General features: G+C 38.2%; 1 protein-coding gene across 3 annotated transcripts; it reads right to left on the minus strand.

Annotated features, from left to right (window-relative positions):
* Nucleotides 1–3434: 3434 nt before the first annotated feature.
* Nucleotides 3435–227917, minus strand: TP63 (tumor protein p63). 3 transcript variants are annotated; one of them, XM_042955040.1, is made up of 13 exons: nt 145003–145101; nt 144101–144233; nt 83243–83497; nt 33167–33353; nt 30535–30650; nt 29654–29763; nt 28849–28985; nt 26695–26777; nt 24257–24393; nt 10467–10624; nt 8191–8335; nt 6777–6870; nt 3435–3762 (listed from the first exon to the last, which is right to left on the minus strand). In XM_042955040.1, exons 1-13 carry the CDS (start codon nt 145074–145076, stop codon nt 3466–3468), a joined length of 1926 nt encoding a protein of 641 aa, XP_042810974.1. In that variant the 5' UTR covers nt 145077–145101; the 3' UTR covers nt 3435–3465. The 3 variants fall into 3 exon arrangements, with proteins under 3 accessions (XP_042810974.1, XP_042810975.1, XP_042810973.1); XM_042955041.1 differs by having other exon boundaries at nt 28861–28985; nt 145003–145077; XM_042955039.1 differs by lacking the exons at nt 3435–3762; nt 6777–6870; nt 8191–8335; nt 10467–10624 and adding exons at nt 17669–18017; nt 227856–227917 and having other exon boundaries at nt 145003–145131.
* Nucleotides 227918–288358: the final 60441 nt, after the last annotated feature.

Genomic DNA, 288358 nt, shown 5'->3' on the forward strand with positions numbered 1-288358 from the left:
GTATTATATCCAATGTCATTCCATAGTTATTTATAAATCTAAGCTATTAAATTGCTTTCATGCCATCTAATGTAGCCCATAAAAGAACAAACTTTCCTATTTCTTTAGTAAAAATCATCAAACCATTTTGATAGTAGATATTTTATTGGCTGAATCAAAGTATATAATTGAGAGTTGATATTAACACTGAGTTTAAAGGGGAACATGCCCAGAGCCCACCATCTGTAGTGCCGTTTCCACATACAACCAGGCATCTGCATCCCTTCCCAGTGCTGCTGAGGTCATTGTCATGGGAAAATCACTAAATAGACATTAGGAGTATCTGTAGTTTAGTTCCTATTCCAAAGCAAACTCATTCTGATTTCAATCAAATAAAGTATTAAATCTGTGAGTATCTCATGTACCAAATGAGGGTATTTTCCTGGTCTTTCCTACCTCATAGATTGGTGAAAATAAGAAAATAATAATAATTTTCTCTGAGATGAGAAACATCAATATTTGAATCTCCGTAATGTCTCTTTCCTCTTCCTCAGTGATAAAAATAAAGCCAAAGGACAGACAGACACACACACACGCATACACACACGTACACACACACGAACACACACACCATCAACACCATTTCTTGATGCATTTTTATTTATTTTGTAAATTTTATTGCATGCCCTGGCAAACATGGGTGTGCCTCTGGCTCACCAAAATCCCATTACACAAAATACCAAAAGACAAGCAACAGAAGCTTAAAAAAAAAAGTATCACATCTATAAGAAAGAAACTTTCAAAAACATTAATAAAGCATATAAAACATTTGACATTTAATTTTTGTACAATTATAAAAATAATAAAAAAACACAACCTTTAACATTTAACATCCCACATACTGTACTTTAGGAGAATGTCAGGAAAACAAGAGGTCAGTGGAATTAATGAAGAAAGTTCTATTCTCCTTTTCTGTTTCTAATCACCTCCAAACAAAAACCTTTCTACTCCCCAGCTAACTGCGTTGAGCTGAGGCCACCAGAACTCCATTAAGCCCACTCCCACTTGTCTGTCCCTAATACTCTTTCACCCCTTATCCTAGCTACTCATACACTCAAAGAGCGCGAGTTGCCACCAGGACATGAGGCCAGTAATTGTGCTTAGCCTTGGCTAGTGCCAAACACATGATACAGTACAGGGATTTCTGAGTCCTTAGTGCTACCTGAATAGTGCTGAAATAGCTCAGAAGAAGTCCTAGGCTTGTTCAAACACTCAGGACAGTAGAGGAAGCTATTTCCCTCCTCGCGTTGCCAATGCACAGCTTTTATTCTTCCCCTTAATAGGTTTTCAAATCCACATATTTATTCCACAAAGTAACAGGCCCACAACCACTTAAGCACAATAAAACTTTGAAATCAAGGACTCACTCTCTTTTAACGTACAAAATAAAAATAATAATAAAAAACAACTTTCCCATCCCCCTATCTTACAGTTATGGCATTTATTTTCTTATTTGACATTGTCATCTTACTAAGTGGTGTTTCCATGAAAATATAAAAACAATAATAATAATAATAAAAAAAATTTTGAACTGTGGTTCTGGAAAACCCACTATCCCAAGAAGAAAACAAAAACTGAAACACAAAGTAGGCAATATCACACACAAAACATATATACACTTTTCAGGTGAAACTCACACATCATATTTTTGAGCCCGGTTAGCCCTTTTGCACTTTAAAACAGAAATGGAAGCTTATGTGCAATCAAAGCCCTTTACTAGAATGCACAGAAGGATTTTAGAGCTCATTAGCATATGTACAAAATATTTGTTTTAGAGTTTGGAAAAAAAAAGTATCTTTCTGAAAGATCTACAGGAGTATCGTCATTTACAGGTTTTCTCAAAGTCTGAAGACGATTCTATGTTTAAGTGGTTCAAGCAACGCCTCCCTTGGAAGGCTGATCCCCTCATCTGTGGGGACATTTTTATGTCTACGACAGTCCAGAAGAGAGATGGACGGGAAATTAGATTCTCACAGTTATTTTCCAACAAACTCAAACTCTTATTGATCAAAAATGAAAAGTTATATAGTGATGCAACTGATGCCACAGGAAAGCTGATCTCATAATCTTATATTTTCCAAATCACTACTGTTTTCATCCTTGGAGAGAGAAAGATAAACAAGCTTCTACTTGCAGAGTTTTACATCATTGGAGGATTTCCAAAAGAAACTTTTACCAAATAATATTATCTGTGTTTCAAAAGGTCTTCTAAGAATTTCAGTTCACAGCTCACTGACTGCTTACCGTTTAGAGGAGATTCAGTATTTCTGTATGATTCCTGTTTTTCTGGATATTCTTAATAAACCTTATGACTGCAGTGTAAGAACTAGATAGAGGGCATTCATTCTAATCAAATCAAACTTAATTTGAACAGTGGTAGCAAATGTCTAATTGACTTAGTCAACCCAGTACTGAAACTTAGTTTTCAGGCTTCTGTAATGGCCACAAATGTTTTCCCAATAAATATTAAGAGATAAGGCATCTGGTATTAAATGTAAGTGGATTGCTGATATACCCAGATACATATACCAGATGTGTTTGACCCGGTTGCCACACACCTTTTAAGAATTATTAGGCATTATCTGCATTCCCCATTCCCAACCAAAAGCAAGAGAGGCTATTTCCCTTCTTCCAGTGCCACACTCCTGTGACAGTGTGAACGTGGATTTTTTTTCTTGTGATTGGACTAAAAATAACCGCAAAGTGAACGAGCGTCACTAACAGCAGTGCCAGTAACATGAAGTACGCCAACATACAGAACTGTGGATATATGTATACAGTCTCTCCCATATGATAAGCAATGGTAAATACAACTGGATGCATCCAAAGGTTTGATGTGCCAACTGTTTAATATCAAAATAAGTGAAGGGACATTTTTGTCACTCACATGTGCCGTCAAGCTCCAGATACCTATTACCATACATGATACCCCTTGAAATAAAGGGTATAGATAAACCATCCAAATAAGTAAATTAAAAAAAAATAATAAGTTGATAAGTGCAACTCAATTTCCTTTCCTTTAAATTACATTTAAACAAAACTCAATGTCCCCCACCCAAAAATACATACTGTATATTTATATATTTATATATATAGTCTTAGACTATAAGGGTGAAAATGCTTTATAAAAGTCAATGAGAAATCTTTGCAGCTTAAGGAGACACCCACTGCTCTTTTGCTCACTTCCACCTAGCCATGGTAACTTCAGTTCTGCAAGCAATAGATTTGGAGGCTTAAAGCCAGAATCAGAATCAGATGCCAGGTTGGACATTAAATCAAAGGTAGCCTCTTACTTCTTCTTCCCTTAAGAAACCAGACTGAGAAGAGGAAGAAGACCTAGGGAGAACGCTCTGAAGGTCAAGCACTAGTGCTTTGTAGGGAGGCAGACAGGTGGGGACAGGATGGTAAGAGTTCACACGGTGGTGCTCACTCCCCCTCTTCCTTGATGCGCTGTTGCTTGTTGCGACGAGCATCCATGTCAAAGTTGAAGTCATTCCACTCATCGCGGGGCGGGAAGGAGATGGTCTGGCGCAGGGTGAAGCGCACAGCGTCAATAACGCGCTCGCCGCGGGTCTCACTGGAGCCCACGCTGACTGTGGAGGCACCACTTGGGGTCCTCAGGAGGTGGGGAGGGGAGGAGAAGTCGTGGAGCTGTCGGTGGTCCAGGATGCCCTTCCAGATGGCATGTCTGAATTGCTCAGGGATTTTTAGACTTGCCAAATCCTGTGCAATAAGAAAGGGGAGCAAACAGATTTAGGACAAAGGGACAGACTGACGATTTAGTCCACATCATTTTATCATTCCCCAGTGTTCTGATTTAACTGTCCTGAATTGATTGATCTCCAAATTGGAAAATAAAATTAATTCTCTGATAACCCTTGCCATTATATGTAAGCAAAAGGCACAGCCTTGAGGTGCCATTTCTGCTTGTGGATAACACCCCACTTGCTCTCTAATGGTCTGTTTTTTCACTAGTAAAGTAGGGATAGTTAGATCAGAGGGCAAAAGTCCTAAACCAAAAACATGAGATAGAGGTACCTTCCAACTCTTAAATCTACCTGGCTCTAGTCACTAGAAGAAAGATATCAGTGGAACATCACCACTGCTCAAATGAGTAGATGAGGAAAAAAAAAGTTTATTAATAGGTAATGAACACTCTCTGTATACCAGGCACTGAACTAATTATTTTATATACATGATCTCATTTAATACTCAGATTAGTGGTAGATACTATTGCACCCGCTTTATAGATTGAAAAGCTGAAGTTCAGAGAGGTTGACAAGTCTAAAGTTACACAACTAAGTAAATGAAATGGGGACTCAGGACAGCCTCTGAGCCTAAACTGCCCTAATGGCCAGAAGGTCTCTTGGTGTTTGGATAAACCAGGGTATCCAAATGCAAAGTATGTGTCCATCCTCTATTAATGGGGGTAGAAGGCATTACAAATATGCCCGAGCTTAACTATCTGTGGAGACATCTCTTACATTTTTATCTGCATTATCTCTTCATTAGCTTGTTTCAGTGATGGCTCACATTTTTTTTTTTGTTTTGTTTTTTGTTTTTTTGTTTTTTTTGGAGCAGCATGGTGGGTAGAAAGAACACTGTGTTTGGAGTAAGAAGACCTTGACAGAGGTTCTTATTCTGTCACTGAATGACTCTAGACCTTCATCAAGTCACTTTTTCCCTACTGGCCTTAGTTTCTTCATTGATAAAATGGGATCAAATTCCTTTTTACATCAGCACGCATTGTGGGCTCTTGTGTGAATATGGATGTGAAAGTACTAGACCAATTATAAATGACACTATCTAAATCTTAACCATTGGCATTATTACCATATTAAATTATTATTAACCCAGTCCGGCATCTTAGAAGGGATATGAAAACTGCCAAATGTAACCATATCGTTTTTTCAGGAAGGGATGCCAAATGACTCAGACAGGTATTGAGAGACAAGCTGCAAAAGAAGTTTCTATTTCCAGTAATGAGATGGAAGAAGCTGAGGTGAGGATGCAGAAATGAGATAGCTTCCCAATTACTTCCCAGTTTGGACGTTTGCAGTATGGGCACTCCGATTTCCCATTCTGGCAGAAGAATACACCATAAAGAAGACAACCCACATGGAGATGAGTAAGTGTAACTCTTTATGCTTCTGGAGCTCTCAATAAGTCTCTAACACTGTAAACTGGCCTCCCTCAATCTCCATGATTCTCTGGATAGATTTTAACTTATGATAGATGAGGAAATTGTTGTCCAGAGACCGGCACAAGACCTAGCCAACACCAACAGAGATGGACTTCTGGAGAACATCTGCAGATCCTAATAGCCAAGGGGGTACCTTGACACACTCCCCAGTGGGGACAGGGAGCAAGTGGATGGCATAACTTTAAAAAAAAATAGGGAAGGGACCGATTCTCTGTTCTATCATATAGGACTATCAAAGACAGGGCAACTCTCTTCTCCTCAATGGATGGACATCATTGTAAAGTTACCCAAAACCTGTCGAAACTTACTACTAAAGCATTCTCTATAGTTTTCACTTATAATTTATTCCATCAGGGAGCAGCAGCCAGGGTGATGTGTGGGGAGGAGAGGGGTGGGCACAGAGGCAGTGCAGTATGTACTTGTCATCACAAGGGCTGGGGCATTCTCATGCTGCAGGGGCATCTCTAGCATCGGTGCTCAAGGAGGGGAAAGAAGAGATCTCAACTACACAAACAGCAGCAGAGGCAGAGAATATTTCTTCCACTAGTCCAAAAGGCCCTCTGGAAGCTGGAAGAGAGGATAGTAAACCCCAAAGAGAGCAGCATGAAGAGAAGCCTGGAAGGAAAATCAGATTGCCATAAGCCAGAACAATACAAGCTCCCAAGAATACAAGCCATTCATGAAGTGGTATAGGAAGCGCGCGCGCGCACACACACACACACACACACACACACACACACACAGTCCCCTTCCATCCAGCTTGCTGCAAAAGACAAAGAATATCAAAGCCAGAGGGAGTGATTTTGAACCCAGTTTGATAAACTGAGGCTCAGAGAGGCAAAGTGATAACCCAAAGTCTCATTATTACTAAAAAGCATGGATGGGACTTGAACCATGACCAGTGAATTTTCTCAATGGTCAAGGATGGCTTGGCCCTATTCTAATATAATTGAAAATGAGGGAACATATGGTTCTAATTGAGAGGAATGGCTGAATCCTCCTTAAGGTCCTACTTTAAGGAAAGGCAGAAGAAGCCAGTTAACAGAGTTAAAGACCAGAAGCTTCCACCTTAGGACTCTATTCCTAGTTCTGCCATCAACTCATCATGCAAATGATTATAATGTTGTCTCTCCATGATTTAAAGTGAGGATAATATCACCTGATTCCTGATAGCTTCCCTGGGGTCTCATACTGATTAATGAGCACATCTAAAAAATTCTCTAAATTCTTTCGAGATTATAAATATCTTGGAGGTGGGAATTGGGTTTCCTCTTTCCCACTGAATACACTATGTGTGCTATAGAGAATTACTGGCTGATCTGACAAGCAGAGGAAGACTGATCACCAAACTTCTCACGTATGTAGGCTCAGGCCTGGGAATCTTTCTAATATGGTAATGGTTTCCACCAAATTTGGGGACTGAGGGTATGATAACAAATTTTAAAACCAGGGGGAACTGAACTACAAGGTGGATGTCACCAGGGGGAGGGAATGAAGAAATAAAACTCAAGAGAAAAGTCTAACAGTTACTTACATCCATGGAGTAATGCTCAATCTGATAGATGGTGGTCAGCCCCTGGGTCGTGAAATAGTCCAGACATGATGAACAGCCCAACCTCGCTAAGAAACTGCAGAGGGAGGAGGGAAGAGGAAGGAGGAAACAGAAACAGAAAGTTCACCCCAACTGCATTGGCGAGATAAAGGAAAACCCAACATTATCGCCCTCGGATGCCCTACAGGAAAGACTAGGGGCAGGTGAAACATACGGAGGCCTTGGATTTGAGGTTTGGGAATGGTTAGTGACTTGAACTTTAGGTCTATAGAAATTAAAATCAACTCTGAAGATTCCTGCAGAGCAGTGATTTTCAAAAGGTGATTGATGGAATTCTCAGGGGTTCTACATAGATAAGTGCCTTATGAGCCATTGCAGGGGGGTGAAAGGAAGGAGCCCAGTGGTCAGGTTCCCAGCGCTCTTGCCTCCTGCCTCTTCACGTCCAAAAGAGCACCTCTACTCGAATTGCTTTGTCTCTGGGGTTTCTGAGAATGGTTCACGCGGCTAAGAAAAAAATGGAGGCTACTCTACTAGGAATGCTTTCTGATTTATGTCCTACTCAGAATACAGACCCCTCCTTTCTGGCGCTGGTCTCAGATTGGTGATGCCACCATCACAGAGCCACAGGTGGGGTGGCACAAGCCACACGCCTTGCCGTCTCTCTGACACTGTTTAGGACTGCCGCATCAGTCACATGGGGATCAGTACCCATTTTTCCAACAGCCAAACGAAAGGGTCATTCTGCACGTGAAGCAGGGGCAGATGATGTGCACTAGGCGTGGATGTGGCACCCACTCTCACTTCTGTGGGAAGAGATCTTTCAGGCTTCACACATTTCCCTCTTCTGGCTGTCTGAACCCCCTTGCCTAAGGTGTGCCTGCTTTGTGTATGGCAGTGTAACAGCGGCCATTGGCTTCTTGAAAGTCCCTGTCGTCTCTGTAACCATTAAAACTTCTTTACGGACATCCCACTCCGACATAATGAGGCCATGGTGGCTGAGAGCTAGGAGTCCTGGAGAACGGGAAAGGGAGCGAGATAGCAAGTTTACGGCCCTTCTTGGGTCCCCAGCCCTGAGCACCAGTTTGAAGGCCACAACTGACCATGTGAAACTGTGAGGGAGGAGGAAGAGGGTAAGTGAAGATGAGGGGAAACAGGCATGAAAAATGATTTGCCTATAAACTCACATTTTCACTTTGTCCCCTATGGATTATAGTGCTTTTCCTCGATTAAACACTGCTGACCACTCCACAGATCAGAGATAACAGTGCTGAACACCCATCGTAGGAAGGGCTGCTTTCTTTTTTTCCCAACTGCGTACTGAACTCTGAGAGCATCCGCCCTCCACCACCCCGAGTTGCTGAGGACAGGCCCCCGGGGGCACATGCCGTGGACTCACCTGACAAGGCTGCAATCTGTGGGGTACGGAGGTGGGGGAGTGCAGTGGGAGGTGGATGGCATGGAGAGTGGGGGAGGGAGGGCCTGGGTGGGGCTGAGTCCATTCATGTCTCCAGCCATTGGCATGTGGGTGCCCATCATAGGAACTGAACAGAAGCAGGAGGAACAGAGAGGGTTACTGCCGTCATCAGTACCAGCTTCCCAGGGGTCCATCTTGTCTGGTTTAATGTTACCAAGGGCCTAATCCACCAGCCTTCCTTTTCAGTCTTCTCTCTCACTGCACCCCTTAAGCACCCTATGTCTCATCCAACAGAAGACAACGTTCACCAAACTCCAAAATAATTACACATTTCTCAAACCCTGCATGTGCTCCTAGGACAATCTCCCCCCACTTCTTTCTAATGCTCTGTTCAACTGCACACTACTCCTGAGGTTAATATATTCCTCTTTGCATTTGCCTTCATGGCTTATATTTCTGTCTCCCTTGTTAGGCTAACTTCTTAGGCCTGGCACAGATCACGTGCTCAGTAAACTGAGGTGAGGTGAACAAGTAAACAGATCTGTGAATGAGAATGACCTCTGGAATAACTGTTTGGGAACAGAAGGATTTATTGCAATATTTGGGAACCATAGGCCTATTAAGCAAGAATGAAATGAAAGGTTCCAGCTCTTTCTTATGGTCCATTTCTGGATTGTATTCAGGGACACCAGCAACACTGATTGGTTTTTTACTACACTACAAACTGGAAACATCTACCTATAGAGAAGAAGCGCTTAATACAGATCATATCTATGAAACAAATTTTGTCTTCAGGTCAAAAAAAAACCAGAGGAACATTGCTACTAAAAGATTAATGCGATTTGCTTTTATTTTCGTGAATAGCAATATGCTCCCAAAGGAAAGGCCTCTGTCACCAACTAGCCCCCTAAAGAGCACAGGCTTATTTTATCTTATCACTTTCCCTTCTGACTTTGCCGGTGCTATCAAAGAAAATTGTGAAGTATAAAGAAAAAGTAGGCAAACCGTAAATTACACAAATGTGAAGGAACAAATGGACTCTAAGATGTCACAAGAGAGGAAATAAAGTAAAAAAAAAAAATGACACTTTTTCCTTTTGCTGTCAGAGTAGCAGACCTGTCAGGGGGTGAGGTTTGGAGCCTTAGGATGAATTTATCACTAGTGAGACAGCAGTTTGGCTCTAAAGTCTTTGTTAGCAAACCAAGCAACCTTACCACATACACCTGTGTCTCATGTAAATCTGAATCTTTGCCATCGGACCACAGAGAGTCACAACCCTAGCTTCCCTTAACTTTAAGAAAACAAAACCAAAACAAAACCTCTAATCTCTTCAAGGTAATACTGAAATGCAGGTTTAAAGGCTTGATCAGAATAATGAAGGATTTCAAAGGACAAGATTGAAGCATTATTTTATGAGGGGCATTGTAGGATACATGTATAGTGTTTAGACTTCTGTGTCCTTATAATACATCCTTCTGCATTTCTAGCATCCGTTTGATTTTCTCTAGTTTGGATATGCACTTTGCTAGATTTAGTTCTAGTGGATAATTCTATTTACAGCAAAGCTATATAGCAATCACCATTCATTTGGAGGCCCAATTTTCACATTGCCTCTCACAGTTATACTTAGTCGATGTGAGTAATCTGTGCGTGAATAAGTAAAAGGGAGACTCCTTTCTCTATGTCAGTTCCTTAATGACTGTATATAGGATGGCGTAGACAAGATGAGAAGGCTAAGATCACAGGGACACACAATCATAAGATGTTAAAAGTGAAGAGTGATACTTTTATGAGTGGAAACGGAGCATTAGAGCAGAGAGGTTACTTGTCCATAGTTGCATGGCTAGTCCTGCCATAGCATCCAGAGGACAACCTATTTCTCTAGACTTTAAGTCTACCACACCATGCTACTTCCCACATGTTGGATATATTTCCTTTTCACTATCTCAAAGGATATAGGAGGTGGGTCCCCCAACCAGGTTGATGGGAAGTGCATGGTTGTTTTCACAGAGATCCTTTTCTCTACTGAAGGAACAGCCTCCTCTATCTCTACCAATGTGCTTTGCCATGAACCATACACTTCGAAAGCGACGAAAAGCTCACCATGAGGAACTCAAGCCATTAGGCTGTGATCTGTCTGTCCCACTGTGCCTTTCCTCAGCTTAAAAAGCAAGCCTCTCCCCGCACCCCAGAGTGGAATCCTCCCCTACACTAGCCCTGTGGACCCATAAGGCGCAGCTAAACGGAGATGCTCTTACTGTTGGCTCCCATGCCATCAGGAATGGTGGTAGGAGTGAGGGCGTTGCGCTGCTGAGGGTTGATAAGCTGGCTCACAGAAGGCAGCTTGTTCATGCTGTTCATTTTGTTGAGAGGTGGAGAGCTGTTACCATATGAAGACTGAGTCTGCATCGAGGTCCTGGGAACATAAACATGGCAATGATGGTGAGCGGGTCATACTGAACAGGGCGGACTTGTCAGATCCCACAGGTCTCAGATCGAAACGTGGCCTTGAACTACAATTTGTAAAAATATTCCTCCAGGACCTATGACAAGAAATTATTTGTTTCTGTCTGAGAATTTTTTTTTTGTAAACTAGGGAGGGATTGCAAGGCTATCATCAAGTCATATTTCTCCTGAATTTAGAGTATGAAGTTGTATATCTTCCTAAAGAATCTCTTTTGTGAGAGGGGAAACAATTGCATCTTCTTTTTGCCTCTATTATTTTTTTTCTCCATCTCTTTCCCCTCTCTGGCCCTTCAACTCAAACAAGTTTGAAAATCAATAAGGGAAAAGAAGTCAGTGAAGACCCAAAGGCTTAAGAAAGACATGGAGATGCCAATTTCAAATTGCAGCTGAGGCCTGTTGTGTGTAGCTTCCTAGGCCAGTTGGGATATACAGAAAATGACTACGAGCACCATCAAATCGGGAATTTGGCAGCTCAGCCTGCTGTCATGCAGAGGCCACAACATGGAAACGTGCTTCCTCTGCTTAGGTGTTCGAGGGCCTTTGAGAAAACCCATGGGGATGCCAGCTGCCTTTCTACACAGGAGAAGCCCGGAGCCCAAACAAGTCTTCTGTTGATTTTTGACAAGTCTCCTGGGAGACAAAGACCAACAAAAAAATTCCACTTAGCATAACTTCAATTTGGAAATTTACTCGGATTGGCTTGTCATTCTATGCATCATATCACATATGATATTCCCTACCAACTGTCACGTCTCACTCTCTGATTACAGAACTAGTGATATCTATGATCATCGGAGCAGGATATAGCATCAGAAAAACAAAGTTTAAGACTTCCTCTAGCATATACTAGAATCTATAGTTCTCCGTGTTGGCCACTAAATATCTTTGCTTTTGTTTTATCACAAAAAAACTCTATAAATACATACACACTTGTTCAAATTGGATGTTAGAGGTAGAAAAATAGTAAGAAACAGTCCCATCTGTGAGGAGCTCATACAGTAGTGGATACATGGGGATAACAATCCAACCTACCTTATAAGGCTGTGGTGGGAACTGGAAAAGATAAGATGAGGAAGAACTTTATGGGCTATATGCCATTTACAGTGAGTAATTATGACCACAGAACAAAGATTGGAACTATGGTGGGAAAACTCCCCTTTTACAATTTCCAGACAAAGTGCGTTATTTTTTCCTATTTGTCTCCTTCCTGCAGTCATATTTATTATAGTAGATAAGAGAGTGAAAAAACAGTTTCTCTAACATTTTATTTTGTATATATGTGTATATAAAACACTCTATGTTTTATATATATATATATATACACATATATAAAACTCTATATTATATAAATTATATATATGTATTATATACAGAGAGAAACCTTGTGTTTGTATGTGTGTGCATGTATATATATATATTTGTATGTGTGTGCATGTGTATATATATATATATATATATATATATGTATGTATGTATTTGCATAAATAAGTATGGCAATTGGTGTACAATTAACAATTCAACTGTGTTCTATAATTACTGACTTTAAGGTAGGAGGGCATCGCTTTTGCTGTTTAGATCTTTTCAAGAACTCACAATTATAGGTCCATGTTGTATAAACAGGTGTTTACGTAATAAACCCTCCCAATTGCAAGACACTTCAGGTTACTAAGCTCTCCTTTATCCATTTTCTGAATGATTTCCACATCCCTCTGGAGGAGAACATGGTCTGGCAGGGCAGGGATGGGCAGAAATTATTATGCCTATTTTACATATGTGTAAATATAAGGTCTTAAGAATAAATGGGCACGAGTCACACATTACTAAATGATGAGTTGAGGGTCTCCTGGTTCCTAGCCCAGGAGTTTCTTTCTTTTATTCTGTGATAACTTTCCAGAAACAAGACAGTATTATGCATTAGGTCACAGAATCAGGAAATGGGTTAAGTGGTAAGAGAAGTGGGAGAGACTGAGATATGGTAGGAGGCAAGGGATCTAGCAGTCAGTCCCCCCAACTATCATCAATCCAACTATCATCTATCCCCGTGTTGAAGCCTAGTGTTAAGAGTTAGCACGTTGGATATACTTAGGAACACTTGTAAATCCATATCAAAGTGCAGAGAAGCACAGGGAAAAGTGGCCAAGAGATGCTTTGCCAGGTGCTTTTTCCATTTTTTCCCACTCTAGGCGGAAAAATTCCCCCTGTTCAGACTCCAGGGGCAGGTTGATCTTCTGCAGCCTAAAGATACCTCTCTCTTTCTCTTCCATTTTCCCAAATCAGTCAAATGCAAAGCAAAAGCTTATGGAAGCATTGCTTGAACCATTAATATTCACCTTTAGGAAAATAAAAATATTTTTTAAAGCTTTGCATTTTTCCTGCGTGCTATAGCATAATAAATTCCTTCTTCCAAATCCTATTACACTTCTCTCCTCTGTTTCTTTTTGAGGTCTGTATTTTTGACCATTTTATTAGGTCATTTATTATGAGCAGCCTAAACTATTTTAGGAAGCTAGCTCAAAAACCATAGATGAACAAAGAAGGAACATGAAATTTGGAGTCAAACAAAACATCCAGGTTCATCTTCTAGATTTGACACAAATTAATTGATTTTGGATGTTATGCAAGGCTCTTGAGTCTTATTTTCTTTATCTGTAGAACAGGTATTATACTTACTCTAGAAAAGCTGCTATAAAGACTAACATGGAATAATATGGAAACAACCTAACAGTCTATCAATACATGAGTGGATAAAGATTCGGCATATATACAATCACATATTACTCATTCATAAAAAAGAATGAGATCTTGCCATTTGTGCCAACATGAATGGACCTAGAGGGTATTATGTTGAGTGAAATAAGTCAGATAGGAAAATATATTGTATGATTTTACCTATATGTGGAATCTAAAAGTAAAATAAATGAACAAACAAAACAAAAACATACTCATAAGTACAGAGAACAAACTGGTATTTGCCAGAGGGACCAAGGATTGGAGGAATGAGCTAAGTAGGTGAAGGGGATTAAAAGGTACAAATGTCCAGTTATAAGATAAATGTCACATGGATGCAAAGTACAGCATAAGGAACACAGTCAATAATACTGTAATAACTTTGTATAGTGACAGATGGTGACTACACTTAATGTGGTGAGCATTCTGTAGTGTATATAAATGTCAAATCACTGTGTTGTACACCTGAAACTAATATAATATGTTAACTATATTTCAATTAAAAAAATAATAGAGGGGCACCTGAGTGGCTCAGTTGGTTGAGCGTCTAGCTTGTGATTTCGGCTCAGGGCATTATCGAGCCCCGTGTGGGGCTCTTCCGAGGGTGGAGCCTGCTTAAGATTCTCTCTCTCTCTTTTCCTCTCCTCCTCTCCTTCACTCACATGCTCTCTCTATCAAATAATAATAATAATAATAATAGGGTTTTTTTTAAGTTTATTTATTTATTTGGAGAGAGAGCGAGCCCATGCATGCAAGAGGAGAGAAGAGAGAGAGAGGGAGGGAAAGAATCCCAAGCAGTCTCCACACTGTCAGCGCAGAGCCTGACAGAGTGCTCAAGTCCAGGAACCCTGAGTTCATGACCTGAGCCGCAATCAAGCGTCAGACCCTTCACCAACTGAGCCACCCAGGTGCCCCAGTAATACCAGATTTGTAAAAATAATTTAAAAAATAAAAAAGTAAAATCTATTATATTCTTTAAAAAGAAAACATTAAATTAGATTATATGAGAGCCCTGGACATTGTCCCGTAATTTGTAGATGCTCAAGCAACTTTGGTTCTTTTTACTCTTACCCTCAGTAGCAAATGTTTAATACTCTCGTTTTTGGTCAAGGGAGTGAGAGGCATCAGTTTAAGAATTAACAGGAGGAGGTGAAAACTATTCTTTCTTGAACAAGTCCAGGAATTAGGGTGAGTGGATAAATGGGGATAAGAGAGTGCCAAAAAGTCAAAAATTCTGATTGCCTCTCCTTTAATGTGGAAGAGAGGGTTAAAGCCACAGGGAGCAAGGTCAGGGCAGTCTGTTTATCATTAAGTTTCCAATGCCTGAAATACAGTGAAATACAAAGAGTATTCTGATAAGCTCTATGTGCTGTGGAAAAGGGAGCAAGACTGAATAAGTCTGTGACCAATTTAAAGGCCTTGAAGAACCACCTTACCCCCCACCCCCCTTACACATATAATGTCACAGTCATTGAGTGGAAAGTCCCAAGGATTATTGAGGAATCTGAAGAGAAGGAAAAAGTGTACAAGGACAATAAGGATCTGTGACGTGATGGGTTTCTTGCCCTCCTCCACCCTCCCAGTGCGTGCACGCGCAGGCACACACACACACACACACACACACACACACACACACACACACACCAAAAAAAGCGATAGTGTAGCAATCCTCAGAAAAACAACCAGGAGTAAGCCTCAGGCTGTTTTCTCCAGATTTCTTTAGATTTTTGCAGGAATCCAACATAACAGAGATGTAGAAAGACATGTTTCATGTAATTCTAGTTTTGAGGAGAAATTCTGGAAAAGTCAAGTCCTAGGTCTTAACTTTAACAGCTCAGGCTTCTGTGTACATTGCTAAGAAAACAATTCAGTATCTCAGAGCTGTAGGTGACCTTAAATCATTTAGGATGAAAAACACAGGTTTCCTGATTACAAGCCTTTTGCCTATATCCATGGCAAAGAGCCCAAATTCTTGAAAAGACAAATTCAAAGTCATCTCCATCTTGATGGAGATATATAGAATTCCGCCAAAGGATTCCTTTTTTTTTTTTTTTTTTGCCTTAAATCTTTCATTGTTGGTTAGAAAGCAACTCTCTGGTAGAATTTGGTGATACCTGAGGGTAAATCTAGTCCAGCAAACTGTTTCTGGAGTGCAGAATTTGAGAGGGGAAAGAGATAATGAAGATAAAACAAAATACCCCCTATCTCAGGAAGGTCAAAAAAAAGGGAAGCCATGTGACATCAGAAAAGGAAGTGTTCTTCCTCAAAATTTTGCCCACGACTACCCTGCCAGTAACCTTACCCTCCAGTTGGGTAATCTTGCTTCTAAAGACAAAAGGTGGCATTGATTCTCTAGATAGATCAACTGAAATTATACAATATTTTCCATTAGTTCAAGTATATACATTTATATAAGTCACTATACATGCATTAAAAACTTGCATAAAAATGGGGTGAAAGAAAAAAAACTTGTGAAAGAAAAAGCAAATGCAAAAAAAAAACTAAACATACTCATTAACCCTTTTAGGGATTTGTGAACCCCTTAAAAGGGGATTGGAAAGTTATTTGAAAAGACCTCAACAGCATAATGAGTGCATCAGATTTTACTAATATACTTTTGTCTTGAAGATAATTTTTTCTTAAGTATTTTTTCAAGCTACTAGATTACTTATTTTTATTCAGAACAAGTGTTTTTGAAGCTTTTAAAAATAATTACTCAAAGATTAGAACATAGTGTAATTAAAACAAAAATGGACAACAGGTTCCACTACAGAGTTCTGGATGATGATTTGCTAATGCCCATGCCACAGAAGCCGAATTATTTAATAGATTGGGATTTGGATTTGATTCAAGTTTGGCAATTTCATATATAGCTTGAGAGCTGTTCAGAGAGGTAGGCAAATGATAGTATAATACCTGACTCCTTATGGTGAAATTAAACACCCACAGGGCTAAAATATATTTCAAGTTGAGGTAGGCATTGAAATTTATTTTTAGAACTGATGACCTTAATACAGAGCATCTTAAATAAAAACACCAAATACTGACAGAAGTGGAACAAAACCGAAGGGACTGTTCAATTACTCTTGTTCTTAAACTCACACATGGTACTTCAAGCATTGATAGGAAAATATTCTAGGATTAAGGAATTAAAAAGCAAGAGAGACAGAAAGAAAAACTGCAAGATGAACCAAGATGCAAAAGTTTATTGAAAATTAAAATCACACATCCATAAAGCAACAGCCTCAATAACAAGAAATCATTGCTGTGATGACACAGAATAAAGGGCTGGTGATTTGGTGTGGGGAGAAGTGGGGGGAGAGTTTTCAAGTCTTTAAACTATTATTTTAAAATACATTTCTAAAATGGAAAGCAATAGATTCTCTAAACTCTTTGAGCCAAAAAAAAAAAAAAATCATCTATTCTTTCTATCTTTAAGTTTCAGACCAGGAGTTCAGATTTTCACATTGTCTACCTGGACATCACTTAAATAAAATGTAAGTGTCCTGGACAAAGGAGTTGGAACAGTATCAGCAATATGGCTAGTTTCATGGTAGGACTGAGAGATAGGGGCTCCAATGAGCAAATTAGTCATAGATTTGGTGAGAGGTCTTTGAACCCCATTTTGGCCATTGAAATATGAACTTTAACTGCCTGGAATAATATTACTGAGGTGGTTTTACCCTCGTATTAAAATGACAGATTAGGTTTATCTGCCTTGGGGTCTTAACAATCGCTTGCGGGGTAGGGCCCCGGGGTTTCCATGAGCAAGGAAGATTATCATATCAGATGCCAACAAGGTGGCAGTGGTAGAATCTAACAGTGTTACTGAACTTTCTATCTACATATTGAGGGGAGGACACTAATAATGCAAACTCTCTAAAAGAAGAAAAGAACATCCCCCCACATTGGCTACTTATAGTAATTATCATCTCTCTGCCCAGCAGTACACTTGACACTTCAGTGTGTTACTATTTGTAATATTATTGCATGACCAGCATTAAAAGGGCCTGACTGAAGCTCTCAGTCATCTAGAATTTTCTTATGCACAGACAATAACAACTTTTTTCTCCTTTTCTTAAAAAGACATCTTAAGTTTGAGACCTGCTCAAAAGCTTCTTTATGAGTTTTAGAAACACAACAGAAGGTAACAAAAGGGTTCCAATAAACATCTTAATGCCCCTCTTTCCAACCTGAGCCCCTCCCTTCTAAGAAAAACACAAAGCTCACAGACAAACACAGGGGTTCCTGACTGCCCAGTGCTAGATATAAGGATGCAGAATCTGTGGAAAATGTCCTTTCTTGTAAAGTTTTGAGTCCCTTCAAAAGATTTTCTCACTACTGGCTGTATGCCTTTGAGCAGTTGGGTCTCTGAGCCAAAGTGTCTTCAAGTTCTGCTTACGAGGGCTGGACACACACACACGTGCACGCGCGCACACACACACATACATGGACACACAAGAAACACACGCTCAAAATACAGATATGGGGTGGGGGTGGTCTATGGGTACACTGATCGGTTTGGAGGGCTGGAATGTCTAAAGAAGACGTCAGACTGTTTCGGGGTTTCTCTCCGGGGCTCCACAAGCTCATTCCTGAAGCAGGCTGAAAGGAGACTGCAGAGAGGAACCAGAGAAAAGAAGAGGTGAAGACTTAGGACTTCATATATTCACATCAACTGAATACAGAAATACCCTCCTACCTTCATGATCACAGTAAGACAGAATAGAATGACCTACAAAGCTATTTTTGCTCCTTCCTCATTATCCTCCTTTAAAATTTCTCAGAGATGACTTCCTCTCAAGATTTTTGTGAAGAAATGAGATAAAGTAGTGGTAGTTCACTAGAATTATCAGAATCACCCATAGAACTTTAAAAAAGAAACAAACAAACAAACAAACAAAAAAACAAGATCCCTCAGAGACCAGGCTGGGGCCCAGGCATATATATTTTTAACAAGTTCTTCAAGTGATTCAGTTGAGGACTAACGTGTCAGGGTAGGTCAAGGTACTTAGTACAGTGCTTGGCACATTGGACTCGATGACTTGAAAAGGGATTGCAGAGACAAGAATTAACATTAATCTTTTATAAAATGTCATTGGCCCAATTATGATACCTCATTATTGTTCCTGTGTAGCCTAACTACGAAGCATGAAGAAATACGATCTTATCAGTATGGGGACTGCATCACATGTATTTGTAAAGAACTATTAATGAGCATGTTGTATGTGCCCAGATTGAGGTGGATAAATATCTTAATCCTTTCAGTCACAAACTTGGCCTCCAAATGCACATATCAAACTCATGAAAGCAACTTTTACATAATTAAGAAATCAATTATGCCACAAGGATGCCAGGAACAGATCCTTTTACTTTGCTCAAGATTGTGTAACCCTATGAAGTGTTTGGGAATTATTTCCCAGATGGCTTTGAGTCACATTTGGTTATTCCTTACAAAGGAACAAAGCCATTTTTATTTGGTTAGGGCTGGAATTCAGTAAAACATCTCACCAGCAAGAATTGAGATCATCTTAAAGAATACGCCAGAATATGAATTAGTAGGGGCACAATTTACTCTCAGATAAAGAATTGTAACTGACTTCTTGTTTGGAGATTACATTGTAGGGCTTCTCTTGGAGCAAGGACTGGATGGGACAACACACAGGAATCATCTTTTAGTTATGACAAGAGTATATATACGGACCACGAGGGTCCAAACTTTGAGATCTAGAACTGAGATTAGTGGTGCAATGAGACGTGAGAACTTAGAAAAGTGATTTAATCTATCTGAATTCAATTAGCCACAGGTTTTTCCTCATTACCAATTCATGGCTAATAAATCTCTGCCCTGAAAACTTTCTAACAGAGCTGTGATGTTCAAAAAGTAACCCTGTATAAACTGTAAAAGTTGTGTTGTTCCTTGACCAAGAAGGTTGAACCAAATGAAATTGTCAATATCCACCTGTTTTTTCCTCTATGAGATTGGCAATTGCAAACAAATACTCTGGACATATGAAGGATTTCTAAATCAAACTTAGAAATATGGTCTAAATCATACCTATCAACAAGACAGAGATTTGTGTATTCTCCTCTCTCCTATGTTGATAATGCTGAAAATATTGCTTGCTTCTCCCTCAGCTATGTAATCTGAGGAAAAAATACCAATACTCTTAGAGAAAGCCATAGCCAAATGAGCTTAAAGAGGTAAGGCTTTGTACTGAAACCACAAGGATACATACCAACTGACTGATACAGAGATATAAAAGTGGGCATAGATATTTATTTTAGTTTTATTATTATAACTTTCTTAACCAATGAAGCAGACAAAACACTGCAAAGAGCTGTGTCTTCCAGATCTGGCTTTCATCTCACCTTGATTATAAACTGGTTATAAAATCACAGGCACAGTCATTGGGCCTCAGTTTCCCCAACTATGGTAGGATGAGATTAGAACCATGACCTTCCAGATCCCACTATGCTCCACTGTTCTCTGACCTGTATTACTGATAATCGACAATCATCAAGGGATCACCAAGGAGAAGGAAACACTCCTCAGGATGCCACGTTTGTATTACAATTAAAATAAATCCATACTGTAGAAACTCGAAAATGATTTTCCAAGAGAAAACAAGAGTAAGGCTAAGTATAATTTTAACAAAATGATGTTGACCTGAGATCATGGTGGAAGCCAAGACGGAGGATAAACTACAGGAAAAAAATGAAAAAGCAATACTATTGGTCCAAAGTGCGCACATCAAAAGATTGCTAAAAAGGTCTCAAGTAGCTTCTGCAAAGTTGTCTTAAGAGTTAATGTCCCTTGGGGCACCTGGGTGGCTCAGCTGGCTAAGTGTCTGACTCTTGATCTCGGCTCAGGTTGTGATCTCACGGTTCCTGAGGTCGAGCCCCGGGTTGGGCTCCACACTAACAGTGCGAAGCCTGCTTGAGATTCTCTCTCTTGCTCTCTGTCTCTGCACCTCCCCTGCTCATGCTCGCTTGCTCGCTCTCTTCCCTCCCTCTAAATAAATAAACTTAAAAAAAAAAAAAAAGAACCGTAGTTTCTTTGTTAAAAAAAAAGAGTTAATGTCCCTTGAAAATATGAAGGCAGAGTCCAGTGTCAAGAATGGGTCCAATTTGTCCTCCCATGAGATTCTTGTTTCTATAAACATAACCCCAGAATGTTTATTTCAATGTGGGCAAATCAACAAAAATCACACTTCTTTGCAAATGTGTATAAAGCCTACTTATATCTATACCAATTTGATTCACAAAAACTCAGTGTAAAATTTATTTTCCATAAAGCCTATGATCATGAAGGTAACTGTGAAGGAATTTTTGAAAAAGGAAAACCATGCACAAATGAAAAGCAAGCAGAGAGAAAACACATAGTGAGAAACAGAAGTAACTCAGCTGAAAATATTTTATTGCCACTTAGTGGAAACTGTGTATTTTCTTCCCACTAATTTTCCCTCTACTAAAAAAAAAAGCACAAGATTGATCCCTTACCAGCATAAAATTGGTACTATATTTTTAGAAAGGAAATCACAGGCTATTATAGGCATTTTCCAAGCTGATTTTTTTCTTTTCAAATGATTGCCAGGGAATTAGATTTCCATTTTTCTTTGTCTAGTCATTCATACTCTTTCTTGGAGATTTACACATAAACAAGAGAGCTGAAAAAAAAAAAACCCAGTGGAAGAACGCAGCAACTGGAGAATTTATGCAGATGTGTATTACTCATTTGAGACCCATGTATATATGATACAATAAAGACAAAATGAAGCCAAATGTCTATATTTTGCAAAGATTTCATTTGCAGTGTCACATTCTTCCATGCACAAGGCGCCACACTGAAGTTAGCTCTTACACACCGTGAGATAGTAACTCAAAAACATGCAAGGACGCTTTTAAATGGACACCCCAGGGAAGGGGGAGGCTACTATTTCCTCACTATTTATCTGTGGCTACACATGCGAAAAAGGGATGATATGTTTCTAATGTCTTCGGGGCTTTTTAAAAATAACACAAGCTTAATATGCAGTTTCTCTCTGATGAAATAGATTGCTTTATGAAATCCAAATTATAAAATAATTTCCCTTCAGAGCAATGCCACCCAGTCAGACAAGCGCTGGATAACTCCTCACGTGGGAGCACAGGGTTATGTATTCTCATGTACACCATGTAAATGAACATAAATTGCCTATGCCCCCAGCTGACTAAGGTAGAGCTTCCTGGTTTATCAAATCTCCAAAATTATGGCACTAAACTATTCCTTCTATGGTATGATCTAGAGAAGTTGTTTAAAGTTGTCTTATTAACTTATACAATGCTCAGAATAAATTTCCAGAGCTTTCTTAGGATTCAAACGGTAGTCTGATTAGGAATTCACCACTAAATTGTAAACTATGGAAAGGTAGGAACTTTTCCCTCTGTCCGTAATGCTTTCCCATAACAGATCTTCAATAAAAGTTTGTTAGGTGAATCAATTCAACTATTCTAGACTTAGCTGATGATAAGGTCACAACACTAACCATATTTTGTGTCCAGATGGGCATCCCTAACTTTCTCAGACAAAAGAGATTTCTGTTAAAGGCTGTCGTTTTGGTAGATGCCAAAATACCACTTTAAAAATCACTGGAGGCTTTCCTAAAACGTTTTCATACCTCTCTACTTTAGGATACATGTATTAGCTTCCAAATATTTCTAGCAAAAAATCTGAGCTTTGAGAGGCATGAAAGATGATCCCACTCATTTATCTAGAACAAGAACTGGCAAACTACAGTGGATGTACTTTGGGCCATAGGCTAAGAATGGTTTTTACATTTTTAAAAGGTGTGAAAATTCAGAAGAAAAAGAAGGATTATATCATGATATGAAAATTATATGAAATTCAAGCTTTAGTGTCCATAAAAATTAGTGGCCACTCGCATTCATTTATACAATGTTTGTGGTTGCTTTTGTGCTACACAGACAGAACTGGGCAGCTGGCTGCAAGAGACCATATGGACTAGAAAGCTGAAGATGTTTACTATTGGTGTTTTGCAGGAAAAAAAAAGTTTGCCAACCTCTTTGCTAGATGGTCAGGCTTTTATAAACCACATCATTTAATAAGTATCAATGTGGCTTGACAGTACTTTTTCTGTTAACTGGGGGAAAGGCAGGAAGGACTATCACAGAGTAACTAGTTCAGCATGATATGCTACTATGTAATCTTTCTGAGTTCATTTTGGCTGAGCCAAACATTTCCAGAGTGCACTGGAGGCAATTTCCGAGTGTTTTTTTAATACCAGGGCATGCATATTTGGGAAAAGGTACTTATCCTCACTCGGTCTGTAAGTGATGTTACGGGTCTGTTTCTTTGATCCTTGCTGTATGATTTGACAAGAACTAAATCGGCTTTAAACTTGAATATATTAACATACATTTTCTTCTGATATCCTAAAGAATATGTAGGATTGGCAATGGGAATTCTGTTTGCAACCCTGATTTCTCATTCTCCTTTGGGATATTCTGTGTCCCCAAGAAAACTCCTGATTAAACTTCCCACTCAGCCTTACTATAAAACTTTATAATTATGATTTGCAAAACTTCATGCTCAAAGTAAATGGTGGGATCCCTTCCAGGCAAAAAAGGTCTTCAATGCTCAACAAGCCTGAAGTCTTTTAAGGGAGAGCACAGTTCTTTTCCACCCCTCTGCTGCTCACCCCATATGCCACAGGCAGGGGTGCTCAGAGGTTGCCTCCTGACTATCCCAGATGCAGCCCAACTCCTCAGCTGCATTTATGTTGATTAAAAAAAAAAAAAAAAAGAATGAGAGACCTCTTTCTTTCACTTTCCGTAGTTCTGTATAGTTGCTAATAATATATCAGAAATTAACCATTATTTATTGTTCATTTGCTGTAAAAGACAAAATTTGCCTTAGGCAAGATGGTTTTGGCTTCATTTCTTTTTGTCTGGAGAGTAGAGTCAAATGTTTGAATTACTTAGACATTTTACATTATCTACAGAGACTCTGGCAATATTTTCAGTATAGACACAATATCTTACTGAAGGTAACAAGGGATTATTCTTAACCACAGATCAACAGAGTCTTGACTTGATAACTTTCCTTTCTCCCATAAGAGCTATGCTATTCTGATTAGTCACAAAACAATAGCATTAAAGATCCAAGAGTCAAGGTGAAAATCAACATATAAATAGGTTGCATGCTGATTCTAATATGGTTGCAAACTCTGGCCCAATGTATGTAAAAATGTATTGTTGGAAGACAACCTAGAACAGAGATGCTGAAACCTGACAATAAGACTCCACTTCGCCCTGTTGCATCCAGGCAGTTTCCCAATGAGCACACACTGGGTCTCAGAATCCTCAACACAGTGCTCAGATAAGTCACTTGGAGGAAAACCTAGGCGCTAACCCCAGTCTACTATGGTTTTCCCAAAAGTGGGTTGTTTGCATCCCCAGAAAGGTACAGGACAATCCACTGGGATAAGGCAAGTTTACGTGTTTTAAAATATACACATTGTTACTAGAATAGCCTGTATACCCAAAATTCTTCTATTGATAGAGGTGTATGGTTGAGGCGTGGAGAGAACAAACTCTCTCTGTAGGAGTCTCTGTAACTCACTTGAAATGGTTTAGCTTCATTTCAGAAGCCGGGTGGAACTCCTAAAGGTATGGAAAGAAACTTAGAAGGTGGTCGAAACTAAAGAAGGGGCCCCGTACCAGCTCATGTGAACCTCTCATGTTCTGCTGCCTCACGGCCTCTTCTACGCCATCCACCCATTGCCTTGCTTCTACCCCAAACAAACAGCCACTGTTACTCACACCTCCTAAAATGACACATCAACACACTCACTGTTTCTGAAGTAAATGTTGGTGCTGTTGCTGCTGTTGTTGCCTGTATGTCTCGATTGTGTGCTGAGGAAGGTACTGCATGAGTTCCAGGGACTCTTTGATCTTCAACAGCATTTCATAGGTCTCACGGCCCCTCACCTACATGAAGGACACAGGAAGGAGAAGGAAGCATGAAGAACTCTAGAACAATTAGCAGTATAGTCAATCGTCTTTATCTGTGCATTCTGCATTGACGAATCTGCCTGCTCGCTAATGTTCACTGGTGACGTGAACATTGGTACTGGGGGTGGTGCCCTGTGGTCATTTGTGGACGTGCGCAGAGCAACACATTTTGGTTGCTCAGGAGAACAAAGGCGTGCTCCGCCATCTTGTTTCACGGTTCCTGCTGCAAACAAGTATCCTTTCCATGGTCTCTTTACTGCCACATTTTGCACATTTTTGTGGTTTTTGTTGGTGAACCTGTTCTCTAAAGTGGTCCCCAAGGGTAGTGCTGAAGTGATGTCTAATACTTCAGGTGCCAGAAGGCTGTAGTGGGCCTTAAGGAGAAAATGTGTTAGATCAGCTTCATGTAGGCACAAGTTATAGTGCTGTTGGTCATGAGTTCAGTGTTAAAATGAATCAATAGTATATATTAAATAAGGTGTCTTTACTGATGTGCTGCTGAAAATGTGGTGCCCAGAGGCTCACGGGAACTTAATCCTATATTTCCCCACGAGCAATGATTCAGTATTTAAGATAGCATTTGCAGGGATTTTAGAAGACAAAACTACCCAAAATAATGGGAATGAGCTGTAATTAAATATCTCTGAAAGGCATTCAGCTGAGGCAAAATAGGCTTCTTCTCTCTTTAAAAGAGTCTCTGAAAAGGGTTTAAAAGTATGAGCAGGACCAGGACTGGAGCAAGGCAAGCAGGGCCCGTGAGCACTTGCAGGGCCCCAAGAGTGAGTGCTTATTTAAATTCTGCACCCTAGGCATTTTACTTGCCTCACCCCAGTCCCCTCCCTGAGGATGAGAGGCAGGGTTTGTCAGAAGTCAGAAATGGAAAGGTTTCCTCTCCCTTAACTCTTACTTGCCCCAGCTCTGTGATCACCTCTGCGAAGCTCCCCGCTGACCTCACTCAGTCTTTTCACGAGTCTTCTGTCCTTTCTAGCTGCTGCTACTGCATCATGCCTGATACTCCAGAGGCAATTATTTCATTATATCCTAACTGTCTCCTCGCTAGAAGGCAAGCTCTTTGAAGGTAAGAGTTGTATTCTACTGATCTGCAAATGCTAAAGGCCTAGCATATTTGCCACCCCAACAGACACCAACTAAATTCATGTGAAATTAAAAGCTTCCCCCCCTCTTTTTTTAATTCACACAATCCACTGTGGCTAATTCTTCACTGCACGTTCAAGATGTAACTGATTACACAGGACCTCCTTCCTTAGCACAAACTGAAATTTCATTAAAAACAGCTTCTCAAGTGGTTCCTATCTCAGCAACTGAAAACACATTAGGTCTTTTGGAATACGTGGGATATCAGGAAAATGTTTAACTTAAAGTTCACAAGTCAGTTTCCATATGTAGCCTGAGAAAAAAGACACCGAGAATCTTGGCTAACTCACTGCCTGATTGTTTTACTAGCAAGCAGTCTATTGCCCTGAAGGTCAGGGCCCAAAGAAGGTAGGGAAGCAGGTATGGCACACCCAAACCTGTTGGTTTGCTTTAGCTTCCATACAGGGTGGCAGCTCCCAGTCAGATCTCCTGGCCTTCCTTGCCTGGCTCTCAGGTCAGTCAAGATGGCGTCAAGGGTTATACTCGTTACCAAGACTTGACTGCCACTCTAGATGGCCAAAACCTAAGGTCATAAGAATCCAACAAACTTCAACCATAGTCGAAGACAGGGAGCCTCAGCGACTGTAAGAAGACTCACGTTCCTTGTAGGAATGAACAGTGCTGTTACACAGCAACTGGGCTGAGTCTCCTGGACATTCACACGTAACTGAGGACTCTGTCTTGCTTGGCCTTCTTTATAGCACTTCCTAAAAGAAGTCACAGTCGAGTCTGGAATTGTTGTACTGTCAGATCTGTGAACTCTGTCTGGCAAAATTTCAGTCTTGGTGACGATATGGCATGACCATGCTGTCTAGGAGAATCTTAGGATTCTTAAACAATGAACTGCAAATTAATAATAAATATTTGGGTAAGAAAAATTATATTAGAACAATAACTTTGGCTGGATGGGTAGCGGGAGAGGAGCCTGCACTACTGACGTATTTCAACATTGGGGAAGAAAGGGATCATTTCCTGATTTTTCAAACAATAGCTTCTCCCTGTTTTATCTCCCTCATCACCACCACCCCTTTCTCATTGTCACAGATAATAAGATGACACAGAGGAAGAGCTCATTCAGAGAAGGTAAAATGAAGTAATTGTGAATATTCAAAGGAGACTCACTGGTAAATATAACAGCTCATCATCTGGGGATCTCCGTTTTTTGATGGATGTCATCTGGATGCCGTGTGTGTTCTGACGAAAAGCTAGTGGAGGGAAAATGCAAGTTTCATCCTGGGAACATTTCTGAAGCACTAATACATTCATTAAACAGAGAGTAGCCTCCGCAAGACCTGTGAGATTTGAGTTGCCAGTCCTAAACCTCCATTTACTTGCTGATAATCGAGTTTGCATTAAGGGCACACCTAACAATCATGAGGTGGGGGAGGGGAGTGAGCAAAAGGAAGACTTAGGGGAGCTGGCCTAAGTCATGTGCAGGCATCCCTGTGTCTTGCTGGCCTGCGTCTGCGAACAGCTGTTAAGGAAAGGAAGATAAATTGGTTTGGTGTTTCATGTTTCAGATCATTTGTCTTCCAAGGAGGGAAATGTGTGTTGTGGAAGTTGTCTTGGCCATGCATTCAGCTTGTGTGTTCAGCCCGCTCGTGGTAGTGCACACATCACGGAACTTCAGACATGCAGTCTCATTTCCAGGGCTGTTTTCCCTTTGGGAAAGTGAGTGAATGCAGCGCATAAATCCCTAAGGTTTCCAAAATTAGCAACTACACCATATATCCAGGATATAGAGCTGATCCTTTTACCGAAGCTAAGATCATCTATTCTTACTAAAAGTTACTAATTTGTAGGTAACTGAGGTGCTCAGGGAAGCATATAGAAGCTATACCACCAGACAGACTCAAGAGCAAAATTAGGGTGGGGATATAACTTTCTTCATATGTGTATGTATACAAAGTAAAGGCATGTATGTGTGTGTGTGTATATGTATATGTATACAGATATATACATATATATATACATATATCTGTATACATATATCTGTATACACACACACACACACACACGCACACACACACTTTTTTGAGGAATAATTAGGGAGAAAAGGAGTCTAACAAGAAGGGCAAATAATACTATAAAAAGTACATATGTAAGATATATGTCAAACATACATATATACTTTTTTGAGAAATAATCAGGGAGAGAAGGAGCCTAACAAAAGGGCAAATAATGCCATATATATGTATATACATATATACACACATACTTTTTTGAGAAATAATCAGGGAAAGAAGGGCCCTAACAGGAAGGAAAATCATACTGAACAGTTACAAGTTGATGATGAGTAGCTGTTATAACACAATACAATTTATATATCTTCGGAATACTAATCCAAATAAGATTAAAATGTTTTTTTCATGATATAAGTCATAGGGTGGTGTATTTTAAAATACTTGCTGTAGTGATAACAGGCTGACATGGGGCACCTCCTAGAATCAACTTCGCAATCAGACGGGCATGCAGATCAGTGGTTTTCACACTTTGTTCCCTGGAGGTCTGGGCCCCTCTGGGGCTGTACCACATGGGCAAGGGATGGTTGTGAGCAGAGCATGGAGCCACAGACGATCCCCTACTCCCGTCCCCTTCAAATAGAGTCACTCTGCTTTAATCTATATGCATTTTAGGTTTTTTGACATATTTCATTAAAGCAAAAAAAAAAAAAAAAGCTTTTAATGCTTAACAAAAGAAGTTTGAAAACAGCGACCTAAATCGTTAGCCTTACTGTAAATGAGGTAACTGAGGCCCCAAGGCCCCAAGAACTGTCAAAATTCAATGCAACCCAGATCTTCAGAGTCCCCAGACTGTGCTTTGTGAAATATATTCTTAAATCTCACTATTCCCAGGAGTTCATTAGGTAGGTAGATGCTATTTTCAGCCCTGATGCTCAATTACAGAGAAGTCAACTGACATCAGTAGCTGACACCCAGAGTTTCTGATTCACGAAGTCTGGGAACTAAGAATTTGCATTTCTACCCAGTTTCAAGATAATGCTGATGCTACTGGTCTGGGAGTCACAGTTTTAGGACCGCTGGACTAAGAAATCCTCACAATGAGGATTTGCTTTTGTAAAGCTGTGGTGCACAGCTGGCGTCCATTTCAGCACCTCCATCAATGGGACAGCAGTTTGCACTGGCTGTGGGGCCTCAAGTCATACTTGCCCCTAAAGCCTTGAGGTCTTATTATGCAGCTTCCCAAATGTCGCTCCTAGTCCCCACATTTGCAGAAAATTTAGCCCTACCCCATTTGGCTACTACAGCTACTTACGGCGCTTCGTACCGTCACCGTTCTTTGCGCTGTCCGAGACTTGCTGCTTCCTGATGCTGTCTTCATCCGCCTTCCTGTCTCTCCCTGGGCAAGCACAGATCCTGGCCTCAAAGCAGCGTCGGCCCAGGACTTGCCCACTAGGAATCAGAGAAGAGGGAGAGAAAGGGCGAAATTGAAAAGACCCTTAAAAGCCCTGGAATTCTCTCATTTCCATTTCTGATGCTGGCCATCACCCATCCACCATGACCACCAGTTCACTCATCGCTGCTCCGAGAATGGACCCAGAAGCGCTTGGCAGAACACAAAAATGCTTGCATGCCACAAACAACATTAGTAAATATGATTCCATTTGTTCCGCAAAGAACCCCCAAGCCATTCACTGAACAGTTGGATTTAACTACAGATTTTGAAGGACAGTTGAGTTGAGCTTGTGGATGTCTCTGGATAAAACCCCCTTAGGCAGCCCAGACTTACTCAAAGAAGTTATTAACTGCCTTGGAAGCCACATGAAAACAAACACTGTCTAATCAGAAACTACTGTAGTCAAATGTCAAGAATTCAGGTATAAAGTGACTTGCATGCCTTCCTGGTTCTTTTCTCCCCTCTACTTTAATGCACCCTGTTCTGCCTCCACCTTCTTAGATCTTTTATGTCAGTGTTTGCAGCCAGGATTTAAAGCACAAAGGACAAAATCAAGGTTAGCTCTTTGCTATACATGGGAAGTTAATGAGAGAGCAAACACAATTTCACTTTGCCCTCTGCCCACGGTGTTTTACAGAATGACAATTCCACATATGCCACTTACTCTCTGGTTTCCAGAGTAACAATGATTAAAATTGGACGGCGGTTCATCCCTCCAACACAACTGCTGTTACACATGAAATTGTACAGGACTGTCGTGAATTCAGTGCCAACCTGAACACAGGAGGAAAAAAGAATCTGGGTTAACACTGATTTGAACTGATGTTCTTTCTTCCTTCACAGTTCTATGTAACCAACTCACTTCTGATGAGGTGATATGCTTTCCTCTAGGGAGACAAATTCTAAAACCCATTGTAGATTCCTCTTTGCCTTGCCTCTTGGGAAACTTAAAGCTAATGTTTGGAACATTGGACACTACATTAGGTGAAATAGGCTTTAAAAATATTAATTTTTGATCCTATTCATTTGTAAGCTAATCCCTATCACCCAATTCAAATGGGGGGGGGGATGAAAAAATTACCCATAACAACAGCAACACCCCAGGGATATTTCCCCTATGTGAATAAAACAGTGCAACACAGATTTAAATGTAGACTTCCATAAATAACACTGTGGAGCTGAAAAGGCCCTCAGGATTAAAAATCACCTAGTCCTAAGTGGTCATTTATGGGTGAGTCAACTGAAGTTTAGAGAGGGAAAGTCACAGGCTAAAGGTCCACACAGCAAGCCAGCAAACCAAAAGACTCTGGTTTCACTGCTCCAGTGTTCTTCCCACAGAACCGGTCTGGGAACAGGGGCACAGAGCAATGTTACCAAGTTAACTTAGTGCAAATTAAAGAGTTCTTAAGGAGATAGACAGTCTATAATAAAGCGGAAGAGGGGAAATACAAAAACTTTTGTATTTGATGACAAAGACTAAGGCAGAAATAGATGCTCAAAACACACTAATGCTCTCCTAAGTCAGCCCAGTACTTATCTTTTTACCTGGGGTGGTTCATAAGGTACCAACACACTCTGTCTTCCTGTGATGGGGTCTTCTACATACTGGGCATGGCTGTTCCCTTCTACTCGAATCAAATGACTAGGAGGAGCAATCTGTCCTGCAGAACAGAGAAAGACAAAATAGTTAGTTCTTTGCCTTCCAAATTTAAAAAAAATGAAGCTGCATGGACAAAATATTGGTGGCTAAAGAAATAGTTTGTTTAATACAGAAAATACACATCCTTGGAAAAAGGAACAGATCTCATTGCCAGATATCTAATAAATGAAGGTGTACCTTTGTAGCAATAGAAATGGCTGGAATGCTCATCTATATTTAAGGAATAGTCCTTTGTTTCTGGTGCTTAAGGTAAATAATTCAAGCTTTCACAGTACTCCATGACTATGTCTCTGCCCTGATCCATAGAGGTGATTCTGTTAACTTCCATGGGAAATGGAAGGAAAAGGATTAATTTAAAAAAGACAACTCAGCTTGAGAGAAGATGCTTCCCTCAAATTGACTAGCAAAAAAATTCAATAAGGATAAGCATTTCACTGCCTATTCTTTTCTCTGCTACAAAGTATCCATATTTACACCTGCTTTTTTTTTTTTTTTTTAAGATCTACACCCAGTGTCGGACTTGAACTCATGATCCTGAGATCAACAGTTGCATACTCTACTGATTGAGCCAGCCAGGCACCTGGTTTTACACTTGCTTTAGTCATAAAGATAAATTCATTGGCTTTGTGGTGCTGAAAGAGCTCCAGGTAGGAGAATAAGAAAAAGGAAGCATGCTTTAAAAGAGTATAGGCCAGGGGTGCTTAGGTGGCTCAGTCAGGTAAGCAGCCATGTTTTGATTTTGGCTCAAGTCATAATCTTACAGTTTGTCAGATCATGCCCTGCATCAGGCTCTTTGCTGACAGTGTGGAGCCTGCTTGGGATTCTCTCTCTCCCTCTCTCTCTGCTCCTCCCCCATTCATGTTCGTTCTCTCCACACCCCCCAATCTCTCTTAAAATAAGTAAATAAAACTTAAAAAAAAATAAAATAAAAATGAGCATAGGCCAGATTTCACAAAATTGGGATACCTGACAGAGCTCCAAAGGAAAGAAGATGATCTGAGAATTGGGAGCCATAAGGGTGTTGTTAACATTTGGATACATATTACCATTCTATACAATTTTATACTCAATAAAAGTCACACATTAAATGTGAAAATGCTCTCTGAAGAATCACCTATTTGGCAAAAACTAAAAATAGCTATCATGTCAAACAATGAGAAAGCAAAAGAAAACAAAATATAGTTGTATCATCTTGATGGATCAAGGACAGTTATAGAAACCTATAATGGAGTCTACATATAAGGAATACTCTTTAAGGCATACTGTTAAGTGAAAAACAAGATAGAAAGGTATTGAGGGGAGCCTGGGTGGCTCAGTCTGTTAAGCCTCTGACTCTTGATTATGGCTCAGGTCATGATCTTACGGTTTGTGAGATCTAACCCTACTTGGGATTCTCTCTCTCTCTCTCTCTCTCTCTCTCTCTGCCTCTCCCCCACTGGCATACATGCACATGCTCTCTCTCTCTCAAAATAAATACTCCTTTTTTTAAAAGAAAGGTATTGAAAATGAGGCCATGTAGACAAGGACTAGAAGTTAATTTGTAAAAAGTAGTTGTGTTAAGGTGGGAGGGTTTTAACTTTCTCTTTTGAAATTTCTACCCACTCTTTTTCTTCCTCCATTAATTTTTCTTCACTATCTATTCCTACATCCATACTAGCTACCTACCAATATTTCTATTTTTAATATATTTTCTATCTAAAGTATCCTAACTTGCAAGCCTCTGCACCCAGATCACTCTTTGGTGAATATTTATGTGTTCTCTTGTCCTTCCTTTCCACTTTCCTCTGCTCCTTACCTAGCCTCCTTTCATAGAACCTTAGAATATTCAGTGTAAGAGAACCTATGGAAATAGTGACCTCCTTTGTAAAGCCCTTGTTGGATATGAGGCTCAGAACTTGGGGCCTGACATTTCTATGGACACAAAGCTTAAAGGAGACCCCAAGATACCTGTTCCCTGATCCATAGTCCTTTACTTTGCTGTCCCACCTCCCAGCTTATGTCCTAGATCTTCTATTTATTCCTTTTATCCATTATTCATCTTCATTCCTTTTTCATCTCTCCCACTTTCCTCTTCTGTTTTTTCATGTTTCTCACCTTTGATGCTTCCTCCACTTACCCTTCCTGATCAGAATTGATATAATCTTAATAATCACTCTAGGAAAGGCACTAAAGCTGAGGGTTGCCATTGCCTGGGCTGGACAAATCGGAAGTCAGGTTGTCCCTTCTACATTCTCTCATTCAAAAAAAGGATAAAAGAGAAAAATGAGGGAAGTAGTAGGGACTGGAGAGGCAAGTCCAGGTCATCTAGTAATCACCAATATGAAATTAAACTGTCCAATCATTATGGAAGCCACAAGTTTATCATTTTTCTCAAACAGCCCATTAGACATAAAGGTGGACTGACCTGCCATCGGATTACACAGATTGGAACCCAGTCAATGGGTTCCAAAGAAAAATCTCCACAGGATCTCTATATTCAAAGAGCTTAGCTAAACAGCCACCAACCCTAATTCTTACCCTCATTGAATTCACGGCTCAGTTCGTGGTTGGGGCACCGTTTCACCACCTCGGTGACATGTTCAGCCTTCTTGTAGACAGGCATGGCACGGATGACAGCGCCCTGTGGTGGTGGGGTCATCACCTTGATCTGGATGGGACATGTCTTTGCAATTTGGCAGTAGAGTTTCTTCAGTTCAGTGGAATACTGCTTAGAGATGGGCCAATGGTGGCAGGAAGGAAAGAACCAACAGGAGATACCATTACTTTCCAAATCAGAATAAGGACAACATGTTCACTTTGTACAGATGTATGTTCACATTTGGCTACTACATACACGACAGCGAGGATTCTTATTAGAAGAAGTTATATTCATCAATCAAATTAATCATTTTTCCTACTTTAAATACAATCCCATGGCAAAAGAAGAATTTGCATTTATCAAAACATATTTATGCCATTATTTCCTGTTATCTTTAGGATAAAGAAATTGAGTCTCAGAGGGGTTTAAATAATTAATACCACAAACACTTTTATGGAGTTCCAGAAACTAAATGGAAAAAACAGTGTTTTCATGTACTGAGTAATATTTCAGAGATTGTAATTTACCCTGCCCTTACAAGACTCTAGAGAGACTCAGAGGAAATAGGATTTATGGAAAAATTAAGATGGAATGGAATATCTGGCAGAGAGTAAAGAGATCTTACCCAAGGTCAACCAACTAGAAAATTACAAAGCAAAAATTCTCCCAAACTACTGTACTTATGTTCTCCTGTCATAGCCTGAGACCATGAGAAAGCTGACAGGGGCCATTTGGTTCTATACTCTCATGAAAAAGGACAGGCCTGTTGTAATGCCACAAATCATGGTGCAAAAGCCATCAAGATACAGAACTCTTCACTCATAAGTGACTGAAATGTTTCCTGCCCATAAATCCTTCTGCAGGGAAAGGAAATTCAGTAGTTGGTTGGTTGGCTGGCTGGTTGTAGAACTGGCAAAATAGGGAAGAAAGCATGAGACTTAGAACCAAATAGAAGAAAAAAAGCCCTATCCTGTGCTTCTTCCTCTCCCCGTCTCTGAACCAATGTAGAAGTCTCCATTCCAATCCCTACATTCTATTAAATCTTAGCGTCCCGATCCTCTGTGTCAATTCCCCATCATGGTATTTCCTTCTCATTCTGCTGCTAAAGTGAAACCACCCAGGCACCAGAATTGCCAGCCAAGAGTGGGGCACCTAGTAACACCCAAACAAAGGTAAACACACACAGACACACACACACACACACACACACACACACACACTCAGTTTGCAATGACATTCTCCCAGGGGAAAGACACTGGGGACCAGGAGCCAGAATGGCAAAAAGATTTATTACTGATATGTTTCAACCCAACTCTGACAAAAGGCAAATGTCCTACTAAAACGTACATTTAAAATAATCATTTTATCTCTTTCCTTTTGAAATATTTTATTTAAAGAATCCTTCTTTTCATCCCAAGCCTTTTAGTATATGAAATTTTCAGTTAAAAATTTCCTAATGCTAGAAATGTGTTGCATAATCAGCTCTCCATGCCCACAGGTCAAGGATTAAACACAGCAAAAGGGTTTTATATAGCCTGAAGAAATAGGGAGCATGCCAAAAATTGACCACAAAAATAAAATTCTACTTGGGAGACACTGAATGGAATCTAGAAGAATATTTTTGTGCTAGTGTTTTTTAACCAATGACTTTACAAAACAAAGGCACTGCCTTGGGATGTGTTAAGAACTCACTTTTACTGAGAACTCTCAGAAAAGAAGCATAGCTGTTTGTGTGTTTTAGTTAGGAGATATATAATCTAACCATGGGTTTCATAAGGTTCACCTTAGGAAAAATGACTGAAAAATAAGTTTGTCACCTGAAGGCATATAAGATACCTACCCAAGTATGTAAAGACTGAAAAAAAAGAAGGATAAGTCTTCAGAATAGGACAGTTAAAAAACATATACCATTTCAGTAACTGATATACTAAAATGTGAAAGTACTAAAAACAAATGTAGGCATCATCAGGTATTAATCCTCACTCGTTCTCAGGGATGGGGGGAGGGAATCTAATTTCTGAGTCTGAATAACGATAAATAATCATAGCTTTACCATTTCCTGAGTTCTGTTGTCAGAAATGCAATCCTCACACAACCCTATGAGGAAGGTATTACAGGTATACAATCTCTTATCTGAAACCCTTGGGGTCAGATGTTTTAGAGTCCAGAACCGTTTTGATTTTAGAAAGGGAGTAGAGTTCCTATAGCATATATTATAGACACCTCCAGCAGCATTTAGGTCAGCGCCCCATGATCAAACCTTAGCATTACTTCGGAATTCATGAACATTCACACCAACTGGGAAATAAGCATAAGGCCTCAGAGTTCAGGCTAGATTTCACCACCAAATGAATCTACCACAAACTCCACGAAACTAAAACCGAACCAAACCAACTTGGGGTTTTGGGAGCTCTTGGGATTTCAGAATCGCAGATAACAGATAATGAAACAGCATTATTATCCCCATTTTATAGATAAGAAAATTGAGGCATGGAGAGGACTAGCCTGAGGTCACCAAGGAGAGCTGGTTAGCAACCAGTGTAAAAGAGTCCTAGTCCCGGCCTTTTAACAACGGTTCCTTGTCTCTATTTCTCTTGGCTCAGCAGTGCCAATTCGTGTACTTTTGCATTTTTCTATTTCCCAACAGCATGACTATTTTCTGAACCAACTTAAAAGGTATACAATCTTCTCTAACATTAAAATGGGCTCAACAGCGGTTGACTCACCATCAACCATTCCTCTTTATTTCTCAGTGCAATAATGTTTGCTCACTGAACTGCAGAGAGAGGGAGCAAGCAATAGAGCTGGAAAAGTCCTGGATGAGGAGGAGGTCGTCCTTGGAGGCTATACTACCAGCTAGCTGGTAGCTGTGTGTTAGCACTCTTGTTACAGCTCAGGGGAATTCACGTAGGAGGCCCTGACCTTTCACATGGTTTATTAAGGCCCTTTTGTGTTCTGACCCCATCTCTCTCTCAGTCCCTCCCCGCACCCTCCTAATACATTCACCTCCCATGTGTTCTACTCATGCAGACATCTTAATGGCTCAAACACGTTACACTCATCACCCACAATTCAATCATGCCACTCAGTCTAGAACAACTCATGTTCTTCCTCTGTTCTCCACACCAAGCGAGGACAATTTAGTCCTAGCCCTCTGCTAGGACTGCATCTAGTACTATAGACCACATTTTCCAGTTTTAATGATGCAGGTTTCATATTGACTAAATCCAAATCTAAATCTAAATATCAGACCAGGGCCAAGATCCCTTTGATTACTGCTTCTGGTTAAACTACTAGGCCTGCTGTTCAGTAACTAGAGGGGCTGAAGCTGAAGAGGCCTGGCACGCTTGGTTCTTTACAAAGCCAAGCTTCTGCTATTCTGTTTCTTTTACTGGCCAATCCAACCTGTGATGATGTTTAATATTTTTCCAGCACTAAATTCGGGCTCCCTGGCCTATAGTGTATTCATAATTCTTTACACTTGCCCATTTCCCTTATCCTCTACCAAATAGCCCACTGTCACCAATTTCCCAGGCTTCTGCATGACCACAAAAAATGGGAATCTGATCTATGCCAATATTCTAGAATACACTGGTAATTTAAGCTGGCACAGGGTGGAAACTGAAACACATCTGGTTTCTCTTAATGTCTCTCTCTTTCTCCCTGGGACTTCTAAAATCTACCTCTAAACCACTCCCAACACTGACTTGACATTCTTGAATTCTAAGGTCTAATTTCTTCTTTTGGGTCTGTATTCTTTGTTGTAATCAGCTTTGAGGTATAACTTACTACAAAATATACCAATTTTAAGTATACAAGCTGATGACTTTTGACAAATGCACTCAGTTGTGTAACCATCACCGCCAACACCCTATTCATCAAGATTATCTTTTGCCCTTTTACAGTTAATTCTCTCCCTGATCTCTTCCTAAGCAACCATGTACCCGCTTTCTCTCACTGCACTTGGCCAGAATTTTACAGAAATGGAATGATACAGTATATAATCTTAGATGCCTGGCTTCTTTTCACTTAGCATAATGCTCATCCACATGTTTGCCTGCATCAGCATTTCATATTTAATGAAATTCCATTATTTGTCAATTCATCATTTATTTCCAGTTTGTATTTACTATGAATACAACTCTTACGAACATTCATACACAAATCTTAGTGAGGACACATGTTCTCATTTTTCTGGATAGGGACCTGGAAGTATGATTGTTTAGTATGTGTATGCTTGACTTTATAAGAAACTGCCAAACTGTTTTACAAAGAGACTGTGTCACTTTACATTGTCACCAGCAGTGTATGAAGGTGTCACGTCCTCATCAGCACTTGTTATTGTCCATGTTAATGCCATTCTAGCAGGTATATATGGTTCTTATTGTGTTTTAAATTAGCATTTCCCCGACGATTACTGATGTTGAGTGTCTTTTCATATACTTATTTCATGTACTTCATTTATATTTTTATATAATAAAAATTTTAAATATAAATATTTTATATAAATAAATTAAAGTAAAAAATTAAAAATATAAATAGATTTATATTCATTTTATACTATTTCATATACTTATTTACTATTCTTTTTTAAAGTGTTCAAATCTTTCATACTTCTTGAATTTTAACTTTTTTAAGTTTACTTATTTACTTTGAGAGAGAGAAAGATTGCAAGTAGGGAAGGGGTAGAGAGAGAAGTAGAAAGAGAATCCCAAGCAGGCTCCATGCTGTGCAGAGCCTGATGCGGGGCTTGATCTCACAAACTGAGATTATGACTTGGCCTGAAATCAAGAGTTGACGCTTAACCCACTTAGCCATCCGGCATCCCTTAAATTTTAATTTTATAATTGGGTTGCTTGTATTCTTAATTTGAGTTGAAAAAGTTCTTCATATGTTCCAGATACAAGTCCTTTATCAGATATGTTTTTAAAATATGTTTTCTCCCAGTCTGTAGCTTGTCTTTTTTTTTTTTTTTTTTTTTTTTACCAATTTTCTGTGCTTTTCCAAAACAGTTAATTTTGAGGAATCATCAATATTTTGCCTTTAAGGCTCATTTCCTTTCTGTCATAAGAAATCCTGGCCTAGCCTGATGTTCAGAAGGATTTTGTATGTTTGCGTGTAGAAGATTTATAGTTTTAGCCGTTGCATGTAGTTCTGTATCTATGTTCAGTCAATTCTCCTCTTCCTTTTCCTCTTCTTTTTAACAACGATCTATTTGTTCCAGAAACATTCTGGGACTCTGTTCAATAATAGCCTTGGCATCTTTTTTGAAAATTAATTGGCCAAATGCATTCACATTTTTATCTGGACACTGCTCTTTTCTATTGATCTATGTGTCTTCATACATCAGTGCACACTGTTTGGATTACTCTAACTTTATAGGAAGTCTTGAAATCAGGTAAATGGCAACCTCCAATTTTGTTCTTTTTCAAGATTGTTTTGGCTATTTCAGGTCTTCTGAATTTCCATTTAAAATTTACAAGCAAGTTGTCGATTATCACAAAATACCTGGTAAAATTTTGGATGAAACTGTTTCTAATATATAGGTGATCTTGAAAAGAAGTGATATATTCACAATATTATGTATTTTAATCTATGAATGTGGTATATACATCCAAATAGGAACCTTTAATTTCTCTCAGGAATGTTTCATAATTTTCAGTATATAAATTTTGCACATATTTTGTTAGACTGCTCCTTTGGTATTTTTTTAATTGTTTACATGCTACTTCAAAATTTTTAATTTCTAATTTTATTTTTTCAGTATATAAAAACATAATTAGTCTTTGTATATTGACTATGTATCCTGTGACCTTGCTAAACTTATTAGTTCTAGTAATTTTTTATAGCTATCTTATGATTTTCTGCATAGATGATTACATTAACTGTGACTAAAGACAGTTTTACTCCTTTCCAATATGCATGACTTTTAATTTTTATTCTTGCCCAACTGCAAGAATTGAACTATGGTCCAATTTGTTATTGTTTTATTTTTATTTTTTAAATTGATATCTTAGACCATTGATTTTAGACTTGTTTCCCTAATATAAGCATTTAATTCTGCAAAGGTACATCTAAAGCATCCCTTTGGCTATATCTACAACATTTTGATATATTCTTAATATGGAGGAATATATAAGCATTTCTTTTGGAGGTTGGGTTATCCAATATAATTTGACATCCAATTATAATTTCTTTTGGAGTCTTCATATTCAATATAATAAAGGACCATACTTACATTCTTGAGAAAGATAATTCTTCCTCTAAGACTTCTGTTTATTAGGTGGGTTCCATCTCTGGCTCTAACCTATTTCCCCTTTGTACCATTTTCTTATCATTCCAAATGTATTTTTTCATTGCTGTTCTATGGTCATTTTTTTTTCTGTAGCTAGGTTTTTTCGACTATAGGTATCAAAGGAAGAACCCAGTTGAGTCTATATCTGAAAAGAGAATTCCTATATCTAAGAACTTCGTTGGTGATGCATGTCCATTGCATTGAATCTCCAGCAGCTCTTTGGGTAGATGTCAAACATTCCAACCTTTATGTTTAAAGGTATAACCTATCTCTTCCCACAATGCTGTCACTATTAGAAGCAGTTATGAAGGATTAAAGACATAAATTTCTCAACTTCTTTTTCCATAAATGTGTCTGGTTTTTTTCATAATTATAACATATGCACACGGAAATTCTGAAAAACAGAAATATATGACATATTTCCCCCACCCAGAGATGCACACCATTAACATTTTAGACTTTTTCCTATTCATATAAACACATACAACACAAACACTCTCTCACAAACACACACACCCTTATACAAACTGGAACACACCATAAAAAAATTTGGTGTCTTGTCTTATTTAACATATCGTGAGTATGTCTAATTTAAAAATGTGATGTTAAAGGGCTGTAATTATAGTATTAAAAAGAGACATACCATGATTTATTTAATCATGCCTTTCTTATAGAATATGAATTTTATTATAATTTAAAAATATTAAAAATAATGCTCTTGTGCACATTTTAAAAAATTACGTTTATTTATTTTTGAGAGAGGCAGAGACAGTGTGAGTGAGGGAGAGAGGGAGTGAGAGAATCCCAAGCAGGCTCCACACTGTCAGTGCAGAGCCTGATGCAGGGCTTGAACTCACGAAACCAAGAGTCAGATGCTTAACTGACTGAGCCACCTGGGTGCCCCATGCTGTGCACATTTTAATTCACAAATCCTTTGCACATAAATTAGTTTCAGTTGGATCCCTTAAAACCAGATAGTTGAGTCAATGCACATGTTAGTATTGCAGGGAAGTCCAAGGTCAATTTGAATTTTCTTCTTTTAAGTAAGCTGCTTATTTTTCCCTAGATCCTTACAGGATTTGTTTCCTTCTTTATTTTTATTTTCTTTTAAGTGAGAATATTTCTAATTTTTTTTTGGAAATTATTTGGGAATTGGTGAGCTCTTTCAACTTACATACTTTAACTCAATATAATTTACTTTTCTTGTTTTACTTATATTTTTGCTTTTTCTACTCATTAATTTTCAGAAACATGTAAGTCTTTAGATCCACATTGTCTATCTTTCATACATTTTATATACTCAAACATGAATTGTTAGTATATTTTCCTTTTGTCTGCATTCAGGGAAAGCTTGTCAAAGTCATGTACATATCATGTGTAGGGTTTTCTAGAATTAGTTCTGTTCTGCCCTACTACAATTAGTTGTAAGTCTTCTATTGCACTTAAATGTTGTTCTTTATCTTGCTTAATCTCCCTTTTTACCTTATACAGTCATCTTTCCATCACAGCCTGCTGTTCTAGGTATGTTATTTTCTTCACCAATTTATAGTGCTTATGTTTTATTGCTTTGTACTGAAGCAATCTTCTAATTTTTTTTTCTGGTTGCTAGGATGTTTTTGCTTCCTTTGGTTCATTAAAATGCTGTTCCCTTATATTTAGAGTTCTTTTACTTCTTCCTCCCCCCTCCTCCTCCCCCTCCCCTTCCTTCCCCCCCTTGTTGTTGTTGTTGTTGTTGTTGTTGTTGTTTTGATATAGGTATGTAATCACTTTTATAGTTTTCTGTGAACATAATAAGATATAACTAGGGCTAGTATTTGCATCCCTCATGTCTCTTTGACAATTGAAAATTTGACAAATGTCAATTTTCAATTTGATTCTATAAGCCCTTTAAAAAATAAAAATTGCTACACTATTATAAATAGCATGAGTGTCCAATTTAGTTGGGCTTTTTCCTGTAATTCATAATATTTTAGTGGGAAGTTAAGATTCTATATAAGAATTTGCTTATCAGCTGCCACTGTAAACTAGGCATGAGATCTATATATTAACATCATTCAATAATTGCCAAACAAATGTCTACTAAGCACATACTACCTATGGTCGATACTCTGTTCTATACAAGAAACATAGAGAAATAAGATTCAAAACCCCATAATGCAGGAACTTATATATCCTTGCTGTGTAGGGCAGTTTTTGAAACATAAACTGAAAGAAAAACTTAGTCTTACCTCAAATTGGTCATGGTTTAGAGGTAGAGTGAAACAATCCACTGAGCATAGCAGAGGTATACAGAATGTATTATGGGATTACAGAGGATAGAGCAATAACATATTTGTTAATAAATTTGCTATTTATTTAGTATTATATTCAAGACTCTGTTTTAGTTCTGGAAATTCAGCAGTAAAAAAAAGCAAAGTCCATGCTCTAAAGGTGTCACTGCTCTAGAATAAACAAATAAATACTATGTCAGATGGTAATAGGTGCTATAAAGAAAATAAAGTCTGGGTAAAATTAAAGGATATAGTCAAGAACCAGGAGCTGGGTAGTGTGGTGTGAGGGGGATATTATTTCATCAGGGAAGAATTCTTTGATATATTGATATGTAAAGAAAGATCTGAAGGAAATACACTGGATTGAGCCATGCATAGGAGGCATGCATGCTCATCCCATGGATGAGCCTAGGGAAATAATATTTCAATTACTGGAGCTAGCACATGATAAGGTCCTGAGGAGAGTATGTCTGTCAAGGAGACCAGTAAGCAAAGGCTACAGTGGTAAGGGACAAGATCTGAAGCAGACAGAATATGGGGCCTAGACCACGTGAGGCCTTATAGGCCAGGGAAAGACTTCAACTTAGTGTGAGCTAGGAAGTCATTGGAGAGGTCTGAGAAAGTGACATGATATGATTTCCACTTGAATAGTATTTTGGCTGTTATGTGAAAAACAGACTTTATAGATGGAACAGAGAGATCAGTAAAGAAGCTACTGCAAATAATTCAAGTAAAAAATCCCAGTGGCTTAGACCAGCAGTAGAGTTGGTGAGAAGCAGTTGGTTTCTGGATATATTTTAACCAGATTTACTGGCAGATTGGTTGGAGATAAGAGAGAAAGAGAAAAGTAAATGTATTCTACTGGAGAAGAAAGATTTCACAGTGGTAGTGATATTTAAGTGAGGCCTTAAAAGGCAAGTTATTCACCAACTATATGGTATACCCAAGGATGCCAGAATGGAAGAGCCAAGAGACAGAGAGCAGGCTTTCCACAGAGAGGGAATATCATGGATATAAGCAGAGAGATGTTAACTATGGCTAAACTATAGGTGGGGGGAGGCAGGAGGGGGAGAGGCAGGAGGCAGAGGGGCAGAACAGAAAGCAATGAGGCTAAGCCAGGAAGGCAGTTGCCAGATTCTGAGGAGCCCTGGATGTCAGAAGAAACAGCTAGACTCTACCAGCAGGCAAAGAAGAGTCACTAAGGATTGCATACCAAGGGACGGATCTATCAGGTCAATGTATTAAGTAAAGCAAAGCCAGTAGGAGCGAGACTGGATTAAAGTAAGAGGAAGGGGACCTGTCAGGAGGTGTTCAGGCAAGAAAGGAGGAGGGCCCAAACTAGGGTGATAGAAATGACTAAAAAGGTGAAGAGACGGAGGACATAGGACTCACTAAAACTCAGTCTTCTAGTTTTCATCATGAAGGCACCAAAACAGACTGAGAATTGTTTTTCATTGGAACAAAAGATGCTTGCAAAAATAAGACCAGTTATTTGCTTATTACCTTTTCTAAAAAAAAAAAAAAAAATGAACGAGAGTTAGTTTAGGGCTCCCGACAGTCAGTAGTAAAATAAGACTTGGCTTAGTCAATGGACTCTTCAACAAATAGAGAAAACAAAAGATAGTTAACTTTAATTCTGGACCAAGAAAATAAAATAACATGAGGTAACACTGGAATTCATAGGCCAACTTTGTTGTGAAAGAAGTAAGGGCTTAGTTATCAAAGCCAAGAGCATTAGGGAAGGACTCTTACTCAACCCCATCAATTGTAAGCAATAGTCACTGAGCTAGGGGTCAAGAGTCAAGATTTAAAAATTCTGCCTCCTCTACTCATTCCCTGGGTCTTTATGCAATCACTTAACTTCTCACCAACATAAAATTAAAATATATACATATAAACTTCTATAGCTCTTAGGGTGGAGGGGTAAAATCATGGATGGATAGGAGAAGCCTTAGTCAACTGCAAAGACCAACATAAAAGCTGTGAATTATGATTATTACTGAAGCTTCATGTTTCTAAGATCTTCCACATAAAGTGTTTAATGTAGCTTAAGTAACTGGGGGAGCATTGTGAAAACATTATTTCAACCTGGTGAGGGAGTGGTTGTCAGATAATAAAAATCTGCTTAAGTTTGAATATTAACCATTTACAATGAAATCAGACAATTCTTATTTACCTGGTAGTGATCACTAAGTTCTAGACCATGTCAAGCTACTGGGTTCATTTGTTTAAGAAAATGAATGGATTTGGTTTATCTGCTTCCATACATTTTTATATACACATGTATAGATTCATAAGTAAGTACAATATAATTTTATGTGTCCTTAAAATTTACTTAAGCTACACTGATCAACATTTAATCTCAGCAATCTCTTTTCATTTCTCTTGTTTTCAACATTTATCTGTGTTCTTACATGTGGACATACTTACTCATTTTAATAGAAGGAAGAAGAGAGGGTAATGAGATAGAATGGAGGGAGACCTTCTGGCTTCATCTGTAATATTTTATTTAGAAACAATATTTGAGGGGTGCCTGGTTGGCTCAGTCAGTTAAGCATCTGACTTCAGCTCGGGTAATGATCTCACGTTCCATGAGTTTGAGCCCCGTGTCAGGCTCTGTGTTGACAGCTTACAGCCTGGAACCTGCTTCAGATTCTGTGTCTCCCTCTCTATGCACCCCCCCACACACACACACACACTCACACCTCTCTCTCTTTCTCTCAAAAGTAAATAAACATTAATTTTTTAAAAAAACAATATTTGAAGCAATATGAATTTTGGTAGATACTCAGGTATCTAAACTTATTTGCTGTTTTTGTAGGCTTGAAATATTTCCTAATAAAAATTGTAATAAATAAATTTAATATGGGCAGTACCTGTAAGTCTGTTGCAGACTTATAATTTTAGAATATGGAGAATATAGAAATAAGATATTAGAACCCAGAAGAAACATTATAGCATGTCTTGTCCAAACTTTATTCTCCCATTAATTTTCAGATATAAAACTTAGTGAAGTTGGTTCATTAATTTAACAAATATTTATTGAACACCTGCTTCATGACAGGCTCTCTCCTGAATTCCAGGGAACTAGCAGTATACCTTGGGCTAATGGAGTTGGCTTAGACGAAGCAATGACATTAAACAAATTATTTCTAAAAATGTGATATATGTTCTAAAGAAAAAGCAGAGGGACACAAGGCAAAATGTGAAGCTCTATTTAATTTGGAGGGTCAGGAGAGCATCCCTGAAGAAATGATTTCTAAAGGTTGCACTAAATCTAGGCAATGTAGGAATGAACTCAGATTTCCTTACTTCGGAAAAACTAATACTTTTACAACTTCATTATACCCTGATGACGGAGTTTCCATATAAAACCAAACTGGCATTGTAAGCCAAGGATTTGGTTTTCCGTTTCTGTTATCAAATCACTTGTTTCAAGGCAGTTTTAGTTTATGATACCATGGCTAAGCTTTTCTTACAAAGTTAGATCAGCTTAGAGATGATTTGGTTCAGCCACTCCAGTTCCAGAGGAAAGATCCAAGCCCCAGAGAGGAGAGGAGACTTGCTCAAACACACTCAGCAACAAGGACCATCTTGACACACAGGCCAATGTCCCAACTCATGCACCATGCGGTCTTAACACTAGCAGTATGGGGCCCAAGTGGAACTGGTGTATTTCATACCAGAGTGAATTTACATAAACATTCAATATGATTAGAAAAACAAGTATAAAGCTCAGAGTTCATCTAAAAAATAAAATTTGATCACCATTTCCTGCAAGATTACAAGGATATTCCATACTGCTATTTGTTTCAATATCACATGCTTTTTAGTTTAGTAAATAAGTCTGACTAGGAATTGTGATTTTCTTCCTAAAAGGTAAGTACATTTTCAGAATGGGATCTTGAATGTAAGAATAACAGGAAATGCCCACCAATTGTTTTAAGAACCAATTTTACCCCATCTGGTCTTAGATTTGATAAGTCGGCAGTGGATTGTATTAATCTTTTTATATACAGTATTTAGGTAAAATACCACATGAACTTGTAGCTCTTAAAATTAGGCAAATCTTAATGTAAAATCAGAAAATAAAATATTGTGATAGAGAAAGAGAAAAAAAAAGGAAAAGAAAAAAGCATATGTGAAAGAATTTACTTCCAAAGATAAAGTAATTGATCTCTCAAAAAAAGTCATAGCCTTTGGCCACTCTGTCACTGAGGAATTTCAGGCAACTCACATGATCTCTCTGAACACTGAGCTAATAATCATCCATAGGGGAAAATGAGAGAACTTCATTAGATGATCTATGTTTCTTTTGTTTTGAATATTTTATGATCTGATGCAAATCTGTCAGAGAATTCAGTTTCCAGGTTCACACTGGCAAGGTACCTCTTTAAAAAGAATCTGGAAAACAGAGTGTTGATAATCTTTCTGATCAGAAGTACATAAAAATAGTAGGAATCAATGTGTGTACTGATATAAATGTATGCATATCCAATAGTGTGTTTATTCCTAAGGATTACTAGCCTATGAGTAAGAACAAAGAGCACATTTTTTGTTGGGCTTCAACAAAATTTCCTCTTCCACAATCTTGAGCATCCACATGAACAAAGTATTTCTACAGTGTCATGGAACAGAGGTGCCTCAAAACTGACAAATGAACTAACCTCTTTCTTGCTATACAATATCCCTGACAAAATGGAAAAGCAAGCTTTGCCTGAGTTTTGTTTCACTTTGTGAAGGAGGGGTGAAGGTTTGGCATACTGAGGAGTGAACTCCACAAAGCCAAATATCATGTTCAAATAAAATAACTCCAGGGGATTTTGGAAAACAAGAGTAAATTCAGCTCCTCTACTAATAATATGTTGCAAAGAGAAGTGGGGAGAAAAGCATTCCAGTAACTACGACCCCACCGTCACCACCTGCCTCAGTAGACATACTATATTACATGCCCTTGGCTGCCAGACTGGTAATTCAGTATCACAATGCAGAGAGATGCCAGCTAATATCAGCACACACCTGCATAATTTTTCAACAGCTCGCTTTCCTAAAGGTGCAACACAGACCCTCCCTCCCCACTCCATCAAAAAAGCAAAACAAAACATTTACTCTTTCAACCTCTCCCAGAAGAAATACCATACCGTATGCAAATCCCAAATTGCAAGGCTAACGTCACCTACAAATGTCCAAGAATATGGAAGGAATAAACATCATTGGAATAGACAGACGAGTAACTACATAACCCACCCCACTACTCCATCCATTCTCAAGGGAAGCAGCAGTATAATATAGTGTCAAAGCCATTCTGATGCTACAGTGCCAGCTTGCAGATAAATCCACATCTGGCAAGCCATCATGCTAAAAGAATATATCTCAACTTTTTTTCCTAATTTATTTTTTTAAGTTTTTATTTATTTTGAGAGACACAGAGAATGGAGGAGGGGCAGAGAGAATCCCAGGGAGAATCTGGATGTGGGGCTCAAACTCATGAAGCGTGAGATCATGACCTGAGCCATACCAAGAGTCAGATGTTTAACTGACTGAGCCACCCAGGCACCCCTTTTCCTAATTTAGTACTATGTACATTATTACCTATTGGCCATTAGCCCACAGAATAGACCTTAATATATAAACAAGATCCAACTGTGGTCCATGAACGCTGGGGGCAAATTACCTACTGTGAGGATGGCCGGGTCTAAAAAGGAGACTAAAATCTATGCCAAGGCTTAAATATACCAACAACTTTTCTTGGCTTCTGCATGAATTTGAGATGATTGCAGTAAAAGAAAATTAAAAATAATGAGATTTACAAATAATCTAAAAGACGATTACCATTCACTGGTAAGAAATGCTAAGGTGCGCTTCTAACTTATGGTTCTTATTTGCAGAGAGTTCAAAGAATACAAGCGGTGAAAGGTAGGGTCTTTACAACCTCAGATAACCTATAATATTTGACAAGAAAAAAAGGGCAAGTCCCAAAGCTGTCACAACACTATTCATCTAAATATGGCCATTATCAAGTGCAAAGCCAGTCTGAATTTAGTCAGAATTATCCTAAAATATTCAGTGATTTCAATTTTTTTTTCTTCTCTAAACTGTATTTTTGGAATGGCCGAGTCAAAAAGCCCCTTTTAAGAGGGTAAGGGAATGATAAAAGCAAGAACTGAAACTGGTGGAAAATAAAATCTTATAAAACACATGGGATATTCAGAGAGGACAAAATAAAGTTCTGGCAACTGACTTGGCAGAGGGAAAGACTACTAAGAAGCAGAAATGAGATGCTTGAGGGGCTCAGCTGTTTGAGTGTCTGACTCTTGATTTCAGCTCAGGTCATGATCTCATGATTTGTGAGATCAAGCCCCGCATCAGGCTCCAGGCTAACAGTATGGAGCCTGCTTGGGATTCTCTCTCTCCCCCTCTCTCTGCCCCTCCACCCAATGGCACACACTCACTCTCTATCTCTCTCTCTCCAAATAAATAAACATTTTTTTAAAAGAAATGAGAAGCTTGAAAATAAAAATATAAGGGTCAAACATAATTTTCAATCAAGAAGCTTTGGAAAATTAACTATAACTATCTAATTTGCTAAAATGCAAAAACAGTCTTAGCTGGAAAGAGCCAGATACATCTCCAGTATGATCTGCTTGCAATCGTCTGAATAATCTGTTTCACATATAATTGTATGGGCTAATTATATACTATGTTCCGGGTCTGTCCTCTATAAATAAACTCACTTGGGAAATATTATAAATTTCACATTTAGGAAGAGAGGTTTTTAAAAAAAATTTAATAATTAAAAGGTGGTCACTTTAAAGGTTTTAGTTAAGTAAATACATTCTGAACAAACATCAGGTTAATGTTCTGTCATGGCTATGATGGATGATGTATCAAAATACCAAAAGCAAAACTAGCAAGTGAATGCATGTATATAGTTTGGGGGCAGGTTCGGGTATTTTCTTGAGAAATCAGCTTTAAAAGGTTAGGTGAAAACCCAAAATATCATTCAAGAACCAATTGATTATCCTTCCTGTGACTACACCACAGTTTAATCACCTCATTTCTAAACTGCACATGTACAACGGAGTGGTAAATATCGCCCAAAGACTCACTGACAGGAAGGCAGGAGGGCAGGACTCTAGTTATGCACTTGCCCACTGACTTCCTGCATCATCTTAGGGAAATCACTTCTCCTAGTGGCCTTCAACTTCTTCATTCACAAGGAAGGCATCCCACTTAGGACGGCATCTACTTCAAAGGAAGGGGAAATCTGCAAAGTGAGCTTGCAAACAGAGCCCAGGCCACCACCTCCTATTGAATCTATCATCATGATTGGGCAGGAAGAGATTCCAAAATTGGCCCCCTAGTCCTCTGGCAAGGCATTCAACTTCTCCTCCCTGTCTCCCTTCCTGCCGCAGTCGTCTAGCTGCCAGACATGTACGAATTGTGTGCTTGATAGTTTAAAAAAAAAAAAAAAATCCTTCCTCCAAGCACTTTTCCCCGATGGCCCCAGCCAAAGGGCCGCCTGTTGCCACCTGTCAGTTGTGGGGATTAATTACCTGAGCCCAGGCTGGGAGCGGCACATTCTTCCCAGGGCCGCGCCCACAGATGTTGACATCAAGCAGGTGGGCTCTCTGCTACCTGCTTACCTTGAAGACCAGCCCGGAGCCCACTGAGGCCTGGCAGGTGGAGGGGGGTCGGGGGGTGGGACATTCAGACTGCACCATAGAGCAACAAAACCGTGGTAGGGAGGGATGTGCCCTGATACCTCTCTGGGAAGCCCCAGGCAGCTCTGTGGCCAGCCCTGGGCACTGGCCTAGCTGGGAAACAGCTGCAGCCTCCCTTTCTGGAGGACAGTGTGTTGGCACAGACCTTGGGAAGGGGTGGGGGGTGGAGCCCGCCAGCCTGGTTCTAGATGCCTGAGGGTATGAATTTGGAAAGCCAGTTTAAAAAGATTTGACAGACCTGATTGGTAATTTTGCAACTCTGTCTCCCCAGGAGGGTAAAATGACCTTTCAGGTAGAGTCTCCTGTCGGGGCCACCCCTGCCAACCCTGCTTGACCAGTAATACCACCTGCAGTTACCTTCACAAGGCAGACACTGCAGAGCATTCGCCAGAGTGACTGGTATACAGCAGGTGCTCCATAAATGTTAGCTTACCTCCAATGTTTCCTCAAGTCACAACAACCCTGAGAACTCTCAAGGGGTGAAGTGACTCTCCTGTTTTACATGTGCAGAAACGGGGGCTCAAATGTTTAAAGCAACACTCCAATAAATGCCGGAGCTGAGCATGGAACTTCGGGCGATTTGTCTTCTTCTCAGTGCTGACGAAATGCCTGCGAAAAACCCTCATGACTGCATGTCCTGCATACTGCATGGCCCTCCGCAAAACAAACCTGGACACCCCCCAGCAATACGGGAAGATACAATTATCTGTGGACAAAAAATTCTTCCAGCAGGAACGCGGGTGAGCAGAAACCCTGGGGGACAGGGCACCCCATCAGACATACCTAGTTTAACTTTCTGGTGTCTAAATAAGAGAACAAACTCAGGGAAAAGGTCACACCAAGTGCCAGCAGTAGGGCAGGATTAGAACCTATGACTCCCAGCTTCCAACCCCATGATCTTTTCACTGTAAAACATTCCTATCCACTCTTTTCATAAAAGGTGTTATCTGGGGGGCAGGTTGGTGGGCATATCAGGAGAGCTTCCTGGGGGCGCACACACACTTTGGACAAGAAACAGTCTATGCCACCTGTTGCTTCCCTTTCACTGCAGCAGGAGTGTGTCTGGGTAACAAGGCTACTTTCCAGGGCACAGCTCTGGGTTTTAGCCCTTATTTGCCCTTAAGGGAGAGAAAGCATCTTCTTTCCCCCTCAGGGTGACTCACTGTACCCGCACCCTGCAAAACCCTGCAGGGGCTTCCTCTTATACCTGTTATTTCTCTCAAACTCAGGGTCCAAACCCAACGCCCCCACTTCTTCCTTTGCCCTTACGTTGGCATATGGAGAAGGCAGCCTCGGGTCAGAAAGGTGGGAGGCTTGTTCAGAGCTCAGGTCACTGTCCACCAAGAATGCTTCCCGTCCTTGGTCCAGGGCAATGCTTCATGCTGTGGCCCTCACACTGGCAGGAATCCATCCCAGGGCTATTCTTCCTCAACCCTTGGATGCTAGAGTTGAAGGTCATTGTCTATCCTTCCCCAGACTCTTGTGCTCTCCTTCAAAATGACTCCCAGGGTACACAGTTCCTAAACCTCTAGTCCCTGCTGAAGGCTGCATCTTTCCAGTGAACAGAAACACATTTAGGAACTTGTAACCGCCAGACACACTCACAGCCTTATATAATGGCGTGGGCACCCTTTGCAAGATAATACCAAACCTATTAGTTCCCTTTCACTAGATTCATTGCTTGTTTTGAAGTGTCATCTGCAAATTAACCCTAAAAGTAAACTCTCTACTAAGTGTGGTAACTTGTTTGGAACTGAAGGATACTGTTTTTTACTGGAAGGCTAGGTGGACCGGGCTTATGAGAAGAGATGTGGGACTATATCTTGACAGCGTGGACGGTAATAGCGTCTATTAATTTCCAGAAATGACATTGTCACTCGCCATGTGGAGTCATTACCTGCTTATAGAGCATTTTTAGACACGCTATCCATTTAATTTTCAGCTAACTCTGTGAGTAAATCATTCTTCTCCACTCTTGGTCAATGAAGAATCAGAGGCTCAAGTAGATAAACTCGTGTGCTCACAACAAAACAGGGGTAGAAGACAAGGTCAGGCCTCTAATATAGGTTTAAACATCAAATCCAGGGCACCTACTGTACCTGTATACACACCACATGGGACATTGTATGAGATCTCCCTGTGCACTGATGTTGTCCTTGTCGTGTTCAAGTCACTGTTCTATATGTTAGGACAGGAAGGGGTGGGGATCAAGTCCCTACTCTCCAGAAATTTATCATTAAGGAAAGATTAATAGAAATAAATAATGCTGACAGACAATAGAATATAAAATGAAGATACAAATGTAATGAAACACGAACACCACAGTGCTTTCTGGCTTCAAAGTCCCAGGAAGTTATTGAGACTCTGAAAAATTGTTATCGCCTCTCAAGGATGGAGGCTTATAAACATTGCAGCAAGTATTCTCCAAACCCTTAACATATGGGCTTACCATCCATCACTTCTCTCTCCCTCCTTCCCTTTCTCCAACACACACACACACACACACACACACACACACACACACACGAGTTAAGCTCTGTTTTACAACAAAAGAGGTTAGCCGTTTTTAAGAAGAAAAAAATAGACAACTCAGTTCACTCCTAAAATATTGCATACCTTCCAAATTCAGGCTTCAATTAGCAGACTAAATTATGAATAGACATCTACAGTTTTGAGGATGACTGCATGAAAAAGAAATATTTAGAATCTGTACCTTTCAATGAAACCTAGCATTTGCCATCCCTAATTTCCTAATGCATGCTCAAGTATTCAAATAGCTGAATATTTTGGTGATATCGCTGTACAAAGTAGGACCCGTGTTTGCTGTATATTAACACACACACACACACACACACAAGCTAATACTTATTGAACATGATTTAATCTAGACACTGCTAAATTCTTGTGTCTTAATATAGCCTTCACAGTAACCTGTGAAGTGGATATTATGACTCTCATTTGCCAGATAAGTGAACTGAGACTCAGAAAGCTTTAAAAAGTTGCCCAATCTTTCACAGCTACTAAGTAGCAGGGCCAAATTGAACTCCCAAGTCCTCCTGATGGCAGTTCCTAACCCCCTTGCTCCTAACCTGCGGGGCACAGCTCAGGGTGCTAGGGGAGATACCCTCTGACCCGCTGCCAATCCTTATGTGACTTTAGCAGGGTGATTAGCCTGCTGGAGCTGTTGACTCCTCATCTCCAAGACAGAGATAATTCCACTAACCCCTTTGAACTTGTTGTGAGGGTTGAACGGGGAAACCAGGCAGTGTTTACCATCCAGCGGTGGGGCCGGCTAAGTGCATGATGAACAGCAACTCTCACCGTGGTATCACTGTGTTCAGCTTTGGTACTTATTTCCACTGTACAGCTTTAGTGCTAGACCAGTGACCAGCAACATAATTTTAGCGAGACAAAATATTTTCAAAGCAAACTTCTAAAGATTACTCTTTGACTCAAGGTATGTTTCTGGGGTGAATCAGAAAACAGAGAAGAAAAAGTAGAGACAGAAAGCAAGGAAATTGGAAGGCTAGTTTTACCACTATAACTGAAACCTAGGTAACTGGATTCTTAACTCTCTTTCTGAGGTTCTTAATAATGCATCCTGTTTTATTGTTTTCTGTACGTGTGGGGAAGGAGCCGTACAGGTTCTTCTTTGTGCTTCTACCTACAATATATAAACTGTAATCCTAATGCACTGTCCTTCTGACAGAAATTCAGTTTAGCAAACAGGTTTAAATCTCTCCATGAAAGAGTACCAGCAATTGTTGAGAATCATTATTACTCTGATATTTTATATCCTTCGTCCCTTTTGCTGCAGAGAAATAGACACCCAGGTGTAAATACAATGGGATTAAAAAATAAGGGAGATGAGTACCCAATGGATTTCAAAACATAAACAGAGGTCATGCTTGCTGATCTCCTTAGACTTATTGTATTTTTTTTTATTACGCTTAAGATACCAGGCGCTTTTAAGTGTGCTACTGTGAATTTGTGAAAAGTTTAAGAGACTTACAGGTTGCTTCAACTACAGGTACCCTACCATTCCAAGTGGACAATGACAAGATGGATTTCTTTCAAGGCTACACCATCATATAGGCAAACCGTGATGTTTCTTTACAACATGTAAGTATACAAAATCACCATGGGGAAACACTGAGATCCTGGAGGAACTGGTAAGATACTACCAAGCAAAGCTGTAACTCAATAAATTAGATCAGATTTGCTGCTTGATACCTTTAAGCCAAGTCTTAAACTTCTGTTCCCCATCCCCTTTTTAAATAAATCCACAAGAACTTAATAATTTTGAGATGTCTATTTCCATGGTTGATAATTAGGGACTGTGTGGCCAACTAATACATAGCTGTCTGTGTTTGCGGGGGGTGGGGGAAGGAGGCGGGGGGGGAGGGGAGAGACATAAACAAATCCTTTCCTCTACCTGCAACACCTCTTAAAAGCTTATCATAATGTTACTTCCTATTTCTTTACACTTCATTTGTTTAAGATGAAAACATGCTTCATCTTGTGGCTTTTTTTTTTCCTTTTCTTTTCTTTTTTCTTTTTCTTTTTTCTTTCTTTCTTTCTTTCTTTCTTTCTTTCTTTCTTTCTTTCTTTCTTTCCTTCTTTGCATTCCTTAAAAACTTAATATTCTATGTAGCCCCAATGGGGAAAAGAATGCAATATACAGTCTTAGTGATGCTATGGAGTTAGAGTAGATCTGTTAAAATGTTTTAGCAATAACAAGAAAAATAATCAAGCAAACCTATTAAGAACAGTTATCTTTACTAACAAATCTGAAAGAGTTTCGGGAAGGAAACAGATATGACACAAAGGAAAAAAGAAGGAGGGTAGGAGGCCCCATAGCCATGGAAGAGAAGAGTGCTAGTTCAGTGTATATTTAAATGCATGTGCAGACTTTTTGTTATGTCACAAATGCTGAATTTGCTGTCGTGAGAGGACTGAAAAATTCACTTGTACTTAAAGAGTTATTGTTTGAGCGAGGAATAGGATTGCCAGATATACCCGCTTAAAATTTAATCTGAATCCAATGATTCGTTTGTTAGCCTAAGGACATCCCATAAGTAGATGGGATGTACTTATGCTAAAATTTTTGTTGTTTATCTGAAATTCATATTTAACTGGATATCTTGGATCTTTTTTCTAAGTCTGACAACCCCAACCGGAAAGGACATACAGAAGTTTTCTTAAGTTTTTGTTATTGACATTTTCAAATTTATCAAACCCCACACAACCGTCACCTATCTTCAACAGTTATTAACATTTTTCTAATCTTATTTCAGGATAGAGGGGAGTATGACAGGTAGGAATGAGAAGAGAGAGAGTGCAATATTTTGGACAGAGGGGATAGAAGGAGACCAGGAACAGGGGTGGGAAAACAAAACAAAAATCGTCTTCTGATGACTGTGAAACATCACTCTTGGCGGCTGGGCAGAGTATATTTTTGGAATCACAGCATGCTGTGAGGAACACAATACTCACCGAGGCAGAGGGCTGGCTTCCCTATGCACCCAATTGGTGTCAAATCTCAAGAAAAGTTACATAACTCTTCATTTAAGAAGTGAGGGTAATAATTGCCAACGTGACAGGTTTGTTATAAGGATTAAATGTGATAATATATACGTGTGTGTGTTGAAAAATATAAGGCATTTTACAAACAGAATGAGATTATTGTTACTGGTGGGAGTCTGGGCCAAAAAGGAACACTTTGATCAGAGCATGACGTGCTCCGAGGTCAGTGTGCAGTCACTGACAACGGGCATCAGTGATCTTGCATCTGAGCTGTGTGTTGGAGAGATCCCTTCACCTGACACAGAAGAGGAGGGTGTGGGGGTTGGGGAGGAGCAGAGATGGAGCCCACTACACCAGCTGAACCAGAGCTGTAGAGGCTCCCTGTAGAACAGGGACTGTGAGAAGAGGTAGGAGGGATACTTCTGAGACCAAATCAGCAGGATGCCACTAAGTCTAGGTTTCTAGGGGGCGTGCCATGAGAGATGGTGATATCATTTGGCTGATCAATGTCCTTATTTCTACAGGTCACAGGGCAAAACCTTTTCAGTTTGTCCAACCCCAGAAGAGGTCTCCTTTCCAACTGTCTATCACTCATAATGCTAGAAAGTACCTTTCTAAATAATTCGATTCTCCTTAGGTAGGATTGCCATTAATAAATGCTGATGATTCTCATAAACCTCCAACACTTTGGGCTCATTCAGTTTCAAATCATGTGCCCACTGAAAAACCCTACTCTCAGAAGAGGGATTCCTTGACATTCTAAGTTGTACATGTTTGTTCGACTTATCTCCTTAGAAGATCCAAGTTAAAAAAAACAAAACAAAACAAAACAAAAAAACCCTCTTCTCTCCAAATTGACATTTTCTTGAATGTGGAATATGGATAAAACCAAGAATGAAATCTCTTGAAAACAACAAATACTCATGGAAATAAACCACCATCCATTCAAAGGCATGTGCATTCTGAGCACCTGCTTCAAAGTCAGACATGCTGATGAAAACACCTGACTAGTAAGCCAAATCTCCCCTAACCCACTTCTATGGACCATCTCATCATGGTCTGAACCTAGATTTGCTCTGCTGGCAGACAAATGGTGGCTAACAGAACAAGGGTTAAGCAGGCAGAATGGATGTACTGCAATGCCTTCATCATGCTCCTTATATCGGAGACGTCAGGAGGCTGGTATACATACCAGAGTCAATATTTCTGCTCATTTCCCTGACTGGCCACCTGATTCATTTCTAATTAGGACTGAGGAAAAAAAAAAGATATTCAAGGTATTCCCAATCAGAGAACTCAGAGGAGAGAGCTGGAAAAGGTCTCTTATTTTAAAGGTCTCATAACCTATAATTTATCCTTCCCTCTTTTAGTATCTCAGCATTAGGAGTTGAAGTTTATCAACATTAACCATCCCTCTGTATTCTTACAAGTCACACTGTATGTAGCTTCATAAATTATACAGAATCTAAGAAACAAAGCCCCAAGGGATTTAATTCTCAAACCCTGTATGTATGGGATCCTAATCTGGGCACAAGGCAGAACTTCACCCAGGTCACAGGGAATCAGGGACATAATCAGATTAAGACCCCCCAACTCTATCACAATCAACATTAAAGTACTTAGAAATGAATGATCCAGTTGTCAGTCCTCAAAATTAAGAAGTGTGTGCCCTTTAACAATTTAGGAAAAAAAAACAAAAGAAATGAAAAACAAATTTATGAAATCCACAAATAATGATTGTATCTGAACAAAGTATCAAAATACACACTTTTCCGAGCCAACATGACCCAACCCGAGCACAGATTTAGGTGCAGACTTTTAGGAATTGTGTTCCCAATGGAAAAAAAAAAGGGGGGGGGGGGTGAGAGTGTGCTGTTTGGTGCAGTAAACTCTCTCATCAAACCAGCTGGATTTTGGTCTTAATCACCATCATAGATGAAAGCAACCTGCAAGTTTGGGAACCCACAGCCCAAGTGCAAGGAAGGATCTCTTCTGTAAGAACAGCAGCAGAGTGACTGGGGAGACACATGCACAGAAAGTACATAGAACCGCTGGTCATGTATTTTTGTTCATTCTCAGTAGAAATCCCTACTGGAAAATCCCTGATTTAGACATTAGGAGGAGGAAAAGCAACCTCATGAAATCTGAATGGCACAAAGCCCACTTTTTCTCCCCCTTGCCAACATGCCTTAAGAATCTGTGTTTTCCAAATAGAATATTAATAAATTCCCCCCCAAGTCTCTCATCTACAAAACTTAAAAAAAAAAAAAAAGAATCTGTCAGACTATCAAAGCACTGTCAGTGCCAGTAAAACACATCATTAAGGTGAGTAATTTTCCTGTTTACTTCAAACACTTTTTTTCCCAAACTCGAACCTGGGCAGGTCTGATCAGGTAAGGCTTTGGAACGAGTAAAAGCGTCCCCAATTTCTACATAAACGCTGCAGGCCATGGGGCAAAGACAAGTCTCAACCAGCACTCCACAGTAGTCCAGCTTCCCGGCGCCTCTGGTCTTGTCTCCTCATACCTTACAAGTATCGTCATGTCTCTAAGCCCTCAAATTCTATTTTATCCGCAACACACACACACACATTTGCACACACATCCATGTGTTTTTCTTCCTTTTACCTGCAATTAATATATACAAATATTTGGAACAAATCATATAATTTTTTCTTTCCTGTGCACCTTTCAAAATAAAACATTTTCCACTCTGAATTCATGGGTTCTTCATGTGCGGACAAATGGCAGAATGCAAAAGAATAATCTTTTCCAATTATTAAAACTGCTGTAGTTTTTAAATGCAGCAGGGCAGAGATCTGACTTCTCTCTCTTCCTCTCTCTTTTAGGGAAATAGGTACTATTGTCTTAATGTTTTTCAGGTCTGCCTTGTATGCAAATATATCTACTCTGTAATGTATGATTCCCTTCTTTAAAAAAAAAAAAGGAAATTAGAGAAAACTGCTATCTTTGATTAATCTTTCAGTGTGGTCTATTTCTAAGGAGACAGGAAGCTGGAGTTCGAGATTAGTCTTAGATCTATCTTGTCTATATGAACAGAGCAGTGCGTCTCCTGAGTTGACTTCCCAGTCTATAAATTAGAGCATTAAAAAAAAGTCCCTAAATCACAGGGGTATGGTGAGTTCTACCGTCTGCAAAGCACTTTGCATTCTTTGGGTGAGAGGTGTTGCTCTTGTTAAGAAGACACTGCACTTACATAATCCTAAACAGGCTCACAAATTGGGAAGGAAGTTTTCAAGCCAAAGGCACGATGTTTTTGTGTTGTTGTTTTGTTCTGTTTTTTTGTTTTTGTTTTTGTTTTTGTTTTTGTTTTCTCTTAGAGTAGAGATGAACTTATTTTCATACTGGTCGGAAGTATCTATTTGCCCCTATTCATTTACACTGTTTCCTTCCTGGTGTCATCACTGTCATTGCTTCTGCCTCCCTGACCATACTTACTTTGTTTTAGGCAGAACAGGGAAATGAAAAGGAAATTAAATAATGAGTGATATAGAGCTGAACCTGAGTGGAAGCTCTTATTATGTCCCCACCCTTGGGGCAGGGACATGGGAGCAAAGTAAAGGAGCCAGGAGTGAGGGGAGGGGCCTCAGCAAATCTGGTCCTATTTATTGCTTGCCAGCAGGGAATAAGGGAGGATCCAGCTCACCTCTGCCCTTGCTTTCTTGATCCCATTAGAAGAAGTTAAATTTGAGCAGGCAGAAAGGTGACAGACACAAAAGAGTGAAAGTCCAGATACTAGTAAAAAGGGCCTTTCATTCAAGGGTCATTCATTCCTGAGCTTATGAGGATAGCTTTGCTATTTATTTGCTAGATGACTTTAAGCCTAGAGAGGTAAGTAACTCTGTATCTGTAAACTGTGAGTATTAATTACTTACTTGGAAGAACTGCCGCATGAATCAGTTGCCATAATATGACGTGTCTTGTGGAGTTCTTGGCCTGATGCTCAATAAATGGTAACTACCAATTTCATCCCCATCATCTAAATCTTGAAGTTGGTCATCAGATGCCAAATTCTGACACCATAATACCATATACAGGAGAATAAGCATAATTAACTATACCGCCAGAGGTAAAAATGTAAGTCAAACATTATATTTTATTAGAAAATGAAGGAAGGGGCAAAGAGCTTTTTATTTTAGCCTTCCTTGCTAAATCATTGCTTCTGGTTTTAGCTGGTAAGCTGTCTCCAGCTCCAGCTCCAGCTATTGGATCTGAGTTGGACCAGAGCTAAGGGACCTGATCTCCACCCTCTGGGAAGTTGGGCCTGAGCAACCCCCTTGGTTTCAGGACATTGACTCTAATAGCTGTCCATATACCAGTCCCAGGGGTTACTATAATAAGAAGAGTTTAGCCCATCAAGCCCTTTGCAGAGAAGTCAAAGCTAATGTTCATTAGCTAGTCACTGAGTAAAACCCAAGGACAAGAAGAAATGTGAATGTTCACATTGTCTGAGGACTTATTTCCCCTAACGAGAGCATGATAACTTTCAGAGCACACCAAGTTCCAGGCCCCAAATTAAAACGCCAGACCTATATGCTGTCAATCGAAACCTACCATGTATAGGCCAAATGCCCGCTTCTTTGATTACAGTGTTCCTACAATAGAGAAATAAGATTAGGAAGGCGGAGGGGGCTCAAAGACTGCAGACAAGGATGGACTAACATCACTATTGTAAGGTGAGCACATGACCAAGAACAAAGTCTTATCTCCACCATCCGGCTGCCTGGACACTCAGGCTCCTCACTGCACCTGCAACCTTCTGTGCCCTGATCTTCAGCAGGAAGATGGGGATAACAACACTGAAACTGGATGCTGTTGTGAGGCTCCAGTGATATCATGGAAATGAAAATAACTTGCACATTATAAATGTAGAGATAAAACCATGAAATAAATAATGTAAGAAGTACTCTCAGAAAGAAATTTCTGGAAAGGGTAGAACTTTCTGCCTACTTAAGCTACTGTCTGTGCTAGGTTTATATTTATATCAATGACTGACTGGGAAATTAATAATAAAGGTCATTAATCAATTCACGTCGAAATATTTAATAGGCACAGAAAGAACTCAGGAGCCAAGGAATCTGAAACAGCAGATTTAAATAACTATCCTGCACTTGGAAATTACAAGGGTTTTGTTGTTGTCGTCACAGAGGGCACAAGCCTGTTCTCACCTAACTAGGCTCCAGAGCCCCTATCAGTTTTCATTTCAGGGCAAGTTGGTAGCATTGGCATTGAGCAAGGAACCACACAGACAACACAAGGGCAGGCTGTTCCTCTGACTGACCACTTCTGGCCCATCTCATCCAGGAAAAGTGAGTGCAGAAACTTTGAGTTTTCTTCCATTTCCCTAGTACTATCTCAGAATTACACAATTACACACGGTGTTCTAACCCTTACGGAATTCTACACGATTGTTTCATGTTTCAACTGTTCCAGACCTCATAAGCCATGCCCATCCCACTTTTACACACTGACAATATCCTGACAGTATTTACTGATTGTCCGTATACTCTTATTCCTTCCAAGCCCAAAGAAAATGTATCTTTATTTTTTCTTGTGACACATACTAATTTGTCTTTTGTTATAATTAGAGGTCTTCATTTGTCTTCCTGGCTAGAAGACTCTGAACTTCTAGAGAGAGACCTTACTTTATGCATCTTTCACTCAAGTAGTAAGCATAAGAAAATAAGAACAAATGTGCATGCTATGTAAAGGGAAATTACACACACAAAACAAATAAAAAACTCATTTGAGATGAAGAACTATATCACTGAGGTCTGTGATACAAACTCACTATTTTGAAAAGGAAAGAGGCTAATGATTTTTCAACTGTATTATCAAACTGGAAGTTTCTCACTCCAGTAAAATAAATGCTGATATCCAGTTTCCAGATGATTTCAGAATATTTTTTTAATGCAATAAAATGAACTTTTTCCCTACCCCTTGCCATGAAAATGGGAGGTGCTGTAAATCAAACTGAAAGGCAGATAGTTTTTTGTTTTGTTTTGTTTTGTTTTTCAAACCCACAAGTTATCAATCCTTTGTATCAAGAACTGCGACAGACTGTTAAAAGGGCAGCTCTGCACTATTATCTATAAAGTTTCTAGCTTTCTCCAGCACCCAGATTCTCTTTGTCAGATCTAAAATCTGAACTCCAGATATGCCGAACTATCTTTGTGTCAATAATAGTTTGATACTCTCTCATCAGCACCCCCATCCTCGTCCAATCACACTGAATAGCCACTTGCCTTTCTTTACAGAATCCAGGAAAATGAAGGTTGACAATGCAGCCGATACTTAATCAGTATACTTAATCAGATACTTAATCCCACATTGTGTAAAGTGAGCTTGTATATCAGATGAGGTATGCCTGTGAAATGGATGTAAGTTTACCCCCGAAAAAAAAAATAGTGCATTTGGTTGAAAAAAGTGAAGGTTACATTTTGGCTTATTAATTAAAGGAAAGAAAGGGTAAATATTTGAAGAAAACTGTCAGAGAAGTGTAGGAGTCACTGACACTGAAGTTAGTTGAGGAGTGAAATGAACTAATTTTCAAAGAAGCTGCTCCAAAAACTGTCGAGTTTCACCTTTGAAATACTACATGTGCCCTTCTCTAGCTCTGCCATCCCCTCCCTTAATATCTGGGTCAAATAAACAGGGAGAGAAGAAGGGGAAGCTGGTTCTTTAAAAACCGACAGTCAGATTCTAAGTTCTCTGCATGGATCTAGCTTTCTGAATAAATGCTTAAAGCTCTTAACCATATTATATGTAGTATATCTAGAGCAAGCTGTCATATACTTCCCAGAAGGAGCATGTCCCAGGCACTAAAGCAGGAAGAAGCATGTAACTGACAATTCTTTTCTGATACTTGGGTCTCCAGGCAGGTGATTAACAAAATCTCTTCCGGTCCAATTTCTATAGGCAGACTTAGAAATATGGCACCTGTAACGAATTTTGAATCCTTTTTGGGGGGACCAGTAAAAATAAAAATAATAAAAAATACAATAAAATGTATGATCTCTAATATTCAGTAAAAAGAATGAAGAGACTTTATAACTCAATTCACTGAACATTCATTCAGGGTCAACCATGGGTCAAAACACAAATATATTTTTCCTGTGACTGATTTTGTTAAATACCATTTCTGTGTTTAATAGCATATTTCCCCAGTATGCCCAAAACGGAAGTAAAAGATGCCTCCATTTTCTTTGTGCTACTATTAAATATACTATTTTTGCCCAGTACAAGACCAACAGTGTTAATTCCTATACCTAGGATGGGAAACAGGAATAAGGTTTAAATTTTTCATCTAGTATGTTTCTTTCACAGATAAAATTGAAGCCCAAAGCAGCAGAATGGCCTGACCAAGGCCATCAAGTCAGTCATTGGCTCTCTGTCCAGAGCTCTTCCTGCTTCAATCTATTAAACTTCCTCCTTGCATTTCCAATGCAAGGCAGAAGCAGAGTGAACAGACAGTGTTTCTTCATCTGGCCACCACACACATGTAGGTACTTTCTCACACATGCAACGTAATAGGGTAAATAGCCAAGACCAATCCTAAGAGGAAAACAGTAAACAGAGCACCAAAAACTTCCCAAATGCTTGAGGAATAAATCACTGACTTCTTTGTTACTATAGTCCTGATAGAGCTTTAAAACAACAGTGTGCAGAAAATGCTGTGTTAGGAGGAAAAAACGACCCCGATTATGGACAGCAAGGTTCTGTCTCTGAAATATATACTGCAAATCCTCTCCAAACCCCACACTGATCTGTGTTTCCCTTATCTCTGATCTGATTATTGCAATAGTCACCCAATCAGCATCTCTGCCTTCAGTCTTCCTGTCTTCATACTGCTGCCAGTTATCTTCCTCCAATAGACTTTAATGTCATCCCCCCATTCACTCGCAGTCCTTCCGTATCAGCTCAATGCCTGCAAGATTGAGGCCAAACTCCAAAAAGATGATTCAGAGCCCCCCTCTATCTGGCTCTGTGGACTTTTCTCCAGTCTCATTTACTGGTTCCTCCTTCCCCCTTGTCCCCACGCCCCCTGCTGTTCTCCCAAATATTGCATGGTTCAGGTATACCAGACTATTCCCTCCTCTGAGCCTTACATGGCATGTTCATGTCCCCATGTTTTTACTCACCTGAATCCTCCTCTATCTGGAGTGTCCTTTCTCTCTTTCCCTATAGCAAGATCTTGTTCATCTTTGGAAAGCCAACTTTAAACGTGAAGTCTGCTGTGAAGGTGGGAAAATTAGTCTGCTTTCCGTGCTGTACCACACTTTGTTCAGACAAGGAATATGATCGGACCACATCTATTGAGACCCATTATATGTGCCAGCACTATGATACAGAGATGAAAAGAGAAAGCTACCACCTCTGAGTTCACATGATAATCGTGAGGCAGACATGTCATACATTGTGACTTTGAATATGTGTACAAAGTGTAATGAATGTAAGAGAAGGAAATCCTGAGTGAGGGAGTGAGTGAGTGTGTGTGCGTGCGTGCATGCGTGTGTGTGTGTGTGTGTGTGTGTGTGTGTGTGTGTGTGTCAGGGGGAGGGACATGGCAAGGAAAGGCTTCATCTACAATTACAGCTTTCAGTGTATTTTAAAGGATGAGCAGGAGTCTGCCTGGCAGACAAGGAGGGTGGTGGGTAGGGGGACATTCCAGACAGATTATAGCACCTGTCACACTGAATTACAGCTAGGTTTATCAGTTTGCCTGATAGACTGTGAGCTCTTTGAAGAAGGCTAACTCACCTATCTATTAATATGATTACCCTACAGCTTTAATAATAAAAAGGCTGATTTACCAAGGGCCTGCTCAGTGCCAGGCATTGGACCATGGGCTTCACGCACTGCATTCTCAACAACCTGCAAGCGAGATGATTTACACCCGAAAGAGAGGGCTCTGGTAACTAGCTTCATCACCCTGATAAACTATGGAGTATGTGTGTTTTTCTTCAGAGTGCACATTCTGGTGCTCAAGAAATGCACCTTGAAACTAAAGGTGCGGGGGCCCCTGGATGGCTCAGTCGGTCAAGCATCTGACTTCGGCTCAGGTCATGATCTCGCATTCGTGAGTTTGAGCCCCACATCTGTGCAGCCCCAGCACAGCTCTGCTGACAGCTCAGAGCCTGGAGCCTGTTTTGGATTCTGTGTCTCCCTCTCACTCTGCCACTCCCCAACTTGTGCTCTGTCAATCTCGCTCTCTCTCTCAAAAATAAACAAACATAAAAAAAAATAAGCAACTAAAGGTGTGGGTCAGTGCATTGGAACAACGGAGACCTATTGATACGGGGCCTTCAACATAGCTTCAACAAAAGTACTTGGGGACGTGAGTCCAACATGCATACGATATAAAATGTAAGAAGCATAAGATGGGCAAAACTATGACAGCAGTGGTAACTGTGTACTTGGTCATCCCAGGCTGGCTAAGTAATCACTCTGAAGCTTCTGAGAAGATAACATTGTAAATACTGCAAGAAAATAAATTAACACTGCGTTTTTCACATAATTACTGAGCTCTCCACATAGCTGGTGTTTCTTAAAACTTACTGATAAAAAAAATCCTCTATCTTTTTATTTGGGGGTATTTCACTCAGATCCTTACTTCTGCATAGTTCCTTCATAGTGTATTTTATTAATATTTCCCCTCAAAATAAAAACTGTGTCTTGATATACCAAGAAAAGTGAGCAATAGTAAAAGGAAACATTGTTAAAATAAAAAAAAATGTGTAGTTTCATTTCCTAGAGAAACTCATTGTTAACACTTTGGTGTCCAAAAATATGATTTTTAAAGTATGTATGAACAAAAGAGAAATTAAGTGTCTGGATGTGAACTAATGCCTTTTCCAAGAAACTGATCAAATATAATCAAAATTGAAGTGACAGAAGTGAAGCATTTTGTCCCTTAGAAAGTTCTAAGACAGAGGGCAACCCCTGTCCTTCATGCATACAGTATTTATAGATGCCTCACAAAGTATGAAAAAATTCAGTTTTATGGGCAAGAAAACTTTCATTACACAAACTTCCCCTTTGGAAACTCAAAATATTCATTTCACTAAAAAGAACTGCTACACTCTAACTTTGGGCAGTTTCCTTACTATTTTTCTTACCACTCCCTGTCCTTTTCTTGCTTTCTTTGCCCTTTTCTCTCTGTAGCTCATTTCCTTGACAGAACAAAAATATGAACCAGAAGGGGGAAGACACGGGAAAATATGAGAGGCTGCAGGAGTCATGGGGAAGAGCCGTCTTTCTTGTGAATTCAGAATATTTAATACATTACAGCACGTACCCCCAACCCTCTGCCCAAAAGGTATCAAGAAGCAGATCACTGTCACAAAATGTCATTACTTTTTAAAGCACAACGATTTAAGAAGGTATGTAAGTAATGTGTATTAAAACAAAACAAAACAAAATAGCAAGTAGGCTTCTTGGCTTCTCACTCTCACTCCCACAGGGTATTTCTATTTATACATACATACATATACATACAATACACACATATAATACATATACATACATATACGTACATGTATGTATATGGGTGTGTCTATATATATGTGTGTGTGTATGTATATATATACACATATATATATATATGTATATATATATATATGTGTATATATATATGATAAAGACAAAACATGGAGACAGGTAAAGACAATCAAAAATCCTGTCGTCTAATCGATATTTATAGCATTTAACCTTATCCCCCAACTTGCTCCTCTCCCTGCTTCTGTTATTTGCTTTTTCATAGAGTTTTGAGCAATACCTCTGAGTACTTGGGAGCAAATATTCAGCTATTTTTCTTACTCTGTTTTGCACAAAATCTCTATCATAACCATTAAAAAGTTTGGAAAGCATAATTTCTTTGTGCCTACTGCTAGCTTAATAGGTAGATTCATGAGCTATTCCTGACATTCCTAATATTTTTATATCCACTTCATATTGGCAACTATTTTTATACCACTCAGCTCAATGTTGGCATTGCCTACACACCACAAGGGTATATATTCTAACCACCAGGCTATTAATGCATATACTTGTTACATGAAGAAATGATATTTTAAGGAGAATCCGCTAAAACTTTATAAATCTTGTAAAAATTCGACATGTTTGAACAGGCACTGAAACACAAACAAGCCTTGGCCCTGTCTCATGCAGAATGGGTTGGTTACAGATGTTCTCCTGCAAGCTATATCTTGCCTATTACAAGAACATTCATTTCCCAAACACATCATTTCACCTACGTTGCCCAAAGCAAAACAAAACGCACACAAAAATTAGAGGATTTTTGAAATAGAACTATGAATTCCTAAACTCTTTGACTAATTTATGTCCTCACAGAGAAGACCAAACATCTGATTTCCAAAATGCCACTGTATGATGACTGCTTGCTGTCCCACATGCAAGCTAATGACAAGAGGGGAGTCTAGCTTGGCATGTGAATTTTTCTGACCTGCAAAACTGATGCCCGGGCCAGCAGTGACTCATAAAGCTGGAGACATTAGCTCATGGCAATGATTCAGTCGTGAGAATTCTGACGAGGGCCTCTCCCCTCACTGGTGCTTCAAGGGGGAAATCAGTCCCTGGAAGGTATGGCTTAGGACCTAGGCACAAATGTTAATGTATCTGTGATCAAGCGCCCTGAAGAGGGGCAACACTTTCTGTGTGACAACAGCCGCCCTAGTGAGAAAATAACTCCATAAGCTCGCACCTGCGGCACACTCCAGTTAGAAGAGCCTTACAAAGAGGTCCTTATCCCCCACAGCCAGCCATTTCAATCAGCCCAGGAGAAGAGTGTGAATTCTATTCTAGAGACTACTTGGCTTTCTCCTCATGGAGAGAGGGAAGGCAGAGGGTCAAGTGTCTGGACGCTAGTAGGCTTTGGCTTTTATTACCAGGGGTGAGAGAGAACATGGTAGGAAGTTTTGAAATAGGCTGGATAATAATCATCTCATTCAAGCAGAGCCTTCAGCTTGGACATCAGTAATAGGATGTGAATGTTAATTTTGCAAGACAGGAAACTGTAAGCCTTACCTGCTGCCTCTATCCCAAGGCAGCAGTGACAGTTTGCATGAGGATAGACTTCCAAGTTTACAGACCACAGGCACTTCACTACCTCTCTCGACCCTCACAGCAACCCTGGACAGGAAGTGTCATTATCCTTGTTTAACAGAGGAGAAAACTGAGGCACTAGGGAGGTTAAGTGATTTCCAAAGGCCCCAGCTAGAAAATGGCTGCCAACCCTTTACTAACATATTTCCCTTGGTAAGATAGCTGATCATTTCAGCTTCTGCTTTGGCTCTCCATTCCTCCTCCCTCCCTTCCTATGTAGTCCCTGGAGGCAGTGACGTCCACATCTGCTTCTTGTGCTCTCTCAACATCTGTCCTTCCCGTCTCAAGTGCACCATATCAGTGAGTGAAAGGTAGGCCCCACCATCAAGTGTCTGCACGACTTCTGCTTCTCTCATTCCAGTCTCTCTTCAATCTGCCTCCATACACTGCTTTATATGCAGATCAGAGCATGATAATTCCTATGCTCAAAAAAGTATTCAGTGTCAGCACACTTCCCACGGTATGGAGTCCAAAAGCCTTGATCTTCATAGGCTGGCCTCATTCTACCTTTCGAGGCTTAACTTTTGTAGTTTCCCATACACGACCACAGGCAGAAGAGTAGAATCGATGTCCTGGAAAGGGCACAGTAGTCTTGCCCCTGTGTTTCTAATCTACTGCCTGTCTGTAAAGTCCACTCTCTTCCCCCACCTAACCAAGAGGCTGGCACAGAAGAGGGCATCCATTGCTGTCTTTCTCTTTCTTTCCAGCCACAAAACACTTCTCTGGATGCATAGAATTTTTAATTCAAAGGAACTTCAGAGGCTACTTGATTGGTTCTCTCATCTGAAACTCGAGTCAAGGGTCTCATCTGTTTTCACACACTGTGGTAGCTGAGCTCACCACCACTGGAGGCAGTGCATTCCAACCCTATGGAACCGAGACCATTCTTCACTTTGAGCTGGAATCTGTTGCCCTATGACTTCCTCTCTTTTGTGGAACTTGGGCCCTCTGTGGCCATCTAAACGAGCATAGAATGTGGCTAGTTCCAGGAAAGCTGGCAATAAAAAGGACCTCTGTGCAACTGATTGACAATATCCCCCTTTCATAGCATGGGTCTCAGTTCTTTTTGGGTTGAGGCTGTACAAATAATTACTCCTCAGTGCTATCTTCCAGAGGACATTAATTTATCTCAAAATAGTTCTCATTGAATAATTGTTCAAGGGACTCGCACATCAGAAATAGACATGTCAGTGTGTCTGGGTGTAATTCAAAACCATAAGATAAACGTTATTCATCTTCCGGGAGCTTCGATTTTAAAGACTTTTATTTTTTAAGATAAGGAGAAGGAATATGTATATTTAAAGGTATGTTTATATTAAAATTTTAATAATGAAATATTTCACAGAAACAAAACAAAACAAAAACCCAGAAAGTATATGTCTTCTAAGAATCAGGACCAACTTAGATTATACCCTCAGGATGCCCAAGGTAGAGATTCATTTTTCTCTGCTCCTAACTGTGATAAAAGTTTTAAAGTACTGTTTCAATATCACTTCCACCACAAGGTATAAAGCTACGCACCAGGAGATAGAGGTACCCCTAGAGAGGATTCCCTATTACAGTTCCCAAGGAATCCATGAGTGTGGCGAGCAGCTTAGTCTATATTCTAATCCTAATTATCCAATTACGACCCATGCAATTAAAAATCACCAGTGACTAGTCACAGTGTTAGGTACTTTGCATTCAGTATATTTAATCCTATTAATAAAATGCTACCTAAAAGATCTATTATTCCCATTATAAGGATGAAGAAACCGCCTTAGGCATAGTGTCTTGCCCAAGGCCATACAGATGGAGGGAGGCAGAATTCAACTCCAGGTCTATCTACTTAGAGAGACTGAATACTTTCCACTCAAGCAAGCACCCTGCCTCCTTCGGTACCAGTTTGTCCTCACTTTAACAAAGGAGCCACAGTCCTTGTTTTCAGGAAGAGGCAAAGATGTGCTGGATATCTACCAGGATGGTCATAGTGCTTGTCACCGTCCGATAACTGAAAATGATACTCTGTAAGCTTCTTCCGTATATTATAGGATTATATGTGCCATATCATATCTCATTGTAAGGTAGCAGTTGGTAGCACATTTTCATCTTAAATTGGGAATTTACAGAAAAGAGATAATCCCCCTATTCTGTTTAAATGTTTGGAAGTATTACAGTTTCTGTTTCTGAAGTCTAAAATTCTGATGTCAACCAAATTCAGAAGGTAATAAATTAGGAGCTAATCTATGCCCCACAACCATATGTCCAAATGATAACTTCAAAACAAATTTTCAAACCATTTTAAAAAAGAAAACCTGTTAATTTGGGAATGTTGGTAAGCAAGTTTTAGAAGGATGTAACCTCTCACACTGCTCACATAACAGCATGGGCAGTACCCAGGCAAAATATATCCATTCCAATCCATTCCACTTCTAATTTATTTTGTCTTGAAGCTTTATCCATGTGGTGAGCACAACTGACCCACTACTGAGATGGGTGACAAAAGATACCTAAGCAGCTCTGACCCTGTCTTTGTGTATGTGGATACACACTAGGACCCTCAAAAGCAGACACTATGAAAGTCAAGTTCAAATCTAAGCTTTGTGAAGTTAAGTTGTATTCTGAGACAGTGGGAAGGAAAGCTTATATATTCAAAAGTAATTATAATAAAGTAATTATAATTTATAATTATAATTATAATATAATTCAAAAGTAATTACAATAAAAGAATATTTCTAACATGTAGAAAGAACATATAAAATTTTAAAAAATGCATCTACATTAAGATATTGCTTCGGTTACATTGAGGCAGTAACTAAAAAGTTAAGCCTCACAGTTACCGAAGTCAAACAATCACTACTACACACAGAAAAGGGGATTTAAAATCGTATTGCTCGATGGCGCCTGGGTGGCTCAGTAGGTTAAGCGTCCGCCCTCGGCTCAGGTCATGACCTTGGCTCAGGTCATGATCTCGCGGCTCGTGAGTTCCAGACACGCATCGGACTCTGTGCGGACAGCTCGGAGCCTGGAGCCTGCTTTGGATTCTGTGTCTCCCTCTCTCTGCCCCTCCCCTTCTCATGCTCTGTCTCTCTCTGTCTCAAAAATAAATAAAACATAAAAAAAAAAATTAAAATCGTATTGCTTGTCTTTACTTCACTAAAATACCAGCAGGTTATTATGGATACCTTCCTTCCCGGAAATTTCAAAGCATTTAGGGAAGTATGTGGAATGACATATTTACCATGTTCATTGATGAAGACCAGCTACCATTTGATATAAAATGCATATTTCTCAAAGAGGAACAAGACTTGCTAGGTAAAAGAAAATAAGAAGTCCCATTTCCTCTCCTTTCCTCAAAGAGTTCAACTTTCCTAACAAGAACACAGAAGGAAATAAGGGGTAAGTTACTATACTTTGAAGCAACATCCAGGAGATTACATAGAATGCATTCGTCAAGGAAGCCAAGATTTTAGACTGAATTTCAACATTCAATTTCAATTGATTTGGCTTTCTCCTCATTTTGGAAATCTGTATAATGAAAATATACCATAAAAGCATCTTAGAAAATATTCAACAAAAAACTTTAAGTGTGCACGTTATACTTTTACAGAAGAACTCACCTGGCATTTTCTAACAAACTATTCTCCCTTCCCCTCTCTCCTCTTCTTCCTTTTGATTAGCCTTTCCTCTCCCTGCTTCTAATCCCAAAGTCTCCAAGTACACGTGGGTAGAGGCTGAAAGGAGGTGGTATAAAATAAACATAAAAATGTAACAAAAAGTTTCAAAAAACTTGTAACAAAAAGCATAATTTTTACACATATGTCTATACCACCCTGTGAAGAGAAGCACGATAACAGAAAACCATGGGGCACTAGGCAAGAAATCGATTTAAAACTATGAATACATTACAGAAACTTCTGCAAATAGCTACCTATTGAATGCTTCTTGAGTAGGAAACTAGACTGGAAGAAGTCTACATCTCCTTCTGGTTCTGCTAAGTGAGACATCTTCTTTTCCCTAGACCTCGAGTGCCCCATCACTTGCCATTGTAGCTTTTACAGCAAAAAAGGGCACAGATGAGTTACTGCTTGTTAAATTATGTGATGACTGTCAGATGTAAAATATAAATACCTGTAAAATATGCCTTTCTGGGGGGGCCTGGGTGACTTAATCAATTATGTGTCCAACTCTTGATTTTGGCTCAGGTTATGATCTCACGGTTGTGAGATCAAACACTGCACTGAGCATGGAGCCTACTTGGGATTCTCTCTCTTGTACTCTCTCTGCCCCTCCCCCATGCTCCCTCTCTCTCCCTCTCTCTCTCAAAATAAACTCACGGACTATGAGATCATGACCTGAGCTGAAGTGGGACACTTAACCGACTGAGCCACCCAGGCACCCCTGTCAAGTGCCTTTCTAAACTCAAAGGGAATAAAGTTAAACTAAATCATTTTAAAAGAGTGTGCATTGATTTATACTTGTATAATTTCAATACATTCTAGGCATGAGAATAAGCAAAGGAGAAAGAGGTTATTTATCTATAACCTCTTAATTAAGAAGAACTTCTTAATTATCATATTAGGATACATTTTCTACACATCTATTCTGTGGAAATATTAAAAAAAAACTTATTCCAAATTTCTATTATGAAAACACTTTCTAAGGTACCTGTTGATCAATCTGTTTTATCTAATTATCAAACACCATTCCCCAGAGGTCTAACCTACAAATTATATGGTTTATTATGGAAAGGTTAAAAGAGTGAGTGTAGGTGATAAATTTGAACCAACAGCATTTATTTATGTATTTATTTGTTTGTCTGTTTGTTTTTAATTTTAGAGAGAGAGAGATCACAACCCGGGTAGAGGAACAGAGGGAGAGAATTTTTTTTTTTTAAGAGAGGGGGAGAGGGGCAAAGGGAGAGAGAGAAACAGAGAGAGAGAGAGAGAGAGAGAGAGAGAGAGAATGTTAAGCAGGCTCCATGCTCAACGTGGAGCACACCATGGGGCTCGATCCCACGACCCTGGAATCATGACCTGAGCCAAAACCAAGGGTCACACCCTCAACTGACTGAGCCACCCAGATGCCCCAAAGAGATAGTATTTAAAAGTAAGTACCAAATCCTGGATCTAACGTGCAACTTGTGTCCTCAAAGACTCCATGATCAAACATTCAGGCAAAGGAACAGAACTCTGTCCATTAGCACTCAGAACCTTTCTCATAAATACTTACTTTTAGGGACATTTTATCTTCTCAAGACAGCTCTGCTTTAGAGATTGTGGTGACAGTCATGATAGTAAACACAAAGTAGACTTTCAAATTCAATAAGATCCAGTTTTTTCTTTTTTTTTTTCTTTACAAGAAAAATCTTCGATACCTTTAAAAATTCATTCAAACCCTGAAACTAAAGAATGGTCTACACCACAGAATTCTTTTTTGAATAGAATCTTGGCAACGGGAAGATGTTTTTTAAATATCCGTTCTAATTTTCCTAGCGAAAATTTTGAGAAACACAGGTGTCTCAGATTCCTATACATCAAATCCAATAAAATTCTGGCATCGAAAAGTTAGTTAAAATGGTTATTATAATAGCATACCAGTTTTAGATAAATCAATTCATAAAATAACTTAAAAAATTTATAAGTAAACTTAATATACAAGTCATTCAAGATATTTAAGCAAATTTTATAGGATTATGAGAAGTATTTTGCTCTTTTAAACTATTACAGTGGCTCGTGGTAGTCAGAATTTTGCTTTTATGACATACAGTTAATCATATCTATGACTTACTTGATTATAAGTCCTTGGTCAGAGATACAATCTATAGTAACAATATTGTTCTTATGGGGAAATGAGATTTGCTTTCCCAAGAAAACAAAATAATAAGGAAAAAAAAAAAGTCTTAACACAGGGAAGAAGGAAAAGTAAGGAAGCAAGGGAGAGAGAAGGAAGAAATATCTTTCAAGTCCAAATTATAATTATTGTAAGTTAATTCCTTTGTTACTCAACTAGAGTAACATATTTGTATTTATATAAACATTAATATTTATTTTTGTATTTTTAAGAAAAAGAGAGTATTTTTTTCTTTTGCTGACCACATAAAATAAATCATAATTTAAAACCTTTTTATTGGTTCTGCTAAAATGTTACCAATACAAACACTAAGAAAAAAAGTAACTGATTAACAGTTGCAGGATCAAATTAAATGTTTTAAGAAGAAATTATTTTATATTATAAAAAACTACATATATACATGCATATATTATTTAGAGAGTATATTTTCATCCCACTTTTATTTCTAGGGATTGATATATCTATACTGTTTCATCCATCCTTGCTTATAAATGGAAAACTGATGAAACTGTAAGCATTCAAGCAGGTACATCAAAAAACAAAAATCCAGGATAAGATAACATATCATGTTTTGAGAACTTGATCTCTCAGGTTCCAAAGAGTTTCATGAACTTTAATGAGACCTCACGACAATACTGCCAAGTAAATACCATAAGACCCATTGAACAGATGGGCAGGGACAAAACAAGGTCCCCGGATCACAATGCTTGTTAGTACCCAAAAGTCTCCCTCTGAGTCCTGTGTTCTACCTCATGGGTCACACTCTTCTTCACCTGTCAGATGACTTCTCAGATTCAAATGAGAACCCTTAAGCTAAGTAATCATTGTTCTTCCTATCTAACGTAACTTGGAAACCATTCAAATAAAAAGAAATGTACTTTGAAATGGAGTACTCGTCTTCGTTTTATTTTTCCCCAAGACTCAGCAGATGATATTGTTTAAACAGCATAAAAAGTAGAAATAAAAACTGAATGATTAGCCCATGAAGGAACCACTGTTTGATGAACCTCAAAATTCACTATTCCTCATATCACAATTAGAAATTACATTCCAAGTCTTCAGACCTTGGTAATACATTAACAAGGTAGCATATTATACTGGTTTTTAATTTTTTGTTTCCACTAAGAAATCATGAGCTTTCATTATAGATTCAACGTGGAATGAGAATGTTCATTCTATTTGTAAAGTGAGAATCTCTCCCTGATTTACCTCACAATAAATGAGATCTAGCATCTCTGGCTACTATCAGATTTTCTTTTAAATTTCACCTGAGGGGAGCCTGATGATGGGGCCATCATCATTATTAAAAACCACAGAAGAGACTGCTGCTAAGATCATTACCTTTAGACCTCCGTGTATTTAATTACAGGACCCCTTGTTTTAAAAGCCATTCCATGTCTACAGAATGTCTGCAGGGCTTCAAAGAGTCTAAGATTTTTCCCTTACAATAAACTCTCCTTTAATCTTAAAAAATTGGAAATGGATGGGCATAAAGCTATGTTATCTCAAGTCACCTTCCAGTTCTGGTGACCTGAGTAGATGTAGTAATTGCTGTTGATAGAAAACTACAAGGATTTATTTTACACACAGTTGCTTTTACTCATGACACGAGAGCTGATTGCTAAACCCCTTTCCTGAGAAAAATACATGTTCCTTTCTCCATTAGAGGGGGCGGGAACCATTGCATGACTTGGTCACACTACGGAAATGGCTGATATTGGGGATACAAGTGGGAGAAGAAGCAGAACTTATATATGAGAAGGCACCAAGTGCAACATTCCCTCAGTAAATGCACACACCATTCTGGCTGATTTTAAGGGATCTTTGTCAAGTTTAACGATATACTGCATTTCTTCTGAGTCATTAAAAATTTTGTATGACATTATTCCCGGTTTATACCTCATGATTTTTGTTCTGGCACACTCTCTATGTGCCAGTTAAAAATAAGCTACCAGTTAGTGAGTTGAGAAAATTGATGTGGAACTCTTTAAATCTCACTGCCGTTTTAGGATTACAATTTTGGCCAATTTTGGAGAGTTAAGTTATAGAGTTCCATGAATTCTCTAATGATAAAAACAAAAGCCAAACAATAAGTTTTTCCTTAGATGAGAAACCAAAAATACATACTATTATTTTTTTTTATAAACTAAAATTTTAATTTTATTTTATGAGAAGGTGAAAGTCATTTATTGCATGAAAAACACAGAAAATTCTGCCATGACAACGTGTGGCTTAGTTTATTGTACAAAGGGATTAACCTATACAGGTTTTTAAAGGGATAGAGAATTATTTACTTCTGAGTGAAACATGTTTACTAGTAATCTTTCCCTTGCTTGCTTTAGTTTCCAGTTATATTATTTAAACTCCACATCATCTTCCCTGGTCACTGTTTAATATATTGCAAGGATAACATTCAGCATATCTATTGTTTTCTTTGGTCTATAGTGGTTTATAAATTTTTAAAAAAATAAAATCATTACTGTCATTTAAAGATCTGGAGATATTACATGCAAACCCAGGTTTCCAGCTGTTCTTGAAAAACCATTCTTCCAACACCAGATGGGCTTTCCCGCATGACAACAGGCTGGGGTTGCAAAGCACTTCCCACTGTATGTGCTGCCATCCCTGTTCTCATCATCTGATCCCGGCTGATATTTTGGTATACCATCTCTGAGGTACCCCATTTCTAGTCCAAATGATATGTTAAACAAAAGGGCCTGATGATCGGATTCCCATTCTTTTTTATTTTATCTTATTTTTTTAAGTTTATTTATTTATTTTGAGAGAGAAAGAGGCAGAGAAGACAGAGGGACGGAGGGAGAATCCCAAGCAGGCTCCACGCTGTCAGCACAGAGCAGGCCCTGGGGCTGAAACCCACAAACTGTGAGATCGTGACCTGAGCAGAAATCAAGAATCAGACGCTCAACCGACTGAGTCACCCAGGCGCCCCTCGAGTCCCAAAAACCAAAAGAGAAACTGACCACGACTAATGGTAACACAGTAAAGGAGGAAAAGAAGGAGGAGAAAGAGGAAGAAGGGAAGGACAAAAAGAAAAAAAAAAAGGAAACTGTCATAGAAAAAGAAATGCCAGCTTTATTTAAATTTGCTAGTTATTTCTTTTTAATTAGTGGTTAGTTCTCATATTAGATATAATAAGTCAATGCCAAAATTTTCATTTTTAAATAAAAACTATAGTGTGTTCAACAAATCTCTCAGAATAGTGTGGGAGGGGCATAAACATTAGATTAGGTGAAACTGGCTTATCACAAATACATTGATCTAGAGTCAGTCTAAACAAATTAGGGCAAGCATGCTGATTAAGTGACTCTGCTCTGCACTTGGGACAATACCCCTGCAGCATGTCTTGTAATGGAAACTCATTTTTAAATCCAATCTAGGGTTGAGTATGACACACAAACCATCACCAAGAATCTTCAAGTTCTTTATTTAGGAGAGTCTTCCTCAATACTTGGTAAACTAAGGAAGAGCTGGAGAGCAGGTGAATATGATCAATGTTATTATTTTCCTCATCATGAGAGAGAGGCACAAAAAGGAGATTTGCAGGACAGCTATGTCAAGAAGTGAAAATAACCTTGTTATGGGTAACAAATGTAACACTGGTGGGAGCCAGTCTACTGACTTCGATCCCTCAGCAATAAAGTCTAACACCCACTCAATTATGAGATCAGCTCAAGTCCCAATTAAAGCTCAAACTTTGAAGACCAAAGTGTTTCCTTTGTGAAAAGAAGTTGATAAATCATATTCACCATGAAAAAGTGTGTCTGTACATCATGTCCTTTGATGGGCTATTCTTAAGAGTCCCAAGATTCCAGAGGGCCACGCAATGGGCTGGCTTGCATTAGATTTCTGCAGAGCTGGCAGCCTTATTCTGGAAGTCTTACATTACAGGTAACCTGATGACAGGGAGGGTGGGCCACAGGCATGCATCTCAGCTCGCCTGTGAAGCCAAGGGGAGAGAGCTTTGCAAGACTGATATGCTGGGATCAATGAAACTCTCCGGGGAACTGGCTGTTCCCCTTTCAAATGCCACCTCCCTAATCTCTCCACTTGCTCAAGTCAGATTCTTCAAAGCTCTGAACAGGACATGAGGCTGGCATGATTAGGAGAGGCAAAGGAAGAATGCTCTCTATAAATCATGGGTGGAGGGAGAAAGCATCAAATTTACAGACAGTTAACAATCAAGGTCAGAACTGAGGGATACTGCTTGGAAGTATAATTGCTTCCTTTAACCATGAAGAGAAAACAGAGTCTCGTAATATTTATTAAGGGCCTACTGTATGCTGGACAGTGTGCTGGGCACCAGGTCAGGATGCCTGACCTCTAAGACCTTGAAATCTGTGAAGGGAGAAAGTCACAAGAGCAAAAATGACTGTATGTCCAAAGGCCAGGTCATTACCTCAGACTAAGCACAACAGAAAACACTAACCTGAGGTTTTCACAGTGTTTGCACACAGATAATACTGTGTGCCATGGGTTATGAGAAAACAGCTCTCAAACTGAGGAAGGTGTGCGAGGCTTATAATCGAGACAGACTGACCTATATTCACAAAGAGGCCTGGTCACTGGAGTCCAGGGAAAGAAAACACTCTGCCCCCAGAAGTGGTGTTCTGATCAGACCTCTCGGTTCTCAGGTAGGTGCCACAGAAAGCTGATCTCTGCCTCCCCACCAACTCCAAAAGCATTCCAGGTCAGTACATATGATTCTTTCTAATGGCCCCAGAGTAATTCGTTATATGGATTTGCCCCAATTTGTTGAAAGTCCCCCACTGGCGGGCGTGTAGGCTCCCAGTACTCTGCCATCGCAAATCAATATGTTGACTCTTTGATAAGTGAAATCCACTGTTGTGTTTTATTTACCATGGTGACTACAAAAGGCATCCCCATAAATGAAGTGGCAGATTAACAATGAAAAATAAATGCTGAAGTCAACAGGTTCTTAAAATATGGAGAGGGTCCTGCCTTGTGCAGGCAAGGAGGCTGCATTGGCTTGGGCAGGCATAGGAAAATAGCACAGCCACCCTGCATAAGTCTGCGTATGGGGCGGCCTGTAATCATTCTCTAGCATCTATTCATATATTTGGATAGTGGATAGTATCACAGTCCCTTGGGGCTAGAGTATGTATGCATGCCTGAAAGCACTAAGGAAAGCAAGAAAAGTAGAAACATTCTGCTCTGCGTCCTTTCAAATTATTACTTGTTGTACGAGTGAACCTTCACAAAACTGTAATAAGCTCATGAAACAAAGGGATCAAAATTCAGACTCATAAACATTTATATGCCTATGGCCAGTCAGGCGCTGATCAGTGCTCTAGACAGATCATGCAATTCTCATAACAAGGGATGTATTAACATGGCCACTTGCAGACATGAAAAAGCGAGTTTTAAAGAGATTGGATTCTTTGGGCAGGTCGCTTATGCTGCTAGGAAATTTCAGAATTGAAATCTGTATCTAAGTTTCCTGCCATTTCTAAAACACCATTCTGTCAACTGTCTTATAGCTAATGATTCCTAGCTATAATACTGGAGTAGCACCTTAATACAATAAGTGGTAGGCCTCTCTTAGCAGTAGCAATTATATTGTAGAAATAAGCAAAGAGTCTGAAAGTAAATCCTGAATTCAGTACTGCTTGGGTTTGAATGTGTGTGTGTATGTGTCTGTGAAACAGAGAATATGGAAAATGTTATCACACTTCATTTTATTTCATTGGAAGAAGTTTATTTTAAAAAAAAATTTTTTTAACGTTTATTTTTGAGACAGAGAGAGACAGAGCATGAACGGGGGAGGGTCAGAGAGAGGGAGACACAGAATCTGAAACAGGCTCCAGGCTCTGAGCTGTCAGCACAGAGCCCGACGTGGGGCTCGAACTCACGGACCGCGAGATCATGACCTGAGCCGAAGTTGGACGCTTAACCGACTGAGCCACCCAGGCGCCCCGGGAGAAGTTTAAAATAAATACCATATTTTTATGGAACTGGACATACAACTGTATTTGTTATGTAAAAAATAGAGGGGTGCTTTGGTGGCTCAGTTGGTTAAGTGTCCGGCTTTGGCTCAGGTCATGATCTCCCAGTTCGTGAGTTTGAGCCCTGGATCGGGCTCTGTGCTGACAGCTCAGAGCCTGGAGCCTGCTTCGGATTCTGTGTCTCCCTCTCTCTCCGCTCCTTCCCCATTCACATTCTGTCTCTGTTTCTCTCTCAAAAATAAATAAACATTAAAAAAATAAAAAATAGAGAAAGCAAAGGAAATATGCATATACACTTTAAATGTATTAATTGTGTTTTGGCAGTAATTATGCGTAAAATCAGAATGAAAAGAGAAAACACAAAAGGACAATGACAAGTGATAAAATGGTACTAAACAGTTTTTATTACAGAATTACCAGAATACCATGTAGTAAGTGTGGCTCTTCCTAATGACAGCTGCTTCTGCTGCTTCCCATTTGTGCACGGTTTTAAATTATAGTGTTTTATTTTGAAAAGTTGCTTTAAAATGCACATATGCCTAAGAAATAGGTGTTGTGTAATAGGACATTTAAAAAACCCTCCATCCACCTTTTGGGATGAACAATGGATGTTGTATGGAAACCAATTTGACAATAAATTTCATATTAAAAAAATAATAAAATAAAATAAAATAAAATAAAATACCCTCCATCACTTGGTCTTTAGCACCATACTACACAGGGCCTGTGTGTCCCTGTATGTCTCCTTCTATCAATCAGGGGGAAAGACAGTCTAGACAGGATGGCAGACAGACTTGAACTGGGAGTGAGGGGTCCTGGGTTCCTTTCCCTCCTCGACAGGTGATAAGCCTTGGAACCTTGACTTCTCTAAGTTTCCTCATTTATAAAAGTGGGGCTAACAGCCTCAGTTGTGAGGCTCAACCAAAATAAATGTATGGGACAATACTTTTTAAAATGTGAGGTCTATGGGGGCACCTGGGTGGCTCAGACCTTTAAGCGTCTGACTCTTGGTTTTGGCTCAGATCAGGATCTCACGGCTCATGATAGCTCTGCCGTCATGCTGACAGTGCTTGGTCTGTTTGGGATTCTCTCTCTCTCTCTCCGCCCCCCCTCATTCTCTGTCCCTCCCCTGCACACTCATGCTCTCTCTCGCTCTCTCTCTCTCCCCCGCCCTCAAAATAAATAAATGATGTTTGAAAAACAAACAAACAAACAAAAGTGAGGTCGATGTATAAGAACAAGGATATATAATTTGGCTTAGAGACTCAGATGCTGCTATGTACAAGATACTGGTGTCTGTGGATAGATCTGAGGTCTTTTCAAGTGATTTCAACTGCTACTCAGATAAGGGTTCAAGTGTCCTAAATTTAGAAGAAATGCAACTGGGCCTAAAATAAAACTGATGATGAACAAGAAAGTACTACTTAGGAAAACTCTAGACACCACACGCTACACCAGTAGGGGAGAATGGACATCTAATTCAACCTGTTCTATACAACCTGTAAAATTCTATATGGTTCTGTAAAATCTATAGGGCAGACTGTAGACAAATGAACCAAGATCCAAGAAAGGCAAAACAGCTTAACCCAGGCCACTCATTAAATGGCAGGCAAAACACCTAATAAGAACCTAAGTCCTTCTAGAAGTGTCCTATGCTGATTATTAACACTAGCACACCAGAAGAAAAGAAAACAAATTTTACCAGACTCCTCTTTTTCCTCATCAGAGACACAGATCGAACACAAGAAAGACCAAGTGACTTGGCTAAAGTCACAAAGATGATCATGTCTAGAATCCAGGTTTTCTGCCCCCCCAAAGAGTGACCTTTCCCCTAACAGCAGTGCCTACCCCTTTATTCAGGGTACAGACCTCACTGTTGTCCCACCTAAGGAAATTTTACCAGTATACTCCACAAGACATTTTATTTTCTTTTTAACCTGCCACTTAGGCATACATCCCCAACCTTGTGTGTGTGTGTGTGCGTGTGTGTGCGTGTATGTGTGTGTGTGTGTGTGACAATTTACTTGTCCTAGAGAAGGGCTTTGATGTTTCAGAATTGTGTTGAATCTAAAAAAAATAAACCTTAAGACTTCTGTATGGGAGGTGATACAGGAGGCGAAGGGTGGCTGATTTAATGTTCCACTTGCAACAAGATCTATCACCATGGTTCTTAAACCATTTTAGAAGGGAAGTGAGCAATCATTAAGTGGTCTCCATATGCCCATCAGCCCTTCAGATGTGCTTATTCCTAACACAGCAGAGCTTGGCCTGGGTATGCAAACAAAAAACTGTTAGCCTTGGAGATCAGGGATTATGAACACCCAATCGGCAACCCCTATTCTAAAGCACATTATGCTCCACTTATAAAATGGTTAGTCGGGCAGATCTTCAGCAAAGTATTACTTAGATTGATCAACCAATATTTATTAAGGCTTATGAACTCTAAGTTTACTCACCTTTAGTGTCCACCTCCAGGATTATTAATATAAAAGACACTCATGATTATAACACAGTTGGTGAGTAACACATGGAAAAAAGATCAAATTGTAGGCTCATAGTTAGACTTTATGTTTGAAATATGAACCATGACAGAACCGCTTCTCCAATCATGAAAGAAAAGCACTAAAATAAAATTTTAGGCAAGTGTTGAACATCCTTATGTGGAACGGTAGAAAAAGAAAGAAAGAGGGGTACCTGGGTGGCTCAGTCAGTTAAGTGTCCAACTTCAGCTCAAGTCACAATCTCAGGGTTCCTGAGGTTAAGCCCCGAGTCAGGCTCTGTGCTAACAGCTCAGAGCCTGGAGCCTGCTTCAGATTCTGTGTCTCCCTGTCTCTCTGCCCCTCCCTGACTCACACTCGGTCTCTCTCTCTCTCTCTCTCTCTCTCTCTCTTTCTCTCTCTCAAAAAATGAATAAACATTGAAAAAAATTTTAATTAGAAAAAACGAAAAAGAAAGAAAGAACACAATCCGGTGGGGCAGGTCAGAATCAGAAATAGGTCCTGTTACACAAAAGCCTCTGTCCGTTTAGGGATGTCATTTAACCTCCACATTCTTAGCTTTCCTTACTAGTGAAATGGGAAGTATACAGCTCATCCTACTTAGCTCACAAAGAAGTGAAGACAAAATGAGGGAACACATGTGAAATTACATTGGGATGTAGTCTTATAAATGTAGATTGTTTTATGAACCATATACAGCTGGATTAAAGCAACAGTGAACTAGATGCTATAATATAGAAGTAAAACACTTTCCAAAGAAAGCTATTTGCCAAAGAGGAAAAAAAAACCTGTTAAAACAATTCTAAAGCTACTTTTCAATAAGAGGATGATTTTTGGAAGTGCTTTTAGAATCCATGCAAATATTAAGTTGTTTGAAAAACATGCATGCCACTTTGGCATTGGCCATTCTTTGATCAAGCAATTAAAACCAGCCTTGTCCATCTCCTCCCTTATATACAAACCTTATTTATAATACATTACAATATGAACTTTGAAATAGAATAAACATTCTTGTACCTTTTTAATTTTTGAAAATATTTCCATATTTTCTTGGAAAAGTTACATATGTAAAGTTCTTTTTTTCAACATTTTTAATCATAATGTCTTTGGACTAATTCAGGACTCTGATGTACAGTTTTAGAAGCGTCTTTGGGGGAAAAATTATAAAGGTGATAAATCTATTTGTATCAATAAGTTACGACTCGTGTTATAGAACCTACACGTATAAACAAATTTAGCCCTTCCTTAATAAATGAAATTTATATTTCTTATTACCCCATGCCTGTGATTTTTTTTAACCACATATTAATATGGCATTTACTTCTTTAAAATAAGGAGACTGGTAACTATCCTACATTCTGGTAAATGCAAATACGCATCCTACAACTATGATATTTCTTGTTGGCATACTGCTTTATAGCTTTCCAAAAACTTTTACACCAAGGACCCCTGACAGCCGGGAGGGGGGAGAACAGATTCGCTGAAAATACTACGTGCCAGCCAGAACACAGGACTTTGGTTCCCAGATCAGGGCTTTGCCCACTCAATGGCACTTTTTCTTTCTCTGGTTCAGTGTTAAATAGTCAAAACCAAAATGTCCTTGGAGGACAGGGAGAAACTGTGAAATGAATCTCTAAGCCTTGACAGAGTTGAGAAGTCCCTGGGGGGGAGGGGGGAGCAATGAAGACCACCCTTGGAGGCAGGGGTCAGGTTTAAGGGCACACAGGTGCCCGGGGCTCTTACCGTCCAGGTGGCCGACTTGGCGGTGCTAGACTGCTGGAAAGACACGTCGAAGCTGTGCGGGCCCGGGTAGTCGGTGTTGGAAGGGATGGCGGGGGAAGGCGACAGGGCATCGAAGGTGGAGCTGGGCTGCGCGTAGGGCGACGGTGCCGTGACGCTGTTCTGCGCATGGTCTGTGTTGTAGGGGCTGGTGGACGAGGAGCCGTTCTGAATCTGCTGGTCCATGCTGTTCAGGAGCCCCAGGTTCGTGTACTGTGGCTGCAGGACACCCAGAAACCCCAGAGTTAGCCATTTCAGCTGCCCATCATTGCTCCGAAAAGGCGTCATTTGGTGCATGCGTTGTCCAGAAATCCACCGTGGGTCTATGAAACTTCATATTTCAAGTAAAGGGACCAATTTGCGATACACGGAAACAGCAAGGGAAGTCTGAGGCCTGTGCGTGCCTTGTAAGGGTGCAGCCTTGGGAGACTGTGGTCTCCTGAAGAGCAACTAAAAGTAGAATATATACAATGATACTGAGGTAGCATTGTATGGTGACAGACGGTGGCTGCATGTGTGGTAGGCATAGCATAGGGTATAGACTTGACATTACCATATTGTACCCCAGGAACGAATGTAACATTGTGTGGCAACTATATTTGAATTAAAGAAAATATGGAATACGTGCTCATTAACAAACTGGGCAGAAATGTCCAGTGTTTAGTAGGTGTATAGAATATCTTTACAATAAATGAATACCACGTGCTACTCCCCCCCCCCCTCCGCCATGTTATTCAGAATGAGAATGATCACTGGATAGATATGTTATAAAAGGGATGTGCGCATCAAATTGCTGCAGATGGAACAAAAGCAGATGTTCTCCAAATTTCCTTGTAGTCTTATTATCTAAATTCTGTCCCAGGGTACCAAGAGTGCCCCCAACCCCCGACCAAGGTCTCAGTTCGTCAAGACTGGCGAAGCATCGGTAGCAAGGTAAGGGTGAGTCACCTATATGCTTTTAAAAGTAACATGCTAGTATATCATCCAAACACAGCCTAATTTTTCCTCTGTTCTTTCATTTTCTTTGCAGCAGTTTGTTCTTTGCCAGAGTAGAACATGTGTAAGAGAAATATCACTTAGTTATAATAAACATTCTATATTTGATGTAATTGAGGCGCACATTAGTTCGGGTAACTCTGCCGCCTGATGTCTTATGCCTTCTGTACAAATGGTTACAGTAGGCATTCTGTGCATGGTATATGGAAAGAATGAATTAACTTTTCATTAAATCTGCATGTACGGAAAGAATGGATTAACTTTTCATTTAATCCGCAAAAAAAAAAAAATGTATTACTATCGGAGAGGGGGAGTGATTTGCTCAAGCATCAGCTAATAAGCAAAGAGTGGGAATTATGAAACCAAATCTTCTGACTCTGAGTCTAGGGCCCTGCCCAGCACCATCACACCTGTCAGCCTGAGGAGATAATTCAAGTCATTCCTAAACTTGAGTCAAACTGGACACATTTCCAGAAGGGGCAACCACTGTATGGGACAGGTTTGCTTGTACAGGTTAATCTCATTGTTTCTTCAAGGGAGTGAAGGGGAAACCAAGCAAAAGCAAGAAGAGAAAAAACAGTCTTGTGGGCACCGAGGAGACTGGCTTCTCCCTGGAAAAAGAACTCTGAGAGTCCTAGCCCCAGTAAAATGATGGAGAAGAACAAACTTACAAAAGCAATAGACGCTTGACAAAAATGTTAATGAAACTAAATTATTTAACCAAACTTTTGGTATTTCACATGGCGGGGGGAGAAGCGAAGAGCTCTGCCATTCCCTTCAGTCCAGAGAGCATCTGTCTAAATGTTAAAGGCCGCATGCCCATTCCATTACATTTATACTTTCACATTCCACTGCCGAATGCCACGTCCCCATTTGCTCTTCAAATAACTATTAATCTCTTGACACTTATCCCCATGCTGACAAGAGCAGCTGTTTGTCTTGCCTCCTCTCCCCTCTGACTTCGGCAGCTCCTATCCCCCCCTCCTTCTTTCCATCTTCAGCTCTCCCCTCTTGACAGGTGAGGCAGGACTGCAGGTGAGATGAGGAGGGGAGAAGAAAATAAAACCCCACCCCTGAGGCCCCACAAAGCGTCCACCTCCCCACCCCCAGGCTGATTTCAAAGTCCCCAGGTATCCAAGCCTGCAGCAGCAGAGGAGGAATGGGATTGAAAAGATATTATTTGTGTTCAAGTTAAGGGTCAGCATGCAAAGCCCTCCTGAACGTCCGGGAGGAATCAGATAATGCTCCCAGAGGCACGTGCTTCCCTACAGCAGTACAATTAGGGAAGCGGCGGGCCCTGACATAAAGGACAAAGAAACTGGGCCGAGCACTTTCTCACAGGCAGTAAAATGCCTGTTGAGCCACCCTTCCCTCCTCCTTCCAGCTATGCAGAATTGGAACTTCAGCTAATTGTGGGCTTGGATGAGAACAAAGAAACATAGCCCTTTGAAAACTCTTTTTTTTTTTTTTGATATATGTAAAGAGAAAAGTTTTGGGACCAGCTTTAAAAGCCAGTGAGCAAACACTCAGCACTTCGCTAAGGACTTAAGAGAAAGGGAAAATGCATTCACTTCAGAGGCACCTAGGAGACCCCTGGGACTGCGGTGAGGCTGAACATAATGGGTGGTTCTAAAGAAACAGAAGCCTTATTCCCAGTCATTAACAGCACTGTGGGTGCTGATGGCTGGGCTTTTAAATGCCATCATTTTTAATTCCAATCAGTTTAGGTGAAAAATTTTACTTAATAACAACAGAGTGTGCCTCCACTGCCTAGGTTTCTTTATGCATCATAAAGCTGGAATTCTCAGGTTTAGACAAAGAGCCTCTCACTATCCAAGATAAAAATGGAAAAACACATTTCAATGCAAACCTTTCTTAAATGTTACTTTAAAGAAACATAACCAAGTAGTATACTCAATTGTCTTAAAAAAAATCTAAAGTACAAAACCAGCACTACTAACTTTAAATTAATTAGCTGAAAATACAAACAAGAACAAACCCAAAGAATTCCATGAAAGGAAATCTGCTTGGATACTTTGCTTAACTTTATTAAAAATCGATGTCATAAGCCTGCCATGGGAAACAGTCCTTTTGAAGTTAATTTAAAAAGCATTTAGTTAACAACAACGAGAGAAGTTTCTTATTTGCCTCTGATTTGACAAGAGAGTGGACATGTGGACAGAGCAGCATTGGAGGCTGAGGGGCAGATCAACATTGCCGAGAAGAACAAGTCCTCCATAGGCCAGATCAGCAAAATAATTTGCATGACTCAGTGCAAAATGAAAATACAGGCCCTCTTGTTCATAAATTATTAAGTTTCAAAATGGTGATGCACCTGGCTAGCTCAGTTGGTTAGGAGTCTGACTCTTAATTTCAGCTCAGGTCACAATCTCATGGTTCCTGAGTTCAAGCCCCACTGTCAGTCCCAAGACTGCTTGGTATTCTCTTTCTCTCTGCACCCCCCCCCCCCGACCCCCACCCCATTCCCTCTCTGTCTCTCTCTCTCAAAATAAAATAAAAAAAATAAATAAACATTAAAAAAAATAAACATTAAAAAAATGGTGATAGCAGAGCATTAAACAAAGCACAGCACCCCTTGCTACTACATACCTTGTATGCCCATGAAGCTAGCTCTGTACCAGGTTAATGAGAACAATATTTATACCTTATTTTCCACCAAAGTGAAGCTGATGGGATGAATGGAGCAATGCCTGTGCCCCTTCTTTACTACAATTCCATGAATATAGGGGGTGGGGATCTTGTGTTATTCTTAGATGTTCATGTAATGCCTATTTACAGTGACCAGTAAAAGAGTGTGAAAAGTTAGAACATGGCACTTGCACATCAGTCAAAAAGCTGCCCTTAGAAGAACTGTATGGGGTCGTCTATGTCCCATGTGTTCTGATGTAATAAAAACTATTAGCATATTTGAAATGAAATAGAAACTAGATTGTCCCTTTCTAAACCATGAGGCATCTTGATTTTGAAATAAACTTAATATATTCTGTAGACACTCGATGAATGAATGAATGCATGCATGCATGAATGAATGAATAAAAATGTCACATATCTACCCTATCATGTCTGAAAGAGGAGACAGCCTTGTTTCTACAAAACCTGAAAGGCAAAATGAACACAACTTGTCTGAAGTCTACTGTAAGACTGATAAAGTAAAACAACTGATTTCCTCTGAATTCAAACAGATGCATCATTTCCTATAAAATAACTTTGAAACAGAAGACTCACCACCTGGACCCTAGGTTTTTTACCAGCATCTGTAACTGGAATATATTCAGTTTCATCACACACTAGTTGATCTGACCGCAGAAAGGATGAAACACACCTTGGTCACAGAGACTTATACTCCTGGTAATCACAGAACAAATTGGGGGTGTTCTGAAACACGGAGCTGTCATGATTAGTGTAGGGATACCCAGGGGCTGAATCTTAAACTGCTTGCTTTTACCATTAGGAAAGAGTAAGTTTAGATAAGTAGTATTACCAAATACAGATAAAAGTATTTTCTTGTTTTTCTCCTCTCTTACACCCTTCACATTCTCATAGCCATCTATAGGCTCTGATTTGTTTCTTCACTAAACTTCAATTTGGATGGATTATTAGAATTATAATACAGAAGATTAGATTTTTTTTTTTTTTCCTGAGTGGACACTGCTGTAAGAGTGCCCTATAAATGCAATCCCTATTTAGTTTCATCTATTTTTTCCCCCCTGGGTTACACTGTTAAATGATCTTAAACTCTGAACATAATATGAACCTAAATTTTCTTCTTATCTGCTCAGCAATACTGTGTCAGTATATATCACTGTAAATAAAACTCAATATTGAATACCTGGGTTGACAATGTAATAAGTACTTTAATATAAAAGAATTTAGCATCGGGGCTCCTGGGTGGCTCAGTCGGTTAAGCGTCCGACTTCAGCTCAGGTCACGATCTTGCGGTCCGTGAGTTCGAGCCCCGCATCGGGCTCTGGGCTAATGGCTCAGAGCCTGGAGCCTGCTTCCGATTCTGTGTCTCCCTCTCTCTCTGCCCCTCCCCTGTTCATGCTCTGTCTCTCTCTCTGTCTCAAAAATAAATAAACGTTAAAAAAAATTTAAAAAAAAAAGAATTTAGCATCAAAAAAAAAAAAAAAAAAAAAAAAAGGATCCCCATCAAGTCATTTGACCAGTGCAATGGAAAGAGGGACTTAGATATAATTTGTGTTTCTGAAAACTTTCTCCTCCAATTTATAAGAGACATGTTATAAGTTCTATTTACTAGACATTACCATCCGTAATAGCTAATTTATGGCAGCATGGCAACAAGAGCTAACAGTCTATGGCAAGAGGTTAATTCAAAAAATAAGAAGAAAAGGAATTAAAGCCAAATCAGGAATAGGAGAGGTTGCTGTCAGGATATGTAATCGAAATTAATTTACTTCCATTTAGGAGTGCTTGGATGGCTCAGTCAGTTAAGCCTCTGACTTCAGCTCAGGTCATGATCTCACGGCTCATGGGTTCAAGCCCCACATCGGGCTCTGTGCTGACAGCTCAGAGCCTGGAGCCTGCTTTGGATTTTGTCTCCTTTTCTCTCTGCCCCACCCCGACTCGTTTTCTCTCTCTCTCTGTCTCTCAAAAATAAGTAAACATTAAACAAATTTTTAAATGTTTCCTTGTCACAGGAAACAAGTTGCCCAAATTTCATTTGGAAGAAATTATATTTATAATCTTTGACTGATTATTAGACAAGGCTAGGGAAGGGAATTGAATCCTCTTTAGGACTTACCATTCCTGAATGGATCCTAGTAATGGAACAGAACTTGGAACCTAGACTTAGTGATGTGGGATCTAAGTCCCAACACTGCCACTAATGTGCTGAAAACTCTGTGCAAGGTACATGAACCACCTGGACCTTAGTTTCCTACAAGGAGACTGAATCTCATGATCAAACATAAAAGCATTCTGATGGATGACCACACTCCTCCACAAAGCTATATTAAAGTGCCATGAGATTACTTTCAAAACATGAGATAACCTGCTTTTTTATTTATCCAGATTTACCAAGCCAAGCCTAGAAATCAGCAGCATGCATACACTTTCCTCAGCTGATTAAACCTTTCACCTTGGGTTTCCTGAAGGAGCTCTCGTGAACATTCTAAAGCCCCTCCTGGGAAAAGAAAGCAGTTTTCCTTGTGACCCTGGCTTTACAAAGCATTCATTCGAATATGCTCTAGTAGACAGTGCTATACTTCATCCCCAAATATCAGCAGGATGGTGACTTTTCAACAAGCACTGCCGTAGGGAGAAATGCTTGTCATTTTTTAGTTTTCTATTGCCTGCCTCACCTGAAAGAATGATGGCTTGTTTTATGCTAGAATTGAACACAACTGAGTTAAAATGCTCCATTTGTAGCCAAGAAGATATTTGTATAACAACGTCAAGTTGAAGTACCATCTTTCAACCTTAAGAATATATTCAGCTTCTGATTTTTCTCAAGACCAGATTTTGTTCCTTGTAAAATATTTAGCTTCTTTTATCTTCCAAATGATCCCCCAAAGCACATGCTTCGAGGTAAAGTGTACTCATACCTTACAATAAACAGCCTGTAAGAATAAAGCACCTAAGCGCACAGGAACTTCTGGCAGCAGGCAGAGAGTTTACTAGAATGCTTTATGGTCTGACACAAAGTGCCGAGATTCCTTTGAGGCCCGAGATTCCGTAACTCAGGAAAGAGCTCCCTAAAAGCCAATGCCAGACAACCTCAGGTGAGATGAATAACTACACAGTTGGCTGATCAGGTGGACAGTGATGCCGAAAAACACTGGACAACAGCATTTGCAAATCCAGGTGGTGGACCATGTTGAGGTTAAAACTCAGCCTAAATTTACTGAATTCACACTGTGGAGAGCTCAACCAAGAAAAAATAAACTTCAGGTTCTTATTTCAGTCAGTACTCCTTTTCAGTAATGACAAATGAGCAAAATTATAATCACGAGCATCTAAATTCTTCAAAGGGCTTTGTCACCATCAACATACCAAGGCGGCATGGGGCTTAGCAGAAAGGCATAATTCTAAATTCAATCACTTCTAGATGCGGATATTAAGGAAAAATATACAGAGTTCCAATTTTTTCAAAGTTGGAAAAAATATGTTTGAGGACATTTTCAGCCTCTCGCAATCACTATTTTGATAGCTTTATTTAGCAGAAGTGGTAACGTGAAAGGAAGACAGTACATAGTAATGAAAATTTTCAGTGAAGTTTAGGTCACTTATATGGAAAGCATACCATGGTGATTTTAGAAGATCATCGATAATGTTTCATTGGTTTTTAAAATGAGTTTAAGGTATTTAAAAATAATTTTTGTAATATATCTGTGTAGGCCATATCAGAAATCATGACTTCGATCAGCTGGAGTGATTAAATGTGATTATCATTGTATAACAGAGGATAGCTTTTTTTACCATGATGTGAAACTGAAGACACAGCCGTTTCAATAAACAGTGACCATTCAAATGTTTTAAAAGTCTGAAACGTATGGAGCATCCATATCCAATCCTGTCTACAAAAAGAATAGTAGCTACTCCTTCTACTACGAATAATCTTTCTGAGTCCTTACGTATGTTTTTTAGAGTCTTCAAGTTCTGCTCATTCATTTAATCCTCATGAGCTAGGTGGCATTATTATCCCATGTTTTATACATAACTTATAGATGAGGAAACCGAAGCCCCGCAAGATTAAGTAACTTGCTCAAGGTAGTAAGCAACACAGCCCGAATGAGAAACCGGTCAATCTGGCTTGAGAACCCGCTTGCTTACTTATCTTTCATTCCGATTGCATGTAAATCTGAGTCCCTCAGATTTCTGCCTGGAATTTTTATCTAAAACTTACATTCAATGAAAGCATACCATTCTAGATCTTAAAAAAAAAAAAAACAAAACAACAACAACAAAAAAAAACAGTTGTCCATTTTAAGGACAGGATATAAAACTAACCATTCTTAGACTGTGTATAACTGCAGACAGTGAGAGACCCAGCTCCTCGGAGCCTGCCACCAGCAGCTCAGTGTAGATGAGATCATGTCTCTCTCAAGTTGAAGACCATGGGCAGGTCCCAACTGTCTTAGAGTAACCCCCCGCCCCCCCCACCGCCAAGTCTTGCCAGTGGCCTCGCGGCACTATTTGAAACTCTCTCCTTTGCTCACTAAACAGCCTGCAAACAGGCACTCCTCAAGTTTTTCAAAGGCAGACTCCTTCAGTCCGCAGCCCCCTCCCACTGGCGGGCTGTATCCTAGTTGTCTTGTAGTTTTAGCTCAATGCCATTCTCCCCAGGAGAAGCCCTCTTCACCCAGGTAGGCATTCCCCTTTGTTTCACATGGTCTTACTGCTCAGACTTTCCCTCGACATCGCATCATTATAACTGAAATTATTTGTGCAAATATATATATGTATACATATACATATATATATTTTTTAAGTATCGGTCTTTTCTGCTACAGCATAAATCTATGAGAGATTGTATCTCGTTCATCACCGGGTCTCACGTCTGCCACGGCGTGTGAGCCACAGTGGCTGCTCGGGAAATATTTATTGAAAGAATAAATGCAACATATTTTCCAGTAAAAAGCACTTTCAGAAGATATCTCTTTTTATTCTAATGCGCCTAACTGTTGACTTTTATGCTGAAGGAAGCCTGCCTTCAAATCAGCTTCATGTCTTTACACACTACTGCAGACTAAATGTCATGGTGCATCTGCAAATAATCTCTATGACCTTTACTCTGGGCTCTGCTTTGTTTTGGTAGGTGGGATTGTGCTTTTAGCTTCAGCTTTTATGGGAACTAGTAGCAGAATAGCCAGTCCTGTCACTCATAAGGCAGTGAGTAATACTCAGTAGCTCACACCTGGCTGGAAAGTTTATTAATGAGCTCCTACTTCCTTAAAACAAACACATACACGTTTTCGTGGCAGGGCAGTGTCTTTTCCCTCATGGCCTCGAGTTTGTTCCTAATGCATCTAGGTCAGCAGTCAGAATCCAAATCTTTGTGGCCATATAATTATTCACTTCCTACGGACGGTGCTTGTGACCGAATGCAGATTTCTTTGGGAAGAAACCACCCGGAAACAAGCTTAGAGTAAGACGTTCGTTTCTGGTGGATAGGCCACAAAGTCTGTCCCTCCCTCTCTGATTTCCATGATTTTCTGCCCTGTTAGCTAGAAGTCAGTTTAGAATAATGCCATAATTAAGGGCTTACAGTGTATGTTTTGAGGAACGGAGATTGTACTTTATCAGACTTACGCACCATTTTCTTGCAAATGGTCTAAGTTCATGACTTCATTTCCCTGACTTTATAATACACACAGAGAGGTTGAAACACTAGCTTTTCTTTGCAGATAGAAAAGTAAAGCATGAAACAAGGAGTGCACTACTCAGTTTTACTATCCTATATATATTCAAATGAGAAACACTGTTTCTGTGTTCCTCTTGCTTGTCAAGTTCTTTGCTGATTGCTACATTTTTCATTGTATTTGAGATGAAAGTTTTTAGTGATTTACTACGCTTTGTAATTAGACACGGTGACTTACATAACATTGGAGTGTTCCTTTAAGCTGTCACTTTTAACTGCAAAATAAAACCGAAGTTTCCAGCTATGCAGAAGACATGCCTTACTTTGAAAAGACAGCCATCTATTCATTTCATCCTATTTACTCAATCACGAAAGTAACAATCAATCAGTTTAATAATTACAACAGCCCCTGGTGTCTTATTTGAACACGAAAAAACAAACAAACAAAAAACTAGGACACCACGGTTAAGAACAAAATGACTTAAAGATTTCTCAGACATCCTTTAGTGATAATAACACCATTGAAAATAAAACAGGAAAGTGTTTGCAAATCATCAAGCTTATTCACCCAGAGCAAACCACCCAAATCTCTGGTGATGACCAAGAGACATGCAGGGGACAAAATGAATCAGGGGACAAAATTAATCAGTGTGGAAGCAAGTAAACACTTTTAAGAAGTGACTGCAAAGCAAGATAACAATCTAATCTATTCAGTTTTTTAAAAAATCAAACACATTCTCTGTCCTCATGGGTAATCCATTAAATGAAAGCAGCACACACTTTATACTGTTTACCTCTGTCAGAGTATAAGTCATTTCTTACTTGGGAAACTTCCCTGTCTTAAAAACTTTCTTGCCACTTAAGGTATAATGGAAATAAATACCAGCGTTCGTGAAAGAGAGAGAGAGAGACAGAGAGGGAGAGGGACTTGTAAGATGTCAAGGAAAACCATATGATTCAGAATGTACAGGTGGAGACAAGGTTTGTGCAACGTTGAAGTCACTTTACTTTTTGCACAGGTTAGTTATAAAGAGCCATTTCTGTAAAAGTATATATTATAGGCCACGTTTTTATTTGAAGATACCCCTTCATGCAACAGCAACAGAACATGTCTCCATCACATTCAGGAACATCACTGGGTGGCCCTGGAGAGGATACAGAGATAAGTACTGCACGTGCCCTACCCACCAGGATTGGGGAGAAGGCATCTGGGCCTCCCAGAGAGCAGTGAAGGATGAACAGAGAAGTGCACAAAAGCTCAGGGGAGGGAGAAGTTATTCTGAATGGGGGGAGGGGGGCAGTTCTGAGAAAATGTTAAGGGTGAAGCAGTCTCCCAGCAGGGTCTTAAGAACTGGAAACAATCTGATCTGAAGATAAATATCTGGGGGCTGGTGTTGGGGGTTAGAAAAAAGCTAGGAAAAATACCCTTTCTGGAAACTTACTGTTCTGTTTTGCAGCCTTTCAGATACTTTGGGACTGGCTTTTGAAATAATTTCCCAGCCTGAGGCTTATTCTGGGCTTTCTGCTTCACCCAGGGTCACCATTTCTCTCTGTGTGTACGCCCGTGGAGTCCCCAATCTTAGTCTGGTGACAGAGTCTCACATGGTCCATTTAAGAATAACCAAGCCATTCCCAAAACATCTGATGTTGCCCGTTGGTTGAGAGGGTAATGGTTTTCCTTTTAATTCTGATTCCATCAATAGAGTGACACTAATCCAGACTGATTTGAGTAAACAGGGCATATTCTCCATTGTCTCTGTGATCTGAGAAAGAATAAACTTGAGAAAGCTCACTGCCTGGATTGGAAATGGCCCCTTTGGGTGTTTTTGCGCAAGCTTGAAAGGAAAAAGAAAATGCCTGTACAGAGTTCTTTCCAAGGCAAGCTGACTTTGGGGGTGGTAATTCTCATAGTGGTATGACACTAAGGTGCACCTATTAGTGGCTTTAGCACCAATAAGAAAGTAGAACCATTTCTTTTGTAGTGTTTCCAGAAGAGTTGACGAGAGTGTTTCGTAAATTTCCGCCCCTGGCAACACACTACAGCTTGACTCAAAATTCCCTCTTTCAGCTTTTATAGGATTTTTTTTTTTTTTTTTTTTTTTTTTTACCATTTAAGAAACACAGACAAGATGCAGTTCAGCTCACACATTTTGCATGAGATATCAATTTACACTCTACCCACATCCACTAACATTCCAAAAATGTTTTCTTCTTGCCAATATTCCCTCACCTAGAACCAATATGTGCTTTACCTTAACACCAGTTACTGAACTTTAAATTGACAGGTAAGTATTACCTGGCAAAGCCATCTCAGAATGGGCATGACAGCCTGATTTTACCTTGTCTTTGAAAAAGCAAACCTGAGCAGATTGTATAAACTTAGTCATTATCAAGTAAGAAATACATTTAGAAATGAGAGCTTCCCAAGATGTGTGTTTTGTTTTTGTTTTTTCCAGAGTATGAAAAGGTATGCCTTTTGAATGGGATAGATGTGCTCTAGTATCAGACCAAGTAAGAAAATCAAATACAGGGAAGTAGAAAGAAAAGACTTTATAGACACTCCCTCTAACCACTTTGCTCTGCAAAGGAGGTTGTAAGCAATGTGGTCGTTGATGTTACTTTGCTGTGTCCCCTGATGTCTGCACAAAGATGAAATCAGCACAGCCACATTTCGATATTGGATATTTTCAAAATCCACTTTCTGTTAGTGGAGGATTAGGTTTGTAAGGAAGACAAAGGGATGAGATATAAGCTTGGACTTCTCCCCCCACTTATCACTGAGGCCAGTTCTCCCTCCTACCCACTCCCCTTTACATTTAAATCAAGTCACTGAGTCATCTCCCACCCTGAGCCCACCCTTACCTACCCCTCCATTATTTCTGTAATTGCCTACATGAGATGGAAGTGATGAAGGAGGTTGTGGAAGGAAAGGATATTAATATGGGTGAAGGTGAAGACACGTCTTCCCTCAATATTTCCGTTCAAATCTCAAATGCAAATATGTCACCTCAACCAAAATGAAATTTGAGATATTTATGGCAAAGAGTTTTTAATTTGGGATTCCAAAATGTTGACTTTTTTAATTGCTGTTTTTGTTTAATTGGGGGTGGGGGGGCAGGGTGTTTGTTTCTTAAATGAGACATTCACATTTGCTTCTGCTCTGTTATTTCCTGGTTGGGATTCTCATGTTGGAAAAATATCATACTAGGTATATTCTCTCACATTTACCTCCGGGATTACTATTTGCATTTCGAGCAGTGACCAGAGAAATGATTTTCTCATCCTGATTCTAAGATGACTATTTAATAAAGTTAATCCTAATTAATAGAAGCAACCAGTCTGGATTCTGTTCCAGCTTTGATTAATTTAACCATGCAATTACTGGAGTGCCTGGGTGGCTCAGTCCATTAAGCATCTAGCTTCGGCTCAGGTCATGATCTCCTGGTTTGTGAGTTCAAGCTCCACATCGGGCTCTTGGCTGACAGCTCAGAGCCTGGAGACTGCTTAAGATTCTGTGTCTCCTTCTCTCTCTACCCCTCACCCACTTGTGCTCTGTTTCTCAACAATGAATAAATGTTAAAAAAAAGTAAAAAATAAAAATAACAATGTAATTACTGAGTCCCTATAAGGATAAGATAATTTATCTGTCTCTGTAGAGGTCTAAGGAATGGGATCAGGAAACTCTCAACTTCACCTAGCCCAAGAAATCACGTGGGCTATTTTTTCTCCTTCCCTGCAGGATGACACCTGTCACTCCTACAGCATGTAGACAAAGTTTTGAATCATGGATTCTGAACCTTGTCCATGCCTTCAAAACATTCATAGGTTCTAGTTCTCAGAACATGGAAGTCCCTACCATATTTTGTTGCTATTTCTACAACAGCTTTCCATTTTGACATACATGCTAAATACAGATCTGTGTTTAAATCAACATTCTCTTTTCAAGTCAATGTATCATGCTGGTATATCAGCATCTGGTCATCTGGTCCTATGCAGTTTTTCCTTGTATTTTTATTAATTTTACTCTACTCAGAATGACCTTCCTTCTGCAACTTGGCTGAATTCTGGTCCTCAAACTACATAAAATATTACCTTCAACCTGAGCAGTGTGAAACCATTTCATTGTCTTTGAAAGTCTTTAGTGTCTCCTACCACATTCTGTTTCATACTGAAGTCATTCATTGTACCTTACGTTCACCTAGAATTGCGAATTCTCAGACACCAGAGGCTACAACTGTTCACTTCTGCTTTCCTTACACTGCTTAGCAATATGACTGTACTTAATTAGCCCCTAGTAAATGTTGGGTTGTAAGGAAATGCTTCTTTCGTGGTGGAAATAATCTAAATGGTTTGTGGATAGGATATCAAAACTTCTGTATCTGTTTACCAACAAATTTATACTACTTTTCCATTTTGGGGTGGGGGTGGAGGAGATAATGAAATAAAGAGTGGGCCTTCATTTGTAGGGTGATCATATACTTTGTCTTCTAAGTGGAACACTTTTGAAAGAGAAAGTGGTGCTATTCATAATTACATTTGAATGGCATGCATAAATTAGGACAAACCAAAACCAATTGTTTCCAACTTATCCATGGCAGGGACCATAGCTATTAAAGAGAGTAATGCACAGAGAGTATATAAGTTCTATAAGACTTTAGACATGACCCATTTCTACCCTTCCAAAGTTCCCAGAGAAGTAATGGATATTCTTGCAAGATGGCCAATGTGCAATGCAGAGAAATGCATTTTTATACTTCTAGGCTGTCTTGAACAAGTGTTCCCCTAGTACAGCTCCAATTATACCACTCTTCTGTTCAAAATCCTTCCATGGGTCATCACTGCCACACTATTAAATGTGATTTGGCCTTCCATGAGACACTCTGTCTTATATTTCTAACTTTATTTCCTAATTTTTTCATGCTTTCACTTCCATTTGAGCTATTTGACATTGCTGGGCACACCAGCATTCACCCCAGCTCTGTGCCTCTGCTGATGCTTGTTTCTTCACCCTAAATCCTCCTTCCCTCTCATATTTCAAGGACTTAGAAATTTCTACCCAACCTTACAAGTGCAGCTGCAATTTACTTATACATATAGACTTTCTTGATCCTCCTGTTTCAAGGTACTCTCTTTCTCTTTGATCCTTTATATATCTTGCTTATACTTCTCATATGACAATGAGGATCTGCCCTGTATTATAACTCTATGTACTCATTTCCTCTATGAACTGTAAACTTCTTGGTGTAGGAACTGTTTCTTCCCCTCCTACATACCATCTTCTATATAACGGATGCTTCAGGAAACATTTCTGTGAAAAGAGTAAGGCGGTCCTCTAACCAAAGTTTCCCTCTCCCCATACTAGCACTCACGAATATTGATGAAATTCAAATTCATCAAAAGGTATCAGTGAAAATTATAAGATGTTTACAGAGTTAGTACATTAATAATCTACGCTTTACTATTTTTTTGCGCCTCCAAATTGTGTTCTTAAGAGAAGATTGGGACTCAAATTCCTAACCTAATGTTTGCATCAACTGTTTAATTTTGACACTTCAATCCATTTTCTTTCAGAAGCCAAATCCACTACTCTGTCGGATGTCCTGCATAAGCAACTCAGTCCACCACATTGGTGCTGAATAATAATGCTACATCAGACATCTGACTTTTTTCCTCATACATTCAAAAGAGAATTCTGAGTCCATCATTTGGAAAACTTTTCATCTTCAAAATAATAAGACTACAGAGGGGTCTTCTGGTATCTGTGTTTATTCTTTCTTATTTACTGACATAAACTGACTCAAAGAATAAATAGTGTATTCAATGGGGGGAGCTTAACTTCAAAATATTACTATGAAGGGAGGACTTGTACTTATACTCCTCTATCCCACAAGCTCAGATCTCACTCAAAGCTATCATACGCACCTCAAAGAAAGCTTGGGAACATTTGGGGCAACACGTTTCTTAACTGTTTGACCCATAGCCTTCCTTAATGTAACATCTCCTAACTTCAGACAGATCCTCCCTTCATGGGAAGAATACAGAATCCAAATTGATATTATTCATCATCTGAGGAAAATTTAGTAACTTTGCTTTCAGAAGATGTATGTGGCATGGTGAAAAAGCAAACAATATTTTTTTGGTTGCCATAGCTAACCAGACATTCATTCATGTTTCTCAGTATACTCTCCACACCCCAGTTGAGGATCACTGCTCTCCTAAAAAAACAAAAAAAAAAAACAAAAAAACAAAACAAAACAAACATGCTTTTTCCTTATCTAGGTAAAGGATAAGTGATATATTATCACCACTCATTTTTCCAATAGTAGCAAAAGAAGGTATGGTCTCTCATCTGTGATCTAAGATCTCTTTCTCCCAGTCCCCTCTGGGCTTGAGGGCAACCAGTTGTAAAAGAAGCAATACAATCTAAGACTACAGCATGGAAAGAGGAACACAGCCTGGCTGACAGCTGAATTAAATCTGCAGATTCTTCTTCCGACCTACTATGCTTTTACATATGGTGCTAAACATCAAAAAGCTTAAGATAATACATTTATTAACTATTAAGAGAAAAAAATCACTCCCATGGGAAAAATGTCTCGTGGAGACTGTATGAGGGAGGAAAGACTTTTTCCCTTTTTCCAGTGGATTTGCACATCAGTTCTTTAAGGAAACTTTTTTGGAGCGTTTACTATGAATCACAAAAGCTCTTTTCAGAATGCTTTCTGTCTCTCTTGGTGTGAAAGAGAAAAAGGTTCAAGTAAGTCAACAGGACTCACTTATCCACCTATACCTCTCTCTACGAGAGAGAGAGAGAGAGAGAGAGAGAGAGAGAGAGAGAGAGAGAGAGATCAACCCCGATTTATAAAATGAGGTGTTTCTGTATAGGAGCCTTGAAGTCCCATTTACTTCTAGAATACTGGAACCCATTCACTAAAGTACCTTTCCATCTTCACACAGGAACCCAGACAGACATTTTTAATAAAAATGTCCTAAATGTCCTTCTAAGGAGGAGTTTGGAAGTCTCTTTCTGTTTCTCTTTCTCTCTCTCTCTTGCACGCACACATGCATGCACGCACACAGCCCAGTTTTGTTTTTTGTTTTTTATTTTTGTTTTTTTGTTTTTTTTGTGGGGTTTTTTTGGCAAGAAGGTTGAACTGAAACTTAATCTGTGAAGTATTTCCCTTCTTTTGAGACTCTTTCTCCAAGACTGAGACCAGTCCCAGAGGCAGGGTCATTCCGCGCCTGACACACCAGAGTGGTGCTTCCTTGAAGCCTCTTTCCCTTGTAACCCAAGGGAAATTCTGCCTGTTACATCCTGCCCATGTTCTCCTCCCTTCCAGACCCTTTCACTAAGTATTCACTAACAGTTTCCCAAAATCTAGCTCTGCTTGGAGGGAAAAAAAATTTGCAAAGATGTGGAAAAAGGGGTAGAGAAAGAACAGTGTTCTTACATTGTCTTTATCAACCCAAAGAAGCTACTAGGAAATTAATTTTAAAAACTATTTGAAGTCAGAGAATGGGTTATTGTTTCAAACTAATTTTCATTCTCATGGGCAGCCAGATGGCTTTTATTCTTAATCTACCCAATTTTTAACAATTTTTGTGGGATAATAGATCACTCTTTCTGTATCAAGGGTTACTAAGAAACATTATCTTAAGATAAATTAAGAAACGTTACAACTTTTATATTAAATTCCCGGATTCTCAGGGCCATGCGGTCCCAGGATATTTTGTATAGTCAGATATAGAATTGCATTTTTTACGGAGGACTAGATATTAAAACATAACACTATACAGCAAAGAAAGCTGTGCTTAAGTAATAGAATGAAAATCAAGCTATAAAAATTATGCATAATATACACATTATTGGAAGGATATACAATTCACAATGGCAACACACAAAAAGAGGCAAGAAGTTAGAGAAATTCAGCCATATTTTTTCATAGATATCCTCTATACACATTAAAAGCATTCTAAGAGAAAACAGATCACTTGGGCACCTGACTATACACATTCACCTAAAGTTTTGAAAAACGCAAACCATGAAAAGGTATTTTCTCTCATGATAAGGGTGCTACACTCTCACATATGACATGACTCTTTTGCCTCCATAAAAGGCAATCATTCCTACAGGTTATTTTCTATGCACATTTACACAGTTTTTTCCTTCATGAGAAATAATCATTACTTTCCACTTGGCATCTTCATACTTTTCTTACAGATATCTCTAAACCACCTTTTCTTTCTATCCCTTTCTACTTGGACCCAAAGTCAGATCCCAGCCTACTTATAAATATGCGTGTGAAATAGCTCCTTAACAAACATAAAGTCAGATATGAGATGACCGGCAGACCACTTATTTAGTAATGAAAACTCGCCAAGGTGGGATCAATCTTTAAAGTCACCTCCATTTTTTTTTTTTTTTTTTTTTTTTTTTTTTTTTTTTGGTTAACTGTTTGGTAACATTTTAAGCTAACTTTCAGTGTTAAAGCCAAACAAGAAACTCAAGTTTCTCCACTGAGGACGAGCAAGCCTGCTTGAATGTTTTAAAGGAAAATAGGCACTTCCTTTTCCTTCTGTAGATAACTCGATATTTCCCCTGCTATATTTACACAGTTCAGGTGTCTAGACAATAGCATGGTCAGTATGACAACGCAGGCCCTGCTTTGCTGCCCTTTGTGCGATTCTTCCTTTTGCCGTGCACACCGAGTCCTATGCACTTTGTTTTGATTTTTAAGAAGCTCAGTTTGAGTCCTCCAGTCCTCCAGTCTACTTTTCCAAGCATTCCCCTGCAAGCATTTTCATCTGAAACTGAACTCACGCTCACCACCCGTCCCCCCCTCCCCCAATCTGATTAGTGTCAACACAGCTGCCCTATTCTGAGGAATGTAAACTAATATTGTTGTTAGACCTCCCTCAACCATAGGAAACTTCCTCAAAGCTTTATAGTCTCTTCAGGAGTTTTTTTTTTTCCCCATATATCCATTTGCCCAGTGGTTTAAATCCCTGAGACAAATTTGAGGAGAGATCAGAGAGCCAAATCATCAATTCCAATCCTATATGCTATGATACACATTTGCCACGTACGCATGTATAAATATTTAATCATGCATTGCCCAAAAATAACTTTGTAATTACACAGTGAAAGTCTTAAGTCAATCACCAGACAATAGGAACATTAGTGAAGTCCCCTGAAGATTTTCGATGGGTCTCTGGATTGATAGGATTCAAAACAAAGATGGCTTAACAAAAAAAAAAAAAAAAAAAAAAAAAAATCTCACCTGGATTATTTTGAAAAAGCTTCATTTGCTTTTAGGATGAAGTCTGGAGATAGAACTGAGAACTTAACTGAGTTAAGACACAGTCAACTAATTTATCTTACTGGTACGTGAGCACACAACAGAGGAGTCATTTCAATGTATCTAGCAGAATGTGAGCTTCTCTTCCAGTCTGTTCTTCCAAAAAGGGATTTTACAAACTCCTGCATATTGGGTTTCTTCAAATACATAACATTACCCAGTTATTTCTCTTTTGTCTTTTCTCCTATTATTTCATCTCCCACTTAAAGGAAAAAAAAAATCTTACAGTCACCACAGAAAACATTTACCAAGAAAAGGAGATTCCTATACACGATTTGCAAAACCATTACATTGGGTGACCAAGAACCACAAATATGTAAGCTTTTGTTTAAAAATAAAAAAAGTGAAAAAAGCATCTCTAAATGGAGTGCTAAAATCTAAAATCCTTACCTCACTAAATTGAGTCTGGGCATTGTTTTCCAGGTACAACATGTTAGCAGTAAGATTGATCAATGCCGCTGTCCTCTCTTCTGGCTCCAGGATTTTGCCAACCCCCCCACCCCCTCTGAGACCCTGACAATAGGAATCTACTAAGAAGATAACAGAACTCAAGTCCCTCTCTCTCTTTCTCTCTCTGTACATAATTTTAGGTTCCCTAATATATACCCAACTATAGGCATGAGGGGGCGGGACTCTTGTCTTTACCTGTCCAATCCATCAACTTCCACCTGGAGTCCTCACTCCAATGGAGTGAGGCCTCTCCCATCTCATTAAGTAGTTAGAATTCCTTATCACCAATCTTTAAAAGAAAAAGAAAGAAAGAAGAAAAAAAAAAAAAAAACAGGAGAGAGACAGGTAAAACTTTCCCTTGTCTCTTTCACAAGAAAGTGCACTCTCTCCTGAAAACAAAACAAAATCTCCCCAAACAAACCACAAACCTGTACCACCACCAGGACTTAGAGAAGGCATTTCAGAAGGTTATTTTACACTTTGCAACTGAAAAGTAAAACTTCAGGGAAAGCTTTTGGAAGGCCTTTTTTTTTTTTTTTAACTAGATGTGGAGTTTTAAGAATGACTACACAAAGTTAGAAATTAGGAAGAAATACTCAACTCCATGGTTATAGTTCCTCAATGTAAAAATTAAAATCCACTGCCTGATAGCTAAAAAGTTTTTAACTTATTCTCCACAGAGAAATAGTTTAATACAAAGTTATGCCAACATAAGCCATTGGATTTTTCAGAGTATAGTTAAAGATCAATTTAAAACGTTTGGTCCCGTTAACTTGTAAAGACAAACATCCATATTATGTACAGGAAATAGAAACCCTGGGAAAAGTGCCCATTTTTTTTTTTTTTAAGCTCTTAAAAGGAAAAAAAAAAGCACTGCTTCTTTCCATCATTATTTCTTGGGACATGGAATCAATACAATAGCTTATCTATTTGAATATTTATTTTCTCTATTGTATGTAGTTTTCATTAATGCTCAATTATAATATTTTTTCTATAAATGGATAATAAATTTTAAATAGAAAGAGTAAATCTTAAAGTTTGAGAAACCAGTTAGCTCTGCCATAAAATATATTTATATAAATACATAAAAACTGTATTGTAGAATCTGGCCTAACCTTGGTTACCATAATGTAGTGAGGATGAAATGCTCCCTGATGATTATTGTTTGATTCACTAGAATATTCTTGTTACTGCTGAGTATTCTATGTAATTCAATTAGATTTATATCAAAACACCACTCCCCACCCCCCACTTGGAAAGCCATGTCCCTCTGTATCCTGCCTGAATGGTACAACTGGCAAGACAGCTGGAAGTGGATATTTAGGTTTTTTCCAAAATTTAGGGGTGCCTGGGTGGCTCAGTCAGTTAAAAATTGATTTCAGCTCAGGTCATGATCTCATGGCTTGTGAGTTCGAGCCCTGCATCGTGCTCTGTGCTGACAGCTCAGAGCCTGCCTGGAATTCTCTCCTTCTGCCTCTCTCTCTCTGCCCCTCTCCCACTCATGCTTGTGCTCTCTTGCTCTCTCTCTCTCAAAAATAAATAAATAAACATTAAAAAAAATTTAAAAGATAAGATGACTAGAAGAAAATTAGAAGCCAGGCTACATCAGTTTATAAACTTTAGAAATAAAGTGTGCAAATATATTCATGAACTTAGATTTGCCTCCCTTTTTACTCCTATTTTGCACCCATTAAATACATGCACATAAAGGATGATGTGATTATTGGCACACTTATTTTAAAGCCCCTAGTCACTAATATTTTTTTGAAAAATATTTTCAAAAACATCATTTGATCTCAAGAGTCCAAGAACATGACAACACTCTGTGACACTACAAATTTATGTCAGACATAATGTTCATTTTTTTCTCTGAAATATTGGGAAAAAATGACTTCTTACTGCTTGTAATGAACGACATGAGCTCTGGGTACAAGGGAAAAAAGAGAGAAGAAATTACTTACAGAACACAATTATAATTATTTGCACCATGTATTTAAATTCTACACCCACTGACAGCTTCAGAGTCAACAGTGAAGAGCCGATTGTTGCTTCCTTAATCTGTGCTCTATTCCAGTGATTCAAAAACTTGGGTGACCCTGAGAATCATCCAGAGTACTTCTTAAAAACAGATTGGTGGACCTGGTCCCAGAGCTACTGAATCAGACTCTGCAGGGATGTGACCTCTACAGCTGTATTTTGTGCAGATCATGAGGCATTTCTGAATGAGTCAGGCTTGGCAATCAATGCTCTAAAGTAAATGCCATTAAGGATAACTGCTCAGAAAGTCAATATTGGATCATTTTTTTTTTTACAATAATAAGATAGCATAACTATTTGAACCCTAAATCTAGGCCTCACAGACTCAAATGTTGATAATATTCTATCAATATGTAAACAAATGTCATCTTTTACAAAATCAAAAGATTCCCAGCAGGATTGGATGGACTGAAATGCCAAATTATTTCTATTGACTACCTCAGCCTTTAGCATAATCAAGTCTGAGGACGATGGTCTGTATCTAACATAGCTACTAAGATTCTGGACAAAATCTAAGCCATGTGTATCTTATCTCCCTATCTGCCACTGCTGTTTGGGTGCTCTGGGTAGCTGAGGGGAAAGAACACAGGACTGGGGGTTACAGGAGTAACTAGGAGATACAGGTTGTAATCCCAGCTCTGTCTTTAGTTAGCTCTGTGCCTTTGGGGCAGGTCACTTAACCACTCTGGATTCAGGTTCCTCATTTGTGAAATGAGGGGCAGAACGAAATGATTTCTAAAGACCATTACAAAGATAAGAGTGTCTGTCCATAATCCAAGGAAGGAAGTGATTTGGAGGGTTATTTGCATTCTTCTTTTTTTTACTTGTATATTTTATACAACAATCTGTGCATCTCCAAACTGTATACTTGAAGCAGTCAGGTTGTCCAGACTCTAAGATGCTTAAACGACCTAAAGAAAAAGGTACAATGTATTGTGGGGGGAAATCTGTGTTTTTAGCTTTATGTAGCCTCCTGATAAAAAATTTACTAATAGTTACCAATTCATCTAAATTTGAACTTAGCACAAACATTTCCATAAAAGAGTTAACCAAAGTGCATCAGATGTTTGATTTCAGAATTGGAATATAAATATCAGGCATTTCCTTAAACAGATTACAGAGAAGCAACAATGCCTTGCACTCCCCCACACAACAATGCTTATCCTTGCATCTCAAAGGTTTAGTAATGTGCATTAATTTTCCTAATGACTTAGTGATGTATGTAAGTATCATTATCCCCATTTTGCAGATAAATAAACAAACTCAAAGGCTTGAAGTGGGGATTCCTGAGTCCTCAGGAGTCAGAACAACTGTATTTAGCTCTCATAACTTTCCATTCTGAGCGCTTTAACTCAGATTCTTCAAAGATTCATGACCTCAGAATGAGCGGTGAGTACATTGGTGGAAACGTCATTGTTGTGAATCCAGTGCATTGGGAAGAGAAGTCACCCAAGATGTGGGATCAGCCTGTATGCTTTCCTGAAATACTACTGTTTACATATTGTTGAAGGTTCTCCTTAACAGTTATTCATGTAGGAGCTCTTTGTATATTATAGATAATAACCCTTTATCATAAACATTGGAAATACTTTGTTGTGTGCTGGTGTATGTCTGGTCTTGCAAACTTTATGTGGTTTTATGGGTTGCTTTCTGGGGTAGATGAATCCTAATTTTTCTATAGTCAGATTTATCAATTTTTCCCTTATGACTTACTATTTTTCAGAGTTTGAGAGGCCTTTCCCAGCCCAACATTATAAAATTCTGCAACCATATTATCATCTCATATTCTTAAGGCTTTTGATGTGTTTTTTACATGCAAATTGTTCAATCCTTTGGAGTTTATATTGGTATGAGAAACAAATGAAGATCCTCTCCCTCCCAGAATAGATAACTTACCTTTTTCATTTTACCAAATTTTTTTCCTTCTGATTTGACATGTAATCTTTATAATATACCAAATATCAATGGCTCCATTTTATACCTCTATGGAAGCAACTATATAAATCCTTGAGACACTTAAAACATTTGTTTGAATTTCTTAATCCATTCTGTGTGAAGCTGAGTAGGGAATAACATGGTACCTGCGACATTGTAAAAAGTAAAGAAAGAAAAAAAAAATGGGAGCAATTTTGTGTTCCCGGATTTACGTCTGCTCTCAATGGTTGGAGGTAAGTTAGGTGTAGAGGGTAGGGAAATGCTTAGGTTTCATGAAGCTACAAATTGGAGACTGGTGTTGTAGTGGGTTCCCTTATGAAGCCCTCAGTTCTATTGAATAGAGAGAAAAGAGAAGTTAAAGAGGTTTGGGTAAATTTGGCCAGATTTAGGTAGACATTTATTAAAGTAAACACAGATTGATGACCTGTTTTCATAGCAGCAAGCTGAGACTCCAAGAAAGAATATTCTAAATATTCTAAATATTCTGATTGTAAACACATTGAGCTTTCTATGCGTTAATGACAAATCTACCTGAATGAGGTAGAAAAATGAATATCTAGCAGTGTCCCTACTTTCCCCCTTCCCTTTAGAGCCCCACTCCCATCACTGTATCTTTCCTAACCAACAGCCCTGACCATGTCACTTCTCAGGATGCCCCTATGCCAATGGAACAAAACAAACTACAGTTGAATCCTGAACATGGGTTTGAACTACACAGGTCCACTTATTTGCAGATTTTTTACAGTATACTACAGTAAATGTACTTTCTCTTCCTTATGGTTTTCTTAATAACATTTTATTTTCTGTAGTTTACTTTATTTTAAGAATATGGTATATAATACATACAACATACAAAATATGTGTTAATCGACTGTTCCGTCATCAGTAAGGCTTCCAGTCAACTGGAGGCTATTTGTAGTTAAGTTTTAAGGAAGCCAAAAGTTATATGCAGATTTCCAACTATTGGGGGACCAGCACCTGTTACCCTCATGTTGTTCAAGGGTTAACTGTACTTCTGCAGACACTCAGGGCCCTTCACAGTCTGGCTCCAAGCAATCCTCTTAGCCTCCTTTTCCATATATTCCACTCTGCTTGCCACATGCTGGCCCAGCTGACCATTCTGCCCTTTTGCTCAGTCTGGTTCCTCAGTCTAGAATGCTTTCATTTCTTTACCTGATCAATTAATACATTTTCTTCTTCCTTAAATGCCACCTGCATGACGAATTATCCAATTCCCTAAGTTAAATCTTCCCTTATTTTATAAGAATACATATTTAAAAAGTAATAAGATACTATCTTACTAGGTAAAATTTTGTATACTTTTCTATCTCCCCCAGCAGGTGTGAACTTTGAGGTTGGAGTACATTTTTTGTTCATCATATTACATGGAAGGTCTAAAAGCTTAACGAATATAAGTTCAATTGAACAGTTTAATTCTGTACGAAAGAATTAGAAGGTTAAATAGTAGATTCTTTTACTCAAAGTATTTATTAGGACCCAGAGGCATTTCCTGTGGGAATCAATACTCAGTATCTAATTAAAATTGAAAAGAGAAAAAAAAATGATGCTTTCGATCCAAGTATAGTACTTCAAGTTCTTAATAATTATTTGTCAAAAGGAAAATTGTCAGAATAATAAAACTGCTAGCTAAAAATGATTGGGGTTTTATAGAACATGTGTGAAAGCTAAGAAATGTTGGGACTTTCCAAGCTGCCACAGAACAAAATCAATTAGATCACTTCAATGCCAGCCACCATAAAGGATGGCCAACACAGGACACCCCAAGTAACTTTCAGTGATCTTATCCGTCCCAAGTGATTTCATTTTCCTCCTGCTCTGGAGAGGTGAGAAGAGTTAGCATTTGTAGAAGCTACTGAAAGTCACTTAATTAATTCACCAAATCAATGCTCTCTTTATTCTTCAGCTAAATTCTAAAGCAAGATATAAGATCACATCCATTTTGGGGCCACTAGCTAGACTCTGAAAAATGAGTCTTACAGATGTAGAAAGGGAGCCAAGTTCTGTCCTAAATCTTTCAGATGTACTCAGGCTATAATGCTTTATTTTTGTAAACTGTCAAGTAAAACGTAAAATGGTGACATTGTACTCTTTGTATTTTTAATGGGGTAGGTAGTCTTCAAAGCACTTGATATATAGCAAACTTATTTTATTCTCATATGAAATTATGATTCAGGTACTGTTATTATTCCTATTTCACAAATGAAGATGAAAACATTGAAATACAGACAAAAACTAAGTGATGAAATCAAGATTAGAACCTATATATTTTGACTCCCAAATCCACACAAACCCTGTGCCATTTGAGAAGATTACATCTTCGTATCTCTTCCCACCCCAATATTTAACCCTTCTTCAATGTCATGTTTGTAGCTCCTTTACCAGATGCCCCATTCTATGATTATACTAATAACAGTATTGTTAACCACTTCCCCCTATTTAGATAGTGCCTCACTTTGGAAGAATTCCAAAACAGTCCAGGTAAATAGATGTACAAATGCACAAAGATCGTCTCTCCTAGCACTGTTTTTAATTTGCATTTAAAATTTTGAGATTACAAAAATAATGGGGTATTTAGAAGCAAAAAATTAAAAATTAAAAATTAAATTTAAACACCATCTGTAAGCATAATTCTCAGAGAGAATTATTAAGACTTGCCATGATCTTCTTTCTCTGTTTATGTATGTATTCTATAAACAAATTTAGAATCATATAGAGAATATAGAGAGAGAACATATATAGAATATCTATAAAGAATATAGATATAATATAGTATGATATAATACATATATACATATACATATTAGTTATCATAGTATTATGAGCATTTCCCATGTTAAGTATTTCTAACATTAAAAGTTCTGGGTCAGGGCACCTGGGTGGCTCAGTTAGTTAAGCATGTGACTCTTGATTTTGGCACAGGTTGATATCATGGTTTGTGCAACCCCACATTGGGCTCTGCACTAATAGTATAGAACCTGCTTGGGATTCTCTCTCTCTCCCCCTTATCTCTCTGCCCCTCTCCCACTTTTGCTTTCTTTCTCCCTCCCCCCTCCCTCTCTCTCTCTCTCACTCTCCTTCTCTCTCTCTCTCTCTCTCAAAATAAATCAGTAAATTTTAAAAACAAGTAATGGGTCAAAGGTTATGAACTTAAGTTGCTTGACGGGTATAGAATCACATTGTTTTCCAAAAAGGCGGCATCAATTGCATTTGTAGGAGGATAAGGACCACAGTACTACGGATTATCTTTTCTAATTTTACAAATAAAAAAGAACTATTTTCTTTTTCTTTTTACTTTTTTTTTAGCGTTTATTTTTAAGGGAGAGAGAGACAGAGTGTGAGCAAGGGAGGGGCAGAGAGAGAGAGGGAGACACAGAATCTAAAACAGGCTCTAGGCTCTGAACTGAGAGCACAGAGCCTGATGCGGGGCTTGAACTCACGAACCAGGAGATCATGACCTGACCTGAGCCGAAATTGCAGGCTTAACCGACTGAGCCACCTAGGCACCTAAAGAATTATTTTATTTTATTTATTTATTTATTTATTTATTTATTTATTTATTTATTTTTTAGCATTTATTTTTGAGACAGAGAGAGAGAGAGCATGAACAGGGGAGGGTCAGAGGAAGAGGGAGAGGGAGACATAGAATCTGAAACAGGCTCCAGGCTCTGAGCTGTCAGCACAGAGCCCGACACGGGGCTCAAACTCACGGGCTGCGAGATCATGACCTGAGCCGAAGTCAGACGCTTAACCAACTGAGCCAACCAGGCGCCCCTTATTTTCTTATTTTAATATCAATCCCCTAGATTATGAGCAAGATTAAATATATTTCAATACATTTATTAGCCCTTTGCATTTCTTCTTTAAATGATGTGTTAACATCCTTTGCTTTCCCCTCCAATCTCTACCCCAATGGAACACTAGTGTTTTCCTCATTAATAATATAAGGAACATTTTTGTCATATATTTTCCAAGTTTCTTTCCTTTTTTAGTATTATACATATTAAAATAAGAACTCTGATTACTTTATTACATAAAAATCACTTCTTTTATATCATCAATCCCAGAACTTAGAGGTAACCACTGTTAATAGTTTGGTACATTCTCTTCCATAGATACTAATACTCCATACAACTCTGTACATAAGACAGCATACATTAAAGATGTATTTGTTAAGTATGCATGTATGTGTCTGTGTAAACATATGTGCATTCCTATTTTTTGAAGTTATTAACATGAATACTCAAGTCATCACAAGTATTGTTTGAAACACTGTTTTAAAATTGCTGTATGATGTTGTTGGATTAATTTAACCATTTTATAGTAATTGGGCATTCATCTGCTTCTATTTTTCTTTAACACTATAAAGCAAAAAGTACTACATTATGAATTAAGATACATTGTTAGAAGCTGGATTATTCAATGTAAAGACATTCAGTAGCTTAAGGGCCAACAGATAATACTACATTCATTTCCGGACATTATACCAGTTTATCTCTAGACCGACTATATAAAACAGAGTTTACCCTATTGCAACATCATTGTCATTAGCAGCTACTATTATTTAAACTTCTTTAGTAGGTTAGAGCAAAAATACAAAAAGCAAAATTAATTTCCTTCTATTGCTATTATACACTATTCATTAAAATGAATATATTCATCTCCATCCCCGTTGACCACTCTGCTTTTGAGAGTGCAAGTCTTTAAATCAGACTAAGTTGCATTTGAATACTGGTGTGTTCACTTAGGTTTTTAGAACCTTCATCTATAAAATCAAAACATCATGCCGTATTATAACATTTAGCTTCCTAACCAATTCTATAGCAGTACTTAGTTTACACTAGGGTCTAAATAGGTTTCAGTACCATTTTATTCTTTTATTTATTCCTATCTGTAGTTCTGAACATGGCTACTGAATATCCTTTATAAATTCGTATTTCCATAAATACTAGATTTCTTAGTGTTTCAATAGATCATTTAAATCAGACTATCTTTCATTCTTTTCCTGTCATAGCCTCCAAATGGTTGCTGCCAGAGTAACTGGTCTATAGTCAATTGTCAGCTTGGAATAGTGGAAAGAGCCCTGGAATCATCAGCAGAAGACTGGGGTTTAGGTCCCACCTCTGTGATTTTAAGTGAGTCCCTTTTTTTGAATATTTTATGAACAAATATTCATTCAAGCCAATTGCATAACATGTCACCCTTCTTTATGGTTCAATACTGAGATATATTCCAATACAATACCAGCTTTTAAATAATTTATCCTACCTAAAACCCTAGAAAGGCAGCTCATCTTGCCTTTAAGCATCATGCATGAAAGGGTATCATCCTAAGAGTCATGGATTTTGGGTTAAGTTCTGGCTCTGACAGTAGATTGATTATATTATATAAAACAAGACATTTCCCTGTCCATTTTGCAGTTTCCAATCTGTTCATTGGAGTTAGTTTTGTTATATATTTGGCACCCTATCTTATTATGATTCTAGTTTCCTTGAAGTTTGTGTTTGTCTATTTAACCATAAATCTGAATTTTACTATTGATGAAGACAGACAACTTCCCTATCAACTTTACATCTCACATCTTTTCCTTGTGGTATTTCCTTCCTAAAAAGCCTGTGAGGCAGTTGATTCTACAGACAAGTTGATTTCTATCAACTTTCCAGCCATAGAGATTTTAGGCTTCACTTTTAGTTCCTCTATTTTTCTTTCCTCAGCAGGAATATTAGGTTGGGTGATGGATGCCTCATTCTCCCTGGAGGCTGTACTTTGAGGCAACTCAGCTTTCTTTCTTACGTAAATTCTCTCCACCCTTTCCAGGAAAAAAAAAATCCCTAGGCAAAATAAAAAGGAGGTGTATTTATTTTGGAGTCCTGGATGATCTCCAGGGAATAATCATATTTTGCCTCTGAGAATCCCAATGTCCTTTTAGGGTTTCAAATCACTGGTCTGCACTCACCATTAGTTACAGGATATGTGTTCAACTGGTAAACCCAGTACAGCTCCAGGAAATTGAATGGAGAAGTCACCAGTTTGTCACTTTGGGAAAATATCCATGAGCTCAACCATGAATCTCCCTCCATTATATCTACACCACCTTTACTTCAGAGACTGTGGTGGATGAATTAAACATTCTTGGAGCCCTGTTTCTACTCATTCTCTCTTCTACATTATTCACACTTGCACTATGTCTACATCTGAAGTACGAAAAAATGGTGTATGTAAATGTGATTTATATATATTTTTAAGTTTCACTTTATGCACCCTGTGACTTGCTATGTGACCTTGACACCTCTCTGGAAGTACAGTCCCCTGGAAGTACAACAAGGGGTTGGCCAATTCTAATGGGATTTCTAAAGTCCTTTCTTGGCCTGACATTCTCCGATTCTCCATAGGCTCCTAAGGGGCACTAACTTCTCTCTTACTATGCAACTTAGATAAGGTCTGCTTGGGCAGAAAACAGCTGTTTATCACAAAATTCAACAAGGAAAGCTACTTTTAAAAAATAAGTCAGAATGATTGAGAGAGAGAGAGAGAGAGACAGAGAAAGCCTGAAGACCTAGCCGGACACAGGATCACTATCCCTGCCACCTCCAGGAGAGGGGTGGAGATAATTTAGGCATGACAAACCACGGTGTTTCTCAGAATTGGCAAAGCAGCGTGTACTGGCTGCTCTCCCAGGCACCAAAGTCACCAGACTGCTGTAATCTTCATTCTGTGACAACAGGCCATGGGAGAAAAAGTGCCCGTCACTGGAACCCATTTCCACTCATTCTAAGTATAGGGCATAGGAGGCCCTGGTCTAAAAATAATAGTGAAAAAGGCATAAAAATAAAAACAATAATAAAGTTGAAAACATGGTTCCTGGTATCATTTTTGCCCCAGGCACCCTGAATAGAGAAGAAAGTGAAGCATTCACAGAATTGGAAGGCAGGACCTAGTAAATAAGGTCTGGAGGTAAACCCTAGGCATTGTCTACAAAAATGGAAAACCAAATCCAACTTTAAGAGTACCTAAGGGGTGCCTGGGTGGCTCAATTGGTTAAGTGCCCAACTCCTGGTTTTGGCTCAGGTCATGATCTCACAGTTCATGAAATAAGCCCCACATTGGGCTCTGTGCTGATGGTGTGGAGCCTGCTTGGGATTCTCTCTCTCTCCCCCTCTCTCTGTACCTCCCCCGCTCATGTGTGCTCATGCACATGCTAGCTCTCTCTCTCTCTCTCAAAATAAATAAACTTAAAAAAAAAGAGAGAACCTAAAAATGTTGTGGTATAAACCCCATGATGAATTTTGGCTTTAAAACAGTCTATCTTTCTATCTAGGATAGTCCTAATTGCATATTTTATTGACACTCTTATTAATGGGCTAACAAGGATGCAGGAGTTTGGAGTTTCGCAGTAAGAACATTAGATATTAATGTTCAGAGCATGTAGCTCTTATATTTCACAATTTTGCAGCTCTGTGCACCCTTACATCTCTATTCTCTCCAGCAGGCAAAGTCAGGTGAGCTCTTCAACACCCATATAACTTGTTTCCTCCGTTTTGTTCAACATCTGAGTGTTCACTGTGTACCCAGCATTGAACTGGCACCTGTGGATCACATGTCTACTCTAGGCATCCACTTATCTCAGCTCTAAATGGCCCAATCCTGGAAATACCTGCATTATTATAGATCTCATCTCATTATTTTTTGTTCTGTTTTCATGAATCTCACACTAAAATATGAGCCTGAGGGCAAGGGTGATGCCCAACTTAGTTTTGTGCTCCGTGCGGCTTGGACAGAGTACATAACAGGTATTCAAATTCTGTTCACCAGGTGACCATTCTGGTTCAAGCCTTGAGATACATCTGTGAAGCAGTCATGGCCTTATTACACCCAATTCTCACATGTGGAAGCCAGGTTAGAGAGGGGTTAGATGCTATATTCAAGTTTACACACAAACTATGCTTAAGGCTGCATGTGCTCCTGTGCAAAAAAGACTGCCCTCCCACACGCAGGCCCCAAGAAGGGGAGGAAATCTAGTCTCAGAGCAAATCAATCTGTTTATATGTTCAGCAGGAGAAAAAGAGAGGTCCCCGTTTCCAGAAATGACTCCCCAAGATACTCGTTCCCACTTAGCAGTTTTCTTCTCCTTAATGTTGATCTCCTGAGGTTCCTACTGTCACAGACACAATAAACTGACTTAGTTCCAGTTTCCCAAGCCTGATTCACAACTCGATTAAAAAGTGGTGCAACCAAGTAGGTGTGCCTCTGTGACCCAGGTGGTTAAGCCAGATCTTCTGGCCTACAGAGGCCGCTGGTTTGATTTTGTAAGAACACATTACCTGCATTGATCATTAACTGGATAACTCTGCAGCAGTTGTCACAAAGAGATTAAAAAAAAAAAAAAAAAAAAGGAAAGGAAAGGAAAAGAAAAAGAAAAAGAAAAAGAAAAAGAAAAAGAAAAAGAAAAAGAAAAAAGACCCAGGAGTACTGCATTGAAAAAATATAGGTAATTTCCAGTAAAGACAGGAATTTACTTTAGGATTAAAATATGTGTTGCTTAAAAGTAAAGAAAAACAAAGTATTAATAACTTCCTAATAATAATGCAGAAATCATTTCTTCAGCTGGAAACCAGTATACTTCAAATTGTTGAGTTCAAATCACAGAACCATGTGGCAAAGTCAGGTTCCATTATAAATAACCTGAACAAATGCTCATCCCTCCCCCCCCACACACACACACAAGGTACAGAACCGCCCCAGTAAAATAAAAATAAAGGTGGGGCTCTTGGGTGGCTCAGTCGGTTAAGTGTCTGACTCTTGGCTTCGGCTCAGGTCACTATCTCATGGCTCGTGAGTTCAAGCCCTACATCGGGCTCTGTGCTGATAGTGCGGAGTCTGCTTGGGATTCTCCCCCTCCCTCTCTCTCTGACCCTCCCCTGCTCACACTCTGTATCTCTATCAAAAGAAATAAAATAAACCTTAAAAATTTTTAAATAAAAAATAAAATAAAATAAAGCTGTGTAATTATTTGTAATTCAGTTCCTAAATGAAGCTAGTAGTGGGTGGACTACTCTCATCTTAATCAAAAGTTTATCTCTATTCTTTTAATTATTCCTTTTTATTCACTGGGTTTTATGATTTAGATAGATTTTCTTCAAGTTAAGGGATTTAAGCTAGTGCTGAAGGGCCGAGTCAATGACAGTGTAAGTGGTGTATCCTGAATCTATAAGTGAGATTACGACCAAACAAGAACCCTGAGGCTTCAATCTGAGCATCTCTTTAAAAGACAGATTCAGCATCTTGTCTCCCAACTGATTTCTCATTGGCGTATATTCTTTCAATTTTTGTTTAGCAACCAGAGTCAGTTCTTAGTCATGGTCAATAGCTAGAAGACTATGAAGGTAGATTAAAACTCATGCATGATCCTCAAACCATCAGACCTCCTCCCCTTTATGCCTCCACTGTTACTCTAGAGGGAAACAGGTCAAAAATGCTTATCGGTTCACATCACTGGGAAAATTGTCAAACTTGAGTTTTACCTCCTCTCCCTTCCCAACTGGGAAATCTAAACAGAAAAATAAAAGGCAAGGATTTTAAAATTTAAATAAACATTAATTGATTTAATTATATTCTAAGGTTAAGTCATAGATCCGTTTAGGGTATGTCAATGCTAAAAGGGATGTTAGAGATCATAGGTTGAGACCATTCTGTTGCTTCTCATACACACCTGCACCTATACACATTTCATTTCTAATATTAACTGAATACTTCATTGCACATGGTCTTAAAATAAAACCAAAGTAGAATCAGTATCTGTCCTCAGACATCCTGATAGAATGGAAGAGACATCTCTAAACACCAATAACCACAACAAACTAATGAAGTTTATAAAGTCAGGATGAAATGTCTGTAAAATAGCAATTAAAATAAATGCTGAGTGTTAAGTTACAAGTGACAGCTCTCTGGAAACAAGGGAGAAGGAATGATGAATTCCCAGTGAGGAGATAAGAGGTTTAGTTTCATTACAGTTGGGCAGGATTTGGAAGAAAGACAAAGAGAAATAAGACAGACATTCCTAAATTGAAGCAACGGCATGGGACAAAAGACAGAGACATGAAATTAGGTTTTCAGAATAACAAAATGGAGTTAGGTGACCATGGGAAGTGCTTGGGAGATGGAAGGAAGAGTAAGTAAACATGTTAGAATAAGACAGTGGTGGGCTTGAATTATCTCCATCTTTCTCAAACGTAAGGTTACTAAGCCATTATGACTCATGATTTATGATTTAACTTCCCTGAAAATACAGGTATGGGCTAGATCACCTCTTATCTTCTATGACTCTATTTTTCTAACTCTTTGGATTAAAAATGGAAAATCCTCATGTGAACAGAAAGAATATCAAAAAGATTCTAGAGTTAGAGGGAACTGTCTTCTGCCATTGCTATCACCAAAGATTAACTTCAACCACTCTTCTCTTTCTCATCCTCTCCATGCCTGCCAAGTCCACCCAACTGTCACAACAGCATTTGCCCTCTGACCTTCAGCAAACAATGCACAGAATGCCTTTTTAAACTGTTAGATGCTACATACTTGTTTCTTTAAAGACTGACCTGCAAGGCTAATTAGAGAGTTCAATGCTCTGCCCATGGGGGGGGGGGGGCGGGGGGTCAAACATTTACCCTTAGAACTGGAAAGCAAAACTAGTGCTCCCAATAGATCCCTAGCCTTCAAGGACTCTAACCCAGCAAGGGCTAGCCTATGTTCTCAAGATAACTTAGGGATTCAAATGTAAGGACCAATTTTTTTCATCATACTCTTGGATAAGTCTATCAACCTCAGTAGTTAGCAATCAATTAGGCATGTGCCCATAAATTCTTTTCCCATTATTTCCTAGGACTGGAAGTGGACACATCCATAATGAGTGCCATTTTCCCTTCTTGTGCCTCAGCAAGAGCAGGGGAAGGAGAAGAGGATCTGCCATTGTCTCTGGGAGGGAGATGTGGTATTTCAAAGATAAGGGATGAAAGAGAACGCCTGGCTTACAGTGGCGATGCCTGATTGAGATACTCTAGAAATCATTCAACCAAACCTTTTTCATTTTAGAGGCTGACCATATAAAACCCTAAAATGGAACATAAGTGTCCCACTGCTTGGCAACAATTTTGTGAACATGAAACGGCTCTCCTCATTCTCAGTTCTTCATTCCTATTGGGAAGAATTACATTACTAACTGCATTTAACTAAGGGAAATACATGTTTACATATGTCGCCATGTCTTATATTCTGGGGGTACCAGAATCGCCTCTTATGTACTCATTGAGCTGACTTTGAAATAAGTTTTGGTCACTAGGACAGGTTTTCTAATAAATACATCAAGCCCTTAATAAACGTTACCCTCTGCTGCTCCCTACTAAAAGATTTTTCAGATTTAAGTTCAGGCCTTTTAAAAGGTAAAAGAAATATGTGAGTCAAATGAGAAAGGAGAAGTTACATAGCAGTAAAATCTGAGGACAAGATGCGTGCAACATGCAGAAAGGTGGAAGAGGTGCCTGAGTATATTAGATGTCACCTCACAAAAGCTTGGATGCAAGGAGCGCGCTCGAACAAATAGAAAGACAAAAGTAAATGGAGACAAGGAGAGGAAAACAGTGACATTAGGATTTAGGTTGTTGTGCAGAAGGTAGTCTCCACTCTGCACTAAAAGGACAGAACTTAGAATCTAGCAAGAAGAGCAGTATCCTCTGGGTTTGAGATGGAAAAATAAGAAAGAAAGAAAGAAAGAAAGAAAGAAAGAAAGAAAGAAAGAAAGAAAGAAAGAAGACTGCCTTGGGGGAGAATGGGTTTGTAGTTATAAAAAATTTACCTACATGTTAGGCTAAATCAAGTGGATTCAGTTCATGACAAATGACTTATTTATGCATAGTTATGAATTCTATTTTCTTCCTGTAGAAAGATTTGTACTCAAAACGGTCAGTTAAGTATATGGGTCTTAAGGATATATCTGATGACAGTATTTACTAACATTTTATCCAGCACGTCACTATAATACACTAATATGTTGTATCTGATGCTATACCTAAAAGCACTTTGAACTTAGCTTGAAGAGCAATGGTTCCAAGTCAAAAGGTGGGCCACAGAGTCCTGGCTCTGATCCTCACTAAGTCTGTAGGCTCTGGGAAAACCTGAAACTCCATTTCCACGTTTAGTACAGGAGGCTATCACCACCCACATTACCTAACCTACAAGGTACCTGTGAGAACTGCCCAATAAGAAATAGTGTGAATCCTGCTATTTGCCACAACGTGGATGGAACTGGAATGTATTACGCTAAGTGAAATAAGTCAGTCAGAGAAAGACAGATATCATATGTTTTCACTCATATGTGGAACTTGAGAAATTGAACAGAAGACCATGAGGAAAGGGAAGGGGGAAAAATAGTTACAGACAGAGATGGAGGGAGGCAAACCATAAGAGACTCTTAAAAAAAGAGAACAAACAGTGTTGATGGGGGCGGGAGAGTGGGGGAGAGGGGAAAATAGGTGATGGGCATTGAGGAGGGTACTTCTTGGGGTGAGCACTGGGTGTTGTATGGAAGCAATGAATCATGGAAATCTACCCCCAAAACCAGGAGCACACTGTATACACTGTATGTTAGACAACTTGACAATAAATTACATTAATAATTAATTAACTAGTTAATTAATTTTAAAAAAAGTGTCGGGGTGCCTGACTGGCTCAGTTGGTATAGCATTCAACTCTTTTTCTTTTAAAAAAATTTTTTAAACGTTTATTTATTTTTGGGAGACAGAGAGACAGAGGGCAAGCAGGGGAGGGACAGACAGAGAGGGAGACACAGACTCCGAAGCAGGCTCCAGGCTCCCAGCTGTCAGCACAGAGCCCGATGTGGGGCTTGAACCCACAAAGCGCAGGATCATGACCTGGGCCGAAGTCAGACGTTCAACCGATTGAGCCACCCAGGCACCCCAAGCATGCAACTCTTGATCTTGGGGTTGTGACTCTGAGCCCCACACTGGGTGTAGATATTACTTAAAAAGATAAAAAAAAAAAATCATGTTCTATAAACTATAACATGGAAAGGAAAAATAGTAGAGATTAGAATCTCTAATAGTGTATTAATATTGCCAAACCAGCGATACAAGTAATATCTGTGCATTCTCTTTATCATACTCCTTCCCCCAAACACATACATACACACAGACATACAATTTCTTTCACATTTTATCTCTAACTATCTCAACTGAGGAGTCATCAGCTCACAAAAGAATTCAGTCACAGTGAAAGATGGCTATAGAGTACTATTAAATATACATAGTTCTTTTTTATCTTCTGCCAAGTATGAACTTTGTCTTAAAGGAAATACTATTTGTTAAAAGAAAGCAAATTTGTCTTTAGACAAACCATAAAATGTGAAACAGCCATGAATTAAGTGTTGTTTTTTTTTTTTTTTTCCATATCCAGTGATATGTTTTTGATCTTCAGGGGACCCAGACTAGATGGATCTGGGTCTTCTTTCCCTCCCAAGGTTATGCAGTTATTTGCATACTGTAATTATGGAATGAAATTCGAGGCTGCTTGGGTGGTAAGATTTGATGACCTTGGAGATCACTCCTAACCATAAGATTTCTATGATTAAGAACAAACAAACAAACGAACAACAAAAATGTAGGGAGCCCACAACATAGTTAAACTAGGAAAAAAACTGGAGAGGATAATTCGACAATATTTCTAATGCCACTTAGACTGTGTAACGTTGTTAAATGTCTAGAAAATGATTCTAGGTGCTGTTAAATAAGGAGCAAAGTCACCTACAAAAACACGTGGCAGTCAGTATTGTTCTCTAACTCTGCTGGGAACTGGCTTCTGAATTTTGAGTCATGGTCTGCTAAAAGGAAACAATTTTGGCTTGGCAACTTACCTTCTTTGTCTGAATTAACAAGATGTGTACGAAATTAACGAAGGCATACTCCAAGAGATCTCTAACTGAGTCCATCAACCTTATTAAACACGGTTCCACTTCACAATAGTTTTGTGGAGCCATAATGGCCTGAAGCTGTCTGAAAGATTTACTGTCTAAGGACTTTGACCTAAAATAAGATTTACAAGGGAAATTTTTGAGAGTAATATGAAAGCAAGAATGAGAATTACTCAAAGGGAGTGAGGCTGACATGATCAGGAGGGTTTAAAAAAATACAGTAAAAGCCTTAGTTGGTACAGTAGAAGTTTCTTTTTTCAGATCTAACATTGTAGGGGAAAGTGCGTACAGAACATTGCATCAAGATCAAGATAACTTTTAGAGAGATTGCTTCATATCCTGGTGGCTTAACTTCCCAGAGAAAAGAAGAAAAAAAAAAAAAAAATCCTTACCACTGGCCTTCCTTAGGAAAGCTTTTCACTGATTTATGGATTGTAGAGGAGGCCACCAAGCAAAAGGAGAGACCCTATTCTCTCTTTACATCGAGAGGCCTTGATGTTTGAGGATACAGCTGCCTTCAGATGCTCAGATAAAAGACACTAAGTGCAAAGTAGTAGTATTATCTACTTATTATCCCACTTATCTGCTTATTCCTTCCTTGAAGTCCTACTTCTGTCTGCAATATCAATCACTTCTCCGTCAGCTTGTCTCACTACAAAGGGAGGATTTGATCCCCTGCTTAGCCCTCCAGAAGCAGCGGACCCATGCAAGACTAATTCATTACACCACCAAGTCCGCAGGACAAGATTATGTGGGGAGTGGGGGTGATATGCTCTTAGAGCACAATTCTTGAAAATGATGCAGACATTCAATCTACCTTTCCATCAAACATGGTCATCTAGGCACTAAACTTGGCATTGAGTAAGCACCAAACACATTAGGGGAGGTCTTGATACTTTCTCCAACTGGTTGGGCAAAATGGCAATGTGAAAGCAACTATTTAACATTATCCAAAAAAACTGACAGTCTCAAGTTGGTACATATAGATGGGTGAAATATAGAGTTCTTTCAAGAGATGGTACACAGGCAGTTATTTTTTTTAATAGACACCATCACAGTATACTGCAAAGAATCAGGAAAACTGAATGTGAGGCTGGCTCCTTCACCAACTGGCTATGTAATCCAGGGCTTATCACTTCACTTCTCTGAGCTTTGCTTCCTTCAAGGTAAAAAGATATTATCTATTAGATGATCTCTAAAGCTGATTCCAGTACTGACATTCTAAGAGAATGCCTACAGTGTTAGGATATAAAGAAAAAGAAGCTGGCTTGCCATTGTATTCAAAATAGGTCTTGCGCTTGGGAAAAAATACATAATAGTTTGGGCGAGAGACAAGAAGCACATTAGCAGACTGTGCTGAACTCCCAGCTGACTTGAACTCCTAGATTCATTCCAAAGTTTCATTTAACTGTCTTCATTAGCTGTTCTTAGTACATCAAAGAAGTGTTTCCAAATCCTTACAATTAGCCATGTAAACAGAAGTACAATTTATCACTTCGCCATGCTCAGCAAACAAGGTTTCTGATACACTATCACATCCTGCTGAGGATAATATCCTGACTAAAACCATTAGGTTGGGCATGCAAATATTAAACAGGGTTTTGCACAGAGAAAGGTTTCAACACTTTAAGTGAATCAATCAATAAATTTCCTGAATGTTAATGAGACTTGACCCACTGATCAACGTTAGCAGACATTGCCCAGACATTTTCTGTTTTAGTTGAATGAGAGCCAAGATCTCACTCTTTGATAACCAAGCAATCAACCAAACAAATCTTTATTCAGTCCTAAGTAGTGCTGATATTATTGACTATGCCCAAATATTCAACTCAGGAAGTCTAAACAAGAATCTGTAACAAAAAAGGAGGCAATCATGAGTAATTAAAGAAAGTAAGGGTTCCTTCAATGCCAATCAGCTGATCAATGCTGAAAATACCTTTCATGGTTAGTTTTATTATCTTCTGCAGGTAGGGCACATATGAAACAATGTTAAAGAACATATGTCTTTGGGATTCTATTCTTTCAATTTGGAGCTCCAGAACAAGAGCCATATTTTCAACTGTTTAACAGTATAAAATATTATAGGTGCCTTTTATTTATTTATTTTTATTTTGTAATGTTTATTTATTTTTGAGAGAAAGAGACAGAGTGTCAGCAGGAGAGAGGCAGAGAGAGAGAGGGAGATGCAGAATCAGTAAAGAGATATTATCTATTAAGAGAGAAGGAGATGCAGAATCGGAAGCAGGCTCCAAGCTCTGAGCTGTTAGCACAGAGCGCGAAGCAGGATTCGAACTCAGAAGCTGTGACATCATGACTTCATCATGGCCTGAGCCACTCAGGCACCCCAGGTGCCTTTATTTAGACATACTACTGACTTGTTCACTAATGAAGTTAAATTGCTTTTAATAACATTTAATTACAAACACATCCAAAGAGTTAATGTACTTATAATGGCATGAGATATATATTACATGCTTTCGTGAAGATCGAGAGTGATAATGAACATGAAATAACTTTTTTAAACTGTGGAAGGTTATTCAAACAGAAGATATTTTATTTGTTTGTTTTTGATGTATAGGTATCATTTTCTAAATCCATACTGCAGTTAGCTTTGGTTCATTCAAACAAAAACCTCTGACACAGAACATGATTTATACAGTAGAAGTGACAGACTAATTTTGAGAGAAAACTTGCAACATTAAACATTTTGTCCTGCCTAACAATCTTTAGAGATGACTTGGATTAGCCTCCTCAAATTTACATAAACTCAGAGAAAAATGTTCTTCAAAGCAAAAAAGAACAGCCTTCTAGGCACAATACTTTTTGATAACTCCCCAACTGCCCCAACTTCTGTTGTCTGATTTTATCGCAAATTGCTTTGCTGATGTCAAAGAAGCATTTTAAATTAATATTTACACATTCCAGATGAACAAAAAGAGCAGTAGATGGCATATGGAAATGGCAACAGAAAAATCCAATGAGGATGGACAGGAAATTGTTGGAGGGATTGTGTGTAGTTTTCAAAATTTCCATCAAGATAATGGCAGAGTAGGATGATTATGTAGTGTCCTTTAGGCTCCGTGGAGCACTCAAATTGCACCGCCTTCTTAGGGAGCTAAAAATTTGATTAAAGAGTTGAGTCCATTCGACCTCCAAACCAACAAACATTTGCTAAGCCTGAAATAAGGCCAGGCTTTGTAATGTGTTTTACAGAAAAGAAAGTAATGATTCCTGCTTTCTTGGAGCTTCAAGCTTCATGATCAATCTGTCATAATTAATAAATCAGTTTGTGACTCATTATGGGAATAAAATCAATGGTTCCAAATTTTTAGCCTTAAAAAAATATATTTAGCACTGCCAAATTTAGTGTATAAAGTGAGTGATCAACAAGATGATTCTAATTGAGAGAAGACATAGCATTAAAAGAACAACCTATATTTTCTTATTTTCCTGATCAGCTTTCTCTGAAGGTGAGTGACAAGGAGAAGGTTCAGCATGGAATTACCTGAGGTGGCCGCTGTGAAGAATAGCATGTTTGCGTGTCTTAAATAGGTGTAGTCATTAAAAAATTTTTATTTTTCTTTTGATACATCCCTAATGGGTAAATATATTTAATATATGTAAGTCATTTATAGTGTATAATTATTATAATCATATTTTCACTCAAAGACCATATTACTTATTCAACTAGTTCTAAACAAGTTATTATGCTTCAAATGAATACCAAATAAGTGGTAAAATACAAAGCAAGGTTCAAACGTAGTTCCGCCATCTACTGGGCACATAATCTGTAACCCAAATATGGTACAGCTGGTTAGTCAGACATAAACCACAGCTAAAATACAGAAACTGATCACCACGTCCTTAACATTGGCTTACATCCAATATTCTCTAGGGGACTGACTAGAGATAACACTGCTTGAAATAAAATTTTACTTTTATTTTTACCCAGAATACACTTTTACTCTTCTATTCAACCAGATCATCACATAGAATCAAAGTTGTAGAGGATGCCAGACATCTTAATACCTTTAATTTTAAACATTAAAAAAATACACACATGGGGTTCCTGGGTGGCTGAGTCGGTTAAATATCTGGCTCTTGATTTCGGCTCAGGTCATGATCTCACAGTTGGCGAGTTTCAGCCCCATGTCGGGCTCCACACTGACAGTGCAAGCCTGCTTGGAATTCTCTCTCTCCCTGTCTCTCTGCCCCTTCCCTGCTCGCTCTCTCTCTCTCTCTCTCTCTCTCTCTCTCTCTCACACACACACACACACACACACACACACACACAATAAATAAACTTAAAAAAATGCACACTTCTACAAACAGAATCAGAAAACAACAACTGTGAGCATTTGCTCAGCACTTCTTAAGGCTAGGCATGATTCTCATTGCTTTAACTTATATGATTTTTATTTATGATTTTATATTCATCTTAACCTACAAGGGAGGTGCCATTATAATTCACATTTTACAAATGAGAGAAGAAGCCATAGAGTGATGAAATAACTTGCTGTAAGTCATATAATGAGCTAGGTAGTAGACATGGGCTTTGAACAGATTTTCTGCAGCCAAATTAACTTGCTTTTGTGCTGACCATGGCATAAAGCTCCTCTGGCCATCTCTGTGCACATGCTTGTACTTCTCATCAACGTCACAGACTAGAAAGTTGTCCATTTATGTGTGTGTGTGTGTGTGTGTGTGCGCACGCGCTTGTCTTTTCAGGCCTGCATTTAATCCATTACCTGCACTTGAATCTACTTGAACTTTCACCATGGCATCCATATACAACTGCCAAATTACATTTTCAGTACGTGCCCTTGTCACAGCCTCAAGTTGAGTCAACCATACAATGACAAGTCACCTGTTATTGTGCAGTAGGTGCTATCGCATCACAGTTCTAATGCAGATGGTAAATTTGGGATTTGGGGTCAGAATTCTTTATTGTTTATGATAAGGAATGAAATCAATTGCTTAATAATAGTGCTTTGACTCTAACATTGGTCTTTCCGGATTTGGGAGCAATCTGATGAATAATTATCTAGAAAAAAAAATTTTAATGTTTATTTACTTTTGAGAGAGAGAGACAGAGACAGAGCATGAGCAGGGGAGGGGGAAGGAAAGAGGGAGACACAGAATCCGAAGCAGGCTCCAGGCTCTGAGCTGTCAGCACAGAGCCCGATGCGGGGCTCGAACTCACAGTCCACAAGATCATGACCTGAGCCAAAGTCAGAGGCTTAACTGACTGAGCCACCCAGGCGCCCCTCTAGAAATTTTAAAGAAAGTTAAAAAAAATAATTTGCAACTACTTCTAATCTTTGTGATTCAAGATTTTTTTTAAAGAAAGAATTACATGATAATAAAAGTTATGACACTACCAAAAAAAATGTGGATGTTAAAACTGATACAATATTGTAACATCTATATAAAACTACCTCTTAAGTTGTGTTTATTTAAAACAATCCATTGTGTTCTGTATTTGGCCTAATAAAAAGTAAATATTAAAAAAAAAGTAAATATTGGGGCACCTGTATGGCTCATTCGGTTGGGCGTCTGACTTTGGCTCAGGTCATGATCTCACAGCCCGTGAGTTCGAGCCCTGCATCAGGCTCTGTGCTGACAGCTCAGAGCCTGGAGCCTGCTGTGGATCCTGTGTCTCCCTCTCTCTCTGCTCTTCCCCTGCTCATGCTCTGTCTCTCTCTGTCTCAAAAATAAATTAAAAAAAAAACATTAAAAACTTTTTAAATTAAATATTAAAAAAATATTGAGCAATACTATTGTGATAATCTCTTTCTATTCACTACCTAATTTCATTTTCGAAATAATCACATTAATCCCATGTTATAAAAGAAAAAAAATACAACAACCCTAATGCTTAGGCAGGGTGAGTTATTCAAACACCCACAGTATTTAAATACAGAGTTCAAAGCACTTAGCCCTTGGAATAAATCTCTAACAATAAAATACTACTTGATTTGTTTTATGTGTTGGCATATGACATGAGATTTCACTTTTACAGGTTATTCTAGGAAAACTTTGATATTAAAATTTAGGTATCAAGATGTCTAGAGTTGAATATCAGTTACCTCTTTTGTAAGCAAAAAATTGAAGCTAGAGAGTTATAGTGATGTGTCAGGTCACCCAGCTACGTGGTGTAGAATCAGGACCAGAATTGAGGTTCCCAAATGTTTATGGTAGCACCTTGCTCTCTGCACAATAGCCTATTTTTGTATAGACTGCACAGTCTATTGGAATGTGTGAACCCAGAGTTTTTTCCTTTTGTAATTCAGTCATAAGGTAATGGCTGGGTTCTATCACCTATCAGACAATGTAGTGTCCTAGACTTTGCATAAGACTCATGGTTTTCCAACCACAAGCTACTCTTCAGCTGAACCTCTTGAGAGATTAAGAAGGCTAGTTTCGTTCTGCTGCTACAGAACAGTAATTTGAAATTGAAACCGAACTTCAAATTTGCCAAACCTCAGATGATTCTGGGAATTCTTTCAAAAACAAAACCAGCAAAGAAAATGCCTGTTTTATTCTTCACCATTGAGACTTTCACCAGATAAAGCAAGACACTGAATTTCTGTAACACTCAGAAGAGCATCCCATTACTACTGCATAAATTAAGAGCTTGGTAATCTTTTTTTCCTCTCCCTCTGAAACTATCACAAACTATCCCTATCTATTTAAGGACTGTATACAACCAGAATAAGAAAATATTTTGGGAGTCATTACCACTGTGGGAGTCATTACCATTCAAGGTCTTTTAGTATGACCAAGATGAGCATCCAGGTCAAAAAAGAAAAAAAAAAAAAAAAGAAAGTTAAAAAACCCACTGGTACATCAGTTATTGCCTAAGATGCCATTATACAATGAAGAAAGATTTTGAAGTACACACTTAAATTTCTGTCATAGATTGAGACCTTTCTATATGTTTGTATGAAAGCGTGATTGCTGCATGCCCAAAATGTGTGTCAACTCACAGTTCATATCTTTTGCTTCACTTTATTATTTGTTAATTTTAAAAGGCCAGCAAGGAGAACATATATTTCATATTTTCATAAAATCCCTCCGAGGCTGCAAGGCAAGGGATCGACAAGGCATGCGCGCAGCACACAGGAAAGATTACATCAAGAGAGCTTACTTCCTGTCACCCCAAAGAACAGATGCAACCAAGGGAAAAAGCCTTCTCTTCAAAAGGTGCAAGGCAACTGTTTTCCTAATTGCTCTTATTCTTGTTGTTGTGTCAGGGTGGGGTGCATAGGTTTGTTTGTGCATTTTTTAAACCAAAGGAAAGATTTTTGAGTGTAACATTTACCACTGGGTTTTGTTGTTGTGTTTTTGTTTTGTTTTGTTTTGCACACGATTTATGCTTTTAGAGAGGCTCGTTTTCAGAAGAAATCTGAATGAGGACACAGTGTGTAGAAAGACATTCCAATGAACTGGTTAGGCAAGTAGTTGTTTGGAAGGAACATTGCCTCCGGGCTCAGGAGGCAGATGGAGGCAGCACATTGGAGAAGGAATGGGGGAGTAGCAGGATTTAGTCCCTTCTCTCTCCAGCTCCAGACAGTGTTCATATTCATGACTAATCTTCAGGAGTACAATCCCTCACCGCCCACCTAGCCTCCACGAAAAGCACCGAATGGGAAGTACTCATTTTCTCAAATATGAAAATGTTGCTTTTGTATACTGATTTTTGCAAGTCTCCCATCCCCCTTGCCCTGGAGAAAAGAAGGAAAAGAAAGTCACCAACTCTTTAGATTCCCCGCCACATAGTTATTATTTAGAACAGGTTTTGTCATGTGTTTCCAACAGGGCACATTGGTTTATATATCTTTTCACTAATGGTTCTGGAAAATGTGTATGCGCGTGCTGTGGTCCTATCAAAGCCACGCTAAGATACAAAAGAAGTCGCAGCAAGACTGAATTCAGAAGCAAGGATTGGCAGTTTGTCTGTTACTGAGGATGAAGGGACTGAGTTATCAACCAGTCCAATTCCCTGCTTTTACACATAAGGGAAATAAGGCTCAGAGGGGGAAGTTGTCTGTCCTTCAACAAAAAGCCAATTAGTGACAGCAGCATGAGGACTAGGAGCCCAGACTTCTGACTCCCAGGCCAGTGGTTTCTCCCTAAACCTCCCAGCTGCTAAAGTTTGAGTACTTTTCACAATGGAAGAGATAGTGGGGTGCCTTGGAGGCTCAGTCGGTTAAAGCTTCTGACTCTTGATTTCAGCTTGGGTCATGATCTCATGTTGGTGGGATTGAGCCCCTGTTTTGGGCTCTGCACTGACAGCATGGAGCCTGCTTGATATTCTCTCTCTTTCTCTCTCTTTGCCCCTCCCCTGCTCACACACGTGTTCTCTCTCTCTCTCTCTCAAAATAAACAAACATGAAAAAAAATTTAATGGAAGAGATAGTAAATTTATAAGGTCCACATATGAAATACTAATTTTGGGGCTCCTGGGTGGCTCAGTCGGTTAAGCAACCGACTTTGGCTCAGGCCATGATCTCACTGTTGGTGAGTTCAAGCTTCGCATCAGGCTCTGAGCTTCAGCCTCTGGGCTGACAGCTCAGAGCCTGGAGTCTGCTTTGGATTCTGCATCCCTGTCTCTCTGCCCCCCCACCCCACCCCAGCTCACACTCTGTTGCTCTCTCGCTTTCAAAAATAAATAAGCTTTCAAAAATAAATGAAAAATTTAAAAAATAAAACCCTAATTTTTCTTCCTATGCCAAAGGACCTCCAAAGAACCTAGTTTTACCTGTGATGTGTTGATTCTGGAATCTCAAGAAAAAGAGACACGTTGGTTTCCCATTATCAATGATTCACAAAATAGATTGTTTTCCTTCTCCATATTGTTTTTAGTTTTCTTTTTATGTGATCAATTTCAAGTAGCTGAACAGTTTCTTTTTCAAAACCAACTATTTCTGGAAGGCACTTAAAATATCTTGGTTAAATGGGAAGTGGACTATATCCATTTAATTCACTAGCAGAGATGGTTTGTGCTGATTCCCTTTGTCCAGGGCAGCCAACATCACTAAATCCATAATGGTCCATTGAAGTTCATATTATAGAAAAATCATCTTGACACCCAACCCAGACATCCAAAAGAGAGGAATATTTTTAAAAGCCATATTTTATAAGGCTGTCTAAGTTCTAATTTAAATAAGAGCAGGTAGTAACAGCTATTTGAATGAAACATACTCAATTCCAAGACAAATAACATGGGCTTTATGTGTAATTTACTTTCTGATTCACTTTCCTGTACCATGAAGGTACAAAACTGAGATGACAAAATACCCACTCTCTTACTATCTCTTACAGAGGGTGTGATGAGAAAAGCTTTGAATAATATTAAGAGCTCTTCAGCTTTCTTGGGAGGATGATAAGTAGATACAATGAAGAACTGTGGTTTTTTTAATGTATAGATGAATGATATGTCTCTCCTAAACACAAAGAATAATTTTGATAGACGAAAGAGAACAAAATGAAGCTCACATCATTGCTGACAATATTTTTTTGATAGGCACCCCGACTCAGCTCACCTATCTGCACAAATGAAGTGAGAGGCTGCACAACGACTGCACAAACTAAATTGGTAAGTCTGTCTGTCTCTGTCTCTGTCTTTCTCTCTAACACGCACATACACAAACACACAGACACATTTAGGTTTTACCTTTTACCAGAAGAAGACTCCCATAACCCTCCTAATCATAAATAATTAATCCAGCTACCGGTTTCATCTGCTTTTTTTTTAAAAAAATCTCTATTCTAGCATTTTATCAACATGTTTCTTGTTTTCTAGTTAGTAGCATAGTCACCTTTATCCTTCATGAGGTTGTAAAGTAAAGGGACTCATTTTCATCTCTGTTCCTACTTTAGGAGCTGGCACTTAGTATGTCCTGAATAAATGCTAGGGAAGAAAATGTAGACAAGACATATTCCTGTAGAGAGACTCAGTCTTAATCCTTACACACCTACTTACCTTGACCATAAGAAAAGAGTTTGGGGTCAGATGCATGGCAGGCACCTCCACATCTCTAGCTGCCATCTTCTAGTTACCCCTACTCTTTATGCTATAACTGGTTCAGCAAGACCATCAGGTTAGAATGTATCACTGTCTTTCTTGAACTGACCCCAATGCAACTATATTGTCTATTTCCTTACTCCTTTTCTTGCCTGTTGGGTTCAAGCCAAACCAAAATGGCCTTCCCCCCATTACACAGTTTACCACTTAACTCAAAGGGTTAACTCAAGGGGTCTTGAGCTAACAGCTCACATATAGGTTCAGGGAACTTAAAAATAATCATTTGCGTTACTCTAGGTAAAAGCTAATATTCTCCAGTTCTTACATATCACCATCATTTGCTGTTCTCTTACATTGATGCTTCACACATTTAAACCTGTTCCCTAACTTAGTTCTCACAGCCTGAAATGACTTCTCTTTCTTCTCTTTCACCTGGCCCATATATTTTCTGAGCTTTCAAATAGAAATGAATATGAGAATTCCTGCTGAATTTTATCTATATTCTCCTCTGGTGCTTACCAGTTTCTATCTTGATAAGAGTTGTTTGTATGTATCTCCTGTTTGGTAACAAATTATGAAGTCCTTGGGAGTAGAAAATGCTTTGTTTATTCATCAAATCCTCAGAATGTCTCAAGTATAGAAAGCAGCAAATGTTAGCTAAGTGCAGGACCACTGAGCTGCTTAATGCCTAACAGTTATCATTCTTATAGAGTCTGATATGAATACTGTCGCCAAAGTTATAATGCCCAGAAGTCATTACCAATGACTAAACTCTGGTCCATTGTTCAATATGGGTGCCCATTTATTTTCTCATCTATTTATCTCTCAATAGGTAAGAAATAAATATTTTATTTGATATGATTATTGATTGATTGATATTTTGAGAGAGAGAGAGAAGGTGTGCCTGCACATGTGAGTGGGAGAGGGTCCCCATCAACACAGAGCCCAGTGCAGGGCTCCAAACCAAGAAGTCTGAGATCATGAACTGAGGTGAAATCAAGAGTGAGATACTTAATCGACTGAGCCACCCAGGTGCCCCAGGTGTGATCATTTAGATCATTTATAACCTAGTTCATTAACTTCATAATTGTCTCCCCTACTGATTTTAAGTTATAGGTAGTGATAGACTAAGCTCTTTTAGTTAAACTTTGCACCCTTAGCAGAGTATCTTGAACTTAATAAATAATCACCAAATTCTTGTTGAATTGACAAGAATACAAGCTTTAAACTATAGTCTTTTTGCCAGGGAAAAGATTCTTATAAACCTACAGTTTTAGAAAACCACGTATGATGGGGTGCCTGGGTGGCTCAGTCAGTTAAGCCTCTGACTTCAGCTCAGGTCATGATCTTGCACTCTGTGAGTTCAAGCCGCACATCGGGCTTTGTGCTGACAGCCTGGAGCCTGCTTTGGATTCTCTGTCTCCCTCTCTCATTGCCCCTCTGCCTCTCATGCGCGCTCTCTCTCTCTCTCTCTCTCTCTCTCAAAAATAAATAAACATTAAAAAAAAAATTAAGAAAACCACATATGAGAATTTGTTTAACAACATCTTACTGATGAAGACACATGAAGCCAACCACTTAATATGTTTAATTTCTTTTTCTAAACTATGATATTCTACATTTTTATTTTCTTAATGGCATAACCCAGCAGAACTTTCCACATGTTTTAAGATGAATGACAGCTAAAACTGTCTATTTTAAAGTAGAGACTGGCCTAGAAGTTCCTTCTTTGTCATTATGGTTCTGTACCCTTGGGCAAGTCACTGTCCACTCAGAGCCGGAGTTCCTCCGCCTATAAAAATACGGATGTTAAATATTGGATTGCACCATATTTCTCCAACATCAGAATCACCTGGAGGGCTTTATTGAAAGATTGTTGCCCTCCCTCTCCTAGTTTCTGTTTCAGCAGATCTGGAGTGGAACCCAAAATATTTTCATTCTTTACAGTTCTTGATGCTGCTGGCCAGAGACCACATCTTGAGATCTAGGAGTCCATGCAGCTCTGATTTTATTATCATACTAAGATTCAAAACAAGGGATATCAGGGTATCCAATTCCAAAGCTTGTGCTCTAGAGCAGAGAACATTTTACTATGTTAAGATTACTGAATGAAATGCAAATAACTAATATAAAATGATAGTAATTAAAGTGAAAATGTTTTTTGTAAGTTCTATAAAACCTGAATGGACACCAGAGTAGATCAGCTTAATTTTTTTTTTTTTTTTATGTTTATTTCTTTTTGAGAGACAGAGAGAGACAGAGGGCAATTGAGGGAGGGGCAGAGAGAGGGACACATAGAATCTGAAGCAGGCTCCAGCCTGCTGAGCTATCAGCACAGAGCCCAATGCGGGGCTTGAATCCATGAACCCCGACATCATGAGCTGAGCCAAAGTTGGTTGCTTAACCGACTGAGCCACCCACGTGTCCCCAGAGTATATCCGCTTTGAAAAGAAATCTACTTCAAAATTTGATTTAATTTGAAGAAAACTCTATCTAGTTTCAAATGAAAAAAAAAAAAGGGCTAAACAGAGATTACAGCATGTTAGTATATCTTCAAATACTACTTTCTTTTTTTTTTGAAATACAAAAATACAAATCCATACCAATTTCACCTTTTCCTACAGCAGTAATCACTCTATGTGGGATTGAAAATTTCCTGTTTCCAGATTTATCATATTCTAAAGAGGAACAGCAATGAGCAATCACCACTGAGAACTGGCCACACACAAAATATTGTGTTAATTGCTTTACACATCCCATCTCCATTCTCTAAACAGTTTTTCTCTGGTGGGTCATCAATACCATCATCCTCATTTCACAAGTGGGTGAACTGAAGCCCAGAAACACACCAGAATTTAGCTAAGGTCCTCCAAGTAGTGGATGAGAGATTGGGATTCAAATGCAGGCAGCAATCTCCCTCCAGCTTGAACTCACTACCACTAACTATCTTTAATAGTAGATGGAAAGGCAGGTCTACAAATCCAGAAAGTTAGGTTTAGTCCAGGGTCAACCATAAACCCTAGTGGAAACACTGGAGAAGTTCAGCCTAATCAACTTGGACCCTAGTTTTCCTGTCTATTAAAGGAAAGCTGGAGTAGAACTATGTACCGTGTCTATAGCTCCTGAGTCTAATATTCTAGAATTTTCCAGGTTTTGTAGATTAAAACTATATTAAATGAACTGGTCACTGAAGGAAAGAACAGGTGACTTACAGCATATTACTTCAGACAAATCATTTTTTCTCTAAGCCAGCATGCTAGGATTTCAACCTCGTCAGTTTTTAAGAGAATGCAAGGTCAGAATCAGCTCCTGTGTTTCTGCTGAAATCCTTTTCTGTTTATCTGCCCTCTTCAACTTTGTCATTGTGAATGCATATACACTAAGCACAGTGTCTTAAGTAACATTGCTGAGGTTACACCAAAGACAGGTGTTAGGGGAACTATTTCCCTGGGGCTATCATTTCCAACTCTCCCTCCTCAAAAACAGAGGGAGGGGATAGAAGGAAAAAGGGTTTCTTTTCAGATTAAACACAGCGACTGCAAACACCTTCCCCTAGGCAATAAATTCTCTGCCGTGTGTGCTGCAGTTTACCCAAACACCAAATCAAAAAGCAAACAGCCCCTTTTGTAAGGGAGGAGCTGTCACCTGTCAACTGATGTTTGTGAATTTCTAGAGAAGAAAAAAGACAGAAAGAAAGAAAATCCTTTCCCTTATTTTATTAAGCAGACTGTTTGTTCAAGGTTTGAAATGCATACTTGTGTTTAGGGTAAAAGTCCCTGGCCTGGCAATCCTGAACAAAGTGGTCCCTTCTGATTGGTTACAGTGCACAAAGAACAGAACAGGACAACAGTCTGCTCTTCTGGGGACCCCTGAACTCCGTCTAATCAGAGTGGATATCGGGCCATCTCATAAGCAACATTAAGGGACTACAAACCCATCTTCCAAAAACTGGAGGGTTTTTTCTATGTGGAATATATTTTGTCTGTTTCACTTGTTTTTATAGAACTAATAAAAGCTTATTTGGTACAAATTATGATTGAATGATTATTTTAATGGCATCAGCCAAGGAATGAGAGCAGTAAAGATACTAAAACAAGGGTTAAGAAGCGCTGCATGGAAAAGGAGAAAATGTTATGTACATTCCCATGTTCAGGGCTAGCCCTAGGGGGATAGCTTGCAAATATACTGGGTACCTTTCTTTCATAGCCTTTCTTCGTACTGTCTGCATCCCAATGAAGCCTGTCCACCCCACTCATCAGCGCTCCATTCTCCAAGATGTCCTACTCATCTCTAGTCACAACTACCATCCCTTCCACCGATTACAGTCAAAGGTTGTTTAAACACGGACTGTTTCACCTCAATGTGCAAACGGCCAGAATCCCCTTTAGTCACCTAGAAGCATTCACATTTTTTTAAAAGTAGTCTTTCATGCCCAGTGTGGAGCCCAATGTGGGGCTTGAACTCACAACCCTGAGATCAAGACCTGAGCTGAGATCAAGAGTCAGACGCTTAACCGACTGAGCCACCTAGGTGCCCCAAAGAACCGCACTTTTTTTGGAAAGAGATTGTATAAGCAAAATTGATTTCAAGTTTATAGACACTTTTGCACAGTTGTAGGAGTATAAATCAAAAACAAACTCATGAAAATAAATTTGGTATTATTAACACTGGTGTTAATACAGTTTTATTCTAAGCATCTAGCACAAGAAAACATTTTATAAATAAATATTCTTAAAAATCTATGAGTAAAGAACAGTTAAATAGATCATTGTAGATTTATGTAATGACATATAAGACAACAATTAAAGCTCTTTTGAAGCTTAGTAAATAAGAGAAATAGGTTCACTTCTGAATGCGAAAAAAGTAGACTGGAAAATTTATATATGACGTGATCCAAAAACATCTTAAAAAATCTATTTCTTCAAGGAAGAAAACTGGAAAAAAGACTAAAATTTTATAATTGTTATCATGAAGCTGAGATTATATATGCTTTTGATATTTACTTCTAAAATTCTTTTTTTATGATTTTATAATCAGAGCAATTCATTAATTTGCATTTTATTATAAAAAGTAATATATATTCACCTATCTCAGAGTTCTTATGAAAAACAGCACAGACAAGTGATAACAAAAATGATTTCTAAATGACTATAATTTTATATGTCAGGAACTTTGAATGAAAGCAAATCAGACAATGAAATAAACATTGTAATTCTCTGAGGCCAATGATAGGTATTATTGTCTATCCATAAAAACGAAGGAAAGGTTCACAGAGATTATCAAGTTAACATGACTAAAATTGGTAAAGACAGAATTCCAATCACAGTGTATCTGACTAAAACTCTCATGTCATAATTCTGAAATAATAAACTGTATAGCCCCGTTAAGTATAATGTAGTCATCAAAGTAAAAAAAAACAAAAAACAAAAACAAAAAACCCTTAAACAAGTCTGCCTACACTGAACTGTAGTGTTTTTCTAGAAGACCTGACCAGAGGAAGTAGAAATGGGAGAGAAGTGGGACACCTGGAAAGGAACAAGGGAATGCATAGGAGAAACAAAGAGATGTGAAGGTGGTTCTAGAAGCCTGAAGGAGACCTGGTAGGAAGGAAAGGGAAGGAAAATAGGGATGCCTTCTTTCAAGTGAGCTCTTGATATTGGCATCAGACTTGGGGTGGGCAGACATTATTCATGTCAGGTGTCTGGGAGACCAACATTTATAGAAAATAATTCCTGTTTATATGACATAGCAATAATCATACCCTTTCCACCTCTTGAGCCAGGAGGAGGCATGTAGGATAGGAAATTAAGAATTTTTGAGTGACTCATGCAGCAAGGTTGTTAACCAGCCCCTTGTAGCCTGACTAGAGCGACCTAATGAAAAATACTTTGTTCACAGAGTATGTTCGTTATAATATATATATATATGTATGTATGTATATATATATATATTTGTATAATATATATACATACATATATGTTTGTTATACATATATAAAAATGTATATATACATATATATTATACATATATACAAATATATAATATATAATATTTTTATTACAAATATGTAATATTATTTGTATATATGTGTAATATATATGTATATATATTTATATATATGTATACATATATATGTACACAAATATATATATTTGTATATATGTATAATATATATATGTATATTTAAAGAATGAAATTTTGCAAATGAGGACAAAAGATTAGCATATAAAAACAATCTTGATACAATTCTATAATGTTAGAAAATACCTATAGGTGTGATTCTGAGAGGGAGAAAAGGTTGAGGGAGGTATAGAGGGACCGTTTTTAAACTTATATTCAATAAAAATTCAGCAAATTAGAGCTCTGACATGATTTATAGTCCTGCTTGGAAAATATAAGTACATATTTTTCTTTGAAAAAAAATTCTGATGAACAAAATTGTACATAGAATTCCCTATTATTCCTGATATTATTCAGTCAGAATTGTAACTTTAGTATGAAGGAAGAATAACATCAACGGTAAATACCTGGTTCAATAAAATAGACTTATTCTCTTGAGTTCTTTAAAAATACATTTGACAGTTATAAGTAAAACTTATAACATTGTCTGATAGAGTGTTCAATGTACATAGACGTATTTTACATATATTTTATATATATTTTATATATACATTTTATATATGTCATATTATATATGACAACATCATGGGGGAGGGTTATGAAACCAATATGTGGTAAGTTTTCTACATTCCATTTGAAGTGGTAAAATATTGATTCTCAATAGACTGTAAAAAATTATGACTATAGTCCCTAGAGAAACAATTTGAGAATATGCAAAGAAATATAGCCAAAACCAAGATAGAACAGTTAAAAGAAAATACTAAAAATAGGTCAAATGATCTAAATAGTGGTAGAAAAAAGGGAGACAAAAGAGCAATGGAGAAAAAAACCAAACAAACAAAACATAAATGGTGTATATGTATACATATATTATATATAATATATGTATACATATATGTAATATTTGTATATATGTAATATTATATACAATGAAAAAAAATATATATACATATATATATGTATATATATATATATATATATATATATATATATAATGAAACTGTTATCAATATGCCAATTAATAGAGATTGCCAGAATGGATAAAAAGTGACCCAGCTATATGTTTTGTAGAAGAAACTCACACAAATATGAACCAAAAACAGACAGACTTGAAAGGAGCAAAAGACAAATCCATAATTGGAGTTGAAGACTTCAGTATTCATCTGTCAGTAATCAATAGAACTATGAAACTAAAATAAACAAGGATAGAGAAAAACTGTATAATACCACAAACCAACAGAACCTAATTGACATTTATAGATCAGCGTACGCCCACAGAATATTCACCAAGATAAACCATATCTTGACTCATGAAACAAACCTTAACAAATTTCAAAAATTTGCAATCATACAAAGTATGTTTTCTGATCATAATGGAATTAAACCAGAAGTCAGTAAGGGACAGGTAACAGGAAATACCCAAATACTTGGAAATTAAACAGACTTATAAATACACATAGGTCAAAGACAGAGTCTCAAGGGCAAACAGAAAATGCTTTAAACTGAGCAATATAAAAATACAACATATCAACATTTAGTGGATGCCACCAAAGCAGTGTCTCATGGGAAATTTATAAACATAAATACTAACATTAGAACACAAGAAAGATCTCAACTCAGTAATATAAACTTCTAATTTAAGAAACCTGAAAAAAAGATGAGCAAAATAAACCCAATGAAGCAGAAGAAAATGAGACCAGAAATAATAAAGTTGAAAACAGAAAGACAATAGAGAAAAACAGGGAAACCAAAAAGCTGAGCTGGTTTCTCAAAAGATCAATACTATTCATAAATTTTTAGCGAGACTGATGGAGAAAAAGAGGACACAAGTTACCAATGTCAGAAATGAACAGGAGGATATTACAGATTCCATAGGTATTAAAAGGGTAGTAAGGAAATACTCCAAACAATTCTGTACAAAAAAAAATCAAAACTTTGATGCAATTAACCAATTCCTTACAAACCACTATTTATGAAAACTTACCCAAGATAAAACAAATCATCTCATTAGGTCTGTAACAATTAATGAAACTACCTAACGAGCTTTCCAAAAAAGAAATATCCATACCCAGATGGTTTTATTAGTACATTCTTCCAAATGTTTCATAAGAAATTATATCAATTTTACTTAATCTTTCCCAGATATACAGATACCTCATACAAAGCACAAACACAGAAATCATACTGAGGTTCACATGAATAAAACTGGCAAGATGAAAATGACCATGCGTCATAATTATTAATACCATCTCTCAATGGTGGGCTTAACCCTCACTTGCTTTAAACTGTAGTTTCTTTCCTATCTATCAGAGCCCAAAACATTAAAATTCTACAAAAGTCTACAAAATTCTATCTAGTCTTATCATTTTAGATATTATAAACAATGTCACAATGAAGCCTTCATTTCTGTATAGGTGTGTGTGTTTGTGTGCATGTCTGTGTGTGTATGTATGTATGTCAGCATATATATTTGTGTATATACTTATTTATATATTTTAAATTGCTTTGTGAAAGAAATTCCTAGAAGTAGCCTTAAAGAATGAGTGTAAATACCTTTAAAATTTAATAAATTAGAATAGGCATATTCTTCTCCAAATACATCAATTTATACTCTTGTCCAAAGTGAAAAGGTTGTCTGTTTCCCAGTATCATCAGCACTGGATATTACCAATCATTTAAATCTTTGCTGACCAGGTAGAAGACAATTTATGATGAACAGTGAATCTCATTCTTTGACTTCACAATTTTTTTATTAGAGAAGTTGAATATTTAATGTCAGTTAAACATATGTGAAGTACTTATACTCTTTGCCAAAGAGCAGGGATTTTATCTTTCTCTTATTTTAGTCTCTTTTAAATTTTTATTTTATTTTATTTTATTTTATTTTATTTTATTTTATTTTATTTTATTTTATTTTATTTTAGAGAGCGTGTGCATGCATGAAAGAGAGAACACAGAACGGGCAGAGAGAGGAGGAGAGAGAGAATCCTCAGCAGGCTCCACACTATCAGCACCGAGCCAAATGCAAGGCTTGAACTCATGATCCGTGAGATCATGACCCGAGCCAAAGTCGAGCCCTTAACTGACCGAGCCACTCCAGTGCCCCTCTTTCTCGTAGTTTTAAATATTTAGGTTGTTAGGGCTATTAAACCTTTGCCATGTGTTATAAAATTTTAAATGTATATTTTGTCCTTTTTTCTATAGAAATTTCTCCTTAGCTAAATGTTTAAGCCTCATCATTTAAAACTTCTAAGCTTTACAGTATAGTATTTTTAATAAGTTGTTTTCATAACAAAAACTTGGGCCTCTTTTCCTTTCCCTGTTTTGGTCAATTTGACTCATAGTTCAAGGCTTAAATAAAAATCTCTGTAACACATTGCCTTCTCTGTAACACACTGCCAGTCCTTCTCAGGCACAATAAATCATTCCTTTTATGTGTGTCTTCAAAAAGTATATACATATGAATACTTTTCCTAAGTAACTTTATACACATTGGCTCATTTGCTACATTAGGGTGTTCTCAAAGCTAGAGACCATGATTTCTTCATCTGTATCACAAAGAACATAGCACACAGTAAGTACTAAGGAAATGTCTGTTGCTAGATCTAGTGTATATATACTTGAAATCTTACAGGAATCATGGGCCATTTAAGATGTAGGGCAGTATGCTGTGGTCTACGCCTTTCCAAATACAAGCACACTATCTGCTCTTTTGAAATGCAGAGGTGATGAGCTAAAGACTCTTCATGTATATCTGGGATGCTACAATAAGAATTTATAAAAATGGATGGTTTTAGATAATTACCACTCAAATTGCAAGGGAAAAACCCAGTTCAATTATATACGGCTTCTTCTAAAGCACAAAGAGTCAACAAATGCACAAATAAAAGTTATGTAGTTTCCATGAATCATTCCAGGAGAACATTTAAATATTGATGCCATTATCTACCCATTGAAGACATGACAGGCATACTGTGACAGTTTGTAAATAAGGCAAGGCTGAGATGTGAAGTAATATATACTGGACATTAGAATCAGAAGCCAACAGGATCTTGGAAACATAGGCTAAATTATTTTAAAAAATTGAGAAATCTCATTCATCTTCATTTGCTAATTCAATGTAGTTCAGTCTTCAGTGACATTAAAATCATTCTAATGAAGAAGGCACATATACTCTCTGCAATTCAGACTTCTTTGCTAATAATCAGAGCAACACATTAAGATTCCGTTTCTTGACTAATTATCAAGGTGAAGGTTATATCAAAAGTCATTAAAGATGGATGCCATTCTCGATTTCACGATTTCTGTCCTTAATAATCGGACATGTTGTTTCATGTCCACAGATTCATATTTCTTGCACAGTGAGAACATCTAGGCTGAGATCCAAAATTTAAAAAAAAGCTATTACATGGAAAACGAAAGTAACTTATATGTAGCGTTTTGGAACTATTTAGCTATTAACCTATACATAAGTCAAGCAAAAATATACTATGAAGTAATAGAAGGAAAGAACCTCACACTAGTTGCAGCAGCTTCTTGTTTGAAGGATGATGTCATTTCAAAAATTTGTGATTTAGAATTATAACAGGACCATATGGATCAATGTTAAGTTGAATGCTCTCGGTTTCAATCAGGTCAGTCCTCCCAGGAGCGTTATTAAAAGTCAATTTCAAAGAATCAATATAAAGTGTATATATATATATGAATAACTGATGCTCGGGAAATAATGTTGAACACAAATGGATAATTCTTTTAAATATCAGTACTTCTTAAATAACAATATCCCTCAACCCATGAAGCAGTGTATTCTTAGGTAGATACTTATCAGGAGAGCAATGGCATCTGTGTAATTTCTTGGCTTTCTCCCCTTCATTCTTCCCATTTTCTTTAAAAAAAAATTTTTTTTAATGTTTATTTTTGAGAGAGACAGAGACAGAGCGTGAGTGGGGGAGGGGAAGAGAGAGAGGGAGACACAGAATCTGAAGCAGGCTCCAGGCTCTGAGCTGTCAGTACAGAGCCCAGTGCGGGGCTCAAACTCATGGACTGTGAGATCATGACCTGAGCTGAAGTCGGACACCCAACCGACTGAGTCACCCAAGTGCCCCGATTCTTTCCATTTTCTAACATCCTGTATAGCTTCCATGTCTCTTACTCAGGTAGTGTACTAGGATTTCTCTAAAGTTTCCTTAGCTGATTTGTAAAAGCATCACAATGGACTTTAAATGACTGAAGTTTTGCTCGAATAGCAAATCTGGGTACTTTCCAGCAGAAGCAAAAAAAAACAGTGCAAGTAAAAAATAAATTACCTAAAAAGCATAATGCTTTTGGCACTGACAGACCATAGTCAAAAGGGAAGGAATACAAGAGGCAGATGGGACTGGAAGCATTGCTGATGTGAATGCTCAAGAAGAGAATAACCCCCTGGCTGGAGATATTCTAGAACTGCACTACCCAATATATTACCAACTAGCCACAGGTGGTCATTCAAATTTAAATTAAATAAAGTTAAAATTAAGCTTCTCAGTTGTACCAACCACATATCAAATGCCCAAAGGATACATGTGGCTGGTGACTACTGCATTGAACAATACAGAATATAGAACAGTTACATCATTGAAAGAAACTTCTTTTGGACAGGGCTGCTTGAAAAAGAACTTTTGGACTTTATAGATAACTTCCAAATCTCATTTCTTATGACTTCAAAATTTCCTGAGGGTCTATTATGAGACATATATTGAAACAAATACTGAGCATGACAAAATATGGCCCCTGTCCCCTTGAGAGACAGAGAAATAATCAATGATAATATTTTATAATATGTAATAGGACTAAAAATATACCTCAGTTGCCTCAGAGGAATGGTCTCTGCTATATGGTGAAGAATGGTGATATAGAAATTTTCCCAGAGAAGATAGAATACACGGTTGTTGAGGGGTAGATAGGAATTGGGTAGAGGGGGAAAAAATCAACCTCCCACCCCCCCAATAAAAAACCCAAGATGTTCCTAAGGACAAAATTTTTAATAATATAATGAAGTAAACAGCATGACACATTAAAAAAATCACATGCTACAGTGTGCGAAAGTGTGTGAAATGACAGTCGAAACTGTAAATAAAAAGGCTTGATTCTCCATTTTAAGCTTTATATAAATTTGCTCACTTTTATGAGCCCAGGAATCAGAACAGAAAATCCCCAGAGAGAACATACAAAGATAAGTTTGCCTAGGCTCGCACTACCTAGCAAGAGGTGATGTTATTCAGTGAATTGGGGATATCCTAATTTCGAAGCCACTGTCGTATAAGAATTTCCCCCATTTATGTTTAATTATAATACATTCCAAGGCCTTGGGTGACCTGCCTTGGATTTATCCATCAGTCTCCTTTCACTAGCTCAAAGATAACTGAAAAACGTATTGATACTAGAATGGAAGAGGCCACTGAAGAATTGCATTTTCTTTTCATCAACTTAGTGACAAAACATCAGTGTAACCACAAAGTTACAACTTCATATTTTTGGTTGTTCCCTCTTCCCTTTCCCGACACACCTTCATCCAATATAAAAAAAAAAAAAAAGTACAATCCAAAGAAAGAAAGAAGTACAATCCAGATGAATACACACACACACACACACACACACACACACACACACACACACACACAGAGTGAAAATTCCAGAAACATCTTCTATCAGAAAGGCAAGGCAAGGTATTTTTAAAGTGATTTCCAAGATCATGCCCACATGTGTTCTATGAAATATCCACCTTTTCTCTACCTTTTGTTTTTGGCCTATTTTTCTAGAAGGGTTTGTTTGTTTGGGTGTGTGTGTGTGTGTTTACAGGAAAGGCAACAGAATTTGTACGGTGAATAATCATTTAAAAAATAACAAAACAAAACAAGCCCACTAGCACGATGTACTGCACAAATACAGAAAATTTCATCCAAACATTTAGGATAAGTGTCTTTTATTATTATTAACCCATTACACTCCTTTGTATGAGAAACTGAGGCCTAAGGTCACTAGTGACTCAGTGGTAAAGCCAAGAAAACAAAAGTCAAAAAACAAAAACCACCTATTTTATGTATTATTTACCTTCTTTCCCCTTGTTCTATTACTAGGTACTTAAACTTGTGTCTTCACATTGAATTTACTTTCTCCTCCCTCATTAAAGAAGAAGAGTTCCATCCTGCCCTAGTATAGACAGAATTTGGATAGAATTTAGATCTAGACTCGGACTCTAACTGTCTCTTCCCCCTATAAAACCTTGGACTGGTATCATCCTTCCCAAACTGGGATAGACATGAGGAAAGATTCAGATAAAGGATGTAAGGGATTATTCCCAGCCCACATTTCCCACACTAGTGGAAGAAGCACATGCAGTAGGCAGAGTTGATGAAGAGAATCCACAAATGCTTAATTTTCTCTACTGACCGCACTGACTTTCTGCCCAATGGCCTAGCCCATTCAGAGCCACCTGCCTTCTCATATGCCATGAAATACAGAGATTTAACAGAGATGTGGATAGCATGGCCCACAGATTATAGGAGAATCTCCTGCCACTCACCCACATGGGGTCACTGAGGTCTGAGTCCTGCATGCGGATACAGTCCATGCTAATCTCAATCTTGTTTCTTGCACCATTTTCTGATGGCTCATCCACAAAGTTCAAGTCAATGGGCTGAACTGAACATATAGGCCTATAATAAAGGACAAACAAAAGGGTGTTAGGCAGGGAATGGGACTAAAACACAAGAACCCAGGGGATAACAGTGAGCTCTCTCAGTTTCAAAGATGGCAGTGCTCATTGGTTGGAGTCAGAAACTCTAGGTTTGAATCGTGGCTCAACCACATGCCGTATGTGTAATCTCAGGCAGTTCAAATCTAAATCCTATTCATAAAATGGGAATCATGATCCTTACCCTTGTCAGAGAATTGCTGGGTGGATGTGGGAGAGAAAGGATGTATCAGGAACTTAGTATTTTATACCCCATCCCTTAGGGTACCAAGTGCTCTGGTATTTCCTCTTAAATTGTTCACTTATCCAAACTCAATAAAGACAATAATCATTTTCCTAGCAGGGCCTAAATGACCAACAAAATTTAGTGTTTTACCTGTTCAGGGGGTATTTGTATTGTACCAGCAACTAAGAGTCTTTAAGCCAAAGGAACAGATTTTGAATATCAAGGGAGCCATTGGGGAACCTATTTGGAGGTAGTCAGGAGGCCAAAATTACACTCCAAAATTATACCACCTTGCAATAATGATCTTCATTCAGTATTATAAACTGAATAAATCTGCACTGAATTTTGACACAGAAATACTATTGGAGGAAATACATTTTTCCAACAATATTGACTGATTTTTATTGATTTTAGGAGCACGTCATAGTAAGCAATATTTTTATAATCTGCATTTGCCCATTTATAATAATTTAAGTACAATATTTTGTGTTTACTTGATACTTACTGTTCCAGAAAATCCCAGATATGCTGGAAGACCTCTGGACTGAGGAATTCACTTGTCTGTGTGCTCTGGGACATAGTGGATCGGTAATAGCTTTCTTTCCAAGAGAAATGAGCTGGGGTTTCTACGAACCTTAAAAGAACAAAAATGAAACTAGAATTATAGTCTCTGTATTTAGGATATTGAGTATTTAAACTAAAGCATACTCAATCAAGAATAACTCAAGTGCATTTGCAGAACCACGCAGGCAGGTACAGCGAATTTTACAAGTTGCATGAGTGGCGTTTCTTTGGGCAATGTCATGGATCCCATTTTGCCATACAGTTAGACAATCACAGCTTCTATCAAGTTATTCTGTAACTAATAATGTTGTTAACACTCTACACTTCCACTATCCAGCATCAATGCTCTGAAGATTTCAAAAAGAAAATAAACATTCCCTCATTAAGTCTGACAGCCAGGGTGACCTATTATTAAACTTGTTTTAAAATGACTCAACTGATTATCTGCCCATTCTGCCTCCAGCAGGTAAAAAGTAGGATCAGAAAACAGAGAGGCGTTTAGAAAATTTAAATTTCACCTGCAGCAAAATCACCTCTCTCATAACTACCATCTCAGCATTGTGCCCAGGGAAAATAAACTCAAACCTCTGAACCTAGTTTTTTCTACTTTTTTAAAAATTTTAATCACCAGTTAACCTACCTTGATGTGTATGTGGGTGGTTGTTAATTGGAACGTAAAATTCTATGTTAGACTAAAGGATTAAGTATTCAGACTAAACATCTGAATACGTTGCAAGTGAGTATTATTTCTGTTTGCTCCATTTTGTTGCTGGATCCCCACGTTTGCCTTTACTTAAAAAAAAATAACCTTGATCCCTATATAATGTGGAGGAAAATATCAGCTTTCTCAGATGATGCTGTCTCCAGTCGGCATATTATCTACACAGATCATCTTAGTATGTGATTCATTGTGACTATCAGTAGACTAATTTTACCCCAGGAAGAAATTAGCTAAACTCTTCATCATTACTTTTAATATCATAAAGTGTTAATAAATAGTGTACTAAGATAGTCAATCATCTTAAATTTGCAAATGAATACTCTGAGCTTGTTACATAACAGAAGATAATAGCATTGGATTTATTGTTGATAATTTCCAACCTGTAAGGAGAAATACATTCATTTACTCAAGTTAAACACATTATGAGCATCTATTATTTACTAGCAAGAATAAAGGCCACTGAAAATAAAAAGCAAATAAAACAGTGTCATCTCTAGAAGATCAATGTATAGAAAGTAAGACAGGAAACCAAACCTCTAATAAATAGAGTATGTATAACGCTATGAAAGTACAAAGATAAAATATGTCAGCTCATCTAAGGGATCAGAGAAAGAGCCTTAAAGAAGGAGAAGAAATTCGCTATGCCAGGTAGGGATTAATAATATGAGTGAGCAGTCTATGGCGACAGCATAGACAAAATCCTAAAATGGAAAATCATTTGGTGTATGTGAGAAAATTGCAAAAAACTCTATGTTAGTAGAGTATAAGATTTAGGGCAAAGAACACTGGAAAACAGAACTGGAGAGAGGAGAAGAAAATCATATGCTATGTTTAAAGAAAGCTTAAATATTTCAATACTTTCAGGTTTTGCAACACATTTTAAAATTAACTTTTAATTTTGAGATAAATATAGATTTAAATACAGAAAGAGTCCATGCACCTTATATGCTGCTCTCCCAATGGTATACAACAACTTACAAAACCGTTCAAACATATTCCAACCAGGATATGGACACTGCTACAACTCACTGATCTTATTCAGAAATTCTCAGTTTTACTTATACTCGTGTGCACACATGCATCCATGCATGAGTTACGGATGGATTTCTTTCTGCACAAATTTTGTATTAAATGTGTAGGTAAGCATATCCACCTCTACAGCCTTAAAGGGTTTTAAGCATGAGGTTGCCAGTCAGAATATGTTTTGTACTGAGAAATCTGGAAGCTGCATGAAGGAAAGATTTCGAGCACATCAGTTTATGGGCAAAGTGGTTGCACCAGTCCAGGTAAGACAAGAGGATGCTAGCAGAAATGGGGATGGAGAAGATGGCCACAAACTGAACTACTGGCAAAAGGCTAAATCAGACCTTGCTTATGTTACATTCATATTTTCCCTCTAGTCACTCTCTGACACCTAAAGACCTTCCCTATATTTCTGCTGTCCCCACTAACCAGCTGCAAAACCGCGGGCAAGTCTCTGAGCTTCAGCTTCCTTGACTGTGACACAGGGACAGTCGCCTCAGCTCTGCTGCCTCACAGACACCTACCCAGTCCTCAATGATCTCCTCCCCACAAGGCATTTCCCAGTCCTTCACTTGAACTATAATCTTCCTTCTCCAAACTTTCTTGGCCTTCAGTTGCAGCTCATCAATGATAATTCACCCTACTTTCCTTGGACAACAATCGAGTGTAGAGAATTTTAAGTAACTTGAAGGCAACGTCCATATCTCTTTGTATCCCTTTCAATTTTATATTTCCTTGAGATTGGAGTGGAAGGAACATGGGTTTTGAAGTGAGACAGACTTGGGTTCAAATTTTAGCTCTACCATTGTCACACTTTAAGGACATGGTCAATTTACTTAGCCTCTTTGTATCTTCAACTATGCTTCCTTTACCAGGTGGTTGAAATAATGTGCTACCTATTTTGTATACAGTGCCTGGTGCCTGGGTTGGATTAGGTCAGGTATTACAAAATGTGTATCCAGGAAAGAGTTGCTGAATTGAACTAATTAAATAGCATATTTGAAAGGCCCGTGGAAGCTGTAAAAGTGTCACACAAAAGTTATTAAACCTGAATTATCCCCTCATTTCTCTCCAGTTCAAACTGTTCTTTCTCTTTCTGTGTTCTTTCACCATAAAATGCTCGCCATCGCCTCTCTTTTCTCTCCTAGATCACCTTTATTGACATTGAATAGGGCAATAGCCCCTCTCCTTTCATCCCTCCCCCAAGACCTCAAGCTTTACAGTGACTTTACGACAAAAGTTGAGAGTGAGGTTTGGAATACATCAGCAGTTTTCAAATTGGTTGCATGAAACTCTAGGGTTTCCGGTGCCTCCGTGTGTTCACCAGATGTAAAGAAATGGCCATATTGATAGGAGTCCAGACGCTCCTCCTTCTTAACACCAAGAAGTTTGGCTTTTGCCTGTCTTATGTATAGTAGTGTTCCAAGCAAGATTTCATTTGAAGAACAGGTTCTGTTACAGTGATTTAGAAAATCAGTGGTCTAAGTTAGAGGATCTTCACCGTCTCTCCTGTGCAAATCCAGAATTGATTCCAGGTCTCTGAATAAAGATGTAAAATATTATTGACAGGAAGGAAGGAGATCAGCTAGTGCCATAGGGCAGGAAGAGTGAGGTAAACCCTACCTATCTTCAGAGGCTTTGTCTTTGGATGAATCTCAGTGTCAATTTACTCATGGAACAATCACTGTGTTCAAGGGGGTTTGTCAAACCAGTCACACCCACAGACAGGAAGCCTCAAGTCACTTTTTTTTTTTCTTTTCAGCTTGTTTTTTGTGGATTAAATACCCTGTGCTCTTAGTATTAACTCAGCAAAAAAAAAAAAAAAAAAAAAGGAACCCTACTCTGTAGAAGTGAGCTGAAAACCCCAAGAGGTATCCACCAACAGTTTGCATTTTCTCTTGCTTTTTTCTTTTCTGCCCCAGGAGTCGTCGTTCAAATCTCTTACATTAAGTTTCTTTCAGCACTCCTGAAAATCTCCAAATCTAATATTTCAGAGTTCCAAACAACCTTAATATTATAGATGGATTTTAGAATTAATAGATCTCTGAGACCATCTAGCCTACTTTTTCTTATTTAATAGGTGGAAAAAGTGAAATCTAAAAAGAACCAGTTCACCCCAGCTATATTGTACTCAACATAAGTCTTTACCCACAGTCCAGGAAAAATAAATTGAATCATCAGACACAAATTTTCATCATGAATTGCCCAACCCTTGGCCTCTTGGAACAGTTCCCATACTTAGCATTTTCTGGATATTTAAAGCCTCTTTACTCCCCTTTAGAGCATCCATACTTAAAACTATGAGAGTAGGAATATACTTGATTGTATACCAACATCCTCTAATTCACTTAACAAAACAAAACAGCATTTGGTAGTGATGCAGATCAGAAAAGAAGCTGATTGGCTGTTCCTCGACTTCCTGATTCAAAGGCTCCCTTGACAGGGTGTCACTCCTTCTGGTATAGAGACAGAATGTGGCACGGAGAACACCAGAAAAGCAGATCTGGAGTGCCCCCTGAGGAACTGTGCCAACACTTGGAAAGATGGGGTCACACATGAATCTAAACCTTTGGGGACCACATAGAATGTCAAAGTCACTTGCCCTTAAACACTGTCTAGACTTGCTATCTATTTTCACAAGGAAACTGAGGCTGATACCCTAAAAACTTAGCCTAGATCCACTGTTGTGCTAGAGCACTGGCTAATGAAAGCAGACTGTTCAATATTCTGGAATTTTTTCAAGCCAGTATTTAAACATAGTCATTATTATAATTTATTACAAAGTATTAAACTTTAAATAATGTTAAAAGCAAAGATAATAAATACTCAAACCTGATAACTTCCTAATTATTTTACTATTATCTATGTTCTTGAAAACCTTTTTAAAAAAATAATGTAGGGAAATTACTCAGATTATTAAAAAATCCTGTGTGAATTTATTGCTACACTTACCTAATAATGTACTTTAGTGAACTATTTATGTGCAAAAGACTCAATAATACATATATTGAGTATTATGTGAAAAGCTATGTGGGGATTTATTGATGAATGAGACATGTGTGTTGTTTTTTTGAAAGTTTTTCATAGTTTAGTGTCAGAAATAGAACACCTTCAATGTTTGCCTAATTTTTACCCTCTGTCATAACCTTATGTGCTCTTAATTTCCCTCTGGACTGGGATCTTCTGAAGGGCAGAAAAGCCAACATGGAACATTCATTTTGGTTTGTGCTCTATTTGCCTGGTGATTGGCAGAAAAGGATTGCCATTGATTATGACAGGATTTCACATCACCGGGCCTGCTTTTCCAGTTTTCCACATGACACTTTTAGGCTCAGAGAGGTTAAGGAAGTTGTTCAAGTTCACTCAGCTAGTAAATGATAGAGCTGGGCTTTATTTAGTTACTTAATTAGTTAATAATGCTGAGCCCTAAATTTAAGATTGTAGGACTTCAAAGTGCATGCTTTATTAAATTATATATATATATTATATATAATATACATATATGCATATATAATATACATATATAATAATGCTCATGCTTTATATATATATAATATATATATATATGGTTCTAATTTTCATTCATAATAAAAGTTTTTATAGTTAGAATTTTTTTTCTGTAAAATAACAAAAATCCTACCAACTCTGTCTCATCACAATCATTACCCCTTTTCTTCCAAGTGAGCAGGAAATGATGTGAGAAAACGCATACTGACCAATGAATGATATTGACAGAACATTTGGCCTTTCTGAAGATTCTCAATATTGGTAAGAGCTGACTCTAAAATGTCATGTAAGAAAAAACAGCTGAGGTCACTATTGTTTTCCAAGGGGACTTGAGCAGTCAAAACCTATGGGATTGTTCCCAATTCTCAGATAAAAGTGATTTAAAACTCTGAACATGACTTCTTCTGTATATCCATCCATCCAACCTACCAATCCATCAAATTATTGCTTAACCTCTCTGGACCTTCCCCCAAACAAGTCTTCCAGTTGGCCTCAGGAGTTTTCCAAATCACATAATGCTATTTTTATTTTTAGTTCAGAAGCAATCCTGCATTTTCAGCTTACTCTGCTATTATAACCACTCTGATTATTAATTGTCATACTTAGTTTAAAGGATGCTGAAGAACACCTTGATGCTCTTTAATAAATTGCCTAATCATTGCACACAACAGTGCCCAAGAGCCCTGGAGGAGTAAATTTATTCATATGCTTTAGATATATGTCAAAGTCCAGAAACTCACTCATATAATCTAAATAAGGTACATTAACATCTTTTCTTCATTAAATGGAAATCTTTCCTTTTCAACTTCATGTTGAAAAATGACCAGTCTGTTCCTTACCTTTATATTAATCCCAGAGTCAAACCCATATATCAACTTCACTTCCAGCAAAGAAAACTCACATGGATAAAATGCATTTAGAGCATATATATATATGTATATGTATATATATATATATATATATATATATACACATATATATATAGTATATATTCATTGTATACAATGTATATACATTGTATATATACATAGTATACATTGTATACAATGTACATACATTGTACATATACATTGTATATGTGCATTGCATGCAATGTATATACATTGTATATGATGTATATACATTGTATACAGTGTATATACATCGTATACAAATTGTATATATTGTATAGATATTGTGTGTATATATATATATATAATTTTTTTAATTTTATGGTTGAACTGATAAACTGTATTCTTAAGAAAATCTCTTTTGTATCTGTCAATATCCATTTATCCTCCATTCTGCCATAATTAGTGGAGTTCCTTTTCATCTTCAGACACCTTTTCCCTTCCCACTACCACCTGTCTGAAGACCTGATTGTCCACAGCTTGCTTCTGCCATAACCTTTTACTGTGCACCCCGAACTCCCAATTCTCCCATCAAAGTCTACATATATCCAGGGTCAACTCACCAGTTGTTAACTCTGAGATAGTGATCTTTTCTTCTCTCAAGTACCAAGTCATCTAAAGTCGATATTTTGTGCCCCAGTCTCTATTCTAACCAATTGCTGCCTCCAGGCAATGATTTGTCTGGCTGTAACCCCGATCTCTCACACCCCCATCCCAGTGAACCTTCCTGCTGCTATCATGTCATTGGTCAGCAATCTCTTCTAACTTCTGTGTGATCATCAATCTTCCCCAAACAGTATTTCTATCAGGCTACTCCTTTCCTGACTCAGATTTCATAATCGCTCATCTTCGTACCCTGGGCAAAATCTAATTAGACCTCATCCCTCGTCCTTTTTATTCCTTTGGACAGACCCTCTTTTCCAAATTATTCAGCTAGCTGTACCTTACACGTTATTTTTTTTCAGCAAGTCTTTTCAAATTATAACCTCTTATACTCCACCATCTTCCCCCAGGTCACATTCTTCACATTTACTAACATCTAGTACAAAGCTCAGCACACCTAAAAAAGGTACTGCAATACACTAAATATTTGTGTTGCCTCCAAAATTCATAAGTTGAAACTTAATCTCCAGAGTCATAGTATTTTTAGGTGGGGCTTTGAGGAGATGATCAGGTCATTATGATAGAGTCCTCATGAATAGGATTCATGCCCTTATAATAGAGGTCCCAGAGAGCACTCTTCCCCATTCCTCCTTGTGAGATTACAGAGAGAGAAGACTGCCATCTATGAACTAGGAAGTGGAACCTCATGAGACACTAAATCTGCCAGCACCTTGATCTTGGACTTCAGAGCCTTCAAAATTGAAAATTGTAAGAAATAAATCTCTGTTGTTTATAAGCTACCCAAGCTGTAGTATTTTGTGATAGCATCCTGAAGGGACCAAGACATCCACCATATTTTTTTGTTTATTGTTTGAGTTTATTTTCTCAATTTGGCATGTTTTAAGCATTCCTGTCCTTAGTTAATTCTACCGTAATTTACTCATGTTGAAATGGTGTTTCCATATTGTATACCCAGGTCCTCTAACAAATGAGAGGCTGGGAGTCAAAACACATATTCCTACTTTCCTGGTTCTTTCTAGCAAAGAGTTATAGAACAAAAACAAAAAACAAAACTGAAAAAGGCTTTATTTCTCATCCTCTATACTTTCTACAAATAAGAACTCACAGGGATTTTATTCACAGTCCCACAGGAAACCTACAGGGATCTCGTGCTAAACCCCAGGCATCCTGGCTCCCTCTGCAATGCTCTGAAGAAAGTGTGCAATTATAACTTCCTATGGGGCACCTGGGAGGCTCAGTGAATTAAACATCTGACTCTTGGTTTCCGCTCAGGTCATGATCTCACAGTTCATGAGTTCAAGCCCCGCATTGGATTCTGCACTGACAGCAGAACCTGCTTGGTCTTCTCTCTCCCCCTCTCTCTCTGCCCCTCCACAGCTTGCTTGCTCTCTCTCTCTCTCTCAAAATAAATAAATAAAATCATAAAAAAATGTAAACTTCTTGTAAACTGAGCTGTCTCTAAATCCATGAACATAAAAAAAACAAAAAACAAAAAACAAAAACAAAAAAACTAAAACATCATCTAACATCACTGTCCTATAATAAATTGATCAGTTAATAGTCTGATCCATTTAAATCTAGAATTTGGCATCTGGTGAAGATAATGATAAGGGAGACTTGAATCCATCTTACTTCTAATATCATTTTTGACATTATAGCATGCAACTATAGACACTTACAAACTTACACACAAGGAACATATCTATAAACTGCTCCCAAATTACAATTTAGAAGACATCTGGGGCTGCCTGTGTGGTTCAGTCGGTTAAGCATCCGATTCTTGGTTTTGGCTCAGGGCATAATCTCACAGTTCCTGAGTTCAAGCCCCACATCAGGCTTTTTTGGGATTCCTTCTCTCCTTCTCTCTCTGCCCCTCCCCTGCTCGCTCTCTCTCTCTCTGTCTCTCTCTCTCTCTCTCTCTCTCAAAATAAGTAAATAAAATTTAAAATTTTTAGAAGATATTTGAATAAATGTAATCACCATTACATCAGGCTTTGGATATGTTAGAGTTTTGTACTAATGTGAAGACCTGATAGGAAGTTCGTGTAGCATCCATGACTGAGATATATGAGCATCGAGTTCTGGAAGGACTATGGGGAAATACAAATCTACAGGGGAGTTTTCTTAGGATGCAGTTTTCTTACGATTGCAAGCATCCTCACCCTGGATACTTACAGACTATTATCTGATCATTTATTATATTTAAACACTAGAAGATGGTAAATTATCATCAGATCCTGTCTAAGCTTATTTTTTCTTGCCTCAGTGCATACTTTACTTTGTATTGTAATTATTTATGTACTTGCCTAATTGTCTCCATTAATATATTAGTATTTTAAATATAGGATGGTGACACAATTACTAGAGCATATCTCAGAAACATAGTGGTCAATATTTTATTGCTACATAAATAATGATTCACATTTGTTATACATACTCTAGTATGAAGTTATTTCCACATACATCTCATTTGATAGTCATATTATGACCTATGTATCATCTGAACCATATGAAATCATTATTTTAGAGGTCAAAAATGGTGAAATATAGCAAGTTTATATGGCTCAAATTCATAGCATGGGTATTACGATAGCATGGAAATTCATAGCATGGATAATCAGTTAAATAGCTGATTAAAAGACTGGTTAAGGTCATACATTCCAAAAGTCAATGGCACATCCAGGTCCTGAACCTCATTCTTAGGAGTGATTAGATGGACAACCCACCAAAGAAAGCAACATGGAGTGACATTTGTATTAAGTGATAAGAGATTTTCTGTGTTCTTTTTAAATATAAATTTGTCTAATGTGTACATTTTATTCTAAATATGATCTACAAATTATAGCAAAATAATTTAATGTGTTTATCAGCTGTATATGTGATGGGCTGAAGAATTAGTAGTAAAAATTAAAGAAAAAAGCACTATGGCAGGAAGCTTCAAGAACAAATTCTTTGGAGCATCCACCCTTACCGATTTGCTAAATTATCTTATGTATTTCCTTCAACGTAAGGCCACCATATATTTTCACCTGCCCTGACTCCATTTGTTCCAAGTCTTGGTACTGAAATAGCTTAACTTAAAAATTTTATGATGCATTTTATTTTATTATAACAGGAGATAAGATTTTGGTGGTATAAAAAACAGAAGTTTTTAAACATTAAAAATCAATTATCTTGTTATTTGTGACCCTCACAAACACCTTCATTTTCTCTGTTCCCTTCATTCTACTTCCCTTTGATCATGCTTTACCCATTTTGCAAAAGGGTTTTTACAGGGTCTGTCTCATGTATAAAGTTCATATTACCATGTTTACCTAATCCCTTAACATTTGATATAAGAATTGTTTATACCAGGCTATTTCAATAATTTGTTTTTTAAATTTTATTCTAAGTTGTTAAACATACAAATTGGCTAAAGGGAGGAAATGCAGTTTAACAAACCTTAAATTTTAGAGATTTTTTTTTTTTTCTGAATGGGATATGATACATGTTAAAGGATATTACCTGGCAGTAATGTTTGATATTTAAATAATAAATCATAAGGATTTATTTATTGAGCAACACATTTATAGGCATCATTGTGAAAAGAAGCAGGAGAAAGAGAGAGAGGCTCTGCCATCTTTGGTTCATCCTATCTGCACTTCTGTATATATTTTCAGACACTTACCTGAAACTGTATTATCTATTTACTTATATATTGTCAGTTTCACCCACAAGAATGTAAACTCAATGAGAGCAGACTGTTTGTTCACCGCTGCATCTCCAGGGTCTAGAACAGTGCCTAGAAATACTGCATAATGCTTGTGAATAAAGAATGAGAACATTAAGAGATTTCATGGACTGGAATCCTATCTGTTTCTTTTTCCAACTACCCCACCCCATGTTCCCAACACTCCCATGTTAGCTATTGCCTCAGTTCCACCTTAAAGACGTGAGGAAACTATAGTTCTCAATAATTAAGAAATGTCCACATTACAGCCTCTTGAAGATAAAAACTTACATGAATATATCTTTGCATATATCTTTGCATATATGTTCATATATAAATAACAGAATTCATAATAATACGGCATTCATAAATATTTGTTGAAGGAATGAATGGCCTTTGTTCACACAGACTAGTAGAGTTAGTGTACAAATACAGGTCAAATTGATTCCCAAGTCTTTTTTTTTTTTTTTTTTTTTTTTTTCCTGATAGATCACAATGACTCCTGTGAGGAAGTGGATGTTTTGCAACAATGAAAGAGAAAAATTTAGGAAAAAAAAAAATACAAGCACAAGAATAAAGAGACAGGTACATACACCTCAGAAGTTCCTGAGAACTTCAATATGATGACAACCCAATAAAAAGGTTCCCAATGGTGATCCTGAATCATTAAGAGCTTGCATGGTACATACTATTCTTGGTTTAAAAAGACAGTGAAGTATGCCTTATGCTCGGAAATATCAACCTTCCAATATTCTTTTAAAATACTATTTAAAGAGTATATGCTTGTTTATCTAGAAAATCCAACATCCCAGAATGACATATTCCCAAGGGCTCCTGGTAGAGAAATTTTGTTTTTACTAAGACAGTATGGCTCTCTTTGTTCCTTTCTGACCAGGATCACATCTTGTCTTAGAGTACAGTTTCTTATTTACAGTTTCCAATGGAGACGTAGCTCTCGGGCATAAGAACCTCATTTATTTCAGTAGTCTAACACAGTAGCAGGCACCAAGTGGGTGTCAAGCAAAGGCTTCTAGAAGGAAATATTTGGAAAATAGAGTACACATGACTATGCCAATCCCTACAGAAACAACAGTTAACATTTGATTGCTGCTGTAGGCAAGGTATTCTGCGATATGCCTGACATGCATTTATTTCCACAACATCCTATGATGTACATGCCAATACTATCCCATTTTACAGAGAAGAAAACTGAAGCCAAGTGGTAATTTACTTCCTCCAGAGTACATGGTAACTGGGAGGATGGGACATCTGGGGTCTGAAGGATTTGGTTTGAGAGTATCTAGTCTGTTAATTACAAAGTGAATGGCTATGGGCAGATTATTCTGCGTCTCTAAGGCCGAATTTCCATATCTGTAACAGTTGAAAAAAGAAACAGCACCTATCTCACGCAAGAGGGAAGGCCTTGAAATCTTACCTCAGAAGGTTACTCCACTTCCTCAGCAATGGGCAGTCGGTGTCACACTTAAAGTTCAAGAGAACCACCTGACCCACATTTGGAAAATACAGAGTCCCTGTCCCTACCTCCCAAAGATTCTGTTTCAGATGATCTGGAATAAGGCCCAAGAATCTGCACTTTAAAGAAACTGCATGTGAAAGCATAAGGCTTGAGAAATCACCTACATTCTAATCCCTTTGAAGCTTTTATCGAAAATGTAGCACCTTGATAAATCTGCATTTTCTCCAAATATCCATCCTCACATAGGCAAGCCATTATCACAGTCTTGCTCACTAAAATGTCTTTTTTATCACCTGAATCAAACAGTATGGTGTAATGATTACAGTTAGTATTGTATAATACATCCTACATGCCAGGCATTGTTCTAAATGCTTGATGGATAATAACTCATTCAATCCATCAACAATCCATGGTAGTTTGACTATTTGAATCCTCATTTTATAGATGAAGAAACTGAGCCACACAGAGCATAAATAACTTCCTCAAAGTACACACTCAGTCCGTGAGGGCGACAAAATCAGCCGGCTGGCTCCAGAGTCTGGAGCCTAACTATCTATCACACTGTGCTGACTCTCCCAGAGACAGAGGTCAGAACCCTGGCTTGCAGGTGATTCTGGTCAAGTCTCCCTAGAGAAGGGATTCAAGTTCCTCTCTAGGAAGTGAGGGGGCTGTCCCTAGTGATCTCTCAGGCCCTCTGGTCCAAAGATCCTATCATTTATTTTACAGGAGACTTTTGACCTTGTTATCTGACGGACCAAGGCTCTAGAATTGCTGACGGTAAGACACGTTCTCTCTTCTAGAACTGCCCCGCTATTATTTTTTCTTTACCTGCCAATTCAGAAAACTTTCCTCTGAGTCACTTGTCCTTTCTTCTTGGTGAGGAATCCAAATGCACTTCAGTCTAGAGCCGGTAGGTAGATCTATCTCTACAGACTTCCTTCTGAGCCCGCACTGCTGTCTTTGTTTAATCAGGCTTCCAAAGTGCTTATGCCTGAGCCTGTTTCAACCTCATTACCCTCCCAAAGAGGCCCACCGGCTTCTTGTTCCTGCTTTCCTATTCTCCTTGTGAGCAACAGCACTCTTCAGACCTAATTGGTGCTCAGTCCCATCTCTCTAGAGTCGTCCTCACACCTGTAATTCTGTGCTATCACCCCATTCCAGGCTTCAACTCGTGGGCGTTTAGCCTCCTTTTTCTTAAATCTGGCTACACGTTACGACACTTGGGGGAGGGCTGAAAATAGAGATGCCTGGGTGCTACCCCAAAGCAATGAAATCAGAATGTTGAAGCATAGGATCTGGGAAGAAGTATTATTCAAAAATTCAGAAGTTCCACAAGAGATTCTAATGTGCGGCATGGTTGAGCACCATTGGTGTCCAGGGCTGATGATTCTCTAGTGGGGGGGATAAGCAAACTGGAATCACCTGGGCAGCTGGCTCCTCCTCACACCCAGGGAGGGAAGTCCCGGCATGTGAGGCAGACAAGGAGCCACCTTCCAGGTGGTTTGAAGAAGCCCCTTTGTGAAACAAAGTTCTAGCTGAACCTTTAAAAGCAAGATGGATCACTACACCTTTCTTTCACCCACCTTAGTGCAATATCCCGAGGCTTCTCACTGCATCCTGCACCAAGTTATTATTTCTTTTCTTTTTGTTTTTTAATGTTTATTCATTTTTGAGAGAGAGAGAGAGAGCAAGCATGAGTGGGGGAGGGGCAGAAAGAGAGAGGGAGACACAGAATCTGAAGCGGGCTCCAGGCTCTGAGTTGTCAGCACAGAGCCTGACGCAGAGCTCGAACCCACGAACCGCGAGATCCTGATCTGAGCCCAAGTCGGATGCTCAACCGATGGAGCCATCCAGACGCCCCTATTTCTAATCATGAAGAACAATGCAGAGGAAAAAGCACTTGACTTGACAGTAAGATCCATATTCTTCTTCTCTGTCTGGACTAACTCGCTGGGTAACTTTGGGGGATTCCCTTTTTTCAGTCAAAGCTTCATTTCCTGCTATATGTAAAAGAAGCTAATTGGATTACTAATCACTAAGCTTCCTTCCTATTTTAGTATTCTTCTATTTGAAGGCCCCAAACCTATTGTTCCTCAACTGTTACACAATCAACCCCAGTTCTTTCTTTCTACATTCAGCTGACGCCAGACTGCACATCTAGGCAAACCTCTTCCTGATCCCTGGTGAAGATTGCCCACTGCAAACCAATACCGGGCTTCAAAGGCTCTTTTAAACTTCCTTACTATACCAAGAACTACTGCTGCCCAAGCTTCAGTTCAGGCCCCTGGGTCTTCACAAAGGTCCTTCCTGTCAGAGTCCTCTGAGAGCAACCCCATGTGAGAGCAATCACCTTTCACATTTCTCAGCGTCCCACCTCCTGCAGGAAGGCAGGGATGATGAATCCTCTAGCTGTCCAGTGATTATAAGGTAACTGCAGTGTGGCCTTGGAAGGCTTCTGTTTGCTCGCTCTGTCTTAGTGGGAGATGGCCGAGTCTGTAAGGAGGTGCTGGCTGATGAATGTGCAGCAGAGAAATGGTAGCCAGAGTCTCTCCCTTTCCCTTTCTGCCAGCTTCTAGTCCCCTTTTTCTTGGGAGATGCACCATCTAAAGGTGTTGGAGACAATGGCCTCTAAGGCCACCTACACTGAGACTCTTTCTAGGTAGTATGTACAAGTATGTGGGTGTTTTCCCCCCACAAGTAATTGGAATATACCTACACTAATAATGATAATAAAAAATAATAAAATTACTATTTGACAGGATGAAAAATTAAACTGAGGAATGTTCTTGGGTTTGATCTGCTCTGCAGTGGTCAAGATCTTCCTCTTTGCCCTAGTTCTTTGACTTTTGAATCTGGGATTGGAGGAAGGAGAAAAAGAATGAAGAAAAAAAAAAATTAACAAGGGTATTTTAGTGAATCTACTAAATAAAGGGCTCTGAGTCAGAACAAAGGGTAAAAATGAAACATACATTGAGCTTGCTGGGGAGGGGACCTTGGGCAGTAATTGGCAAAAGAGAGATTAATGGAGTAACATGAAGACTGGAGAGAAAAGTAAATAAGAAAGGAAAGTGTTACTCAAGGCTACAAACTGGCTCTTCTTTAACATCCTTCCAAAGACCAAAAACAAATAAATAAATAATAAAGGAAATTTAAAAGAATGGAAGTAAACAAATGAAAAAAATGAAAATTCTTTTAAGCTGTATTTCATCCGTGCTTTTTAAAAAAATTAATGTTTATTTATTTTTGAGAGAGAGACAGGGAGCATGAGCAGAGAGAGAGGGAGACACAGGATCCAAAGCAGGCTCCAGGCTCTGAGCTGTCAGCACAGAACCTGATGCAGGGCTCGAACCCATAGAACTGCCAGATCATGACCTGAGCCGAAGCCTCACCCTTAATGACTGAGCCACCCAGGTGCCCCTGATCTGTGCTTTTTGAACACTGTACTACCTAGACAACCCCGACTGGCCATAGGCTTAATGGCATAAGAAGCATGATGATATTTAAGACACTTACCTACCTTTCAAACAAGGAGATTCCAGAACAGTTCATAGAGAAAAGGAGAGGCATAATCCCATAGAAAAAGACTCTCCAGGGAAATCTGGCTCCAGAAAAATGGAAGACTCTCAGGTAAAAAAACAGAGGTCTATAGGGGCACCTGTGTGGCTCATTAGGCTAAGCATCTGATTCTTGATTCCGGCTCAGGTAATGATTTCACGGGTCCTGGGATCCAGCTCCGAGTGGGGCTCTGCCCTGACCTGCTTGGGATTCTCCCTCTCCCTCTCTCTCTGCCCCTCCCCCACTCTCACACACAGAATCACTCTCTCTCTCAAAATAAATAAATAAAATTTAAAATATTTTAAAAAACCAGAGGTCTACAAACAACTACCCACATAAACAACTGCCGTCTATTTCCGTAAAGCATTTTGGAGTGCCGCCATGCTTATTTGCTTCGAAGAGTCTGTGCACCGCTCACATCACAGTGTCAGAGTTGAGTAGTTGCAGCAAGGACTACATGGCCTATCAAGCTAGAAAGAGCTGCTATTTGACCTTTTACAAGACTTATTTATGAGTAACACTTACTACTAGACATTTTAAAAGAAAACTTAATTAATAAAAGTTTAACTGCATAATCATGAATACTTCAAATTATCAAGGAGGCAATGGGTAAGCATGTCTGTTGTTGGAATGTTTATAAAAACAGTTGGGGGGGGGATAAGAAGATTTCCAACAAATTAGATGCTAAGAGAGCACCTACGGAAGTGTGAAGTACGGGCACAACATCAAGGAGACAAACGGGATGTGATGGCTGCTGCAGGAACGAATTCAGAAATTTACAGCTCAGAAGGAGCTGAGCTTTGGTAAGTGATGCCACAGACTGGTTCTAGACTGGATGATGTAGGAGCAAGTATGAGAGGAAGGTTTTGCTAACAGGAGCAGCATGGTGTTCTGGCCACTGCAATGCTGTCGCTGGAATTTCCCTCTGCACAGTTGGTAATCCATGATATTAAGCTCCACCCCTAGTTGATGCTTATGACGCATCCTTGAAGTTTCTTTTTCTGTAGACGAGCACTTCCTGTTTTTCCAACATGTAGCCCCTCTCCATCAAAGCATGCCCTTAATGATATTATCTGTCTTTAACAATTTGTTGTTTTTGTTTTTTAACAATTTTTAATTTTAGCTTCCCGGAGCCTGAGGGGAACAGCACATCAAAGAGCAAGCTTTCTCCTTTTCCCACATAAATGAATTTCTTAAGTCTATCCTTTGCATATATGTTCCCCATAACTACCAATTCTGTCTTCTCTTTGTAAGCTCAGTGTAACGACTGACTTTTGGAGGGTGGATTCAATTTCAGGCTAAAAGGAAAAGAAGAAAACCGCTCTAAAGGATGGGGCTTATCCAGTGCAGAACAGATCTCCTCAGGCCTAATTTCCAGATTTTGCAGAAGCAATAAATAATTTAGGGATTGGACAAGCATGATTATTTTTGATTAATGAAACTGACCTAATTTAAACAGGATATTTACAACCCCGATTTCAGATATTCTCTGTGACCTGCAGGTTAGTGAGGTCATGTTATTACAACATTGCACATAAAAAAATGCAAATTTAGAACATTTGTGTAAAAAAAAGTCTACAACCATAGCTGTTTAAAACAATATAAATTTTCACTTGCCAGTTCATCCACCTTCTCCTAGGAGCGGTCAGCTGCTGCCTGTAGCTATGTTTCCTACATCTTAGTTATCAAAAACAACTTTATTTGTTTATTTTTCAAAGTTATTAAGTTTGTCACAAGTATAGCATGATACTCCCAAGTGAATAATGATCTGATTCAAGTGAAAGATTATATTTAGTATATTATTAATTATGAGATGATCTGTGATTGGCCCAGATGAAGGTGTGTGTTTGTGTGTCCAGAAAGTTATTAAATGGCAGTAGAACAACTTCTTCGTTTCAAAGATGCTGAAACATGGGAGTGACTTACGGGCAGAACACAGTGTGTATATGGGTGTGGGTGTGTGTGTCCATATTTTTTAGTTAAATGTTTTACCAAGTTATTGCAACAAATGGTTATGAACTGGATCTAAAGATTCTTGGAGATTCTGATAAGTCTCTGTTAAACAAGGTCTATGATTGGTAGATGCACTGAAGAGAAATTTTAGAATAGATTAGTGCCATAATGGGAAAGAAATGTGAATAAGATAGCTTTTTATTTTGGGTTATTTTCAAAGGTTTGGCTATAAAGTTCAGGCTACCGGAAAATCCTTCAGTCCTGTTGCAGTGAGTGCTGTAGATTTCTGGCTTCTCCAGTGTGTTGAGTGAGGTGAAAACTGTAAAGTTCTTTTTCTAATGAAACAAATCCACTGTTGGTACTGAGTTTGGGCGGAGGGAGAGTGGTAAATTCCATCTCTTTAACAGAAGTGATCATGGAATAACGAATGGTTCCATATTTTGGAGTTCAAAGGTGAGTGAAGGATAACCTAAGTATGTGTAAATTACCATACTGTTTCTACAATGTATTTAAATTGAGAATGTAAGAAAATCTTACAATGTAAATTCATTACAACAAAATCGTCTTGAACAAATCTGCTATCCCTTGGGGTTTGACCTCTCTCAAGAAAAGTGAAAATAAAAATATATTTCACGAAAGGGAGCATAATACATTAAAGGGAAGTATCTAATATAATTAAAGACAAAGGTTCTAAAGGTGCCTAATGGGAGCATTGGGAACTGATTGGAAACATGAATTTTGGAATCCTGATTTTGCCACACTATAGATGTTTGGCTTTGAGTGAGTTATATATAAGCTTTCTAAACCCCATTTCCCTCGTTTGGAGAATAGGGATACAAATACCTACTGTGTTATGTTGCAGTAAGAGTAAAGTATCTGGTCCAGATCCTGGCAGGTACTCAATAACAGGTAGGTAACAGTTATCACTGTTCTAAACTGTGGTCTAAAGTGAAATTCCCATCCCCTGAGAATGATGAGTCATGGTGGTTACAGTGAAGTTCATGGTTCAGTTCTGTGGAGACTTAAAGTTATTTCTCAGACAATTTTATGGTCTCTTGATTTTTTTAACAAAAGAAAAGCAAACCAAGCCACTGCACAGAAATTTATACAGTGATAAATCTTTAGAATTCCACACTAAGAATCCTTGTGGTTTATGTACAGTACCCAAATTCTTTACCTGGCTAGCTGCTCTGATTTTTAGCACCAGATTTATATACCATGATGACTGGACCCAAAACCACCACAGGGGTGGTCTCAGACTTGGCACTTGTGACCTTATTAAGGGTGTAGAATCATTTCCCATCAGTGACTGTATGTAATTGCAATAATCCTTTGCTGACAGGTATACACCTACTAGGTCTTTCTGCTGAACAAGGCACATTTCCTGAAGGAAAAAGTAGCACATTCATAGGAGACCAAATGTATTCTCCCTAAGAACTTCATCTTCTTGCTGGCCAGAAAATATCCTACATGATCTTTGTTTTAGAGTAAAAGATAACTAGGGGCACCTGGGTGGCTCAGTCAGCTGAGCATCTGACTTGGTTTCAGCTCAGGTCATGATCTCAGTGTTGCTGAGATCCAGCCCTGCTTCGTGCTCTGACCTGAAAGTGTGGAGCCTGCTTGGGATTCCATCTCCCTCTCTCTCTCTGCCTCTCCCCAGTCTTGCTCGCATGCACTCTCTCTCCAATAAACAAACAAACAAACAAACAAACACCAAACATTTGAGTAAAAGCTAACTACAGTGGACAAAAATGACATACTCCCAAAACAATTGCCACAAACTGTATTTCTCATTCACATTAAGTCTTAGGAGAATATTTACTTCCATGCAGCTCTACTGTCCAACTTTTCTATAAGTAGAAACTCCGAGATCCAGAATCCTTCCATCCAGGCCAGGCTATCCTTCAGAGCCTCAAAAATTTCCCCTGGGTCCTCTCTATCCAGCCTATAAGTGAAGAGAGGAGGGAAGGGGAGACAAGGGAGAAGAGAGGAAGGGAGAGAGCATGGGAAGGATCTTATAGTAATCTTAGGAAGTGGGGAAGTAGCAAGCGCCAGTTCTGCCATATTGCATTGGTCAGAACCAAGTCATGTGGCCACATCTTACTTTAAGGGAAGCTGGAAAATATAGTCAACCGTGGAAAATAAAACCGTTTGGTGAACACATACCAACCAATCTTTTTCTTTGTTTCACTTTTTTTTTTTTAATTTGGTTTTGGATTTCAGGATACAATTTTTTAAAAAAAAGATGATGCTGGTATCTGTGCATGTGTAAAACTGACATAGTTCTGAGATGCATGCTGAGTGAAATCTTTGACATGTATTTACCTCTTTTATTCATACTTCCTCCTAAGAATCTAGAGGCCTCTTACTTCTTAGAGGACTTTGGAAAGATTATCTCTAACCAAGGGAAATCTATCAAAGACTATGGTGTACACCAACGAGAGAGAGAATCTTGAAAGCAATCTTGAAGATAGGAGAAGTAGTTACTCGAACAGCCCCAAAGTTTACATAAAGGAAACTTCTCAAGATTTCCAAACACCTGACTTATAAACAGACACCTTAACAAAACTCTGGCAAAGCAAGATTTCTTTCCTGTTGCTTGTTTTTCTGTACTTGTTCTTTGAATGTTGATATTCCTGCAGTGAGCCAGTACTATGTGAAGGGATGACTCCTGGAACCAAAGCTGAGAGTTAGTCTCTTTGCATATGTCTCAGTTGGCTCTCAGGACAAGCAGAGCACCAGAGTTAGGACAGAACCCTGGGAACATGAGCACCTTTCAAAATGTCATGACAAGGAAGAGATGAGCCCAGAACTTGAAAACACTTAGAAATTGTTCCTTTTTCCACATTCCAACTTGTGAGAGTCCTTTGTTATCTTAGATCACACACAAATTCCAATTACATGGTGTCTTTAATTTAACTACAGGTGACAATAACATACCACTGAGCATCTGTAAATATCCTGTATAAATTGGAGAGTTGGAAACCCACTTTACCCAAATTGCTTTTAAGTTTCAGATGTGTGACACAAAAATGAGAACTTTTAAAAATATACTTTGAAAGCTTTAAGCACTCTTACCATGGTGGACAAAATCTTTTCACTTGATGAAATATTTCCTAATTAGTGATTTGTGAAATCTCTTAAAAAACTTAAAAACGATTTATACTTATTGTATTCTTAGCATGTTTACTAATATAATATGCAATTATAAAGATTATGAGAACTTTAGTTGTAATTGTGAAAAGGGATGTAAAAAACTTCCAGGAAAAAGATACCTAATATTAGAAAGTTAATAACTGACTCAATTAACTCTACATATGAAATTGCAATTTAATTATTCAACTATAATATTTGTAAGAGAAAGATTTGAAATATATTTTGTTATTTAATGGCAGCCTTCAATCTCTGCTCCTTTCAAAATTCAAAGAGGAAGTAAGTCAGGGAGATGGGAAGATTGACTTTGTGAAGTTGTAATTGGAACAGTCCCCTGGGGGTGGTGGAACACATTTAAGACTGCTTCCTAGTGGTTTGGGATAAGATAAATTTGTTTCAGATGAAGGAGACTCACCTCAAGAAAATTAGCTATTTATCCAAGAACTCAAAGACCAAAGGGAAAATATCAAAGGCGAGCTTTCAGTCCTGCCTAAAACCAGATGCTCATGTGTAGATTGTTTACTTAAGCACTGATAACCAGGCTCTTCCCCACTTGTTAAAACAAGTTAGTAGTTTGTCCATTCATTCAGCAAACATTTACTGAGTACCTATTACTTGCCAGGCAGTGTGTTAAGTGCCAGAAATACAGAGAATAAATCAAATGCTCTAAGAGCCCATGGGTGGGGGTAGGGATGGAGATGGAGAGGCCATCAAACCCACATTAAGAGCTAGGTTTGTGCATCTCGATACATATCTTTTTTAAAATTTATTTTCTTCTTTTTCGAGAGAGAGAGAGTACACACAAGCAGGGAAGAGGGGCGGGGGGGGGGGGGGGAGGGAGAGAGAGAATCTTAGCAGTCCCACACTCAGTGCGATGCTGGGCTTGATCCCACAACCCTGAGATCATGACCTGAGCTGAAACCAAGAGTCAGATGCTCAGCCAACTGAGCCACCCAGGTGCTCCTCCATACATATCTGATCTTTAAGCTAAATAATCAGGAATTCCAATCCCGACCTATCTCCCTACTGGAACGGTGGTCTGGGGGAATTCCACATAAACCTAGATCTTAGAGCTATAAGAGATGGTGATAATGGAGACCCCCATCACCCCTGAGTTTATAAATTGACCTGATTACAGCAGACATCTTCAATGGCTTCCTATCAAGTTTGAAGCCCAAACTCAATGGCATAGCTTTGAAGATGCTTCATGATCTGACTGTAATCTCATCTCATAAGAAAATATAATTCATAACTAGTCTTAATTTCTGAAAAAGTTCTTGCATTTCATGGCCTCTCTGCCTACTTTACTTTCTTTCAGTCATATGTGTTTACTAATCAGTGACTTAGCTAATCTTTATATCACCTCAAATATAAGTCTTCAGAAATGTTTCTTATCCCTCTCCAGTCAAGATAACTCTGTCTTCCATACTTCCATGGTTAGCTTCTAGTTCTTACTGAATTCTGCCTTGTGCAAAAGCTAGTTGTGCACATGCCCATTTCTATTCCCTGTAACTGAGATCAAGGGCGATGTATTACTATATCTTAATATCCAGCACTGTGCCTACTAATAACGTTGGTGCAGGGGTATAACCTCAATAAATGTACATTAATTTGAATTGATCTTTGTTTTCCTTGTCCAGCTTGGGCACTAAACCTCTCCAAAAGAAGGAAAACTCAAACTCTGTCTACCAGCCAGCTATGACTTTTTTTCCAGGGTCCTCTAGACCCTCTCCTCTGTGATCCTTCATACTCTTGCTCTTTCTCTGTCTATCCAACAACACCCAGATCAACAGCTTCCTATTACAGAAGTTCCATCAACCCATGCCTTTCCCTCATATTCTTTATTCAAGCCCAGGGGTGACAAATTCAAATGCCCATAAGCACAAGACACAAAACATCAATGTAAGAATCCAGCTGGAGGACAATAAGAAGTAGATGGACTTATCTGGAAATGATATGTCCCATCAAGGCAACTACAGGGGCACCTGGGTGGCTCAGTTGGTTAAGCCTCCAACTCTTGATTTTGACTCAGATTATGATCTCAAAGTTCAGGAGATCAAGCCCTGCATTGGGCTCCATGCTCACAGCACAGAGACTGATGGGGAATTTCTCTCTCCCTCTCTCTCTGCCCCTCCTTGTGCATGCTCTCTCTTTCTCAAAATAAATAAATAAACTTAAAAAAAAAAGCAACTGGATTATTATTATTTTTTTGTCATACAGACAATACTTTTCGGATTATAATGCTGTCATCATGCTACTACCTTAACATAAAGCAACACACCCTTCTGCATTAAACTCCATTCTCCGTATCTTTGCATTTTCTTTCTCTCCACCTGAAGTGCCTCCACTTTTATCTACCCTTCAAGGCCTGGAGCTAATGTAATTTACCTCCTTGAAACTTCTCCAATCCCTGCAGTTGGAATTTGAAATTAGTTTTGACCCTGTTCACACTGTCCCTTTTAAAGAGCTCTTGTCTACCACTCATCAGAACACACCTCAGGCCAGTTCTATTTGCATCCATGAGCTCTTTCTTATGGTGTCATCCTCTACCTCCCTCAGCACAGTGCCTCTGTACACACAAACTCTATATATACTGTTGAATTAAACTCACATCCCTTTGAAACTTCCCCTGAGCTGTAGCAAATTCTACAAGCCAGGTTTCTGAAAAGCACTACCTACACCCACACTATGGATGGGAAAATCTATGTTTCAGATGATGAGGCAATGGTCCCTGATTTAACTATAAAACCAGTGGCAACATCAAGGGCAGAAGCCATATCTCTGACAATGCAAGGTCCACAGAGTTAGATGCCCTCGCCTGGGACACCATTACCAATGTGTTTACACAATACTTCAACCTCTCCAAGAGAACAGAGAGGCACTCTAATTGATGAAGACACTCTTGATATTGAACTTATTTATAGTCTTTGGAGAGGAGGGAGACAGTTTGGTGAGGGCGCTGTTAAAACTCTAGGAACTTGGCAGCAACCGGTGCACAGGAATTACCCCTGCTTTGCATTTTAACACTGCTGTGGTTTGTAGACATCACTATTTAATGAAGCACACAGCTGTGCCAGAAGAGCAGGGGGCGGAGTTTGGCAATAAAGGGTCAGCAGGAAATCTGGCAATCATGTCATCTGGAATTTCCCTAACCCAGTCATGGCCCCCCTCTTCTTCTTTTGCCCTCCCCCAGCACAACCTCCAGTCACTCTGCAAAACAACCATTTTAATTACACAAATCACCAAGCAGAGAAAGTGCGGTAGAAGTTTTGCCCTTTCACTCATCTTTAGCAAGTATATTTTTATAAGTCCAGGAACTAGATTGGCCAAACCAGCAAGATAAAATAAGAAATGATCCAAACAGCCAGCTAAAATTGTAATGGAAACATTGAGGGGAGCTGAAAATGAAATCTCTTTGGATAATATTATAAATTATTTTTTTAATTAAATTAGCCCTGCCCTTTCTTATTTTAGCTGCAAACAGAAGTTTCCAAAGCAGCGATTCGAAAGTTGAGAAATCCTGTGGTGTTCTGTGAAGCTGAGTTTTGTAGTGGGGTTCAAGTCCTACTTCAGGAATGTACTGATCGTGAGACATAGAGAAGTTAACTTGGCCTCTTTGAGCTATGTTTTTGTCCCCTACAACATGGGGATAATAGTATATATCCAATGGGGATGTTAGGAGGGTTACCTGAGATGAGTATATTTACAAATTCTGGCACCTAGGGGCACTCAGTGTATGTTTTCTCTTTTCCTTTCCTCCTTCACCCATTTCCCCCAACACATCCATACATTTCCATGACTTAACAGATTTCTTTTAAAACGTAATAGATTCAAGTCTGTAGTTGATATCTGGAGTGTCACACAACACATTCTTCTTGCGATTGCTAAATAAATGATATGAATGATCGTGATGTCTTTATTTCAATGATTCAAAGTATCTATCTATCTATCTATCTATCTATATATATATATTCACTTCCAAAGTGTTCTTACAAAGTATAAGCAAGGGCACAAGTATCCGTGCCCTTTATAGATAGAGAAAATGGGGAAAAAGGTTAAGTTGTATGCCCCAAATCTTTAAAGGAGAACTACAATCCGTGAGTTATATCATCCTTTATTAGCTTTCCCCACATTACCTCAAAGTATCCTCCTTGGAGTTATAAATCAAAGACGAGACTGATAGTCCACAGAAATGTTTACTAAAGACATCATAAATTAAAAAAAATCAACTGTAATTCCTAAATAAAGCAAAGGGAAAAAAATCAGTGTTCTATTTGCTACATGTTCCATTAAGAATAAATAACATGGGGGTGCCTGGGTGGCTCAGTTGGTAAAAAATCCAACTTCAGCTCAGGTCATGATCTCCCAGTCTCGTTAGTTGGAGCTCCACATAGTTGAAAGCTCAGAGCCTGGAGCCTGCTTCTGATTCTGTGTCTCCCTCTCTCTCTGCTCTTTTACCACTCATGCTGTTTTTTTCTCTCTCAAAAATAAACATTTTAAAACATTTTAGAGGTGCCTGTGTGGCTCAGTTGATTAAGTGACTGACTTTGGCTCAGTTCATGATCTTACCATTCCTGACTTTGAGCCCCACATTGGGCTCTGTGCTGACAGCTCAGAGCCTGGAGCCTGTTTCAGATTCTGTGTCTGTCTCCCTCTCCGCCCCCTCCCCAACTCACTCTCTGTCTCTATCTCTCAAAAATAAAATAAACATTAAAACTATTAAAAACAAATTTAAGAAAAAAGAGGAGCACCTAGGTGGCTCGGTTAAGTGTCAAAATTCAGCTCAGGTCATGATCTCCTGGTTCCTGAGTTCAAGCCCTGTGTTGGGCTCTGTGCTGACAGTTCAGAGCCTGGAGCCTGTTTCAGATTCTGTGTCTCCCTCTCTCTCTGCCACTCCCCCACTCACATTCTGTCTCTCTCGCTCTCTCTCTCTCAAAAATGAATAAACCTTAGAAAATTAAAAAAAAGAATAAATAACATGAAGCTCTGTTAAGTAAGGATGGATTTAAAATAGAGACAAATTAATGTTTTAATGTCATACTTGTTTTCAATTTTTGTCCTCATAATGGAGAAAGAAAATAATAAGACGAACAGTGAAAAGGTTAGACAGAAATATAATCTTCATGTTAGCTGGAAGCTTGTGAAGTAAAGCTATAACTAACTCATAAATTCAACTCTTTTGTGTGAGAAAAAAAGCCATTTATGTTAAAAGTTGGAAAACATCACAAACCTACCAAAAAGGAGAAAGCAGTAGTTTATTCAACACTGTATCTTCCTGGTTTTCAATAAAGCCGAATAGTAGTAGTGACTAAAACACATGTAAAAAAACCCATATTTCAGCTGAATCTTAAATTTAATGACATACAAGATAAATAATATACCATACCATAATCAATTAAAAAGTGATAAGAAAGAAGAAATAAGACAGGGCAGAATACTAAATAACACTAAAGGGACATATAACTGCGTGGGAGTATGTCATAAGACATACCTAACCACTTACATTCCAGATGCATGCGATTGTTTTTGTTGTAATGTGAAGAACTGAATTTCCACTCTATTTCTTGAACAATGGAAAAGCTCAACACTCTGCTACTCTATCGGTATTTCTGCATTATAGAGCAATCTGTGGGTATAAAGAAGTTGATGAGCAGTAATCACTTTTTAAGTATTTTGAAAAATGAAAAGTCCTCCTCCCCTTGTATATTATGTTATTTTCTGGGAGTATAAGCAACCTCATTAGAGTGGAGTAAAATAGTGGATAATGAAGGAATCCATGAACAAATCTGCATCTCTGCCGGGTGGCCTTGAGGATTGAAGCCCCTGGCCCGTGTATTCTCAGTACTCTTGCATTGTGCTCCCTTTTGTAAACTGTTCATATGCGATCAGCAAACATGCTCCAAGGGTCTGCTCTGTGTGAAGTATCACCAGCCACTTTGGTATACCATATCTCAGGAAGCATATGCCATTTGAGTTTTTTCTCAGAGATTAGATGTATTCAGGCCTGAGAAGAAATTAAGCAACCAAACTGAATGCTGTTATATGCCATCGGTCACAGAGTTTAGATTTTGGCATAAAATTTACAAGTGACAAAACTGAAAATCAGAATCTGACGAGCAAAAAAGGAAACTGAAAGATAGACTGTGGTTTCTTTTAGACTTTTGTTCACAAAATGACAATTTGGTTTCCTTAAATGAATATGTTTTGCATGAGTCCTACCACGGATAGAGAAACTATGTGCTGACACGGGTTCCAACTTTAAAGTTAAAAGTAGTACATATAGTTATTTGAGTTCCACATTAGTAAGTCATTTTTTTAAGTTGTGCATATTGTCAAGACTGCTTTCAAAGACTGTTTATTAATGTACTGCTCAAGATCATGAAATTAATTTGGTGGGCCACAACTAGCCTAAGAAAAGAGAGAGGGAGAGATGGAAAGAGAATGAGCATGTATATAAGCATAAGAGATGACTCTGGCATGGAATAAATCACAGTGGAATAACTGGAATATATCAGATCCCATTGCATATCGTATGGATAAGTATTGTTTCATGAAATTTCGTGGTTCAACGGATAGATAATTATGTGTCTATGTATGTATGTGTTTGCACAGTACACATATGCTACATAAACAGCATACTTTTGTTATGGCTAGTGATCAAAACTATTGGAGGGTTACTCTAAAGAGTAGTTAAGATATGGGGCGCCCGGGCGGCTCAGTCGGTTAAGTCTCTGATGTCGGCTCAGGTCATGATCTCGCAGTTTGCAAGTTCGAGCTCCACATCGCGTTCTGTGCTGATAGCTCAGAGCCTGGATCCTGCTCCGTATTCTGTGTGTGTCTCTCTCTCTCTTTCTGCCCCTCCCCCACTCATGCTCGCTCTCTCTCTCTCTCTCAAAAATAAATAAACATTAAAATTTTTAAAAAATAATAGTTAAGATACATTTTTAAATTTTCTTTCATTCAATTTTTTTCTTTAAATATTTTATTTTTAAGTCATCTTTGCACCCAATGTGGGGCTTGAATGAACAACCCCAAGATCAAGAGTCACATGGTCTGCCAACTGAGCCAGCCAGGTGTCCCTAAAATTCATTTTTAATCAGCAGTTAGTTTCTACTTATATAAGTATAGCATTTTTTTTTACAGGCTTTAAATTTGTCTTACTGACTTTTAATTTTTTATTGAGGTATAACTGACATACAATGCTATATTAGATTCAGGTGTATAACATAATGATTCAATATTTGTATACCCTGTAAAGTGATCACCACGCTAGGTCTGGTTAGCATCCATCACCACACATAGTTATAGAATTATTTTCCTGTGATAAGAACTTCTAAGATTTACTCTTTTAGCAACTTTCAAATATGAAATACAGTATTATGAACTATAGTCACCATGCTATACATTATATCCCCATGACATATGCATTTTATAACTACAAATGTGTACCTTCTGCCTCTTTTCACCCATTTTGCTCCCCCTCACCCACTCACCTCTGGTAACCACAAATCTGTTCTCTTTATCAATGAGCTTGTTGTTTTCAATTTCTTCTTTTTAAAAAAAAAAATTCTTATTTAAGTGAGCTCATACAGTATATGTCTTTGTCTGACTTATTTCACTTAGCATAATGCTCTTAAAGCCCATCCATGTTGTTGCAGATGGCAAGATTTCATTTTTTTATTATGACATAATATTCAGATGTTGTATATATGCCACATCTTATTTATCCATTCATGTATCGATGGACACAGGTAGTCCCCATAGGTTGGCTATTGTAAATAATGCTTCATAGGGGTGCATAAATCTTTTCAAGTTAATGTTTTCATGCTCTTCTGGTAAATGCCAGAAGTGGGATTGCTGAATTATATGGTACTTATATTTTTAATTTTACTGAGGAACTTCCATACTATTTTCCATAGTAGCTACACCAGTTTATATTCCCACCAACAGTGCACAAGTGTTCCCTTTCCTCCACATCTTCAACAATACTTATTTCTTGTCTTTTTGATAAACAGCCATTCTAACCAGTGTGAGATGATGTATCATTGTGATTTTGATTTAACTTTCTACCTTTTAAGTTATAATTATTATAACATATTAATATCTTTGTTATTATTATTATTTTTAAGGTGATAATTTTTTCAGGAAAATTATCTAAATTTTAAATTAGTGACATTATTAAGGTCTTACTATGAAATATCTAGAGGAGAAAAAATTTTAATACACTATAATCATAAACACATCCTTACCTTCTGAGACAGCAAACCTATGCCTGGGGTCATTTCCAAAGGAAAAATTTTGAGACAAAGAAAATATATGATTGTATATAGATTATGACTACAGAATTGTTAATAACAAAAAATACATAACTCACCTAAAAATCAACATGAAAGACTTTATCATGTACCAGCAAATCTACAAAGTACAATGTTATATGTAGTCATTAAAATCATCGCTCTGGCAGATTCAGAAAAATGTGTATATGGTACATTTAATTAATACAACTTTATCTGTGCTGTGGTTACAGCTTTTCAAATATTCTGCCAGCATATAAGCTAGATATTGGAAGGAAACAGGAAAACATAAAAGCGTAGGTTTCAGGAGTGATTAAATAGTAGATATATATTTTTAATTCTGTTTTTAGCTCATGTTATCGTAAAACGGTGCTATTAAAAATTCTTATATCTTAGTATGGTTCTAAAATATGATCAATATTGACAACAATTATCAGCAAAGCTAAAATTCTTTAGATATAGCTAAAATCTTATGAAAGTGAGCTAGCAAGAGTGCTTTGAGACCTATTATAAATATGAGCAAAATGAGGCAAGACCTATTATATATGGTTGGGGACCACTTTGTGTGTGCACGGAATTATACGAGATGCAAAGGATTGTCCTTCTTGGGTTTGAGGGGCTTGTTTGGGGTTTCCATTGAAGCAGCAGGACTCTGGAATCAGAACTACTCCTGCTTTAGGCAACATTTCAAGCCCTCTCTGTGGCCCTACCTTATCTATTCAACACAGTTGGTGATAACCCGTGTGCCTTGGTCTTTGAGAGATTTACCTTTTGCCTGGCTGATAGTAGGATCTAGGTAATTCTGGGTCTGATTTATCGGTGTTAGATGGAGGAGAAGTACACCAGCATCAGATGTATAGCTTGATGTGTCACAAGATGCCGAGAGCCCACGGGCAGAAGATAGGAAGAGTCTCTAGGGCAAAAACCAGAATTAAGGACTAAGGTCACAGCGGCAACCTGATCTATTTTCCTGCCAAAATAATGCTTGCCATAATTGTCATCCTATGTGTTAAATGGTTTGCATCGGGAGATGGTAGTGCTGAAACAAGGGAGCAATTGTGAAATACTACAATGTTATATAGAGGTTTTCTCCATATTTATTTTCTTTGTTTAATTTTTTAATGTTTATTTTTCAGAAAGAGAGAGAGATGGAACATGAGCAAGGGAGGGGCAGAGAGAGAGGGAGACAGAGGATCTGAAGCAGGCTCCAGGCTCTGAGCTGTCAGCAGAGAGCCCAACATGGGGTTTGAACTCACGAACTGTGAGACTGACCTGAGCTGAAGTCAGACACTTCACCACCCAGGTGCCCCAAGATTTTCTCCATATTTAAAAAGTGTACTTGAGTGCTTGTAAGAGTGGTTCATACCTTGGTAGACATGTTTGGGCAATATGGGATCGATACATTCTTCTTTAGTTTGGCAATCCAAACTAAATCTGGACCTTCAATCTGGGCCTTCTTTCTGGATGTTCTAGGCTCTGAGATACCACAGCTACTGTAAAAGGGCTGCTGCTATTGTTAATCCACAGCCCACCATGTCCTGCCTTGTGTGAACAATTTAAAGCAGCAGATGATCTCTTTTCACGTCTATACCAGTGTTTCTTTCTATGGTTTGACATACAAAAAATCTTTCACATACCTGGAGACTCCATTGTACCCCTACAGGGATTTTCCTTTATTGAGGATCTTGAAAACAATAGGTTCTTTTTCAACTGACCAAATATAAAATTATATCTTATACTAGGCGTGTTTTTCTATAAACTGTACATGCTCTCTAGCCCACCAGAGGTTTTAACTTGAGGGTGGGAGGCATGAGGTCTCCAGAGGATAAAGGCAGCTCTGTGCTAAGGTGCAACTCCATATACAGTAATGACATCTGTTAGGTAACACCAACCATAAGCTAAGAGTAAAGAAAACTGAATGATTTGATATGATGATCATTTGATATGAATCATTTGATATGAAATATGATATGATATATATCATATATCATATCATATCATATTATATCATATATATGCATATACATGGCAGGAGTTTCTATGAAATCAAGGCAATCACTTGTTCTATAGGAATGTCTTTCAAAAGTATACAAATGTTGGGGTGCTTGGGTGGCTCAGTTGATTGAACATCTGACTTTTGATTTCAGCTCAGGTCATGATCCCAGCTTCGTGGGATTGAGCCTTGCATCAACCCCATCCCGCATCAGGCTCTGGGCTCCTGTAAAACTGAGTTTCAAGGCTGCTTAAGATCCTCTCTCTTTTCCTCTGCCCCACTTGTGCACACTCTCTCTCTCTTCCTAAAAAAAAATAGTATACAAATGTTAAAATGTTTCCAATCATTTCACCAAAATATGCCAGGCACTTAAGTGTCATATCTTTAAATTTATATGGGGAGGCTGTGCAGAAGGAGTGTATCCAATAATTAATACATTTGTTTAACTCCCTGGATGCATATTAGAACCATCTGGAAAGCAGGGACCCAGGTGGCTCAGTCAGTTAAGCCTCTGACTCTTGATTTCAGCTCAGGTCATGATCTCACAGTTCATGAGTCTGAGCCCTGCATCGGGCTCTGTGCCGACAGCACAGAGCCTACTTGGGATTCTGTCTCCCTCTCTCTCTGCCTCTCCCCTGCTCACTCTCTATCTCTCAAAAATTAAATAAAAATAAACTTAAAAAAAAAAAGAAAAGGAGTTCAACTTGTGTTCATTGAAGTTGTCTTTATTTCCCAGTAAAATTTTCCTTGAAAAACATAGTTCAGAAGTAAGATAAAAACCCTCGATCGACTTGCCTTCTCCTTTCATCAATAAGGACACAAGACCCCAGAGAAGAGACCTTTCCTTGCTTAAGGATGCCATAGTCTAGATTCAAGTGAATCCTTCGTTTATTCCCAGAGCATAGGGTTTTTTTCTACTCCCCAGCAGTGAGTTGCTGTTATTCCTCTGCTTCAATAGAAATAAGCAGTTCATATACCCAACTACCTAGCAATGATGACACCACTCTTGTAGTATTGACACTCCCATTACAAATTAGGATGTGACCATATGGAATCATTTTATGGAATGACTCATTATTTGATATAATATTGCTTATTTTAAGACATAAGTATATATGCAATATATATATATATACATATACATATATATGTTATATATTGCATAATAATGAGAAATAATCTTTAACCCTTGCTGAGATAGGTGACTTACATCTGTTTGATTTCCTGGCCCTCTCTTCTCTTGTTTCAAAGTCCTAAACTATAGTTACTTAAATTCTTTTAAATAACAAAAATTCTGTTATTATGAGAACCTCTTTTTTTTTAAAAGCTGAGGTAACTATCCTATTAATTTTTTAACCCAAACTTATATATCACATACTACATATCAGATATTGTGCATTATTAACCCTTATTACCCAATTAATACTTATGCCAATCTTACAAGGTAGGTTTTATTATTATTCCCATTTTATATATGAGGAAACTGAGACACAGAGTGGTTAGGCAATTTGTCTGAAGGAACACCCAGATAGTGGCAGAGCTGAGACCATAACCAATTCAAATAACAAAGTTCAGGCATGTGAGTCTATAATACACTCCTTCCCAGACAGCTTGCATTGAAAAAACCTGGGCTGTCAATCACTAAATAACACTAGACTTCTGTGATTTTTCTATTTTTCATCTCAAAGAAAAAAAAAAGAGTCACTCCTAGGAATTTTTTACATGGCTGGATTTATCAAAATTTATAAAACTTCTGTGGAGAAGAAAATTTAGCCTATTTTATTCATTTTACTCTTTCAAAATTATGTTTTTCTACAAACAATCCTAAAATATGCATGGAACCACAAAACACCCCAAATAGACAAAGTGATGTTGAAAAGGAAAAGCAAAGCTGGAGTCATCCCAATTGGGGACTTCAAGTTATATTACAAAGCCATAGTGATCAAAACAGTATGGTACTGGTACAAAAATAGACAGACCAATGGAACAGAATACAAAATCCAGACATTAACCCACAACTATATGGTCAACGAAACCTTGACAAATCAGAGAAGAATATCCAATGGGAAAAGTCTCTTCAACAACTGGTGTTGGGAAAACTGGACAGCAACATGAAAAAGAATGAAACTGGACCACTTTCTTACACTATAAACAAAAATAAATTCAAAACGGATTAACAACCTAAATGTGAAACATGAAACAATTAAAATCCTAGAGGAGAATACAGGTAGTAACCTCGTTGACATTGTCTATAGCGGCTTCTTACTAGATGTGTCTCTGGAGGCAAGGGAAACAACAGAAAAAAAAAACAAAAACTATTGGGACTTCATCAAAAAGAAAAAACAACAACAACTAAAAAACAAACAACAACAAAAAAACTTCTGCACAACAAAGGAAACAATCAACAAAACTAAAAGGCAACTACAGAAGAGGAGAAAATATTTGCAAAGGACGGATCTGATAAAGTGTTAGTATTCATAATATATGAAGAACTTATAAAACTCAACACCCAAAACACAAATAATCCAATTATAAATGGGCAGAAGACTTGAATAGATATTTTTCCAAAGAAGACATCCAGATGACCAACAGACACATGAAAAGATGCTCAACATCACTCATCTTCAGGGAAATACAAATCAAAACTCTACTGAGATGTCACCTCTCACCTGTCAGAATGGCTAAAATCAACAACATGAGAAAGAACAGGTGTTGGCAAGGATGTGGGGAAAGAGGAACCCTCTTGTACTGTTGGTGGGGATGCAAATTGGTACAGCCACTTTGGAAAACAGTGTGGAGTTTCCTCAAAAAGTAAAAAATAGAACTATCCTACAATCCAGCAGTTGCATTACTGGGTATTTACCTAAAGAATGCAAAAATACTAATTCAAAGGGATACATGCACCCCCATGTTTTTAGCAGTATTATCTACAATAGCCAAATTCTGGAAAGAACCCAAATATGCATCTACTGATGAATAAAGAAGATGTGGTATGTGTATGTGTGTGTGTGTGTGTGTGTGTGATATAGGATTATTATTCAGCCATAAAAAAGAATGAAATTGGGGTGCTTGGGTAGCTCAGTTAAGTATCCATCTCTTGATTTCAGCTCAGGTCACAAGATTGAAGTCAGGTTGTGAGATCAAGCCTTATATTTAGCTTGCCTGGGATTCTCTCTCTCTGTCTGTCTCTGCCCCTTCTCTCCCTCAACATAAATAAATAAACATTGAAAAAAAAACTGGTAAGTAGAAATAGTGCTTTAAAAAGAAGAATGAAATCTTGGGGCCCCTGGGTGGCTCAGTCAGTTAAGCATCCAACCGCGGCTCAGGTCATGATCTCACAGTTCGTGAGTTTGAGCCCTGAGTCAGGCTCTGTGCTGACATCTCAGAGCCTGGAGCCTGTTTCGGATTCTGTTTCCCTCTCTCCCTGCCCCTCCCCTGCATGCACTCTGTCTCTCTTTCTCTCTCTCGAACATAAATAAACATTAAAAAAATTAAAATAAAATAAATTTTAAAAAGAATGAAATATTGTCACTTGCAATAACACGGATGGAGCTAGAGTATTATGCTAAGCAAAATAAATCGGAGAAAGAAAGACAAGTGACATATGATTTCACTCATATGTGGAATTTAAGAAACAAAGCAAAAGAGCAGGGGGGTGGAGACAGAGGTAAAGCAAGAAACAGACTCTTAACTATAGAGAACAAACTGATGGTTATCAGAAGGAAGGTGGGTGGGGAGATGGGTGAAATAGGTGATGGGGGCTAGGGAGTTCTCTTGGATGAGTACCAGGTGATGTACGGAAGTGTTGAATCACTATAGTGTATACCTGAAACTAACATTACACTGTACGTTACCTAACTGGAATTTAAATTAAAAAAAAAGATTTTTTTCTAATTTTTAAAACATTTCCTAAGTGACAACATGGTACTAAACTCTAAGGAAACAAAATACAATAATAGTGCCAGGAGTGCAAAAAGCTATGTATAATATAAAGTGACACATGGTACTCATTCAATCAAGAAATATTTACTGAGTGGTTCTTCTCTGCTGAGCACTACACTAGGTCCTGAGGAAATGGAGCTCTGGACAAAAGGACCTGTCCCTCCTTAAACTTAGAGGCTAGTGAGGGAGACAGACATCAGTGAGACACCATAATTGCTCCCATAGAACTCTGACAAGTGTATCAAGTGTATCAAGTGTATCAATGAAAGCATGCAGTAAGGGGCTCCAAGCCTCATGTCAAGGTGTTTCCCTCAGAGTGACAATGAGACTGAGATCTGAATGGTGGGTAGACGTTATCTAAGTATTGGGCTGTCTAGAAAGCTAAAGAAACTACTTTATTGGCTGTGGATGGCTTCACAAGGGAAATGATAGGAACTGGGGCTGGAAAAGTTACTTCAATATTGCCACATAGAGAACCAGAAAAAGAGTGGTGTGGGAAGAAAAAATGGCATGAGCCAACATAACCTCGCTATTTAACCTTTTAAGTCAGAGCAGGACAGAAGCCCACAGACATGTATCTACACATACATCCACACATATACACACTCCAGCACACTGACCACTTTGCCACCCCCAAGCCTCTCCTTCCTTGCAGTCTGTTGTACGAGACTAGCCTAATGTGTAAGTAAAAGCTGGTTGGTCAGTAGACAGAAGATATGTATGGCTTGGTTGTCCCAATAGGAACCAAAAGAAATGTTCTCCAGGACAGGGAACAACAAAGTACCTTTAATTCATACTAAAGTGTAAATGGTTTCTATCAGGTTTTTTCCAGTGAGAAAAGTTTTGTTAGAGATCTTGAGACTATCTCATCAATTGTGGTCCCTCCGTGAGAGGCCCAGATGAGGTTGCACATGGTGCACTGGAGACTTGGTGTTTTGGTCTTAGTTCTCCTAATAACTGACTTGTGTAACTCTGGATAAATCATGACCAGTTTCTGAGCTTCTGTTTCCTTCTGTTCTGAGAAGGAAATACAAGTGGCAGAGTTCTAAGTTCTCTTCTGGATCACTGAGGACTGTGTGACCAAAATGTGGCGCATTGGTACATTTTCTGGCTTTTCTCTGCATTAGGATTTAAGGAATTCTTTTTAGGGGTCGGGGGAGTGCATGCAAGTGAGGAAGGGGCAGAGAAAGAGAGAGAGAGAGGGAGAGAGAGAATCTGAAGCAAGCTTCATGTCCAGTGTAGAGCCCAACACGGGGGCTTGATCTCATGACCATGAGATAATGACCTGAGATGAAGTCAAGAGTTGGATGTTTAACCGACTGAACTACCCAGGTGCCCCTCCAAAAACTACTTATCTAAAGCCCGAAACATCCCCTCTACCTCTCCTTTCAATCCCATCATATATAAACTCTATTCAGACTAGTAGCCACCTGCCTATCCCTTTCCTTTTCATATAGGTGGACCTTTGCATTGGGACCCCTGCAAATAGGAACAGTAAAAGTTGTTTATGTGTATAAGGCAGGCTTTGGGGTTAGCCTTGCTTCCAGTTCTGGCTGCACCACTCGCCAACTATTTAACCTCATTAAGTAGTGTTTCTCAGCTGCAAAATAAAAATGACGAGGCAACTATGTGTATATTTTAAGAGGATAGATGTGAAAATACATATGGGGTACATAGCATAATGCCTGACACACACTGCCTAAGTCAGTCTCAACACCTGTTGTCAATGATGTGATCTATTAATTTCCTACTCTTCTGTATACATACAGTATTTCCAATATTATCAATAACACTTCAAGACAAAAATCATTCTGTCCACTTTACAGAAGAGGAAAAAGAACATGAGAGAAGTTTAATTAAAGTTTCCCAAGGTCACATTTCAAAGGACAGAGTAAGACTCAAATTCAGGTTTGTGCTTTTTGCTTTACTCAGTCCTGATTCTTTACCTTGTTAAAAACAGAGTAGCAGTCATGGAAACTCTCAGCAAGACTCAACCTCAGCCTTCTCTTTTGGCGTTTTCCATGTGGCATGTACCCTGCTCATTATACGCCTGGCATGGTTCAAGCTGGTTGCTTTGGGACCATGCAGGGGAGAAAGCTTTGTGGAATGCATTGTGAAGTCCTACTTATCTTCTGAATGAGTAAAGAATTTGAGGCCCTAGGGAAGGGGTGACTTACCAATCACATCTCCCCTTCAACAAGTCAAGAAACAATGGAGAGATAATCTATGACAGCAAGGAAAAAGCTCCCTAATTCTCTAAAGTCCCCAAAGAGGCCCCTGGAGGGTTTCAAATCTGAATCATTTTGGCTGAGAAGGAAGTTGGTTTCAAAATGAACTTTCAGAAAGTTGAGATTCATTGTCAATAAATCTTCCCTACAGTTTCTGTCTGATGTTTCACATTCAGTTAAAACCTTTAATTCCCCCAGGGAAACTACTAAAACAACAAGAGGCCCTTAGGAAGCTTTGTTACCAACCCACGGAAGCAGCTCCAGAACCAAGGAGCCCCCAAAGTCAATTTGACAGGACTAACCTTCAAGCACAGGTCCAGCAGTGCTAATTTGAGGAAAGTTTTTTGAATAATCATATACTATTAGGAATTGCTAAGGCCCTATCAAATAATGTGCTCACACTCAGGAATTTCAATCCTGCAGAAAAGTTACCCTTTTACCCAAACTTGTTAAGGGTAAATCATGCATTTATGTTGATCTGCATGGGAAAAGAAAAAGGAAAAGGAAAAAAAAAAGGCTTAGTGTCAAGTCAAAACAGAGGGCAGATTCAAAAAATACATTCAACTAACATTACTAAACCTGACTGTGTGCCAGACATTATCACCCTTACTTTTGCAAAAGTGAAAAACGAGTATAGACACAAAAAGCAAACTATACAAGGTCACTTATCCACTAGAAGACAGTTAGGAGGATTGGTTCCATAGTGGCAAGTTCAAGCCTAGGCTTCTTTCCCCTGGGCTTTGTGAACTTGTGATTTTTTTTTTTCATTTTTATTCTCTATAGAGGTAAAAATTATCCAAAAACTCACTGTTTTGTATTCTTCTCACATTTGCTGTTCAGCTTAAAAATTATATATGTCCTCACATTGCCATAAGTCTGTTTTTGTAAACTTTATCTGGTTTCCTGAAAGATGGCTTCCCATAAATCAGTTGGACTTTCCCATGATCTTTCATTCATATAGAGCATGCCTCACTTAAATTTCTGTTATACTTTCTTCAATTGTGATTTTTAGAAATACCAAGAGAGAAATTTTCATAATCTTCACATCCTCACAGAATCAGACACATTCTTAACTCCCTTTTGTCACACATAACTCTTTAGGACCAATTACTAGAGTTGTCACCCTGTTATAGAAAGACTTTCTTGAAAGACAAGTTGAGAATTCTGTGCTAGACTATAACTACTTTTATATACGTTTGCTTATTCAATCTTTACACTAATCATATGAGACAGGTAAAATTTATTTTCTCCTTTTTACAGTTGAAGAAACTGAGTCCTGGAGAAGTGTAATAACTTACTCCAAGCAGCTGATAAGCTGGCAGCAGAAGAGAGCAAGTAGTTTTAAACTAATCTCTAGAGTCTTTGTTATTCAATCTATTTTATCATAAACTACGGAAAGACAATAGCCTCAACCATCATCTTGCCACTATACATACACACACACACACACACACACACACACACACACACACATAGTTCCAACTCTAGTTTCAAAGTCTCTCTTTTTAGAAAACTTGGAAACTAATTTTAACTACCCTTATGAAATCACAAATCACAGATTTTTTGGTTTGGATGGACCTTGCTAATCTGCCAAACCACAGTTCATTAACATCACTTCTGTACTATCTTAACTGTCAAAAAGATTTAGAAGGTATTAACATGACCCAAGGCTTTTTATGTTCCTATGATGGTATATTGTGATTATTACCACACCATAGTCATTCCTAAAATTATCTGTGGAATATTTCAAGGCTGTAAGAGAGCTCACTATCTTAACTTCAAGAAATGAAGACGTCAGTGCTACTAAATGGCCCTGTTTCTAGCTGTGTGTCAACTCTTCTCACTAAAGTATATCAATGTTAAGATGAAAATGAAGGTTTACCTTGAACGCATCAAGGGGCATAAGGCATGTTATTGTCACAGCTATTGTTCTAGCTATCCAGTCAATAATTCTCATGAATATCTGATTCTGAACGGTGATAACACAATCGAGCATGATACCTATGTACGTACTTACTCACAACTAGGAAATTGCCATGCTATTTATTGGTCTTCACCATGTGGGGTTTCCATGTCTCATCTTTAATTTCGGCATAATAATGCTTAAGCAGCAATGATGTAGCAATAACCAAATGAGACAGTGCAGGGAGCACCCTACATTGTGCCTGACCAAGAGTAAGGTGTTCAATAAATGCTTGTTGAAACACAATCTGAGAATGATGGCACCACTTTTCCATGAAGGTCGTATTACTAAGATGGAGACATGTCAGAAAACTGTGCTGCTAGTGTTTCTGATCACCATGGTATTGGTTCTACAGCTGCTGTTTAACAACCTCAGTTAGAAAAACCAAAAGGATCATCAACCCAAAGGAGCCTCTGGGCAAGCATTTAACCTCAAGTTATTGCACAATCTGTTGATCCACCTTTTATCAAGGCTCACTCCAGACACTTCACATGTCCCTGCAGATTAAGCTGCTAAGACTTCTAAAAGGTACAAGGGGATTTATCCACTCCGTACTGCAATCAGACAAGTGGTCCCTAGTCACAAAACAGCATCAGCACACAAAACTCTTCTGTTTCTAGGATAAGACACTGCCAAAACTGGGATGGCTTGAGTAAATTCCTTTAGTAGCTAAAATCCAAGTTGGTAAAAATGTATATAAAGCATCATAACTCAAGCTTAATTACCTACTTAACTTTAACATTCTAAATATGAGGATTTGGTGAGGGTTTTCCCCCCTTTTTATTTCAGGACAAAGGAAAACCTTCAAATTCTCTATATAATAACATAGATGATTTTCAGCAAACCAATGCTGGTATGCACAAAGCTATGTCAAAATGCCTAGGTCTTTGGTTTTGCAAACTCTAGAATTTTTTTTTACATATATAATAGTATCTTTTTTTTTTTACTCAAAGATAATCAAATCTATGTTGAATTATAATTCTGTCCTATTTTCCTGTCGTTTAGTTGTTCTGGATTTTTTACATCATTTCTGTGGACAAAACAATGGATAACTGGATGATCAATCGATGGTACTTGAATTCAAACTCAATGTTTAGAATCATTGAAATGTCATCTCCAGCTTCCTTTCATATTTAACACAAAATAAGAAGGATATGTCACAACTTTGAATTTGGGTATTTTATTATTCAAAGTTCACGTGCATAAAGTTAGTGAAAATAAAATCTTTTCTAAACATCAAGGTCATTATATAGTATGTGGGGACTTGCACAAAAAGAGCAATGACTTTGAGTCAAGAGAAATGAGTGAGCTCAAATCACTTATTGGTTTTGTGACCCAAGGCAGATCTTCCCCTCTGTGTGCCTTAGTGTCCTTATCATGAGGTTAAATAAGGGTATGAAGAGCAACTTCAGACAGGTACTGTGGGTGTTAAAATGAGGCAGTGAAGGTGGAACTCCTGTGACACAGGAGGGGCTTACTGTTTTTCTGAAGGCAAGAATTTGTGAGTTAAAAAACAAACAGGAAAAATGGCCTTTCTTTTCTACCAGACTATAAGCTCTGTGAAAGCAGAAACCTTGTGCCCATTTCATCCTTGTGTGCCTAGAACTTAACTATGGTGCACGCTTGGTTCAATAAAAGTTGAATCAAATAATTCAGTAATGGTTAAATAGAATCTGCTTGTGTTAATGTCTGTTATTTCTTTTTATTCTTTTTAATTTATGTGAGACAAGTATAATAGATACTATTATTTCTATTACACACTGTCATTTCCCTAACACTGCAGTCCTATATCTAAAACAAAACATGATATAAAGTACTCAAATATTGTTTAAAAGTTAACCTTAAGTAGCAATTTATTTTTTATTATTTTTTAATGTTTATTTTTGAGACAGAGACAGAGCATGAATGGGGGAGGGTCAGAGAGAGGGAAACACAGAATCCGAAACAGGCTCCAGGCTCTGAGCTGTCAGCACAGAGCCCGACGCGGGGCTCGAACTCACGGACAGTGAGACTATGACCTGAGCCGAAGTCGGACGCCTAACCGACTGAGACACTCAGGCGTCCCTTAAGTAGCAATTTAAATGTCATTTGGTTTAAGTAAAATCAATAGACCTTAGGCCTTACAATGGGCAAAGTAATCCACTGAACACGTTGGTGATAGACATGTAAAAATAGAAAAATTTATATAATCTACTATATGCAGATATTGTTGTAGGAACTTTACATGTATCAGCATATTTAATCCTCATAATAAGACAGGTTCTATTATTAGCCTATTTTTATAGATAGGGAAAGTGAAGGAATAATCTATATATGGCTTTATGGCTAATTAAAAAGCGAGGCTGCACTGTGAACTCAGCCCTTCTGGCTTTAGGAAAGCATCATTAACTACTTTCTATGTCCCTTCTGTAAGGTGTAACTCATAGCCCCGTCTTAAATGAAAGATGATTCCCACAGCTAATTGAACAAAATTAAGAAAAGTAAACCATGAGGAAGAAAGGAGAAAAGAAGAACTGATTATCAAAACTCAAAGACATTTTGATTTACACTTTTAAAAAGTATTTGATTCTATAAATATCCTAAAGAATAAAACTCATATAATCATAACAAGTAATCCAGAAAAAGCACTTGCCAATATCTAACATTCATAAAGAGAACGAGGAACAGAGGGGGACTTCTTCAGTTTCATCAAGAATATCTACAAGAAGAAAAAAATACAGCCAACAGCATATGAAATGGCAAGAAACTGGATGCTTCCGAAGATTGGGAATGAAACAAGGATGTTCTTTCTCACCAGTCCTATTCAAAATTGTACTAGAAACCCTAACTGGTGGAATAAGATGAGAAAAACGTATAAAATGTATACAAATAGGAAAGAAACAAAACTGCCTTTATTCGAAAGTGACATAGTTGTTTATGTATAAAATTCCAAAGAGATTACAGAAATCTCCTGAAAAAATAAGTTAATGTAACAAATTCACAAAATACAAGGCTACTATATAAAAATTGCTTTTTTATATATCAGAAATGAACAATTAGAAATTAAAAAAAATTATAGTAGCACCAAAAAGGAGAGAAATATTTGTGGCTCCTTTCTTTCCTTCGTCTTCATTTCCTTTGCCTGTCTTTGTGTTTTCTTTTTATTTACATCTTGTCTCCTTTCCTTCCTTCCTCTTCCTCTACACACTTTCATTTTTCAAACTGGGATACACCTCACTGCAATATGAATGTTACATAACTTACCAAGCAGCAGGCTACAAATAGGTAATGGTCTTGGTGAAAAAATGGAGCCTTTCCTCATTCCATACATGATAATAAACTCTATATTGTTTTAAAATAAAGGTAAATAAAGTATATAATGATATACAGTTGCATTTTCTTTCTGAATTTGAGACAGATGAAGAGACTGTATGAAAAATTGAACAATGGAAGAAAAAGAGTATGGCTGCCACAGAATCACTGAATCAGAGAAAAAAAGATCTAGATTTGCAAGAGGCAAAGATACTGGGGAGTGAAGGGCAGAATCCACTCTATGAGTGACTGACCTGCTACTAAGCTCAAGTTTATCATCTCCATCTCCTTCAGGCAAACCTAGCATGGATATGATTATCGGCAGGCCAGCCGTTAGCAAATGTATTAGAATCTATTAAATATGGCCTCAAGACCAGCACAAAAGAGTGATGCTCTGTAGATGAAGTTCCAAGAGTTTAAAAAAAAAAAATAGAGGTAGCAAAGAAAATATGTGAATTGATCCTCCCCCTGAAAACAAATAAGCAAGCAAAAATAAAAAAAAAAAAAAATCATTATTTTCAGCCATGTCACAAGTACCTGTTACATAAAATCTTTCACTTATAGCCCCGTCTCAAGCATCCACTTGCATGGCTTCGTTGGAAAAATAACAGAAATATCCAAGATGACCTCTTTTCTGATGTGAGAATTTAATACAGGATATAGATGGAAACAAATAAGGTGTTATCTAAAGCATATATATTTTAGTATTCAACTAATTCTTCAAATTACTTGAATTAATCCATTACAGATTTGTACTCTTTCATACATTTATATTCTTCAGAAAATTTTGGATTTTGAGTAGTGATATCCAAGGACATGCTTTCCCTAGAAGTATACAATAATTAAAACAAAGGGAGAAGGTAATAAGGCATAACAGTTTTTCTGTGTGAATTAAGCTCGGTAAAGTACCTGAAATATAAGTGTTCATTTGGGGAATGATAGTAGCTAAATCCAAATATGGTTTTGCATTAGTAGCCAACAGATTATTTTATAAAGCATGGAATACCAAGTATGCCAAATAAAAGGAGTCACTTAATGAAATTTAAATAGGGACAATTCTTTTGAATTTGTACTAGCCTAAAGGTAAGAGAATTTTCATAGTGGTAAATGATGTACTGGAGTGCTTCTACCTCTAGTATTCTACATTTCTATCGGTCACTCAATTATTAAAACAAAACAAAACAAAAAACTGGCCTCTTTATAGAATAAATAGCAATAGACACCCAAAAGGACAATAGCAGAAAAACAAAAGACCATCTGGTGCTATAGGTAACAGAGGACAATAATATAGACTCAAGGCTCCTTGAATGGGAAGGTTTCTTTCCTTCTACAGATGAGAGCCCTAAAGTTTAAGCAGGGCAATGAATCATTTAAAGCAGTGGTTCTCGGGGTGCCTGGGTGGCTCAGTCGGTTAAGTATCCAACTTCAGCTCAGGTCATGATCTCGTGGTCCATGGGTGTGAGCCCTGCATTGGGCTCCGAGCCTGGAACCTGCTTCAGATTCTGTGTTTCCCTCTCTCTCTGCACCACCCCACTTACTCTCTCTCTCTCTCTCTCTCTCTCTCAAAAATAAACATTAAAAAATTACAAAAAAAATAAAGCAGTGGTTCTTAATTAGAGGTGATTTTTGTCCCTCAGGGAACATTTGGAAATGCTTGGAGATATTTTTCGTTGTTAGAGAGCTTGAGGAATAGGCATACTATTGGCATCTAGCAGAAAGGGGCCAGGGATGCTGCTGAACATTCTACAATTCATAGGCAAATCCCCCCCATCCCACTCCAACAGAGAGTGATCCAGCCCAAAATGTCAATCGTGTGGAGGTTTAGAAGCACTGAGTTGACACACAACCAGGTAAGCTAGTTACCTTTCTATTTCTAGCAGTAAGGGAGAAGGTTAAATCACTAAATACACTATAAATCATTTAAATCATTGCATTTTCCTTGTCATGATGGAGCAGAGACTGGAAAGTTCTTGATAGTGCCAATTCCAGTTGACATTCTATTACATAACGCATTGGATTCAAGAGTCTGATCAAAGAAACATCATCAGAACAAATTTCAAACATGTGGAAATGTATTTTAACTCTGGTTGAAAATATAAGGTATCACACAGAAGAATTAAATGTGCCTCTAAAAATAGTTCTGTTAATTACCAGCCACTGCATTCATAGAAGAATTTTACAAAAGTGACTACTACCTAATTTGGGTTGATCTGGCCAAAAGAGAAGAATATAAGATAACAGTTAAGCATGCCAATAATAGCCCTAATCCATCACTCCTAACTCCTCCTCATTCCATCCAGGATTGGATTCCTTCCTGAGGAACTCCAGCATCAATTTGAGGACATGTGTCGGTAGGGAGTTCTACAAGGTGCAGCATGGGGGGACCCATAGAATGACAATAATGTCCACAGATCCACCTGAAACTGCTGGAGAGCTGGAAAGACCACAGGATGTTAGAGCTACAAATAAGGAAGAGATTATTTCAACCACCCTCATTTTTAGTCCAGGGAAACAGAGGCCCTGAGACGGGAGATGGAGGAGAGTGACTGGTCCAAAGTCAAATAAGTTAATGTCAGAGCCAGAATCCTGTTCTCTGGAATACCCTGGCCACCATTCAACATACGATAGATGTGCAGACTAAGTAAATATGTCCTCTATCTACTCTGTATGAACTTTGTTGAGTTCTGTGTATGTAGTTGGTTTTACTCACATAGTGAAAAGCACTATATTTCATTCTACTGAAGAAATTTTCCAGGAGAGTAGAAGTCTGACAAGAAAAAGCAACTTTTCCAAGGTCACAAAGCTGGCAAGTGGCAGAGCCTGGATTTAAACCAACGTAATTTCATTCCAAGTGCAAAATATTGAACTATTTGGGTTACTCAGTATGCCAGGGAAAACAACAAGGTAGATGAAAAGAGGCCAGGATTGCCACCATATTGGAGATAAAAAGCACAAGGACTTCTCCTGATAAAAACATGAAGATACAACATGTTCCAGATTAAAAAATAAACCTGCCTCATTTATTTTCAATATCTAGCCTCCTTTTTTTTTCTTCAATTCCCTGTCTCATTCAGTATATTACTGTAACAAGGAGATGAACTACTGGAAAGAGTTTTCCAATAATTTAACAGAAACTTTTCCTGTGAATTACTTAAAAGAAATCACAACTGCTTCAAGCAGCAGGTAATCTAGGATACACTTATTCTTTGGGGTGGTGGGGGGGGGCGGTGGTGACCCTTTTGCCAGTCTAATGAAAATTATCAGTACCCTCAGAAGAAAAGTGAACACGTATGCACATAGTTTTGACACACTTTCATAAGCAAACCATTCATGGAAACCCCAGAAGCCCATGAGTGGCCCTCAAATTCTTTAGGTGAAGAATTTTCTTTTGTTTTAGAACAAGCTCCTGACATCAAGAAGATGTATAACTTTGAACAAATTAAATGAACGTTGGCATCTCAGTTTCTCCAATTTAAAGAGGTAGATTTGCACTCTAGATTTGTCATTCTATGTTGCTGATGGAAACCACAGAATATGGTCGAAAGTACTCCAGAGGTACTCAGAAAACCCTGTCTGACGTCACAGATGTGTGCTCCAAGGAGGTTTACTTCCCCTGTCTGGGGCTTATTCTCTGCAGTTATAAAGTGAAGAGTTAATAAAAGATGACCTGTAAAGTACCTTTCAGCTCTAATGGTTTGGGATTCTTAATTCAGGGAAGAATAATGTGGGTCAGGAAACAGCTTTACCTCCTCTAATGAACATGTAAACCCAGAGTCACCTGCTTATAACAGAAACTTTTCTGGACCTCTCAAGCTATTACTTACATAGACAAGACAACATACTAGCTCCTGGCCAGGTCCTAGTGTGTGACAAGTGAGTAGGGATGCTGTAGCAGTGGATATCAGTTTTTTTGATCAGCTCCGTTGCCAAGCTTTGTAGCCATAAACCCCTGGGGGACTGAACCCTATCAGCAGCCACATCTTCACTTACTAAAGAGTACAGTGATAAGGACTCAATTGGGTTCGGGGAGAGAATGGGTCAGGAAGTAACTTCAAAACTAGAGGAAACTGAACAGCTGTTTCTTGGACAGAGGGGCGTTGTAGCCAATACTCTCAGTGTCAGAAGTATTTAAACTGCATCCTCTTAGGCAATCAAGTATCCTTTTGAAATCAAAGAGCTTTCCCCAAGCACAAAAGGATCAGAATAAATCTTCCTTATCTTAGGGAAGATCACACCCTATACTAGCATTCACTGATAACATTTCTAAATTTCTGAGATCTGGAGACTTGAGTTAAATTATATCCCTTTTCTAGGTCTGAAGTTACTCATATTTGCAACTGTCGAGGGTGGGCAGAGGTTGGGGAGGATGGAGAGGATTAGACAAGACCACCTCTGAGGCATTTTACTGTTTGAAGATATTGAGTGTATTTTTCTCAAGCTAACGTATTTCTTTAAACTCAGTCCCCCAAACCTGCAGTTCTGTTTAAGGAATCAGACATTGAATCTTATTCCTGGACTTTTTGATATAACCATGCTTCCCTTGGCCTCTAATACATTTGCAGAGCCATAACAGATAAAGCAAGTTGCAACCTTTCAGACCACACTACATTGAGGGTTTCTTTGAAATAAAAAGGGAATAAAGAGCAATAACACATCTTGATAGATATCCTTCTAAAAAGACCTCCAATTGTTTGCTTTCACCCAGTTATTTTGCATCCACTCAGTTTTTTAGCAGGCATGTTTTGGACACCTGCTACATTCTAAAACCTTAGGAATAAGACATCACTTCTGGTTTGAGTGTGTTCATGGTTGAAAGGAAGATGGACGATGACAACACCATGCTCACAGTCCCTCTACCATGGTTTTAGAATTTGAAGGTCCCTTGAAGGACTCCTAGTGCAACCACCCATTTGAAGCTTGACATTTCTTTATAGTGGCTATGCCATGTGGTTGTCTTCCTAATCTTTGGCCAACTCAGATAATCAGGAGTCACACTATTTCTTGAGTTAGCCCACTTCATTTTCATTTCTGATTCCATTTTCCTTGGAAATTATATAAGAGCACAAAATAGGTTCCCATTACACAAAGGACATAAAGATATCACTAAAGGAAGATGTGAGAGAGGGCATCATGGTCATGTATCAGCTTGGCATCTGATTTCTGACACAGGGCTCATTAACACCAGGCAAATGCTTTCCCATTTCTTGTGCTGGTTTTCCCATCTCTGGAATTGGGTTATGTGAAAGAAAAGCTTTGCATTTGCATGAACACTAGCTTAGGAAATATAAAATCAGTACCATTTCACTACAACTGAGTCAAATCAAGTGAATCAAAAAGGGACTATGGACTTCAGTGATTCTAGTTCTCCAGTCTCTGTTGAACCTAATTGAACATTCTTTTCTGACCAGGCAATGATAAGACTTAATTTGCCCCATCGTCTGCTTCTCTCTCATCCAGAGTGTTAATTTAATTCTTCATTAGCCCAATCACCATGGACCTCCTAAAACCCCAACTTCAATACTTCTCAGTGAATTTTTTCACTAGTGGTGTGTTCCTTCAGTTGGCAAGTTAGTAAACTTTCTAATTATTTTTTAGCTCTTGGGTGTTTTCTGATTTATTCTTTTTCAGTAGGTGGACTCTAAAGTCCTATATACCTGTAGCAGCCAATGAACCTATATTTCCAAGGAAGCTAAAGGTAAGCCCACCTGCCACCCACTATCCGAAGGTTAGTATGTAAGGATCTCTGGTTCCAAAGAACCAAGGACATTCTTCTGTGCCACATCTCTGGTTCTTTCTAAGGCATTACCACTCTGCCTTGGAGAGAGTTCTATTCCAGCCACTCCTGTTTAGATCTCTTACTCGCTCTCTTTCATTCTCATCCTCCATATTGAGGAGAAGAAGCTGCAAAGACTAGTTCTAATAGATAGATGATATAGATAGAGATAGAGATAGAGATAGAGATAGAGATAGAGATAGAGATATATAGATAATAGATATGATATAGATAATATAGATGATACAGATATAGACAGATAGATATAGATATAGATACAGATATATAAATATTTGTTTCAAAAAAGAAACAAGAATCAAAGGCAAAGTCAGAAATCAATGGCTAGGATGAGCCTAGACCTGGACACTCAGAGCATTCCTACCTGTCTTCCTTTTCTCTCCTGGAATGACCAACCACAAATTTGCACCCTCTCTTCTTGTCCTTCTACCACAAAAGCAAATAATTTAGAGACCATCTAGCCAAAGTGCTCATTTTACAGCAGAAACACTGAGACTCAGAAATGTGAGGTGCAATGTTCAGGTATGCAGAATCATTTGGTGCAAGGTCAAGTATAGAATATGGGGTTTCCAATTCCGAAAGCAGTGCTTGTCTTGTGGCCCCATGCTCTTACTCCCTGTTAATTTTTTAGCTAGTGTCATTTTTTTTAGTTCATATTGTCTTAGGGAGCAATATACGACTGATTCACCCTTTAACCCTTTAAAGTTAAGACCACTGGGAAGAGACAAATGCCTTAAGTAAATACTGTTATCAAATTGCCAGTTCTGCAGAAAAAAACAGCTGAGATAGAAGGATCTTTCCTTCTTCTTTTTTCTCTTCCCTATCCTTCCTTCTTTCTTCCGTGGAACACACTCATGCAGTTTCCATGATCTGAAATTCCCTTTTCCATCTTTATTTCACTCCCTAAAGTCAAGTTTGTTACTCTGTTTATATCATCCTCAAGCTCTCTGGCCAATTGTTCACTGCAGCATTTATAATGCATATGTAAGTTGTTTGATTAGCTATCTCTCTTCCTTATAAGATGTTAGGTTTTTGAAGACAAAGAATGGATCCTGATCAGCTTTATATTACTGGCACTTACCAAGTGCCTGGCACACCACAGGTACCAAATCAGTGTTGAATCATTGAGTGGAAGAATAAAGAATGAAAGAAAAGCATTTCTTTGGGGGCAACATGACCCTGCAACCATGAGAAGTTGTCACAATTCTACAAGACTACATCATGCTGTGTGTTCTCATTCACCCACTCACACCTTATTTTAGTCATAATAGTATTTCACCAACTGCTCTCCCACAGTTGTTGAAACTGCAGATGTCTAGGATGTAATCAAATCTCTTGGTCCCCCAAACTTTGAATATAAAACCTTACTGAACGTATATTTCATCTTAGGTGACATGTCCAAATTCTGCAGATTTCCTTCTGGTGAGAACACTGGGCGCTTTAACACTTTGAGAGCAGGTGCTGAGCTGTTGTTATTCCAGAGATTCTGTAAATTCAGAAGTAGTGAGCAGGGGGTATGACTGGCAGGCTACTGCGATGACTTCATGTTCAAGTATAAAGAAGAGACTGCGTTCCCAATGAAGGATCAGAGGATGAAGTCATCAACTTGGCTGTGTTTGGGAACTGAAGTTGTCCAACTATATGGTGGGACATTCAATATGCTAAATGTGATAGGGGATGGAACTGATTCACCGGATACTAAGAAAGAAATGTAGCCCGTCGGGCCTTAGAAATGGCATTTCTTCTGCTGCTCTGGCATCTCGTATGTCAGCAACTGAGTTTTCAAAGAAAGATTTGTTTCTAAAGGAGGTGAATGAGTTGGGCATGTGTTATAAATTGTTACTAAAGCACGGCATAGATGGTAGGGACTTCACAAGGCAGCAAAGGGTAATGGATGTGGCTTTCTTCTAGTCTGCTACTCACTAGCCATAAGGCCTTGGGTGACATGTAATTACTCTCTGCCTATTTTCTCATCTGTAAAATGGGAGATAATAACAGTAGATATCTCATGGGGTTGTTCTTCAGCTAAAATGAATAGATATAAACCACTTAATATAATGCTCAGCACATGGTTAACTATGTGTCAGATGTTATTATTCTTTTAGGTAATGTCTTTATAATCATTAAGGTTTTGATCCATAGAATAAGATAACCCTGGGCTTGTATCTCAGCTTTTACCACTTATTAGCTGCATGGATCTGACAAGTTCACGAACTGTTAATCCTGAGTTTTCTCATCTGTATGAGAGAAAGGATGAAATCATCTAAAGCATAAGATTTTTCTGAAGATTAAAAGAAATAGCATGGCAATGTGCATAGCATGATTCCTAGTGTATTTGAGTGCTCATTAGTATCATTACCAAGAGTACCATAATACTCTTTATTTGCCATTTGGTAACTGAGGCTCTGGGGACTCAAAGACTCACCCATTGTCTTTAAGAATCTCAGGCTGGTGTGGGAAGTGGAAGGATGTTTTGGTGCAATGGGGGAAGGAGAACCTTGGCAGTATGTAGAGAAGACCATAAGGTCACAGTGGCAGGAGTGATACTCATGTTATTTTTGAGTAGAAATTTTCAGTGCAGAACAAGGATGAAAGGCTTTGTAGGCAAAATTAATGAACTTAAAGCCATAAAAGATGAATCAGTGTTAATTTTCTTTTCATTGTTATTGTTCTAAATAATATTCAATGAACAACTTTATACACAGTCTAAATATAATTTTTTCCTTAGGGTCAATTCCCAGAAATGAAACTGCCAGGTCAAATGGTCAACATTCTTGAGAATTTTGCAAAATACTGTCCTCTTTTCTACCAGGATGATGTAACAATTTTAAGCAAAGTAGGAAGGTGCCACTCCCAGAAACCTCGACCACACTGGGTATTAAATTTAAAAAGGAAAATTCAGCAGAAAACGGCAGCTCATTCTTAATACACACATACACACACACACACACACACACACACACACACACACATACACACACACATGCACACACATTGTCAATTTGCAGTCTTTCTTTGTTAATTTTCTCTCATATCTTTTATTTTGCACCAGTATGTAAATATGCACATTAAGAATATTGGGGTGCCTGGGTGGCTCAGTTGGTTAAGCATCCAGAACTTGGTTTTGGCTCAGGTCATGATCTCATGGTTCATGAATTTGAGCCCCACATCAGGCTGTGTGCTGACAGTGTGCAGCCTGCTTGGGATTTTCTCTCTCCCTCTCTCTCTCTGCCCCTCCCCTGCTCATTCTCCTTCTCTCTCAAAATAAATAAATAAACATAAAAAAAGAAATGCAGCTATTAAGTGATTAACACTGCCACGCATTGAAATATTTTTCCTAGTTTGCCTTTTCAATTTATATATGATAGTATTATTTTAGTGTAAACAATTATATTTTTTATAACAAAAGCAGTGGGTCTTTTCCTTTATGGTTTCTACCTTTGCTTTTATACTTAGAGATGCCTTCTTCAAATTCTAATAAATATACAATTTGGGGGACTCATTCAAAACCACTCAGGTTGTTCTGGTACTTGACTGTTAAACCTTCCTATTTCTTTCACTGGCATGAGCACTTATCATCTGATTTTTAACTCCAAGCAGCAGGATCCACTCCCTGGGTCTCTGCTGTGTTTGACTGACTTGTTTGTCTACTCTGGTACCCTTATTAATATGTTTTTAAATAACTGGTAATAAAAATCTAACCTTTTTTTTTTTCAATTGCTTCTTGGCCATTTACTTCTCCAGATAGTTTTGTCAATTTTTAACAACACGCTAGAAGTCACTTAGAATTGTGACTGGAATTCTGTATCATTTGTACCTTTCTTTGGGGGAGAACTGACTCTTTACTTACCAAGTATTTCCATCAAGATTCTGCTTTTTCTACACTTATTCAGGTCTTCTCTATTTCTCATTGAAGTTTTGTGTTCTTCCTCATATACATCAGGCACTTTCCTTGGTAAGTCATCTCCAAATAATTTGTCTTTGCTATTGTTCTAAGTAAGATAATTTCCCTTTAAAATTTAAACATGATTTTGTTGATATATGAAAAAGCTGTGACTATCTAAATATTTATGTATTATTTCTTAACCCACCCAATTACAAACTTCAAAATTTATACTAATGGTTTTCAAGGGGTGCAGAGGTTTTATTTATTTATTTATTTAAATTAATTATTATTATTATTTTTTTTTGGTAAGTGTGTTAATGGCCACAGGAAGGTTTCTGTTTTGATTAGAGAAAGGGAGCCTTGGGAAGACATAACCTATTCTGTTCTTCAGAAGAACTAATTAACAAATCAGAAGAGCTTTTTGTATAAGAACTAAACCTCTGTCTTGAGGCCCTTAAATGAGGCCACACTTAGATCAGATGTATATGGGGCTATAATTGGTTTCATTTCCTTTGATGCAGCCTACCAAGCTCAGTGGCGGGAGAGGGGATGCAGGGAGGACACAACCTCCTCAAGGAATTCTTCCATTTAACCTGTTTGCCAGCCGAGATGGATTCAGAAATCCGGGCAGGTGATGTGGATACAGACTGCACAGAGTAGCAGAAAAACCTATGGGCTGAGAATATGGAGACTGTTTCTGAGCTCTAAGTTAGTTATGCAACCCGAGTCAAATAGTACTGGCAATCTGGACTTCGGCAGACTACAAGGTTAGATTATATTTCTGATTTGTGACTCTCTTTTGAGTTCCCTGTATTTTTACAAATTTTTAAAGAATAACCTATAGAAACAGCAATCTTTTCTATACCGCATGACAATGACATGTTCTAATTTAATAACTGTCCTTTGATGAAAATCTTTCCAAAATATATGATCCACTTTCCAGCCCTTTTTGAGTGAACAAAACCTGACCTATGTTATCAAACTCGGTGTCATATAGGTCTTCAGCTTGCAGGTCATTTTCACCTCATCTCAACTCTGATTTCAGCCCCAGCTATGAAACTTCCATGCCAGTTCAGATCTGCCACATATTAATGGAGTCTCATCTCAAATTCACTCCATGTTTCTATCTGCATTTTGTTTCAAAGCCTCCTCTGATGCTGCAAAAATAAGCTCAGCCTAGTGCACGGGTAGCCTGGGTAAATGGAGAATATCAGGGACTTAATGCCCCTGAAATAATCTTCAATTAAAGGAGGCTGTAGATAAATATTCTAGTCTCCTATTCTATTGGTAGAAAATTCTGGGAGTCATTATGTATGTTTTACAGGAGATCCTGGTACAAACAAGCCCCCATTGCTCACCGTGGCAACTTTCATAAATCACTTCATAGTGACTCTTTTTCCCTATCTCATTTCCTCTGTGTGTGTTTCCCAGGATCATCACCCAAATAAACTAGTGACACTCAAGTCCTTGTCTCAGTCTCTGCATTTGATGGAATCTGAATTAAGGTACTTGAGATCATTGGGGCACCTGGGTGGCTCAGTCGGTTGAGCTTCTGATTTCAGCTCAGGTCACGATCTCACAGTTCCTGAGTTCAAGCCCCGCCTGGAGTTCACTTGTGGGGCTCACTTGTGGGGGTTCACTGCTGCCAGTGTAGAGCCCACTTCAGATGCTCTGTTCACCCTTCTGCCCCTCCCCTGTTCACTCTGAAAATGAATACACACACATACACACACACACACACACACACACAGACACTTGAGATCATCATTCCAAGCAATAACTGCAATTGTGATTTTTAGAGATACACAGATTTTCAGTGGCATACTCCAGGACCCAATGGGTCTGGATAAGAAGTCCTGAAACATGCTATCTCATTTTCTTTCTTTCTTTCTTTCTTTTTAATGTTTATTTATTTGAGAGAGAGAGAGAGAGAGAGAGAGAGAGAGAGAGAGAGAGAGAGAGGCACAAGCAGGGGAGGGGCAGAGACAGAGAGGGAGACACAGAATCCGAAACAGGCTCCAGGCTCTGAGCTGTCAGCACAGAGCCAGACGCGGGGCTTGAACTCACAAACCGCGAGATCATGACCTGAGCTGAAGTGTGAAGCTTAACCAACTAAGCCACCCAGGTGTCCGCTGTCTCATTTTCTTAGGAAAAGAATCCCTCAAGTTGACATAGTCTTGGGTCTCTCACCACTTCTGCAGAGGTCTGGGATAAAATAGGGACACCAGTGTCATTATTACCCATCTGTCGTTCTATAGCTTCTTGTCTTCAGAATTTATTAAAAATCCAGAGTTAAACAGCTTTCCTTTTCTCACCATTATGAAAATTACCCTTCACTCATGACATCGATTATGTTTTGTTGACTTTGTTCAAAGACCTGCCAATGATTTCTTTATGACTAAAGTAATAAACACAAGCATTGTCAGTTTGCATCCTATTACTCCTTATAGTAGCAACATTATTTCCATTTGCTGAACTTAGGTCAGAGAGATGCTCTCTGGCAATTATTTTAAAAATTATGTTTCTAATTCCATTGACAACCCATCTGCAAAGTAGATCTTAGTAATGAAGCTGACTTTAAGGTAAATTAACAAAACTGCCAGAGTGAAACAAGTGTGGATGATGGAATTGTGTTGTTGTTGTTACCATTCATTACCCCAGGAATGTCTGACACTAAAACACATGATTAAATTTCTCTCATCAGTGTCCATCCTTTGCTAAATTTATTCCTAAGTATTTTGTGGTTTTATTTTTACACTGTTATAAATAATATTGTTTCTTTTGCAACTTTTTATTATTGATGCAGGGAAATAAAATGTTTTTTTTTTTAATTTATACTATGTGACCTTGCTAAATTATTAATTCTAGTAAGTTGCTTTTGTAAATTCCTTAGGGATTTCTTTGATGTACTTTGTAGGTTTCCAATCTTTACGATTGATTTTATTTATTTGTTTGTTTAGATTTATTGCCCTAAACTGGAGACTTCAGAATAATATTGAATATTCATTGGCAAGAGCAAACTTTCCTTTTCCCCCCACTTAAAGAGGAAATCATTCATATTTTCTCATATAGCAGAATGTTAGCTGGAGGGTTTTTTTTTTGTAGATGTCCTTTATCAAATTGAGAAAGATGTCTTCCTTTCTAGGTCCTAGAGTTGTAAAAGGATATTATTCTGTCAAACACTTTTTCTGCATCTATTTAGAGTGTGTGGGTTTATTTTTTCTTTTGATAACGTGATGAATTAAACTGAATTTCAAATTTTTGAACAAACCTTGCATTTCTGGGACACATGGGTGGCTCAGTCAGTTGAAAGCCCACCTCTTGATTTTGGCTCAGGTCATGATCCCAGGGTCATCATGAGTTTGAGCCCTCATCGGGCTCTGCACTGAACACTAAGAGTGGGGACTGCTTAAAATTCTCTCTCCCTCTCACTCTGCCCCTCTCCCCTGCTTGCATGCATGCTCTCTAAAATTTAAAAAAGAATCCTTGCATTTATAGGGTAAAACTTAGTCATGATATGCTATTAGTTTATCTACTGCTAGATTTGATATGCTAATATTTTTAAGGATGTTTGCATCTATGTTCCTGAGAGATAGTTATGAATTTTTCTCTTATTTGTAATGTATTTACCACATTTTGGCATCAGGAATATGGGGACTTCAGTTAAGAAAAATTCTTGAGTTGAGGAGAGTTCTTTCCTCCCCTATATTTTGAAATAATTTATATAAGACTGGTATTATTTCTTGTTTAACTGTTTGATTGGATTCAACACTGAAACAGAGAGATTTTTCTGTGGAAATTCCTTTGATAACAAATTAAATTTATTTAATAATTTAGAGCTATTCAAATTTTTATTATCTCTATGAGTCAATTTTGGTAAGTTATATTTTTCAAGGAATATGTAATTTCTCCTACATTCTTAAATTGATTGGTATAAAGGTGTTCATATTACCATATTATCCTTTCCTGTCTTGAGTATCTGTTAGGATACTTTCTTTTGCTCTTGCTATTGGTTTTTGTAAAATGTTTTTCTTTTTTTTTTCCTTGATTGGCCTTGCTAGAGGTTTAATATATTAATTCTATACAAAGAACCAACCGTTAGCTTTGTTTAATTTCTCTCATGTTAATTTATGTTTGTGTCTTATTTTTCCCCTTTTACTTAGGCTTTAATATGCTCTTTTTTTTTTCCCCTACCATCTTAATGCAGGGACTCACATCATTATTTTAACTTTTTTCCCCTAAAATAGACGTTTAATGTATAAATTTCCCTCTGTACTACTCTGACTATATCACTGTACTCTTTGTCATGCATTTCTAGTGTGCTTTATTATTCTTTATGTCCTACATTTCAGTTCCTATCTAGCATAATATCTTTTTGGCTGAAAAAATTTCTTTTAACATTTTGTGTTGTTAGTGCAGGCTTGCTAACAACAAATTCCCCACATTTTGTGTTTTTGAAAATGTCTTCATTTCACCATTGTTTTTCAAAGATATTTTCATAGGATATGGAATCCTGCTTTAATGATTTCTGTTGTTATTTGCTTGTTTCTGTTTTTTGCTTTTTTTTTTTTTGTTTTTTTGTTTTTTAGTTTTAGTTTAGTTTTTTTTTTTTTTGGGGGGGGGGCAGGTGGTATTTAAAAGATGCCATTCCACTGTCTTCAACCTCTTTCTTCTTTCATATTGACTAATCTCAAGTCCATTGACACTTTCTTCCCCTACCTCCAGTCTTCTGTGAAGCACATGTGGATTTTAAAACATTCAGTTGCTGCACATTTTAGTTACAGATTTTCCATTTTATTTCCTTTTATATATTTCATTTCTCTACTTAAAGTCTTCATCTGTCTACCACTAAGACTGTGTTTTCCTTTTAGCCCTTGAAATTATTCATAACAGCTTCCTGAAAATTTTTATTTGTTAAATCAAACTCTAGGGCCATCTCAGTCTCTCTATACTGACTTCATTTTTTTGCTTGTCTTGTAATTATGTTATTTGATACTGGGCATTTTGGATGATATGTTTAGATATACTAGATTTTGTTATTTGTCTCTGCCTGATGATTGTGGATTTTTGTTCAAGCAAGCAGTTCACCTTGAACTTGTATTTGCTCAGTTTTGTGCTTGTTAGGACATATCTGTGTAAAGTCTACAATATTTCTGAAGCCCCTATAATGTGGTGAGACTTAACATCTAAGCCCTGTGTCTTCTGTGGATATTATAAAAACTCAGTTTTAGGCTTTAAAAGTGGTGTAGAGTAGGCCTCACTCTAAGGGTAGGGGTCAGAAACCTATTGCCTGTGCGACTCAAGCCTGGCTCAGTACTTGGGTATTTTATAAATAAAGCTTTACTGGAATACAGACACACTCATTATTTATGTGGTGTGTATAGATGCTTTGACACCACAAAGGCAACAGAGAGCATATGGACCAGAGGCCCTAAAATATTTACTGTCTAGCCCTTTACAGACTAAGGGTTCTGATGCCTGCTCTAGGACATGATCCATATTCTTAATGCGTGGTCTTTCTGCTGTCTCATCTGACAGCTCAAGATATCAATAAGATTTCTTCACTCTGGCTGGGTGTGGAACATCTGTGGCTCCCATAAGTGCACAACCTTTGGTCTCTCTCTTCTGCTCTCATCTCTATAGCATTTGCTTGCTTATAAGCCTCCCACCATCTCTTTCTGTACTTGGGAAGCTCAGTTCTTACCCAGAGACTTGACAGAAGCACCTTCCAGGATCCCCATTCAGCTCAACTCTACCCTCCTGGTGTGCTCTCTTATAGATTCCAGAGGCTTCGGCAACTTTTAATTCTGCTCTCTGCTGTAACTTCAATAGGACCTCTGTGCTTTGCTCACAGTACAGTTCCCTGTCGCAGTTTAGAAAGTTGTTCCCAGGCAGAGAGCCAGGATAATCATGGAACATACTTCATGAGTGTTTCTTTCAAGGATTTCAGGCTTGCACTATGGGTTGTTCAATGCCTTCAAACAGTTTCCTCATGTATTTGTTTAATGTTACAGTGTTTACATATGATCACAAGTATAAGTTCACTTATTGTCTCTTTGAAATACCAAATCCACTTTGTAATCCATTTTTTTGTAAATGCATGTGACTGAGTAAACATACGAAAGCATTTTACCTGTTAATGTACACTGAGCCAGCTATAAGATTATAGTAAAATATGTTATTTGAGAACTACCCATACGGAATAAGCTTGAATTTAGAATAATGCATCATTCTGTTCTTCCCTTAGAAGCTGTGAAGAATTTCTTCAGTTGCCTTCCAGATCCCTAACATCCCTCAAAGTAAATGAAGCAGATTAACCGATATTATATAATCTATTATTATTTTAGTCTGTTTACCTATTCTGAATCATTTATTAATATTCTTATCTCTCTTCTCCTTCTCTAAAATGTTGAAATTCAGACGGTAGGTTGACTTTGAACATTTCCAATTTTATTGGTTTTGCTAAAGAATGCAACATCATTCTTACCATAGAAATCTATCTGACTATTCTCTGCCCCTTCATTGCATAGAAGGAAAGACATCCTATGTTACTTCTGTGTAAGTCCGTAGGGGTTTTGAATTATGATAGAGTGTATACTTCTTCCCTATTCACCCAAAATAGGAGTTTCTTTGTTAAAGGGTCACAATTTTAATAGCACAAAATCAGATCACTAAGTGTTTATTTTTATAACTATTATCATTATCAAGGAATTGGACAAATTATGTTTAATTAAATGATACTCATCTGTTTATAATTGGATGCAGGCTTACTGATAATATGTTTGATAAATACATTATGGCTATAAACAATCTCTAAAAATAAGAAAGGCCTAGTAATATTTGAATAATGGGGCTCTGCTATTACTACCTTTGCTAAGGAAAACTATATTTTCAGTTAGATATCAGATATGCAACATAGTCACAGTACTCATAATTATATGAATATATATTGGAGGGTTCACACTTAAAGTTTCTTTCTGGTTATGTCTCACATAAGGAACTTAGGTTGAAATAACACTTTCACATACTGGAGGCTATTATTAAGTCAAAGTTGAACTTAAAATTAAAAATTAAAAAAGGCAGGCTTTTAAAATAGACGCGCTAATAAGACCTTAAGTGAACTTTCATGTTTTGGCTGTGGAAATTAGCAGACTTTTACCTATAAAAAGGGTAATTGGTATGTTAGGCAGGTTACTTTCTGCTGCAAGTAATAGATACCCCAGTTAAAAGTGGCTTTAAAATAATATATTTTTCGTATAACTAAATATGAAGTATGATTTCAGAATTAATTCCGTGGTTCAATAACATCATCAAGGACTGGAGTTCGCTTCTCCTTCCTCTGCCATCTTCCACATGTTGGTTTATGCCCTCAGACATGCACCGTCATAGTTTCAAGCAAGCTGCAATGGTTACAAGTATTATTTACCTCATTGTCAAGTTGCTCAGGCACTGATCTATTTGAATGTTTTACACAGAACACACCAAAGTGGAACCTGTGGGACCTGATCCTATAGGAAAGCAGTTAAACAGGTATAAATGTAAGACTATAATATCAAACTAGGCTTAAGTATGTGGCTAGCAGGGGTCAATTGATGTCGGTGATATTTCCCTAATTCCAGTGTTATGCTGGTGGTCCAAGTTGAACAATTGGATTTGATTTGGGGGGGGACATCCCTGAATTGTAGTATGTGCTATTTCCATAGTGTAAATACTCCCATCGTGGCCAATTTTAAGCTAGGAAAATGATGTTTTGAACGCAGAGTTACGAAGAGATGGGACGGGCACACTCTTAAACGTGAGTAGTTTCACTACACAAATGTAAACCTGAACAGCACAGATAATTGTAAAACGTGGCAAACAATTCAGAAGAGATGAGTTTTAGTTACTCATTGTGTTCACCTTTAATATCGTTTACTTAGTTATGAGCTTGTATACTTTATTTTTTAATAATGGCCGTGTATAACAACTGGCTTGCAGTAGTCCTGAAAATATAATGACCGGCTGTTCTGAACTAGCTTGAGCACACCACTGTCCCCCACCAGCCATCTCCCTTCTGTCTTTATTAAATTTACAGCCTTATACCATGTGCACACATTTTATTAAGCATTATACACAAAAACATTTTGATTGCATTCACCATAAAAGTAGATGCAACTTTGTTCTATCGAATATCCAAGGCAGAAAATTGGGCAAAGCTTGAGCACATTAAAATATTTTACAAACTCAATGAAAAGGCCTAAGTAATAAAGTCTTATCCCATTTTACTGATATTTGATCAAAAGTAAAGAAAACTGAAAAATGGCATCTTGAATAAATGATAGAGCCACACGTCTTAAATTCTGAGTCAGTGTTCCTCAGCCTGGCTCTGGTGCCAGTGTGGTCCTGGTCAAGGCGCAGTGAGTCATGGGGCATGGTTTTTCTCACTTGGAAAATGGGAAGGCAATACCAGTCTTGAAGGTCTCCTCTAGTTCTAAAGTTTGTCACTGTGATTTTCTAGAATATCTATGGCTTTGAGTATAACTTGTCTGAGTCTTTACGTTTAAAGTGAGTTTCTTATAGACTATATATATTTAGGCAATCTCTATCTTTTAATTGGTATATTTGGACCATTCATATTAAGTTGATTATTGGTTTTGGTGGGTTAATATTGACTATGTTTGCACCTGTTTTTTATTTATTGGATTTGTTATTTGATCCCACTACTGTCACCTCTTTTCAAGCATGCTTTGGTTTTAATTGAGCATACTATATGATACCATTTTATACCCTCTATTTGTGTATCAATTACAATTAAACATTTGCCCTAGGATTCACAATATGCATTTCTAACTAATTTAAATCTGCCTTCAGATAACACTATATTTCATGTGTAGGGTAGGTGCCTTACAACAAAGTAACTTCCAATTCCTCTTTCTCATCTCTTGGGACACTCCTGCCATCTATTTCACTTAGCTCTATGTTTTAATCAATTAATACATTGTTACTATTATTGCTTTAAACTGTTTTCTTTCAGATCAAGAATAAGAAAGAAATTTATTTTACTTTACTTATTCTTTCTCCAATCCTCTTCTTTCCTTTCATATAGGGAAGATACACTTATTCAAGCATATTACCTATATTATTTTCCTTCTGCTCTAAGGACTTCTTCTAAGATTTATTTCAGGCAGGTGTGATGGCAATAAATTACCCCTAGTTTTTGTTTGTCTCTTTTTTTCTTTCACTTTTGAATGATAATTTCATTGGATGTGGAATTTTAGGTTTGTGGGGTTTTTCCCCCAATCCATTTAGTATTTCACTCTACTTTTTTTTCTTGTTTGCCTGAATAATTTTTAGAAGTATGTTGTAATTCTTCTTGTTCTCCTTCAGGTAAGGTGATTCCCTCCCTTCCTCCTTCACCCTCAGCTTCTTTCAAGATTTTCTCTGTCATTGGTTTTCTACAGTTCAATTATGATATATTCCTATAAGTGTGTGTGTGTGTGTGTGTGTGTGTGTGTGTGTCTGTGTGTGTGTGTGTGTGTGTGTGTGTGTGTGTGTGTGTGTGTTTGGTTTTGGTTTTGATGTTTCTTGTTGTCTGAGCTCTGAGATATGCAGTTCTTGTTTTCTTTAATTTGAGAAAGTTCTCAACCATTATTACCTTAAATATTTCTTCTGTTATCATCTCTCTTTTTCTGGTATTCTTATGACAAGAATGCTATAGTTTTTGATACTGTTCTTGGATGATCTGTTTGTTTTTTCATTCTTTTTTTCTCCTTGCATTTCAGTTTGGAAGACCCTATTGACTTATTTTCCAGTTTATTGCTTCTTTCCCTGGCTGTGGACTATTGATGAGTCAGTCTACTGATGAGCCCATAAAAGGCATTTTCATTCTACTCTTTTGTGTGTTTGAAAAGGCTTTATTTTTTACAGCAGTTGTAGGTATACAGCAGAATTGAGCAGACACAGAGATTTCCCATATATCACCTACTTACACATATGCACAGCTTCCCCCATGTGCAACCAGAGAGGTACATTTGTGACACTTGGTGGGCTTAAGTTGACACATCATTGTTGCCCAAAGTACATGGCTTATATGAGGGTTCACTCTTAGTATTGCACATTGTATGCAAATATATAATGACATGTATCCACTATTGTATCCTACAGAAAAGTTTTACTCTCCTAAAACTACTCTGCACTCTGCCTGTTATCGCTGCCTCTCCCAAAGGACTGGCCACATTGATACTTTTACTATTTCTATGGTTTTGCCTTTTCCACAATGTCATATAGTTGTGATCCTACATTATGTAGTCTTTTCAGATTGGTATCAGATTGGTTCAGATTACTTTGTAATATGCATTAAGGGTTCTCCCATGTCTTTTTATGTCTTGATAGTTCATTTCTTCTTAGCACCAATATTTCATGGTCTGGACATACCTGTTTATTTATCAATTTACCTATTGAAGGACATCTCAGTTGCTTTAAGCTTTTGACAATTTTTAATGAACATCTACATGTAGGTTTTTGTATGAACACAAGTTTTCAACTCACTTGAGAAAATACAAAGGAGCACAATTACTGGATCATGTGATAAGAGTATTTTTAGTTTTGTTAAAAACTGCCAAACTGTCTTCCAAAGTGGCTGTATCATTTTGCATTCCCATCAGCAATGAATAAGGGTTCATGCTGCTTCACATATTTGCCAGCATTTGGTGTTGTCAGTGTTTTGGATTTTGGCCATTCTAATAGATGTGCAGTGGTATCACATTGTTTTAATTTGCAATTCCATAATGCCATAAATTGTTGAGTGTCTTTTCATATGTTTCTTTTCCATCTGTTTATCTTCCTCGGGGAGGTGTCTGTTCAGGTCTTTTGCCCACTTTTTAATCAGGTTGTTCATTTTCTTATTGTTGAGCTTTAACAGTTGTTTACATATTTTGAATAATAGTCCTTTTCCAGATCTGTCTTTTGCAAATATTTTCTCCCAGTCTATGGCTTATCTTCTTATTTTGTGACAGGGTCTTTCACAAAGCAGCAGTTGTAATTTTAATGAAATCCAGCTTATCCATTAGTTTTTCGTTGATTATTACTTTGATATTATATATAAAAAGTCATCACCATACCCAGGTTCATCTAGATTTTCTCCTGTTATGGGAGATTTATAACTTTGAGTTTTATATATAGGTATAATGCATGCATTTAAAGTTGATTTTTATGAAGGGTATAAGGTCTGTGTCGAGCTGTGTGTGTGTGTGTGTGTGTGTGTGTGTGTGTTTTGTATGTGGTTATCCACTTGTTCCAGCACCATTTATTGAAAGGCTATCTTTGCTCCATTGCATTACCTTTCTCCTTTGTCAGAGATCAGTTGACTGTACAATGATATTGTAATAGCGTTGTAGGGTGACAGGATAGCCATATTTGTTGTGAGCATAGCATAACATAGAGTTGATTAACCATGGAAATTAATGTAACATTCTGTGTCAACTACACTTCAGTTAAAAACATAAATCCATTGTCTACATTTATGTGGGCCTATTTCTGGGCTCTTCCTTCCCTTTCATTGATTTATCTGTTGTTTCACCAATACCACACTGTCTTGATAACTGTAGATTTATTTAAGTCTTGAACTTGAGTATTGTCAGTCTTCCAACTTCCCTTCCTTCAATAATGTGTTTACTATTCTGTGTCTTTTATCTCTCCATATAAACTTTAAAATCAGTTTCTCAATATCAACAAAATAACTTCCTGCTATTTTTACATAGATTATATTGAATGTGTAGATCAGGTTGGGTGGAACTAATGTCTTGAGAATATTGAATCTTTCTATCCATAAACACGGAATAACTCTCTGTTCAGTTGTACGTTGGCTCCTTTCATCGGTGTTTTGTAGATGTACTCATACAGATCTTATCCATATTTTGTTAGATTTGTATCTAAGTGATTTTTTGTGTGCTATTTTAATTTTTTCATTTAAAATTCCACTTGTTTACTGTTAGTATACAGGAAACAAATTGATTTTTGTACATTAAACTTACACCCTACAACTTTGTTTATAACCATTTATTAGCTCCAGAAGTTTTTTGTTGTTGCTGTTGATTCTTTTGGATTCCCCACATAGATAATCATGTCATCTGCAAATAAAAGAGTTTTATATCTTCTTCCCAGACGGTATACCTTAGATTTCCTTTTCTAGTCTCACTGTGTTAGGACATCAAATAAGATATTGAAAGCAGTGGTGAGAAGGGACATCCTTGTCTGTTCCTAATCTTAGCAGGAAAGCTTCTAGTTTCTCATCATTAAATATGTTAGCTGTAGGTTGTTTGTAGATTTTTTTTTTATCAATTTGAGACTAATTTGTTGAGAATTTGTGTCATGAATGGGTGTCAGATTCCGTCAAATGCTTTCTCTGCATCTGTTGATACGATCATGTGATTTGTCTTCTTTAGCCTATTAATGTGATGGATTACATTAGTTGATTTTTTAATGTTGAACCAGTCTTGCATATCTGGGACAAACCGTAGTGTTTTTTTTTAAGCATTTTTTTATTTCTATCATCTCCGTTTGATTCTTAAACTTCCCATTTCTCTTCTTATATAATTCATCTGTGTTTTTCAGGTTTTCGACTTTTTCTATGAGAGCCTTACAATACTAATCTCCTGTTGGATAATTCCAACACCAATATCATTTCTGAGACTGTTTACAATGGTTGTTTTGTTTTTAATACTGTGACTTTTCTACCTTTTATATGCTTGGGGATTTGCTGAAAACTGCACATGCAGTTTTGATAGGAACAAATAAATTTGCCTTTAGTTGGATGATTTATGTCAATACTGGTAGAAGTTAGGCTATAATTGAAGTTTGCAGGAGGTATAGGTGTCAGAAACTTCAACTTCCTCTAGTGTCCTTATTTTTATTTTCTTTTTTTGATTTTGAGTTTTCCTCTACGAGAGTCTGTGCCTTGCAACTTTTTCAGCTGAATTTGCTGCTCTTATACTGGAGTCCACCTGATATAGTGGTGAGATGTTGTGGAGAAGAAGGCTCTATAATATTTCAATTAAATCTCAGTTATTCAGTATGTATCACAGGGATGTTATCTTCATAAGTGTTTCTCCACTGATATAGCTTTATTGCTCCTGACCACTTCTTCTTTTCAGACTGCAGTATTTCTGATCTATTTCCTTGAACCCTGACACTGTCAACAATGCTGTTTTTTCTCCTTATTAAGACATTGTGTGTGAATGGGGCTTGAGTGAGAAGATTCCCAACTGATGAGCTTCTGACCAAGTCTTTCCTTCTGGATAACAGTCCTTCTGCGGCATTGTGGAGAAAACCATTGATTTCACAATGGTTCCTCCTTCCTTCCCCTTCAGTGGAGGATTTTACTCAGTCTCCATTTTGAGAACCTGGTGGGGTTTCTGGTATCAGTGCAAGAAAGGTGGTGGTGGTGGTGGGTCTCCTCTAAGACTGCAGTTCCAACGGATCTGTCGGTGCTGAGATGGTTGAAGAAACCTCCAGCAATTAAACAATGTTACCAATTAAATTTTCCTCCTACTTTGTGGCTTCAGTTGCGGCGAGGTAGTTCCATACCATGTGTCTCTGGATGAATCTATCTTTTTAGGCTTTGTGGTAGCGATTTGTCCTGCAACTTTACTTCACTGATGGGTCCAAGGAAGGCAATTGGCTTTCACTTTGTCCAGCTTTTGTTGTTGTTGTAAGAGAAAGAGTGACAACCTCAAAGATCCTTACATGTTGGAGTGAAACCAGGAGTCTCTGATTTTTAAATATTTTACAGAAGCAGATGTCTCAATTTCTATTTAATTGTGTTCCAATAGACTAAAAATAGCTCTTAAAAATATTACTAACCATCCTTTCACTTCTGCAAATTCTGTGAGTCCCTGAGACTATAAACTATGATATTTGTTTTGTAACTGATGATCGAGGCTTGAAATCACTATGAAATACACTGCAGAGAGCTACAGTTCAAGAGCTGTCCCATGATCTTCCCACTCAGGTGTTCTCAGTGGAATGCAAAAGCTAGAATTTGGCTTTTCTCCACCAACCCAATTAAGATCCCTTCCAGCTCATCAAGCTGAACAAAAATTACATTGAGGGCATGTGACAATGGAAAATAAGAGGACATGGCATGAAAGAGTTGGGCCAAGAAATTTTATGTTGAAATCTGAGTGTGAGGTATCTCAGTACAAGAGACATTTCTGAATAACTAGGTCATTAATGCAAATACGAAAGGGCTTTGTAACTTGTAGGTTTTTCAATTTATTCTATTGGTTATTCCTTTAGGGTTTTTTTTTTTTAGATATTTTGATACTTTTTATAAAAAGGTATCACAACATTGGCATAACTGAGCACTTTAGTCTTTTGCAAGATAAACACTAGTAATATCAGACCTGTTCCATAAAAAAAAAAAACTCAGCTGAGAAATACTTCTTTAAGTTAATGTAAAAGAATATATACACCAGAAATTTGTACACTTTTTACCTCTTCGTAAATTCCCTAATAGTAACCTCGGAAACTTTTAGGTTCTAATATCAAAGCTGTTAAACAAAGTAATCATGAATTGATCTAAAATGAAACAGATTTTCTTTCCATATAATATGTAGAAGAAAATACAACTTATCTTTGTTTCATATACACTTCCATCTTAATAATTTATATTTCATTTTGTCACAAATGATACTTGTCATCTGTTTCTTTGGCATCATTACATTTTTAAAAATAAAAACAGCATGCTTTTACCTAAGTATTTATTTATCTCATATGTTTACCGGGATATTTCAACTGGTTTTGTACTTTAGGACATTTGCTGGCAGATGGGTCTCATACTTTCCCAGCTTTAGCTAATAAGCACAAAGTTGTCTCACAGATAAATGGGAGATTAGGTATATAGCATTTACCATGAATAACATAAACACACATAAAGAGAGGATCTAATCATGAGTTGATTCTTTAATCTCTTCAGCCCTAGTGGAGGGTGGGCTGAAATTCAACCATTTCTTCCCTGAGCACAAAGGACCACATGAAACACTTGAGATGCTTCTACCTAACACACTCTTTTGGAGCTAAAATAACAAAGACTAAGATCTGCTTAGATTTAATCCCTTAAAAAATATAAATGTTACAGACAACTAGACAAGCATCTTATTATAAATGAAACATGGTTTAGGGAAAAAGGCTTGAAGAAAATTAAACACTCAAAGGAATTTTTGCTTAACAATTACAGCTCATGAAATCTTATCTTCCATATATCCAAAAAAGTCTAGTTTTAGGTAGACTCAACTGAGACATCTGGAAAATTAGGTTATTTGAGTATTATTATTCTAAAAGTAACAGCTACAACAACAACATGATCAGCAGGTACCATGATTTGAAAAGAAAATTGTACTTGTTTTGATTCAATCAGTCTAAATGTAAGAGATAATTATTAAGCAGAATTTTAGGAGAATTATGTAAGATAGTTCATAATAGTTACATACACTAGGAATAACTCAGAAACTGAGACATAAGATTCATTCCTTTTGTGAGTAAAGCAAAAATATAGTGGATCTCATTGGCAAAGTCACCAACGAGAAATGATCTCAGGCCAAAATTAGAGTAAACTCCTATTAAACATATTAACATATTTAAAGGAAGAAGGTACTAGTCAAAGTGGAATAGAGAATTTCTTGGTCCTTGGTCAGGGCTGAGGAATAAGAAGAGAGATACATGCTGTTGGGTCTCTAGCTCTGTTGTGAGACCTGTATATTCTGGTATATGAGTATTTATATGTTCCTTTCAGTATGTGTATCTTTATGGACTTAGTTATACGGAGATAGATCAGGTTATCAAATTATCCGTTACCTCCATTTTTGTTTCTGCTATGCCTTATTCACCTAGCAACATTCTGAGTCTAATTTGCTATCCCCTACAATATGTCTACGGGAGAAGAATATGCTTATCAGTCAACAGAATCTTATTCAAGGTGGTCATACTTCTCATTATGAGTTAACACACTGACTTTCCATTTTCACACATCAATCTTAGAATGTTTGGTTAACCAAGGAATTGATGTTGTGTTGAAACATCAGGCTTCTAAGCTTTCATGTTTAAGAGCTAGCTTTGGATGGACATACACTTACTCAGGTAATGCCATGCTGTGGAGATGAGATGCCCTTTTACAGATGACACCCAAGAGCCAAATAAGGTCCTTCTACAAACTTCAACAGTTGTATTGGTCACCTTTTGAAATATATCCTTGATACCACCACCATTTACCACCTTGGTACAAAGCACCATCAACTCTCATCTGGAACCAAAGCCTCTGAACTTGATCTCTATAGTCTGTTCCCCACAGAGCACACAGCCAAAGTGATTCTTTAAAAAAGAAGAAAAAATAACATCCTTAGGGGAGAAATATCAATCCTTCTTTACATCCACCTTCTGAAACCCTGCTCTCTGAAAATTGGCCTCACCTCTTAACTTGGTTGTTGTTGACTCTGTTCCAGCTACTCTGATCTCTGCACTCCCTGCCTGGGATTCTCTTTCTCCCCCAGATCTCCTACTTATTCCTTTCAGATCTCCACTCAAAGGTCACTTCATCTAAGAGGATTTAAAGATGGCCATCCATTTAATATAGTACTTCTTCCAAACCTGTCATTCTCTCTCTATACCCATTACCTTACCTCCCTTTTATACAGAGAATGTCTACCATTCAACATATCATGTGCTTATTTGTGGGCTGGAGGTGCAAGTTCCACAATAACAGAGACAAGTTTTTGCTCACCAGTGTGTGGAATAGGGGTTGGCACATAGACAGACTCAGTACAGTTTTTAATTTAACAGCTGCAAGAGAAAAATATGTCATAACAAAAAGTCTATTTGATTAAGTTCCAGGATTCTAAGTCTGCCTTTGCCCTCAAATAGGCATCTGTGTGACATCAGCAAGTCACTAGCTCTCTACCTTCAAGTTCTTTATCTGTAAGGTGGAAATATTAGCTCTGGAGCTCAAATCCTATATGTGAAGGATTTTACATGATAAAACCCTGAACAACTACGAGAGTTTTGGACAAATAAGATGCTCAAGCTTACAAACAGGATAGGTGGCCAAGTTGAGTGAGAACACTGTATTCTGAGTGTGTAATGGTGATTGTGAGTTTTGGTTCCTCCACTGACCAGCTCCGTGATGTTGAGTCATTTACCCAACTCTTTTAAGCCTTATTTCCCTGGCAAACGAGAAACTCTTTCTTTTTTTTTTTTTTTTTCAGTATGATTTTTCCCACTCATTTTAAAGAAATCATATCTTATCATCAGGAAAAATGATATAACTAACAGTAACTAAGGACTTTTTATTAGCTCTTTACCCATAGCTCATCAGCTAACAGGAATTTACAGAACATGCACAAGTGCCTAGCACTGTTGTAGGTGTTTGGGATAAATCAGGGCACAAAAGAGACAAATACCCTGGCTTTGTGGAGTTTAACTTCCACAGTGAAGAGACGAATAAGCAATAAATACAGAAAGCAAAAGAAATAGTATTTTGAAAGATGTTATATGGACAAAATAGTATAGTAAGGAACTGGGGATTATGAAAGGAAGAGGTCAGGTTGCAATTAAGAGGTCATGACATTTGAGCACACAATCATTGAAAGACTCTTTTTTCCTCTTCCTCTTCTCCCTGCCTCACTTTTTTCCCTTAAAGTTTTGAAACTGTTGCTTCCATGTCTTGGCTATTGGAATGATGCAATGAACATAGGGATGCATAAAAAATTGAAACTATACTATAAATGTATTTTATTAAAAATTATAGAATTATGTATTCCCACTGAGTAGTACATTGTACTACTATTGACGAAATACCATTATAAAAGACCTTCAAAATTAGTTATTTAGTCTTTTCATGCAGGAATCTGTAAGCATCTTAGTTGTGACATACAGGTGATCTCATTGGGTCTCTTAATATGGATTTCCTTAAAAGAAGTAATATTTTATGTCCATTCATCAGTGGATGGACTGTGGGCTGTTTCCATAATTTAGCTATTGTAGATAATGCTGCTACAAACACCAGGGTTAATGTATCCCTTTGAATTAGTATTTTTGTATTCTTTGGGTAAATACCTAGTAGTGCAATTGCTGGATTGTAGGGTAGTTCTATTTTCAACTTTTGGAGGGACCTGCATATAGTTTTCCAGAGTGGCTGCACCAGTTTGCATTCCCACCAACAGGCCAAGAGGGTTGTCCTTCTTCTACATCCTTGCCAATACCTGTTGTTTCTTGTGTTGTTTTTAGCCATGAAGTTGTGGTATATATGAATGGAATATTACTCAGCCATTAAAAAGAATGAAATGTTGCCATTTACAACAATATGGATGGAGCTAGAGTATTATGCTGAAGGAAATAAGCCAGTCAGGGAAAGATAAAGACCACATGATTTCACTCATAAGTGGAATTTAAGAAACAAAACAAATGAGCAAGGGGAAGGAGGGGGAGAGAGAGAGAGAGAGAGAGAGAGAGAAAGAGAGAGGCAAACCAACAAACAGACTCTTAACTATGGAGAAGAAACTGATGGTTACCAGAAGAGAGGTGGAGGAGGAGTTAAAGAGGTGATGAAGATTAAAGAGTACACATGTGATGAGCACTGGTGTTGTACATAAGTGTTGAATCACTATACTGTACACTTGAAACTAATATTACACTATCTGTTAATTAGAATTTAAATAAAAACTTAAAGAAAAAAAAAAGCAATATTTTCATTGCAAATGAAATAAATACCCATTTTCTTTAAAACTCATGCATATTCTGTAGTCCAGGGTTTGGGGAATTCATGATTTTTAGTGTTAACTTTTCTATTCTTGGAAACATCCATAGAAGGGAATGGAGGAAGGACAGACTCCTCATTTGGCTTCCTAGGACAGCTACATGCACACTGCCCAGGTAGTTGTACCTTGTAGGATGAGGGTGGCTAAAGCCTTGCATGGCTTTGAAAAGGCTCTTTAGGCTAACACAATGAATCATTTCTCTCCATCAGCCTCCTGGATTTTATTGTGTGACTAAAGAAGCCACCAAAGGAAGAACTGTTGAGTTGGGCCCTCTAAGAGAGAGGTTGTTGGGATAGATTAGATTTAATAACTTTGGTCAACTACTCATCACAGAACATAGACATATGGACCAGTCACTGTCTTAGCACAGATACTACTCCCATTTTTAGAAAAAAATTTATGCCCCAGTGATGACCTAGTTTTTAGGGCATGACTAATTACTAAAAATTCCGGTATAACAGAATAGTCACTTTTAGCCTAAAATCTGAAACTGAAGAACCACATCAGCATTTAGATTGTTATCTTTTTATAGTGACCCTCTTCTTTGTGTTTAAAACCTTTCTACCTACAAGCTGGAGTTCAAGATTAGTGTCTATTTGTTAGGACTTCTGGAGTTCTTGGAAGTGATAAAGGGCTAGACAAATGCTATTATTTATAGTCTGTCCCCGTTCAATGAAAAGGATCCATAGACTGCTGCTGCCAAGAGTAGCATTAGTTACCCAGCCAGATAGTTTCATTTCAAGGTTCCCATTGGTTGAGACTGAACAGAATTCTTGAGCAATGAAAATAATGGCACTCCCTTGTGACTAGAGAAGCCTGTTTCAGACCCAAGCTGCCTCTGGTTTCTGGTGGTGTCTGCCTTACACGGGGTCTCACATGGTTTGCCATGACGACCAAAACCATTTTGCCAAGGAATAAATTATGGATGTGACAAGCAACCATCTCTAGTCTCAAACCCAATTCATTTGCTTTTCTCATTTTCATTTTCAACTTTTTGGCCAAGATTTATCTCTGTTATAAGGAGACAAATACCAGTAGGCCAGGTTCCTATATGCCTACATCTTCCATTTGGTCCTTCATTTGGTGTAAGACCATGTATCAAGGGAGGAAAAGGTGGTTGAGGAGTTAGGGGGAGGGAACAAAGTATACAAATATGGAGCAAAACATCTCAACTGAGTTAAACAAATAATTATTGAATACCTGCTATGTACAGGACTCCATGTAAGACACAGTATATAATCAGAAACAATGAAGAGCTTAGTCATTTAAGTACATATAAATACCTTAAGATAAATATAAAGTTCTATGGTATATCAGAGAGAAATACGACAGAAATTATTTGTGATATGCAAAAGACTCATTCACGAATTCACTCATTCATTCATTCACATATTATGCATTTGTAGAGCTCAAATTTGGCTCTCCAAGATTGTATTAATGGTACAAAATGTACTTGGTAACATTTCCCCTCTGTAGACTGTTTTTCTAGAATGTAAATGATTTGTTTTATGGTCTCTAAGCATACCAAAAAGACAAAACTTATGACAAAAACCATCCCCACATAAAATTTACTGAGAGTTAACTAAGGCACCAACTATAAACAATAATTTTCTATAAATCAGGATCCTACTCATCTCCATGAGTGTCTAGATGTTACCTGGAACAAGTTACTCTGTGCCTCAATGTCTTGATCTATGGAATCTGAATATTAAGAGCTACCACCTATCTAGAGATTTCTACGTGCCAGATGCTCTCTTAAGCGATTTATACTATTAACTCATTTAATTCTCAAAGCAACCCAGTCAGGCAGATACTACTATCCATGAGGAAATAGACATAGAGATTAAGTTAGGAGATTTAACAATTGGCAGAGAGAGAATATGAACCAAGGCACACTGGCCCCCAAATCCAGCGTCTTAAACATTATACTACTGTCTCTTGGTTAGCAATTGATAATCCTAGTAAATCTCCTTAAGGTGGTTTGAAGATTAAATGTGTAAAATTAAATATGTAAAATGCTTATAATAGTTTCTGGTGCATAGTAAGAACTCAATAAATATGAGATACTTAGCTGTTTATGCCTCATCCTCCTTTTCTAGAAACACAGTGTCAAAAGTTGACATCTTTAAAAATTAGTAACTGTGGTTTCTTTAGTTGCCCCAGTTAATAGAAAAGTGTTCATTAAAGCCACATCATTTTACATCCGTTGAATTAGCAAAAATTAAATATAGTAATAGCCAAAGCTGGAACTCTGACAAAATACATTGGCATGTCCTTTTTAATAGTAATGTTTTGCAGAAACTTGAAAAAATATATTCCTTTTTATTTGTGAACCCTCTCACTTCTTAGGTGGAAACATATTGTGGGGAAAGCAGCCAAGTCTTCAGATGAGATGGTCCTGGTTTCCAATTCTGACTCAGATGAGGAGGAAAATACAAAGCGGTCCTTCTACTTACTAGTTAAGTCACCTGGTTGCATTAGTTACCACTCTGAGTATTTTTTTCTTCCATCTGCAAATTGGGATGTCACTTGCCTCAAAAAATGTATTATAGGAGATAATGCAGGTATTATATGGTACTTTGTATGGACTGAACATGCATTAGTTTGCTTTCCTTAGATATATGTTCCATGGGATGATCCCAAGGAAATGAGTCAAAAAAAAAAAAAAAAGCTGGTATATAATATTGTAAATTTTTAATAAAAATTATAAAATTTAATAAAAATTTAATAAAAATTATAACAAACTAAAGGCTCATTAATGGAAATAAATATATTAAGTTGCATTGATATTGTGATCCCTATGCAGTTACTTATGTTAAATGCAAAAATACATGACAAATTAGAAGTTATTATTTATTGTTATAATTAAAACATTGAAATTATCATTTTTAAATGTTTATTTATTTTGAGAGAGAGAGCATACGCATGTGAGTAGGGGAACGGCAGAGAGAGAGAGGGAGAGAGAGAATCGCAAGCAGGCTCCACGCTGTCAGCACAGAGCCCAGTAAGGGGCTCTATCCCACTAATTGTGAGCTCATGATCTGAACTGAAGTCAAGAGTTGGATGCTCAACTGACTGAGCCACCCAGTCACCCCAAACATTGAAATTATTTTATTATAACTTCTATGTATAAAAAATTTTGGCCCTAGAAGATGCCATATAAAACAACTGTTTTAAAAAATTTTTCCCTGTTGGCTTCTGTCATTGTTGGGAACATGTTATTTGTCTAGTAAATAATTTTTTATATCATTAATACGAACTCACAAGTACCTTTATCTGAGTATACTTCCTCTGAGAATAACCAAAGTGTTCTAACATTTATGTTTATGTTTCCTCCTGAGCGTTAATGATCTTCCTTTACTGCACACTTAATTCAGACGGTTCTAGAACCAGTGTTGCTGCAGTAAAAACAGTACTAAAAACGTCCCAGTTTTTCAATTCCTTATCATATATACAAAATAAGGATTAAATATTTACTGAACATTATTGAATAGTTTTATAGTTGACAATGTTGAACTATTTAAAGCATTATCATTTCCCTCTATTTCTTGTCACCCAACCAGCATTGTTATCAATTTATTAAATATTAGTTAACCTACAAAACTCCTTTAAAATGTGCTTAGCAACTTAGATAAACTAGATACTAATTTTTTTTCTTATAAAACCAAAAATTATATATGTTGTAAGTTTTATGTGTTTTTATTTTGGATATGTTACTGTCACAATTTCTTATTTTTTGCTTACAAAATGCCCCAGTTTCACTTTTGCAGAGAAAAGCTTAGACTGGTTTAAAAAAATGTGCTTTGTGATATTTTTAGCTTTTTCATATATATTCTGTCTTCCTAAGAAGCAAAGAAATACAGAGCTTCTGTGAAAGAAAAAAAGAAGAAAGGAAGGGGAGGAGAAAAGGAAAAAGGAAAAAAAAAACTTTCCACATTACTTCTTCGAAGGATTCAAGAATTAAAGATAAAATTGTATATAAATTGTATGTAGGAAGATGAGGGGTACCTCAAATTCCAGAAAGAAAGTTGCTAGTGCATTCATGGGGAGGACAACACCGAAGGCCTTTGCTCAGTGAGAAGACTTGATTCTACACGAGATTCTGTAGATGAACTGAATTCACCAGCATTAACTTGAGTGTATCATCCATTAATATGCCAAGTTTTAGCAAAGAAATCTCAGATCCACATCAGCCTCTACGGGAATCACTGACACAGGTGGAAAGATTTATCACATTTGATAGTATCAATTAAGATGCTGAAAAATTTCATTTGGACTAGAAGCCTTTAGATTGCTCATAATTTAGTTTGAAAATCCTGTCCAACAGAAAGTTTTCATTCATCCCCCAAGATAACAAAGGTGGGAAAAAGAAAGATAAAATGGAAACACATTTTATTAGCACTTTCTATTTGGAGGAGGTTGTAATATTATGGAGAAAATGGAAGATATCTTTCTCAATGAAAGCTTCAATAAATATACTATATTTATTTTATTTATGTAGTTAAGAAGTAAAGGACACTATTAAATGCAAGCATAAAATAGAAGTTTGTCAGAATCAGAAAAAACAGGAAAGAAGAAAAGCTAATGATGAATTTCAGAAAAAATATATAAAAGCTTGGGATTTTTAAGGAAGCCCTAAAAGTTGACTCTCTTGATGAAATGTTAGGATATGATGAAGCAAAAAGGTCAAATGCAGTCAACAATTTTTAGGTATAACATATTTAACTTTAGAGGGCAAAGTCTATTACAGTGTTGCCTCTACCATGGATTTGTAGGTATCCGATTATTTATTTCAAGCTACACTACCATTTGTAAAAAGGCTTATGTTAAAAATCTACCCTGGGTAACCATGTGGTTGATGAAATTATCACACCAACATCCAGTTTTTTGCTTTTTGAGTCAAAATGCTTTATCAGTTTTAACATGGTCATGATGCTGGTTTTCCCCTCAATTATGAGAGAGCTAACCAAGTTCATGGAAAGTGAGAAAGGGTGTTTTCTGTTCAACTGGACAAATTAAGCTTGCTCATTTGAAAAAAAGAAAAATGTACTGGAAATTTGAAAGTGGCAAGGGGATTTTGAGCCTGACATTGTTTCTCTCTACTTAACAAATTCATTCTGAACTTTAAAGAGTCTAATTCATAATTAAGACTCAGATGTAAGTAAAGAATAGGAGGCAAACAATAAGAACAGAGTGACAATTAATTCTCTCCATTTAAATTATCTCCCAAATATTATGGCTTAAGGTAAAACCAACAAGTTAATAACTGTCATTTCCAAAACCTTGACTAACCAATAAGTACACATCACTTCATGTCCATTTCTCATCTATTTTAAATGGAACAAAGTGATTTTCAGGAGTTTGGAAGTGCATAATTACATAGACTAAAGTCTTTGGACTTTGATCATAATTATAGTGCTTTATCCATCCATCACTTGTTGCTTGAGGACTGTTCCTTGGCGAGTTATTTAAAGGAGATAGGAACTCTGTCAGGACAAATTTGAGCTGCAAAACAGCTAATCAGAAACTTGGCTCTCTTGACTTAAAACAGATTGAAAATTGCTACTTTAATCTCACAATCCATTTGGCTCTTAAGTAAAGTGAGAACATGAAGTCTCTCTTTAGGAAGGCATGTGTCTGTTGTTCATATCATTGGGTACCTTTTTTCAAGCTTCCTATTGGGACACTGGGTACAAGTTTGTCTCGCTATATGGTCTCAAAATCGGTTGTGCAAACAAATGAATCATCTGCAGTGCTTGATAGAAAATGCTAGTTTTGCATTCCTTCCCCTCACCCTCAATTTCCCAGAGAGATGTACCAATGTAATTGTAAACCTAAAATTAACTGGGAACCTTATAGCATCAGAAGGTCTAGAGCTGTTTTTTCAATAGTGGACTGAGAACTACATGAATCAGAAAGGTTTGTTTTGTTTACAATGTCATCCAAAGGCTCCACCTAGACTTATCAAATCATAGCCTCAGGCTGTTGATAGAACATTTCTCTGAATTCCGGAAAACATCAGAAATGAAAATGTACATCACTATGTTTTCCTGAAAGCCAACTTGGATGTTACAATTTTGGGCATCAGTTACCATCTAAGAGTTGAATATAATATACCTCCATGGAAAGCATGTTGAGGAACTTGAACAGAGGCTACTAACAGAGATTCCCCTTCCAATTTGCTGCCTCCAGGGTGGGTGCTTTGCATTTGTAGTCCTCAGCAAGCAGGTGTCTTCCTACTCTCCCATGAACTCCGTTGTATTAGCTCTATATATGTAATTCTACATTGGATTCCCTGAGGTCTAGGACTATATCTCACTCTCATCTTCTACTGCCTCCACTCAGCACCAAAAAATAAAAATAAGTAAATAAAATAAAATAGTTTCTGGAATTCTTTAAACAAATCAAAACCAAAAAAAAAAAAAATAGTTTGAGTTTCTACATCTACAATTTGAGGATAAAAATCCTTTACGTGGTGAATTAGTTTCCTATTGCTGCTGTAACAAGTTACCGCGAACTTGTGGTTTAAGCCGATACAAATGCGTGATCTTACAGTTGGGTAGGTCAGAAACCTGACATGGCTCCCGCTGGATTGAAGTCAAGGTACTGGCAGGGCTGCATTCCTTCTGGAGGCTGTAGAGGAAAATCTGTTACCTCGCCTTTTCCAGCGTCTAGAAGTGCCAGCCTTCCTTGGCTTATGATCCCCTTCCATCTTCAAAATCTGTTAAGATGTTTTTCACATCACAATTCTGACTCTTTTTCTCCCTCCAATTTCCATTTTTAAGGACTCTCATGATTACATTGAACCCACATGGGCAATCCAAGATTGGCCTAATTTAAGGTCAGCTTAAAACCTTAACTCCCCTTTGCTGTGTAATATATCATATTTACTGGTTCTGGAGATTAGCACCTGGCCATCTTTGGGGGCCGTTATTCTGCCTTTCACACCTGCCCACCTCCCAGGTGGATGAGATATGTAAGGTACCGGGAATACTTTGTCAACTGTAAAGTTCTATACAGTTCTAATAAAATGATTAATATGCTCTGTGGTAGAAATAACATTGAACTGGATAATGAGACTTAAATTTTAGGTCTGGTTCTGCTTCTATTTTGTTCTGTGATTTGGGGAAAATCACTTTACCCCTCTGGGATTCAGATTTCTCAATTCTGAAATATTAAGTACTGAGAGAGACAAGCCAAGATCATGCTAAGACCCATAATTGTTGTCCTTAATTCAAAGATGATATAAAGCAAAATGGAACTTCAGGTATGCCCACATGAGGACACAATTGTTGCTGGAAAGGAATCCCCAGTCTAGCTGATGTGCTACACACACAGAAGCACAACTGAGCATTACACTAAGGGAATGCATTTCAGAGTTCTGTTGGGTTCATATATAATCCTCCAAGTCCCAGCCGTGAACAGTAGATCAGAGGTTGTAATCTCTGATTACTTTATGAGGAAACTTTTACTTAAATAGCTTAAATGATTTCATGAATGTCATACAGTCAGTTAGTGATGGAGTTAAGACTGTGATTCAGATCTTTTAACAAGTTCTATGTGCACTCAACTAACACACTTCCCTGCCTCTCTCCCAAATAAATGCACTTACAGCAAAGGAGTAGCATACAGAATTGTAACCCGTCATACTTCGGGCTAACCACAAATGATCATAAAGTTCTTTGAGAACTTATTCTGGTGAATATTGTAAGGCTTTGAAGCAGTTTCTTGTTGGTTACAACTGATGGATACATTAGTCCCTGCTTGACGATTGGCACCTTCATATTTCTTTAGGAACCAATTCTTCCTGCCTTCTGCCTTGCTTCAATTCAAGCACTGATAAAGACAATACACGCAGACCGTTGCATGCTGGCTTGTTACAGACAAACAGTGATTATGGAGATGGCTAAAATGAATAGAGCAACCTTACTAAAAACTGGTTTGTAATGGATAGATACATCCTTTATCTCACATATGAAATTGTATTATTATATGTTATATCAATTTTGGAAGTCTTTGTATGTGCATAAAGATCACTGTGGGCATATATTTCATCTTCATACTTGCCATGATCCTGATAGGAGTAAGAGCACTTGAAAAAAGAGTGATTGTAGAGAACTTAATGAAGAGACTATGTATCAAGGTACAAGGAATAGGATAGGGCTTTTTGGAGTTAATCATGGCTGAGACTGGCTACCACCTCTAAGCTTGAAAGAAAGGGAGAGTAGGGACCAGTTACTTGAACTCAAGACATTTGGACCTGTGGCAAGGGCATCTGACAGGACCTGCAGCCTTTAGTAAAAAAATCCAACAGGGAAGTGGCCTGGGAAACATATATCCTAACTTCATTCCTATGCTCTTTTAACCCAAGAGGAAACCAGAGGATAAAGGAACTGTCAGTGTAGTCTTTAGAAGTAAGCTTCCAGAAGAACAGAACAAGAAGAAGAATGGAGGACACATGTGGAGAGGCAAGTGGAGGGCACCCAACACAGAAGTACACCTGCCTTTCTGTGATTTCATCTGATAAATGAAATGATCTTCCACTATAAGTTCTCTGTCACCACACTTCCTTTCGGGATATATTTAGAAAACAGAGTGAATAAAGTTGACCTTTCAGCTAGCACAGCATAACACTTTCAATCAATATGTAATTTACACAGGAAATACTTCTTACTCATCCATACACCATGCTAGCAGTTTGAGCTTTTTTGAATAGAGGGGACTGGCAAAAAGAACACAAAATCATCTTGCAAGTGGTTCAAATTTTAATGTTTCATTTTCTCTTATTTTTAGCCCTCGGCTATCATATTATGTTCAAGATTGAATCTTGGTTCATTTTTATTATCACTTTAACTGCTTTATTTTCAAAAAATTATATTTTGAAAAAATTAATCTTTCTTTTAGAATTACTCCATTAAAAAATCTATTTTAAAAACTAGATGGCAATTCTAAAAAAAAAAACACAGGATGAAAGACGGCCTCGATTATTTTACCCAACAACACACTAATAGAGATTTAGCTTCTAAAATGCTAAATTTTAGATTCATCTTGAGTTTTTAACCTATTAAAATGTAAACAGAACTTATTGTTCAGTTTTCATTTTTAAGAAAATGGTAACTTACCCACTGGCTCTTATTTATTTATCTAGCATAATTTCATCTATGCTTTGATATTTTGTGAAAACCAAGTTAGCAATAAAATGACAAGGCTTGTGATTTTTCCCACCTTTTCCTCTTCTTTGTAATGGTCAATGTCATCACAGGGGAAATCTAAGCTGTATAGTTTTCATGCCTCTGTGGTTATCAGAAGTTTTTGCAAAGACTAAAGTAAATTAGGATCAATATTGGGGCAGAAATAAACGTATAGTGTCAATATTTTTAGGTGCAAAGGAAAAAAAAAACAGTGAAATCGCAATTTTAACTGAGAGAATGATTATCATAGTACTTTGAAATTGGCTTTTTGGGAATGGCATTAACATTCAGTAATAAATGGTAATAGCATCCCTCATTTATCCTATTCTGTGATAGAAGGAAATCATGCATTAAAGTAGCTTGGAGTTAAAAATAACAAGATATCTTGTTCTTTCCTCTTTTGAAAATTCCCTTTCATGACTTCTTTCAAAAGACAAGGTCAGGAAAAAGACAGATTTAACTATGTAGATGATGATGATTATGGAATGATTAAATTTGGTCTTTCTTAAAATAGATTTTGTAAACTGAGAACTACAAGGGTTGTCTGCTAAGAAAAAGCAACTCAAACCCATTCACTCACTAGGCGTTAAAGTGAATATTGTTTATTCTTACTTTGGCAATATACAGTATCGCAGGTTTCTTATAGTGATAATCCACTTATTCATTTACTCACTAACCAGGATAGATAGGAAAATAATAATAATTCAGCTCTTAAAGTTTGTGGCAAAACATTTAAAATATTTGAGGGAAATGTATCTGTTATTAAATATATAAGTATCGCTGAGTTAAATAAATGAACATCACAGCCATATCTTACCCATTTTGGTATTTCCGGTGACTTGCACAGATTAGATAGATTATCAGCAACGAACTTTTTTCTGCTCTTTATTTGCCACTTAAGTTTTAATTACAAATAGAGAGGACACCATCTTGCCTAACACCATTTATCAGGTGAATAAATGTTTCCTGACCCCGCCCCCCTCCTCCCCCCCCCCCCCCCCCCCCCCCCCGCTACCCCACGCCACTATCTCACAGCTCCCAATGTGCTTTTGTCCTTTCCCCAGAAACAACACTCACCATGATTAAAGCTCAGGGCATTTGGCAAAATGCAAAACTATTTTAAAGTATTATGTGTATTTTGAATTTTACAACATGTCCAAAACAGATGATTTTTGCTCCATGAATTAACAGGTTGCAGGGACAGTTTGAGACACAATTTTCTCATTTATTTATATTTAAAGGCTTCTCTTGTCAATCACTAGAAATGCCTCTAAGGCAGAGGTATACAGGATTGACGTGTGGGTTTCTAGTCAATAGAAGAAAGTTTCTTCTAGAGCTGAGGTAGATCCAAGTACCTATTTAAAAAAGATGTCCACAAGGGAAGCATTATACAGCAAATGTTTCACCAGAGCTATGCTCTTAGAATACATTTCAAAAGAATTTCAGTAGGATAGAAACTTTTGTGTCTGGAAACAAATTTTGAGAACCAGAAAATGTTGGGTATTTTGCTCTTTATTGACCCAATCCCAAACTCCAACTAAATCTAATTTTCAAAATATCCAAGAACATCAGCTCCAGAGCCGTCCATTTTTGTTAACATTGTCGTTTATGGCAGACAGTAAGGCAGGAATCCAATCACCACTTACATTTCCTATTTCAACCTGGAAAACCACAAACTTGCTTCCTCTCTGTCTCTCTCTCTCTCTTTTTCCTTTTTCTTCCTCTCTTTTCTTTCTCCGCCATTTACCTTTCTGCTTTACCTTTCTGCTTCTGCTTTCTCAGACAGCCCACCAGAAACCTCACAGGAAGAGGAGCAAAGTCTACATAGTCCACATTAGTGTCCTACATGGTGACAAGTCATATTAATGAAAAAGATCACACATCTTCCATAATTGCCTAGGCAATTTGACAGTAACTGAGCCCTTCCCAGAGAGCCCACTCCACTCCTAGTACAAGGTTCCAATAAGCACCGGTGGTGAATGACAAGTTAACCCCTTTGGAACCTCACCATTTTCAACACTCAGAGGACCTCTCTCATTAGTCTTATAAAATAAAGTATGAAATTCCAACATCAAATCTCATGCTGTTAAATTAACAACATCACACTGCTACATACGACTTAAATATCTCCCATAACTTTATGACTGGAAAAACACTGTTCAGATTTCATTTACCAGTTTAAAAATAGCAAACTCTAATTTGAAACACATACACACACATCGTGCATGCTCGCTAATATTCCCTCTTAGTACTAGGCAAATGTTTCTTCCTACAAACATAAATAAAATTCAGTATCATCATAAATTTTAAAAGTCAGATTTGTCAAAAGATGATGTTTGTTATGAAACAAATCAAGAAGAAAATATTTGTTAGAGTCAGAATGACAAGCCACAATCTGGCAGCATAACAATGGCTACTTCATCTATTTTTAATGTATAAATCAAAAGTATTCTGTGTTTATTTTGACTCGAAGATAGACCACAGAATATTATGTCCCTGTCCAATGACATTTCTTCTTCTTGGGTGGGTGAGTGCTGAGCAAGGCAAAGAACAGAGTTTAAACATCTTAAAGGGGTGTGACAATTTTTCAAGAAACCATGGGAAAATTGTCTTCCACCCTTGTCACTTCGTAGATCCAGACATGAACTAAAATCAGAAAAGATGCCCACAGACCACTTTCAGTTCACAGAAAGTCCAAAATAATATCACTGTGCTCATAAACAAGGAGGGGTTGCCCTTTGTCCACAGCAGAAACACTCATAATACACAAGGCACTCCAATTAAGTTTTGATAGAAGTTACGTCACGTTTCAACTCACCGCTGGATGTATGGGTCGGGACAGTACTGTAGGGTGGCACACCGTGAAGTTTCACAATTCATTTCCTCCAACTCTCTTTGACAGTCAACAAGTGGAGAACAATTATATAACATATACACATATACCTGTGTATATATAGATATAAAGCCAGGAGCCTAAAAGCAATAGGGTCAAATGCTATCAGACATAGAAGTTTAGACACTTCCCCCCTTCACACACATTTGCAAAGAGGCGGAGCGTTTCTTGATTTTAGCCAATGAGATTTGTCAAGTGACTAAAACCTCAGAAACACTTGATTCTTACCAGCTGGGCATCCTCTCTAAAGTTGTTCTTCCCCCTCTACCACGGCTTTAGAGTCCTGGAGGTATAGTGGCCACACTGTGGGCAACTTGGAGGCATCGCCGAACTTCTGGTCTCTCCGGTGATTGGATGCTGGCATGAATGGCATCAGAGTTTAATTTCAGCAGCCTGGACTTTTGAAACAGAACTAAGCTGATGAGTGTCCACCCTGCTTAAGTTAATTAATGTTTCCTTGTATCTGCATACTGATATGAACTGAGGACTTCTATAACTGCTCCTGGTGCTTTTTTTTTTTTTTTTTCCCCCAGAGCTGCTTAGGAAGGGTGTGTGTGTGTGTGTGTGTGTGTGTGTGTGTGTGTGTTTTCATCTCCACCTCCCTGCCCGCCTCTCCCCTCCCCCCCCCCCCCCCCCCTTCATTCTCCCTTTCAGCCAACCGCCTGTTGTGGTCACAATCTCAAATAGCAAAGACAGGGAAATTCCTTGATTATATTTAACCTAGAACTCACTCTTCGTCTCAACTAAGAGAAAGAGATATCCATTCACATCCCTTAGAAGTTTTGCCTGCCATGAATAAAAGAAAATAATCATTACTGAGTTGGGTTTTTTTAAGATCCTACCTCAAACACACGCACATGATTTTCTTAAAGTGATAATAGTATATTACTTCAGACTCTTTTGAAGCTTACAAAATCATTTCAAATTGCCTGTTATTGAAAACATTCTAGGTTTACTTCAACCTCTATCTGTCTGTTGTACTTTCTTACTACGTTTTCCTGTTTTTGCTGGTTTGTTTCACTTTGGCTCAAACTACTTTAGAGTGAAATCATTAAATTGTTCATATATCCAAAAATCAATATAATATCAGAAAATTCTACATACAGAATAATTTATTTCCTTTCTGAATACAGGCCGTAAGCCTGTCCTGGTTTTGTGGATTTGGAAATTGAATAAAATATGATTCAGAAGCTAAATTAAAATAGACTCCAGCAGGAAAAAAAGACCAGTTTGTGTGCCTGAGTGTCACTAACAGGGCAAGTTCATGTCTTCCACTCACTCCCTAATCACAGGTCACCTGTGAACTGTGACAGCAGTAGTTGCCGAATTTTGTGACAATCCAAAATCCTTTCCAGAGAAATTTGACATTTCCTTAAAAGAAATTCCAGTTCAAAATGTGTTTCATAAAAATATTTCATTTGTTGCTTCAGCCAGGATAGAAGGGAGAAGCTATTTAAAACTTGACATTCTCTTCCCTTACTTAGCCTGAGAGTGTCTAACATCTGTGAATTGTGAAATTCACAAACATGCTGGCCTGAGCCCCAGCCAAATCAAACAGCTTGTTCTACAAAATGTGAAACTTGAAGGGAAGATCATTTTACTAATGAATTAGAGATTTGTTAATTGGAATTAGAGTGTTTGGCTTTACTCCTGCTACTGGAATACAGGTGACTGGAATAGACAAAGTTCTTAAATTGAAAATAGTCAATTTCCTCTGGCTATGGCCAGGTGACTCCATCACGCAGGGCCTTGTTTTCCCCATTTATAAAACGAGAGGTGAAATAATGATCTCTAGTGCAGTGCTTCTCAACTGTTAATGCATCTGTGGGTCACCTAGAAATCTTGTTAACAGGTCCTCTAGTTCAGTAGGGCTGTGGCAAGGCCTGAGACTCTTTCTCAAAACCCCCCATGTGATGCTGCTGCTTCTGGTGTTAGCATCACATTTTGAATAGCAAGACCTAGTACTCCATCCAGGCCCGATATTTATTTACTTCTAGGAAATAATCAGGACTCTTCTACATATTTTAAATTACCAGGAGAGGCTCTAGGCCTCTAAATAAGTTATCAATTTGCAAACATTTCTAGCATGTTTTTCATTTCAAAAGGTTTATAGCCTAATTTGTAGAAAGGGGCATTAAAACTTTTTTTAATGTTTTATTTATTTTTGAGAGAGATAGAGAGTGCGAGTGGGAGGAGGGAAGAGAGAGAGGGAGACACAGAATCTGAAGCAGGCTCCAGGCTAACCAGCACAGAGCCCGACACAGGGTTCGAACTCACGAACTGTGAGATCATGACCTGAGCCGAAGTAGGACACTTAACCAACTGAACCACCCAGGCGCCCCTATAGACAAGAACATATAAAATGCATGCCTTGACATCAATAGTTGTTATTTAAAAAAAAATCCTAAATTTACTTGGCTAAGAGGGACAGCTGTTAAATGGCAAAAATGTTTACATAAATAATTATGAAAAATATTGGGTACTATTGCATTGCAGAAATAAATGCAGAGTTACCTGGTCCAAGGGCAAAAAGGCAAATTCTTTAGGATTCAACAGCACGCCAGTAGCATACATCTTCTACAACCTGGGAAAAATAAGTGACGATTATTTTATAATTACCATAATTGCCACTTATATTAATATTACATCTGTCTTCCCCCAGGGGTATCGGGTTACTATACAAATGCATAAATTCTGTCTTTGGTGTGCAAGTTACATGCTTTTCCAGCAACTTAAGTCTTTTAGGCAAAGACTGTAATAGAATAAGTTACACGTAAGCCTAGGAAAAGACCATTGCGTTTCTGACCAAGACCTACAAGTTTGAAGGATATCATTGGTGACAACTTTTGATGTGCACGAAGGGGAAGAGAAAGTTATGGGCATAGGGAAACACTGGCATTTATGGCCTGGAATTCTGGACAGAATGTAAGAGAAAAGGACACTTTCTCCTTCTCAGCTCCTAGCAGCTGAGAATGTGCGCTCTGCCAAACTCAGGTGTTTTAAACACAAAACTTTGTCCCTCATGCCCATGTGAATTATTTCACTATAGCTCTTCTTTATGCACTCCATCCACTGGTTTCCTTCCCTGGTTGCTCTCCTGCCTTGGATCATATTTTGTCCTCCCCTCCAGAATGTTTTTACACCCCATCTGTTTATATCCACATTCCACAAATCCTTCAGAGAACAGGAAGCCTTTCTCATCCCTCCAGGTGAAAGGAAGCTACCCCACCTCTAATGTCTATATCTGAATCATATCTATACTTGTACAAGGGCATCTGCCTCGTAGATTTGAGCAATTTTTGCATAAGCCCCGTCTTATGTACTGGACCATGAACAGACTGAGGGCGGGTTTGCTAGCTGATTTGTCTCTGCATCTCCAGGGACTAGCAGAATATGGCTCAGTGGAAGAATAATGTGTTTATATCCCTGCAAAAATCATCTAATCCTAAGTATTACAATTAATTGAAAAAGAACTTCCATAAAACACTTGACTTTTTAGAATCAACATTATTGGTGTATAATTTAAATACAAGAAAATCCACTAATTCTGTGTTCAGATTCAGGAGGTTTGACATATGGTATGCCACCACAACCAAGATATAGAATATTCCATTACCCCGAAAGTCCCCTCATCTCTCTTTGCAGTAAATTCTTTCTCACCACTGACCCTAGACAATCACTCTCTTGCTTTTTGTCATTATACATTAGATGTATATTATCCAATGCAGTTTTCTCTGATGAAGGAAATATTCTATAAACGCACGGCCCAACACGGTAGCCACTAGTTACATGTGGCTAATGTGTTGGGGAAATAAATTAATATTTTTATTGAATTTTAATCAACTTAAACTTACAAAGTCACCTATAGCTAGTGACCACCATTGTTGAGCAGTGCAAATATACAACATCGCATAAATAAAGACACATAGTATGTATTCTTTTGTGTCTAGGTTCTTTTACTCAGCACATTGTTTTTGAGATATATCTATGTGGTTACACCTATGAGGACCCGCTTCTTTTTTATGGCTGTTGAACATGTGGTTTCTCTCCTTTTTCTTTCTTATTTTTGTTATTAAGTACACATTCTGGTGTTGGATACTCAATTTTGGCCAGAAGCAAAAGTCCAATAGACTTTTGAAGAGCTCACTAATAATATATCCTATCGAGTACCTTAGTGATGTGGAATAGCTCATTTTTTTTTCCAAGGCTGCTAAAGCCCTAGAGGAGACAGCCCATATGTAAAGAAACTGGCTAACCTGGGTTTAGTCTGATCTCTGGTGCCAACTTACCCTGACCTTAGGCAAGTAGCCTACTTTATTTGAGCCTTAGATTCTTGATCTTTAAGAGGAAGGATGTATCAATGAGAATTCTTTCGTGATAAGCAATAGAAACTAATTCTGGCTAATTAAAGATCAAATTATGAAAATATGTTTTTTAAGAACCATGAAAATTCACAGAGTGGAAGAGGAAGTTGAAAAATGAGGTTCAGGAAAGAGTTAGAATCAGGAGAGCTTCAGGGATCTAAGTAACAGGAATGAATTGAGTCACTTCATGTTGCCACCACAAGAATAAATCAGACCCAACAGGTTTTTTTGAACTTGAGTCATTTAGCTTACAATTCAGATTCTTAGAAGGGAGATCCATTTTTGGCCAGCAGAAGTCTGAACACATTGATTGATAACCCCACCAAGACAGGACCAAAGAGATTTTCTGAAAGAAAATAAGAGTTTTTATTACCCAAGGAAAGGGCAATAGGTACAGGACAATTGAAAACAACAGATGCCATCATGAAGGGCTTAGAGTGGATGATCTCGCACATTCCTTAGAGCTCTGGCTGTCTGTGGCTGTGGGATTGGAGAAGCTGAATGTCTTTCTTTTGGGTTACTAAACCTCAGGTCCTGTCCTCTCCAAGTCATCCTGGCCTGTACCTCTTTTATAATATGGGAATCAGGAGAGAAATTTTAGCATACAAGATGATAGAGTAAATTCATCAAGTGTCAGTCATGTTGAAGGGACCGAGGAGTTGGGTGATTTTTAGTCTTACGGCATTCTTCTGTAGTACATAACTTCAGTTTAACCCCACAATCTCTGTTTTAGCAAAAACCGAGTTCTGGGGCGCCTGGGTGGCTCAGTCGGTTAAGCGGCCGAATTCGGCTCAGGTCACGATCTCGCACTCCGTGAGTTCAAGCCCCGCGTCGGGCTCTGTGCTGACGGCTCAGAGCCTGGAGCCTGTTTCAGATTCTGTGTCTCCCTCTCTCTCTGCCCCTCCCCTGTTCATGCTCTGTCTCTCGCTGTCTCAAAAATAAATAAACATTAAAAAAAAAAAAAAAAAAAACCGAGTTCTGATTTGGCGGGGGAAACTCTACTAACCCTTCCAACTTTGTACTCTATGAATCTAATGTTTTCTAAAGTCAGGCACCTAGAACTTAAGGGTGCTGGATTAAAGTCAAATGTTTTATTTTATTTATTTATTTATTTATTTATTTATTTATTTATTTTTATCCATGAAAATGCAGATGCATTGCAGGCTTAGCAATATGCTTCCTCTGATTTGACCTCCACCTTTTACTGGTCGCTGGAATTCATCAAATAGAAAAAAATGTATAGGTATGCCAATGTCCAAGAGTCTACTGAGAAGAAAGAAGACGCTGCAGGGGGGTGTTTGAGAAAAGGGACGCTTCTCTATTCCGAGGGCATGCAAGGAAACACAGAGCCCAGTTGGGGAGGGAGGAGGTTGGCAGTTTCCCTAACAGACAAACCTGATACTCTGCAAGTCACACCCAGTGTCCAAAAGCAATGTGGGTGGGCTTCTTTTCCAGACATCCCTGAACAGCTGTGTGAGGGTTCCTCACTCCCACCCCTCCTTTGCTTAATGCCACGTGAGTGAGAGATAAATAAGGAGACACAGGAAGTCCTTATTTGGCACTTTCCAGATTTTTTTTTCCCTGAACCATTTGTCAGTTGCAGATACGAAGCACCTTACTCTGAATGCCTTTGTGTGCATTTTCTAAAATGAGGAAATCTCTTGCATAATCACAATTCAATAACTGAAATGTAGAGATTAACATTGATAACAGTTTACCTTCTCTATACATCTTACTCAGATTTTTCCAATTATCCCAATAATATCCTTTAGAGCAAGAGAAAATCGTGGCTATCACATGTCTTTGTGTTTCATGACACAGATATTTTTGAAACGTGCAGGCCAGTTATTGTATAGAACAGACCTTAGTTTATGTTTAGCTGATGTTTCCACATAATTAGATATAGTGATGTATTTTTGGCAGAAACATCACAAAAGTGATAGTGTCCATCTCAATACCTCATTTCAAGAATGGCTGTTTTTAAAGCCCACCACAAGGTTTTCCCCAGGGCTTACCTCAGCATTAGATTTAATATGAACCTAATAAAGTTAAATGTCAAGCCCTCTCACCTGCACAGTCTTGGGAACTGCTCAGCAATGCAATACATTTACATGACCATTATGTTTCTGTAAAACATACAAATGTGAAATATTTGAACTCCAATCTTCTCATGTTACTGTCTCATTCTAATCCAATTTCCCCTTCATCACCTTTCATGCTGCACAGGGTGGTTGTGGAGGGGCAGTGGAATTTTTACGATCCAGCCAAGGGCAAGTTAGATAAGGGATTCTTTTACTTTGGGTTTCGGGGAGATATATTTATGTGGTTTGTAGTCACATCTGTGTAGAGTTCAATTATTGTGACTCATCCTGTCATTGGAATGGCTTCCAAGAATTCTCCTTCTGTCCACGTATTGACTCAGTAGGCAGAGTGTCGCTGAAGCCTGGGGCTGGAGGTCTTATCCCACTATGAATATCCCCTACAATAACTGCCATGGGAATGTGTGACTATCAGAAGAGAAACACAGTGCACAGATCCAGAAAATAATCTGGGTCTTTTCTTTTCTTCTTTTTATCAGGCATGTAAAATTATAATCAGTGGAGTTAATATCATCAGTATTTAATCAAAACCCAGGTTCGCTCCTATCTCTTATGCAGCATATGCAATTACAAATTAACCATGTATTATCTGGTCATTTATTAAGTAGAACTTATCCTTATACCTGTGTTTGTAGGACTATGAATGTGTGGCAGCAAGTGTGTTTGTCAAACCTTAGAGTGGGACTGTATATATGATATTAAGGCTGTATATGTGATATATAAGAGTCCAAGATTCTATGACTATAAACCTCCAGACTACATTTACATATGATCTATTTATCTATCTACATGAAATCACTTTGTTTCAGAATGATTTGAGGTAGCTTATAAATACATACACTTATAAGAAGATTAAAGAGTACATATGCAACATTACCAAGGGCTGAAAATAGAATAAAATTGGGAGTTGTTTTTTAATGGGTATATAGTTTCAGTTTTGCAAGCCGAGAAAGTTCAGGAGGTTTATTGCACAACAATGCCAATATATCTAACACTACCAAACTGTACGCTTAAATTGTTACGATAGGAAATTCAGTGTTAGGTGTATTTTACCACAATTAAAAATAGTTTTTAATTTAAAAATATACGTAGGTGAATAAGGAAATAAATAATCAGTATAAACATCAAGGGTAAGAAAAATAGGACAAAATCAAGGAATCAAAGACAGTATTTGCTCACAAAATGTATTACATGAACTTCTACACTTGTGCTAAAGGTCCGTGAACTTATCTGTGAACTTCTAGGAAGTCAGTGTAAGGAGGACTTATATGTCATATTTTTGATCCACGATAATATCTTAGACTTGTTATACATAGCACACTCCAGGTACAAAATAGATACCTGTTTAACGAATAAGGGAGGGGACCACCTGAGTGGCTTAGTCCCTTAACGCTTCCGACTCTTGATTTCAGCTTAGGTCATGATCTCATGTGAGATGGAGCCACATAGGGCTTTGCACTGACAGCACAGATCCTGCTTGGGGACTCGTGTCTCTCCTCTTTTTCTCTGGCCTCTCCCCACGTGCATACATGTGTCGCATGCACTCTCTCTCAAAATAAATAAATAAACTTAAAAAGAATAGGGGCAGAAAGATGGCATACACTGAGTCTTCCAAATGAATTGATCTTTGGCTTCTAGTCTTGTAAATCTGATGAATTTGTTTGATTGCTTATGACAAGTAAATGGACAGTGGATGATGTAATGAGGCCTGGCTTTCTAGTGGCTTCCAATACGATTCTCTTGCAAGACCCTATGGCACTCACTGATTTGACAGTTGATTCACATATTCAACATGTATATTCCTTAAGGGCTTCTTCTCTGTGCCCATCAGGGAACTGGGGGCTGTGGTTGGCAAGTGGATCACTTTGATTCAGTCCCTGCACTCAAAGAAACTTCAGTAAATTGGAAAACATTTTTTTTCCTTTCTTTCTTTCTTTCTTTCTTTCTTTCTTTCTTTCTTTCTTTTCTCTCTTTCTTTTAAGCTTCTTACACAAAAGGATGGCTATGGTATAGTTGTGTCTCTGAGTTGCTGATGACCATTTTGCCCCTGGGCTTCGGGTTTGGGGTACCTCGTGCCTTATTGATGCTGATGAGATAAGGGTATGTTTACAAGAATTTGTGAAACATGTGTGTATGTAGGAGAGAATATAATGCAGCATTCTTATTTACTTTTTGTGGTTTAAGCCCAAGAGAGTCAGTTGTGGCTGATAGACACACATTCTTTTGCATCGTTTGTCTTATTGTTTGCGTATGGATCATCAGAACATCATAAAAGCCATCGTCTGTGGAAGAAGGGAGATGGGTGTGAGCCAAGAACCCAAGGCCTGATCTAGACCTGTATATCCCAAAGACTATAGCATGATGATTTATTTCTTAGACCACTGGGTGCTTTTCTGGTATGTAGCTTCCTGAAACATACAGTTTGTTTATGGAGCACAGCTCCCTAAAGGGGGACTAAGGACATTCGTAAAGGCTTTTTATTTTTTTTATTTTTTTGAAAATTAACTATACTCAATGTTAACATGGAGTTTTGGAGAGCATTTACTTAGAAAATGTCCCAGAAACAGAATGACTTAAAAGTAACAAGCCTGCATATAGCGCTTTACATGTTACAGAACACTTTCACATTCTCTAATCAGAGTCTCCCAAGTGACGTGTAGAGAGACCCAGCTCTTCCTACTTCCATCCCTGAACCCATCTGCTCAATAAAATAACATTAATTAAATGTCTATGGTATACCTGGTCTTGTGCAGGGCTCTGGGAAAATAAAGGTAAATAAAACACAGTCCCTTTCCTCCTTATAGTACGCTTGCAAATCCAGAATTTTCAGTGTTTGCCATTTACTGAATAGCTTATGTCCATTATCTATTTAGATAAAAACATAAAAACCCCAGGAATTAAGCCAAGGTAGATGTTATTATCTCCATTTTGCAGAGGAAGAAAAAGCTGGTGACTCTGCCTTAATCATTCAGCCAGACAATGTGAGAGCTGTGATCTGAACTCAGTTAAACCTGTTTCCCTAAAATTATTGCCACCCTTCTGACCCCCCAAAAGCTTCAGAACATATTGTGTGCATTTTTATGTCTTAGAGTCCCAGGCATGGTCTCTGGCACATGTCTCTCAATGTTTTTTTCCTGGTCCAGTTAGCCTGTGATAACATAAGCACCACAAATGCCAACCCTTAAAGGAAGGCATGAGCTCATGACAAGCACCCACATTTGGGCCAGGAGTCAAGAATGTTAACTCTGCTTATTTTGAAATCTGGGTTGTGCACACTGTTCAAGCATGTGGGCGTGGATGCACTGATAAAATGCTTCTGTGGGATGGAAATGATTCTTGGGGCATCCTTACAGGGGAATCCGCATGGGATGACCCTTGAATAAATTTTTGTTTACAGCAACATCTCTGTGCCAAGTTTCTAAGGAGTAAATTTAAAGTACGACCTTGGAGGAATAACACCAGTCTGAAAACACAACTGTTCTTGGCTGCCTTTAGGTAGGTAACACTGTTTTGCCACTCAGCTACTGAACCAATTAAACCATCTGGATTCCTATTCAGTATCTCTTTATATTTCTGTTTTACTTATAGTCTGTTATATTTCTGAACAGAATAAGCGATTTTCCCATGGACCTGAACAACCATCTATGTTACGATAATGATTGCATAGATATATTTGCAAAGTAAAAATCATCTTTTTCTTTCAGATCATGAGACCCTGACCATACATATATAAAGAGAAATGTGTGAAGAGAGAAGAGAAGGAAAGAGTGAGGGAGAGAGAAGAGATAGTAGATACAATGATGATATTTACATACAGGTGTACATATATGTGTTTTTATATATTTACACAAATATATCTGTATGTGTGTATGTATATATTATGTATACTGTATGTATATACTTACATTTCATGTGTAAGTATAATAGTATCAATATATAGTATCTATATACAGACAGTATTTACTAGCTAATTTTCCCCTACAATTTACTTCATTTGGTCCCAATAATCAAGTGAAAAAAGCAAGGTAAAATTACTTTAAAATTAAATTTTAAAAATCCTCTCATGGAAGAAAAAAAAAAACCTAGGTAGTTTATTCTCAGGGTGTGGAAAAAGTTATATGGACACTATCACAAAATCAAGACAAAAGAAAGGAAAATCACAAACCCTTAACAGTAATTATTTCTGGGTGGATGGGTTTGTGGAGTGAAGAAAATATTTTCTTGCTAATATTTTTCTATAGTTTTCATATTTTACACAGTGAATATGAATAAGTTTTACACTCATAAATGACCCACATTGAAACAACTATCAAAAATACTTTCCTACAGAATTTGTCTCTGGAATGCATGTCTAGGAGAAGGGTGACACAAATCATGCCAGAATACATGGATCTAGAAAATGTGTCTCAATTCCCTGATGGATCTGGGTCTACATTTCTACTAAAGAGAATTTCTACTAAAGAATGGGAAAGACTTTCACTCAGCCTCATTTGAAATAGACACTGAAGTGCTATTCTAGAAATTGAATTGAATTCAGAGAGTTTACATGGGCTAATTGGATGAGGATAGAGTTGTGTGACCCATGGTCACCAGGACAAGGGTGCAGTGTTTTACACAGCATTCTCTCCACTGACAACCATTGGATCATGAAGGGAAAAATGGCTCCTATAAGACACTTGTGATGCAAGCGTGGTAACCGTGGAAATACACAGCTCAGCTCTTCTGACATGGACTATGTAACTGCCTGACAGCCACAGCACCGCTCCTTCCAGCCACATTCTATCCCAATGTGGCCACACTATGGGATAGAATAGTGGCCACTATTAAATAGTGGCCATTACTAAACCAAGCCCATTCAGGAAACACATGGAACATGTCCAATGAGTGATTTTGATGCAAGAATGCTTCATTGGCCTGGCCAACATTCCTTGAAACTTCACTTTGGTCTGAAGCTCTTTCTACTGAATCTTCCTTCTTTTCCTTTCTTCCTCTTGGTTTTGAGAAAGAGTACTTCTTACCCTTTGAAGTAATGCCATTCCTTCCCAGTCTTCTTCAGCTTCCTCCTTCCCTAGGCATCCTCCCTAGTACATCTTTTGTACATCTAATTCCACCTTGGGGTCTGCTCCTCATAGGATACAAAATGATGTAAGTGGTCCTGAGAGTTGTCCAGGAATGCACATAGAAGCTCGGAATTTAGGACTGGCCCACGTACCACCTAACAAGTAAATAGGGTGGCATACAGAGTTATGTGGAACATGAGTAGTTTCTGGCTCAAGTTGAGGCCAAAATAGTACAAATTTCACTAATGTTGACCTGGAAAACACCCAGGTTCTAAGATTCAGGCTTTTAGGGAGATACAAGTAACTGGAACTGTGTGGTTACTACTAGGTTGTACTGACTCTCTGCAAAAGGATATTGAGAAGTAGAGGGCACTTAACAGGCAGTTAAACAGGCTAAGTGTGAGAGCCAGATGGCCTCTTTGGTAGCTTACAAAGCGATGAGGACCTCTTTGCAAAAACAAACAAAGCTAAGCAGCAGACTGAGAACCTGATCAAGTCACAGAGCTCAAGAGACATTTGAATGCTCAGTCAAGGCTGGTTAGATATACCTGAGACCCTGAAATGTGGGATAGGACATTAAATAGATGCCTCTGATAAGCTGGTTCTGTAGACTCTCTGTCTTAGTTGGGGCCATTACAGCAAAGTATCACAGACAGGGTGGCTTATTAAAAAACAAATTTATTTCTCACAGTCTGGAGACTGGAAGTCTGAGATCAGGGTCCCAGCATGGTCAAGAAAGGGCCCTCTTCCCAGTTGTTGACTTGTTACGTCCTCACATTTAAGGAGGGGCTAAAAAGCTTGGTGGCATCTCTTATAAGATCACTAAGCCCATTCATAAGGGCTCCAGGCTCCTGACCTAATCACCTCCCAAAGACCCCACCTCCTAATGCCAGCACATTGAGCATTAGGATTTCAACACATGAATTTTGGAGGAGGGCACAAACGTTCATACCATAGTACTCCCCTGATATCTCAGAAATTATAGAACTTTCTTCATACTGGAAGATGCTACAGAGGCCTTTCCTGGAAAAGCAGCATGTATTTCACCTCACGAGTTCTTTACCTCCTCTCTTGGCTATGAATCTCCTAAATAGGGTTAAATATCATTTCTTGATGATAAGAGAACCCTCTGTGCATGATGAAGGAAAGAAAATAATTATGCATCAAAGAAATTGCCATAATAGCATGTGCCAGCAAAAGTCACGAATATAACCCTGGGTTTAGATTTTGAAGGTACCTGACTGAGAGGGCTGGCATATAAGACTACACGAGAAAGAGTTCATTAACTTGGGTGCACTTTCTCATAACACGGGATTTAACACCCTGGTAAGTACCAGCATGGAAGGGGAAAGCTTACTGCTAGAGAGGCTCTTAAAAGTCTGGAAAAAAGTGATGAGCAATGATGAGAGAAGAGGAATTGCACGACTTTCCCTGGCAGGTGACAGAGACAGGATAAGGAGGCTAAGGGAACTAGGCATGCTAGAATGGATATATATTGTAAAGCCAGAAGACCTGCCAGGGGATATGTTAGATGGGAAGGCCAACATGACCCATGGTTTTCCAAGGCCATCAAAAATATGCTAAGGAGAAGAACAGCAGCATCACTAAGAAGTTCATTGCTGGCTCTCCTGTGTAAACCATAACTGGTGTAGGGAAGATTGACACATAACTGGACTCATTAATATCCATGGCAATGATGCCCATCTCACCCCTGATAACAGAGGCCCGATAGTGCTATTTACCTGCCAGAATCTAGGAGGTTCTAATTACCATAATGACCAGCATGGTCAGAGGTGCAGCCAAAGGGCTTGACCCACAAGGAGCTGTGGAGATGTTCAGTAGAACACAGCATACCTAGGGGCAACCTAAATGGGCAGTGAAATGGACAGTTTTTGAATCTACAGGCAGTAAAAAGCAAGAATGGGAGAGTGGTAGCTAAAGACAGTCACAGAGCACAAAGTGACAACCCTTTCTTGATTTGTGACTTAAATCATTATTAGATCTATAATCCATTGACTGAAGAGGTAGCTGGATTCCTAGGAAAGATAAATCTGACACTATGGCAAGTATAGGCCATGGCAATTCCTTCAGGTTTCCCTGTAGAGACCTACAGCTGGAGCCAGGTTCAGACGTGTGCAGAGACCTCTGCATTTAGAAGCACTCCTCACTTGACTTAATGCTGTATTGTCACCATCTTGAAATTCTTAATTTTATTTTACTTTTTAATTTTTTTTAACATTTATTTTTATTTTTGAGACAGAGAGAGACAGAGCATGAATGGGGGAGGGTCAGAAAGAGAGGGAGACACAGAATCTGAAACAGGCTCCAGGCTCTGAGCTGTCAGCACAGAGCCCGATGCGGGGCTCGAACTCACAAACTGCGAGATCATGACCTGAGCCGAAGTCGGACGCTTAACCGACTGAGCCACCCAGGCGCCCCTTGAAATTCTTAATTTTAAACAAGCGACCCCACACGTTCATTTGTACTAGACCCCACGCATTATATAGCCAGTTCTTACCGCTGTTGCCTAGGTAACTATACATTGGGTACAGAAGGTGTGAGTTGACATCAATGCCCAGAAACTTGAAGTGTAATCATGGTCTCCTATTGGAGTGGGAGCTCACATGCTTAGGTAATAAGTGGAATCTGGGTTCAAATCCAGCTCACAATGGGTTCACTGTGTGTGGAGACCGCCCAGTGGTCATTTTTCTGGTCATCAAGTGTTTAACTGGAATCAGTATACTTGACAATTAGGCTGATGCCCACATTGGGTTCTCGGCCTTTAGAGAAAGAGCTATCAGAGTGGGAAAGGTTAAGTGAAAACCTCTGAAACTGCTCATTCAGTCAAGGAAGTAAATAAAAAGGAATGTCACATTCTAGGAAGGATGGTGATCAGTGTCATCATTAAAAAACTAAAAGATATAGAATAAGGATGAAGGGAGTACCCCAATCATATCTGTTGTTTTTTTTCAATATGGCCTGTGCAGAACTCAGATGGATCTTGGGGAGTAAGTGTAAACTCTTGAAAGCTCAATTAAGTAATAGCCTTGATTGTAACTGCTATGCCAGAGATTACATCTTTGCTAGGGCAGATTAACAAAGTTTCAGGTACATAATATGCAGTCATCGATTTCCTTAATGTATTCTTGTCAATTTTGATTACAAAGAAGGATCATAAACAGATCACATTCATGTAGGGCATGCAACAATAGTCATTTATAGTTTTGCCTCAGGGCTATGTTAATTCACCGTCTCTTTGTCATATTGTAGAATGAAGGTATCTGGGCTGTCTGGTCAACCCACAGAACATCACCCTCATTTGTTATATCAATAACACCATGCTGATCAGGCAGGACAAACAACAGATGGCCTCGCTGGAAGCATTGATAAGATACACGTGCTCCAGAGCATGGGGGATAAACTCTACAAAGATTCAGAGTTCAGTTAAGTCTTTAGGGTGTGTCAGGAGTTTGCCAGAATATGCCTTCCAAAGTAAAATAAAATTGCTACATCTTGCATCCCCTACCGCAAAAAAAAGAAGCAGAGAGCCTGATTGTTTTTTGGGGGGGTTCTGGAGGAAACACATCCCATGTCTAAGAATAGCACTCGGATCCATATACTAGGTGATCTGGCCTATACACTGAGAGACAGAGAAGACTTCAGGGGTCTGGTGGCTCCAGTGGGAGAATCACAATGAAAACCCTGATATTTGGGAATATGTTCATACCATTCAGAGCAGCCAAAATAAGTCTTTTGGTAAAATAGCTCCTGCTATGCTATTGGGTCTCGGTAGCAACAGAATCCTGGGCCATGTGGCATTGAACTTCTATTTGTCTATAACTACATATCATGAGCTGAGTTATTTCAGTTCTTCTGAATCATAAAGTCAGCCCAGCACTTGTCAAGCTAAAGATGAGAGTGGTACACCCAGATTGGACCCAAGCAGGACCAAAGCTTGGTTAGCAGCATGAACAGGTAACTCAGACCCCCATGACCCCCCCACAATCTACAGCAGTTGTAACAGCAGCCTTCCTGTACTTTGCACCTAAGACTAGCTGAAGGAGGTAGAAAAACCTGTCCATGGCCTCCTGTCACAAACAACCAACTATGACTTTGAGTAAGAGAGAGATGGGAATATCCAAGAGATGGAAAGAAGACAGTGCACTTGGACCAGAGTGAGAGAGTGAGGGGGATGGCACAAGATGAGAGTGACATATTGAGGAGTCATATTATACCAAGTCAGAAGAGGTGCTGTGTCTTATTCCAAGAAAGATAGAAAATATTTGAAAGGTTTCACACAGAGTTGAGACATGATCCAATTAATGTTTTAAAAAGATTCATCTGTCCTGCCTGTGGTGAATGTTCTAGAGGTGGGGCGAGAGTGGACCAGGAAGATTGTGGATTAATAGCAATCCAGATCAAGACAGGACTTCAGCCTACCCTATGAATGGGTTACATTGTCTATCCTTGAGTGGGATGTAGCTGTGTAGGTGGATGACACAGTCTCTCTCTTACAGCTCACATTCCAGTATCTGACATTCTGACCAACTCACTTTCCAAAATACATGTGTTATGGTATCCATATAACTCAGCAGGATCAGTACACATGTAATAGTAAGTGCTTATCCTCTTAAATATCACTCCCAATATCTTGTCTTTTGAAAGCCAACTCCTATAGTGAATTTCAGATTAAATATACTCCACATGAAACTCTGCCCCTAGTTCCATATTGAAATAAAACAAGAGAACCACAGTAATGAAGGGAATTAAATCTCTGTGTATATATATCAATATATATGGAATTTCTTACAAAGGGCTGAATGCAATTAAAAGAAAAGAAAAGAAAAGAAAAAGTTCCTACTTAGACATGCTGAGCCAGTGGGGTTGCCTGGGGTGCTAGCAACAGGGCAAAACTTCCCCAAAGAATAAAGAAACCTTAAGAACATTCCTTAACCATGCATTTAGTCCATAGGATTACTCTTTAGAAATAACATCAATGGATGATAATAACATACCCATTCCAATGAAAGCCTTTTGCTTCAGTTCTTATTTACTCTCTGTTAATGATGTCAACACTTTGAATATTACAGTTTTCCAAGAGAGAAAAGGAGAAGCATTCATTTGGATAAACTAGACTCAGAAATTGTTGTGTGTTAAATGAAACATACCCGTTACCCATGTATGGAAAGAACTCTAAAGGAAGTTTTAAAGACATAATCAAGATTTATATTAAAATAATTTCTTATTTATGTTTCAGTATTTTTCATTCATCTTCCCTTAATGGTTAGGAACTTAGAAAATATACGACTCTAGTGATACAGGGGCACCTGGGTGGCAGAATCAGTTACGCGTCCAACTTCAGCTCAGGTCATGATCTCCCAGCTCGTGAGTTCAAGCCCCACGTTGGGCTCTAGCTGACAGCTCAGAACCTGAAGCCTGCTTTGGATTCTGTCTCCCTCTCTTTCTGCCCCTCCCCGACTTGTGCTCTGTCTCTGTCTCTCTCTCTCTCTCTCTTCAAAAATAAATAAAACATTTAAAAAAACTAAAAAAAAAAAATGCAGTGATACTGTCAGGTTGGTGGTATCTCAATTAGACAGTAAAAGAAGGGCAAAGAAAAGAAAAATTCACCTTATGTGAAACCATAATATATTTTCCCTGAATTCTAAGATTAAAATGAGTTGCACCCATTCATTAAATCCACACTTAATGTTCCAAATTTTGGGGGGGAATCCAACTGTATATTACGGAGAGGCCAAAAGTTTGTGAAGTTTTTAAAATGTACTCTTTTTATTTTAATATTGAAGTTCTGTGAATGTGGGTTCCTTTGGAAAGATATTAAAATATTCTTAATTATAATCTTGACAGAATAATTGGGGCTTAGTGTTTTGGTGACAAATTATGCCATTGCTGATTGGAGCTCTAGCTTCAAGTTGGGAAAAAAAAAAGACATAGGATAAAATACCTTCAGGGACAATTCATGCAAATAGCTGATAATGTATTTAAACCACATTCTGCCTTAAATTTGTTTGGAAATGAGGCACAAAATGAACCAACTCGAGTTAAATAAACATCTCATGAACATAAAATATATAAAGTGTGTTTACATCACCAGCATTCTGGGGTTTCAATCTCTCACGGTTCAATGCCTTAATCATTGCCTTCCTTGTCTCTTTGTGTTTCTGACTGTGAAAGACATCCTGGCCTCAGCAACCCGGGGTTTATCATGTGTCTCAGAACTCAGGCCCTTGAGCTACAGGACAAATCACAAGAAAACTCATTTCTAGAATTCTGATGACAGATGAGCTGAGTGGATGAAAGGTAATAAAACAAAGTTCTTACAGTGGGCTCTATCCACTGCTCTAATTCCTTATAAACCCTCTGCCCTCAGTCTGATGTTATGCTTAGTAATGGTCCCTCCCCATGACATCTCAGGGGATATCTGCCTCATCTATCCCTAACACACACACACACACACACACACACACACACACACACACACACACACACCCTTCTCCTTCTTCTCTGTTTTAATTAGAAATTTGATTACTTCCATAACATGTTTATTTTTAAAAGCCTGGTTATAGTGGTTAATTAACTCATAACCTGAGAATTTGCTATAATCAGAGATCTTTGTATCTTAAGCAATTTAAACTTTTTACCTCTTTTTATAAGGGCGAACTATCCCAAGTCCACTGTTTGTTTCAAGTCCAGTGAAATTTTAAGTTCTGTTTGCTAGCCTTTTATTAAATTTTATCACAAAATAATAGAATATCAGAGCCATGACTTTTGAGACTGTATGTGGTATTCAAAAAACATTTTATGCTCATCTTAAAAACTATATAAATACTTTAAAGTGGAAAACATAATCCTGCTATCCACTATTTTATGTCTTGGCATTTCCTTTTAGACTCTGTTTAAAGGCCCACAAATTTATGTATGTACAAGGCTTTTGAAAATATATGTATGTGTATATACACCCATAATGATACATATGCTGTTATTACACATTCTGCCTTTTCATTTAACCTTGTATTAGGATAAATTTTTATATACTCATAATAGTCATAATTATCATTTTAAACTACTTTATGTCTATTGACTTGAAATGTTACCACTTAGCCATTTTACTAGAATAAAAATTTTAACGTTTTTTTCAATTTTTCATGGCTGGGAAAAATTTCGGTAATCACAGATAAGGCAGTAAATACCTCTCCACAAATAACCTTTCTTCTGTTGAGTTAACATTTTATTTCTTAATTATTTTTTACACTTTTTTAAAGGTTTATTTCTTTTTGAGAGAGAGAGCAAGAGAGTGTGAGCAAGGGAGAGGCAGGGAGAGAGGCAGAGAGAGAGAATCCCAAGTGGGCTCCATGCTATCAGCACAGAGCCCGATGTGGAGATCAATCTCATGAACAATGAGATCATGACCTGAGCTGAAACCAAGAGTAGGTCACTTAACCAACTGAGCCACCCAGGCATCCCTGAGTTAACATTTTAAAATAAACTTTCTAGTTTGAAATAATTTTGATTTACAGAAAAGTTGTAGAGATAACAGACAAGTTCCCACCTACCCTTCACCCAGCTTCCCCAAATGTTAACATCTCACATGATGATGGTATATCCGTAAGATGTAAAAAATGAACATTAACTAAACTAACTGAACAACAGACTCTAGAGAGAGGTACCAGGTTTTCAACTAACACCCTCTTGAAACTTTTGGCTTATGTCTTTCATTCGTTCTGGAAAGTTGTCAGCCAGTGCATTTTAAAATATTGGCATACTGGGGCGCCTGGGTGGCTCAGTCAGTTGAGCGTCCGACTTCAGCTCAGGTCATGATCTCGCAGTCCATGAATTTGAGCCCCACGTTGGGCTCTGTGCTGACAGCTCAGAGCCTGGAGCCTGTTTCAGATTCTGTGTCTCCCTCTCTCTATGACCCGCCCCCATTCATGTCCTGTCTCTCTCTGTCTCAAAAATAAATAAACGTTAATTTTTTTTTTAAATATTGGCATACTAAGGGCACCTGAGTGGCTCAGTCAGTGAAGCGCCTAACTCTTGATTTGGGCTCAGGTCATGATCTCGTGGTTTGTGAGATCGAACCCCACATCGACTCTATGCTGATAGTGTGGAATTCTCTGCTCAGAATTCTCTCTCTCCCTGTCTCTCTGTCCCTTCCCATCCCTGCTCAAAAATAAATAATATAAGTTTTAAAAATATACTGACTATACTCCATTCTCCTCTTCTTCTAACTTCTTGTTCATATATGTATCTTAAATCTCTGTCTTTCTATGTTGCATTTTGGCCCATATCTCCATGTTTACCTTTTAATTTTTTAATTCCGTTCTCTGCTGTTTCAATCTGCTGCAGAGCTCATCTGAAGTTTTTCTTTTCTTTTCTTTTTAATTGTTGTATTATTTTTACTTCTAGAAAAATTTATTTGGTACTTTAAAAAAATTTGTAGTTGTCCTTTATAGTTTTATATTCCCACTGGTATTTTCATGCTTGCCTTTTATTTCTTTAGATATTATCTATTGTGTAACAAATTAGCAAACTAATTAAACTTAGTAGCTTTAAACGACACATATTTATCAGTTCTCAGTTTCCATCAGTCAGGAATCCAGGTACAACCTAGCTGGGTGGGTCCCCTGCTTCAGGGATCCTCACAAGGTCTCAATCAGGCTATCAGTCAGGGCTTTACCTATATCCCGATGCTTGACCCATGTGCTTGTTGCTGGATTCAGTTCCTTATAGGCTGTTGGATCAAGGGCCTCAGTTTTTCACTAGCAGTTGACTGAAGGTCACACTCAATTCCTTGCCACATGAGCCTCTTAAACATCAGAGCTTGCTTCTTTAAGGCAAATAAGTCAAGGAGGCATGAGAAGGTGTGGCAACAGACACCCATAATCATAGAAGTGACATTTCATCACTTCTGATGTTTTCCATTTACTGGAACCAGTACCCATATCTGGCCCTCCCACTCAAGGGGAGAGAATGATGCGAATGTGTCAATACTAAGAGGTCAGAATTGTAAAGGACCATTTTAGAAACCTATCTATCACAACTAAATAGTTATTTTATAGACTCTATCTTGTAATTTCAGTATCGGAAGTCTCTTCAGGCCCCGTTCTGCTCTGGGGTTTTACTTCCTCTCACTCACGGTGACTTGTTTCCCTGCATGTTTTGTTATTTTTGACTATGATCTGTTCATTTTAGTTGATTTTATATACGGATTTTTTTTAAGGTGTAGAATGAAAGTAACTCTCTAGAGTCAATTTTCATTTGCTTCTACCTCGTGCCTATGGGAATTTCCAGTCATTGTGCAATTAAGTTTTTATTTTGATGTGTTTAGATCAATAAGATGGTATAAATTTTGGCTGAAAACCTGCATAAGGGTTAGCCTAAATTCCAAATTAGGAGTGGTGATATTTTCTTCCTCTACTGTGTGTTTAGGTTTGTGACTTTGATTTCCCTTAATGTATCCTGTGCGATATGGGGACATGATTATTTTTATTTCATTATTTTGTACTGTGTATAGTCTTTGATACCCAAGTTTAATGGCAAGATACATTTGTAGACTCCTTACATTGGATATATTTTTTATATCCTGTTATTTATGTCTTTTAAAGCTATGAACACCAAGGATCAAGTTCACCCTGGTCAATAATCACTTTCAGAGTAAAACTTGCATCTAGTAATCCATCACATTCCTGCATTCCTACCTTCACTTATTGCTTTTGTGTAGAGGATTTTTCACTTTTCCTCTAGTTAATTGATGCATATAAGATTTTTCCCCCTAAGGTATTTAGTCATTTTCAATAAGATTTTAGACAGTTTCCTAGCCCAGGCAGAAGAAACTCAGAGAAGTGAAAAAAAAACTCATCCAAGATCACACCACAATAAGGTACACATCTAAAATTCAGACTCAGGACTCTGACTCCAAAGACAAAGTTCTTTGTACGTGCTTCCCTAGGAGAATAAAAGAGTTTTATCTTTCCTACTAACAATTTAAGGAAAGTATATTTATTTGTTTTTTTCAAGTGCTCTATTCACCTATCTATTCAGTAGCTGACTGTACAGTTCAAGATAAATCCTCAGTAGGGACTAGGCTGGAAAGTAACTGTTAGAGCTGATCATAGAAAGTGAGAGAGGAATTTTTGTTCGTTTTGTCTCTGGCTTCTTTTTAGTCAGTTTTTTAAACGGGAGAATGAAAAAGAAAACTTATTTTCCAGATGAAGGCTGGAATCCTGAGTCATTGTGTGATATACATACTTTCATTATACTTTTCCTAGCAACAGTTTCTTGAACAGTCGGGGTTTGAACTGTGTGGGTAAATCTATACGCAGATTGTTGTTAAATACGGTAGAGCACCATAAATATATTCCCTCTTTATGGTTTTCTTAATAACATTTTCTTTAGCTTACTTTATTGCAAGAATACAGTATGTAATACATATAACATACAAAATATGTGTTAACCAATTGTTTATGTTATCGGCATGTCTTCTGGTCAACAATAGGCTACTGAAAATTTTTGAAGGGTTGAAAGTTATACTTAGATTTTCAATTGTGCAGGGAAATGGTGCCCCTAACTCCCATGTTCTTCAAGGGTCATCTGTAGTTTAAAGGAAAAGCTATGTAGTTGAAATGCCTAAATAAGTCAGAAGATGGGGGAGAGGAAGGAATACCGGGACTTCAGGACTGTGCTGTTTTGGCTTTTGCTTCTGCCCATGAAGGCAATAACAATGAGGTTAAAACAAAACCCTCAAAAGAGACTACCTGTTGTTTACATGGTTGTCGAATGGTTTCTAGCAAAAGAAAAGCAGAAATCGGTTTGAGCCACTAATCGCTCACCTCCTTTGGCAAACAAAACAGAACAAGATAAACTCTCAAAGGAAGAAACTCTTCTGCCTTCCCATGCTTTTCTTAAGAAACATTCGGGGCACCTGGGTGGCTCAGTCGGTTGAGCGTCCAACTTCGGCTCAGGTCATGATCTCACAGCTCGTGGGTTTGAGCCCCACCTCGGGCTCTGTGCTGACAGCTCAGAGCCTTGAGCTTGCTTCGGATTCTGTGTCGCCCTCTCCCTCTCTGCCCCTAACTCACTCGAATTCTGTCTCTGTCTCTCTCAAAAATAAACAAACATTAAAAAAAATTTTAAAAAGAAAAAAGAAAACTGAGTGATAGGGTATTTACCAAAGAAGAAACAGATCTTGCATTAAACTTAAGTTAAAAAGAAGCTAATACAACCTTAAAGACCCCCATTGAGCATATGGTCCAACTTCTTCACCTTCTAGATGAGGAAAGACAAGCCCAGAGAGGGCCAGTGACTGGCTTGGGAATACACAGGGGGTTAGAAGCCAAGTTGGGATTAGCACTGCTGCCATCTGCTTCTAGTCCAATGCTGGTTCCACTCCTGCATTATCACTTGTGTAGAAAGGAAGAGAAATAACGTTCAGCATTTCAGGAATCAGCACATGTGCCTGTCCTCCTATATAACTGGTTTCCAACCTTCTTATATTCCTAGCAACTGGGTCCTGGTAAAAGAGACTCTATCCTTTTGCATTAGATGCTTATCCTTCAGAGTTTATTTCCTCATGCAGCTGAAAAGTGTATAAATGAATTCTTAACCCAGGAGGGTATCCATTGCAGCACACTGGCTCTTTGCTATCAAGGAGAAGCATGTGCCTCTAGTTTAACAACAGAGTGTTCATTATTAAATAGCAGACTCTATGAGCTATATAATTGACCTTAGGGCAATCCAGAATTTGCAAACAGAACTTCTGGTACAAAAGGAGAGGGTATGAAATCAGTGTCATGATGCAACAGCCATTCCCTGCAGCTCAAAGAGGAGGCTTTAAAGCATAGTCAAAGAGAATTAATATTTTCTGGGACGGATGCATCACTGGCTGCACAAGGTGATTTTACTGTGCATTATACTTTAATTATAACTGCGCCTTAGCCATCTGCTGTACTTCATTCCCTAATTATAGATGCAAAAAGCATTTCACAACTCCTACCCATAAAAAAAAGATCTGAGGGATTTCATGGCAGACTTGCTCTGAGCTCCTCCCTACACTCTTGGCCTGTGGACTCTCCCTTCAACGGTACACTTGAATAGACCAAGAAAATGTTTGTGATGCACTGATCGTGTCAAAAGGTCTGCAGTGTCTGAGCTTGTTCCGTTCACTAATTATTCTCTTCTACTGTTATTATACACACTTTGACCAGGTTCCTATGTCATGGTCATATGTGACTTCTTAGTCACATATCTTTCTTTTTATTTTGCATTTTAACCATTTTTATTGGGGTATAATTGACACACAGCATTATATTAGTTTCAGGTATACAAAATAATGATTTGAATATTTGTATGTATTGCAAAATCATCACCACAATGAGTGTAGTTAACATCTGACATATCTTTTCTGGATCTACTCTCCTCCCTAAAAAAAAATTAAAAATTAGTCTTTTTACTTTATTTTATTTATTTTATTTTATTTTATTTTATTTTATTTTATTTTATTTTATTTTATTATTTATCTCCAGTGCTATTGTTTTAAGCTTTTCAAACTCCTTCAGAGAACCCTACTAGAAAGCTATTGTTGTCCTCATTTTTTATTTCATTTTTTTCAATGCAGAAGAGAAATTTCCAGTGTTTAGAAATTTTCTTCAAGATGACACAGTTGGTCAGTGGCAGAATAAGACTTGAAACCTATCTGCAGGTATCAGTCCCCACTCTTTCCTACCCATCACTGTCATGCATCATTTGAAAGTGGTATTTAGGGGCGCCTGGGTGGCTCAGTCGGTTAATTGTGAGACCTGCTCTGGTCACAATCTCACGGTCATGAGTTCGAATCCCGAGCCCCGTGTCGGGATCTGTGCTGACAGCTTGGAGCCTGGAGACTGCTTTGGATTCTGTGTCTCCCTCTCTGTGTGCCCCTCCCCCTCCCCCGCTCACGCTCTCGCTCTCTCTCTCTCTCTCTCTCAAAAATAAAATAAACATTAAAAAAAATTTAAAGAAAGTGGTATTTAAATTCCTGTTGGGATAGAGGAGGTGTGCTGAAGCCGGCTCATGGTGTGTCATGAGAGCAAATTGCATTCAATACTTTCCAACCTCACAGTTCAATCATTCATGTCCATAGCTTCAAATTGGCCATGGTGGGAGTACAAAATCGCCACACACTACAAATCTGAGTTCTGCCTGCTTCTCTCTGAGCCAGGTATTGATCACTTACCAGAATCCACTGAATATGGGAAATAGATCTATGCATTCTCAGAAAAATAACATAATTTGGAACACAATGACCTCTTTATCTCTGAATTTGAATAGTGTTCATATGAATGCCACTCACGAATGAGAAAAAGCTCAGCTCTTCAACTAAACTTTCTCTCATGACTCTTTCAATATTCTAAAATAGGACAGTCACCTGAGAGAAAGAGGACTCTTACTCAAGGTGGTAATTTCAGAATTTTTTAATGAATCTATTGGCTTTAAAAGTTTTCATGGTTTTAAAAACAATCATCAGATTAGAAGCTTAGGTGCCCAGCAAGGCTCAAGATGATATAAAACTGTCCCAAAGCACAGACTCCAGGAAAATAACTGGTCCTTGGCCTCTGAGCTCATTCCCACTGGACACGAGAAGCTTGTGAGGAAATGCTTTCTGAAAGCTAGATTTGGGCATTTCTGAAGAAAAGGAAATGAGCACATGTGGCTTTTTCAAGGGTGCTAAAAAAAACAATTTAGAAATTCCCTATTTCCCTCTCACCAAAAATTCATGCAAATGTACACAAAAGCACAAATTCCAGATATTTACAAGATTGCAGTTCAAATCCAAGAGCAAAGTCATTAAAACACACACACACACACACACACACACACACACACACACCCTGCAAACCTGAGGTGAAGAAGAGTTAAAACATCAACTACGAAACCAAAAATAAGCACCGACTTTCTAGGCAGAATACGAAGCGTAAGCTTTTTACCAAACATCTAGTGCAAATCTCCAATCACAAAGAGAAGCACAACACTAAAATTCAGCACATGTTATACTGATTAGAGATTCAATTAGGTTCTCGATATAGCAAAGACAGCTGCATCAGATGGTGTGTATGCTTCCTAATGGACATTTGAATTTATATATGTGCTGATCTCAAAAATTTATTTGTGGTGACCTCAAAAGTACTTAGTCAAAGCTGATAGGAAGATTTAGTACTCATACGTAATTGCCAGATTCTGCAGATGTGTTTTTTCAGCCATTACTGGAGCTACCTTTGGAGAATCCCTAAAAGGCAAGTTTACGCAGTCAGTAGAGTACAGTGCTGACAGTCAGGAGTCTTAGAATAAAGCAGCCTTTAGAATGAAGGCTTTAGAGAACCTCTAAAGCAGTGGGGAGCAGTATAAGGAGGCAGTAGAGGGCGATAACTAAGAGAATGAATTTAGAAGCTGGACTCCTTGGTTTGTTCCCTACCTGTGCTACTTACTAGCTGTCAGACTTTGGGCAGATTAGCTCAACTTTATGTCGTTTGGTGTTCTCAATACTCTAAGTACTATAACAGAACTGCCTTCCTCTTGGGATTCTAGTAATAATGAAAGAATTACACATATAAAGTGCTTAGAATAGTATCCGACATGTAGTAAGTGTCTAATAAATGTTGCCTCTTGGGGCGCCTGGGTGGCTCAGTCGGTTAAGCGTCCGACTTCAGCTCAGGTCACGATCTCGCGGTCCGCGAGTTCGAGCCCCGCGTCGGGCTCTGGGCTGATGGCTCAGAGCCTGGAGCCTGCTTCCGATTCTGTGTCTCCCTCTCTCTCTGCCCCTCCCCCGTTCATGCTGTGTCTCTCTCTGTCTCAAAAATAAATAAACGTTAAAAAAATTTAAAAAAAAATAAAAATAAAAATAAATGTTGCCTCTTAACCCACTTAACCTCCTCACTTTACAAGATGAAATACTGAGCCCTGAAGAGGTTAAGTGCATTATTTGAAACGACATGGAAAATTAGAGGTAGAATTGGGATTAGAACTCATGACCTCTTTACCACTGGTCTACCACCTTCTCCAATAGTGCTGAATATGTTATTTACACGTATTCAGTTAAACAAGTATTATCAAACTCTTCTGGGAGTTAAGTTTCTCTGAACACTCCCTCCTATACAAAAGTAAATAACAAATTTAATTTTCAAACAAGGTCTTATGACTCTGGATGAATTGTTTCCACCCTTTCACATGCTACTGCTTCTCCGTTATGTGTTTTTGGAATGGTATCTTATTCATTTATTTGTGGAATAGGAAAAAAAAAATTCAATAACAACAGTAACAGAGAAGATCCCAGAAAGCTTATGTATAGGCATGATGTAAAAGTGATTCGATCATGGTTTGCATTCAAAAGACAAAGAGGACAGAACAAATGAAGTACAAAATTGGGTAAACAATTTTCAGATTCAATGCACACAATGAACAAGCCAGCTACCAAAGAGATTGACATGGGGGCTTGCTCTGTGTCTCTCGCGAAAGGAAATTCTCCTGACAAACTATAAAATATGGATTAGCACCACAGACCCTATAAATGGTTTGGCTTTGGTAAACTCCTTAATCTGCAGCCCTGAAAGCAGCTCATAAAGAAGAAGCTGCCAGACCTCACTGAACATTATAGTCACTGCTACTGTTCCTGCTGCTATTGCTATCAACCATGTGCATTTCCTATCATTATTCATTTTGGGTGTTCTTCCACTTCTGAAAGAAGGATTGTACTTTTTAAGTTTTTTAGTGTTTATTTATTTTAGGGAGAGAGAGAGAGACAGAGTGTAAGCAGGGCAGGGGCAGACAGAGAGGGAGACACAGAATCAGAAGCAGGCTCTGGCTCTGGGCTGTCAGCACAGAGCCAAATGCTGGGCCCAGACTCATGAGCCGTGAGTCCTGACCTGAGCCGAAGTCAGATGCTTAACTGACTAAGCCACCAGGTGTCCCTGAAAGAAAGATTAATTAATTCGTTACTTAATTCATTAATTCATTAATTCAATTAATCCATTCTTGGTAAGTATCCAAACTTGTTTGAGCTTTTCAGTCTTTGCTTTGCTGTGGTCTCCGTCATCTTAGCAGTTACGACTCAAAACATGGGGAACTCTCTCCTGGATCTGCCTTCTACTTGCTGTCTCCCAAGACTTAGTTAACTCAGCTTGAGACTCCCAGGTTCCTTGTTATAGAAGCAGGAACTCTATGAGCCTGGTTTCAGCCTCTGTCCAGACTATTCAGATGGATGCCTCACCCCTGAATACGGTCTTTCAGGTTTGTTTTGTGTATGTGTGTTTTGTTTGTTTTGTTTGTTTTTGTTTTTGTTTTTACTTTATACAGCTCAGACCACAGGCCAGGCTGGATTAACAGCCGCCCCCTCCTCCACCCCGAAAGGCTCTGGAATTCTACTTCAGGTCCAGCCCTCTTGTTCTCACTAGACAAGATTTAGCCGAACATGGTTACTAGCGGTATTGCTATAGCTTTTTATTAGCCAGGTTCATATCCTGGTCTCAGAGTGCTATGTGATGCTTCACCGTGTTGTAATAAGCTTATGCACTATAAGCCCTGTGCTTCTTTCTATTTTATACAGATAGGATATTCTTCTCTGACCTTATCTGACTTGAGGTTCATAGAGCTTGTTGCACCTGTAGTTTTATGCCTTTTACCTGCTTTGAAAACTAGCCGAAATTTCTTCCAATATTGCTTGTTTCTCTGTCTTGCCCTCTTTCTCGTTCTTCTTTCTGTATTCAAATTATGTTAGATTTTTACAACTTGTGTCTCATTTGTTTCTTAGATGTTTTTCTTTATTTTTCATCTTTTTTTTTTCTCTTTTGGAACTAAGATCTAGTGATTTTCTACTGACCTGTCATTCAGCTCACTTATCTTCTATTGTTTTGCTTCTAATCTGCCACCAATCTCATCTATTTCATTTATAAGTTTAGCTTAGTATTTTACAATTTCCATTTAAATTTTTATAAATTTTAAATTTTTGGTGAGATTATTATCTTTTTTCTCTATACTCTTCTATAATAATCCTAGTTATTTATAAGTCTCTATTAACTATATTATGGTTTATATATAATAATATGTAATTAATTATCTACCTTTTTCTCTAAGGTTTTCATCATTTCAGACTGTTTTTTACTATGTTTTGTAATTTTTAATTTGCTTTTAGATACTTTGGGTGAAATATTTTGGAGATTCTGAAAAATGTCATCTTCCTCCCAATAGGATTAAGATTCCTCAGGCAGGCAGACGTATCTGCACGTGATCTTCATCCTGTCAAGGACTGGCTTTGAACTTCGTTAGGTTAGGTCTATTTCAGCTTTGACCGTACTTTGAAGGCACAGCGCTTACTCTTAACCCGTAGTTATTTCTTCCAGCCACAGTACTTTCTGGGGTCTCAACTGAAAGCCTGAATATTGACCCAGGTTCCTCCATCTTGGTTGGATTGGGGCTCCAATATCTGTGTTCCCAATACTTCATGGTTATTTAGATCTCTGATCCTGTATTCAGTCTCCATGCTACTCTTTCTTTTGGGTTTCTAGTCCTGCACATGCCCAGTTTTAGAGTTGGCCAATAACTCCAATGAAATATTTATATTATATGTTGGAGTTTGCTGGTAGGGCTTCCACTACTCTGTGATATTTTTTTACCTTCAATTCTAGTTATTTGGTAGCCACAAAGTCCAACCTGTGGCTCCTCTAACTAGTAAGAGTAGTGCTTTCTATTGGAGTTCTCCACTACTCATCCCCAGATGTCCTGCAGTGCAAACTAGAAGTTTCATCCAGGGAAAATGACAAATCAATATTATGCTTTTTTTTTTTCTTTCAGGATTCATAACCCTGAAATTACACCTGCATTATTTGGTCTTAAATTTCTTCTATTAGTTGTTTTATATATAGATATAAAGTATACATATTTTGATAGGTACATTTTTCAGTAGAATACAAACTTTTCTATCAAGGCTGAAATCTAAAGCTACAAGGCAACTGTAAATATGTAAACAAATGTTTATTTCATGATCCCTATATAACTTAATTTATTTTCAATTTTAATTAAATTTTGAGATGGCTTAGAAAAAAAGGCCTTTTGTGAAATTTGTTTACTAAATAGAAATGAAAAATTCAGTTTGGGCAAAAATGAAGTAAGAAAACATATAAACCAGAAGGGTTCACATGGTTCTATGAATATGCATCATATTTGGGTCTGAGTTTCTAAGTAGCCTAGGCAAGAAAAGAAACATTATCTAATACATAAATTTCATTTCCAAAAAGGAGAGAGAATATTTTCTACTTACACAGAAAATATGACTTTTCATAATATGGAATATTTTACTATTTTTAACCATTTATTTATCTTTGAGAGACAGAGAATGAGTGGGGAAGAGGCAGAGAGACAGGTAGATACAGAATTTGAAGCAGGGTCCAGGCTGTGAGCTGTCAGCACAAAGCCCAACGCAGGACCTGAACCAAGGAACTGTGAGGTCATGACCTGAGCCAAAGCAGGACACTTAACTGACTGAGCCACCCAAGGCCCCTTATATGGAATATTTTAAATAAAATATTTTATGTGAGTCTTTCTATAAATGTTTTCTCTAAAATGCCATAATAGTTTTTATATTAAAAGCCGAAGTGTTGTCATTACATAATAAAAGAATAAATACATACTTGTTTGCATCAACACCAGATGACAATGGCCAAACATTTACCAAAATCTGAAAAATAATATAAACTTCTACTATCTTGTTTTTGTTATATTTTCCTTTTTTACACCTTTAGAAATTCCAATAAAATATAAATAATGAATGCAAATCCATATTTACTTCATTATGCATTTAATTTTTACAACAATATCTAAAGGCATTGAGGCATTGAGGAAATTTCACCATACGTATGTGAATACTAGTCTGATATACTAGTATGTAGGCAGACAGGCATCAAGATATCAATCAATTGCTAAGAGAAAGATTATGTAGAAGGAGTCTGGTCAAACTTATCCCATGCCATTATGAGACTGTCCTCAAGGTGGATGCAGCTGAGTTTCTTCTACCTTAAGTATGTTTATGCTTGTTGAATGAATGGATGTACAAATGAATAAATAAATAGATTAAAAAATGAATATATTTTGGCCCCACACTTGAGGACAGTGCTCACCTCGCAGATGGGCATTAAATGACCCCAGCTGTGGGATTTGGAGAGCTTGGTGGGTGATAAACCATCTCAGTACTCTCCTTTCCAATTTTATCGGCATCTTTTATAAGCCATCTGTAACATTACAGTGATACCTCAATTAACAAAGCCTTTGGAACAAAGCTCCTTTATAATCAAGTTGGCAGCAATGACTAGCTCATAAACATGCAGAGCATGCTACCATGTGTCATTCTGCTCAGTGACAATGTTCCAATTAAGCTGCATGTATGCACATGGCAAAATATTGTTGTGCACAGCTACCATTGGCAAACACAGCCAATAGAGCTGATCCCAGTATTCCTGTGGTATTGTTTAGCTTGTCCTCCCTCCCTGGCGTGTTTTTTTTTTTTTTTCTGATCTCTGTTCTGCATTTAATGCTCGTATCTCCTTCTGTTCTCCTGCCATTTATCCCAACCTTATCAAAAGAAAAAGAGGAGGTCCCGTGGATACCTCTTCATACCTGTGGCTTGCCTGGCTGATCTCAGTTACATCTCACACTTGTGCACTAGCTAGAATACATTCTGTAACCATGCCTGCCAGTAGTGCTGGGCATGGGTGAGGAATGTTTTACAAAGAGCACTAGAAAGAGCCTCGCGTGTTCTATGCCCCAAAGGCTCCGATGCTAACTCCCATGCTCTTCCGCAGCCTTTGTTGCCGAGCCTCAATTTCCACACTTACAAAATAAGATTGATGATCTCTAGGCATCCTTCCAGATACAACTTTCTGGTATTCCAAATCCATAACAGAAAACAGATATAAAAAATTAACTGCCTCTCTCCCATCTCCAAGAGTGGTAAGAATTGAAAATGTCAGTTCTGGCTGATGGTGTTTTATGGTTCTGAGTCACAAAAGAAAACGGATTTCTTTGATATATGTCTCTTAATATATAAAAGATATCCTCCCTGGGATGCTTAGTAACCCCTTCAGGACAAAAAAAAAAAAATCAGAGAATTATAAAACTAAGTGGCGTGACATCACTGCTATCTTCTCAGAATCTGGGCTGAAGTTTCAAGAGTCAGGATGTGATTCACCATTGTTCTTTTCACCTTGCTTCTGCAGTCATGGAACCATGTATCAAAATTTTAGCCTCCATCAGCCTTTGTCCATGAGTTTTTGTGTTAAGCCTGTCTTGTCCACTCATTTCGGGTACATAATGAGTGAGAGAAAAATTCTGCAGTAATATGCTATTGAAAAGCAAACAAGTCAACATGAAGTGTTGTGAACTGTCAAGCCCAGCTTTCTCCCACTCTGGTTGTCCTCCCCTCCCACCAGCCCCAGGCATTTGGGAAGGTGGATAGAGGAAGTCTAAATACACTATTTGCTGTTACAGGAATAGTCCTGTTGGTACTGCAACACTGGGCGTTTTGCCTGTAACTCCTCAGAGAGAATATACCAAGGGCTGTCCTTGAGCTCAGAAGGTAAGGGCTTCAAAGTTGGGAAGTATGCTTTCACGGATGCTAAAATATGTAAAGGTATTCTTTCTTCTCCTTTCCAGTTATTCTTCCCTTACTGGGTTCTGGAATCTCAAATTGATAAGGACCTTATAAGAAATGTTATAAATGTTCTTTCTGATGGCAGAATCTTCCACTCCCCTTTGAAATAAAACCCAGCTCTTTCATGAGCATTCTCTTTCATATGGAACTCACTTCACAAGGCAACCAGCTCCCTTTAGACATAGCATCAACTCCAGCAGAGTCCTTTTCTCTGTGTTAAAGAGAAATATGCATCACTGAAATTTCTACCCAATAATATCCCTAATCCTACTTCACGGGGCCATAATTTAATCCTTTCCCTTGCTAGCCCTTAAATAATTTTAACACAGCAAGCAAATTCCCTAAAATGAAACTCCTTGAAAATTTCTCCCAAAGAAGGAACTTGAGTTATAGAATTGGTTTAGAGAGGAAATGAGAATAATAGGGATGTGAAAGGTGTCACAACATCATCCTTCTTCTTCTTCTTCTTCTTCTTCTTCTTCTTCTTCTTGTTATTATTGTTATTGCTATTATTGTAGATGGAGTAAAAATTAGCAAGAAAGAAGAGAAACCTTCAAGTTCTCACATCTTAAATGAGTTGGTAAGTCAGTTTGATTCAGCAAAAACAGCAAGAGTCAAACAGCGGTTGGCAGGAGCTCTATTTTGGCAAGGGGATACCTCAATTTCACATTCCCCTTGTTTACTCCAGTCTCCATTAACTCCCTTTGTTGCCAATTATCTAAAATAAAAGTTCTCCTGCAAGTTCACCGATGACTGGAACGAGAAGAGATAAACTGGTAAACTTATAAAGTGACTAAGGATAGATAAGCTCAGAGATAAACAAAGGAAGGCATAGAGAATGACACATTCAGGGCACAAAGAAGTATTTTCTACGTAAGAAAACAAGCCACATCTAATACTTCAAAACTTAAAAGGAACAACTGAACTGCTCTGCCTTTAGATCATACATCGAAATGCAAAAGCACAAAGGGAGAGTAATGTGATTAGCAGACACATGGGTGAAAGATTTAGGGCTTTTGTTTTCCCCCCAACCAGAATGACATGATTATTTGAAAAATAGTATAAAATGGCAGCTCCATCTATGGTGGGGTGTTCCCAAATAGAGGCAGTAGAGTGTGCTGTGGTCAGATCCCACCAAGGGTATGGTTCTAGCTATCATGGCTTTCAAAGAAAGTAAATATCCTGGAAAGTTTTAGGGGAGACTTGATTAGGTTGGTAAGGGAACGAAGCTATGCCTTCAGAAAGAAGATTGAAGGCTCTTGAGGATGTTCAAGTTGGATCAGACAAAGCGCACGAAGAAATGTGAATGGTTTTTCTGACAAAGAGGAATTAGAACTACTACAGAGAGGAGAAAGTTTCAGGAAGCCAAAATAAGGTTCAATATAAGGAAGCACTTTAGAAACAGTAGGCGCTATTTACCAGTGTAGTAGGACATCGCACACAGTAGAAAATATGAAGCTGAGAGTCTGTTGATGGGGATGCTTTAGGGTCAAATTCAGGCATCAGGTGAACATTCTAAATCAGCAGGTCCTTAAAATATAAAACTTGACCTCAGAACAAGATGGTACCTTAGATTTTGAATGTGCTGTTGTCTTAAGACAAGCCTCACCTAAGTAGGAGAGAGGGTCCTCGACTAGAGTTCTAGTTTACGCTTTCCATGAAACAGTTTTGTGACTGTAGACAAATTACTTTCCTTCTCTGGACTTGTTTTTCCTTCTGCAAAAGACAGACATTTATACTTAGATCAGTGGCTTTCAAACTTAAAATATTAGCCAGAAGTATATATAACTAAAATAATTTTTAAAAAAATTAAATGCACTTGAGTTGCAGTAGGGATGGGCCCTCTTTTTTCCCCAAGGCTTCTCAAGGCAGCCTCTGCAGGGGCTCTTCACAATTCCTTAGGTTCTAAGCAGCATGGATTGATTGTAAGTTATCTCCCCACCGATCTCTGAGAAGCTATAGTTTGCTGTTCTCAGTGTGATCCAGTATTTCTTTTCTTTTTTAATGTTTATTTTATTTTTGAGAGAGAGAGAGACAGAGACAGAGCATGAGTTGGGGAGGGGCAGAGAGAGAGGGAGACACAAAATAAGAAGCAGGCTTCAGGTTCTGAGCCGTCAGCACAGAGCCAGATGTGGAGCTTGAATGCACGAACCGTGAGATCATGACCTGAGCCAAAGTCGGACACTCAACCCACTGAGCCACCCAGGTGCCCCCAGAATTTCTTATTTCATAGGACAAGAGAGAGGACTGAGGGCTTTGAAAGCCATCAGGAAAGTGACTTCAGGAATTGAGATAGCACACATTCAGACGTAATCCCCTGAACATTCTCTGGATCTCACTGTTTCTGAGACTTTGTTTATTCTTTTTCCCTGGTCTGGAATATATTTCCACATTTTTGCACTGGCCGAAATTCTATACACTCTTCAAAATCTGCCTCACATTTCCTCCAGAAAGACTGCTTACACAAGTCCCCCTCTCCCCTCTCCTTCGCAATTTCTCAGAACACTGCATTATATTCTTGCTTCGTTATACCAGAGGATCCACAAACTGCTTAAGGCAGCACAGTGTAAAGTGCTTGGGGTTAGAAGTCAGAGCTTCTCCACTTGCTGATCATGCAAACTTGGGTACTTCACTGAACATCATTAAGGTTCAGGGTCTTCATCTGTAAAATGGGAACGGTGCACCCATTCAAAAGGGTTTTTGCTGTGTGCGTGTGTGTGTGTGTGTGCGCATGCGTGTGCAGATCAAAAGAGATAATGCATGCAAAATATCTGGCAAGGAAAAACCTGATGTTATTAATTCCACTCAACATTTCTTTTGCCCCAGAGGAAAAGAAATTTAAGCATTCCTTGGAGAGGATGTTTTATTTTTGTTTTTCATGACTTAGATATCTCTTCCTCCTGTAGTCCTTTGACCCAGTCATTGTTCAATATTTAGAAACACTGAAAAAAGTAAATATATATATTTATGGAAATATATATATATGGAAATTATGTATATATATATATATATATACTCACATATACACATATATATAAATGTATATATACATATATATGTGTGTGTGTATATATATATATATATATATATATATATATATATATGGAGGAGGAATGATCTCCTTTATTAGCAATGCTTTATAGAGTGCATGTTTATATGTCTGATCTATTTTGATCCTTACAGCACCCTGTGGTGAATAGTATTGTCATCCACTCACAGGTAAGAAAATGGAGGCCAAGGATTGTTTCTTCCCCAAGTCACTCACTAGTTAGAAAGGAAGTGATATGCAAAACTGGTCCTTCCTTATTCCAAAACTCACAATTTTCCACCTTGTTTTGCTGCACAAGTGGACCTTTCTTGGTTTCTGCCCTTGGGAAAGTTTTAATGCTTCCTTTTAGTGTGGGTGCTGGAGAAGAGTGATATCTCACTCTAGATCAGAGACGACAAAGAACAGCCAGGGCTGCCTCATCCTTACAGGAAACGGACTAACAGTCTTGCCTCATGAGTGGGAATCCTTCCTGGTAGAACTGCTCTGAGACATCAGGATTTACAGCCCTCTCCCGTGGGAATAGCCGTGTTCCTCCCTTGCTCCCCAAAGCCGTATGTGAGGAGTTAAACTCTTCTCCAAGGGAGTTCTTTCTTTGTTCTAGTTTTGCCCTTGCTTGTTTCTAGATTGATCCACAGCTCACTCTCCACCCCCCCAATATCCTAGATTTTGCAATCACCCTCAGGCCTTTTGAGAGAGAGACATGTTTCCTCATGGAGTTGTCCCTACAGTCCATTAAGGGCTGTTTCCCCTGGCATGGTTGTCCCCTAAGCCCTTGGCTGAGACCCATAGATCCAGACTCATCATTGAAATAAGCCCAGGCAATTCAGCAACCCCAAATTTGGGAGGTCTGGGTATAGGAAAACCCATAAAACTCTTTATGCAACAGTTGCTGACAGATTTCACCTACCTTCCTTCACCATGCACCCAGCCGCCTACACTTGGCCCTGATATGTAGTCCAGGAGAGTAAGCACGTGCTCCTGGAGGGGGAACTTGGCAACAACCCTTCCTTCCCTGGGGCATGGCTGCAGATTATGCAGAACCGATAACTCACCACTAAGAGTGCACATCATGACGGCAACCATTTCAGGCAGAGACGGGTTTCTTCACTCCAGCTGAATTCATGGCATAAGAACAGACTGCTGGCTCCACCGGGCCTTCCCAGGAGCACACTGACCTTTGTTCCTCTGGGTGAAAGATAGAAATATGCCCACAAGCTACCAACAGCAGATCCCCATTAGCTTCTTCTCTGTCTTGGTTTAATTGGGGAAAATGGCAATCGGAATTAGGATTGAAACAAACACATGAGTTTTGCAGGAACCACTCCCTCCTAAAAAAACTCAGAGAACCATATAATGATGAGGAAATTTCAGACAAAGAGCATGACAGGACAGAAACATCGAGCATGGTTCTTTCTACCTATTCGACATATTCAGCAAAGTCCTTGCTAATCTCTTATATTCTAAGTGTTTTCAGAAGTCATCGTACTGAGCTTATGCTAAGTGTGTATTGAGTGCTGGGCACATACTCAGTGAGTAAAAGAATATAATACAAGTAGAAGACAGCCAAGACCCTCTCTTTGAGAGGTTTCAAAACCAATTGCAGAAAACTGCATGCAAAAAAACAAATTTATAAGAAAGTTTAGATTATGTGGGGAGATGAAAGCTGCACCCAGGACAGACATATTATAACATATAAATTGGGGCTCTCATCCTGGCTCAGCTGTGTGACCTGACAAGTCTTTTCCTTCACTGGTCCTCAGTCTCCCCCATGATAAAATGGGATACCAGAAGTATAATTTGTGAGGTTGTTTCTAGTGCTAGCATGCCATATGTCCCCTCCAAGAAAGCCCATGTTTCTAAGTGGAGTGGAATGAGCCCTGAAATGACAGGAGCCATTGATCCCAGCACTGGCCTGGCCCTGGGTCAGTGTGCTATCTTGATATAACTGCCTTTCACTCCCCAGGTTTCTGCTTTACCATCTCTAAAGCATCCAAGCTGGAGAAGTTCTGTAAATTCCCTTTCCTGTATGCCATTTAATGAATCTAAATATCCTATCTTAAATTATTTTTGATAAAAGTATCCATTTAAGCAAGAAAAGAAAGGAAAAAAAAATAGACCCCCTGAAGGCACCAGATTGAGTATTTGATGTTATTCAATTAAATTGGTTTTGACTGGAACATAGCATCTTTTGCACAAACAATGACTCAGAAAATTAATTAGCCTCTGCTTTAATTAAATAATAATTCTGTTTAACGCCAATTAAAATACCACATCTGAGTCAATTCACTGCAGCAAGGTGTATTTAATGCAGGAAACATGCTCTTTTGCCATTTGAGCTGGGTTGATGACTGAGGCGCTGGGGCTCTTGATTTCTAGATAGGCACCCAGGGGGCTCCCACCACAGGATGAAAATTTCCAGAGGCCATGGGTGCAGCACATTCTGATGAAATCTTGCATACCTTAGCTTTCTTCATCAAATTTTTTTTTTGCAGTCCTATTATTAGCATTAAAGACACAGGAAAAAAAAAGTCTAATAACAGTGCTGAACTGTCAAAATGCATTTCCAGAAGCCAAATCATTTTTGCTCAGTGCAGCATCATTCCAGAAAACTCCAGTTACGACTGGACTAAAGAGATTTTCTAACTTTGCTGAACTTTAGTATGGTATCACCTATTAAGTCCCTGCATAGTTGACATAGTGGGATCACTGAATAATAATAATAAAGTATCCCCTGATGTTGCAACAGACATAATCTTTCTCTCCTTTGAAACAACATGGCTTTGGTTTATGCTGGTTTAAGGGAGTCACTATATCCCATATTAGATTTTTTGCATAATTATGCTATACCCCACTATGTGTATTATTTTCTTGACTCACTAGCTATGTTAATAAAGGTTACACTTTTAAAAAGTGGTTTATAATTCATAAGATTTTCCCATGCATTAATAATAATTTTGGAGTCTCATAAGAACTTTTGAACTTTTGTCAGGTATCATTGTCCCTTTTTGCAGGTAGGAAGATTAAAGTTGAAGGGGTTTCAGTAGTTTGCCTAACTTCACAGATCTAGGGCACCCCCTAACACCCCCTTCCCCACCTTTTCTTTTGAGCCTGGACTTGTCTTATTGACTTGTCGGACCAATAGATTTGGCAGAGGTGACATTCTAGGACTTCCAAGGCTAGGTCATGAGAAGTCTTGCAAGTTGGCCTCCTGGAACATTTCTCTGGGATCCCTGAGTTTCTATGAAGATCAGCCACCTGGAAGTCACTATGCTGGTAAGGCCACACATGTTATGCTTATTAAATGTCCCAGTCAATCTTAGTCTGCCAGCCATCACCACCAAGGTATGAGATATGTGAGTGAATCTGTGTAAGGACCTGGAGACCGGACATCTGCCAGTTAAATACTATTAACTGGTTAACACCTCAGTTAACACCATATAGAGCAGAAATGTTGCTCAGCTGAGCCCCAGAATTCCTGGCTCACAAAAGAATGAGATTTAATAAAATGTTTATTGTTTTAAGTCTCTTAGTTTGGGGGTAATTTGTTACTTAGGGATAAATAACTGGAACACCAAATTATAAAGAAATAGGAAAGGAGATCATTATAATACTATGCAGTCTGCTGTTTGTTTCTTAAGTGAAATTAGAAGCTAAAATTTATGAGGCACCTGGGTGGCTTATTCAGTCAGTTAAGCATCTGACTCTCGACTTCGGCTCAGGTCATGATCTCACGGTTTGTGAGTTCAAGCCCCACATTGGGCTCTGCACTGATGGCACAGAGTCTGCTTGAAGTTCTCTGTCTCCCTCTCTCTCTGCCCCTGCACTCTCTCTCCCTCCCTACCCTCCCCTCTCAAAAATAAATAAGTAAATAAACTTAAAAAATAAAGAACCTAAAATTTATGTCATGGTACCATAACTATTCCTTTTCCTCCCAAATCCAGAAACCAACTTCCACTGCCCAAATTCAAGACCTTTCCCCTCTTTCTTTATAAATTCAATAACCCTTCTGGGGGTACCATGTACTAAATGCTGTGCTAGCCAGTGGCAATGAACTGAAAGCCTCATGTGGGACAAATATGTATACATTAGCAATTACAATAGAGATAATTGCCACAATGGTTGAACGCATGGAGTGTGGAGCCAAACTGCTGGGATAGAAAGCATTGTTGCAGCACTTTCCAGCCAATGATCTTGAGCAAATGCTTAGCCTTTTATAGCCTTGGTTTCCTCAGTTCTGAAATAGGAATACTATCAAGAATTATCTTAAAGATTGATTAATGAATTAAATGAAATAAGGTATGTAACAGTTATTAACTATAAATGATTATTTGGGGGAATAATTTCAACATACCTTGTTTGCAGTTGGGCTATGTGAAGGGAACAACACGGAGTGCCCACCACATTAAGGGCACCTGGCTGTACAATACTGTCAGAGACAGTGGAGTGAGCTGAGGTTTGTTTTGTTTTTTTTTTCTGTTTGGTTTGGTTTGTTTTGCTCCATGTGCAGCATGGAGCCCACCATGGGGCTTGAAATCATGACCCTGAGATCCAGAGATGAGCTGAGATTAAGAGTAGAGTCAGGCCAACTGAGCCACCCAGGTGCCCCTGACATTGTGAAAAAGTACATCCATGCTTGACATAGGTATCTTTCCTTGTAGGGAAAACTGTTGGCCCTTCCAGTGTGGAAGGGGTCCGATGTGGTCAAGCTGCCGTCAGTGGCCAGTTGGTTCCCTGGAGAAATAGTGCCATATGAAGGGATTGGTACTAGATTTTCAGAGACAGTAGTAGCTATCTCAGCCTTGGTAAGTGGCTGTTTTGGGTATGCTCTTGAGCCCATGTGTAGACTTCATCTCTGCCACCAGGGCCAATCTGGCCATGTGCCTTCTGTGCTCGTTCTGGAATGGTCAATGACAAAGGCTGACTAACTTAAATTAGCCAAGTTATTTTGTCTACTTGGCTTTTCAGTACTTCTTTAGTGCTGTCTGCTGGGCATTAACGTGTCATGCAAAAATATTTACACTTTGTGTCCACCCCTTTATATGCATTCCCATACCCCATATCCATTCCTTGGATCTCTGTTTTCAAGTATTCTTTTTTTTTTTAATTTTTTTAACGTTTATTTATTTTGAAAGAGAGGAGAGAGAGAGAGAGAGAGAGAGAGAGAGAGAGAGAGAGAGAGAATTCTAGCAGGGGAGGGCAGAGAGAAAGGGAGAGAGAAAATCCCAAGCAGACTCTGTGCTGTCAGGAGAGAACCTCACCTGGGGCTCAAACTCACAAGTCATGAGGTCATGACCTGAAATCAAGGGTTGGAGCCTAACCAACTGAGCCACCCAGGCACCCTTCCAATATTCTTGATAAGACAGCTGGGTCATTGGCCCAGGGATCTATGTATATTCATTCATTGGGTCACATTGCAACATAAAAGGTATAATTGGGTCATTGTTCAGCAACATGCATTGGGAATAAAGTTGATTCAAATAGAATTGAACTCAAAACCAGATGCCAAGTCATAAGATTGTACTACGAGGGCAAGTAATCCTTCAAACAGAAGTAGTTCCTATATTTGTAGAGGGATTCTCCCAAATTCCCTAGGCTTGTTCCAACCAACCCTTGTCCCTACTCAACTCCATCACTTTTTTTTTTTTTTTAATCACTGTTGACAGACAAGTAAAGAAAATGACCTATGGAAATTTCAGTAGAAAAAGGAAAGGTAATACTTCATTACTCCCTAGTTTACCAGTTGAAAATCATTTCTAGAAGTAGTCCATGTAGGACTACAGTAGAAGAGTAACAAGCTTTCTATAGAGAGTAAAATAGTGAATATTTTTGGTTTTGCAAGCCATATTGTCCTGTTGCAGCTCTGCCATTGTAGCATGAATGCAGCCACAGATAATATACAAATAGGTATGCCTGTTCTGATAAAACCTTATTTAAAAAAAAAGGAAGCTGCCCAGATTTGAGCAATGGCCATAGTTTGCCCCTCCTTGCTATCATGAAAAGGGGTTAAAGATTGAGGCTCATAATTTGTGTCCTTAACTCTCCTAAACAACCAAATGTCACCCTTGAAAGGTTAGTTTTCCTTCAGTTTCCCCATCTGTAGCTCACAGCACCTACCACAAAGTTTGCTGTATGATAAACAATAGTTTGCTTAGTCAACAAATGCATAACTATATGATAGACTTTGGCTGGATGGCTGCTACTTTTCTTCCAAATCTAATACCCTCTGAAAATGTCATCTGATCTAGGTAGTTCAATTTATTTCCAGACCTCTACAAATCATGGATTTTGCATGTCCCCATGCTAATGAGATTAAATAAAAATGCAAAGGGTTCTAGCCATGTAAATCATGTATGTGTGGGCCCACATTCAAGGGCATTTTTAAAGAGTTTGAGATATCTCCTTAATCTTGCCAATCATTCTGACTCAAAGGAATCCTAAAGGGGAGAAAATGTCCAGTTTGGAAGCCAACAAAATTATATTTATTTAGCCCTTAACTTTGTGTCCATAATCCTATGTTCAGCGATACAAATTTTAGCTTGTTTGCCATGAATTACTAAGCAAGTCCGCATCCATTTTTGTTCATTGTAATAAGACAGCTTTAATAGCAATCTTTTACCCATGTCACAGGCAAGGCATAATAGATGAATATTAAGAATCCTGCTGCAGATTTGAAACAAAATCAAAGAATATGAAAATGGTAGGGACCTTATATAATCTAATCCTCATTTTACATTGGAGAAACTAAAATTCACAGTAACCTTCTAAGAAGACTGTGCATCAGATCATGCCACTTTCTATTTAAAATCCTTCAGTGCCCTCCTAATCATTCACTCACTCAAGAGATGTTTTGTTAGCAACTGAGCTGTACATTGGAGATTTAGTTCTGCACAAAACATACTTTTCCCTCTCTTATGGCACTTTCTGTTATGAAAGAAAATCATTAAATAAAGCATTAGAAAAGACACCAATACATCTATCAAGAAGTGCTACAAATGAAAAGGGCTGTGTAAACAGGGTGGACCATACTCAGATATTTAAGCTATAATCTGGAGCATGGCTGTCCTGGGAAAAGGCTGGGAGTAAAGCATATGAAGTGGAAGGGACAATAGCATATGAGAAGGCCCTGAGAAGAGAAAAAAAAAGGAATCAGTTGCTTTCTAGTAACTAAGTATAGTACGCCAGGGAGAGGAGAAAAGAAGTATTTTTTGCATGAGAGTACCGTGATTACATTTGTGTTAAAAATTGTCTTCTATTCTGGCTACTTTTTGGAAGCCTTAGGAAGAGGTAAGCTTAGCAGCAGGGTGATGAATTAGGAAACTATTGCAGTAAACCAAGGGAAGATAACGGTAGCTTGGATGGGGTCATGTCAAAGGATATAGAGAATCACTGGGAAATCTGGGATAGATTTTGAATCAATAGGACTTAATGAATCATTGGAAAATATGACTTATGTTATATATTACCAAACCTATGTAATATGACACAATCAAGACACTTAGTCAAACTTTGTTGACTCAATGATTAAGATTGAGAAAGGTGAAGCAAGGTCACACGGTCAAGGGAGACAGAACACAATTAGAACATAAGTTTCTTAACTCTAATTCAAAGGCTCTTTTCAAGTCTACTATTTTATCCTTCTGACATATCACCAGTAGAACTTCAGAATAGTAGTTCTCCTATACAAATAAAAATTTGTACAATTTTAATGTCAGCTAGATCTAAATTTGAATTGTCGTCTTGACTTGTTACTCAGGTAATTTTTAAAGCCCTCAATGAATCAATTTCTCATATAAAAATGACAGTAATTTATTAGACAAGAATTTACTGAGTGAGTATTAATTGTCAGACTCAGTTCTAATGCTGAAAAAAACAATAGGAAAAAAATTGCCAAAATCACTTGAATCATTAACTTTTCTTTTTCTGTTTGGGGAAGAATACGTGTACAAGTTATTGTCTTCGTTCTATCCCTGTATTTTCAGTAACACAAAAAACTAGAAGCCAGCATCGTCCTTACTGCCTTTCCAGATGACATCTGGCTAGGTTCTGTGACTGGGCAGCATCGGTGGAAGATTGGAAAGCCGAGGGTAGAAAGGGCCCTTTACCTGGTCTTTGGAATTGCTCCAGGTGGCAGCAATAACAATGGCAACAAGTATGTGTTTCTGTACTCACTCTCAGGCAGCAGTCTCTAATATCCCGCCTCAGCAAAGGACTATTCACGAATAAGGGAGTCATTATACATATTTCCACCAGAGACAATTTATTATAAGGATTTGGTTGCAAAAACGTTGAAATAGTTTGAAGATTAAAAGAGAAGAGAGGGAACTTTTCCAGAGATGAGGAACAACCATCCCAGAAACTACACAAGCAAAAAGGAAGCTGTTGGTGCCCAGAACAAATGCACTAAGGCTGCTGGAGCCCCCACTATTGCTGCCGCTCCTGTTAGAACCTCTGCCACAACTCCTTTGCTGGAAGCTAAGGGCCTCTACTCCCTGCTGACACAGTAGGTGCTCAAGTACAAAGTCTATTACTGTTGTTGCCTCTAAAACAAATTCCAAGAGTGCTATGCCACTAATGCTGTTCTTGCCACTGTTGCTGCTTCTGTTGGAATCACACTAGCCAGGCAGGTACCCTGGAGTCACACCAATTACTATGACTGCTATTGCTACTCAATATATGGCTAGACACAATATAAAATAGCTTCTCTTTTCCTTTTGTCCTCCAGTCTCCTGACTGATCCTCTCAATGACAGAATATATCCAGAAGTTGGGTGGTAACAAAATCTGGGAAATATAGGGGCGCCTGGGTGGCTCAGTCGGTTGAGTGCCGACTTCGGCTCAGGTCACGATCTCGCGGTCTGTGAGTTCGAGCCCCGCATCGGGCCCCTGTGCTGACAGCTCAGAGCCCAGAGCCTGTTTCAGATTCTGTGTCTCCCTCTCTCTGACCCTCCCCCATTCATGCTCTGTCTCTCTCTGTCTCAAAAATAAATAAACGTTAAAAAAAAATTTAAAAAAAATCTGGGAAATATAGATTGTAGGTCTCTAGCCTTTCTACCATTTATAAGAACAAGGAGGGGTGCCTGGATGGTTCAGAGAGTTAAGCATCTGACTTTTCATTTCAGCTCAGGTCATGATCTCACAGTTCTTGAGATCGAGCCCTGCATCAGACTCTGCACTGACAGCACTGAGCTTGCTTGAGATTCTCTCTCTCTCTTTCTCTCTCTACTCCTCTCCTGCACTCTCTCTCTCTTTCTCTCTCAACATAAATAAACCAACTTAAAATCTTTTTAAATTAAAAATAAAGGTCAAGGAAGGGCCGGGATGGGACAGTGATCCAGAAGACAAATACCAGTTCATACACAAAATACATAAATAAATTTTATACTACGTTATAAGGTAACAGTGCTATGGAAAAATAAAGAATGGAAAAAAGATGGAAATTGCTGAGGTACAGGGTAAGGGAGCAATTTTATTTTGCTTAAATTGGGCTTAATTGAGCAAGTGACATTTAGGCTAAGACTGAAAGGGATGTTGGAGTAAGCCATATAGATATCTGGGTGAAGAGTACTCCAGACAAAAATAATGGTAAATACAAGGGACTTAAGCCAGGAGTCTGCCTGGAGTCTGCCTGGAGCTTTGTAAGAATAACAAGAATGTCAATGTGGCTGGAAGGAACCCAATGAGGCAAGAGGGTGTGTGGAACGACCTGAGAGCAGAGAGGAAATGGGAATGGGGAGGAAGGAATGAAATTACATCAGCTTTTATCAGCCATTATCAAGATTTCTTCTCACTCTGACTTCAAGTGGGATCCATACATAGGCTTTGAGTAGAAGAGTGATGCTATCTGAACTGGGTTAATAATGTCTATCTTACAGATCTTCTATAACAATCAAGTTAATCAAACAAGTGCCATGCCTACACCAGCATAGGGACTGTAGTACACAACTTATTGCTAATTCACTCCTCCTAATCAGTACTAGAAATTGTAAATACGTCTTTTTATGGAATTTGTGTTGGTCTGATCCTTTGAATATCCTTAAACATGCAACTGTCTCCTCCTTACCAAATTTAAGATTTGGTCATGGTGATGGTTAATTTTTTTGTGTCAATTTGACTGGCCTAAGAGATGCCCAGATAGCTGACAAGGCACTTCTGGGTGTGTCTGTGAGGATGTTTCCAGAAGAGGTTATCATGTGAATTGGTAGATCACGCAATCCTTTGAGGACCTTAATAAAACAAAAAAGGCAGAGGAAGGGTAATTTTTCTCCCTTTTGCTTAAGCCAGGATATTCATCTTCTCCAGCCCTCGGACATTAGGGCTCCTGATACTTGGTTCTTCAGGCTTAGACTGGTATTTACACAGTGAGAAGACAGCTGTCTATAAGCCAGGAAGGGATTTCTTACCAGAACCTAGCCATTGTGGCACTCTGATCTGACTTTCAGCTTCTAATACTGCAAGAAAATAAATGTCTGTTGTTTAAACCACCCAGTCTGTGACATGTTGTTATGGCAGCCTTAGCAGACTAAAACAGCATCTTAACTTAAATACTGGGTATGGAGTAGCAGTATTGCATTAACACAATCTACTACAATGCAAAATTTATTTGAAGAGCTTCCTTAGATCTTATCCAGAAAGATTTATTATCGGGATAACTTGTAGTACTTCTGTAATATTTCTTTGCTAACTTTATCGTGTTCTGTAATCAGCTTCTCCAAACAACTAGATCAGTTTCTCCTTCAAGCAAACTTTTGGTAACCATCTATTGCGATCACAGGAAGACTAATCTAATGACAGTGTGAGAATGGACATGGGTGCCATTTAAGATAGAGACTATTGCAAGGCCAAGGACAAAGATGATAAAGGCCTAGGTAGTGGAAGATGCTGTATACATGGGAAGAAGGAACTGGTTATTAACATCATTGTGCAATGAGGATTCACAGACTTGGTTATTGAAAGCAGGTGGGATAGTCCCATGTGAGTGATATGTAAAGATGACTGAATTGAATTTGAATTAGACTTAAAGTTGTCTTCTTGGCTTGAGCTTTACTTCTTGCCAAAGAACTGGCAATTTGTCTTATATTTACCATTTCCAGTGACTCTGCTCATTTCTGTCTTCTGTTTCACTCAGGCTGCTTTGTGTGGTTCTCCTGCCCTGCATTGTTGCGGAGAATAGTAAAAGATGATAGTCTAAGCATGTAACACTCCCCAGAGGATAGAAACACATTTGCAGCACACTGTAATACAGCTTTGGTCTGGTATCAGAAAACCTGGCTTTCTGTCTTGATGTTACTGTTTACCAAATATCCACTCAATCAAAGTTCACAAGATGATGGTGAGTGGGAAAAGAGCTAATGAAGAATAAAACTATTTGCAAGATGTTGTGTATTGTACACATATTACTTATCTTTAGAACTCTGGCAGTTTGCTTAGTTGTTTTGTTTTTTTTTTGAAGGTAATATACTTTGACAGAAGAGAAAGAAATGAGCAGCAAAACCCTAGGTTTGGATTCACTAGGAATGATGGAAATAAAAGTGGGTTTTATTTTTTAATGAGTCTTGACAGGTCACTCTGTTAGCTCAATAGACCCTTCAGAGCTGACAACAGTAAACTGCAAGTTCTCTGAGTTAGGTTCCCTCGGGGGGGGGGGGGGGTTATTAAGAATTATAACATGACAAAATAGCACCACTGCTTTGAAGGAAGCCAACAGCGTCGCTGCTGGCTCCAAATGAAAGGCTGTCAGGGCCAACCACTCCCTGTCATTTCTTTTTCTCAGTGTGTTTTTCTTTGATTCCCAAGAGTCAAAACAATGGTAACTAAGAAGCTGGCATCAGCATGAGTGACAATAAGTATTCCAAGACAGTTAGTTGATTGATTGATGGACGATGATGAATGTTGTCTAAAAAAACAGAAAGCTGTGTTTCCTTTTTGAAACCATTCAAATTTGGACAACATAGGCCAACAAGCAGACATTTCTAAATTTAATGTGCATACCATTTTCAAATATGCAAACAACGATTGAAACCACCGCCTACCAGGAATCACATACATTAATAAGTGTCAAAGTAATTGAAACATCAGAAAGCTCCTTTTCCACCTGCACAGATGCCATAAGTCCCAGTTGATGAAATGACACTAAAGAGAACACAGGTATGCAAATTCCAGCTAATGATCATCATAGCAAAATTTCCTACTTAAAATTACTATTTCTCTTACTTTATCCTGTTGTAAACTCTACGGTCAGTGCCTTGGAAAGCTGCCTTCCAAGATCACATAGCCCCAGATTTTCATTTTACTATATGTAGAGAAGACCAAAGCCTTAACAGGGTAAGTTCCTTGTAAATTATTGGCAGAAACATGGCTAATTTTGGTCCTGATCCTCAAAGTCCAGTGTTCTTTTTGCTGAACATCTACATCAGTAAGGTCCAAAGAGGACATAGATGTCCAATTCAAAATAAGATAATTCAAAGTGGGTTTATCCTCAATGAGAATAAAGACAAAGGGGTAGGTGGAGTTTTGGGGAGACACAGGGATAGCATCAAAGCTAAGAGTTGTCACAGTGGTAGTATCCTATCCCAAGATCCAAGGAGGGGGAGAAATTCACCTAGAAAAAGAAAGGCCTACAGAACAGCTACCTTAAAAAAAAACAGGTGACCTTCTGAGTAGAATAGATTTTACAAGAGGCAGGAACCAGAGAAATAAAGAACCTCACTCCACTCTCCTCTTGCGTCTGCCTACTGGGGATGCCTACTTCCCAAACCCAATTGAAAAGTAGAAGCATGTTGATATAGTTCATGGAGTCAGGCTTCTGGGGCAAAGTGCAGATTGAAGCAGATATGGAAAGGGAAATGAATGCTATCTGGCCTAAAGACACACATTACAATTTTGCAATATATATACAGGAGCAAGAAAAGGACACACAGGAAGAGAATAAAAAAAGAAAGAAAGAAATTGATAGAGCAGAACGTAACTATTGAAAGCAAGCTAAAAAAAAAAATTGCTGTGGAGGGGACTTATGGGAATTTCCCATTGACCACCTGCTTTTAAATGTGTATGGGGGAAATTCTAAGAGGCTTTAGGATGCAGGGGCTAGAGTCAAAAACAACCTTTAAAATTGCAGCTGCAGTTTATTTTTATTTGAGCAACCTGATACACATATTTCAACCCATGGGAGGCTTGCTGGCTGGCACAGACAGGGCTGCAGAAGAACTTCTAAAACATACAGTATTGTGGTGATGTCAGCATGTAAGGGTTGACACCCACCTTCAAGATTTCCCATATTATAGGGAACATAGTAATTATTTAGAATCATACTAAGTTTCATTTAAATAAAATTTTATGATATCTAAAGTGTCTCTGTATTCATCATCTCCTAACAGTCCTATGAGACAACCGATCTAGGTATTTTTATTCCTATTTTATAGATTGGGAACTCCCAGGCAAAAAAGTGGTAACCTGATGGTACATAGCTGGAGGGTGCCCTCAAACCCAAACTTCTGATTACAGGTTCAGTGTTCTTTGCACCCTACTCTACACTTCCTCACTTGCACATATTCACAGCTTCAAGAGGTGTGATTTGACGTGTGCAAACTCAGTTTGACACAGTCAAGTGTTAAACATGGGCAATGCTCTGTAAATTTTATCAGTCTCTCACATGATCCTAACAGGGAACGTGGGAGTTTAAGCTGGTAGTTTGCAGCTTGGAGGAACCATTTCTAAATGGGAGAGAAGTTATTTGGGTTATCATGATGACTAGAGCATATTACCAGCACTTGGTATTCAGAGCCAGGGATTCTAAACATTTTGCAAGGAGTGGGTCAGTATTAAACAATAAGGATCGTCCTGTATAAATAAACACCAGTGAGAAATACTTCACTTTAGATTGCTTCTCTATAGTTAGCCAAGACTCTACCTAGATGAGCACTTATTAAACTTTAGTGTATGTAAGGTCCTCCGGAAGTATGTATTGTACATTTTTATCTTATAGACCTCTACCTTCTTAACCAGCCATCCATCCAATCATCCATCCATCCAACCATCCGTCAGTCCATCTATCCATCCATCCAATCCACACTTCCATTTGGTTTTGAGACTGAGAACCTGTTTCTTAGGGACAAATTTTCCTGATTATTTACCTTATCTTCCATCTTTTGACGTTCTGACCCCATCAATTAAATCAAGATATTTGTAGGTATGTCCCAGAGATCAGGCATCAATATTCTCTAAAGCTTTCAGTGTGCATCCAAGTTACAGAACCAGCAGTTCAAGCCCCGGCTACTCAAAATGTGGTCTTCAGACTCATGGTATATAAATCATCAAGGAACTTGTTAAAATGTAACTTGGATTCATTTGGCCTGGGGCAGGTCAGAGAGTCTGCATTTCTTACAAGCTCCCACATGACACCAGGTGAATCTCTGAGATTCCTGCCTAAGTTTCTACCCCTAGACCCTATACCTGGGCTTTGATCCTATTATTCACCCTCAATAGTTCACATGGACATTGACTAGATCAATCTTCCAGGTCTGGGGCTCAAGAATATTGGCTATGGAATTTCTCCCATCCAACCTCAGCCTCACAGAAGACTATTCCAGGCACTGTGTGAGCCTCCACAGGCAGAGAGTTGTATGATTACCTTGGTAGCCCTGGAAGCCACTACAGATTTTCAAACAGGCACATCTCTGACCTGTACCTCATGCTTCCTAAATATAAGCTGCCACCCCTGTTAAGTGCCTAGCCCACTCCCTAGGCATTGGTTGGTTATGTTTCTTACCAGTATCAACAGGATGATTGTCAAATCTCTGGCTGCCAGTAGGGTCAAGAATGGAAGGAAACCGGCACCATGGACGCTTGTTAGTTGTCAGTATGTCAGCATCTCAATCCTCAGCATAAACAATACTCTGCATTTCCACTTCTTGAAAATTTTTTGTGACCTCTATCTTCAAACAGGACCGTGATCCGTCCGATTTTCAGTACTGTTTCCTTTACACAGAATACCTTTCCTCAACTCCTTCACCTAATGAATCTACTCATTCTCCAAAGCCCAATTTAATGTAACTTCCTTTCTGTCTCTTTCCCTGATTTGTCTCCATTAGATGGAATTGGTTATTCACTGGAATTTAGGGTCTAACTCTATACCCCAGTACTTAATCATATTATATTCAACAAGGTGTCTATTAAGTCTGAAGACATAAATATTACATTACTGGTTTTATATATTGGAGAAGTCCTTGGCATTATGCATATATGATTATACATATAGGCCTATATTTTCACACTTTACAGACATTCCGTATTCATTCACACAAAGTCCCTTGTGAACTCTACGTAACGAGAACTGACCTGTAAGCTTTGTCTAATTCATTTTTCTATTCTCAGTATCTAGCACAGCTCCTGGCCTGTTTTTGAAGTTCAGTATAGGTTGTCAAGTTGAATCATAAATTGACTTCTCTCAATGATGCCCTTGTCAATAGATTGGACAGAAGAAATGATGGGGAGACTGTTCATAGTATGGAACACAGATCCTACTGATTGCCACCTGTAAATGCAAAAGAAGGTTTCTCAATGTTTTACACAACAAACCCCACAGTCCCTTATTTCCAAAAGTAACCCTCCTGTTGAGCCTTTTTAAAAAAAAAAAAATTATTTACTCCAAGTTGGTTAACATAGAGTGTAATAATGATTAACATATAGTGTAATAATGATTTAATACCCAGTGCTCATCCCAACAAATGCCCTCCTTAGTACCCATCACCCATTTAGCCCATCCCCCCATCCACCTCCCCTCCAGCAACCCTTAGTTTGTTCTCTGTATTTAAGAGTCTCTTGTGGTTTGCCTCCCTCCCTGTTTTTCTTATTATGTTGAGCCTTTCATGATAGATGTATAGTGAGCTCTCTAGGATAATTTTAAAGGGTAGAAGTATAGAAATGGTTCAAATATGAGACATTGTCCTGTAGTCAAAATTTCAACCCCAAAGTCAGAAGCCTAAGGCTTTTTGCCCAGAGATGCCAAAGAAGGGTACAAACCAGAGGTCAAGTTGCCCCAATCCTTGTAAATGGATATAAATGAGAGGGTGTGGTCCCTCCTTGTCATTCACAACCTTTCACTTGGGCTGGAAAAGCCTCTGCTAACATGTTAAAATAAAACCTCCCCTAGGGGACTCAGGCAGAGTAGAAATGCCTGTGGGTAACCAAACCCAGAGTCACATCCCCAGTAAAATGAGTCACTCTCTCTGCATTTCCACACCGCCCTACAAAGAGACTAGCCACCTGTGGCTGCTCCAGTCAGCACAGTATTTGCATAGCCAGGAAAAGTGCAAACACAAGGAATTCTACTCCTTCCAGGAGTGCCCTCTGAGGTCATACTCACCCTACCAAGCTGCTTCCAAATGTATCTCTAAGCAAAACAGCTGCAATCCCAAAGAATCCAAGCACTAACCAGTCTTTAAATCACCTGATTATGAAATTCATAAAGTGCTGAAATAGTGTGGAGATGGATTTTTAAATTCTGTTATATAAGCAATGTCTCCTCAGTGCAGAACAATTAAATGCAAGTGTGCAAAAAAAAAAAGGAAAAAAAAAAATTGACGCCTAAAATAAAAGTTCAGGTAACATTTTTTAATATATCCTTCAATATTTTATCAAATGTGTTTATGCGTATGTATATACATACCTATTTCCATCAAAAGTGAGATGATGCTGTAGAGTTTAAGATGCTATTTTTCATACCAAAATTATACATCATTGAAGTCACTCCATGATAATTATTAATATTTCACTAATTTTTGTGGTTGATACTCTCTCTCTCTCTATATATATATATACATATATATGTAGTGTATATATATACTATATATATAGTTTATATAAACTCTATATAACTATATATATAGTTATATATAAACTATATATATAGTTATATAGAGTTTATATAAACTATATATATATAACTATATATATAGCTATATATATAGTTATATATAACTATATATATAGTTATATAGTTTATATAAACTATATATATATAGTTTATATATACATAAACTATATATATATATAGTTTAACCAATTCATTCCTGTTAGACATATAGTTTATTATCACAAAGTTTATATTTAATTTTTAAATATTATATGTTTACATACATCATTATTATAAACACAGCTGTGACAAACCTTCTCTTAGCTACATCTTTCCACATGTCCTTAACTATTGTCTTAATTACGAACTACCTTAAGTAGAACTGCAAGGTCAAGAGACAAGGAGAGCACCACCAAGGAGCCCTCTGGAAAGTGTGTGCCAATTTACTCCCATCAAGTGTACTTGAGAATCCCTTTATTTCCCCATATTACCCTCTCCAAGATTATCATTTAAAATCTTCAAATTTATTTTGTTAATGTTTTATTTACTTTTGAGAGAGAGAGAGAGACACACACAGCGAGTGAGAGCGGGGGAGGGGCAGAGGGAGAGGGGAGACAATGGATCTGAGGCAGGCTCTGTGCTGACAGCAGCAAGCCCTGTGCGGGGCTGGAACTCATGAACTGAGAGATCATGACTTGAGCAGAGGTGGGCAGCTCAACTGACTGAGCTACCCAGGTCCCTCTAAAAATCTTCAAATTTAAAAGTGAATATGATGTCTTATTTTAAATGTAATTGTTGTTATTATTGATAAGATTATTATTGTGTTTTATAGGCCACTTGAATTATTTTGTAAACTTTCTGTTCATGACTTGTACCTGTTTTTTTTTCTCAGACTGAGGTATCATCCTTTTCTTGTAGATGTGTCAAAATTTATAGATTAAAGCTAATAACCTTTTGAAATATTCACTGCATTTACTTTCCTGAGTTATCACTAGCTTTTTAATTTTGTGAATGATTATTTCTTATACTACAAAAGCATTGATTTTTCATGTAGCAAATCTGTCAATCTTATCTGTTTTTGCTATTTACCATACATAACAGGATACCTACTGAAGCTGAAAAATTAACCCTGAAAAATACTCCCATTTTAAGAGGTAAGTATTGCCTTGTTTGGAGAAAATTATTCCAGGGGACTTATTGGTTACAGAAATGTGAGTAAAATACTTTTGTCCTTGGTTCATATTTCATGGACAGACAACTCCTGTTAGAGTGAACTGGCATATCCAGGCAAGTGACTGGAAGGGGCCACTGCCAAGATTTCCATGAGGAAAACCTCTGAATAGGGTCTTCATTTATGAACAGTGAAAGTAGCCCAGTGATATACTGCTAAATGTTTAGCAGTAGACTCTCTGGGGAAAAATGAAGGCCTATTTTTACATACTTAAGTTTTTATACATTTTAGTAATATAATGTTTACATAACACAAACTCCGCGAACGATAATAGAACATACAATAGAATATTTTCATTGCGTTTTGCTAAATTTTTGTATAGCCAATGCCTATTTGCAACTGATGAGGGAGTATAGTTTCACTGTGAATACTGGTTACTATTTTTGTCCGTGTTCATTTGTAAGACAAAAGTGATGTAACAGAACACAACAAAGCTTCTCACAACTTTGGTGTGTCAGGGAACCAAAGCAGTTTATTTGCTGAATCAGGTAATAGTTTTTAAATAATGGAATAATATTTCCTCAAGTTTTTGTAGTACGCACAATATAACAACCACAAACATGTTACCATTTTTTTAATGTTTATTTATTTTGAGAGAGAGAGAGAACACACACACGCCTGAGCAAGGGAGGGCCAGAGAGAGAGGGAGACAGAGTAGCAAAGAGCCTGACACAGGGCTGGATCTCAGGAACCCTGAGATCAAGATCTGAGCTGAAATCAAGAGTCAGAAGCTTAACCAGCTGAACCACCCAGGCACCCCCGCTGAGCATTTAACAATTGTTTTTCCTAGGCCCGTAGAAGTCATCTCATTCCACCAACCACAATCACATATTTGATTTCGAGAATTTTGTTTCACAGTTTATATCAATTTTCCTGAAGCCTTCAGAAAAGTCTTGCTGTTACTGAAGGAAACTGAAAGAAGTTCTTATGACCAAGTTTGGAGTTAAGTGGTATAGTGTGAACAATAATTGCCTAATGTTGCTTTTGAGACATAGAGAAAGATCATCCTGATCATTATCTGCAAGGAAGAAGGATGTATTTCCAGGAACAAAAATGAATAATTTTTAAACAGCCTTATTGTGGTATAATTGACATACAAAAAGCTGTACATGTTTAAAGTGTACAGTTTTTTAAGTTCTGACATATGCACCCATTAAACTATCTATCACCACAATCAATATAATAAGTATCTCTATCAGCCCCCAAAGTTTCTCATGCTCCCTTGTAATCTGTCCTTCATGCCCCACCTTCCACATCCCATCTCTAGACAACCACTGGTGTGTTTTCCAATAATGTAGTTTGCACTTTCTAGACTCTTAGACAGATGCAATCATACAGTATTACTCTTTGTTTTGTCTGGCCTCTTTCACTCAGCATAATTCTTTGTGGAGATTCATCCATATTGCTATATACAGTTTTCAGAATAGTATTCCATTATATGGATATACTGCAATTTACCTTTTCTTCATTCACATATTGAAGAACATTTGCATTGTTTCCAATTTTGAATATTACAAATAAAGCTGACCTGCAGTTTTGTAACAGGTGTTTGTATGAACATATGCTTACACATCTTATAGGTGAATAAATACCTAGTACTGGAATGGCTGGGTTACTCTATAGATGTACATTTAAATCATTAAGCTTTTTAGAAACTGCAAACGGGGATGCCTGAGTGGCTCAGTCAGTTAAACATCCAACTCTGAGTTTCAGCTCAGGTCATGATCTCATGGTTTGTGAGACTGAGCTCTGGATCAGGCTCTGTGCTGACAGCATGAAACATAATTGGGATTCTCTCTCCTTCCCTCTCTGTCCCTCCCTCTTTCTTTCCCTCCGTTTTGAAATAAATAAATAAGCTTATAAAAAAAAACAGTAACTGCTAAACTTGATTGTTTATATTAGGTTTGGCTCATTGTCCTAATTGACCACCCTGGTATCTGGCAGCTTGACAATCTATTTATCTATTTTTATGCCAAGGCCACATGCTTTTTCATTGCTATAGCATTATAATAACCCTGGAGATCTGGTAGTGTTAGTCCTCCAACTTCTGGTGTGGTGTATAAGAGTTCCAGTTTTTTTAACACCTTTGTGAACACTTAGTATGGTCAATGTTTTAATTTTAACCATTCTGATGGATGTGCAGTGGTGCTACATTTTCATTTTGGGTTGCATTTTTCTTATGTCCAATGAGGTTGATCATCCTTTTCTGTGCTTACTCACCATCTGCCTATCTTCTTTGGTAAATTATATCTTCACTATTTTGCCTATTTTTGTGTTGTTTATTTCTACAGTTTTTACTTTCAAAAGCATATATTCCAAATACAGGTTTGTTACAGGTGTGTGACTTGGAAGTATTTTCTCATTATCTGTTTTTGTCTTTCTGCTCTTACCTGTGTCTTTCACAAAGTAGAAGTTTTTCATTCTAATTAGGTCTAACATCCATTTTTTACATTTTTTTAACAGATTGTGCTTTGCTGTGATAACTAAGAAATTTTTGCTTACCCCAAGGTAACAAATATTTCCTTTTATGAGTTCTCCTGTGAGTTTTGCAGCGTTAGGTTTTACCTTACGTGATTTCCATTCATTGCTAGTGTATACATTGCATATAGACATGTTTTGATTTGTAGACATTGTTGAAATTTCACATTAGGTTTACAATTCACTTAATTTTTGTATGTGGCCTGAGGTATGACTCCAAGTTCATTTTTTGCCTTATGGGTATCCAGTTATTCCAACATTCTCTCTTGAAAAGACAATACTTTTGCCACTAAATTGCCTTTATACTTTTGTCAAAAATCAGTTGCCTGTCTGCTTCTCTATTTTATTCCCTTGTGTATGAGTAGTCCAGCTCCAGGCTAAAATTCTACATGTGATCTCTCAGGACCAACCATATGTAATTACAAGGCTTTATGCAGCAGGCCTTATGGGGGAAGGGGTCATCCCCACACCAGACTCGGTGAACAGCCATTTTATTGTAGTCTCTGGAGGGAAATTTCATTAAGGACACCACCACCTTTCCCCTGGCCAGTCATGCTCATGCATATCTGCATTATTGCCCTGGCACTTCCATTCCAAGTCTTCCTTATCAGAGCCTGGACAGAGGCACTTTCTAGGAACCTCAACTGAGACCTATTTGTGGAGGAGAGTGTAGAAGTGTGGGGAGGTTTGGCTGAGGGACTTTTCCTCACTGTGACTCAATATGTTTCCATTTTCAGCCCCTTCCACCTTCCGCCCGTGGGTACTCCAGGTCCATACAAAAGGCAAGAGCTTGTTTACAGCAACTTTGCAGTGATCATGGTTTACCTCATTTGTGTTACATATCCTCTGACCCATGTCCAGTGCCATCTGTAGGGAAAAATAGACACTGGGGAGCCAACCCTTTTCTCTTTTGCCTCTTGATGCACTGTCACACTAAGTGGATACAAACTTGACTGTTATTTTAAGTTTGGCTCTTTGTCCTAATTGACCACCTTGGTATCTGGCAGCTTGACAATCTATTTATCTATTTTTATGCCAAGGCCACATGCTTTTTCATTGCTATAGCATTATAATAACCCTTGAGATCTGGTAGTGTTAGTCTTCCAACTTCTGTTCTTCTTTTTCAAAGTCGCTTTGGATATTGTGTGTCCTGTGCATTTCCATATGAATTTTAGATTCTATTTTCCAATTTCTAAAAACAAACAGCTAACAAACAAACAAAAAAAAAAACACAACTCTTCTAGGATTTTTATTAGAATCTATAGATCAGTTAGGGAAGAATTGAGATCTTAACAATATAGACACTTCTCAACTATGAACATAGTATACCTTTCCACATATTTAAGTCCTTTTAAATTTCTCTCAGCAAGGTTTTGTAGTTTTCAGTGTATCAGTCTTATACATATTTTGTCAGATTTAATTATTTAATTTTTTGAGTCTATTATAACTTCCTTAATTTCGATTGTTTGCCCATTATTAGTGAATATATGTATGCATACATGCGTATTATCATGTATGCTGCAACATTGCTGAACTCATGTAGTAGTTTCTTGTAGATTTCATAAACTATTCTAAATAAATTATCAAATTTTTTGTGATTAAAGACAGTTTTACTTCTTCCTTTCTAATCCAGATGACCTATTATTTTGTCTTGCTTGATATTACTGGCCAGAACTTCTAGAACAATGTTTAATAGAAATGGTAAGAACAGAGATCCTGTTTTATTCCTACTCTTAGAGGGAAACCATTCAACTGTTCACCATTAAGTCTATTAACTGTAAGTTTTTCCTAGATGACCTTTACCAGGTTCTCTTCCATCCCTAGAATGCTGAAAGTTTTTAATTTGAAGTTGATGTTGACTTTTGTCACCACTTTCTCTGCATATATTAAGATGACCATTTGTTTTTTTTTAATTAGTTTTGTTAATTAATTGTTTATTAATATGTGACTGATAAACCAGCCTTGCATTTCTGGAGTATAAATTCCTCTTTGTCATCATGCATCTTTCTTTTTATATTACATTGGATTTGATTTGCAAAAAAATATATATGGCTCAGAATTTTTGCATCTATATTCATGAGAGAATATTGTCTATAGTTTTCTTTCTTGTCATGTTTTTGTCTTGTTTTGGTATCATAATATTGCCTGTCTTCTTGAATAGTTGGGAAGTGTTCCCTCTTTTTTCAAATTTCTGAGTTTGTGTGGAATTCATATTATTCATTTCTTACATGTTTGATAAAATCACCAGTGAAGTCATCTGGGCCTAGAGTGTGTGTGTGTGTGTTTTGTTTTGTTTTTAATGTTTATTTATTTTTGAAAGAAAGAGAGACAGAAGGTGAGTGGGAGAGGGGCAGAGAGAGAGGGAGACACAGAATCCAAAGCAGATTCCATGCTGTTAGCATGGAGCCCGACCCGGACCTCCAACTCAAAAGTCGTGAGATCATGACCTGAGTCAAAGTCAGACACCTAACCAACTGAACCGCCCCAAGTATGTTTTCTTTTTATTTCTCTTTTCTCTTTTTCTTTTTCCTTTTTTCTTGTGGTCATGTTTTTCACAAGAAATTGAATTTCTTTCATTGAATATATTACAGGTTATGTCATGTATTCAAGTTATGCATTTCTCCTTGAGTGAGCTTTGCTAGTTTGTATTTTTTAAGAAATTTGTCCATTTCATCTAAGTTGTTGAATTTATTGGCATAAGTTGTTTATAATATATCCTTGTCATCCTTTTAATGTCTGCCAGATCTGTAGAGATGTTATCTCTCTCATTCCTGGTATTGCTAACTGGTATTTTCTCTCCTTTTTTCCTGATCAGTCTGCCTTGAGGTTTATACATGTCATTGATCTCCAAGAATCAACTTTTAGTTTCATCAATTTCTCTATTCTGATTTTTGTTTCATTGATTTCTAACTAATCTTTATTATCTCTTTTCCTTCTTACTTTGATCTTAAGTAAGATCTCTTTTCTTTTAGTTTCTTAATACCGAGGTCACTCATTTGAGACTTTTCTTCATTTGTAATATATATAGGCATTTGTTTGCCAAGTACAGTTTAGTGATATCTCACAAACTTTGATATGTTGTGATTTCATTTTATTCAGTTCAAAATACTTTCTAATTTTCCTTTTGATATCTTCTTTGATCCATGGGTCATTAGAAGTGCATTATTTCCTTCCCACATATTTTGAAATTTTCCAGAGTTCTTTCTGTTATTGACTTCTAATTTAATTAAATGTGATCAGAGAACATACTTTATATGACTTCAGTCTTTTCAGTTTATTGATCCTTATTTTATGGCTCAGAATATGGTCTATCTTGGTAAATGCTCAATCACCCTTGAAAAGAATGTGTTCTGCTGTTGCTTTGTAGAGTGTTTTAAAAATGCTATTTAGGACAAGTTGGTTGATAGCGTTATTCAAATATTCCATATTTTTGTTGATTATTTTTTTTCAATTACTGATAAATGCAGTAACTATTGATAACAACTATTTTAATATATTTTGTGTGATAGTGCTATTATGCATGCAACTTTTTGGTTAGTTTTCACTCATTTTCTCTTCTCTATGAGTTGTATTTCCTTGCTTCTTTGCTTGCTTGATAATTTTTTATTGTAAGTTTTACCTTGTTTGGGTACTGAGTAGTTTTACGTTATAAAAAATATATGTTGGCTTTGTTCTGGTAACAGTTAAGCTTCTGAGAAACAGTTTCATCTTCTTGGGTCTTACTATTAAGCTATGTTAGGTGAGACCAATGTAGCATTTAGTCCAGGGTTACGTTTTCCCTGCTACTGAGGCAGGACCTTTCTTTGCAGTCTTATATACCTCTGAATTATGAGGATTTGCATTCTGCCTTTTGGGAACAGACACTATCCCTCTGTGTAAGTTCTAATTACTTTTCCCAGTAATGCCTTCAGAAGTTTTTCAGTATGGCTTCAAAACTTTCCTTACATGCATATGCTAATCAGCACTCTGGTGGATGCTTGAGGGTAACCATCTGCACATCTCTAAAGTTCTCTTTCCATGCAGCTCTCTCCTGTCTGGCATCCTGCCCTGTGAACTCTAACTTCCTTGGTTTCCTCAGACTCCCAACTCCATCTGCTCAACTCAGGGAGACCAATGAGCTCTGCATGGATACCCTTTACTGTAATCTAGCTTGGAAATTCACAAGGCAGTAAACTGGGGTAATTACAGGGCTCGCTTCATCTATTTCCTATCTCTCAGGGGTCACTGCCTTTCATCCCCTGATGTCCAATGCCTTGACTGCCACTGTCTTATATATATTGTCTGCTGTTGCTATTTCTGATGAGACAGGAAACTCAGACTCTATTATTACCCTATTTTGACCGAAGGCAAAAGCTGAGAAATATTAATTTTAGTGTCATGAAATATATCAATATTTTTATAGTCTATACTTTTTGTTTTATTTAGTGTATCTTCCTCTACTTTCTTCTACAAGTTTTAAAGTGCTGCAACTAACATTTAAATTTTAAACCAATCTAAAGAAGATTTTATATATCATTTGAAGTAGAGAATTAAATTAATTTACTTAATTCTCTCACAGTTAATTTATTTATTCATTACCATCTATTGAAGGTAGTCTGATTTCCTTACTGATA

This window comes from Panthera leo, chromosome C2 (assembly GCF_018350215.1).
Source record: "Panthera leo isolate Ple1 chromosome C2, P.leo_Ple1_pat1.1, whole genome shotgun sequence".
NCBI classification, from domain to species: domain Eukaryota; kingdom Metazoa; phylum Chordata; class Mammalia; order Carnivora; family Felidae; genus Panthera; species Panthera leo.

Excerpts from the sequence above, each read along its gene's own strand:
- TP63 (XM_042955040.1), bottom strand. The coding sequence starts at position 145,076 with ATGTCCCAGAGCACACAGACAAGTGAATTCCTCAGTCCAGAGGTCTTC. Across the intron at positions 30,651-33,166 it reads GAGCCGTGAATTCAATGAGG|GACAGATTGCTCCTCCTAGT; the intron begins GTAAGAATTAGG and ends TCTGTTCTGCAG. Across the intron at positions 24,394-26,694 it reads ATGAGCTGTTATATTTACCA|GTGAGGGGCCGTGAGACCTA; the intron begins GTGAGTCTCCTT and ends TCCTTCATGTAG.